Below are 243793 nucleotides of genomic sequence, written 5' to 3' on the forward strand. Positions count from 1 at the left end.
TACTGAACTTGATATGTTGGTTTTATTCTTCCATCAAATGAAAAAAACCCTAATTTGAACATTTGAACGTGGCGAGGCTAAAACTATGCCACTTGAGGAGTTTGGCTAGTTGCTTTCATCTTAAATGCAAATGGACATATTTATGGTACAGTTTTTGCTTATTTGCTGCTCTGAACATGTTGTTGTTTTCAGGAAAGAAAGAAAATAAATGGCCACTTGAACCTGGCGAAGATAAAAACGACGCTTTGGGTAGTTGTCTTTATCTTAAACGCATATTTATTGTAGAATTTTAGCTTGTATACAGCTCTGAATATGTTTCTTTTTCAGCAAACAAAAACAAGCAAATAACCATTTGAATTGGTTGAAGCTAAAACAATGCCACTTGACAAGTTTTGAGTAGTTGTTCTGATCTTAATTGCAAATGTATACATTTATTTCACAGTTTTGGCTTAGTTACGCTCCAAATGTTTAGTTTTTTTCAGCGAATGGCCGATTTTGAGTGCACATTCCAATTAACGATTAATCGATTACTATTGTTTTAATGATCGACTAATCGCGATTAATTCGATGAATCATTTCAGCCTTAGAAGAAACCCTTCAGCTGCAGGTCCTGGGCTGCCTCCAGCTCATTTTCTCCGTCTGGAATCGACCACTTGCAGTCCGAGTCAAGACTCTCCCTGGCTTCGGGGTTTGCAACAGCCGGCCTCCCCAAGCGTGAAGAAAGTTCATTCTCTTCTAGACGCACTTCAACGGAAACTCCAGCTGATGTTAACCAGGGCGTCATTGATTCTCTGTCCTTCATTGAAGGGGGAGAATCCCAAACAAGTAGACTTCCCTTGACCTCGAGTGACTCGACTAATCCGGATTCGAGCTCCGGTGGAGAACGGTGGAGTTTTCGGGCTGCGGCGTGACGGCGAAATGTGGCTTCACAGACGCGTTTTGAACCCATCTCGGGGAGATGTGTCGATTTTGCTATGGGAACTAGAAGAAACAAAAGCCTCGCGTTTTTTCCCCCCTTCTTTTTATTGTCGTTACTCAGCCACTTACAAAGTGGAACATTTAAGAGGTTGGAACAACACGGTGCAGCACGGAGTCAGTTATGGTCAGCCAGTGACGTTTTCCAACCACATTTCTGACACACCCTGGCTTTTTTTTTTCCTGCTTCGGATCTCTCCAGAGAGCATCACACACCGCAGTCACGACCTCAAAAAGCTGGTCGCAGCCGAGGACAAGTCCAGCCTGCTGGACCCGAGGCTGTTTTTGCTATAGAAGAATGCACATTTTTGTTGTTATTCTTCTGTAATGAGAGATTAAATTCCCTCAACAGAAGCCGGGGATCTTCAGCCGTCGTCTTGGATCAAAGAGGACGGCTGAGCGCTATCAGTGCTGTTATCATAAGCAAACCGCTTTTCTGAGGAGAGATAAGCTAAAACAATTGACGCATACCTTCGTATTTGTGAATGGGAGATCGTGGTTGGTTTTTTTTTTACATTATACTGAGCTTTCCCTAACTTTCTGTTGTAGGCTTGAATATCGTTGAACAGTTTATCCTCCCCTCTGTTGGGGAGCAAAATAGCGATAGATTTATGATAGGATGAGAGTCCTAGACGCTTCAGGCAAAAGTTAACAAAATATTCAGATCCCTTGATACTTCTAAAGTTTTCTTCTTTAAAGTCACCACCTCTCGTGCATTTTATTGAGACAGGAAAGAGGAAGTAGAGGAAGCAAGACAACATGATATTGTTCAACATTTCTTATGAAGAGAAACTTCAGAAAGCGTGTGCAGTTATTACTTTGATGCAAACATGGCTGCAGTTTTTTTGGGGGGGGTCCTCAACTGTCTCCACCAGCTATACACTTTAAGAGATTAACGTTTTTGCTCGTTAGCTTTGAAAATTAGCTCAGGCTCAGTTAAGTTGTTCCAGAACCTCTACAAACAGAATTTTTTTTTTAAACTTGATTTTCAGTTGAGGTTAGGCCTGGACTTTGACTAGACCACGAATACGTTTTGACCTAAAACATTCCATTGTAGTTCAGTGTTATTGTTGTGTTGGAAATTGGAAATTGAATTTCCACCCCCGGTTAAAAGTCTTTTGCAGTCGCTTGCAGTTTTGTTTCAGAGCTGCACTGGAATTAGTTCCCATTAAACTCCAGCTCCCCAGGTCCTGATGCTCCCATCACCATGGAGATGAAGGGTTCAGGGTGACTTTTGGCCTGCACTCTCTTTGTGGCTGCTGTGGATTGTATTTGGAGGTGTCACAATAAAGAGGACTGAATACAAAATGTACTCTAAGCTGTTCAGTTTTGGTTGTAGGCAACCTTTAAAATCATCTGTTAGTTTACTCCCACCTTGTGCTTATATGCACTATTTTGTGTTGCTCTACCAAAGAAATCCCCAATATTTGACATTGTAGCTTAAGAGGTCTGAATTCCTTTGCAAAGAGATTTAAAATGTAAAAACTCATTTAAATAAACACATAAAGGCCTATAGATACTGCAACTTGAGACATCGTACTATTTTAACGTACAGTAAGTACCCGCTAGGGCTTCACTAACATAGCTAATTGGAGTATTTTACTTTAATTGTTTTAAAAAGTGGAAAAAACAATTTGTTAGCACATTTATTCATTTGTCATTCATTCCACACTTGACTGACCTATAAGGTAATAATAATCATTGTCGCTTTCAGCTCCTGGGTTTCCTCACAGTATTTAAGTCCCCACCATTAAGTAGTGAGTTTTAGCAATCAAAATCAAAAATCCTGAAACTCCCAACCGGCATGTCCAGCTATGGACTTCATGAAGGGCTGTGCTCTCAGATTCCCCCTCCAAGATCTCAGAGTAAACACTCTCCTCCTCCCAGGAAGGTTTCCTACAGTGAGGTTTACTGTTGCAGCTCCTATAAGTCAAATGAGTGCGTCATGAAATGTGGAGAAAAGAAACTACTGGCAACATTCCTCCTCATCACTCCTGTTATTCTTGGCTCAGGCAGTGCATTCTTACACCTGGACTGGACCACACTGCCATGTAGTCTAGGAACACTTCTATGTATATGGAACTGACTGCACACACACACACACACACACACACACACACACACACACACACACACACCAAAGTCCTCCTCACTCAGTTGCGTCAAGTTATTTAGATTAAGCCTGCTTTTTTTTTTTCAAAATAAAAGCAAAGAACGTGTTCAATAAATGTGCTTGAATAATAACAAAAATAAAATTGGAAGGTTCTGGGAAATATAAATCATATAAATATTTTTCCGCTAATTGCCCCCCACCCCCATCTCCAAAACACTCTAAATCAAGCCTGCCCCCACCTACCCCAGTTGAGACATTACTCTCAAAACAAAGCAAGGCTCCCACACCCACACACACCACAAGAGGCACAGCAAGTGTAAATAAAACGACTTCTTATCCTTAAACACACATCTATCATCTGTTTCTACATTCAAGATGGTTTTCATCGTCTTTCTCGACACAGAAACGGGTTTTTATTCATTTCGAAAGCACTTTTAGATCAGATATAATCAGATTTAAATATTGCTGCAGTGTTTTGTTTTTTCTGTTTAATGTTAGATAAATCTGGCACCCACTGAACGACTGTTTTATTCACAACATATGTAGCTCACGTTTTAAAGCTCTAGCGACCTTTATCGAAAAGTGAAATTGGGAGGAGAGAAAAAGGGGAAGCCAAGACCGGGAATCGAACCAGCTACAACGTCACCGTCTGCACATGGTGCGCGCGCGCGCGCGTTCTACTAAACTGCCACTAGCTAGCTAACTAGCTAGCTCTCTCCCCGTTCTGCGTTTTAAAATGACGCCATTTTCTTCCTCAAAATAAGTTTGTGGATACCAGGTGCGGATTCATGTCTATGACTAGATGCGTCAAAGCACGCTGGGACTTGAGCCTTTAAAGCCCTTTTAATTTGAAAGTACCAACCGGATGCTCGCTTACTCTCCAAACCGTTTGAGTGAATTGAGCGAGACTGTGGAACAGGCGCTCAGACCAAACGTCGCTCCAGCGGAGTCAGGAGCTCCGCGGGCTCCTCAGTCACACACAGGCTCTTTTGTTGGACCTTCTTCTTCGTCTCTGTGATGGATCCTCCACCCACTCTCCTCTCTGGCGGGTAAACCGTGGACTTTACTTCTCGTATGATGGGAATATATCGCCGGTGCGCTCGGCTCCGTGGATGTACACAGCCTTGATGGAAAGCATGTCACCGCAGCAGGGGAGCATGGGACAGAACCGGTCCGACTCTCTGACGGGTGACGGCAAGCCGCTGTCCGACAACAAGAAGGTAACGGGGAGCTCGGACTCTTTTTCGGGTGTGCGCTTCGTGACACTCGGCCTCTGTTAAGGGTCAGTTAAGGAACATTTGTTTATAAAAAAAAACAGAGTTTGGGTGCCAAAACGTATACTGTAAAAACTATATATCATATATTTGAACATGAAATGGTTTTTAAATGCCTTCTGAACATGTTGTTTTCTAATATTTACCTAAAAATGTCGAATATCTAAATATTCGAGATGTTTGGAGGTCATTATTTACTAATCGTTTAAGTTGTCTTTTTTTAAATATGTCTCTGCTTTTACTTTATTAGAGCTTAATTCAAAGAAGATATTTCTCATTTTTTTCAAGAAATGTTGAAACATTAATTGAGTCTGTGTGAGGAGTACAATAATGAGAAAAAACCAACACCTGGGAAGCTTTTTAAAGTTTGTTTTTTTTAGGTTATTTGCGGATTTATAGACGGAATAAATAGTTTAGATAGAAAAAACCAACTTGAACCAAGAAAGTCCTACAAAACGATTTTAGCAATGATATCAATATGCAAAAATATTAATATATAAAAATTGACAGATTATTTTTGAATTGTAATTCTAAGCCGGGTTTTGTTTTTTTTTTCTATAGAAGTAGCCATTGTCATTGTAGATATATCTCTCAGATGTAGCAGAATCTTTGAGAACTTGTTGTAAACAGCGCCCCCCCTCGCTTGCGTGTTTAAAATTGGTAACTGCATCTATGTGCAGAATGCTCTTTTTCTAAAAGAGCATTTTTTAAAGCAAAACAGGTATCTACTAAGTTTCACCTAAACAGGTTAAATGTATGCAAAAATCTGTCATGTGCATTACTTGACTATTGTTTTGTGTAGCTTTTCTAACTGGTACGTCTTCTCTTTGCTTTGAACGTAACCCATATGAATTGGTTTTATGTTTTTACACCCTTGGCAGTACTGTGTCCTTTAACCACGTTTTTTGGTAGTTCAAGTCTTGGCTTGGTTTGCTTCATTTTGGTTTTACTGATCAATAAATCATGAAAGAAAAGTTGAGGATTAACCTGATTCCAGAGACTCTCAAGATATCCTTTGTTGTGTTTCCTTCAAAAATATTCATTATGTGTTGCAAGATGTGTCATTGAACTGATGTTGTGTAAAATTGCATTTGCATGTCAGGTTTCCTTTTCATCTTCTTCAGTCTATCAGCAAAAACAAAAACAAAAATTGGTGCTATTCATTAGTCTCTTCCTCTCTCCATCTGCGTCCCTAAAGTTACGACACGTGTCCTCCCAGTCATTCATTGCATTCAGAAATAACAAGAGGTTATGTTTGAAGTGACTGTTGTGCTTTCAGTTTTGATTCTTGCAAAAAAAATTTAAAAAATTTAAAAAAGAGTCAACTGAGCACTTTGTGAAAAAGGAAACATGACTGGTGGTCTGTGTTTAGACTCATCTGATCGCAGCAGCAGCCTGTGGCTTACAGCTAATCAGAAACTGAAACTGAATAAAGTCTAAAAATGATCTAAATGTCTGAGAGCTGGCTTGTTCTAGAAAAGCGACTGCTAAACCATTTATCCCTGCAGGCACTCAGTCTGGTGTCCCGTGATGCTCATCAATGGTGCTTTTTTTATTTTTATGTTGGACTCTTGTGACAGTGGCCTATATGTCTCATGTAAGTCTGCTAAAACAGGAATGTTCCAGGAATGTCCTGGGTTAAAATGAGCTCCGGAGTCATGTTTAATTTATGTTGCACTGTTAGTGATTTATTGTGATTTTGTTTACCGTTTAATTGTCGTTACAGCTGAGAGGATGTCGGGCTGTACACCATTAGCCACCTTAAGAACAAATTCTGAGGAATCTTAAACATTGTGCCACAGTCTCTGCAAACTGTTTCACTCCCTGTGACTTTTATGTTTTAGTCTGTGTCATTTCCTCCTCCCCTTCTCCACTGCTGCTGGCTCTTCTGCTTTTTCTGTCAGTCACAAACCTCCCCCCTTCCTCCCCTTTCTCTTAAATCCTCAACTTCCAGCCATCAGACAGCATCACAGAGTGCTGACTGTGGACTTTCTGTCCCCCGCCCTACAAACCTTACCATCACAGAATGTAACCGAAAGCACAGATGCAAACTTTTATCTCTGCATGTGCTTTGACTCATGTTTTGTGTCGCTCTTTCTGTCTGCCCCCTCAGAAGATGAAGACCCTCGCCCAGAGGCGACAGTCGGCTCCCTCGCTGGTCATCAGCAAAGCGCTTACGAGATCGAGAAGCGCTTCCAGGTATCTGCAATACACACCTGTCTGTGTTCCCATCAGAGAGGGTCTGAAACCGGTGACGTCCCGATCGCATCCCAGTCGACTCCATTGAGGAAACTCTGCTCCCGATGTCCATTCTTGTCGTGTTTCTGTGACATGTTTTTAAAAGACGGCGGCGTATTTTTGTGTGGACGGCTTGCTAAGTTGGATTGTAGGCTGTGTGTGTTATTTTCTTGAAATAACTAAACGGATATGGGAAAACATCACTTTTCCCATGTCATGGTGGCCCCCGAATATCCATAGAGAGCAGCTGAAACACTAGTCGTTAAATGGTATGACGTTTAAAGCAAAGCAATATATTTATTAACTTTTCCCATAAGTTTTTTTTTGCAGAGGATTAGCTGTAACTGACTGAAATAAACGATTAGCGTTACGAGCAAAAAAAAAATTATTACACCAAAACAGAGAAACATGGGAGTGTTAGCCTAGCTTAGCACTTCCACTTACTGCTCAACACAGAACAATCGTAATGGAAGGTTTTTGAAGACTGCAGCTGTTTGTTTGGGAAACACAGTAAATCTTAACTGCATTTCAGGTAACTTGTTGTCGGGACATTATACTTGTAGCTTTACTGACTCAGCTTAACCCCCCATGTTTTAACACTGCATATTAAGCCTGACCTATATAAAAAAAAAAAATCCAACTGGGGCGTGCTGTGATGGCGCAGGGGGTTAGCACGCCCCACGTTTGGAGGCCTCGGTCCTCGACGCGGACATCGCGGGTTCGACTCCCGGTCCTGGCGACCTTTGCCGCATGTCTTCCACCCTCCTTCCTGTCTGCCTACTGTGCAAAAAGTGCGAGCCACTAGAAGAGCTGCAAAAACTCTTCGGAGAAAAAAACAACAACAACAAAAAAAATCCAACTGGAACAAAACATCTGTCGCTCTCAGGAATAATTTTATTTGGAGCAGATTTAGACGCCGCGCAATCACAAAACTAATTCAGACCATGTGTGGTTCTCACCAAACATGGCGTTGAGGTTAATTATCAGGCCTTATTGGCAAATTCCTCGTCTTAAATGACGCCGCTCGGCATCGGGGGCAAAAAACAAAACAAAAAAAACATCCTGATTGGGACATTCGTGGCTGAGTCCTCCGCAAAATGCATGATGTGATGGATGAAGGTGCAGTTGAGTTAGCTCTAAGTTCCTTAGCATGTGTAGACGTTTACTCCCAGTATGACACACCTTTCAAACAGATTAGAAAGTGTAACTCTACTGAATGAAAAATCCTTTCCTCCAATGTTCGCCTCCCCCCTTCTACTCCATGACAACACGTGCCTGTTTTACTGTGACTCCTCATGCCTTCACTAACAGTGGATTCTTTTTAAAGATTCTGACTTTACATAATGCTAAGGCGTGCCTCCGCCGATGTCCGCCGAGCGTTTTCGCAACTGCTGTGAAGCATTTTGCCAAGTCGGTCGCTGAGCCGATTCACAAAGCTTTCCTGTTTTTGTCACTGAGTTTTCCCCAGGAAACACTAAGCGCTGATTTGAGAGACTGATAATGCACAGATTAAAGAAACTGGGGGGGGGATAGAGCCTTGGAGGCTTGGGATAAAATCAACAGAGGTTTAAAACCTGGATCTCTGGTGAGTGAAAGTGGAAGCTGTTTGCTTGCTGATCTGAGTGAGATAGATTGTGGTTTTGAATGGCTAAGTCTACGATTTAGATATTTGCTCAAGAATTATGTTTACCACCAGTTTGAGTAAAATCTCAAAGTTTGGAGGCTTACTCACTCACTCACTGCTTACTTATCCCTGAGCTATCGGTCTTTTCATCACCACCTCTCACTTCACCGTATCACTCAGATCCCTTCCTTTTCCTATACCAGGGTCAGAAATAAGCCCTTCCAATCCCCTTTGGCCGCATTGTTTATTTACGAAGGGCTTTGTTTAGCTTCTAAACTGCTGCTAACTCTCGTTGATGCCCGTTTTTAGAGGCAGGCTTACTCTCTCAATCTGCTTCCAGTCTCTTAAAACCTTTTTACAGTCAAATGCTGTCAATGCCAGGCCGTATCTCAGGTGTGAACCGTTTTTAGCGTTTGTGGATGGAGTTCAGGTTTGACTGTGTGAAGCGATGTGTGTGTGGGGATGGAGGGGATGGAGAGGGTTTAGGGGGAAACTCCCTGCACTGTTAAATGGGTCGGTTCTCTTGGGGCAGGATTTGTGTGTTAAAGAGATTTGGGGAGACATATTCTGTTGGCAGGTGTGGTGAGAGGTTGAGAAAGGAACTCTATTGACTGAAAGACAAATAGTCTGCATGACAGAGCCGCTTAGTCTGTCCCAGTCTGACCTGACGGTGTGTGTGTGTGTGTGAGAAATAAGAGTGGATGTGGAGCCAGGACTTGACTCTCTCCGCTGTCACTCTTAACCTTTGACATTAAATTAGGAGCTGTCGGGAGGGAGGTGTTCATTTATCTCCGGTTGAGCGTTGGGGAGACGGGTCAACTTCTTGAGGTTTGTGACTGTAACCGTCAGAAGGTTGAAGTCCTGGCTGCGGTTGACGCGACGCTCCAGCCGTTTGCCAAAACAGCCAATTTTTGTAATAAATTGGTTTGTTTTGTTGGGTTTGTCTAACCCTGTGCGTGCCTTGGAAAGAAAAGCACTGGAACCCTTAAGCCACATAAATGCAGTTGAAACGGATAAATAAGTGCTTCCAGCAGCTCTTGGCAGAGGCTTCAGTATCATTGCATCACCAATGTGCTCTTTATGCGAGTAAATCCCTCTGAGATGGGAGGGAGAGCAATGAAAATGTACCATTTGCGCCATTCATACTGTAACAGTGCAGCTATTTCTGGTTTCGTTCGTCTCTGCGTTTAGAATTTTTTTTGTTTTACTGGGAAGTGGGAATCCAAGAGGAAACTTAAATATACGGTGCTCCGCACATGTATTCGTTTTCACTTTTTGCCATGTGCAACCGCTAACTTCAGTGTGTCGGACCAACACAAGGTGGTGCATAAAAGTAAAGTAGAAAGGAAAGGATGTTGTGGTTTTATAAATGAAAACCTGAAAAGAAAAGTTCGCACTTGTGTGCGTTCTTTACTCTGATGCCAATGGCTGAAATAAAGTACAATCAGCTCCACATAAGGGCCAGCTGGTTAGTAACTGAAGTCCACCTGAGTGTAATTTAATATCTGTAAATAAGACTGGTCTGTGAAGGCCAGGAAGCCGACGTCACAAGTTTGCCTTTATGGAAGAGTGACAAGATGAAAGCTAGTGTAAAAACACAAAAAAGTAGTTTGTCACAATCCTTTCACTGGATACAGTAGACATATGGAAGAAGGTACTCTGGTCAAATTTGTCCCAATTTGAACTTTTTGACCTGAATGCAAAATGCTATGGGTCACATTGCAAACATCCTCCCCATGGTGGTGGCTCCATCATGCTGTGGGGATTCTGGAAGCTGGTTGGAGTTGTTGGGGAATTTAGATGCAGCTATTAAAAACACAACATTCCTGCATGAAAAGCTGCTATAGGCTGCAAAAGACCCGAAACCGGGGTGAAGGGTCAAATCTCCTCAGCAAAATAATCCAATCGCGCCAGATCAGATTCGACCAATCAGACCCCAGATGTTCAAATCTGGTAGAGACAGACCTCGAAAAGATTGCAAGACTCATAGAAACTTCCAGTTGGTTTTACAAAGTATTGAGTCAGGCTAGCTGAACATTAAAGCATGCCACTCTCTTCAGTATATCTGCAAAATATCCACAGTGGCTCCCTCTGCTGCGTATCTGCCAACAGAGATAGAGATGCATCAAAGGAATTATGGAAGATTATGGAAACAAACCATAGGATTACTTCCATCATCCTTAGGGAATTAAATGTACACAGCATTGGTGGAAGATGGCAGCATTGTAAAAATATGAAAAATTATGACTTGCAATCTGGTGCGTGCCAAAGTTTTCACTTTAAAAACAAAATTTGCAGCAAAACTGAAAAACCATGTGTCATTTTGCTTCTACTCGAAGCAAAAGCCTATCAGTAAAAATTTCAATGAAATGCGTAGACATTTGTGATGCAAGTTGACGACATTTGAAAAAACCCTTTTTGAACAGACGCACAAGTAAGAATGGGTTAATATTGACTTAAATATTTTGTAGTACTATCGTAAGATCAACAAAAGTAACGATAAGCAGTAGTTATTTTTTTTAGCCAACTGTTTGACTGTGACTGCATTAAACAGCAATCACAGCCTCACAAACGTAAACACTGCTCTTGAAAAACACACAATTTATAATTGGCTTCTTTAGGACTCCAGTCAGATTAAGAAGTGTGATTTGTTACCATCACACTGCACATAGTAACGACGTTTAATCATATTTTCAAATTTATTGATACTCTCTATAGAAAAGTTAGTAAAACTAACAACCTAAACAATATGATCAGTTTTAGGGGGTTTCAAACATCATAAAAGGAATTTATTGAGACAATGATGAATCAAACTCATTATGGTAACTTTATTGCAATAAACAATATGATAAAAACACACAAGCATTATTTTCTGGTTTGAATTGTGAAAAAGTTTCCTCAGCTGTACAGGATCTGTTGCCATCTGGCGGGGTGACTTTATACTTTTTGCATTTATCTGTTGCAGAGTAAGATCGGTCACGTCAAAATGACAAGAAGGAAATAATGGCGGCTGTCGTCAACAGTATTAAATCACCGCGGCTGTGATCGAGTTTGACAGTAGCCATGAAGGAAAGCGTCTACCGTGGATTTGGATGGTGCAGGGTGGTGTGTGTCTGTCTCGAATGACGTCTTTTGCAAGCAAAACGCTCTTTGTCTCCTCGAGCCCCGTAAGCTGCACCGTGAGCGGCTGCTCGTCTGGAGAACCAGACCAGGCTACTGGTGATGCAACCCGTCAGTGTGAAGTTTGCTTGGAAAATTGAAGAAAAAAAAAACAAACAAAAATGACAGTTCTTCCTCTTACAGCCGGCGTCCGTCAATGCATTCACTTGTTCCTTGCTGGCGTTGGTCTGAGGCCAAAAATAATCATATTTGTTGGAAGTTAAGGTGTCGGATTCGGTCCCGGCGGACAAGCAAATGCGATCACAAGGTTTGTTTCAGGGATCTTATCAGCGGGGGACAGACTGTTACATTAGTGTGTCATTTCCTCCTGAAAGGCTCCCCATATTCTCTTGATGGGCTCACTATTTGACAGCTTTGGTAATGTCTTACTGCAGTGGAGGGACCATGTTACCTGAGGCATGCAAAATGGAGGGTTTCAAGTATATGCATAAAGTGGAGGCAGGCCAGCAGCGTCTTTCGTGTTTCACTTGGACTTTAAAAAATAGGGCTAAGATTGAGCTGGTGGTTTTTTTTTTTGTGTGTTTTTAGATGCACTGCTTTTTCCAGTTTTTGATGAAGGTCTAACCTGCTGATGCCACTTTTGATTTGTCTCCAAGAACCGTAGTTAACGATGTCCAAAATATTTCCATACTAGGCAGCCTGCTGTAGGCTGTCAGTGTTGATAATAACAAAGGCATCAAACTATGTGAGTGTCAAGAAAAGCAAAATAATCCTGTCTTAAACATCGTGTATTAGCAATTAGCATTATTAGCATCCCTTACTGTAAACATCATACTATAAAAAATCTGTATATTTAAGTGATAAACAGTAAAGTTGTGACATGAAAAAATCCGTAAGCTATAAAACAATGTAAAATTGTTGATTTAATGTGAAATGAATTCGTGAAAACGGTAATTTTTACACTTGTACAATCATTTTAGGAAAAATACTGTTACTTTCCCTAAGTTAAAACACTTTCATGTTTTAACTGTAACCCCAACAAAGACAATTTAACCATGAAAGAAGAAAAAATGTTGTACCCATAATTATACGGTGTAATACTGGCAGCCACAGCTTCTGGTGTTTCACCTACAACTTCCTTTTTTTTCTGTCCTATTTTTTAATTTGTATTTTTTTTCAACAATGCAGTTTTCTTCTGGATTCTTGTAGATCCTTGACCTACAAAGTTCTAAAAAGGAGAAACTTACCTATGGCACATCCAGCTTTGCTGTTATCCGGACAAGCTCTCCCTGTGATAATTCAATCCTTTACTAGTTCAATAAGATGTCGCCAAATTTGGTGCGAATTGGCGCCCACGGCTCACATCGAAGAAATGAAATTACCTTTAACCCATCAAAGCCTAGCTTTTTGTTGTTGCCTGGATAAACGGTCAATGTGCCTCCACGGAAATAACTATTTAGGCATACATTTTGTCCTACTCCTGACTTCATCAGAAGCTAATCTGATACTAAAAGTGGTGAACTCTAGCAACTTCCACACTGAAGGGTGTTGCTAACCGAGCTGTGGTCACATGCAGTGCGTTCTAGATCAACAAAGGATGATAAAGTTGGTCTACCACCAAAACTCAAATTTCCTGTTAATGTGAGATAACAAGCAGAAAAATAAAAATACCAGTATGATTTTTAATGTAGCCTTTGTCTTAAACTTGTTGGTTCTCGTTTTCGTCAGGCTGTTCAGCCTCTGAGGCCTGAGCTGATTTAGGTGAATCAGATGTGTCTCAGAGTGAATGCTCTCCATTCATCACAGAAAAAGTCCATCTCTCCGCTGACAAACGCTGAGTCTCACTCAGGAGCAAGGGTTCCTACTTTTTAATCTTTCACAACTTGACAGAGTCCAACTTTGTGACTCGCGCTGATAAAATCCATCAACCTTTTTATATGCGCATTTTTGCCACTTGAATATTCATCCCGCGGGGATTAGCATGCGGCGTCGTGCGAGCCTTTGTGCGCTGGCGTGCTCTTATTGTGCGTTTCTGAAAAGTCAACATTTCTTCCACACGGAGCCCGGGCTTCGGCAGAAACGAGTGTGGACGTTCAGGCGGGGCGGGGATGAAATTTATCAACATCACATGACGCACAATGGAGACATTAGCTCTGTGGCTCGGCTGTCAATCTGGCATTTGGGAGGGAGGGATGTGCGGTGAATACGGAAGATGTTGTCTTTATTAGCGGGAGCAGAGTGAAGTGAAAGGGCGCTTACAAAGCGGGGCTAGCTCATGTGCGTTTGTGTGTGTGTGCTAACTGGAGGGTTTCTGAGATTTGGACTGATTACAGGAACTGAGGTGCATCCATTATCTCAGCCCCACTTCATAAAGAAACCTAATTTTTCCTGCTTTCTGGTTGCAGTTTTTGTTTGCTTTTAACAAATAACTTCAGCTGACGTTTCCTCGGGACGTCTTAGGAGTGCGTTGACCCGGGTATTTGTCGTCTCTACTTGTACATTTGGGAGATTGCAGCTTACTTCAACCGTGACTTTTCCAAAGAGCTGAGAATATTTCAAAATGCAGGATGTTGTATGACGGACAGAGTTTACCGTTGCATTCACGCCAGCCACGTTTAGCCCGTTCTAATCGAACTCAAGTTTGCCTGAAAAGTCCGGTTTGTTTGGGGAGGTGTGAACGTGCAGTCGGCTTAACAAGCGAACTCTTGTCTGCCTAAGAACCTTAGTCTCAGTTCAGTTGAAGTGAACTCTTGTGCGGTTCAAATCAAATGCATATGTGAATGCCAAGCGGGCCGTAGCCCGCTCCAAAAGCAGGAAGCGGACTACAGCACTGGGCATTCTGGGTAAATATAACCAAATGGAGTCGAGCGCTAGCGGACAGAAATAGGATGCGGTCTTTTAATGACAAAAGAGAAACGCCACTCTGTTTTGGTTTCCTTTTTGTGAAAGAAAACCACAAAGAGAGAAGGAAGTTGCTCTCATGTCGTCTTCAGAGGTTTTCTTGTCGTTTCCTTTAGTAATTTGTGGTGCAGCGCCACCTCTGGCGAGGGGGTGAAAGGGTTTTTCAATTAGTTTGGTACATTTGACAGAGTGCAGTGTGAAAGCAAAATGTAACCAAAGTTACAGTTTTGTTCCCCAATCAAACAGAGTCTACCAAACTATCAGATGTAAAAACTCCTAAATATTAGAGCTGTCCTAAATTTGACAATATAGTTGCAGTGCAGTGAAAAGAACATGATACAGGGGACATTTCCTCTTGATGTGTCAGAAAAAAAAAAAAATCAAAGAAAACCATGTTGCAACCACTTCCAAGCCTTGCTTTTTATAAATGTTTTTGTTTGAGCATCAGATCTGGACTCCAGGCAAGTCAGTTTAGCACCTGGACAACGAAACTACAAGTCCATGATGTGGTCGGGGATTAACTTGTGTTTATCTAGTCTTTCTCTCAAACAAAACAAATTGGCATTTAAACATTTGTTCTGGGGATAAACCCGGGGCTTAAACACATCTGTGTGGAGTTTATTTTGCAACAAAAAAAAGAAAAATAAATTCCATAGTTTTATTGTTTGACTGAGCAGCTCTTTGAATAGTATCAACAGTTCATTCTCTAGTTTTATATCTGCACCACACGAGGGTCTGAAAATCCTGTGCTTAATTTATCACATTAATTCAATTTACCAGAAATCTCTCGGCCCCCACTTTTTGAGATTTATATTTGGAAGACGCACAAAGACGAGGAGAGAGCACTATAACCGTGTCCCCCTCCCCCCCTTTTTTTTCTTCGTTAATTAATTATGTAACCAAACACTCGTCTGATGAGGCTGGTAGGACGTTTCTGTGAGGGAGTCCAAGTTTCTTTGGCTCCTCAGCAAAGCCTGATCCACCATTTGGCGCTTTCCTGCCAGAATACTAATAACGCGCGCTTTCTTTTTCCAAGCAGCAGAGGCTTTGTTAATACTAGGGTGTGGACCTGTGGGCAGAGAACGTGTGCCCATTTGTGTACATAAAAGAGACAGAGATAGTAAATGCGGCTGGAAGGGGACAGTTTAGTGTTTTTATCGGAGAGCGATGGATAAACAGGAAAGGATGGAGCGCACTAATTGTTTCCTTTTTCTTCTTCTAAAAGAGAAGTTCTTTCTTTTTATATCCTTTAACAGTGGAGTGTATTGACAGGAGAATAAAAGTCAAGTTTTTAAAAGATTTTTTTTTAAAAATATATTTTAAACTATAAGCCCTTTTAATTAATAGGTGCTTTATAAAGTGCCAGGAACTTCAATATTTCCATCTCCAAAGCTGTTGTTATGCACATTTAAGCCATACAAACCGTGCGCAGCCCATTTTCCAGCTGGCTTAGGCAGCGCAGCTCATGATTTGTGGCTTTGTTCGAGCCCCAGCATTTATTTTGCAGCAAGAAATCAGGAAATATTGCGGCGAAAATTCCATTCCATTAATTTTGGAGGAGCTATTGAGACATTTAATCCCCTTTCAGTCCCTTCCAGCGTTGGTTCACCGCTACACGGGGTTCGTGTTTTTAGCTGTGCGGTCGCTGCCAGATCATTATATTATACTGTCAATGAAATTGGAGGAAAAAACTCGGGTGTTGATGCACTTCGGAGAAAACAGCAGAGCTGAGGAGATTTTCTGTTTTTAGTTTTTTTGTGTGTGTTTTTTTTATGAATAAAGCTCACTGGGAAATGTTTCAGGGTTATTTTTGATCTAGGTGATTTATTTTCTTTTTCTTTTGCTGGTTCACAATTTGCCAGACCTATTTCACGTTTATACCGGAGTATTGTCATTGAGGTAAAACATATTAAAAGAGTAAAGGCTACTAATTTAATTTAATTGCTAACCTTGACAAAAATGATCTTAATTCTCCTTCTAACCTGACACAGATTTAGTATTAAGTAGTTAGAGGAAACTATTGTTATTCTAAATTCTCCTTTGATTATTGTGTGTTAACTTATTTCCTTTAATTTCAGTTGAAGCGCCTCACAAATATTATTATACCCACTGGTTATTAACCCAAACTTTTGAATATGGAGCTCTGTTCTCTTTGGCCTACATTCAAAAGACTATAGCGCAGTGAAACGTGTTGGTGGTGGCAGCATCATGCTGTGGGGACTCGGGGTGATGTTGCTAGAGATATCTGTATTAGAGTGGCCCAGAGTCCAGAACAAAATTCTGCTTAAAATATCTAATAAGACTGATAAAATGTCAATAACTGGAGCCGGGTAGTAACTAGTTACATTTACTCAGTTACATTTACTTGTATAACTTTTTAGAAAAAATGTCCTCGTTGGCATAGTTTTACTATACGTTACTTTTACTTGAGTGCTATTTTTGCTACTCGTACTGCTTAGACTTCTTGTTTGTGCACAAGCTTTGTTATATTATTATTTTATACCTGCTGAGCTTCATCCTGTTTTAACATCCAGTTTATGTGCTTTACTGACTGCAAATATTTCATAAGTTGTTTTCTTTTCTTTTTTCTTATTTGGAAATGTGCTGCCTTGATCTGTTCTTTTCTTCTTCTTTTTTTAAATTTTTTTACTATTTTTCATTTTAGTTTTTAACATACCAAAATCTGTACATAACTTTGCATTTTTGTCTCTTTGATTACATCATATTTAAACATTAAACCAAACGTTCCCATCAGATTCTTTTTCGCTCTTGGATACCTTTTTGGACAGTTACTTTTACTTGAGTAAAAAATATATAAACCCAGTCGTACTCGTACTCTTACTCTGCCCACCTCTGCCAATAGACGACATCGACTTGTGCACTCAGAATATGACCCAAAGTAAAAAAAACAACAAAGTTTATAAGAATTTTTTACAAGCAACTGTACCTCCTTAAACAAATTTGATCCTCATGGTTTTGTTGTTCTCCATTATTCCCCCAGTTGTTGAGGGGAATTTTAGCTGAAATGCACTGTTTCACTAAACATATCGTCTTTCATGTCTCCAAACTCATCACGAAGCTCAGTCAGTACTTTGGTGATCGGCGGTGAGCTTCATTTTGTGCCTTCTTTCTTCTTCCTTTCGTCCCTCCAGGGAAAGCTGCATGATGCCGGTCAACCCCGAGTCGTGTCCTCTTGTCCAGGCCTTCCTGGCCGAATGCCTCGGCCGCCTGTTCCTGGGTCACGTCCAGGCGCAGCTTAAGACGGGCCTGCAGACCCAGGAGAGACACCTCTTCCTCTTCAACGACGCGCTGCTAGTTGCCAAGGCCAAGTAAGCTCCCCCCCCGTTGGTCCAAACGTCCTGACATTACTCAGACTGTCTCTTTCTGCGGCAGTTTGTCTGGCAGGTTGCAGAATATGGAGACAGAAAGATGAAAACAAGGGCGAGGAAAAAAAAAATCTGAATGAGAATATTTTGGAAGAACATTTACAAACTCGTTGGGTATTCTGGTTCTTCCTGATGATCTAGTTATGATCTAGTCCAAAGATCTAGTTACGTTTTACCTCTCATACCTTCAGATCCTCACAGATTTTTCTGCAGCGTACAATTATTTCCCAGTCGATCAAATCCATATGAAACCTGGCTGACATCAAAACGCTGTTCGCCCGCCCGCCTGCCTCGCTGGCCCCTTCAGTGAGGGACTCCCCACCCACAAACTAAATCACACAAGGACTCGCAAAAATAGCAACTCGAGGCACACGGAGACATTTTTGAGGTCTGAATTCAGAAATAGGCTGTAGCTCTGCACTTACTGTACACACAGACCACACACAAGACGTCTGTGGTGTGTCCCGGCAGTAATGTGCCAGCGGGGTGGAGCTGACCCTTCCAGGACGGAGACGACGCACTGTAATTGGCTTTAATTTTTTTATTTATTTTTTTTGTGGTTGAGTTAGAGGAATGTGCAACGGCAAGAGGGGAAAAGACATCCAGTGTTATATGTGTGCTTTTCCCTCCGTTGTATCAACCGAATACGTTCAACTGGATCATCTACCTCTATAATTAGAGACGTGGTAAACGGATGCACATTTTACTCTGAATATAGAAACTTTTTATATCTTTATTTATAGAAAGTGTGTCGTAGCGGAAATATATTGTGAAATTCTAACCTCAAATTGGATTCAGTTAAAATACTGTGAGAACGTTAAAGGTATTCAGTGTGCTTTATAAAGGCAAACTGAATGTATAAACTAGTTGTCATATTCATTCATTCTTTCTGAGTCAATGATTTGTAAAATAAATAATTTGCTACAGGGATTCTCGGTTTGACTCCTGACTGCAGGAAAAGGGTTGCATCTTTTACACTCCTCTGGTAACACCACAATAAATCTAAGCTTAATTTCGGGCCTATGATGCAAAATTCACATTTTGCATGTTTTTATTCTTCCATTTGGGCTTCAGCTGTTTCTAAAAACACTATCCAGCAAATTTTTATTTATTTATTTATTTTGGCATTTGGTTTGGTGTCTGGAAAACGAGCCGTTTCAAAAGTCCCCGTTTGGTTGAGTCACGTTACCTAGCAACCCCAGCGAAGCCTGGTTCGTCTCCTGCGTGTGCTGCTCAATGGCTGCCGGAAAAGACAAGTGTTTTGTTGTTGACTTGCCATCCAGAAACCACTTGCTGCGTTCTCGTTGGTTGTGAAGGAGGCTCCACTAATGCTTTTCAAAGATGTACAGTGGTGTAAGTGCGTACCTGTTTACATTCGCACATGAAAATGGCTGCAAGCATTGAGCGGCCAGCATCAGCAGCTTATTTAAAGAGACAGAGGCCCTAAAAGAACTCATTCTGGAAGGCAAAGCTGAATAGACTAAGATCTCATAATCCAAGAATGATTTTGTGCAAGAAAATTGTAATGAACATGTTTTGCATAAACTTATCCCAACCTGTTTGAGGCAGCATAATAGGTCTCCTTTAGACGTCTGCAACAGTCGGAAAGCTTTTCAAGACTTCGGTTTTTATCTGGGCCAACAGTTGTTTTGTACCTTTGCAGGTCTCCTACTCATTTCAAAGTAAAAGCCCAAGTCAGAGTGTGTGAGATGTGGACGGCAAACTGCATGGATGAGGTGTGTGAGGGAAGCACAAACCCAGAGAGGAGCTTCGTCATGGGATGGCCCACCTGTAACTTTGTGGCAACTTTCAGGTAAATATCTAGTCCATCCATCCATCCATCCATTTTCTGTTCACCCTTTGTCCCTAATGGGGTCGGGAGGGGTTGCCGGTGCCTATCTCCAGCTACGTTCCAGGCGGGAGGCGGGGTACACCCTGGACAGGTCGCCAGTCTGTCGCAGGGCAACACAAAGACACACAGGACAAACAACCATTCACACACACACACTCACACCTAGGGAGAATTTAGATAGACCAATTAACCTAACAGTCATGTTTTTGGACTGTGGGAGGAAGCCGGAGTACCCGTCTTGTACGCTAAACACAGAGTAAGAAAAATGACTTCCTGAGACGTCAAAGGCTGTATTCTTAAATGATCGCGATGTGATTCAAATAGGAGCAGATTGATGTCGTTTGTCGTCGTCGCCGTACAGAATTTCATTCAAACGCTGTCCCTCAAAGTCACCCAGCTCAACATGAAACGCTCTTGTGAGTCAACAGGCTTGTGTTTCTGAAAGAGTACGCAATGTTCTGAGATGCAGAAGCACATCACGGAGAGGGAGCTACAAATCAAACGCGCGGCTATAAAATCCCTTAAACCCTCGAGCGTTTGTGGCTGTTCCCGTTTTTTTGTTGTTGTTGTTTTTTTTTCCGGAGCGGTTCAACTGAGAGAAGACGACCGCATGTGCGCGTGACGGGCCCCGACACGTAGCACCAACAAACGCAGTCGCACGTGCCATGCTGTGTGTGTGCACCTACCTGTCAGCGCCACACACGCACGCACACACATCGCATTTTCTGTTAGCAGGAATCAAGCCTTCGCTCCAGGCAAAGTCTGCGGTTCGGGATTTGGAGAGAAGCTAAAGCTTTAATTATTACTATGATTATTTTTTAAAACATTTTTCTTTTCTCATCTTCAGCTCTGAAGAGATCAAGGACAAGTGGGTGTCACTCATCATTGGGTGAGTTGCTCCCTGGAACAAATGCAGATCACATGTTTTGTAATAGTTGAGATGGAGGTTTTTTGTCCAGCTCTGCGTGAATAAAAAGTGAAACTCTGTGTAAAATGAATCACGTGACAGCCGTTGAACTTATTTCATAATGACAGACATTCTGAATGGAGAATAATTAATTGCTCTCCTTTCTTTTTCTCTCCATGTTCAGTCGGTTAAACGAAGGAAAAGAGAAGGACGATCCCAAAACCATTCCTCTGAAGATATTTGCCAAAGATATTGGAAATTGTGCATATGTACGCTTCCTTACACTTACTTCCCCTTTTTATTCCTACATCACAGAGATGTTTTCACTTGTTAGCAGCATTGCCAGCGTTTTTATTTTATGCATGTAATTCCGTGACGTTTCTCCAGGCCAAGACGCTCGCCGTCAACAACAATGACAGAACCGACGATGTCATTCGAATAGCCCTGCAGCAGTTTGGCATATCGGTAAGTAACAACGCAAACAAGGTTCATGTGATGCTAAAGAATCTCATCATTTTCAGCGTTGTGCATGTGACGCACATGTGAACAGAGATTAGTCCGTCAGAGTGCTGTGGATGATTTACAGTCTGTAAGAATTCAGTAAAACTTGGGTTCCAAACATAGATTTCAATTCACATTCGACATTTTGATTTCTAGGCGTCTAGCATTGACTAGTCATTAGTTATTCACTTTAGCACCAGAGGCTTTGTCACACTGGGTGGATAGGGACATGGTTTCTGTAAAACTGGTTTTTTTAAACGTTTATTTAACCAGATAAAAAAAAATTGAGATCCAGGATTTTTCACAAGGATCACCTGGCTAAGAAAAGCAGCAGCACACCTCACAATGACAAAAAATAAAGATAGACATAAAACATATGTAAAATGTGAAAAATTGGCAATAAGATGCAGTAGCTGTGTCAATTTAAGATTTAAAACAGCTAAACTATAGGAACTATTGACAGGATATCTGTTTATCAAGCATGAGGCTTACCTTTTTAGACGCTTCAGTTTGACTTGCGTCGATGGTAGCAAATGTGACTAACTTTGACTCTTACTACAGTAAACAAGTTCACTGGAAAATAGATTGGGTTTTCAAGTTTCTAGATCTTGATCTGTTGCTTTTCTTCAAACAAAAGTACATTTCTTCTTCTTCTTCTTCTTCTCTGTTTAGGGTTGTGTGAAGGATCACCGATTGTGGGTCAGTTCCTGTAAAGATGATCCTCCATATCCTCTCATTGGTGAGCATTCTTGTTATCTAATATTTAGAATAAAGTTCAAGTGAACAAATAAATGATAGGAATGATTTCTAAGAAATTATCCATGAAGGTTTTTTTTAAAAAAAAAATGTATTTACTATATATATATTATCACAAATTTCAAGTTGAAAACATCAGGCAAGAGTAAAAGCTAAGAAAACCCCTCAGAACATCTGGGAGCGTTTCAGTCCAGACGATTTTTCTTTTTTTCTTTTACTCTCGGTGGTATTTCCCTGACATTCCTTCACCATAACTTTTTTATTCTGCAGTTCACATGGAATTCCTCCGTTTTTAAGACATCGCTGTCGCCCTGTGCCAACTCGGCCCTGATTTCTATCACGTTTTCTCTTTTGCTTCTCCTCCTCGCGCTGCACATACCACAGCTTCCGCCTCTTAACCTCTGCGCTCTGACCTTTCCATTAAGGCCACGAGTTTCCCTTCAGCATCAAGATGAGCCACATTCGGGACGGAGGGAGCAGCCCTGGCGGGCATGGAGGAGGACCAGGGAGGGAGCCCATGAGTCCGACCGACTGCCCCGAAGTTCTGCTGCTGGACCAGTGCCTTCCCCCAGACACCCAGTGCCAGTTCATCCTCAAACCCAACAAAGTGGTCCTTGAGCCTCCACAGATTATAGGTGAGTTGTGTTTTTTTTTTTTTTAAAAAAAAGGGTTTTAAAATCAACATTTCATCAAATCACATCCAATCTGGAACAAACTTCCAGAAAATTGCAAAACGGCCAAATCAACAGAAGTCATTTAAATCAACTAAACCTGTTTACTGTTGCCTTTGAACCGTAATTAATGGAACATTGTCCAACATATACATGATGCCTATTGATGTTTTTGATGATGACACTCCATAAAATGTAATGTTTGTTCTCAAATTGGTGACGTTTTTATGATGGAAAGCTCTTTGAACGGCCCTGTTGATGAAATGTGCTCGATTGCCATCATTCTGATCAGAAACGTCGCAAAAATTGAAATATTTTGGTAAAAAAGGAACAAAATTATTCATATAAAAAAACTAATTGCGAGTTCTGATATTGGCCGTTTGGGCAGTTGCCTAATGGGGCATTAGACCATTAAGGGGCCACATGAGCGCCAGATATAACAGGATAACTACTCTTAGTTGTGCTTTTGAAGAAGTTTTCTGTTGCTTTCATGCATGTACAGTTGGCGCCACTTGTTTGCTGCAAAGGATAACAAAAATCCGGTGATAACATCCACTTTGGTAGGAATCGGCAGAAGGAGACTTTTGCTGCTTATGACTAAACCCTTCTACTTTACTTATACATCTTTTACCTGATAGAGAGAGAGAGTCATGAAGTTGGAGCGATGGACTGTGGCTTTAAGGCCGAGGGGTCAAACTGTAGCTTTATGTTTCTTGTTTTCTTGAGGGCCACATGAATTGAACTTTAAAATAACAGTTTTGTGCTAAACATTACTTTTTTCATTTGTACCGGGCCAAATTACATCAATATGAAAAGTTGTTGAAAAAAATAGCTACATTTTAAGACGTACTAATTGGACGCAGAGAAATTTGAACGGTTTATAAAACTGGTGTTTTTTTTCCCTTTGAGGACATTGATGACCTTTATGTGGTGCGAAATGAAAAACGAGTTTGACCCGCGGGACCAGATTCTGCCCGTCGGTCCGATCCTCTGTGGAACTGCATGAATGAATATGAGAGTAAAGAAGCGTTAATGCAGAACAAAAAGTACTTTCTTACATAAGCGGCCTCATGTTTGCACTCGGTTGCCGTCGTTCGGCCTGCAGACGAAGCAACAGGTGCACGAGAAGACAAGAAGAACGGTGGGAAGAGATCGAAACGACAAAGGTTTACAGCAGGGGTTGGGACAGACACCGAGGCAAAATACAAAAAAACCCCCGTCAATATGGACAGAGGCACAGAAAGTCCAGAAGGCACAGGGACGAGTGTGAGAATAGGAAGATGGAAAGCGAAAAGAGATGACACAGCTATTGAGTAAGACCGAAGGCCGGCAGAGGTGAAGGAAAAAAAAACAAGCGATCTCGGATGATGGCGAGAGAGAGGAATTTGGCTAGAGGGGGGAGGATAAGAAAACGGGGGACTTCAAATACGAGCAGGATGGAGAAATGTAAGGGGGGAGGAAGAAAAACACAACGATGGCTGCGGCGGACGGGGCCGAGGACAAACTGCGGATACAAAAACCGGAATGGAAAAAAAAAGGAGGGGATGACATGGGGGTTTAAAGGAAAACAAGTTGTGGAGCAAAAATCTGTGTTTTCCAGTCGAGGAGGCTCCAGTTTACCCACCGCAAGCATCGCCTCGGATTCTTTAGCTTCAACCATAACAGCGTGTTACGCAATTCCTCCATACCAGCCTCGCAGCCGTGGAGGGTTTCACCCTCACTGAAAGCTCCCAAGTGTTTGCATCGACCCAGTGGCTGCAAGGCAAAATCCCCTTTTCAGGTTGTGGAAAAACACAACAACTTTCTCCTCATCTTTCCTCTTGGTGGATCAATATGTAGAGACATGAAAAAAATTTACTTGACTTGGAGGATTTTATGAAAACCTTATATAAGTTGAAGAGGTACAAATACTTTGAAAAGCACCGTAAGTAATGACGGGAGGTGGTGGAGGACTTAAAGAATTGTACTCAAATACTTAAATGTAGTTGAAAGTAAAACGTATCCACCCAAGAAGTTACTCGAGAGTAAAAAACAAGGCAACTGAAGTACTGATTTACTTATCAAAAATCAAGCAATTAATATTTAAAAATTACATCAACAGACAGATCAAAGTGTAAAGTTATGTGAAAATTTTGCCATTTTAAAGACCAAATTGAAAATAATTCATGTAAACAACAAAAACTTCAAAATCGGTTTCTTTCAATATGAAACTTTTGGGTAACACTTTATTTGACGGGGTGTGCATAAGACTGACATGACATTATAATAAACATGACACCCGCTAGGAACATGAAGGAGGAAGGTTAGACTGTTGTCATGAAGTGTCAATCGGTAAATGATGACACTTTTAAAGGTTTTGAATGCAAATTTTAATAAAACTTTTCATTAAAAGTGTCATTATTTACCGAATGACACTTCATGTCAACAGGCGTAAACATTCATGAAGTCTCCTTCATGTTCATGACGACTGTTTTGTCATGTCAGTCTTATGCACACCCCTTCAAATAAAGTGTTACCAACTCATGAAATTTTAGCAAAAACTGCAGGTGTGTCTGGTGAATCTTTGGTTAAAACATGTTTGATCTTCATTCAATGAAGTTACTCACAGTGGGCAGAGTACCTAGAAGAGTAACAATACTTCATAATAAAGTTACTGGAGTAAAAGTAAAAAGTACAATGTAGTAAAACTATTCCTAAAAGTACAACCCCCCCCCAAAAAAAAAAAAGTTAGTCAAGTAAATGTAACTAGCTATGACAGAAGTGGTTCAGTCACACCCCTCCTTCCTTGAAGTTTTTGCTTTCTGCGTTTATCCAAAAGATCACTCAGTTTCAAAACAAAATGTTCTGCTAAAGCATTGCAACGTCTCGAAGATGCTCACTTAATCCGGACCTGTCAGCTTCAGGCATGGAGCGTCTGATGGGACTCTCCAGACCACCACAGCCCTCATCATTCACACATGATTATTAAGCCATTAAACCATCTAAGTGCTTCATCCTTTGGAGCTGAACATGAATCATCAGGTTTGGTTTATCTTGCGAGTTATTTTGACACAACTCCGTTTTGCGCAATGGGATTGAGAAGTGTGGCCGCCACGTCACTCCCTCTCTAAACACCAAAAAAAAAAGAGAAAATGTTTCCAATATACCATCTCTGTCACCCAAACATGCTTTATAATTTCTCTTTAAAACATTCCAGATGATTTGCTCCAATTGTGGTTCTTGGGGTTAAAGAAGCTTCTTGGCTGAGGTCAGAGAGAAGACTTAGAACAAAATCCACTAAATGGAGCCTGCTGTGCTTCTCAATGGAATCAGATGATATATAATGGAAACTGTCATCATTACTTTGTTTGTGTGTTAGGTTTTGATGACCTCCGACACATCACTACCGTTCTACTGTTGAAGCGGAGGTAGTTTGTTGCATGCAAAGACCCTGAATGTGAAGCGTAAACATACACAGATACGTGGTGATGTAACAACTGGGGATGCATCGATAGCAGTTTTTGGAGTCGATGTCCAATTTCTGATTTTTCTGAAGCTTTGATGCGCTTATTTTAACCACTGTAAGAACTTCCCTTCTTGACCTCAGGATATATTTCAGTGCTTTTTGGTTTAAATGAAAATATACATTTGTTCACTATGGTACATTTATGGTCAACGAGGACAATGCAATTTCACCAAAACAGCTAAAGGTTGTTTCAATCGGCAGCACTAGTGAAGAGCTCACCTGAACCTCGTTCGGGTGAGTTCAAAGTGTGGTCACTATTTATTTTTTTCTTTTTTGTTTTTATCTTTATCTTCTTTCGTTGGTAAATTTTGGCCAACAAAATGGAAAGCAATTGATAAACCCCTAATATTTGAAAATTGACTGTTTTTCTTTTAATACAGCAACAATCTGAAACCATTTTTTATGTTTTTGATCTTTAATGATATACAGATTTTATAAAAAATTGTGTTTTTGAGCCAGTATGACTAAATAAATGAATAAAAAACTAACTGTTCAGTTTTTAATTTAATGCATTTTGTGGACAAACAGTTTGGACACCACCGCTCTAGTTTATGGGACAGAGGAAAAGACGGATAAAACTCAAAAACAGTCGTACCACATCCCCTTTATAAGTCATATTATATCTCCTTGGAACTTTCCAAAACACAAAAGAGCACCATGTCAGAGGAGGACACTAATTAACAATCGTCTGACCTGATATTTGAGACACAACAAATCATATTTACTAATAGATGAGCTAAATAGTTTTTATCTTGAACACCTTACTGTACTGGAATTAGCATTGCTAAGTGTACACCGCCTCACTCTGCAAAATGTAACGTTTGTTACGGATTTCTCAATTGGTCTCTGTCTGTTTTTCTGCCTTTATTTTTGTGGTTTTAGGATGCACAAATGAACTTGATTTGATTGTCCTTAGCATAAGTACAACCGACCTTCACTCATAGGTTTGCAAACGTATGCCAACATTTCTTATTCAGCGTCTTTTGAGGATAAAAGTGCAAAAAGAAAGGAAAAAAAGAGAAGAATCTTGTTTGAATCTGTTTAGCATTCCTGTGATCTGCTGAAGTCTGACTCTCTCACACCAGACATTGCAGACACACCAAAATTGCAGAGTCTTCCTGCCTTTGCAATGTCCTCAAAAGTGTGGTTAGGTGGACAAAGTAAAGCACTAAAAGGACAGGATTTTTTAATTTTTATTATTTTTGCTATTTCTCTGCATACTCTTGATTAAAAATGTACTTGATGTACATAAAACACTTTCACAAGGTTCCCAGAAAACAGAACGACACACTATGTAGAAGAAACACATTTTGTCCATTTGGAAAACTCAGAATGAACTTTTGTTGCATTTGTGACCTCAGTACGTTGGACCGGTGCAGAAATGTTGTTTACAAAGTGCAGGAATGCGAGCAAAAGTAGCGCATCAGGTTCAGCAATTAACCTGAATTACTCGGTGCCTTTTTGCCTGCGGTGTGTGTGTGTGTGTGTGTGTCCGTCCTAGGGTTCCAAACCGTTCCTTGATGCTATGATTATAAAAAAAAAATTTCAGCAAAATCCCTTCACTTACTTTTTCCCCTCATTCCAGTTTTTTTTATTGAGCTCTATTGAGACCAACTTTCTACCTCAACAAAATCAAAGCTAGTCCGCTAACCAAAGTAGCAACCACATGTAACTGAGGGGTTGCCCTCTATTAGATGTTTGTCAAATCTCATATTTTCTGCCACATTTAGGCTGTCAGGCTTCTCATATAAGAGTCTCTGAGCTTCAATGTAATAGACACTGTTTCAGCTTAAAGTAGAAGGCTAGAATCAGAACTAGCTTCTTTGTTTTAGGGTTTTAAAGTTGCTGTGTTCTTGAGGCTTTGGCCCACCGTGTGGACAAGCAGCCTGTCTCTCTATCGCCTCCTCATTGAGTTGTAATAATTTCACAGCAAGGTCAGTGGCTCTTTGTTGATGAGAAGTACCAGAGCGGGCCAGTAACTGTGTTGCTGTTGAACGTTTGTTGCAGAGTGTGTTCAGGCACGACGCCATGACCGACTGTTGAATCGTGAACTCTGTGAGCGGTATGCGGCGTGTTTTGCGTGGGGCCCGTTCTGGCCGCGAGGTCATCCGCCCGCTTGAAGAACCTTTTGTTTTTGTTCAAGTCCCCACCCTCGGATACGAATCACAACTGCCTAGTAAAACAAATGGCGTTATTTCAAGACCGTAGGCAGGTCGGATTCGCAGCAGTTGTGTGCGACCGCAGTTGCTTGTTAAAAGATTTATTACGAGGTTGCGTGTTTTTTTTGCCAGGTCACTTGCTATTAGCGGCACATTATGTGATACCAGTTGATATGAAATCCCTTTATATGTGGCAATAGAAATAATTAGGGATTTGCACAAGTAAATCACACAAAGAAAAGGCTAAAGTCGACTTTTGGCTCAACCTATTCCAACATGCAGGAAGCACTCTTGCCTTGCAGCAGGAAGGTCATTGGTTCGAATCCTGACCTGGGGTCTTTCTGCATGTGTCGGTTCTCGGTTGCATTTTCCACGTTTTATCAACAGATTACAGAAGCGTTCGAAGCCTTTTCACTTTTTTTTTTTTACGTTGCAACTACAAACTCGTGCCAGTGCACCCACAAAAGGTTGAGGTTAATTCTGAACTGCAAGGGAAATGATACGTGATTTTCAAGTTCTAGCTCAAATAAAAAATGCTCTGTAAAGAGCGTTTATGTTCAATCGCCTTTACTCTGAGACCCCCAAATGAAATCCGGTGCAACCAGATACTAGACCAGAACCTCTGGTCATCTCAGACCAAAACTTAATTTTCTGACTCGTATCTAAACTAGGCGTACCATTTACTGGTTGATTAATGGTCCCAGAAATTATTGCGAAAAAACACTAATATTTTTGTTTTGAGACCATTTTTAAGTGATATTGATAATTGCGTAATAATTCAAGTTTGCCCTCTTAGGACTAATAAAGTAATAAACACGACAACCAAAAACTATGAAATAAAACAGAAGTAGAAAACCCATACAACCAAAACCATAAATGACATGGATTATGAAGTTTTTGTAAGCAAAATTACCCTTCAAGAAATATGAATGATCAGAATGGAAATTATTGAGCTTATTTTGATTTACAAAGCGATTACTTGACTATATTGCGACAGGCTTAATCTAAACTTGAACTTGATTTATCTTCCAACAGAACAGCAACCACAAAGATGACGCCGTAGCTACTTTGCATTCGGTGCATGTCTTCAGACCTGTAATTATTCCGTTTTAAATGTATATGTTTATATATATATTTAAACAAGTCCATACATTTTAACAGGCGGTTCAGAGTGAGCAGAGGACATGCAGACGCATGGCAGACCTGTGTTTGCAGAGCGCAGGTGCGGACTGTGACCTCACCGCTCGGTACGCAGCAGAGGACACTCAGTGACAAATGCGAAGGGACATCCACAGGGCCCCATGCATGTATGTGAGAGAACATCCACGCACGGAAAAACATAACCACATCCTACTGGCGCACACAAGTCTTAAAATAAACGCTGTCCTCAACCACCAGCACGCGTCTTCCTTCATTTTCCTCAGCGACTCCTTCTGTGGGTCTGTCTTGTTCCGTTTTCATCAAGCTGCACCAAAAGTATCCGTCCTGCCTGCACACGCCTCACCTCAACCTGCCCTCAAATATAGCTACAGGTAGACCCAAAGAAGTAAACGATAAATCAATGAATCCCATCATAAATTAAAACGAGCTCAGGAAGTTCCACTGATTTATTGTTTTTCTCCATCTCTCTGTTTCTACCAAAAACTGGATGACGAAAGTTTTCAGTCTGATGCTTTGGTCTCAACTGGCCCATTTTTGGCGTGCTGTGGTGGCGCAGGGGTTAGCACGCCCCACATTTGGAGGCCTTAGACCCGCGGACGTCGCGGGTTCGACTCCCGGTCCCGACGACCTTTGCCGCATGTCCTCCTTCAAAAATGGCGCTGGCTCAGCTGGCTGCCTGCAGACGCAGCTCCTGTCGTGTGTGTGTTAATCTGTGTATAAAAAATTCTTGCTGTAACTGCGAAATAATTTCCCTGCTGGGATGAATAAAGTAATTCTTCTTCTTCTTTTGTTTAGAGACTAAATAAGTCATTTTATTTGTTATTCCTGTTTTGTTTATTTTATACATTTAAAATAACTTCCAGTTCCAGTGTCACATGTTCATTAGAATTTAATTGTTCTTGCATTATTACACCATTACCTTTGAAAATGGTCTCAAAATGACAATATTATCGTTCATCGCAATAACTTCTGGGACGATTTATCGTCCAGCAAAATTTGTTATCGCTACAGGCTTAGCTAAAGCTGCTTTGAATGAAAATACAGATTAATGTAGTTTAAGACACGTTATTTGAAACCTCCATTTTCTTTACTTGTTTTGTCCTCTGCAGAGCCTGGTCACCAGAAGACCTTCAAGAGGAAGCGATCCCTGATCAACTGGCCTTTCTGGAGGGGCTCCAGCACCCAGCTGGACGGCCTGCCTCTTTCCCCATCGCTGCTGTCACCTAACCCGGGACGGCTGTTTGGACAGCCTCTGAACTCGGTGTGCTCTTCAGATCACAGCTTGCCCAAGCCCGTCATGGTGAGATGACTATAGGTTACTCAGATTAAAGATTTTTGGGGAGAGGGGAGAAAAAAAACAAAACAAAGAAGTGAAATATATATATTTTCTCCTTCTGTTCTTTAGGAAATGTTAGTGTTCCTCTATCAGGAAGGGCCGTACACCAAGGGTGTGTTCAGGCGGTCGGCTGGCGCTAAGGCCTGCAGGGAGCTTCGGGACAGGCTGGACAGCGGGACGGAGGAGCCGGAGATCACACACCAGTCTGTGTTCGTCATCGCCGCCGTCCTCAAGGTAACGCCACCTCACAACCCGCACCCAGCTCTCTCACCCGTTCGATACCAGACAACAGAGGGCAGGTCCGACTGAAGCACCTCCAAACACCCGCGTCCAGACGGGGTGATGTGTGTCGGCGCAGACGGCCAGGCAGGGAGCCAGACTCGCTCACAAGGTGCTGCCTTGTTCAGCTTCCAGGCCAAACAGGAGCAGCTCAGGTGTTTAACTCACTTCCCCTCAGACTGGGGAGGAGGTGGAAGAAAAAGCACATTTAAAAAAGAATATATGAGATATTGTCTCGTTTTTCTACATTTACCTTAAACTATTTGCAGCGTCTTAAAAATATGTCCATCCCCTTTTACAATTGTTCCCCATTTGATGCCCAAAAAAACAACGTAGGCCATTATTTTATGAAATACAAATCTGAATAGTGTGGCGTGCATTTATATTCAGCCCTCCTGAGTCACAACTTTGTAGAAGCATCTATATTTTTGAGAGGTCGATCAGATTTGCATATGATTTCCTGCAATGGACGACCTTGTATAAAAGTACAACATTAGTAACCTGTTGCTGCTGCTGTTATTGTCGAATGTCTTTAAGATTGACTAAACCTAAAAGAAAAAAAGTCATCATTACGTTCTGTGCTTACAGGACTTCCTGCGAAACATCCCGGGCAGCATACTGTGTGTGGATCTGTACGATCAGTGGATGGATGTGATGGAAGGGGACGGAGGAGAGGAGCGGCTGCCGGGTGTTCAGAGGTAGGAGCTCAAAGTCCTGGGCCGGTTCATACTTGGGCTCCAGAATCCTTCCTGTCTGCTAAGAATGTTCCCGCTCAGCTGTGTCACAGGGAGGTCGTGTTTGTTTGCGATGCAGATTAAAGGGCGTGACACCCAGCGCCGCTTTTATTCCAGAAGCAGCAAACCGAATTCCTTCTGCCGAAGGAAAAATAAATAGCACGCAACATGGAAGCAAGAGTGGAATCTGCAGCTGAGCTGCTGATCTTCTTCTGTACATATAAATATATATATAAAAAAAAACGTGGGACTGACCAATTATATCCCGTCTGTCCATCATCCCGCTGCAGGCTGCTGCAGCTGCTGCCCAGTGAGAATCAGCTCCTGCTGCGTCACGTGATCGCTGTGCTGCACCACATACAAGGCAGCGCCCACGACAACCAGATGAACGCCTTCAACCTGTCTGTCTGCATCGCTCCCAGCATGCTTTGGCCTCCGACCCCGAGCACTCCGGAGATGGAGGGAGAGGCCACAAAAAAGGTGCGAAACCCAGGAGCTTTTTTTCCCCCCCAGTGTTTCAGTTCATGAGGTCCGTTATTAGATGAGATTTGGTGGAAATATTTAACAGAATGAGAGGGGAGGGAGTGGATATTTGGGAACATGTATTCATTTGAGATGGCAGTGAATTTTAGTGTTTGGACTAAAGATCAAGATGGCATTTATTCTAATTAAATGTATAGGTAAGTCAATTTTGTTCAAATTTAACCCCCAAAAATGTAGAAACAATTTGTATTAATTTTATTTGCTGTATTTCCCATAATATGTCTGTGTAGAAATTATGAAAATTCAACATGTAAAAAAAAAAAAAAAGAAGCAAAAACATTAATAATTTAGGGTTAAGGGGTTAAACATTAGTAAAATTGTAATAAACCTTTTAAATCTTATCTAACAAAGTTCTATGTCAGCTGCATTGATGACAACCAAAGCTACATTTTGCATTAGCAATGTCTTCTTCAAAGTTGAGGAGCTCAGCTTGCTAGCAAGATTTATTTTAGCATTAGCGCTGTTGCCAAATTAGTTTCGTCTGGATAAAAAGACCTACATTTCTGATTTGACAAATCATAACTTTTACTAAGCAGACACAGATGTAATACACCCTGCTGGACACCATACGCTGTAAATAGGAACGCTGGCGCTAGCATCCTAAAATAAATCTTAATCTAAATGAAGGCAAACATTGTTAGAATTTAACAGTTGTTGAATTTAACTGTTGGCTCAAGATTTCAGATGTTGATTCCAATTGTAAAATCCAAGGGATTAAATTCCTTCTTTTTTCTTCTTACTCTGAATGGTTTTTTTTCTTCTATATTTAACCAACAGAAAACAATACGATGGAAATAAATTGAGCAACTTTGGAAGTTTTCTGCATAAAACAGGCTTCCTCATTTCTGCATTTCATGGTAACCTAACCCCGCAGCTGCCTCTTATTGAGCCACAGCCTTATCAGTCTAACTTCCAGGAATAAAGCAAGTGCATTTCCCAAAAACGCTGGATAGTCGGACCTGTTTTAGTGTGCGAGTAATACAGCGAGAGAGTGTGTGTTGACAAAATTTCTCTGCTAACGCATGAGTAAAGTGTTTGAGGATGACTGCGTGCGCTGCTTCGAAATCGATGTGACCATTACAGGAGGACGTGCGTTGAGAGAGTCTCGTTCACAAGCCTTCGTATGGAAATGGTCCTAAAATGAAATCATCACATTCTTGTGTTCAGATGAGAATAAAACCTCTGAGATTCCAGCAAGACGCTACAGAAAAAACTGGAGCAGTTCCAGGTCCATACCTGACAAGTCTTTTTTTTATTATTATTTTTTTTACTAAACCTTTTGTAGTTAATATTTCCAATAATTTTTATATAACAGACATTCTGGTGGTTTAGCAAATCAGTTAAAATGCAGCAAAAAATAAAATAAATATCAGATTTCTACCCCAACTTCTACTTGTTGCGAGCTAGCAAACTAGCGTTAGCCATTTAGCTTGAGTCTGGGTCAGTTTGCCTCTTTGGACCCCATTTCATACCGTAGTACTTTTATATGAACCTATTTCTGCAAGTTGTGGCATATTAGTTCATTGTTGTCTGTACTTTAGAATATTTAGGGATGAAGATAAACAATTATAAAATTGCTGAAATCCTTCGAGTAATCAAATTAATCTGTAAAGTGTTGTCTGAAAACTTAATATTACAATCCATTTTCACTTCTTTTGGTTCTGATTCCCATTTTGAAGCTCTTGACTCTTATAAAATATGAAAGATTAACTCTTCCTCGTAGCACAGGTGGCCGCTGCAGGCAGATAGAAAAGTAGTAGTTTGAAACTCCCACTTCAGAAATTGTGAGCTTATAATTAGATATATTTTTTTATTATAAATACCTACTTAGGTGAGTAATTATTGTAAAGACGAGGCAGAGCTGCTTCTTCCTGCAGAGTCCATATTGTAACTTCACAACTCATCTTGATTTGTGGTCGTTTTTAAAATTTTATCACTGAGCACAACATGCGATCTCTGTGGGTGGTTGATTTGCTTCTCGTTTCAAAAATGTGTGTGTGTGTGTGTGAGAGGGAAACCAAGTGTGTGTTCCTTAGAGAGGCTGAGGTTCATTGAGAAAACATGCAAAGAATTTCCTACACAATCCCAAAGCCAAATATGTGTGCAGAAATGTCACTGCAACCCCCCCCCCACCCCCTCTTTTGCCCTTCTTTCTTTCTTTCTTCACACACACACGCACACACTTGTCAGCACAAAAATCCTCAACACCCTCAAATACCAGAAGATCAGTTTCACAAATACTCCCCTGGTCACATTTGCCCTGCCGCCACAGTGGATGTGTGTGTGTTGGTTCCAACAGGCAGCCTTTTTTCTTCTAACAAGGCAGATTTGGACGCTTCCCACCGGCTGCTAACCTTGTCGTCAGACACGTGGACCCTGAGATTTAGCAGATTTTGTTTTGCCCGAGTGTCTGGTTCTCCTTCACAGCAGCGTATAATTTAAATGCTTTTGGCTGAACATAGTTGTGTAGGAGCTTCTGAGGTAATTGCAGCTTTAGTTTGTGCTCACTTTGTTTTTTTCTTGACTGTGGTTAAAAATATATAAAAATGCTGGCCAGTCCTTTTACTTCTGCCTGTTTTTTTTTTGTTTTTTTTTTTACTGCGCTGACTTCTCTCCATCGCTGAAACAGGAAGTTATTCCACAGCTTTGGCTGCATAGGTGAATTTCAGATACCAAGCATGTTGCACTAATCTACAGTGCCTGGCATCTATGACTTTTTCCAGTTTTGAACACAATCCTCTATACATTTCATTGTATTTTTTTGTGTGTGATATAGACATAACACAAAGTTGGTGGAGTTACAGCAATTTATTTTTATTTTGCAAATCAAAATCAAACAATGGATGGGAATGGAAAGTTTTGCGTTTCCATTTCAAACATGCGCAACACTTTGTCAGTGTTCCGCTAATGTCAAAAGAAACACAATTTCTGAACCTCAGCATTTTATTAAATGAGAAACACAAATAAAATCACCCTTGAATAAGCGTCCCTACTCAATAAGTCATTAAAAAAACATCCTCCAACCACTTCCTGTCGTCTTTTTCGCTGGTAGTAAAACCCAGTTTCGACAAAAGTGTTTCCTTCACAGTTTTCCAAAATGTACTCATTTCCATACATCCAAAAAAATCACCACAGCCTACCGCAATTTATTTATTTATTTTTTGAGTGAAAAACTTGAGTTTTTTACGAAATTAGCGTGTTTCCATTTATACGAATTTATTTCCGGAACTCAAATTTGCGCAATTTTAAAATAAATGGAAACGCGTGATTAGAATCCAGTTGAGTGAACTCCTTCATCGCCTTGAACACACCATCTCTGAGTTGAAATATGGTGGTGGCAGCATCATTTCTGCAGGGCAGACTTCTGCTCCTGCAAAGTAAATATTTGAGATCATATTATTAGCACAATCGTGCATTAGAACGGCCGAGGCAAAGTTCAGATATCAAACCATTTAAGAATCTGTGTCAAGACTCAAAGATTTATTTTTCACCGTTCTGCCTGAGCTAGAGGACAGACAAATCTTTTAGACTCAGGATGTGAGAAATCCTGAGTCTAAACAATAATAATAATAATAATAATACAAACCTTTGGGCACTTAAATAACTTAAAAACAACATAATATGTAGGAGAAAACGTAGGATACAGAAACCCTTCAGCTGTGAGTTTGACAATGAGGAATAGCAAAAAAAAAAACAAAACCAAAATTCTATGATTTTAACTAAAACGTGCAAATTCGTCATACTGTGATGATTTAAAAATGTCTGCAGCAGAAGCAGTGAAGCATTTTGCATTGATCAAAAATCACCCCAAGATATTTACTGAAGTTTAAAGTCGTAGTAGCATGATAAAATGTGAAAAAAGGTCAAAGGAAATGAAAGCACTGTATGAAAGTGTCCCCATCTGGCCAGCACGTTTCTTTTTTTAAATTCTTAGAAATATTTGATGTGCTTTGTGTTTAAACAGTTTAACACGGTAAACATTACATCCTACTGAGGTAAAGTTGGAATAGTTGTGAATCGGCAAAGACTTCACTGCGGCCGATATGTTTCTGAAATTATTCTAAACTTTAAGATAACATTGTAGTATTTATTTTTCTTAATAGGTGCTTTTTGTCATTATTTGTTGCTTCCTAATTCATCTCAGTTTTAATCAGGCCTAAAAATCTGGAATTATATAAGATAAGAGATAAGATAAGATTTATTGTCATTGTCATCAACAGATTACAACGAGATTGAGATTTGCTCGACTCGAGTTAAGATGCAGGTTATGTGTATATACATAATATACAAAGATAAAGAAATAAATAGTACAAAATGAGAAATAAACTTAGACATCAGAAGATGGTCGCAGCGCCTGGAGGTGTCGCAACAGAATTTACATTTTTTAACAAAGTTGTGTCAAGAGCAGAAGTTCTTATGCCTTTGAAGTTAGTGCCATGATTGCCATCGGGTAAAAACTGTTTTTTAGGCGATTTGTCCTGGTTTTTATTGCTCTGTATCTCTTGCCTGATGGCAGCAGCTGGAAGAGACCATGGCCAGGGTGTGAAGAGTCATTTAAAATGTCCAAAACCTTCTCATGGAGCCTGGAAGTGTAAATCTGTTCCATAGTGGGGAGGGGGCAGCCTATGGTTCTCTCTGCTGCCCTAACAACCCTATATGCCAGATATTTTCCTTGAAACATATTTTTCTATGTTTTTCCTTTGGATAAAGTTCACAACTTTGTCCCTTTGCCTGTTCCTTGGATTTTATTGGAGCCGTTTGTTCACAGCTCCTTTTTGGCGTCTTTTGGCTTGTGGGTCGCCACAACACAGCCCGGAAAAATGCTGCCCTGGATTTCATTTAAGGGTGTGAGAGTAAAAGGAGCTGAAGACAAATGCCTGCCCTACATTTTTGTTTCATCTTTATTTACGTATGCTTTGCTTTGTGTTGTTCTGTGAAGCCTTAATGTTTTGCGGTTCCAATGTGACAAAAGGTGAAAGTTGTAACTGTTCTGAATGTTTTTGCGCATGCATTCGTCACAGAGGCAGAGCGGCGGGGAACAACAACAGCTCCTCTTGTGTAAACCCGACAGGCAGACTCGAGCGGAAACTTTCCACAGTTTGTGTAGGACGTCGTCTTTGGTGTTTAGTAAATTTTATCTGTTTAGTTTACGAGGCGGCGGCTTCAGACAAAGTTTGGTAATTTGTTTGAAGTCTGAGGCGATAGCAAAGCAAAGAAACTGCCGGCGTGTCTTACGAGAACCTGACCTCGTCGGAATGACCGTTCCTTCCAGTAAACAGGACTTTTTAGGACCCTCTTAGCCTCAAAACATTCCGGTTTATATTACGATACGCGCCGGATGATGAGTAGACGAGCCTTCTGGACTCGTCTTGCTCTCAATATCAGCTGGAAACTCCATGAATTCAGCAGGACATCATCCATAATGGGGGAGGGGGTGAAGGAGTTTCAGAAGGATGTCTCAATGAGTCAGGGATGTTGTGGAATGCAAATACTCTTGAAGGACTTGGGAAGTTGACGTCAGCGCAGCACAAACAACTATGATAAACTAAGAGACTAAAAAGTACCACTTTTGGTAGCTGTTTTACAAAATTATTAAGGTCATGGATCAAAACAACAAAGCTGAAAGACTCTCCAGCACCCTGAAGCAGTGTCGATATGCAACAGTATGTTCTATACATCAAATGGTAAATGGCCTTGATTTTATCTTAAATGTTTACAGTTGTGAATGAAACAGGAAGGTGTTACTAGAAATTCAGAAGTTGCTACGTGGTGAATAAAAGAGTGTGTCTTTAAGTAAATAAAGCCTTTCCAAAGGCACACTGTAGCACACTTGGTATCTCAAGCGGAACCAGGTTTCTTTCAATGCTTTTTGGACATCAAGCAAGCCTTCAGATATAAATATCACAACACATACACCACTCCCACAAAATTATATAAAAGTTGCTAAAAAATATATATTGTTGCAATAGCCCATTGATAGCGCGCCTCCACAGTGATTAAGTAATGCTATGTGCACTCGTGAAGACTCACTCACATCGGCATGCTGGATGCATGGAGAGGTTGAGGTGGGAGAGGAGCTGGACTTGTTTTCTAGTAATTCAGCTAGAATTCTGGCGTCTTTTGGACGTCAACCCAAAGACGCCCCAAAGATGACGCTTTGGGTTGATTCACAGTTTGAGTACAAAAGCATTAAACTTTCTGAGATGATGAGGCGACCAATAAGAAGAAAATGTTCCCTTCACTGAGACAGAATATCAATTTTACACTTTTCATCCCAATACAGACACAGTTCAATTCTTCATGATTATTATCATGTAGTTGTTTAAAAAAGACATGAGTAAAATCAGTTGGATGAATTTATATTTTAATAGATTTTTTTTTTGTCAATTCTTAAAGCTAAAAACAAGATTTAGGTCACTTTTGTTGAACAGCATATCGCTAAGCTTAATGACTAAATTATTTTTGCATGCTTTGAAGAAACTAGTTACCTTCCTTTTATTCATTTTAGGTTACTGGCCATTTTTTTAAATGCAGGGCTTGAAAGACGTAAGGGACAGTAACGTTTCCCTTTTAAAGATTTAAAGATGGCATTCATCTGTTAAGACAACAAATGGTTAGATATTCTTTGAGTACAGGTTTTACCTTTTTACTCTGAGAAAAAGCTTTATTTCTGACGTTTTTCCCAGTCCGACTTTGTGATCTTTGCTTGCATTTGACAGTTTGTGCTGACGCGGACGCTTTTTTGAAACTGCATGTTGGCTCAGTTTCTGCTGAACTTTGGCTGCTTCCCTGAGGAACTGATTGAACAACTGAAACAATAAACAGCAGCTATCCTTCAAAAACCGTCTGTAAAACAAAGAACAACGAACTGTCAGCAGCTGCAGAGGAGTAAATAAAAAAAAGATGCTGAAACGGGATTGATGTCATCTAATCAACCTGGGTTGTTTGTTTTGTTGTTGCTTTTTGTTTTGCAGGTGTGTGAGATCGTGCGCTTCCTCATAGAGAACTGCAGCAGCGTCTTGGGAGACGTGGCCTCGTTGTTCAAAGACGTCAGCCAGAAGAGCAGCAGCGACCACGGATCTGGTAAGAACTCAAGAGACAGAAAAAGACAGAGTCCAAGTTTCAGTTTGATTAAAAAAACTGCATACTTTTAGTCTCGTTTTCTGAACATTGGGGGGTAAAACAGCTAAAAACGGTTGCTCTGTGCTTGTCAAACATTTGTTGCCCTTCTGAAAGCGGTGATGAAGCCTCACTGTGTCGTCCCCTCAAAGTGGCGCGGACTGAGACTCGCCGTCTCCGTCTGTCTAGCCAAGTCGCCTCGGCCCTTTCAGTCCTGCTGATTGCGGTCAGCAGATTGACCTCCGGTAATTTCGGTGACTGCCAGGGTCACAGGTGCTGATTAAAATGCCGCTGAATCCCCTCTTTCATACACTGCACTGATTTTCTCCCTCGTGTCGAAAATAACCGCCGGAGGTCAAAGAGCTCACGGCAGGATGAAGCTTTGTCCTCTGTTCTCCACGTCTTCGCCGATTTTTGTTCGTTCAGCTTGGGAGGTCGAGATCATTAGTTGCTCTCAGGCCTTCACTTCACTTTTGCCGGGGCCGTTCACACTGCCAAATGCATGTGACCTGTATGTGTTCTCCACTGTGAACGAGCAAAGGACTTGAAAGTGTCCCGCATGCGCAGTAGAGGGCTCAATAGCGTCAGCGTTCTCAAGGTTCTGCCAGCCGCCATAAAAAGAAGAAGTGCTCAGTGTTTGTGAAAGTAAACATGGACGCTAATGGTGGAGCTTAGCTTACACATTTGTAGTTGTTGTCCGACCGGAGCCAGCATATTAACAACTTAATCCTCATTATAGTCCGTCATAGTTGTTGCTTTTCTTCCCGCTGGCGTGTATCAGGGCGCAGAATACAGACATTTGTTGAGAATCAGTGACGTTCAGCTTGGATGAATGCGACCTGGATGTTAGGTCGCATTTGAATCGGATTCGTATCGGATACGGGTCGCATTCAAAAAGAATCCGACCTCTGCTGTTCAGACTGTCATGAAAAGATTAGATACAGGTCGCAGTACGTCAAAAGAAATCTGAATTGGGTCACTTCAGGCTGCAGTGTGAACGCAGCCTATTTGTCCTCAATGCAGAGGTTTGAAGCCTGGAACCTGACATGTCTAACTTTCTCCCTTATAAATAGAATAAAAGTCAAAAGTTCAACAAAGTAATTAAAAAAGTGCTGCAGTACCTACGCTTCGGGTAGCAGCAGCAGTTACGTCAACATTAGACACAGAGCATGGTTAAAGTAGTGCTAGGCTACAGTAGCGTTTAGCTAGTTGCTAAGCTAGGCGAAAGATACACTCAGAGCAATTGTTTTCTTTGACAGTGTTTACCTCTTCTTATCAGTTCTTCAACTTCTGTTTGAAATTCAAGGTCAGGACAAGCTTGTTACCCATAAAAAAACGTATTTGCTGTTGTATACTTGTGTATCTCACAAGTTTCTTGAGCTCAGAAACTTGTGAGAATTTGCAAACGGGCCCTCTGTCTTTTTTTTTATAATCTCCTAGTCCACAATTATACAACACAAGTAGATTTTTTTGTAGGTTGGTGCAAATGGAACAGAAAGTTTGTTTTAGCCAGACTGAAGGATAACATTTTATATATGTGTCTACATGTAACACTGCAAAAACACCAGATCTTACCAAGTGTTTTTGGTCTAGTTTCTTGTATAAATATCTTAGAACATGAACTCACAAGTAACTTTTAGGCAAGATATAGCAGCTTGTTTAAAGTCAGTAATTCTTAAATGTTGATTAAAAGCACCAGGTCCCCTGGCAGATTTTTTCATTTATTACTAGACATTTTCCCTGTATTATATATGAGAAATAATCAGCTAGTGGAACTACTACTTTTAATCAATATTCAAGAATTATTTATGTAAAGCAAGCTCCTATATCTTGGTGAGAAGTTACTTCTAAATTAACTTTCTTATTTCAAGTGTACCAACCATTTGCGCTAGAAACTAGACCAAAATACTTTCCACTGTTTTCCACTTTTTGAGTTTGGTGGGGTTCTTTTTTTTTTATCTTTCTCCTTTCTTTTCCTCCCTAGATGTTTCGTCCTTCCAAATGAACGACTCATCCTACGACAGTCTGGAGAACGAGCTGAACGATGACCCCGAGTCTCCCTACCAGGAACAGCTGCTGCTGCGCGAAAAAGCCAAGCCGGACAGCCGCAGCCGGGACTCAGTCATCACCCTAAGCGACGGCGACCCCGAGCCAGACCCCGACACCGATCACCTACTGCAACTCCCCCCTCTGGCCAGGCCCAGGAGATTCAGCCCCGCCGTACGGCAGCCTCGCAACGGCTCGTCGCACGCTCCCAGGAGACTCCGGAGAAGCTCAGAGCCGGCCTTGGCTTTAGCGAATGTGCCGTCTTCCGGCATGGTGGCGGTCAACGCGGACAACCACCACGTACCCTTAAGGAAGGCCAGCTATGACGCAGCCATGGAAGGGGAAGAGGATGAGGTGTTCGTGGAGCAGGGTTTGAACAGACTGAAGCTAAATGAGGAGGTAAAGGATGGGTGTGTCCAGAGAGGAGCCAGCGGTGGGCGGAGGAAGACAAAGCACGTGCCTCCGCCTCCGCTGCGACTGGACGCCAGCTGTTCCAGCCTGTCTTCACCGGCGACTTCTCCAACAGGATCCTCCCTCAGTTCTTTAGACTCTGCCTTTTCTCAGTACTCCACTGACTATGTCACGAACGCTGCAGCTACTCAACGGTCGCCGAGAGACTCCCCGCCTCAGAGGGACGCCGTGCCCCATTGGCAACCATCCATCCATCCACCTCGTGGGAACCAGATCTCCCAATCCCACGGACTCCACCCGAACACCTGGCTCAAGAAGGACCGCTGCTTGTCTCTGAAACAACCCGACAACGGACCCTTGGAGGTGAACGGGAATTCCTACTCAACCGGTGGTGGTTGTTCTGTCGCTGTTGACGACACGGCAGCGATGGAGCCAAACGAAAACTGCCAACGGCGGTCCAGCAGCCCTCCGTCCTACCAGCAGGCTCTTATCCAGCTTCAGCGTAACCGCTCCCCGTTTTACAGAGGCGCAGAGAAACCCCTGACCGTCAAAGAGCTGAGGCAGCTCCACGACCAGAGCTGCGCTTCCAAATCCTCCGGCGCAAACCCATCGGACAATCCCACACCGGTCGCAGGAGCCAAGGTCTCGCAAAGACCGGTGCGGACTGAGAGAGTCCAACCTCCGCAGAGTGTTTTCTATGGACAGACGGCCACCACTCTGGTCCTCCAGAGGCCAAAATCCCACTCCCTCACCCTTGCTGCCGAAAGCCACAAAGGAAGGAAGACCTTTCCTCGCCGAGCATCCGAGCCTGCTAAGGTCTCGGCCAATTCGGATGCCTCCAAGAGCCTCACCCTAGACAGACCTTTGGGCGGTAAAACTCAGCCGATTGGCGGCAGACGGAGGGCGTCGCATGTGGAGTCCGGCCACACCAGGCCGCAGCTCTGCCTGTCTCCTTCCGCCACCCAGGTGGTTAGGGACTACTTCTCCTCACAGGGTCAGGCAGACCCCGACTCCTGCCTGCGGAAGAGTCAGGAGGTTGCCGTGGCTATAGCGCAGAATAAGAAAGAGTGGCAGAGCAGGCGGTGCAGCGACCCACGAGTGGAGGACTTCGAACAGCTCTTCTTTGCAGAAGAGTCGTATGTGTAACATAAGAACTGTACAAACTGTAAATGGGAGAATGTGTTTTGTTTTTTTTATCAGATATGTTTTTTTGTGTACAGCCGTTACCATTTATGGTATTATATGTTTTTATTATGTTGCAGTGTTGAGTACTTTAATGGTACTCTGCATTTTTAAAGGTACAAATAGGCACCACAATTAGCAAGAAATGATATTTAGCAGTGATTATCGCTCTGACTTTATGAACAGTTAATACAGCTATTCCAGCTCATTATTTTTTTCTTACCCATGGGTTAAATGAGGAGGACGTGTTTTATTTTCTTTCTAGCATTTTTCTATCTTTTTCAAACATGTGAATGTTTTTTTATATATATATATATATATATACACATATATATATATATATGTATATATATATATATATATATATATATATATAAGATGTCTTTCCACTCACACAAGTGTTCTTGTTATTGATAGCTCTGGTTTGGATCTCTGTGACCATGACGGGATGTTAAAATTAGAGATGCACTGATCACAGATTTGTAGCCAAATTCCAAATCTTCTTGGTTTTTAAAGTTTCGATCCATACGTACTGATGTTTTCTCTTAACGTGGCTAATGCATAAGCCAATGGGATTCATTTTTTGTCTTTTACTATCATTTTAAAGCACAAAACTATTAAGGAATTGACATTTTAAATAATACTGAACCTCTAGTTTAGTCTCCCACATAAAGTTTTGGTTTGGTGCCTTCACTGACGGTTAAAAAAAATCTGATTCTTGAGATTTCTACTAGAAAGATCAGCTTATTTCACCAACCAGCTGATTTCTCTGTGCGCCTTTCTACTTAAAATCTTTTTGAGGATGCTTTTATATCACTACTATATTTTAATGAAGAAAATCAACCAATTTAACATGAATAAATCTTGTTCGTATGCCTCTTAGAGTCCTCTCCCTATCTAAAGTACTTTTTTTTTTTTAAAGTGAGGCCAAGATTATCTTGTTTATATTAGTTTATCTTAATAAATTACGTCAATTAATACATTTCACTTAATTACTACAATAAAAACATAATTCACTCATTTTAGCTCAGTAAAAGAACAGGTTTTATGAGTGTTGCATGTCATTGTCCATGTAAAGTTTATTACATTCTGTTTATTATTTCCACTACCTTGAATTGTGTTCAGCCTGTATAGTTGTGAATATTTATGTTACAGATATATGTATAAATATATATATATATAATAATATTATCTTGATTCTTTTTGGTATGGTTTGTGAAAACGAAATATGTATTTTTGTACAAGCCAATTCTGCTGCTGCTGTCCCAATAGTATATTTGCTATAAAACGCACCATTTGTATATTGTGTAAATCTAATGCTCACAGGAGCGAGGAAGAATTTGGATTTTAATAAACGTCGCTCTTGTGAAACTACTTTAGAAGCGCGCAATGATTTTGTTTGTACAATGTGCACCGTGGGATGAAGAGGGAGAATAATACGGATATGCTGCAACGTCACATTTGCCTTTTCGTGGATTTTTAAAAATGTTATTTTTCTAAAATATTCGATTGAAAATGCTCCCAGCTCCGTTCAAAAGGTTCAACGTGCTGCGTGTGCCGTTTGCTTCCTAAATGCATCATTCATGGCTGAAGCGATGCCCAGCGTGGCTCTCACTGCGACGCGACAGAAGAAACGACCGTCTGTGGCGTTTGCCGCTCTTTCCTCGAGGTTTTGTCTGCAGTCTTTTGTTGAAGCCACCGCCACATATTTTAACAGTCGCACTGTTTGTAACTCATCTGTTTAGTTCATTCCCATTTCAAGGCCTTCATATTTTCCATCGGGGGAGAAAGTCAAATGAAGTGGCGCATGCCTGGCTTTGTGGCTTCATCGGTTGCTCGGCAACACAGACACGACCGTGTTGCATCGTGAAAGCGTGTCCCGGCCGTGAAACACATTTTGGTGGACGTTGTGCACGCCGAACTGAATGAATTCAGGAAAGAGAGAAAAAGACAGGAACGTTTTATGCTTCAGTTTTTTAGAAAGTTTAATCGGAGATAACTACATGTGATCACTCTGTTTATATACTAAGTTATAATCTAGCAATTCACCTTATTTTTAGATCGACTTCACCAACGATAGTAGTCCTAAAGTGGCCCTTCCAAGGAAACCAGTGGAATGAGCTACAAGACCGTCAGCAAATAGCTCAGTAAAATGCTGACATTTGTTGGCATGAGAGTTCTGAAATGGAAGAAATATGAGCTGTACAGTCGTGTACAGACTGCAAATCACAGGACAAATTCTTATGTACGCAACGAGCATAACGAAAACAAATAGGAACCTACAACCTTTGCACTAAGTGAATATGACAGGGAACCAGCAGAGAATAAAGAAAACCAAGGAACTTATGCTGTGTTCCAGTTGTACTCAGAATTTGGGAAATTCCAACTTCTCAGTAGAAACAAAAATCAAAATCCGAGTGGGAAAGTCGGATTTTCCCACTCGGAAACTGGGAGCAACTCCGACTACTCCCTGTTAGAACTAGCAAGGCCGCTCCTCTCATCAGCAGCAGTAAGATGTGGTGGAAAACATGTTTCTTTTATGAGACACACCAGTAAGAGTGCGTCTTAGATGTTACATGTAGCGCCTCCAACTGTAAAGTGAACAAACTGAAAGTGGTATTTGTGCTTAAAAGGATGTTTTGGTAAGAGGTTTCTGCACACAATGATCGTTGCCGTGTTGAAACTGCGACTTCTTGACTAGAACCCTGCTGCCTCAAGTCTGATGTCAAACCCAGCTCCCAAGTTCCCACTTCCCAGCAGGTAACTGGAACGCAGCATTAAATCCTGAGGAGTGAAGCCAGGTGGGTAATTAGAGGGATGAAGAACAGCTGCTGAGACGGGTCACTGAGGGAAGGAGACCAGTTAACACAGAGACAGCTGAACTGAGGTTATGTTGACCTTGGTGCAACCAACAACTACGAATGGGAGCGTTCACACAGTTTTGTGAAATGTGGGATGAAGATGGAAGTTCTCCTTGGGTTCAGGCAAGATTCCAGGATGGCACTGAGGTAAGGTAATTTTATTTATATAGCACATTTTCAGCAACTAGGCAATACAAAGTGCTTTACGGGAATTAAAAGGAAATACAAACAAAATAACAAACCAAGGGAAAGAGCAAAAGAAGACAAATCTAATAATATTGATCCAAAGTAAATAAACTAGATACTCCTGTTAAGGGTTGGTAGATAAGTTTAAGTAAGTATCCTCTGGTCTAATTCCTTTTCTGGTTTGGAAGAATAGGAGTCTAAGAAGTAGGTGCTGACATCGTTTTTCTGGGTTCCAAGTTCTAATCCCTGTTCTGGGTTGCTAGATAAGTATAAGTAAGTAAGTATCCTCTGGACTTCTTGGTTGCTACATAAGTATAAGTAAGTATACTTCTCAGGATAAAAGGTAAAAAGTTAATTCTTTACGATCTGCAGAAGATGGAAGAGAGGATCTTGCTGTTGATGCCTGATTACTAGTAATGCTGTGGAACTGTCTGGTGTCTGTTTCAGGGAAATCCACTCAACTTGATGCATGTCAGCTGTGGGAAAACAAATGCCAATCACACCTTGCAAATGAGTGGAGGTGAGAAAATAACACATCCGTACACTTACCAGTGTATATGACACAAAACGGTCTAAAGAATAATCCACAGCAAACAGAAAATAAGAAACAAGATACTCAACACAAAGGAATCGACTGAACAAGGAAAGACCTTAAAGACAGTAATAAACAACCCAGAATGATCTGAGAAACCAAAACCAAACCGCGGCGTATCATGAGATCTGCACCTTACGGCAGAAAAGAATGAATCAGTCCCTGTTGCTTCTTGACCAGCTTCTCCAGCTGAAGTATTTGCGAGTGTTTTACTCCCATCGGTATCGGCTTTTATCAGAGGACGGTGTGAAAGAACACAAATGGAGGTGGTGAAAGTTTACAGATGGCCTGCTTAGACTGACAAATTCTTGACATTTTTAGCTGCTAGTCAAAGAGTCAGCTGCACTCAGTGCTCCCAAGATTAGGTTGAAGTTCAAGACAAGGAAGTTTTGTCACAAAGCTCAAGACAGACGGTTTTTCTTTGGGTTGTCTTGTCCAGCAACACCTAGAAACCCTTTTGAAGTTCACGAGAATCTCCGGAATGCACATCAGTTTCCTGTGTGAACTTTGGACATTTGCGGTATCTCCAGTCACAACGTGTTGTGACCAGCTGATTCTTTTATTGATGGTCTCCTTTCGAGCTTTTCAGCTTAACTTGAAGGCCATGTCTTGGCATCTTTCCCGTTGTGCCACATTCTGTTTTTAGATGATATGTTGACCAGAGCTTTGAGACCCGTTCAAAGCTTGGAATACCATTTTAATATTTTTTGCTGTTGACCTACATGATCCCATGTCTTCATGTATGTTCTTTAAATGACACACTAAGGATTTTTTTTTGTTAATAATTATGTGACCTATGGAGGCAGTTGGATGCTCTGAAATACAGTACAGACCAAAAGTTTGCACACACCTTCTCATTGAATTCAATGAGAAAGTGTGTGCAAACGTTTGGTCTGTACTGTATGTCAGGGAATTAAGGAAACGAAGTGGCGATGTAGCAACCCACACATTAATTTCACATCACCATGAGCAAGAAATGCGCCAACATCAGCAACGACCAGCTAATGCATCACTGTCAGCTGTCACAACGGGTGACGGGTCTGGTTCCAGACTTATTAAAAAGTTACCAGTGGGACCTATAGTGACATGCTCACGAAGACGGACGTATTCCAGACAGAGATTACTGGAAGTTTGGCTAGATGGTCAGATCTTCAAAGATACAAGTGGATGCCAAATGGAATATGCCCAGCTCTTGTTTACTTGCGACTTACATTTAAGCCAACACATACAACGGTTCTCAATTTTGCGTAAAACTCTTCAACCACCCCCTAAATGGCATCAATGGGGGTGTGATGCCCCACATTTAGGGGGCATCACACCCCCTAAATGTGTCTCCTTTGGTCTGCACTTTTGGCGGATTTAGAGGTCAAGTTAACATGAAGAATATCGTTTCCTCCTGCATTAAAAATCACATGTCCAAAAAATGATCCACGTAAACAGGGGAGCCTGAAACGGACAACCTGGAAGAGTTGAGACTTCAGGTAGACTCGTTGTCATGGTTGCAACGCTAGCTGAGTGTGTCAGGTCTGACATTCTGCACGCGGCTGAAGAATGAGAGCTGTCTGTCATGGTAGAGATCCTGCTATGTAAATACCAGCAGCAAAACCAGATTGATGCATCTGCCACCAGATAACAAAAAAAAAAAGAGATGCCAGTAGAAGTCTGAAACTTTTTACTTTAATTTACCAGACAATCCTCTCTGGCAGCGGCACCTGAAAACATAATGCAGTTGCGGTCAAAAGTATGCATTATGCATTAACCTTTTTGAAACATAATTCATCATGTTGTGTCCGTTAAAGAGGCCGTCGGAACTTTAAGAGTTTTATTATAAGGATCAGCGAGGGTTGGTTCTTCTGCTTTCGGGGCAAGAGGAAGAACAGCTGGGTTTAAAACTGTTCAGGAGATTGGAGTAAAATCAGGATGGGAACAAAGGGTATCTGTATCTCTTGACCCGTTTGGTGAGAGCTCTGGAGGACTGGATGCTGCGCAATCGACAGAGTCTGAGGCTGGCAGAAGCGAACGGGGATTTGGCCGCGTGCTTTCACTGTTCTTTGTCTCTTCGGAGCGGTGTGGATTCAGGCGAAAGGGCGGACAGGCATGCAAATGTTTCCAGGAGGAAGACGAACTCCAGCTGATTTTTTTTTTCTTTTTTCAAGGAGGTGGAAGACTGGCGTTGAAGCTGAGACAAGGAGAGAAGACCTTGTACTGAAGGAGTTCTGAAATCCAGGGAGAAAGTGCAACAGGTCAGGAAGGAAGGAAATTTATCACCGCGACGCCATCACTGGTGACTGTCCTTTTCTTCTGCCGCACTTTCATGTCGCCTCTTGATGAGGCCTAACAAGATGCAGCTGTGGATAGATGCAGCAGAGACAGCACACACAATTGTGTTTTTTCTATTCTATATTACGATTTTGTTTTGACTCCCTCTCATTTTAGTAACTGCTTTTATGCCTAGCCTAGGCATTGTTACTAACCCTAACTATTACTAGTCTAGTTCTCATCTCAACCCTTACAAAAACCTACTTCACATGTTCCTCGCTTTCCACAAATGACCTCAGTTTGTTGGTGAAAATGGTGAAAGTGGTCCTCTGTTAGTAGCACATACAAGTATACACACACACACACACACACACACGCATTCTCCTCTCGAGAGGTTTGTGTTTTGTGACAAACATGACACAATCTACGAGCTTATAAGAAAGACTTCCTTAAGCCCACTTTTAAAGATGCAGCGCTCTCAAAACCTGTAGCCGTCCCACTTGCTCTAATTAAAAGCCGATGCTGGTCTCGCAGGTGCAGCTCACACCTTCATCGCCTCAAGTACCCTCTTTGCAAACGCAGAGCTTTTTCTTATTTCCATACATGGCTTTAAAGGTTGTCAGTAAAATTACTCAGCTAACACCAAGTGCACTGTGCCATGAAGTCACACCCTATAAAACGTGGCGTGCTCACAGATTTCTGTGAAAACAGCAATTAAGTGTGTTTTTCTCTCATTAGGATTCCCTTGACCTACTTTGAAATGTATAAAAATTCCTCGCCTAGCTGTTGTTGAAATTCACACGTACTGTTTCTCCGGCAAAACGTCCTGCGGGAAACAAAAGCGTTGCCGTAAAACGTCGGGTGGTAAGTAAACTGCACCCCACCCGTTTAAAAAAAAAAAAAAAAAAAGCCGTGTAGGATTATTTGTATTTTTTTATTTTTTTTGCATCTGACGCTGATTAAGTCTCGAAAAATACCAGGGACACACATTTCCTCGCGCCTTCATTACGCAGCCTCAAGCGCGGCTGCGGAGGCAGATCAAAAACCTGCGTTGTGAGTTGGTTCTGCCAAAGCCGGAAACCCACAAAATACAATCACGTGGGTTTACGGGACTCCGCGGAGGTACACGGCAACAGAAAACATGTCGGGTTTTTTTGTTTGACGTTTTTACATGTAAATAACACAAGTTACTGTTTCAGCTTGAACAGTTTAAGACCTCCAACAAAGTCTCTTTATATAATGTGAAAAAGATTTATGTCCGAGGGCAGCGACCACCAAAGGAAAACTGGCGCAGAGAGACAATACTTGTTAGACAACAAATAAGTCCGTGTGTGTACATGGCCGTGCCTCGGAGATTTACGTAAGACCCAATTAAAACTCTGTTTATTTTGGAGTATTTGTATTAGCTTTTCCTGAGAGCCACTGTGTTTTCTCTAGCTGTACACAATGGGGTATGCGGCTTCAAAGTGCCACATACCCCCACTTCTGTGTTGTTGTTTTTTTTTCTCTCTCTCTCTCTTTTTTTTTGAGTGTGTGTTTAACCCAGCCACAAAAGCTTACGGTTTACATGATGGCTTAGAGGTAGCATTATGCAACTGAACAAATGCAGCTAAGCACGTTCATACAGAAAATCAATTCATTACTTTCATGAGTGGGCATCAGAGCCCCTTCTCTTAAATGTATGAGGCAGAAGAAGTGGGTGTAAAGGCACGAATGTGACCTTTGCTGGCATAAAGGAAAAGGATTACGCTTCACTTTTATCTACCTCTTCGCCGTCAGTGCCGGCCCTCCGATCCATGCGCCCCATGAAATGAATAAAAAGCACTTTGAAGAGTCTCTTTTCTTCTACCAGGGGAACCCCGCGATAGTATTCCTTTGGCGTTCACGTTGTAGCAAAGAAATTTGAATTCGTTCTTTTGTAAGGGTCATGCGACACATTTGAATATTTTTGCTGTTGAGTAGAAAACCTGTGTGTTGCTCTCATATGGCAAGCGGTATGAAGACTTCATTGTGTTCATTTGGAAAAACACTTTATATGAGATTGGAGAAGCCAAACCAAACGCTGCCTGGAATTGGCTCTGATGAGACGCAACGAGAATGCGGCTGTGACACGTTTCTCCTTACAGTCGTGACATGCCTGTAGTTTTAATGTTGTTTGAGTTGTGTTTTCACTCAAGCGGGTGAGGTACCTTTCTAATTACATCTTTAGCATAAAATCTTTAAATCATTGAAAGGGCCAGCGTTATGCACATTGTGCCATTTAATAGCACAATCGAGTAACTGTTACTTTATAAAGTTGCTATACATACCCAACATGACTTAAATGAAATTTGACTTTGCAATTTTATTCCTTGAAACTGGGTTTCTGAAGCTCCTGCTCTTTCTGACACTCTTCCTTCTGCACAACATTCCTCTGTTAACCCTTTAACAACATTTTTACAAGCGATTCGCTGAGATGTAGCTCAGCAGTTCCACCAGGTGTTTGCTAGTTTGAAGGAACTTGGTGGGAGAGTCGCAGGGTAAGAAACTCGGATTGGAAACTGCAGCTCTGGGGAGGAGCTTTGTCGTCAAAGGCGGGGCTAAGCCCAACCAGGTGTTTTGCACAGCTGACCGGTTGCCACGAGAGATCAAAGGATTCCTCAAACATGCATGAAAGGATCAAAGCAACCCTCCTTGTCTGTTTTTAATGAGAGAATAACGTTAACATGGTGTAAAGCTCTAAAAAGTCAATTTTTACACAATACTCCCGACTTTCAAAATGTAGATGTTTTGTTAACATTAAAGTAAAATCTATTCCATTGCAACATCTGGATTTTTCTTCAAATGCGTGGCACTGGAAAAACAACACAACCTTCCACCTGCATGTCACGAGGAGGTGAGGAAGGGATCACAAACCGCTGATGTCACTGAGCCAACATCAGGGCTTCAAACCCAGCGACCTCCCCTTTAACACCTGCTACTCCCACCCTGCTCCTTTCACGAGTGACGCATTCAGTGAGTCACGCTTAGTGTGGGTTACTTGCTTTGTGCGTTGAAGAAATAAGGTGTTCTTTCTTGCTCATTTTTTGACATCCTTACTTGCCAGCAGCAGACGCTTCCTCTGACTGAGCAGAATTTCCTCCTGTTAGGTACTGACTGCTAATAAAAGCTTTTGCTGTGTTGCTACACGCTCAGTGTGACATAAAAATGGAAAAATCCAAACAGCCAATCCCAGACGATTACACAACGAAGCCGTTGAACACACGACGTCGACACTGCAGGGGGGAAAAGGGTGTTTGGGATATGAATAAACGGCATAATTGGGAGAAAAAGAGAGTGTTGGGTAAATTGTATTATTAGTACTATCAAATATTGTATTATGTAGCCTTGCAGTTACATTTAGATAATGTTTCTGTGTGTTAATTCTGATTTCTTCCTCATCCCTCCTTGGAAGATTTGTCGCCTTCCCATTAACTTTTTACATTCATTAAAATGTATCAATTCAATGACCTGTTGGCCATATGAACAAACTTTTCCTCTAACTTGCAAGACAAAGAAGTGACTACTAAGTCCACCGCCCAGGACGAGAGTGGGTCTGTACACGCGAGTCCCTGGAACGTAAAGCAAGACCTTCCAGTGGAACGTCTGTATTTACGAGGTGCAGCTGAGATCTTCATCTCGACACATTTTTCCACACTATCCCATGATCGCGTGTGGTTATTTCACAACTGTTAACCCATTTATGCAGGTTTTCTGTTAGTTAGTGCTTCCTATACTTTGTGTATGTACAGTAAATGTGTTTGAGCAGTTCGACAAAGAGCTTTACTGAACTCTCCTGGATGCTACTGGAGTGTATGTTGAGTTGCTTTTTTTTTTTTTTTTGTCTTGTCAGAAAAGCATTGTACTTTATTGAATGAATTAATCTGGCACATTTAATGTTTTGATCTGCTGAAAAGCCTCGGAAGTTCGTCTGCAAAGCAATTGTGACAGCATCCGTTGGGAATAGTTTGAACAGGAAAAGAAAAAAAAAAGCAATTGGATTTTGTTTAGCGGTTTCCAGGCAAAGAAATCAGACTTTAAAACACAATTTGAACACAGTTTTCATTGGGGACTATTTAACTGTTTCAGCAGTTTAATATAAACTTGCTTCATCCACTCCAGAAATAGCTTTGATGTGATCTTAGGATGATGGTCCTGTTAGCAAACCAACGTTTCGACTGTTTAGCTGCTATTCTGAGGCGAAGTCAAAGAAGTTTGAGGCAGTCCTCCTATTTACATCAGCATGATGTGACCACCACCGTGCTCCACAGTTAGTACGGTGACCTTATGTCTAAAAGCCCCAAGTCCTCTAAACATACTTATCTTTTTGACCAAGAGGTTCAATCTTTGTTTTTGTCTGACCACACAACTTTCTCCAAAAGGCCCGTCGATGAGGGCAGCCGCACAATTTCACTTGAGCTTAAAGGAGGAGTTGATTTTTGCGTCCAAGCACGTCTTTCTCGGTTGGTTTCCACGCTGATGTTCATTTCATTTCACACTAGACAACGAAACTTGTTTTGGGTTGTTCCTGTTCCCACTGATCTGAGGGTGACAGTTTGGGTCAGATGATTGAAAGTTGGAAAAAAACAAAACTGTTGGTATAACGACCCCAAATACACATAAAAGCTGGCTTTGGAGTAGCTAAACCAGGCTAGCATTAAGGTTTTGGAAAGACCCAACCTTAAAAATCTATTGAAAATCGTGGACTATGTTTAGAAGTTGATTTGTTGCTGGGATACCAACAAAATGAGGTCATGCTGGTAGCTACAAAAGTGGTACGCGTATACATTTAACCTTGTGTACAATTGAAAATTCTCAATAAATTTTGCACCAAATTCTTATTTTTCAAGCTCTCTGTCCAGAACTGTGCACCTCTGAGGGTTTTATCCTGCAGCAGTATATATAATCCCAATCGTATATTATCAGACTAAATGTTTTGAAGCTACAACAATAAAAACAGGTGTGGAAAGGAGATGGGGGTAAATTTGGTTTACTTCCGCTACACAAATCCCTCACAGGATTTGATTTACAAATACCACCAAATCTGATTAATGTCATCATTTTAAGTGGCTCTAAGAGGATTTTGGCGTCAGCGTATATCATTGCTTCAAATCTGGAGTTGAGCAATGAAGGAATGGGGAAGCCACTGACCGGGCACGCCTCAATCTCTGATGGCAGCGTAATCTGTCCGTTCTGACCCACTTTCTACGCTACTGTTGGCTCATGGTCCGGCAGTCGCCAGGGTTACACAAAGGGTCACCAGCTGTCGCTCACCAATGTGTTCGCTGGGATGTAGTTGAGATTACCAGCGCGCTTATCTTCGTAAATAAAGACGCGGGTTTTACTCGGCGCGGTGTGGATGAACTTGACTGGTTTGCGCGGTGCCCTGACCCCGACCCCGTTAAAGAGCTTTGGGATCAGCCGGAACGCCGACTGCGGGTTGGCTCCCACCGCCCGCTCTCGGTGGATCAGGAGGAGGTTTCAAGCGTGACCCGAGGGTGAAAAGGCCGTCGGAGACGCAGGCGACATTTTGTAAACTGCTCTCACTAAATGTCACATTCCTTGGTCTGACTTTACTTAGTGGCTGCAAACTGGTGAATGAGTGGATCCCTCATTCACTGACGGCAGTGAAGCTGCATTTCTATTGCAATTGTGTGTGATGTTGAAAAAAACACAATTTTGCAATTGCGGTGCTTTCATTAGATAAGAAATGCAATTAAAATCACACGTGAATAAGCTTGTCCACGCGATAAGTCATCAAAAATCATGGCAGAGATGTATACATGAGGTTAAATTCATAATTCAACTATGGTGCTAGTGCTCATTATCTATCAGCCAATCAGAGGAGACATTTGGAGACATTTGGAGTGACTTACACTTGGGAGCGGCTACATATGTGACATTCTGGGGAAAATTGTAGTCGCTGGTTTTACAGAAGACTTTACAAAACACTTTCGAATTACATATAGCCTCCTATGAACTGTCACATTCTACGAAATATACAAAAACAAGCTACAAACCACGACTACTTCCTGTCCTCTTCTTCTTCGTGATTTGCCCCAGTAATAACATGCGGCTGTTGATCACTCGTGTGACGCTGTAAAGAATGTTTCTGTTGCAGTTCGGCAAAAATACATCTGTTTCGATACGCCCCAAAAAACCACTTCAACCTAGCCCCAAAACATTTCAGCAAAAAGAGTGAGTTTTTTTTTATTCATATGTTTCTATTAAGCTCATTTGTTTTTGTAATTCCATGTTGTGCAATTCTGTGGTTAATGGAAATGCAGCTACTGATTATATCTTTGGTAGCATAAATGGTCACACATCTTAAAGCTAAACATCTTCAAACTCCTTGTTTTTGTGTTTTTTGATTGATTACAAAAGAGAATTTAATGTTTAATGAAATATTTACAGCATGAAGTTTTCTACTGACCCCTGCACCGCTCTGCATCCTCCTCCGTCTGGTTCCTGGACCGCACAGTTATGCAACAGGTAGCAGTAATTCTCCAAAGTAGCCTGATGTTACCAACACATAGCAATATTTCTGGGAGGAACACCCAGACTGTTTATTTGCAAACTGTTTTATATGTACATGTTCGGGTTTGCTGTGGTGGCGCAGGGGTTGAGCGCGGCCCACATGCCTTGGTCCTCCACATGGCTGTCACGGGTTCGATTCCTGGCCTGGTGACCTTTGCCACGTGTCTTCCCTTTCTGTCATTGCCCACTTTCCTCTCAATTAACTGTCAGAAGAAGAGGGCCACTAGAGCCAATAAAACCTTTAAAAAAACATGTTTTTTTTTTGCCCTTATAGACTAGAGAAACTGTGAAATGCAAAGCAAATATATATATATATATATATATATATATATATATATATATATAAATACAATCCAAACAGTCCAGCTTTGTGGTTTTTAACTAACCCAAATTTTACTGTCCTTTGAAGGACATGGGAAAGGAAATTTACCAACACTTGGCTCATGTAAGGCTTTTCATTTTTACTAGCAGCAGGGCTTAAAGGGGCAGCATTGGGTAAAATTGACTTTTCTGATCTTTATGTCATGTTATGCTGTTATTCCCTCATCAAAGACATGGCTGTTGTTTTGCCTTGATGCCTTCGTGCATGTTTGAGAAATCTCCCATGGCAACCATTCAGCTGTGCAAAACAGTTGGGTAATGCCTAGCACTGCCTTCGAGGACATTTTCCAAGCTTCTGTCTCATGTAGCTCCTCTCCCCCTGTGCTCCCTACCTCAGGCTCCTTCAGACTAGCCAGGCACAATTAGCAAACACCTGGTGGAACTGCATATCTCTTGAGGTCATTATGTGAGCACATTGTCACGATATCTAGAATTTTCACAGTTTCTCTGATCTAGAATTTTCTTTTTCAATATATGGACCAATATTAATATTGGATGCATGCATAGTCTAAAAATCAAGTTGTGAATAGCTCTGCTCAACTCTACAACAAAAGCGGCTGTTGCTGCATTCGAGAGAATTGTAAGCAAAGAAAGTTTTTTTCCCCCCAATTTATATTGTAAGTTGTAAAATTCTTGTGCTCAGTGACCAGACTAGACATTATTTACACTACAAGATGATAATTCATTGGCGTTAATGCACGCAACCACTACATGCAGAGGTTTTTGTGACGTCATCGCAGAGGTGAGGAGCTGGAGGCTGCAGGGAGCGTTCGGGTGCATTTGTGAGACCCGTAACTGGGAAATTCCAACTTCAGCGCACAAATGAAGCACAGCGTTGTGATTCGTCTGGATTTCTCTCAAACCGTTTCTGGTCAGTGTATGATGTTGCTTAACCATCTGAAGAGAGGCTTCTGATTGATATCGACTGACCTAACATTTGCTTAGTCTTTAGAGATGAAACACTTTGCATTAGCAGAATTTATTGCAGGTATAAACATTTGCTATAAACAGCTATCAGGCTTACAAGAAAAAAAATATAAACCATGTTTCTCAACAGGCTCTACATCACACACACGCGCACACACACGTTTGCGTGGCTATTTTTGTGGGGACCTTCCATTGACTTCCATTCATTTCTACAGTCTAAACGTTACCCTTATCCTAACCCTATCCATTACATACCTAACCTTAACCCTGACCAAAACTCAATTCACACCTTAGTCCTAAATCTGACCCCTGACCAAAAACAGTGTTTCCCCTTGTGGGAACCAGGCTTTGGTCCCCACAAGGAGCAGCGGGTCCCCACAATGTAGTATAAGTCAGGAAAATGGTCCCCACAAGGTATTAAAAACAAATGTACACACACACGCCCCCATACACACACACACACACCAAACCTTATCGGCCAGTTTTCCGTTAACGTGTTGATTCAAACGTTGCGACATTGGAGTGCAGTTATTCTCCCTGAGTGTTATTAATCACAGCTTCTAGCCCAGATGTCACATGACAGAATGAGGTCTAGACACGAAGGAGCCAATCAGGATCAGAGGTCAGATGCGGTGTTTCATGTCCAGTTATGCAAATCAACCAGGAAGTAGCCGCTCGCTGCTCTCCTGTTGCCGTTGGAGGCCAGATGAGGCTCTAAGTCAGTCCGTGTTTAACGTCTGCCACCTGGTATGTGATGCATGCCGTCTGCAGTCCGTTCTGAAAAGAAGAGACAGAATGTGAATATCAGCTTTTTTCCAAATGGGGCCATTCATTTTATGCTCTGCTTATGGCCCTTACAGATAAAAAAAAACAACATAATATAAGATAAAACATTTAAAAAGTCCCCAAAGTGTTTCATCTCTGTAGACATATAGTTTCAACCTATAGTATAAATTTATCATTTTTAACCTTTTCAATGTCAGTTTTAATATTTGACATTTCTCTTCCTCTATTGTTGTTTAACAAAAGGGATTTTTATCTATCAAATATACTTAAACTTATATGTTTAAAGAGATTCATCAATCTTTTTAAAAATGTATTTAATGTTATTCATATGGGGGAAAAAATGCTCTTTTAAGGAATAAGATCAAAATATTACGATTTTCTTTCCAACTTGTAATTGAATCTCATTATTAGCTTCAGTTCTCAGCATGCATGGCTAGTATTCACACGTTTAACAGTTTAATTAACACTTTTATCAAGTGCGTTTAAAACCCTGACACTGCATTTAGTACGACGATATTTTGATCCACGATGAAAATTATCATCTTCAGCAGAAAATGGAACCAACGTAGAAAAAGTCAGTAGACGAAGACTGAGTGATTTCAAAACATCTTTATTTGGTTTTATTGTGGTACAAAAATACATGTTTTTCTTGTGAACAGTTGGCTGAATCAGAACTGATAAAAAAAAAACAAAAAAAAAAAACAGATGGAGACAAAATTCTGATCAAATATATCTGGAGAAAGTGTTTCGGGTGAACATGTGCAGACGTCAGCGAAATTTCTCTAAAGGAGCCGCAGTATTTTTAGAGAAAATATCCATTAATTAACATTTGGAACCATCTTGATTATTAAGTTATTTTCTTTGCTCCTCTCAGAAGACCAGCATCATGGCTTGTGAGTGAAAATTTTACTATTTCCCATCCTGATTGATCAAGATTAGGAAGATGGAAATATGTTGGGTTTTTTTCCCCCCACACTGAATAATTGCATTATAGCTCTGGGTTGATTGATTTGTTATCCACATAGATTTGTCCTCAGTTGGAAATCACAGAAGTAGTGTACTTAGAATACTTTAAGGTTTAAAGAAATGATTAAAAATGCTACTGTAAATACAACTTGTCTTACAAAATATCGTATCTTTTGGTTTTCTCTTTGTGTATAAACTGAATATGCCCCATGAAAGCTGTGTGTTTTTTGTTGTTGTTTCTTAAAGGTAAATGCTTAATTTAATAAACTGATAAGACATGGATATAATGTATTTTCTCCCATAACATCTCTACATGTCGGCGTACGTGGAAAAAGTCCTCTAAACAAGCAGAGTTGGACTGTAAGTGTCGGTTTTTACACGGAGCGAGTCGACTCATGACCTCACCTTATAAAGTGCAAATGCTGCACCGAATCTCACTGCTGGAACTTCAGAGCTCGTTTTACTCCCATTACATGCCGTTCATCTTATAAAGTTGAGGCGTTTTAACAACTGTTGCTACGAATTTTGTTTTATTTTACAGTGTCGATCGACTCCAACGCAAGTAAAATCAGCTCTGAAATTCCAACAGTGAGATCAGTGCAACGTTTATGAGTTCTCAGGGTGGAACCGTATGGTGACTGGCTCGGTGTTGGAAGTGACTCTTATTGGCGTCGCAACAAACCCTGCTGCTTATTTTACTGTGCAAATCTCTCTAGATCGGCGTTTCCCAATTCCGGTCCTCAGGCCTCCCTGCCCTGCATGTTTTAGGTGTTTCCCTTCTGCTACACACCTGGATTGAATATATGGGTGATCAACAGGTTTCTGCAGCACTTGATGGTCGTGCAATCATTTGAATCAGCTGCTCTGGAATAGAGGCACATCTAAAACATGCAGAGCAGGGAGGCCTGAGGACCGGAATTGGGAAACGCTGCTGTAGATTGTTTAAAATCTAAAACACTTTGCCTGTCATTTATTCAAAAACAGGCAGCGACATTGATTCTTATTTTTATTCTGATTTTTTTTTTTTTTTTAAATAAAACTGTTTAAGAAATGTCAAAAGGCTTACATATTTTTCTATCCCTTTGCCCATATAGGGCTTGTATTTACAGGACATGAAAATATCTTCAGCATAGAAAAACGACAACATTGTTTTTGGAGAGTTATTTCAGAACAATAGTGTTTTAAAAATGAAAATGACAGTCAAAATAGAATTTTATTTAAACTGCAACGTTGAAGTACTAGAAATGTGACCTTCAATGGGAGTCGATGGAACAAAAAGAATGTCAAATGGAAACAGATTGGCCATAACTAGCCTTAAAAAAAAACCCTATAAATCAATATAAAACATATAAACTGGTGAAATGTGATGCTGTTTGGTCTAAAACGGCCAAAGTTTGGCAGAAAGTAAAGTAAAAGAAAGCAAAAAAACACAAAATATTCCCTAAAGGGTTGGTACAAAGAAATCTAAATTAGGGGAAAGGTGAGCTAAAGATGTTGCAAAAATGATTTAAAGACAACAGAGAGACACAGTCGGGCTTAAAAAGGACTCTTGCGTTTGACAAACACACTCACAAAACCAAACCAACATGCTGGTTCTGTCCTGGCAGGTTTGTCTGGCAGCTGTTGAACCAGGTCACAGGTTAAAACTTCAACTTGAGTTCTTCGCTTTTCGAGAACGTCCTATCATCCAAAGCCGGACAGAATTCCAGACATAGTTTCTGATTGGTAATGGGTTCCTCCGCTGTGCAGAGCCAGCTCACAATTATCACCACGTCTGTACTTCCATCTTTTCTGACATGAACTCTCCAGCTGCCAGTAGGATTTGGATGTTTAACGTAATCGACTGTGTTTGAAAAGCAGAGGAGACCCACACGAAGGCATAACCGACAGGCTTCCAGATCTCTGTTTCTCTGCCTTTGGCGAACGAGTGTCACTTTTCTACACCTCTGATGTTAGGCTTCACACAATTTGATCATCGGGTAAGAAAAGCTGCCACAGATTTTCCTGGAAATGCTGAAACGTTACGCAGCATGAGCAACTATTGTTACAAGTAATGATATTCTGGGAGTTGAACAATGCACACTCAGAGAACCGTTCAATAGAAATATCAAAGGGAAAAACTAGAGTCCTTCTTGTTGACAGCTCTCATCCTTTACAAGCAGAGTTCCCGTTTCTTCCTTTTGGCCTCTGGCTCAGCTTTTCTGTGTAAAACGTTGCAGCTACAGTGATTTCTCATTTTAATGGAGGACAGGATGAGTTGCATCACATTGTTGGGATTGATTGGCTCCTTTCTACATGTATTTATTCCACATATGGTACTGATGTTCGTAGTAATTCTCGGCTGATGATGATGATGATGATGCATTGCTGGTACTCTCCCTATCTTGTATGGACTGATATTTGTATCATCCCTCATTTTTAGAACTTCGATTGTACGTTTCTTAGTCTTTATGTCATCGTCTTCTTTCTTTCTTTACTTGCTGTAACATTAATTTCCCCTTTGGGACTCAACCAAACCTGAACCTTATGCTTACAGAGTAGTGTCTGAAAAAGACTGAAAGGGAGTAGCAACTGAAGAAATCAGCCGTTACAACCAAGGAATGTGGATCAGTCTCTTTGACTGATTGAAAAACTCTATCAGACCTTGAAGCAGATGGGCTACAGCAGCAGAAGACAACACCAACAGAAAACGGATGCTCACCAGCATTGGACAACTACAGGCTTTTGATTTGATGACTCTAGATTTCAGCAACAATGTTTCACAATAGAGTTAAAATTTGTGAACAAGACGAAAGCTTAGATCCATTTTACCTCGTATTAGAGTGTAGGAGTTACATTCTTGCCCAACTTAAGGGTTCCTTAGTACCAATTAAGTATCACTGAACGCCGGCGTTGACTCCACAACAACTCCAACCTTTCTGTCTCACAGTGCACCTTTCTTTTCAGGGTTACTTCGCCTCGAGCTGGCTACCCAAACACAACAATGAATTCACTTTCCTCAGCCTCAGCTGGTTGGTAAGATCATCTGGGCAGCTCAGAAAGATCCAACCGGACTTTGCAAATCTAAACATGTCTCGGCAAAGGTGTTTTCAGTGAAGCTCTTCTCGGATTCGACGTTCCTGTTTTGCCAGGCTTTACTGCCAGTTTGAGCTCGCAGCCGCAGTCTCTTGCGGTTGTGCAAATAAAATCGACTCTTCGAAGCCTAAACAGTTTACATTTGCATGCCGTGAGGACACAGTAACATCCCCGCAGCAAATACAAATACAAATGAGCTCACCAAAAGAAAAGCGAAGCGCAGGGTTCAATAGTTTAAGCGTACTAACTGCGACTGACGAAATGGTTTTATACCACAGTAATCTGGTATAATATGTCTCAGTGATTAAACACGGCGTATCTGTTCTGAAATGACACCCGATTGAACTTAAGGTGTGACGCTGCCCTACATTAGATAATCTTATTCTGCTTTGCTTAATATGCATAAAGATAAACGCAAATCCTCTCACAGCAGCAGGGCAACAGAGTCCACACAAAGCGCCGACTGGACTTTGAAAAGAAACAGTTCTCGTCTCTCTCCTCATTTGTCAGGTTGAAGATTCTCAGTAAGAAAAGGGGGAGGAGGGAAAAAAGATGTTATCACCGGATGACTGAACTGCAGGGAAAGATGGGAGTGGATGCACGGAGAAAGAAAGAGAGAGTGAAAAATATAAACATGGTCTGTAGTTGTGCATTCGTTAAACAAGACGTCTTTGGGCCAACAAAGATAGAAGTGTTAACTCTTAAAGGTTTCACTAAACATCTCTAGATTAAAATAAAGAATGAAGAGAGAGAACCACTCCTTGCAAGAAGAATTAAAAACAGTCTTACTCTAAAGTCTTTATGGAGGATTTTCTAATATGACGGCTCATAGACTGAATTTCTGGTTTCCACTGCGTTGCTTAAAAGAGCCCAGCAGATGCAGGAGACCCAACTTGTCTGGGTTAACAGGTCCAGCAGACTCTGGTAGACACTTTTAGATTGACTGATGGAGAAAAATATATACAGTAGATCACTACATCCGGGCTGCGCAGTTGGTAGCACTGTTGCCTTGCAGCAAGGAGGTCCTGGGTTCGATTCCCAGCCCGGGGTCTTTCTGCACGGAGTTTGCATGTTCTCCGGTCCAAAAACATGACTGTCAGGTTATGACTGTCTCTAAATTCTGCTTAGGTATGTGTGTATGGTTGTCTGTCTCTGTGTTGCCCTGCGATGGACTGGCGACCTGTCCAGCCTTTTGCCTGAAATGTCTAGCTGGAGATGGGCACCAGCACCCGTCCCAAACCCGCTAGGGACAAGGGTGTACAGAAAACGGATGGATGGATCATTACATCCAAAAATGCTTGACAAATGGGTGAAATAATGGACAACAAACAAACCTGTTTGTTGATGGATGTGTTGGTCGACCTTGTGGTTGGTTGACTAGCTGCCAGCTAGCTAATTGGATGTTTTGTTGGATGACTGACAGGCTGAATAAAAAAACGGAGTGAGTGGTTAGTTGGTAGAATGGTTAGTTGAATGACTTGCTAAATGTTTGGTTGGTTTGTTGGCACCTGAATGGATAGTCACTGTCAAAAACATGACTGTTAGGTTAATTGGTCTCTCTAAATTCTCCCTAGGTGTGTGTGTGTGTGTGTGTGGTTGTGTGTCCTGTCTGTCTCTGTGTTGCCCTGCGACAGACTGGCGACCTGTCCAGGGTGACCCCGCCTCTCGCCCGAAACGTTAGCTAGAGATAGACACCAGCACCTCCTGACCTCACTAGGGACAAGGGTGTTAGAAAATGAATGGATGGATTAATTGGTTTATTTCTTACTGCAACTCCTTTCAGTTTGCTTCTTTCACTCTTTGTGCACTCTGAAAATCTATGAAAAATAATCATAATCCTCTTCTTGATTAAATTCTTCATATACCTATACTCTGACTGCTCTTTACAGCTGAATTTCCAGTTAACAAATATTTAAATATGTTATTGTTTTAATTCTTCTTTCTCACAGTCAGTGCCTCTCCACCCTTCTTCTGAGTCCCTGCTCTTAAATGCTGCGATTAAGCCGTGCAAACACCGACAAAAACTTCTGCATATTTTAGGAAGACTAATTGGACAGCAGGGAAATGTGTTGCTTTATAATAAAAATACGAAAAACTGACAACAATCCCAAAGTGCCTCATATTGAGAAACAATGTCTAAGTGATAAAAGCCATCTGGTTTGCAGACAATTCCTAGTTTTTGGAGGATTTTTAAATACATTTTGCATAATAATCCTTGGTTATAAGAAGCAGAATTTTGGCAGAGGCTCAAACGGGTCAAAGTGAAGTGAAAAACAAACAAACAAACAAAAACCCAGTGAATGCTTTGTAAATCCGGATCTAAAATTAAAATGGTATTAATTTATTGTAATTTTGGCGGAGAAGACGAATTTCCATCCCCCCGTGGCAGGCGGCCCACTGGAGAAACACAAGACACATGCTCATCAGATCACTTTGATTTCTGTCCCTCTTTTCCATCTCAAAAGGCGACATTATGTAACACTGAGGCGGAAATGAAAGCAACAGATTCCATAATGAGGATCTGCTTTTCGTCAGCCGCATGCAAAAGCCACAAAACCGTGTCGGCACGACAACGCGATCAAGAAAAGGTGAAACCCTGGAACGAATGAAACAAATCGTTGTCCCAACTTCTGGAAACAAGCAGAAGAAAAATCTCTGAACAAACCAAATGAATAGGAACTAGTTGACTTGTGTCATATCTACGTGCACAAACATGTCTTTTGGGAGGAGGTGCTCAAGTGTAAATAAAAAAAGGCACAAATAACCCCAGGCCACACACTACAGTGTTAGAAATAAAAATAAATACATTTCAGAAGGGCTCTTTTTTTGTCCAGACAATAAAAGCACCACCTAGTGTTTATCTGTGCACACCTCTCTCTACCAGGGATGTGTCCAGGTCCTTTTGGTAATTCTGGAGAAATATTCAGTTTTGTAGAGTCTCTGTTGTCCCGTGTTTTCTCCATTATTATTATTATTTTTTTTTTTTTTACTGTAATTAACTAAAAGATACCTCAAACTCTTATATTTTATTTTTATTTTTTATTTTATCTACAACTACTACTCAGTGGTAGTTGTTATTGTCTTGTCTCTATGCTGTAACTGCGAAGTAATTTCCCTGCTGGGATGAATAAAGTACTTCTATTCTATTCTATTTCACTTTGGGTCACATCAAGACCATGAATGTACTCAAGAGCAGGTTGTGCCAGAGTGTATTGATAAATAACCTTTAAACAGCTCTCAAGTGCAGCTGTACTTCTTAAAATTAAATGATATTGAACACATTTTCATCTCCATCCATCCAAAGTCACAAATTTTGTGTGGCTATTTTAGACGCATTTGCACGGAATTTTGCAATCGTCGCATTTATGTACGGCGTTACGTTTGACTTTTTGCTCTTCTACATATTGATCACGTACTATAACTTGACATCGTTCAGGCTGAAGCAGCAGTGTCATGTGAGTATACTTTTACCTACAGGTGAGAGTTACTTATACCCAACGTCTTGTGGAAAATATGCAATAAATTCACAATTATGCATTAGCATGCTCCGTTGAGTTTGCGTAAATTTCAGCTATCGTGGATTTGTGAAGAACTGGGGAATTTGGAGGCTGGACCACATAAAAAGCTATATGGCGGGCCGGATTTGGCCCCTGGACCTTGAGTTTGACACTTGCTCTATATCTGATACTTTCAGACAAGCAAAACATTTGCAAACTGTGGCTCTAGCTGAATAATGTATATGGGAAAATGGAAACTATAAGAAGAATCTATAAACAAAGTTAGCCAAATCTACCTATTGGTGTAAATAAAGTTGATTGGTTGATTTAACTGGAAAGCTGAACTAGAGATTATTGTAGCTTTTCTCATGTTTTTACATTTTCCCTTCTTGCCTTTCTTTTTGCTTTTTAGCTGTATTGTACAAACCAATTGTAACGTTATATGTGGGGAAGCTTTAAAATGATTTATCATGGTTTCATTCTGGCACATCACCAAAAGGGATGGGGAATTTGTTTAACTTCTGTGTCGTCGTGCTTACGACCTGAAAAACAGAAACAGAGGACATGTGGGTTGCCGTGACACTTGCAATTCAGATTCACACATTAAAGCCAGCCAGCTTTAATGTGTGTTGTGGGAAGTTTTTTAAAATTTTTATTTTCAAATGCTAAACTTTTTGTTTACTTGGCAAAAAACAAAGAATTCTCAGGCTTTCACACCACAAAGCCTTATTCGGCACTTTAAAGCCCATTTGTGCTGTATGATTGGACAAGATAATCGCGTGGCATTTTCACGCCAATTTCATAAGGCGACGTACAGTATTTTTATCTTTACTATTATTATTTTTTTCGGACATGCAGACCTAGTTCAGATCAACTTTCTAAACAGAGAAACAAGAATGTAAATGTTAACAACTCGGAGGTTTAAATAAGACCCTAACAAATTAGTGTTATAGTTTGTGGTCGCAGAGATTTTTTATTTTTTTTTCCCACACGGGCCGAACCAGCTCCAAGTGTAAACACAGGCCGTTGCGAACTGCGCCGAACTTTTAAGGAACTACTAAAGAGCGGCACGCCGCGCTGACGTCAAATAAACTGAACACGTGTTTGCTTAAAACTGCACGAGCTCAATGGATGGAAAATGCCGCGAGCAAACACCAGGATCAGAAGCTGCAGCGGTGTTTAGTGATGGAGGAATCTGCAGCAGCAAGTGGGGGTCTGCTGCCCTCTCGTGGCCACTGTACAAACTGCTAAAAAAAACCAAACCCTTCGGTGTAAGAGTTTGGATCTGCTTCTGATTTGTTTCTAAAGTAGAGCGATGTGTACCAAGGCTATCCAAAGCCGCGCAGTCGAACAATATCAGGAATTACACTAAATGCAAAAACGAATATTTAAAGGGGCCATGTTATGTGTTTTCCAGCCCCATGGTATCATTTTACAGCACAATTAAGTACGTCACTTTCCATTGTTATATATATATATATATATATATATATATATATATATATATATGACTTATGACAGAAATTTAACTTCATAATTTAATGCCTTGAAATTGGGCTTCTGTCTTTTTAAGAAACTCTCCCGTTTCAAATAATTGTAGCCAGCAGTAATCTTATTATTTATCAACAAGCTTCGGTGTATTTTATTGGTATTTTCTGTGATAGATCGACATAAAGTTGTGAAGAGTTTTTTTTTTATTTTTTTTAAATGAAACACTCACTGATGAGCCTGTTCTCTTATTAAGCTATAAGCTCATTTCCTCTCTTTCGTTTTGTCGGTAAATAACTGGGAGTCCACGTTTCTTTCTTCCTATTGTCAAGAAAACTGCTATGAGGTTGAGATCTATCCAGGTACACACAGAAAAAGGTGCATGAAGGCCTGAAGGAAATAAAGCAATCTTGTGTTTTGATTTATAATGATTGAGTGTTTTGATAATGATTAAGTTGAACATGGATGAATACAATAGGTAAAATGACTGTATGTAAGTAATTACTGAATGATTCTGAAGTATACGAATCATGATCTGTAATAACATGACGACAATGAAATGATTAAGGTTTGATGATTTATAATAAGTTAATGAGGTGATTAATGCTTATGATTAATGCTTAATGGAAATCAGCACATAAGTTTTTAATATTTGACTGTGTTTAAAAGTGAATCAGAGAAAAGCACATATCAGCACATAAGTTTTTAATATTTGACTGTGTTTAAAAGTGAATCAGAGAAAAGCACATAGTTTTTAATGTTAAAAGGAGAAGGGGAAAAAAGGAGAAGGGAAACTTGTGAGTTCCTGCTGTCGCAAGCAGTTCTGAACAGATGGCCAGACGCACAGGATGGGTGGGGTGGTATGGTTGGCTAAGAACAACACGCTGAGGAAAGGGCGGTACTTTCCATCCCAGCCGGCAGACAGGAGGGGCCGAAACCACGTAAACTAACACTCCCCATACACATATATGGCAAAGAACTGTATATAAGCAGACGGAAAAGGAGAAGTTCTTGTTCTTTGTCTGCGGCACCGAAGTAGAGCTAACAGAAGAAGCAGATCAAGGAAACAACAGTAGACCACACCCTGGAGCCACGGGAGAAAGCTGAAGCTTCTTGCCGCCAAAGGGAGACAAGTTCCAATCGTCCAACCCGGGTTCCTGATTCGATCGTCGGTCTTACCTCAACCCAAACATTGCAACAGACTTGGAGAAAGGACAAAGGTCCCGGAGGGATAAAAGAGTTGGGTTTTCAAAAGCAATTGAACCCTCTCTACTTTGCTTCCATTCTAAAGAGGATTTTTTCACACAAAGGATAAAGACTCAGACCAAGGTTTTTGGACGTTCCTGTTGCCAAAGATCCACCACCAACTGGGTATGAGTTGAACTCGCTTCCTAAAAAGCTATCTCAGAATCTGCGACATAGGTTAGGGAAAGAGACAGGAGGGTATGATTGTACATGTTGATCTTACTACACTGCTCTTGACTTATATATAATTGATTATTGATTTGTATGTCACATATCCCTGCTTAAGCTTGCTTAATAAATTCATACTCTAAAATTCTAATGAGGTTGGTGGACATTGGAATTAATTGAGTCATTTAATCATTTTTTAGTTCTTTTAATAAAGGTAAAACTAAGGTACATGGTTCTAGTAAAGAGGAGGCTTCATAATTTCCTTTGGCGAGAGTAAAATAATGACCCAGGGACTTACATCCAAGTCACTAAATTTAATCTAGACGGTTCCAAGAGCAAGTTATATTTTAGAAAGCGAGCTACCGTTAACAGGAGTGGTTATTGGAATTACGCAGCTGTGAGGGCTACTCAGCTGACTGTTTCTTAACTGAAAAGGGTCGTAACTTCTGGATTGGAGGTAGTTAGAGCTAGACGAATCGCTTTCGACACCAGTTTAAATAGATTATCTCTTATAGATCTCTTTTAGGGTAATACCCAGGTCTTAGAGATTTTCCGGACCTGTTAGACAGAGAACTGGTCAGTAGTCAGCCCCGGAGGGTTGTGATGAAGTGGGCGGGGCTAGCTATTGCAGGATAACGGACATGGCGCCCAACGTGGGGCGGAGCCAAGTAGGCGGGCCCTAATAAACCAAGTCAGTAAAAACAGAAGTGTGATTCTGAATAGCTCACTTGGATGGTTAACTCTGAGGGAATAGAGTTAACGGTGACTGATAAGGCCGTCGGTCGCAACCCTTGCAGTAACTGTATAGCATGCAGGTGGGGGAAAGCTTCTACTGAGGATAAGTGATAGTATCCAGACAGTGAAGCCAGTAGCCAACACAGCCTGGACCCATCCCTACTCAAGAGCGCAAAGAGAGGCTTTGGGGGATAGGCAACTCGAAGACAAAGACAACTATGAATGAAGAAGAAAGGGGGGAACTGGATCCCCTGCAAGAGCCAGCAAAGGGACAAGAGGCAAGCAACATCAGCCGGGATGGAGAGAGTCATCAATCCCATCTTTCCCAATCCATATTATCACAATTGCCTGTATCGTTGATATTACTCGGTGATGGATTGGATTCCTGGATTGAGGTAATTAGGAGGGTTTTCTTTGAATCTCACTACACCATCAAAGAGGACATGGCACGGAACTTAATGAAGTACCTGGTGCAGACTCGGATATACTTTTGCACACTGCTTAAACATGGTCACCGACTGGGAGTCGTTAAATGCCCGGTGAAGGTAACCAAGAAATCGGAGATCAGAGAATGGCTGGAATGGTTCGCTGAACTCCTTGAAGGATGGACGATTGGTGAGCTGCGGATGGTCTACAGCCCCTCCGAGAAATATGACAGCCTAGTGAAGACAGCTACATTGGCAGCAGGCATCGAAGGGATCCTGGTGAACCCTCTAGCCAGTGGGGTGCGCAAATACAAAGAATATACCGAGGTTCTGCAGAGACTTTCGGCCTTCAAAGAGACCCGAGGAAAAGAGCAGGCCCCAGACAAAGCGGAATCGGAGGTGGCTGAGGCCCCCTCTCGACTGCCCAGCAGAGCCACAACACCGACTAACCAGCCGAAGCAAGATCAGCAGGACCTGATAGACCTGACGGAAGGCGATGACGATATCCCAGCTCGACCGGGAGCATCGAGGAACGACGAGATCCCCTCTGAGCAGTCAGAAGAGGAAAATCACGAGGGATCGCTCATTGACGGTTTCGCTGAGGAACAGTTGGAGCAAGCGGCCAGGGATTGGTCCCCTCGACGGGGTCAGGAGTTCGGGTTTCATCCCCGAGTCCACAGTACGAGAAGGAGGCAGCTACTGCCACCTACGAAGACTCCAGCGGGCAGCAGCTCCGACGAGGACGGGGAGGAATCGGATGAGGAGCTATGGGACCCCGGCCGCCCTAAAAAGAAGACCCAGAAGTCGGATGTTTGGAGGAGCACCCGAGAGTTGGCCAAAATACCATCAGAGACCATCAGCTTAAGGCTGCAATCCGGGCTCATGATTTACCAGTTTATTGGAGGAATATGGGACCTTGAAGGTGACGGGCTGATTGTGTTCACCAATGATAAATACAAGATCCACAATCGAAAGTTTCGACGCAGCCTTAAAAACCAAGCTGGGAAATACTATCAAAAAGACTCAAAGGTGTTGGAGGCTTCTTGTAGTGAAGAGACTAGAGGAGACGTAGTGATGATGAAGGACTACAGTCTCCCTTATGGTGCCGTAATCCTGGTCCCAATTGATGTTTACAAGAAAGGAGAGAGTCTGGAGGAGTATCGGAAGAAGATGTGGCATGGACTCGAAAGGGGCCTGGTGACCGCCAGCAACGAAAACATGAGAAGGGTGATGGTGAGCGTGCAGGGACTAAGATCGGCAGATTTGCCAGGGGACACCGCCAGGGCGGTCACAGAGAACGGAGTGGTGAACATAGCCAAGACCAACAGTCATTTCTTTGTGTTCAAAGAGGTGGTGGTGGTGGTTGACCCCCGTATGCATCGACTCCGTACGGAGCAAGGTGTTCGAATGGCAACTGAAATGGAGGAACAATGCCGCATCAGCCACCCAGCAAAGGAGATCAAGAAATATCCCTTAAAAATACCCCAGAGTGGAGTTTCAAACACCACCCAGACCGGCAAGGCCAAGGTTATGGAACCACTCAGGATAAAGTTAAGGGAAGCACCAGTCGGGCCAGAGTCCCAGGCCGCAAGATATGTCAAAGAATTCTCATTCGAGGGAAGCAGCAGTGAACTGAGGCAACCCAACACGGACAGAGTCAAGAATGAGCAGCTGACGGTCCAGAGAGAAGTAGGACCGATGAAACCAGCCAAGATTCAACCGCTAAACTCCCCCAGGAGGGAACCTCTTAGACAACAACAGTATGAGGACATCAGCGACTCGGAGGAAGGAGAAGAGCAACAGGAGATCGAACATTCTGAAGAAGAAGAAGAAGAGAGTGAACACGACAGCATCTTCTCCGACCCAAAGCAACCACCGACAGGGCATAAGACACTCCGAACAGGACAGCACCGAGGAAAGAAGAAAGAAATAGAAACCTTTGACATCGAGGGTTCTTCTGAGAGACTGGCGAGAGACGTGACCTGGGGCCCTGTACAGGCTAAAGACGGACGGCGTACGTATGTACCAGAGGTCGGTCAGACAGAGTACCAGATTCCAGCAGGATGGGCCAGCAGGCTGGGAGACAAGGTGCTGCTCGAGGTAGAAGCGACAGTCGGGGAGTGGGCTAACATCCTGATGACACCATCCTGCTCTACCCTGACAGCTCACTATTCCCTGACCACCAACTTCAGGAACGCATACATGGGAATTATGTATGATGTGATGCTGCGACGACTGAAGAAAGCGGCCTACAAGTACTCCAGGGAGACTCGACAGAAGCTGGACGAGGTGTCGGCTGATGAGGAGGAACCTCAGGCGACGTCTTCAGAGCCAGGACCACAGATCCCGCAGAGACCACAAGGGGTGTCAGCCCAGCCACCGGCCACTACTACTGGACAAGATGCATACGCAGAACTAAAGAATCTAAGGCTGGTGATTCGTAGTAAAAACGCAGACGAAAATAATGAGGAGTATTTGAAAGATGTCTGGCCAACTGTGCTATCTACCACCAACCACGAAGGGGCCAAAAAGTTGTGGCTGACCAGCGTAACTGCAGACCCGATGGTTGGAACAGAGTCAGCACAGAGCAACTATGAGAGATTGGTGTTGGAGGACATGGACGACGAAGAGTCCCAGGTGAAGAGAGCTAGAGGACGGCTGGACAAAGGAAGCCGGTTGGAGCCGCTCTGGCATACACTAAAGCAAACCGTTTCTCCCGCGAGGTATGTGAAGGTACTGCGTGAGGTGACAAAGGGACGAAGAGGAGAGATTGTGTTTGTGAAACTACCAGTGAGAAGCACAACCGTGGCCCAGATGGATGTGGCAGTGCAGGGATTCGACCTGGAGCAGCAGTACTACGAGGACAAAAGGAAGAAGGAGGCTAGCCAACCAGCCAAGCCACCTGGAAGGGTCAACATCAGACAGCCATCCAACTTCCAGAACAGGCCGTTCCCGCAGGGCACACAGCCATCCAACTTCCAGGGCCGGCCGTTTCAACAGGGAGCACCACCATCCAATTTCCAAAACCGGCCGTTCCAGCAGAAACCACCAGGACCAAAAGGAAGACCGACCAACCCGCCGGCTTCGCAAAATCAGCCAGGGAAAGGTCAGTTCCTGACGGATGAGGAGTATAGGAAATTAAGCCCAGAACAAAGGACGGCCCTCCGTGAGTCCCGTAAAGCCGGGACCGGAGGGTCACCAAAGTAATGGCGTCCAGGTCGCGGGTCATTTTAGAAAATGCCTACTGGGAAGGGGACGAAATCTACGCCAAAGTGGAAGGAGTACCCTACCTGGTGGACACCGGAGCGGAGGTGTCTATGACCCGCAAAGACCTAGAAACAGCAGGACACCTGAAGGTTCAGTTTGCTAATGGGAAAATAGAAGAAATGCCATACGGGACGTGGAAAGGAGTAGTGTGGGTGAAAGGTCCTTACAATCTACTCACAGTAAAAGACTTAGATGAACTCAGTAAAAAGAAAGGCACACATCGCCGACTAGAGCGAAGGCTGACGAGCTTGAAAGCAAGGTTGGTGAAAGTCGGCCCGACCCAAACCGGATCCGGGCAGCAGGACTGGTACAAACCGATTGACATACCAACGGTGACAGAACAGAAGCTCGCAGAGAGTGACTTCTCCCCGGTTGGGAAAGAGAAGCTGCGTGAGATCATCGTTACAGCGCAAGTGGCACGGTTCAAGAACGATTGTGGGGATTTGGGTCCAAAGTTTGTTCATCACATCGAAGGTGGGGTTCATCCACCTGTTCGGCAGTACCCGCTGAATCCGGGAGCAGTCGAGGAGATGGACAAGATAGTGAAGGAGCTGAGCGCCATGGAAATCATCAGAGAGGAGCTCAACCCGATCACCAACAGCCCCATCCAGGCGGTGAAGAAACCTGAATCGGCTGGAGGGGGTTGGAGACCAGTTATCAACTTCAAGGCCCTGAATCGGAGAACAATAGCAAACCGAGCCAGTCTAATCAATCCCCAAGGAGCGCTGAAAACTCTTCGAGTCAAGAAGTTCAAGTCATGCATCGACCTAGCCAATGGATTTTTCTCTCTACGCCTCGCCAGACAATCGCAAGGTAAAACTGCATTCACCCACAAAGGCAAGAGCTATGTGTGGCAAAGGTTACCCCAGGGATACAAGAACTCCCCAAACGTGTTCCAGTCAGCAGTGATGGAAGTACTGGGGGACGTAGGTGCAACTGTGTACATTGATGATGTCTTTATTGCTGATGACACAGAAGAAGAACACCTACAAAGACTACAAAAAGTGGTAGAAAACCTCACCAAGGCAGGCTTGAAGCTAAACCTCAAGAAATGTCAATTTGGACAGTTCCAAGTGAATTATCTGGGTTTCCAAGTCACGTCGGACTTGGGACTCTCAGATGGGTACAGAGAAAAGCTGATGAACATTCAACCACCTCAGTCAGAGAATGACTTACAGAAAATATTAGGACTATGCAACTACGTCCGGGACCACGTACCCAATTATCAGAAGTATGCCAAGCCTTTGTACAAATGCCTGAGAAAGAGTGAAGAGGACGAAAAGGACGGAAAAAGACCCTGGGTTTGGACAGCAGCGAATCAACAGAACCTAGAAGAATTGAGAAAAGCCATTCAAGCAGCTGTGAGACTGGAGCCAAGAAGTTTGTCAGAAAGACTGGTGGCAGAAATCAGCTGTGAGAATGACGATGCCATGATCAAAGTGAGTAATGAGAATGGAGGCTTGGTTACCCTGTGGAGTTACACCCTGACTTCTGTTGAGAGGAAATATCCGCAGGAGGAGAAAGAGCTAGCGGTGTTAGCTCGTTACTGGGGTGTGCTGAAGGATCTAGCACAAGGACAACCAGTTAAAGTCATCACACAGAGCCAAGTCCATAAGTATCTAAGAAAAGGTACCGTGGAAAGTACTAAAGCAACTAACACACGGTGGGGAAGATGGGAAGACATCCTGCTGGACCCGGAGCTTGAGATTGGGCCAGCACAACCCACCAGTAAGAAGAAACCGCCAGAGACATCTGAGAAGCCAAAACAACCGGAATGGACAATCTACACCGATGGATCCAGAAAGGGGTCCGACCAGTCGGCATACTGGGGATTTATTTTGAAGCAAGACGGCAAAGAAAAATGCCGTCAGAAAGGAAAAACTCCCGGTAGTGCTCAAGCCGGAGAAGTAACGGCCGTACTGGAAGGATTGCTGGAACTGGTGAAAAGGAAAATCAAGAATGCCAGGTTAGTAACCGACAGTTACTACTGCGCTCAAGCCCTTAGAGAAGACTTGGCCATTTGGGAAGAAAATGGTTTCGAGACAGCGAAGGGCAAGCCAGTGGCACACAGAGACTTGTGGAAAAAGATTGCTGAGCTAAAACTACAATTGGAAATAGACGTTGAGCATCAAAAAGCACACACGCATGAGGGAGCTCATTGGCGTGGGAATGATGAAGTGGACTGTTATGTCCAGCAAAGAAAGATCGTCTTCGTCGGTACCGAGAAGTGGGACAGCACTCCCAGAGGACGGGAGGTCCCAGAAGAGTACGTGGTCGAGGTCGTGCGGAGCGTGCATGAGGCCCTTGGACATGCAGGCGTACGACCTACCCGTAAGGAACTGGAGGAGCAGGATCTTTGGATCCCAGTGAAACAAGTCCAACGCGTGCTAAGGGACTGTGAAGTATGTGGACAATACAACGCAGGTCGCCGAGGGCAGCGGATGGAGGGGTTATCCATCAAAAGCACGGTCCCCTGGGGTTCAGTCTGCATGGATGTTGCAGGCCCCATGGGGATAACAGGAAGAAGAGGTGAGAAGTACCTCTTAGTGCTGGTGGATTCTATGTCGGGGTTTGTAACTACAAAAGCAGCCAGGAAAGCAAACGGAAATAGTGTTGTCGGCATGCTGGAACAAGTATGCAGTGCCCTGGGAATCCCGAAAGAGCTGCGCACGGATAATGGGACTCATTTCCGTAATTCACAGGTTGACCAATGGTGCCAGAAGTTTGGAGTAATGCGAGTTTACTCTCCACCCTATACCCCACAAGCTAACGGAGTGGTGGAACGAGCCATAGGGTTAGTGAAAAGCTGGATAGCTAAAAATGCTAACACCAACAGTTGGAGCACACAGGCGGTGGAAATAGGGCAGGCCCTGAACGACAGAAGCAGAGCCGAGAGGCCCGCCCCTGCAATGGAGCTCAACCAACGGCCGTTCACCACGAAGGAAGTGGGGCGGAGCTCCAGCGACAAAAAAGAGAAGCCGACGCCCAGAGTGCCATTCCGAGAGGGACAGCGCGTGTGGGTCAAAGCAAGAGAGCAACCTATAAATGCAGCAGTAAAACCCAAGTTTGAGACCACTGACATCGTCAAGCAAGTACTGGATAGGAACACAGTATTGCTGAAAAGAAAAGGGATTCAAGGAGTTGAGCAGCTCAAGCCAGTTCCTGACTAAAGCGAAACAGAAGCCGGTGAAATGGCCAGTGAATCATGTACCATTCCACCCTATATCGGACTGGCCACCGTGAAAGGGGTGGTTATAACTAGAAGAACACCTTCGGGGATTTGGGCAGGACGAGCCCTGAAGAAATTGGATTGGGCTAAAAAGGGAGTCCTGTCGGAGGAACGAGAGATGCTGATATGGGCAAGAGCTAAAAGTCGCTGTCCGGTTTGCTTAGTAAACAACCCACTCCCCATCACCTGGGAGGGACCGGGCCGCGAAAAACCCAGGAAACAAGGAACCACCGCAGAGATACTACAACATCTCCGCGTCTCTCCGGTTACGGTTTTGAACAACACCATCTGTGGAAACTGCCGGGTAGGTTACCTGCCCCGACTTCAGTTGGAGACCCAATGGAGCTGGCAGAATGAAGAACCAAAAAGCTGTTATTGCGTCTGGGATGGGGACGATCTCCATCACTGTTCTACTTGCGAAGACCAGCAGGGGAGAGGAGAACTGACTTTGACAGGTCAGGCTGAGGGATGGCAGGTGACGAGGTTTTACAGCTCGCTGCGATATTACAGAACATATGGACAAGTACAACCGAATCACGGGAGCCCCATACCGATAATATTACCGGGACCTTCAGCTCCCCCAAACACCCCAGAAGAAGCGGATCCATGGGTGTGGAGGAGGGAAGAAGGGCCCCATGATGTCCTGTGGGATTCTGTTCATGCTGCCTGGCCGTATGAAGCTGCCGGAACATCCCTGTCATTTCCACCCTTGAACACCAGCCACTCCCCTGTGATCTTCCGGGTACATCGGCCTCACGCGTACCAACCATCAGCTGAGGGGCTAAGTGCACTCCCAGATGACACCAGAGACCAAGCCGTTAATGGGGGTTGGACAGGCCCCTGGGAGCTGACCACATGGGCACATCTGATTTTGGAAGTCATCAATGACTGCACAATTCCTGTGGTAGATTTACCGGACGTGCCAAGGGAAGATGGAGTACGCTGCTCAGATATGTATTACTACACCACTGAGGTGGACGGGTGGGGCAGCAATGCGGTAAGACCTAAGGAAAAGTCCTGCCTGTACTGGATAACAGCGGAGTCTCAGTTTCGTGATGGAGTGTTGCAACACCCGGGAGGCGTGGCCCACAGAGCGGGTACGCCCTCCGATCCTAGCACCTCCTGCCAGATTCAGCTGTCAGTGCGAATGATCACCGTCCCCTTTAAAGGAATCTACTCCGTCAGAGCAGCCATCAAAGTGGTGCCAGACGAGCAGAATTACGCCACCGTGTCCTACACCGAACCGGAGCCTCCTAAGAAGAAATCCAAGACCCACGCCTGGCAGAAGCTCGCTTCAGCATTTCCATGGAGGAAGAAGAACCAAGACTAACGGATAAACCGGAAGGGGGAAAACGAGTCGTCAAGTCCCAACGTCAGTCAAAACCCACAAGACGGAAAGGTACAAAGGTTTTTGTAACTAAAATGTTCAAAGTAGGAGCTGGAGTCTCGTCGGGACTATCAGATAAAGGTCCGTTCCTGAGACTCCCTACTACCTCTATTCTCCTGGATATGCCAAGAGAAGATTTCACTCCTTCCAATCCGCTCACCGAAGCATATTTTCTCAAGTACCTCATATATCTTCGACCCACTGATTTTCAGAACACAAAACAGGTGGGGGAAAGTGAAGAGTACACGTCACCCCCTCCAACGAAGCCACATTTATTCATCCCCACCGCACCGCCTGCTTGGCAAGGACGAGGGTCCAATAACACGGTCCATTATGCATCAATTTCACCTATGTGCCCAAGATCTCTGCCGTGGACTTTTAATACAGTGTATCACAGGGTGCAGGGGATCGAACTACGGATAAGGTGGGGTCCCCATTACCTTGAACCACTGCAAGGACTGTATTGTGAAATTTCGCTTAATGACATGATTATTTGGACCACATCACCAAGTATGGCAAAAACCATAGTAAAGAGGGAAATTAATCCAGAATGTTATATATTTAATAACACCAGGCTTCCATTGAAATTGGAAATAGACAGGGTCTACCCCAATCCGCCGCACCAGAGGATTTTTACCCCGTCAACCTGGGGGTACCGCACCAGACTAACTTTGCATGGGCAACCTTTGTACACCTACATCTCAGTACCCGCCCCAATAGGGTACAATCATGAATCTTGGTATGACCAGGCGTTGAAAAACGGCACCGCCCAAGGCCCGTTTCCTCGGCCGCACTATTGGAGGGTGTTCCACTGGAAGTGGGTGTGGAGGGGGTTGGAGCCCGACTTACCCTACCCCTCTCCTATATTTACAGCCTTGCAACAGAGAAGAGCCACCAGACGGGTTGCGAAGAACCCTGCTCACCAAGGCTGTATCAAGGCTTTAAGAAAAATTTGTACAACGCCTGATGCACCGGATCCCAGAGAATCACTAATCTGGCCAGGATGGATGCCATCGGCATGAGGCGCAAGCCTACAGACCAGGGTTGGCTGGACTCAACATCGGATTCGGACAGCTCTACCGACGCTGACGACGACTCGGACACCTCTAACGAACCTCTGCTACGGAAAACGACTACGATAACAGGAAAATCCCTTTGCCTGAAAGGGCTGCTGACGCTTCTTGCTTTGCTATTTGCTGCTGCTGTTCTCGCTACGACCTTCTACTTCATCGGAGTTGGACCGTGGTACCTTACGCATACAAAGGTCACTTATGGACATTCCAAGTATGCCACCTTCAACTGCTGGAATACAAGCACCACGGCTATTTTTGTGCCATGGGACAACGAAACTTCTGCCCAGAATCGAACCGGATTATTCGCCAAAGATAACGGCAAAAAGTATGTGGAACGCCGAGCCTACAAATTGAACGACTCCTCCCTAGACGACCTCTTGAATCGGACCTGGGAGATCTACGCCTATGACTTCCTCGACACAGGAGCACTCTGCTGGATACGGGTTCTACAACGCAAGGAACGACGGACCGTCAGGTGCAACTGGATTCATCCGGATCGAGGATTTCCAGAATGGCATTGCAACATGGCTTGTCGATCACTACTAATGTTGCCGAACCAAGGGTACTGGGATACCGAAGTAGTATACCCGGCCCCGCACAGGTCCTCAGGCTGTCAAACCTGGCTCCCACGAGGGGAGTTTTGGGGTGACTATCACCTAAATTGCAGAGAGGATGCCAACATTACAGAACGACCGCAGGTTAACAGCACCTCCCGAAACGACTTTCTCGATTGGGCAACGAGGCCGCCCCCCAACGACAGTTTGACTAACATCACGGCCTTCCTGATTCGACAAGGTCCAACACGGTTTATGTACCAATCTGACCAGCAATATTGTTATAGGAACCACTTTAGGTGGTTAAGTGCCTGCCTCTGGAACAAGTTCGTCAAATGCAAGGGCCAAAACTACATTGTTACAGCTGTAGAAGAATACCGGTCAGATTTCTGGCACTCTGTACGATCAATACGGACAGAAATTGAAACCTGGCTAAATAACACATTCCCATGGACGTACATAGCCAAAGACCAAACGTTCTTCGAGGGAGACTTCCCCGAAGGAGCGGTTCGCTCTCTTGCTGGGTTAGAGGACTTTCACATTGCCAATTTACGTACACAACCCCTTCCAACTCCTGATGACCTTCTGAGCACTCCTAAAGGCGACTTTGCAAAGATTGACAAATGTGTTGCGCGCAGTATCTTTGACAGCCTTAATAACACTTGCTGGGTGAAAACCCACTCGTCACCACGATGTGACCTCGTACAAACTAGCAAGACCTTCTATTCCACCTGGAGGTATCACTGCCCTGATCCTGACGTCCTTCCGACCGCTAAATGGGCTTTACGGGCCTGGTATGAGGATTATACTCGGAATTGGGACTGGGAATGGTGGGGACTTCAGCAAAAAGAACTTCAAGCCTGGGTTATACCCTGTCTCCGTGAGTCTACCAATTATTGGATCAAATACCAGTACCTCGCCACAGTTTATTCTAAGGACCGCATGATTTGGCCTGGGGTTTTTTGGAGACCTGAAAACTACGTCAACCCCAGACCCTGGCGCATGACTTGTAAAAATAACACGCGACAAGTCCTTGAGTGTGTCATAAGTTTAGCTAGAAGACCCTGCCACGAGGTTCGAGGTTGGGAGAGCTACTGCAAACAACATTATGCCGATGAGTATGACACTCACTCTTCAGAAGTTACTTGGCGCAAAATCAATGGTACATGGCGGAGAGCTATTGTGAGCGGAAAGACCTGTACCGACGCAATCCTAGGTTACCACCTCCAGAAGCGCAAGAGTATTCTGGGTCTGCCAGTTCCCTTCATCCCAAACCCCCTTATAGCCATCGCCGAAGGACATGCTTTCCGAAAGAGTATATGTGATGGGAAAGTAGACCCCGGGTTTGACTGGATTGGACCTAATCTTTTGTATTCCAACCTCACCTGCACAATCTCTAAGGAGATTTGGCAGAAATGTGGCGAGGGAGCGGACCAACACGACTGTTTCTGGTATGAAACTATGGGAGCAACCATCGTGACCGCAATCACCGAGGTTGTCGAAGAGGCTGCTAGTGTGGTGGAAGAAGGCCTCCACATTGTTGAGCAATGGCTGCTAAGTGCGCTGAGTATGCTGTGGCCATACATCCTGGGTCTACTGGGAGTGGCCGTGGCTTTAATCGTCGGCAAAGTCGTCCTGGAGGTGTGGCTGAAAGCACTTTGTCGTTGCAAGAAGGGGGAGTACCAGCCCCTCCCCCCGAAGGAGGAGCCTGCTCCTGCATAAAAGACAGCTGCCGTGTGCCTGCGAGCCATTCAATCCTCGCTGCAGCTGCCGACAACATCGGAACCAAAAGAACCACCATCGGACATCATGGCATCTAACTCTTCAACCAACACATCGAACCCCAACTCACTTTTTGCTCCAATTCAAGTGAGTACCCTTGAGCACTTAGGGGTTACCCTGGCCTGGGTACTCTACTGCCACACTGGTTCCTGGCCCAGGGGACATCCTATGAGGATCTTCGTTGCGCTACAAGGATATGTCAAGCTTATCCTACGACCCATCATCCTCCAGAAGTGGGGGTTAGCTTCATCCCTCTTCGCTTGTTACCTGATGGGCCGTACCCGCATCAACTGGCGCAGGGGCGTTGTGGTCTGTCTATGGCTCGTCACCGATACCACAGCCCTCATAATGGAGTTGGTCCTTGGGGGTCGTCAAGCCACTCGAACCGCCCCACTTAAGATTCTCACAGCTATTCTAGAAGGACTCTTTGCAGTATCTATCCTCGTCTACTTAGCACGCCAAGCCTTGTCCATCAAAGGTCGGGGCAGGCGCATATGGCTACAAAAGTGGATAGTTCTGGCTCTTTGGGCAACGGTTTGGGGGATCTTGGTGGTCCTCTACTGGCTTCAGGAAACCTCTGACCTAGCCATCGTGGTATGGATGATGACCTACGCTGCAATATTCCATGATTCCGCTCATGTCTATGATTGGGGCGAACCAGCTCCAGATCACGACATTCCGGTTCCTGTGATTAATTCTCCCTGGCTGGCAGCCCAAGCAGGCACACGAGCTTAAACCAACTACACTCTCTGCTCTCGCTTTTGCATATTCGTTGTGTTATTGTTAATCCGAAACCCTAATCGTGAAGTTACCTAGGTTGCTGTTTCTTCTCAGGCACCAACCTGCTGTGTGGGATGTGGGATCGCCGCAGAGTCCTATGGATTCATATGGGTTGCATCGTCCTCCCGCTGGTGTCACCGTTGCGTGAGCAGCCGTATCACCGATGTAACGGCAATTCTCTGCGCCACAGGGCAAGGAGATTTGCCTTACATAGCGGCCTCCACATCTCGATCCCTGGAACGGGTGCACAAAATAGTGTGGACCTCTGCCTTTGGCCAAGAAGACGACGCCCTTACAACATCTCCAATACGCTCGGGACTCCTGCTGCCCGTCATTCAGAAGTTATGGGAACACCAGCTTACTCGACAATGCCTGCCAACTCTGCACCTTCTCGATGGACGAGTTGTGGCTGTAGGCGAGTATCTTCCACCAGCGTGTCCCGTGTCGCCGGATATGTTTATCGATGTCGGATGCCAAACCGGCAGTGCGACTAACAGAAAAGGTACCCAAACTGAGATTCTCAGTTCATCTCACCAAGCGTGCCAGACAGAAGACACCCTCTTCGTGTCATCCCCTTCACCAGATCCGCCTTCCACCGATATGGATTTTCAGGATCTACTGACTGAGTTGGAGGGATACTGTAACAACCCACCAACACTGCCAGACTCTGAGATGGATCTGTCTTCGCTTCTGCAGTCTTCCCTGGAGGGCATTAGCCCTCCCGGATCAGCAGGATCTCCACTTCCTCCACAGTTGGACGCCGAGTGCTGGATTTCTCCGCCGTCCAATCTGACGGAGTATGAGGTTGTGGATACCTGGACTCCATCATCATCTCCGGTTGCCTGCTACGAACAGGACATCTTGACTGCGGATTGCGGTGATGGCCTTGACCTCTTTTGACTTAGGACTTTGTGTTTTCTGCGATGCACCGTCCGATCTCAAGGAGGGGGTGTCAAGAAAACTGCTATGAGGTTGAGATCTATCCAGGTACACACAGAAAAAGGTGCATGAAGGCCTGAAGGAAATAAAGCAATCTTGTGTTTTGATTTATAATGATTGAGTGTTTTGATAATGATTAAGTTGAACATGGATGAATACAATAGGTAAAATGACTGTATGTAAGTAATTACTGAATGATTCTGAAGTATACGAATCATGATCTGTAATAACATGACGACAATGAAATGATTAAGGTTTGATGATTTATAATAAGTTAATGAGGTGATTAATGCTTATGATTAATGCTTAATGGAAATCAGCACATAAGTTTTTAATATTTGACTGTGTTTAAAAGTGAATCAGAGAAAAGCACATATCAGCACATAAGTTTTTAATATTTGACTGTGTTTAAAAGTGAATCAGAGAAAAGCACATAGTTTTTAATGTTAAAAGGAGAAGGGGAAAAAAGGAGAAGGGAAACTTGTGAGTTCCTGCTGTCGCAAGCAGTTCTGAACAGATGGCCAGACGCACAGGATGGGTGGGGTGGTATGGTTGGCTAAGAACAACACGCTGAGGAAAGGGCGGTACTTTCCATCCCAGCCGGCAGACAGGAGGGGCCGAAACCACGTAAACTAACACTCCCCATACACATATATGGCAAAGAACTGTATATAAGCAGACGGAAAAGGAGAAGTTCTTGTTCTTTGTCTGCGGCACCGAAGTAGAGCTAACAGAAGAAGCAGATCAAGGAAACAACAGTAGACCACACCCTGGAGCCACGGGAGAAAGCTGAAGCTTCTTGCCGCCAAAGGGAGACAAGTTCCAATCGTCCAACCCGGGTTCCTGATTCGATCGTCGGTCTTACCTCAACCCAAACATTGCAACAGACTTGGAGAAAGGACAAAGGTCCCGGAGGGATAAAAGAGTTGGGTTTTCAAAAGCAATTGAACCCTCTCTACTTTGCTTCCATTCTAAAGAGGATTTTTTCACACAAAGGATAAAGACTCAGACCAAGGTTTTTGGACGTTCCTGTTGCCAAAGATCCACCACCAACTGGGTATGAGTTGAACTCGCTTCCTAAAAAGCTATCTCAGAATCTGCGACATAGGTTAGGGAAAGAGACAGGAGGGTATGATTGTACATGTTGATCTTACTACACTGCTCTTGACTTATATATAATTGATTATTGATTTGTATGTCACATATCCCTGCTTAAGCTTGCTTAATAAATTCATACTCTAAAATTCTAATGAGGTTGGTGGACATTGGAATTAATTGAGTCATTTAATCATTTTTTAGTTCTTTTAATAAAGGTAAAACTAAGGTACATGGTTCTAGTAAAGAGGAGGCTTCATAATTTCCTTTGGCGAGAGTAAAATAATGACCCAGGGACTTACATCCAAGTCACTAAATTTAATCTAGACGGTTCCAAGAGCAAGTTATATTTTAGAAAGCGAGCTACCGTTAACAGGAGTGGTTATTGGAATTACGCAGCTGTGAGGGCTACTCAGCTGACTGTTTCTTAACTGAAAAGGGTCGTAACTTCTGGATTGGAGGTAGTTAGAGCTAGACGAATCGCTTTCGACACCAGTTTAAATAGATTATCTCTTATAGATCTCTTTTAGGGTAATACCCAGGTCTTAGAGATTTTCCGGACCTGTTAGACAGAGAACTGGTCAGTAGTCAGCCCCGGAGGGTTGTGATGAAGTGGGCGGGGCTAGCTATTGCAGGATAACGGACACTATTTAATGTGGATAAAACAAAGACGGAGGTTTACCCTGCGGCGTCTCCTACATCCCAGGTTGCCATGGAGACTAACAAACAGCTGCGATAAGGTGAATGGCCAGAAGATGTCAGTGTTGCACAGCAGAAAACATTATGGTTCATCTTTTTTTCTCATCTTTTATTTGTAAAAAAAAAAAAAAAAAAAAAAAGAGTTACGACTTTAGCTAAATATCTCAGATTCACATCATTTTTAATCACTGGGCATCTAAATTCTGACATATGTAGCTGTACATAAAAAGATAGATAGATAGATAGATAGAACAAGACATAGTTGTTCTCTTGTTCCAATTTTGCTTCTGTGACCTTTGAATGCTGTTTATGCAGGAACCAATATACTTGCAGACGCCTGAACTCGTCAAGGTGAACGACTGAACTCATAATCTTCAAACTAATCTTTTTTTTTTTTAAAAGTTGATGTAATAGTTGTCAAACAACCTAATCATATATAAACAGTGGAATTTGCACAAAAAACAACAAAATCTAATTTAAAAAATGAGTTTTTCCTTGAAACGAAATGGACGGCAGTCGCAGGTCGCAGTGCAGCGATGACTGTAATCCCATTTATTGCACGACATCACTTCCTAAAAACCGCCGACTGAAAAGCACACGGCAGAAAGCGAGCGGGCATGGCCTCAGCGGGACAGCAAGCATGCGCGGGAAGAATGTCAACAACCTGGACCTCCTTTCAGGGAGGACCTGGACCAGGCCGAGCTGTCGGAGGAAACGGAGGCCAACGCTTTCTGCTGCGTGAGGAGGCAGGCTTGTAGAGCTGTGGACGGATCAGAGTAGAAGGTGGCAAATACAAACACACACCAGGTTTTCTTCACAACCATAAACCAGTTTGTGTTGGTTTATCACCTAAAATGCCAAAATAAAAAAAAAATACCCTGCAGTTTGTGGTTTTCATGTGGATTGCAACATTTTGCTCTCCAGTTTCAGTTAGAGATTTACACAGATCAGAGATGCAAACAAATGTATCATGAGGTTTTTTTTCCCTTTCTACCGCAACCTGGTGTCTAAACTCAGCCAGCTGGATTTAGTTTCTTCTCACCACATGCTTGAGAGGTGCAGGATGATGCATTCCTTTGAGCAGATGTTTAAGAGAGAGAGAGAGAGAAAAAAAAGATTAGAAAACCTGTGGCCACATTTCAGAGACCCCTGGCTATCATCTGTGCGTTTGTGTTGGTTGTCATGGGTTCAGGTTGGGGCAGGCTGCATGCCAGCGACTCACAGCCCACAGATGATGCATCTCTCCTCCTCACAACCGCGGGCTCTGCTTCACAACACGGCTGTTTTCAAAAAGCCTTCGTTAACGCGGGCGGCCATATGAATGGAGAGCTCTTCCAGGAGATGATGTAGATGAGCCCCTGTGTTTATTATTGCTGTTGTGTGTTTATGAGACAAAATGTTGTAGTAATCACAGCAGCTCTGGAGGAAATTGGCGACTGGATTTGTCCAATATTTAGAATACAAAGTGATGGATCATATTTGCTAAACACATTTTTTTTTTTGCTGGGGGGTTGAGACGGTGTAATTCTTTGTGTTTATGCCTTTAAATTCACTTTATAACTGAATTGTCTTCCGAGAGATAAAACGTAATGGTTTGAAGGGAAAACATAGAAATGGTTTAGAACGATCCAGTCAAAGTTTGGGCCAGTCCTGGTGAAGTTTTCAGACTCAAAACATCCAGAATTAGCGGCGCACCAATTGCAGTTTTCTGGACGATCACCGATCTTCTAAAAGGTCTGACCTGACTCGATTCCGATTTTAGCTGCTACCAATTTCTTTTCTTTTTTTTCTGATAAGTTGCTCAATCTAGCAAGAAAGTTGCTGAATTGGCAACAGTGGGGTGACTATTGTTAACTGTAAATGTGCAGACATGAACTGGTGGGCCGGTCTGTCAGCCAAACCTCCCTGAAGGGAGAGCAGAAGAGGACTGTGGGTGACTTTTAAACATTTGTTGAGCTAGATAAGATCGGCTTCACATGTAAAAATCGTCCGATCTCCCAAAGTGAAGGTAATCGGCACCAATAAATCTGTGCACCTCTATCCAGAATACGTAAGAATCCCAGTCTCTGGATGTGGAAAGGTGATGGAGACGTACACCCGAACCAACTTGCAGCTGTAACCGCAGCGAAATTTGGTTCCACTAAGTACCACCTCAAAGGGCCTGAATACAAAAGCACTCCACACTTTTTAAGATTTTTTTTTCCTCCCCAAAGAAATCAGAATAATAATAAAGTACACTGAAGTGACATTACAAAATGTGAAGAATACTAAGCGTCAGCAAAGCACCGATGAACATAATGATCACGCTCAGATGGTTTGGAAAAGTCTTTCTCCATTTTTTTTAAAGGTGCATTTCAAAACTCTCCACTTTTTATGGGTTGCTCAGCTTTCACTTTGCAACACTTTTCCTGAATTTTGTTAACGTGTGGCTATATATGGTTTACATTAATATCACTTTGATTTTGATCACTTATTGCAAAGAGTTATCAGTTTAGAGCCCTACTAACTGCGTTTCTATAACCTGTAGTAGGCCTATGACCCATAGGATCATTATTTAAATTTAACATAACATATGCCTATGTGTAGTGAATCATTGCATGTTTCATAAAGCAGCAGGGTGAACCTCTCGAAATAAAACGTGATCCAGCACATTTACCAGAAGGGCCTGTAGGGCTGGAAGCCTCTCCTTATTGGGTGTGAGGAAGTTTGGGGTCCCTGGTCGGTTTGGACCCCGCAGCCAGCAGCTCTGCAGTTTGAGCCACCGGGTGAGGAGAGAGGAGGGGTGGAGAGGGGGTGAATCTGCAAGGCTCAGCTCACCACGCCTCGGCACGGTGAGTTCGTCAGCCATATTGACTACCTCCTCTGCTGTCGTGGGAAGCGGGCGAGAGGAACTCCGCTGGCCCGAAAAGCCTGCGTGCTATCACCGAGCCCTCCGAAGTGCGCTCCGCGTCCGGTAAGCAGCGCAGAGGGGGTCGGCCGGGAAGGTGAAACGCTCTATTTTTAAACCCCGCCGTGGATATATAAAGCAAGCGCTGCCAGCTGGAGGAGGTGACGGCACGGCGCATCCTCAGAGGAGCCGCCTGGCGTTAGAGGTGAGTTTTTATCGGCTTCACCTGCAGACCGCCTCACCTTTAAGCCGCTAATATGAGTGGGGATTTGTTCGCTCGTCTGAGCGTGGAGGTGTTTTAACTCGGAAGGGCCGGTAACAAGTTGTGTCGCAGCACGTAGCCGCCTGAGTGACGGACGGACGGACAGCCAAGCGTAGGGGCGGCGTGCTCGGACCGCGGTACCAAACCGGCTTTCTAACGGGAGGACGGGTGAGTCAGCCAACACCAGGCGGTGTCGCCTGTCTCTCCGGTGCTGTGTGTCGGTAAATGTTACGCAACAGCGTAGCCTTGGTAATAAGATGCTGGTTGCTTCTCGCTGAGTGACTGGGAAGAGAACTCGCTCAGCTTCATTCACATCAAACGAACAGGGTCACAACACCGGTTCCGGTTGGTCTGTGTTCACGGGTTCTGTAGTTCTCCAGACGAGCCTGAACGAGTTGAGCTTTGAAATGGGAAACTCTGCGGTTTGCTCTGTAGCTCGAGTGGAATTCGTGTTTGTAACTTTTGGAGAGACACAGTTGAGTTTATTTAATTTTTTAAAATGTGTTTGGGTCGCTTCACATTCCGCTGTTAGTCATTTCTCATACACCTTTTGTCGGTCAGCTCACAGCCGAAACTTTCAAACTTGTTAAGGCGGTGAGTCTCGCCTACACTGCGGGCCTTTTTTTTGATTAAGCCTAATTGTTTACTGTCCGTCATGGAAACCTTACCCAGAGTCTAGTTAAGCTTTCGGACGTAAACGTCAGTCTTGAATACCGCTCCAGCAGCGCACCCGCACATGTTGGCGGGCGCTGCGCTGCTAGCGCGCAGGAAATTAGCGGCCGCTGATTGGCCGCATTGGTGCGCTTGAAGTGTTTTATTGGTTAATGTCCGCGTAGCTTAAGTAATTTTCCCGCAGTCGATGCCGCCCCCCGCTGGGACCAAATTACAACTCATTTGAGAAAGAGGCTCGGAGCATGATGACATGAGATAGGCTACCTTTGACAGCTGGTTTTGGATTTCTCTCAGCTGGGCTTTGTGTGTGTGTGTGTGTGTGTGTGTGTGTGTGTGCCCTGTTGAATAATCATCCAGGTTAAGACCGAGGAAGTAGAATTTTACCTTTGCTTTGCTCATCCATTATTATAATCTTTTTCTCCTATGTACATTCTTATTTTGAACCCAAATCTCAAAGTGAAGATTTCCAAGGTTTTCTAAAACTCTTTTCTGTAACATTGTCCCATAATACATAATCTAGGGCTGCAACTAACGATTATTGTAGTTAACCATAACGCTTAATTGATTGATCTGAAAATATCCTTTAAAAAAAAAAAACAACATTAGAAATGCATTAAAATATGCAAATTAATAATTTTTTATATTAGAAAAACATTTTATTGCCTAAAGTTGCAATAACTGCATTTCTTTAGTGAACACTGGATCATTTGTAGTAAAGGATGCATTTGCAGCTAAAACAGTTAGGCTTTTGGAAGTCAACAGTTAGCATCAACATTTTAAAAAATTTGGTCCTTTCTGTTTGCTTCACTTTGCATCAGTACAGCGTATCGCTGAACTGTTGACTTTTTTTTTAATTAGCTGGATAGCAAAATGAGCTTGATTTATATTTTTAGTTTTAAACAATACTTTGAACCGGATGAAGCTAAAAGTGATGACTTTTGGGTATAACATATTTACAAAGTTGTTTTTTTTCTTTCTTTTTAATCGTAAATGCAAAATGTGTCTATTTATTTGTGCAGTTTTGGCTTAATTACTGTTCCGAGTATATTGTTCTTTCAGAAAATGGCCTTTTTTTTGAGTCTGTATGCTCCCATTAACGATTAATCGACTGACTAAATTAGTTGACACATATTTCAATAATTGATTCATCACGATTAATCGGATGAATCGTTTCAGCCCTAACACATTCCTCCTTCTTGAAGCATTTTAAAAAGGCCTCTATGTTCAGAAACATGATCAGTGGTAATGGACAAATGACATCAATAAAAAGAAAAATCTATCAAACCCACATTAGCTTTCTGAAACCATAACATTATGACCACTTGTCTCATTGACCCGTCGAGGCCCAGACTCCGAGACTCTTGAAAGTGGGCCACGGTTTCCGTTCCCGGTGTGTTTGCGGCACATCTTTTAAGTTTAGTAAGTAGCGAGGCGGGGAGTGGATGGATCAGACTTGCTTGTATAAGCTATAATGAGCCTGGTTGGGTCACATCCTTTACAACAAAGACCGTTGCAGGATCCGGAAGGAAATGATATGCGTCTCAGATTCAGTATGAGAAGCTGACTGATTTTAGCCTTCACACACCAGCTGCTCTGTCTGAATCTGATCTCAAAGTCGGTTTTACTCCCAAGTGTGTGAGGTTTTCGTCTCTGATCTTATTATTGTTCTCGTGTTTCTTCATAAGTTGATCCTTCTGATAACTAAAGTGCAATGCCTGAACACGGCGGGATAATTCTCCTCCTACGAAGCATTCCACATCTAATGACTCGTATTATAGTTTTGAATGAGCTTCTAATTAGTTTCTGGTTGATTTTTCTTGCTCCGTTTTAATTTTTATTTTTGTGATTTAAAATGTGTGAAGGTGACTCAGAGAGTTATTGAGTGCCATGGAAACATAAAGGATAACAGTGTGACATTTCGCCTGCGCTTTGTGAGGTCCCGCCCTGTAGAGTCCATTTACACTGCAAGGAATCGGTGGGATCTTCAGCGCCACAACTAAAGATGCCAAGCATAGCAGTAAGGAAAGCGTCCTGCTGCTTCAGCAGCTGTTGGATGTTGACTGTGCGAAGGTGCTGCCAGATGTACTTCAGAGCCCCTAAATACACGAGAAACATTCATGTTTGACAGATTTCTTTTTATTTTAACATTATTTTTAAGTTTTATTGGTTTGGTTGTTTTGTGAGCAGACGGCCTGGTTCACCTTTCTGTCTGTTCCTGATTGTTAATACCGTGATTTAATGCTATTTACACACATTTTAAAAGTAATGTGTCTGTATACTTACAAGATAATCAAATAGCTTTTACTTAAAACAGAAATCAACAACTGACGGAGTCACAATAATGTTTTGATATTTTTATTTCCGCAGAGCTGAGCAAAAGTGCTGCACAGCAGGGGTGGACATGTATCGTATGGTTTATTATCCATCATGATGCATTTATCGTAAGAGTTTTGATTGATCGTTGTCACGATAAATTCCAATTCACGCCAATCGATTTCCCCCTCAAACTGTTCGTATCGTCAACGTTGTTTAATTGTTTTCTCCACTGTTGGTTCAACAAGAGTGTCGTATAATCAAATGCAGCCACTGGTTGCGGTTTAGTGATAACGGCAAATTATAGCCACGACTCGGCTATAACTTGTCGTGGCGTCGCAGCTATTCAGTTGCCTAAAAACGAGATAATAATTCTTATCATCACTTTTGTTGTCACAATGCTACCACAAAATATTGATTAAAATAGCTGCTATGAGCAGATCAGGTAGGAGTTTGGGACTCGGAAATGATGACAAAAGTAGTTGCATCCTTTTATGACTGGCAATAATTCATTAGTGCATGATGTGCCTGTTTTCACTATTATATCTCATTGTTCATCTACTGACAGATGATCAAACCAGCCTAATTAAATCATACAAATAATTTAGATTTGCATGATTTATTGTTTTTGTCTGTTCCCCCTTTCTTTTGAACCTAAACTGGATGACATAAGTGTTCAGTTTGGTGCTTTGCTCTAAACTAGCCCTTTATTTGAAGGACAGTTTTGTTGAGAGGCTTCAGTGCCCATTTTGTTTGTCGTTTCTGTTGTTTTCTTTATTTATTTTAGATATTTAAAATGCCTCCCAGTTCCAGGGCTAAATGTTTGTTAAAGCTTATAGAGTGTCAATAAACTTTTTGCATTACCATTATATTGCTTAAAAATGGTCTCAAAACAACAGTGTTATAGTTTATTGCAATTTATCGTCAAGAAAAAATTGTTATTGTGACAAGTCTATGTGCATCTCTGGGATTTAAGAACTCAAATACAAAATCAACATCATATTAAATAAAACTTACAAAAAAAAAAAGATGTAAAATTTTATGATTTCATAAAAAGAATGGTGGACACATTTGTCAACAAATGATGCGACACATCAAATGATCTAGGAATAATAATAAAAATCAGCTACAGTAATATGACGCATTATTTTAGCATCACTACTAAGCAACTTCTTCCAAAAAGAACGCTAAACGTTTAACACTTGGCGTTGCAAAGGAATATGCAAACTAGTCGGTTAAAATGATTCTTCATATCCAGTGTGTGTTGAATGAGTACATTCATACTTTGTCACAAATGCACCAATAAAGAATGAGCCACCATTCCCACACTACTACCGCCACACAGCAGAAATATGAACTCTGCACACGGCGGACGGCGGAAAAACCAGCAGGAAGCTCCTTCTTGCATTAGTTTGGTGTGGGTTGCTTTAGAGAGCCGTGCTCTACTCTTCTTTTCTCGATAAAACACCCTGCATCTTCTCTTCTAAACGGCATGTCGTCGTCACTCGATCGCATTCTTGGCGTTGCAGAATCTACACTCGAGCGACGTTTATAGTTTGACAACCTCAGTGACACCGGGATTAGAGTTTTGCATTAATCATATCACATGAGGACATTCAGGTCGCAATTTCTTAAAACTTGAGATGGTTGTGTGAGAGAAGAGAGGTTGCAGAGGAGAGGAGCCTGCATGAAGTTTAAAATTCAGTGTTCGCCTTTAGAAAACAGGATGAAAGGGTGTAGTGTGCTCAGGGCGCAGAGTTTTTTTCTACATGAATGGTAACCTGGAAGCTCGATCTACTGGGAATAACCTTCTGGCTTCACTGAATGAACACACACACACACACACCCTGAAGGCTTGTATATCCAGGTTTGTGAGAAGGTGCACTAACATGACGACCAAGTCTGCGCTCTCTACCTTTTTTCGTTAGTGACCTAATGTGTGTGGTTGTCGATGGATGTTTATATATTTTTTCTGCAAATTGGACTAATTCTGATAGTTATCCTAAAAATGCATAAAAGCTAAATATTATAGCTAATCTTGTAATTTATTTATTTAATTTTCTAGATTTTTCTTCTTCTCCTTCTCGGCTCACCAAATCTACTCTGTGTCTTGGTTTGCATTAGAATAAGTTGGAGTTATTTCACCTTTCTGTTCCCTCACGCATCTCCTGGCTGCAGGTAAATGGGTCAAGTAAAGCTTTGAATACTTATAGCCTCCCCCACATGGTCTCTTTTGTTTGGGTAATCCATTCATTCCTCTTCTTTTCTTTCTCTCTTTGGTAACTGACGAGATGAAATAAGTAGGAAAAGTAGCATTTTGGTTATGCACTCGTTACGTACCGGCCATTTTCAAGACGTGTACTTTAGATTTAAGCAATTTCTTAAAGGACTTGGGGAAAAATTTCACTGCCTCGACATACAGTTGCTTTGTGTAGCTAAATGGAGATGGTCAAATTGTTTGGTGCATTTTTATTTCCAGACATGAGTCAGATTGTCCAGCTTTTAGGACTTAATAAAACATCTAATTTGAATGATACAAAATTGTAAACGTTTTAAAAGATGACCTGCTTTACGGTACAAGGTGGAGACACACCGATAAAGGATTTGAGATCACTTGCCTTCTTGTCGTTGATGGTAATAAGTTGTTTATGTTTGGAGAATAATGTTTTAAACAATTTTTTGGGGGGTAAAAAAAATCCCTCCATTTATTTCAAATAATCTCATTTGGAAACCATGTCTTTACAATACATATTCATCGTGTGCATTCCCCAGGGCGTGCATACCTTTCCTCCCCTTTCCACAAGGAAACTTCATTTCTAGAGGCATCATGTTCAAGGACAGACAAAGACTGAAAGTTTCTAAAGGCAACAATGTTATCTGCTGAGATCAGCAGAGTGTCGAGTTGCTCTTGGCCTGAATGACTTCAGGAAGACACGTATTTGCAATACTTTTATGACTATTGATTAAATTTAGTTCTGTTTTTTTTGTTGTTTTTTTTTAAGACAATTTTTTTTTTTTTTTTAAAAGTTGTGCACAATGTCTCCAATTCCATTAGCTCGAGCAGCTCAGGTGCCAGAAGTGTAGTTGAAGTCCATTCAGCTGGCAAAATATGCCACGACTATGCAAAGTGTAAATGCATTACACTTGAAATATTAAAGCCTACCAGATGTTGCACCAGACAGTCCCTTGTGCTGTTGCACACATGGCTTAAAATAACCCCCCCTGCCTATTTGTGGTTCAGTATTTGCAGATTTTTCTGACTCCAAGTTTTTTTTTCTTTTTGGAAAATCCACCCATTCAAAGATATTTTTTTTCTGTAGAACGTAACCAATATTCAAAAGAAAACGAAGCTTGGGAAGCTGAAATGACTGGACACAATACTGCTGAGTGCTCTTGTCTGGCATTTACAAAGTATCCCATCCAGGAGCGCCATTGGTTTTCCTTGGCACTGATTGGCTGACAGATGTTAGCTTCTGCAATAGAGCTAAGATGGTTTCCTCTCTGCTTACTAAGGTACATTTGATGTTTGAACTATTAAAAAAGGCAGCTATAAGCGTCTGAGAGGGGGTCTCAAGTCTTTGTGGATTTCAGCTATTGACGGACGACTGTGGGGTCCACTGTGTTGTGATTACAGTTTAAAGTTTGATACATAAGGCAGCTCCTATGGACTCCATTGCCAGTTTGACGAAACATCCTCAAAATGGACACATCTCGAAGGCCAGAACGTTCAATTTCACACCTGAACGAATTGACCAAAACTTGAAAAACAAAAATGGTGAAGGAATCAGATGACCGGCATCCACTGAAGCCTTGCTGTCTCTGTATCAGCCTGACATGCTGTCATAGAAAATATATTTTCTAATAGCTTCTTGCACATCCCTGCTTCCTCTGACTTCATTTTAAACTTCTCTCTGATTCTAAACACAAGCTTCCTTTGAAGCTCTTTGATACTATCATCAGTGACTTCCTCTCCGAAGAGTGTTGTCGGCGTAACCTGGAAGCTCTCGTGAATGCAATCAGAAAATCATCCATGAAGTCTTGGTGAATCTATTGCAAGCGCATTTATGCCAAATTCATCAAAAATGTTTGTTTCTTTCGGGTTCTGACCAGAAGAATGTTCTAGTTGAAGCCCATCAAGGCTGCATTGTCCCAAACGATGAAAAGATGGCATTAATGGAAACGCCTTAATGGTAGAGATAAATAATAGTTGGTTGAACAGTGGATGGAAGAAACTGAAGAGAAACTGCAAAGGCAACACATTTACACGAGACGATGTACAAAAACCCAACACATTACAGCTGTGCTCTAAAGCTCATTGTTTCCACTAGCTTACACTGCAGATTGTCCATTAGCTCATGACAGAATAATTGATGGGTTTCCATATTAGCGGAAGAGCACACGGTAGTTCAGGTGAACAAGTTCTACTCTATATATCAGATACGGACAGCACATTTATTTAAATATTCTTTCTCCTTTTTGGCTAGCAATATCTGCAGCAGCTAAAATGATTAGTTTAAGGCTTTGGTGTGGAACATCTGGAATATTCTTCTGCAGCACCATAGGAACTATGACTGTCTCTGCAGTCAGTTTGACTGCTGCTTAACAAGTTTAGCTTATGGTCTCAGTCGTAAATGACTCAGTCGTAAATGACTGAGACCAGGCCAGGCCCAGTCCCACAAGGGCCTGGGGGGTTTGGATGTCCGTTTGGCAGAAGTCATCAAACATGATGTAGAGAACTTATTCACCAAGGTTTATGATGATAAAAGTTTGTTAGCTTAAAGAATATTTAGTGCTTTTCAAATATGTGCAAAACCTGGAGCAGAATCAGGAAAACATTCAGGACGGCTAAGGGAAATGCGAAGCCTGTGACCCACATTGAAACCAGTGGATTGTCTGATAGGGTTAGCATCGAGCTAAAGGTTTGTTTGTTTGTTTGGCAGGTATGGTATAAATCTTTAAAATGCAAATATTGTTGTATTAAAGCAATAAATGGGCGTGAAATGATTAATCGGATTAATCGTGATGAATCGGCTATTGGAATAACCGCCAACTAATTTAGTAATTGATTAATCGTTAATTGGAATGCATACCCTGAGCCGCAATTAGGCCAAAACTGTACAAAAACATTTACATTTTGCATTTAAGTTGAAATAAAATAATGAAAATATCTATCCACGTCTCAAGTGGTGACTTTTTCACATAGTTCAAATTACTGTATAAATACATAAATAAAATAAAGAATCTCCTGTTAAAAACCTTTTTTCTAACCAATAGTCCAGGAGAGAGGACTGAACATTTCATATGTTATTAGAATGATTTTTTTCACTACAGAGCCATCCTTTGCTACAAACGTTCAAGCCACAGGAATGCTAAGCTATTGCATTTTAGGCAGTAAAATATTACTTTTCTAATTTAAAAAGGACATTTTGTCTTTTTTTTTTATCCCTCCAGGGGGTCTTTTGTGGGCTCTAGTGTCCCTTATATGACAGTGGGCTGACAGGAAACGGGGAAGGAGAGGGGGGAAGACATGCAGCAAATATCGTCGGGTCCGTCAGTCGAACTCGCGACGGCCGCGTCGAGGCCTCCAAATATGGGTCGCGCTAACCACTACGCCACCACCGCACGCCCCGACATTTTGTCTTTTTATGTAACTCTAACATTGTATGAAAAGGTTTAAATGTGCGGAATGCGGCAATTTATTATTTTTTAATAAATTTAGTTGCAGTCCTACACCTAAAGTTTGCTTGAGAAGTGGGGAAACAAAACTTTTTAAAGTTCTATAGAGTTTAGAAATGATTAAAATCAAATATTCCCACTACTGAGTATCTGCTGCCCAACCACCTGCCTTCAGAAGACGTCTAGTCGGTAAATGGAGTCCATCTGTGTCTAAACTAATACCAATAACAATCCAGCTGTGCTGCGAAGGCCTTAGGGGGTTTCTCAGGAAACATTAGAGAACAAACGGCATCATCAGCCAAAACGCTCGTGGGAAATGGGAAGATCTGCAGAGATTGAAAGCTCAGGTGGGAGAATCAGGACAACTGAACACTCTGCAAATCCAGCGTGGAAATAGCTTAGTACAGGAAGAGCCCCTGTTGCAGACTGCAAAAAACTTGAGACCCTCCAGCTGGACGGCTACTTAAAACATGCATTCAGAGATTCGACGGAAAGAAGATTTAGATCAAAGTGAATTCATGTTGGATTAACCCAAAGTTCAGAGTAAAGTCCAATAGGGACTTTGTGGCAGGATGAGAAAATGTATTTTGTTCTGATGTGCCAATCTGATGGATTTTTGCAAAGATTAAACTCTTCTGTGTAGAAAACCTTCACAATTGTGTTGGATTATTGCATAAAACCCCTAAAAAAAATAAAAAGTGGTTGTAATTAAGCTTGTCGCAACAATCAACAAATCCGTCGCATGATAAATTAAAGTGAGCTCATATTATTTGAAGGGCAATTTTGTTCACAGAGACTTCATGATCCATTTTATTTACGGTTTTGGTTGCAAGTGGTCTTTTTTTATTTCCATTTATTGTTTTTGGTTGTTGTGTTTTATTTTGGTTATCCCAATCTAGCCATCTTCCAGTTCCAGTGTGAGGTTTTCTTTCCGAATTTAAAGTTTGTTGGTCTTGAGAGAGCAAACTTGCATTATAGCACCATTATCAAGATGCAAATTGCAAATGGTTCTCAAAACAACATTATCATTTATCGCAGAATAATTGCTGGGACAATTTATCGTGACAGGCCGGGTTGAAATGCTTCAAAGTGTGAAAAGGTTGAAGGAGGATGACGGCTTTTTCCCAGGGTAGTATTTGTTTGACATTATTGCACTATTTTCTGCCGTCTCTGATGTCAAACTGTTCAAGCTCGTCTCCATGTTGTATTCTGCGACTGTCCTCGAAGCTTTCCACTGAGCCTGGTTTAATTCTCCACGCTGACACTTGAGAGACGTCTATTTCTGGCCCAGCACATCGCAGAGATCTGGCACCTTTGGGACACTTACCAGCTCCTCTCTTTATTGTACATTCCCACCACCTTAAGCGTCTCGAAGGTCGAGATAAAACTGCCCTCGCCGGCTCCTTGTGGAGAGTGAAAACCGGTGCAGAGTAGCCGAAGTTTGTGTTTTTCTTTCTCCCCGTGTTGCCGTTTCAGTTTCTTCCCGTGTGCTTTCTGTTGCTACAGCTGAGGATTTCTCACAGCTGCAACTCGGCCGCTTTTCTCCGTTTTTTTTTTTTTTGTTGGCCATTGTCACAACTTTTTAATGGCGGTATGTCTCCGTGGCGTTCTCTGTTTGGACGTTTTCTGCTGCGGCCAGCGTAGTGGAGCTAGAGCAGCAGCAGCTGTGTGTTACATTGAGATGCTGCGAAATCTGCAGACATACCAAAAGAAATGGCCGATTTTGAACATGCTTTGATTTTGAAATCTGGCCAGTTTTTGATTTGAAAATTTTCGATTAAGGAAGAAAAAGTTCAGGAAATGTTTTTTTTTTTTTTTAGTTTGCTAAACGGACACAAATGTTTCATTTCAAGCAGTTACACATGATCTTATAAGTAACTTATTTGCCTTCACACACACATGCACTTGAGTGACATCCCGTTCTTAATCCATAGGCTTTAATATGACATTGACCCACACTTTGCAGCTCAAACTACTTTAGCTCTTCTCAGAAGGGCTTCCACAAAGTTTTTAAGGTGTTTATTTGAATTTTTGGCCATTCTCCATTTGGTCAAAAATTATGTTTCATTTCCATTTTTCTTTTATTATGCTTCTAAATGACTAATATCATCTTAAATAGCTCTAAATGTTATTAATGCACACAACACTTGTAGTAAAAAAACGACTTCTTTAGTGATTTTCATGTGTTTGGAGTCATTGGAAAGCTTAGAATCCACACTTTCAGAATCTTTGGATGACTCAAAACGCCCCAAGTTGACGTGTTTATGGTTTTGTCGAAGCCAGTCTTATTTACAGAACACCACCAGCCTTCTTGAACGACATATTGTCACCTCAGGTGGCAAGACGTTGTGTTATTAGATTAGATTAGATAGCATTTATTGTCATTGAACAGAATTCAACGAAATTTCCATTGCAGCTCCCGTGCAAAAGGTCAAATATATACAGTAAAAATAAGCAAGCACACAATAATAATAACAATATATACAACTAAATTAACTAAAGGCACTCAACCACACCAAAGAAGTAGCAGCAGGTCCAATTATGGCAAAGTACAGATGATGTGACAGTGCAAAGTGCAGAACAATATGACTGTGTAGGGGTGGGGGATATTGCGGAGCGATTTCACGTTTGGTGGTCCGTGAGTGTTTAAGTGGTGCTCAGAGTCAATTGATGCTACGCTTCATGAAACTCCGTCCGGTACGGTTGATGTAAGGCCACGGAAACCCGTCCCGTTGCTCTCCGTACACGCTGTCCTCTCTACTCTGCTCACCTCAGCATCTGCTGACTCTGCTCTGGGATTTTGCGTGGCCTACCTCTCCGCGGCTGAGCTGCTGCTGTTCCCACTGGCTTCCACTAATACCTCCGACCGTTCTTTGTTGGGCGATTCAATGCAACACGGAGTCCTTGCTGGAGGAATTACTGTATATCTGACGTAAAGCCTGCTGGACCACCAGGCTTGTAGTAGACAAGGGGGGAAAAACCCTAAAAAAGAGCTAATCAGAAGAAATGTAAATTAATTGATTCATTATTTTTCTTGTTGTTGTTGTTTCTAAACATCTTTGGGTTTTTATTTGTGTTTTAGGCGGCGGTGCCCCAGAGTGCGGCAGGAAGACGGAGGACGACTTCTTTCAGTTTCATCAGCGACGGGGAACGGGAGGAGAGAGAAAGATGCCCAAACCGGTTGGTACCCAATGTGCTGGGATTACAGCGCGGATTAATTGGTGTTTCACAGTCAATCCTGTTCTCTGCCGACATGCAAAGTGCTGCGTGTGGTGCGTGTTTAGACCCCCTCCACACTTTGTGCTATATTAAGTCTTCTCAGGAAGGAAGTTGTTCCTCTTCAATTACAGGGAGGTTGTTCTGCCATGCACCGCAAAAGCACAAGATCACAAAACTAACTTAAGAAACTTCTTGGCAAGATGTAGGAGTAAGTTTTAAGACATTAATTCCTTCAATATTGATGGAAAATTATTAGTTCCACTGGAAGATTTTTTCATTTATAACAATTAGTTTTTTCTATGTTACAAGTGAAATAATCTGCCAGCGGAACTAGTATTTTTTCTCAATAGTAAGTAATTATTGATTTAAATCAAGGTCCTGTATCTTGCTGAGAAGTTACTTTTTAGTTTTGTCTTATTTCAAGTGTACTCAGACATCTGCACTGGAAACTAGACCAAAAGATTGATTTCTTTGCAGGGTGGTCCTAGTCTTTAAAGTTTTTTATTATCTGTGGTTCAGAGATGTTCCAGAGCTGATATGAGCCAGGGGAAGTAACTGCATTGATATTTAGGATGTTTTAAAGCAGAAATCTACCATTTGTGGATTCCTGATTGCTTTCCACATCGTGAATGGAAAGCAATCAGGAACTATCGGTACATGCCAGCTTTGCAATTCCACTTTTCAAAAAAAAAAAGAAGAAAAAAAGCCTGGTAGGGGTGGAATTTATTGAAATGCACATTTTTAGACCCACTTTTACGAGCTGTGTGCCAAAGATGCTCTCTTGTTTATCCCTGAATCACTGATCCCACATGAAGCTGTGGGGGTAACTGTGATTGGTGCCACTCATAAGTACCACGCTGCTTTAAGTTTCATGCTGGTCTGAACCTTTCCAGCAGTCGGACACAAAATGTAACATGAGAGCACATAGTTTTGGGAAAACACACAGATTCACTAAGAAGTACGACAGTCAGACAATTTGTTTCTAGAGATTTGCACAAATAGATTTTATCAGCTCTATTTTTACATTGAGGGACATTGGAAGCTTTCATGTTCCTGCGACACGTGGGCTGAGATTGGGCTGCGACAGAGTTACACTTGATCAGCTGAAAGCTAAAGTAGATGATACGGACTTAAAAGTTTGATCACAATGTTTTCTAATATTATTGTGATGACGATAAACGTGAGATATTTGTTGCTACTTTTTTAGGGACCTGTAAGGCTGTGACCGTATGTCTTTCTGCTCTTGTAAAACATTGTGGTGCGCTTAAAAAAAAAAGATTTAATTACATTTTTTTTTTTTAGGAAATGATTTACAAAAAAGTGCGCACAGGACCTGCATTTAATCATTTTCGCAAATTTATGAATATTTGTTGACGCTTGCTCTCATTGAACAAGCCTTTGAGAAAACTGTAAAACTAGCAATCCTGATTCCCGACAATATGGACAATTTTACGGGGCTTAAACGTCATTAATTGGAATTTGTGACAACAATAAATTAAAACTCTTGTTGCGATAAATTTGTCACAATAGACGATACAATAAATGTCCATCCCTAAACTGAAGAAATATTGAAACCCAAGTACTGAATATTGCGGTACTTTTACTAGAGTACAAATAAATCAGTTGGCATTTTTATTTCTTTCATGCGAGACTCATTTCAAAGATAAATGTATTTTCCATTCTCCTTTCCCTCCTGCTGAACAGCCTTTCTAACAGAAGACATCGACTAGACATCAGTGAAAGCTGTGATCGTTGTATACGGCTTGTTCTGACTTTTTATTTATCTCGCTACACGCTGGCTCCTCATGTAGTTACAGAGTCTGTGAGTGATTGTTAGGTGAGTGGTTCATTAATCTTGGTAATGGGGAATTTGGCCAGGAACAGTTTCTGCATAGAGTCCAGTGATATGTGATCAAGATGAAACAAAGCAGCAGTGAATCAAAGGTGAAGGGTTAATTAAATTCAATAAGTTAGTCATCCAAAATAGAGTTTTTGCTACTTTTAATGCTTATTTTAAAGTGTAACGTTAACTGGACTTTCTCTGGGATGTTTTTAGGCCCAGTTTTCAGCAAAACCGTAAAATTTTTTGTTGCCGCTCGTTTACACGTCTCCAGTAATCGGAGACTTTCTTTTGAAACCAGGTCTGAGTGAAACTTTGCTGTGAAGTTCTCCGCAGGTTGGGAAGCGCATGTGCAGCACATGTACAGCATGAGGTGGAGGCTAAGGGTTAAAGCGCATCGACGACATGCCAAATCACAGCGCCATACAGTGGCCTGGCATGACAACTGCAGCTGATTTATTGTTTCAATGGTGACAGAAAAATGTTCACCAGTCAACAACAACACCTTCATATTCTGCTCCACACGTGTATAAAACTAGTTTTTAAAGATGAGTGACCAAAGGCACGCCGTCAAAGTCTCCAATAATCTCATGTCTTGTCTCTGTTGACGCAGAACCGACTTGCCGGACTAATATTAGCATGTTAGCTCTGTTGGACTGAATGACTTGTTGATGATTAGGCTCACGCAATATTTCAATTTATTCCAAACTAACTTAGGCTAATTTAAATTTTCCGTTGAAGCAAGGTTTGTTGCAGTTTATTTTTTACATGTTTGACCAAGGTAGTCAGCCTTATTGTTTCAGGTCCTTATTATTTATTTTACATTGGCCGTTTTACTCCTAATTGAACCGACTGAACAAATTAAGGTTGTTTTTTACATGTTTGACCAGGCTTATAATGCTACTGGTGTCTTTAAGTGTGCTGCGTTGGTGCAGGACTTTGATGTCTGTGTTTAAAGCAAAACCCATTTTAAGTCAATTCATTACCGCAGCCAATATTAAACCTCAAATATCAGTATTTAAAGTGAAAAATGTGGATCGGTGCATCGTCACCACCTGGTAAACCATTGTATTTAATTAATAGTGTGAAAATCTTTTTGATTTGAACAAAAATGTAAGAGCTGTGCTTCAGAACGTGCAGTGTGAACGTAACCCAAGCGGTACCGGTGCGCTGTCTCCTCCTCTAAACATCTGTTATTTTGCACCGTGATGGATTTCATGGGAAGCGATCGTCTGCTTTCTCTTCCAATAATTGATTCGGGGAGATTCTGGAAATGACAGCGGGACCGACGGGGTTTAAAAGCGACGAGAGCGAAAGAGAAAGTTGAAATGAAAACCTCGAGCTTAGATCATCTAAACATTGAAAATAAAAGTACACAAAGGGTAAAAGAGGATTTGGGAAGGACTGAGTGACAAGCACTTTGTCTGTGACCAGTCCAGAAAAACGATACCCCTGCTGCCCTCGGGGGGGAAACCCCACTCCGGTTACATTAAGCCGCCCTTTGACATTAAACGTTACAGCGGGAAAGTAAACTCATCGGCTGCTTTTACCGTTTCATTAATGAATCTTGTTTGCGTTTTCTTTTTTTAAACGTCACTCTGCTCTAGGAGCTTTTCTCCATTAACTTATAGATGAAGAACGGCAAATAAGAGCTGCAGCAATTGTTTTGTTTTTACTTTATTGAATCCTATAGAAACCTTCTGCCTGCCACATTAAACCACACACAAAAAAAGAAAGTACTCGCAGGCAAAGCCTTTAAAATTGAATTTGCTCTGCACCTTCACCTGCCCTAGAGCTGTGTTTTAATGGTACTCTTGTGTGTCACGCTCACCTCTTTCATAAGCGGGGGGTTGTACAAACCCGCTTTTATGTAAGTAACTTGGAAAGGCTTGTTTTTTTTTTTTTACAAAGAAGTGGTGATTAAATTGAATGAAGAGGATTCGGCTTAAAGCCTTTTACCTTGCATCCCATTGTTGCACCGCGCTGCTGTTGGTGGCTAAAAATAAACAGACAAGGCTGATGCGAAAGTAGAAGACTGACCAGTTTTTAGAAAAAAAACCCCATCCATTTATTTCAGGATGCCTGGTGAAGCCCCTGGAGTCTGTTGAGCTGAGTTTTTGTCTTCAACGTTAATGTGATACACGGTAGAAAACACCAAATTTTACAACGTATTTTTGGTCTAGATTCTACACAAACATCTTGGTCCACTTGAAATTAGAGAAAACTAACTTACAAGTAAATTCTCAGCAAGATATAAACTTGTTTTAAGTCAATAATTTCTTAATTTTGATTTTTTTTAAAAGTACTTGCTCCACTGCCAAAAGTTTGTCACTTGTAACATGGGGAAAGATTTGTTGATGCAAGTGAAATAATTTTAATAGTTTCAAGTCACTAATCCCTTAATATTGATTTTAAAAAGCCTTGCTTCCATTGGCATTCACTTGTAGCGACATTTTCCCCATACTTTGCGCCTCTTAAATTATGTTTAATTCAAACCTAGAATTAAAGGCAACTATTTGCATTGTTGTTGCTCTTATGAGCAGCTGAATTTGTCTCTCCAGAGCTGATTTTCTGTATAAAAAATGACTTTAGACCAGATGATATATATTCATCTAGGTCCTGCAGCAGATCAACCATTCCAGTGTTTGCATGGTTAAAGTAGCTGCATGTTTTTTATTTATTTATTGTGCGTCAGTAAGGCTAGCTAAGACTTTGACAATCAATACAAACGTTTTCATGCACTCTGCATGAAGAAAGATCTACGTTGTGGTTGTGTGTTTATGCTAGTAGCATTTATTTGACATCTTGAGTGCCTTAATTTGTGTGTGTTTTGTCCAGCGTTTCTTTTGGTTGTTTTACAAGACCTTTTAACGGAGGGTGTGTGAGGTGATGGGACATTGTGCATTATTGATTTTATTGCTGCGTTACACACATGCTGCCTCTGCTAGCGATGCTGTCCCTGAGAGCCAGGGCTTTGTGGAAGTGAGAGTTGGAGGGGGTGGGGCTGCAGCACTGGGGCTTTGCTGGAGGGTTTAAATATTTCAGAGGCCCATTTTCATCAATATAATAGGAATTATCCAAGTCACTAAATCTAGCTCTAGGTAGGGTGTGAAATTCACTGGGAAGCTTACCCGCTCTCCTCAAATATCGCTACACTCTCTCGTGGAATATTTTGTAGCAGCCCAATGAATTCCTCTAAAGGAGCGTCAGCCTTTGAGATTATTTAGCTAGCTCTGTTGTGCTGCTTCACTCCGTCTGACTCGCAGTTCAAATACCTCCAGACGGCATGACGGAGTCTTTGTCGAGTTTTGTGCCAACTTCAGGAGCAGAAAATGACCTGCGGTTTGAATCTTAACTGGAAAAATTCTTCAAAAAATATAATTTTTTTTTTAGCATCAACTACATATTAAGATGTTGGCAATATTAATAAATTAACAAATATTTGAGTTGCCCAGTAGTAGCCATAATGCAGTTTGACTTCTTCAATGTTGTCCTAAATTGTAATACTTTTGTAAATGGAGACGAGCTTCACTATCAACGACATGACATGCAGTCAACAATCGAGAAAACGGTGACAGACGCCACATTTTGACGAGTGCCATAATCAGACCCATTAATGCACGTCAAATATGTTGATCAATTTTCCATTTATTATGGCTCAAAAGCAACTCCAACCAGTTGGGTTTTTAGCTTTGATTTAAAGGAGCTCAGTGTTTCAACTGTTTTACAGTTTCATGGAAGTTTGTTCCAGATTTGTGGCACATAGAAGCTGAATGCTGCTTCTACATGTTTGGTTCTGGGGATGCAGAGCAGAACCAGAATCAGAAGACCTGAAATGTCTGGAAAGTTGATACAACAACAAGTTTCTAATGTATTTTGGTTCCGAGCAGTTTAGTAATTTATAAACTAACAATATTTGAAAGTCTATTCTCTGAGCCAGTGTGGGGATGCAACAAATATCTCCTGACGTCGCAAAATGTGCCAACAAACGGGTGTTAAAAAAGCTTTTTGTTTTCCTTTCGTCTTTTCTTTTTACTGACTGCTGGTCATAAAGACAACACAGTGTATACATATAAACAGAAACGACATCATCCATGCTCTCTTGCTCATGTCAATTACATTCAGTTTTATTGCTATGGCAACTCCATGGCTAAAAAAACTCCATCCAATTGCAGTTTTGTTGAATATCTCTGAGTTTGTCTGTTGCAATAATGCTGGATGTTGCTAACTTCTTTCTCCTTTTTTTAAAATTCCTTTTTTTTTTTTTTTTTTTTACAAAGCTTTCAACACCCTCTGACTTTTTGCATCTCATAGACACATTTGTGTTCAACAGACTGAACATGCTGTCAGCACTTAAAGTATTAAAGTAGCACTAATCGATGCCCTTTGTTGGAGTACAACTAACATTGGCAGCAGTTATATGTTTAGGTATAAGTTTAAACCTTGTGATATTCAAATGCTTTTCGGAAGAGAAGTTTAATTGGAGGATAAATGTAGTCAAAAAGTGTCTGATTTTAATTCAGTGTTCCAAACAAAACATTTATAAAATAAAAGGGAGAGGAAGAGGACTAAATACACTCTAGTCGCACAGTTCTTGGAGAAAAGAAATACAAGCATTGATTACGTTCTCATCACTTTTCATGTCTGCATAAAATGTATTTTCTGCCAGTCCAGATCCGCCCACACAGCAGAGCCGTTTGCAAATTCTTTAAAATTCATCAACTCCAGGAACGACTCATGGACCTGGCAGGACGGCGGCTCAATCTCATCTCATACATTCGTGATACTTCCTGAATTGTTTAACATACAAACTGCTTAAAGCCTCCTTTAACACATCAAATAATATAAAACCAGGAATTAGTTAGAAAGTAGGAGGGGAAATGTTGGTTGGTGGAATACGAGTGTGGAGGAGTAAATGAGGGATTGAGGTGTAAAAGGCAAACATCATTGTGGAAGTGAAAATGAGTAGCCGCTAACAGACGAGGTCAAGACGACGACATGACCTGGTTTGGCCTTAAATCCTGCATAAAGCAGCTCAGCAGCTTTTAATCATGGCTTCTCTCATTCAGTCTCAAACACAGTCAACAGGTGGGCTGTGGCGCGTGGGCGGCCTCCGCCTGTACACACTAGCCTGGTATTTAGCTGTCACTACTTGTACAAAACACAGAGTTACTCAAGGATGCTGGCAAACACAGACGGCTACAAACACACGGCCCGCATTGTTCCGTGGCGTTAACCAGCTACAATTTCAATCGGCAAACTGAAGGCGGGAACAATCGGTGACAACAGGCCTCCCCGCTGGGTCGCTTGGCGCTGAAGGACGGAGAAATTGCTCTCGATCAAACCCCACCCGCCCAAACAAGACCTCCAGCTGCTGCCTCGGATGTACAATCTGTGGCTGAATAGAAGCTCGGTCAGAGCGATTTTTGTTTCCTCACTGCAGATTCGCATGTTGAATTAACTGGAAGTATCACGAGTCATTTATAGACCTGGAAGACGAGAGAGAAACGGACCTTCAGTATTGTTTATGCTTTTCTTTGATCAGATGCGCATCTAAAAGATTGCCAGGTCTGCCACCTTTTAAGATGTTCATAAAAGTAAGAGACGCTCCATTTGATCCACAGACTCGTACAAATACACACCATTTTCTGCATCATTTATCTGTAAAGTCAGAAAGTTTCGTCGTCTCTTTCTTGGAACACTTATCCCGCAGCTACAAAATACGCTTTAGAATAATAAGCAAACATTTGTATCAGAGTCGCTTATTTACCTCAATTTTGCATTGGAGTAAGTTAATAAGAAAACACTAAGTATGGTTTCATCAACATGCAACACTTTCTGATTGTGACTAAGGTTTCCTATTCGTAACAAAGTCAGCTGCAAAACCTAGGACTTGTTTGGGGTCAGGGGGAGTCCAACCTTTTCTTTTCCTCGACTTTTGGTCCCTAAAAAAATATATGGTCACATGTAGTGAAATACACATGAGTCACAGTATCTTGAAATACACTTTTGCAATAAGTCTCTGTGCTATTGAAGTGATACCAGAGGTGCACCTGCCAGATGTGTCTGACTTAACAGATTCTGAAGAACTTTAATTTGCATCCTTTCACCTTTTATTATCATTTCTAGAGACCCCCTTTGAAACGCATATGCTTGCCTTTTTCAATTGTTCAAACTACAGTTTAAGTAATAATCCAACCCAACTAATTAACTCATTAGAGGCCCGAGCCTGAAGTAAACCCAGTACAGGGTTTCCCCTCAGTGTATTATAAGCCTGGTGGGCCACCAGACTTTACTTGTGCCCCCACCAGGCTAAGCATTGCTTATTTATTTAAGGTTGTGTGTTTTTTTTTTTAATGTTTGCATTTTTTAAGACTTTATAGTTGGTGTTCAGGTACTAATCTTCCAATCTTTCAATAATGCATAATTATCAAGTGATATTTTAAAATTTCCTGTCAACTTTAAACATTTTTTAACTCATAAATACGACGGGTCGCTGGATGAATGCCTGCCCTGGCAACCAACCACCGGGCTCAGCAGGTTTTCTGGGGGAAACCTTTCAGTAAATACTTTAATTATTTTAAACTGCTGCTAATTTAAAATGCCTTCAGGCTTCTTATTTTGCTCCCTGCTGGCCCAGTAGATTAACTTCTGTTATTAGCTTTTGTTTTGTCATCTTGGCTCCATTTTGTCACTTGTTGCATCTTCAGGGAGAGTCGAGTGCAAATCTCCTGGGATGTGGGATTGATTATATGTTAGACCACTTGTCAAAGTCTAACATATTGGGACATCCCTAATCAATAGTAATATCTCCTATGGGCCCAAACAATCAGGCTGCTTGGCTTGGATGCTAATGGATGAGTGCTAACGGTAGCTGTACGCTTTCAATCAGAAAACCACACGGCCCGGTCACTGCAGTCGGTGGTTTCTCCTCGTGTTTTCGTGGATTTTCCAACTGTTTAGCATTGCAACACTTGTGCAATGTTAAGTGTGGTAGTAACAGCTTATTCACCACATTTCTGTTCTGACCTGAATGGAGTGAAAGTGCTCTTGGTTACCGAATGACTCAGTGGTGTTGATTATTTACATATGAGCGGAGCTCTCTGGCTCTCATTGGATCTCTGTAGTAGATCTTTAATGGCGTAATACTTATATATGTTTTCATAATTTACTGTCTCACTGTATAAACAATCTTTGTGGATAGAAATTTGTTTCACACGTGCAGCAGTTGTCCTTGACCATGAAGGAAAGTACATAGCTACAGTTTCTAGTTTTACGCAGCGTTCTTTAAGCGTCTCCTACTTTTATGGTTTGAAAAATATTTCAGTGTTGGCATCACTGGCCTTTGCTTCATTCATACTAGGAGCTAAAATAAAAGAAGTTAAAACAATAGTTTTGGCCGATATCACAGGATTTAGTTTATGATGTGAGCAACAGAATATTGTCTATCTCTGTGACACATGAGCAGGGAAGGTTTTATCAGTAGCACTGACATTATGGATTGCGGTCTGTGCGAAGGCTGAAACTACTGACTTTATCTGTTAACGTATTCGGTTATCAGGGAGAAGACATTGCTCTGCTTCCTTATCTGTCTCGCAAACTCGCTCACTTACTTGCATGCTAAAACATGTCTTCCTGCAGGTGCATGAAGGTCCTTGCATTCATCTTACTCTGCATGGTCAGGACAGCGTGCTGTTGCATTGCTCCAGGAATAAGTGTCATCTGATTTTATTGTATCTCTCACTGCCACCCCTCCACTGGTGGGGTTAACCACAGAAGGACAGGGCCCGGCCTGTCGGAGTGACAAATTTTGCCGGACAACAAATTGTCCCAGAACTAATTGTGACAAACGATATTATTGTTGTTTTGAGAGCATTTTCAATTAACACAGTAGTAGTAATGGGAAGAACACATTCTCAAAGATTCATAAACTTTAAATTCTAATGAGCGTTTAAACACAGGAACTGGAAGACATTTGAAATATCCAAAATAAATAAAAAAAAACCAGCAGAAACAACAAATAAAATGAATTGTGAACAAAATGATCTTTTTTAAAAAAAAAGGGTCTCGTTGAGGCCAAAGCACCAGACTGAAGACTTTTATCATTCAGTTTTTGGTGGAAAGAAAAAAGCGTTAAGTCGAGCAAATTAAAATGTCCTGTATCCAAGCATATTAACGGAAAGTTGAGTGGAAGAAGGACGTGTGTAAGTTATACCCGACGCTGCAAGCACCGAAAGAACACTGATGCAGAAGTTTTGTTTGTGCTAATCTAAAGGGCTGCTTCACTGTTTTTAAGGAACCTGGACAGTTTTTTATCATGTCAAAATTTGTAATTCTAGCAGTCAAATCTGAGCAGCATAATTTTACACTTAGCTTTGTTTTCTGTTTAAAATACTAATTGAGATAGCCATATTAAAAAAAAATGTCAGAAGAGGCTCTTTGGCCAAATTAAAAGCATGATTTTCCTTAAGATCATAATTTTTTCTCTTGATTTGATGTAATATTCTAATCTTAAATGTCAGGTTTTTATTAGTTGTAAGCAGAAAATCATAATTAACAGAAATAAAAGTTTGAAAACAGCATGTGTGGAAATGATCTATATACAAAAAAAGTAAGAGACCACTTAAAACGATCAGCTTCTCTAATTTGACTTTTTATAGGTATATGTTTGAGTGAAATAAACATTGTTATTCTATGAACTACTGACATGTCTCTGAAATTTCAAGAAAAAAAAAAGTATTAATTTGCAGACAATGAGAAATGGTAAAAATAAAAAAGACACAGTGCTTCCAAATGGTGCAAAGAAAACAAGTTTATATTCATTTAGAAACAACATAACTAATGTTTTAACTCAGGAAGAGTTCAGAAATCAATATTTGGTGGAAGAACCAGGAGGTTTTCAGTGATGTTCAGTGCAGTGGGCTCATCACTTTTTCCAGAGCTGTATAAAGTATTTTACTTTATACCGAAGCAACCGAATCACTGAAATAAATGAACATTTCAATAATAATCCAGTTTATTGAACATGACTGTAAACTACATAAATCTAGACTGAATTCTTCCTATCTTGTTACATATGATTTTAAAAGTTTGTTTTTGCTCGCAGAACAAACATTTCACAAATCAATATTGGGATTCTCCTAAATGCTTCTCATTAATACTCGTTCGCATGTTTTTTTTGGTGGCTAAAGCATAAAGGAAAATGCCTCCCTCTCCCTTCTGCCGTTCACTGTTGACCCCGTCGTGACCTTTTAAACTCGTATTGTTCAGCCTTTGCAGTCAATCCTCTCTGTGCCGCCCTGCAGAGTGTTAAAATCCCTCCCTGCGAAGCCACAAGGCTTTTTAGAAAATTACACTAAAATCAGGCCCAAGGACGTTGCTATGGAGACGTTATCAGTCAGACTTCAGAAGCTCAACGTGCGACTCTGCGCGCGCTCGAAACAATGAAACCCTGTGTGTGTTGTCCTTGCAATGTAAAGCAACTATATTGCTATGCTGCAGTACAGAGGCACTGGCAGCTGCCTCCTTGTGACACACACACACACACACACACTGCTGCCACCACCATATGCTTGCGTTCCCATACTTCTCTGACAGCTGCTGCACAAACACATCGTCATACTCGTCTAGAACTGAGTAGCTGCATACACACACACACACCTTCATCTCCTAGAGAAATCATCTGTTGTCCCTCCTTTTCTTTGATGAAAGCAGGAAGTGACGGAGTGTGTGTGCTCTCTGTAACAATTTCGGCTGCTTTGTTGGCGTGCACGTCGTATCTTTCTCAGGTCACTGCATGGACCGCTCTCCTTGTGTTTTCTGGCTGCCGCTTGCCTGAGATTGATGCGCCGAGTTCACCACAGGCGTTATCTGTCTTTATCCGTCTCCCTCAACAGCAGAGCGCGCATAAACCCCGTCCTGCTATCTCGGTGGGGGCTTTTTCCGTCGCGGAGTAAATAATACCTAGCCTCTAGCTCAGGCCAAAAATAAGCCGAAATGCAGAGCTGAAACAAGCCCAAAACTTTATCTTAACCCTAAAACCTAATTCTCTTTCGAGAGTTAAGTATTTGCATCTTCTTGTTTTTAGACTGTTTGTGTTAAATCAAGAGCACACTTCCTCAGCAGTTTTATGCCCAAGGCTGCTGGATTCGTCTCTGCTGCCTTGCTCAGCTCCTCTGCGTCTCTCTGGGTCTTCTGCTCTGTGCCAGGGTTACTTGAGGTCGGTGCTGGTCGGCCACGCTGCAGAGGTGGGCCTGCGTATTGCAGCACAGAAAAACATGCAACAGTCCGGCGTAATATGCAACACCTCCCGAGGGAAGCGAACCGCGCTTAGATGAACACGTCAAGTGCGTGATTGTATATAAATTATAGAGTTCGGTTCAACAGAGTAATCCCACAATAGAGTTATAGTACTTTTCATAGCTCTGCTTTCAACTGTCAGTGTCAGCAGATGCTGATTTGTGGCTCTTCCCATCTGACCAAACCTCCGCCTGTGAACATTTTTATTTTTGCAGCTGTACTCCACCTCACTGTTGCCAGTGTCAACAAAACCCTACTTCATAAATAATTCAGTATGAGGCATCTTTTTGGGTAAAGATTGGCTGAAATAGACAGAAATTCAAAACTGAAACGCCGCCTGCTACAAAAATCCTTGCTTGTTGAGCTGCTGTTTATTTTATACGCCAAGCTATTAAATGGTGGCCATAGCCACAAATTTAAGAGATTTCTTTTACTGTCTTGACATATAGAAAAATAACAAATAGTCTAAGGCCTTGTAGCCGGTTCTCTATAAAAGCAAATGTCTCCCCCACATTAAAAAGTATAATGGTGTAAACGTGGGAATGTTTTCATCCAGATAAATCTGCATAAATCTGCTCCTGTGCATCGTTTTGAACACACCAAACACGTAAGGGGCGGTGTAGCTCAAAACTAAAACCTTTGCCAATCAGGTCTACTTGGGCATTTTGAGTTATTTACAAATTCTGAAATTGTCTAAGTTTTCCAATGATGTCGAAACACATAGAAATAAAAAGAAGTTGTTCTTTACTACCATGTAAATTAATAACATTTAGGGCTATTTGTGATTTAGAAGCACAATTGAAGAAAAAAACAGACTTGAGTTGAGTCTATTTTTGAGTTGAGTTGCTTAAACAGAAACAAAAAAAATATTTTCTACACCGTTAAGTATAAAAATAATTCAACTCATTTCTACCAATTGTATTTATTTAATTCAATATTTTTTGATGAAATAAAAATACAAATAGCTGTTGACCTGAAAGCAGAGTATCATCCATTACCAAGTAAAGTCATAAAAAACAAGGAACAGTTCAGACTAACTGAGTCGACTCTTACCGCTCACCGCATAGAGCCGTTCAAAGGAATCCAATCGCTAGTGAACGACACATCAACGCTCAGCAGCTGTAACTTAGCTTCCTCTGATCATATAATGTTCCTGGAGTTGTTTTCTTTCCACCGGTATCTGCAGCTTTTCTTTTGAGTAACCCGGTTTTAAGCCAGTTTTCATCATTATTTTGAACACAATCCTTTGGTAAGCTAGCTGTAGCGTCGCACTTTGAGCTGACGTCGTGGCAAATAAACGGTCGTTTACATGCAGTACCTCGCGGACCACTAGGGGGCGCCCGTGGACCACGGTTTGAGAAAGACTCCCTTAAAAAACCCACAACTTCCTGTTAGGAATTAAACATGGCGCCAAGAGGTTAATTTGTGAAACAGATGTGTTAAACGACTTAAACTAGTAAAGTTTTTTCATTTATTCTCACGTACACATAAAAACACAGAGATTTCTCGAATCTCTGCTTAGGACTTAGTATTTATAAATCATTTTTAGTGATATTAAATAGTTTTCATGGGAACAAAAGGCCACAATGCGTAAAAGTCTATCTGTTTTACACGCTATGCGACTACGTGTGGACTGGGCATAATATGAATTTTGAGCAAACTTGGACTACCACTTGGTGAAGTGCACTTTTCTCTTAAACTTATGTGAGTATTCATGGCAGCGTCCCGAATTGGTTTAGCAAACAGGAGTTTTTCTGTTACGGTTGGTGAAACGTTTTCATCTTGGTTTCTATGTACAAGATTAGGCCACCTTTGAGTCAGATTGTCTGAAGTTAAATCAGATCAGACTTCTCTCTCGTTTCGGGTCACTTTGAATGGTCAGACTTCTGATTTTGAAGACCTTAATAAATACATTTCTGACGTTCTTCTGATTATTGCGGCATTTAGCAAATAGAAACGATTTTGGTCATTCTGATAGTGAGAGAAAAAGGTGGGACACAGTTACTCTTGTAGACTGTACAATCACTACTGTATAGTCTACATTAGTATTGCGCCTTTTAGGTTGTAGAGTTCTCAGACATAAACATGGAATATATCATACTTCTTTACTGGATCAATAAATGTGCTAAAATAATAGATTTTCAAATCATTTTTGTGTTTTCATTCGTCTTCAAGACGACCATGCAGTAGTAAAAAATATTCCATATTTCCAGAAGAAACTGCTTTTAAAATAATATTCTCTAGCTACTGGTAACAAGGGGAAAATGACTGCAGGTGTTACTGCCTGGAATCCTCCTAATGACTTTTCCTTAGTAGAGCATTAGAGCCCTCTACTCTACTTCCCCTCTGCTGGCTGGCAGAGAGGAACAGCGTAAACATGAGCCTCCGTATATGGGTGCTGGTTTGTGCGCGTGTTCACTATGGCGGAAGCATATTTATAGAAGAAGTCCAACATGAGGACACACTCACAGAAATGACCGTGGCTGCCCCACCAGCTGACAGAAGTTCAGGATGCAATTTGTTTGTTTTTGCTTTGGATTTTAGTTTTCCTCACTTCAATGAGGAAAACTCATTCATGTCCCTCTTTTGTGCCACACAGTACAACCCCACATTAATTTAACCCTAAACTTTCTATTTTGACCTTTGGTCAGCCACAATTATGTTTTCTCTTTCTTTTCTGAGCAAATTAAATCAGATTTCATCAATGATCTGTTTAGCTCCCCTCAACCATCCTGTGCAGGTGCCCAGAGTGCAGCCGGACAGAAGCCTGTCGCAATAATCAGTGGTAAATTAAAATGAATGCAATCATTTTCATTCTGATGAAGGCATATTTTTTGTTTAGAGACTTCATAATCGATTTCATTTATAGTTTCGGCTGTGTGTGTTTTTTATTTATTTGTTTTTAGTTGTTTTATGTTGGAAATGTAAAATGTCTACCAGCACCTGTTTAAGTTGATTAATGTCTGAGAATACAAACTGGCATTATTATGCCATTATCAGTATATTACTAGAAAATGGTCTCAAAACAACAATATTATCGTGTGTTGCAATAATTGCTGGGACAATTTATCGTCCGGTAAAATTTTGGCTGAGATGCAGGACTTTGTACACACTTCAACCACATCTCTTTAGAGTTGTGTGAGGATTCTGTTGGGGACTGATTGTTTTCAAATGCATGAGAAATTCCTCTAGTGTTGTTCATCCATATTTCACAATTGTTAAAATCATGGACCTGCTTGTTGGTGCTTAAGTGGCGTCACGATTAGTGATTTTCTCCATTTAGTTCATGTTTTATCCCTTTCATTGTAAACCTAACACTTTGTCACTTCCTCCTGCAAATCGAGTCACAATTACTACAAATGTCTCACTGCTTTGGTTCCATTTGCAGATTTAAAAAATGAGTTTTCCTCCTGTGTGGACGGGCGGTTTCACATTATCAGTGTGAACAATAGAGGGCCAAACACACAGCCCTGAGGAACTGAGCATGATGTTGATGTAGGAGATGTTGTCTTGATTGCTGGATGGCTGGACTCACATTTGGGAATTTTCAAGATCCAGAGACTTGTGGCAATGTTCAGTCCAAGCAGGAAAAAATATTTTTATTAGTCAGTGTATTGACGATATTTAACACTGCTATTAAAAAGGCCTTTTAAACTTTTTTTGTGTTTTCCCAGGTCAATGTGCGCGTCACCACCATGGACGCTGAGTTGGAGTTCGCCATCCAGCCGAACACAACAGGAAAACAGCTGTTTGACCAGGCAAGAGTGTTTTACTTTACATAGGAAAAAAACATTCATATCTTCGAAAGCATCAGATGTTTAGATATGTATCCGAGTAGAATTAGACCTAATTCCATCTTAATTAGACCGTCTTAATGAATAAAGACTCTGGACTCAGAGTCTTTATTCATTAAGACTCTGAATAAAGTCTTAACAGGAAGCATAGCATTATTGTAGCTGCATGATATTATGAAATAATCAGGTTAAGATATTGCTGTAGAACATTCAGATTTTATCAGCTGTGATAAATCCACATTTTCCACTCTTCCAACACTCTCTGTGACCTTTAGCGTCTCAGACAATACCAGCTTGGCCTCTACTGGCATGCAGAGTCTGAATAATCATTTATACCTAAAGAAATATTTCATTATCAAGTCTATTGCCATGTAATTACAGCTCACAGACACTGTAGTGAGCTGTAGATGTGATTCTGAGATATTGTGCGGCTCTAATTGTTGGTTGTCGTGTGGTTGTACCAGTCGGTGCTCGGCTGGTTTTAGATCTGTACACAAAAGGTCCTTTTGTTTTAATTGGGACCTTTTAGAAGACAGAGGATGGGTGGAAGTATTGGGTGTATTGTGCCCGCCGTGGTGTGTGTGTGTGTGTATGTCTGGGAAGTAAAAGGGCAGCTTTCAGTGCCGTTTCATGTCAGACTGTGCAGGGTTGTTGGGGTTGTGGTGACATGGAGGAAGGAAGACAGAGAACAAGAGGCCTTTCTTTGTTTTCTGCTTTTGTTCTTTGCTCTTTTCTGAGTTCTGCTTTAGTTTTTTTACATGAAGGCAGAACAGCAAAAATGTGTTCTTTTAATTTGTTTGATAAAAATAGGGATTTGTCCTTGTCAAACATTTTTAAATGCCATTGTTAATGAACCAACCTACTTTTATGAATTCTAACTGAACATAGCAATGCTAGAGGATGTACATTATGTTAATAAAGTTACTGTAAACTGTTTGGAAAGGTGCTGCTGTAGCAAACATCCCAGACTTTTCTCATTTTTGGAGCAGAGCGTGGACAAGAGTAGAAGTTGGGCTTTCAACCCGGTTTTCCTGTCACATAGCTTGATACAATGGTTACACTATAAAACAAACTGTTCATCACTTTAAATGACGAAGAGGAAGTTTGTAACATTTACAGACGTCAACCTCACACGAGCGAAGCAGAAAGTGGCTCGTGTTTTTCACTCTTGTTGGTGGTTAGAGATGATTCTCTGAGTCAAAATACAGGTTAATCCTGACATGTAATTTTAAAGTAATCACATTTGAACTGCAGAAAAGTGGCTTAAACTGTGAGGTGATTGGAAAAGTTAACCAGTAATAAATGCTTAGCACCCTTCCACCTGCTTCCCCACCAAAGCTGGTTTCCAAGGTACACTTCTACCCCCTCAGGTCTTGTATACACATAGCCGTTTCTTTGTAGAAACTAGTACTTCCTCCATATTTTTTAAACAATATTGTACACACAGGATGTGTTTCAGAAATGTTTTCATCCACATAAACCAACACAAATCTGCTCCTGAGCGTTTTGAACATGCCAAACCCATAGGGGGCAGTGCAGCGCAAAGCTAAAACCTGCCAGCCAATCAGATTGCTTCAAAACACCCACAACTTTTCATTAGGAAGTGATCATGGCACCAGGTTTATTCTCGTGAACATATATATATATTTATATGTATAGGTTGAACTACTTTTTAAATGGTGTATTAGAATGTAAAGTTAATAAGACACAATTGGGAAACGTATCAAAGCGAGCATGTGAATTAATAACACTAATAACACAAACACAGTTTCCTCAAATCTCTACTTTGGTTGCAAGTTTCACAAATAGTTTTTAACGATATAAAATGATGATCTCGTGTGGATGAAAGGCCAAAGCACAAAAACAAATTGTCTTTATTTTCCCAGATATCTTAACTTGACTCCTTCCTTCTGTGGAAATAGTGTAGGGTAAAAAAAAGGAAAACTATTCCCAGAACCAAGCTTCAGTTTTGCGTAGCAGTAGTTTCATATTCAAATGTTCGCAGATTCACATGAATGACAAGGGAGTCCATTGACGGAGAGGCTGCAGAGCGAAATCTAAACGGCCATGAGCTCGTATAAACACACACTCGAAGAGATGAAGGCGGCCACTGTGAGCTTTTAAATCTAACACACCTCAGCTAAGCCGGCCTGAACACAAACTCTTTAATCTGTGACGATTACACAGCGTTCTTTTCCTCTTCTCTGGTCCACTTCTAACTCCTCCTTTCTCATCCTGAATGCATTCGTCGACATTTCGAGGCGTTCCGGACGATACTTCACGCATCGAGCTCCCCGCATTTAAACGAGCTGTACGTAAGCCCGAGCAAATTATTCATTCAACAGATTATTCATTCTCCCAGACGCCCCTGCTGAAGAGCATTTTAATGGGCTGTTTGAGTAAATTGCGTGTTCGTGTGATCACTTGATCCACATGGGTTTTTAATTTGTTTATGTGAGCTTGCCTCTGTGACGCCTGAAGCAGAGTTAATTACAGGCTGCGAGGGCTGACGTATTGACTGTAAATTCACTTTGGCATCAGAGTGTCCAAATCCCCTCTGGGAAATGGGTTGAGGTCTAGATGGTGTGATTTGAACAAGCGGAGTGTACTCAAAAAATTAAAAAGATAAAATAAAAGATGAAAAGGAATGTTGCATTAGTCAACAATGAGATCACATGTAGCGTTTTAACTCTTAGAAAACTTTATGGCGCCAGAATTCAAATTCTTTTTTCTTCTTTTCCTTTCGTTGTATTTTGCGTCTTTCTCTCGACAGACAGGGTGTTTAATTCATATCCACAGCGACGTCTGTAACTAAAATGCGTTTGATATGAATCTGACTCCGCGGTAAACGCTGACATTTCCCATGTTTATTCAAGTTACAACAACAATCTTGTGTATTTATTTTAGGATTTTTTGTGATAAACACAAAGTAGCGCAAGTGAAATGAGAATTCTAGTTCTTTTTAGCATTAATCAGAAGCAATTTAGGGGCAGAGGAGAACCTGTCTGCAGTTTGCTGCACAGCGGAGAAGACTCTGAAACAATGCGCTCCGATCAGCCCAAAATTGAACTCTTTGGCCTGCTTGCAAAATGCTGGGTGGCAAAAAGCTCACACTGCACCTAACCTCAAAGCCTCCATCCCCACTGAGGCCGAGAAACTGTTCAAACGGCCCAGTCAAAGTCTCTGAGCCTCGCAACAACAGCTGCTGTTGCAGAAAATGGCGGTTCTACAAAGTCTTAAGTCAAGAGGACTGAATACAATTGCATGCCACACTTTGCAGACTTAAATTTGCTAAAACGTTTGAAAAATGTTTTCTTGTCTTTCTTCTAAGCAATTGGACAAATACTCTGTGTCCGTCGTCACATAAAATTACAATTAAATACATTAATTTTTGGTTGTAATGAGACGAAAAGATATAAATACCTTTGGAAGACACTGAGATTAGATTGCACCAGACTGAATTGGATAGATATGATAAATCGATTTTATTGATTAGTTAAATTTTCTGAAGATTTATTTTTTGAAAATTGGAATTTTGTTTTTTTCACCAATACCCAGGGAGTGTGTTGGTGAAAAATAAACTATCATCTTGTTTTTTTTGACAAACTTGTTTCATTGCTGATCAAGTCACAGGAGGAATGAGTGAAGTAAAAGCCAAATGTTTAAGATTTTCTGTCATTTATATATTTTTTAAAAGACAAAACTATTTGGAAATCAAATTTTGAATTAAGAAAAAATTAAAGATTTATCTCCCAACCCTAATTTGAGCAGAATTTTACACAACTGGTCTGTTTTGTTTTGTTTCAAGTGCCTCAAGATGACAATTGTTTTGGACTGACTTAATCTAAATAAATATATTAAATCAAATATATCATTATTATTATTTTGAAGAAAATGATAGAGGGACTGGATAATACTTGATGTATGCTACATTGTTGGAATAAAGAGTCTCTCTTAGGGAAACCCATTTGGCTTAATGGACGGTTTCCCACTTGCCACCCGGTCCATGTGCCAGTAAGTGGAACCAAAAGCCTTGTTCTTGTTTCAGGTGGTGAAGACTGTGGGTTTGAGGGAAGTCTGGTTCTTCGGCCTGCAGTACACAGACAGCAAAGGCTACGTGACGTGGCTCAAACTCAACAAGAAGGTGAGAAAACCCTCCCAGGTACCGAAATCCGTCCAGGATTTCTTCCACATGGAACTGATGGTGGCAAAATAAAAGCCGCCACACCTTCAGATTCAAGTTTTTTTTAAATATTCATGTTAAAACAGTGTAAAGTCTATGAGATATATACATAAGGAAATATATGTGGCCTATATTTGGAGTCTTATATTAACCATGGTCAGAGTTTGAAATGAATTTCAACATCACGAAATGTTAAAAAGCTGGCTACTGTGTGCTGCGCTGCTCTGAGGAGTGAAGTAGAACTTGACAATATTTTGAAGTAGAGGGAGAGAAAAGGCGAAAGAAAGATACCCGAGGAAGGTTAAGTTGAATGTATTTTTTAGTTAAAGTCTGTGAGAACAACCCCAATGATGATGTATTTTGCATTTAAACAACAAAGTAGCTAATTAATATAGTTTTGGCTTTCAATTATGTTTAGTGTTTCACAGGGTTTCCCCTAGAAAACGTGCTCAGCCCGATGCTCCGGGCGCTAGGGCAGTCATCCATCCGGCCACCTGCCGTGTTTTAAGTTAAAAAATGTTTAAAGTTTACAGAAAATTTGAAAATGTCACTTGATAGCTATGCATTATTGGAAGATTGGACGATAAGTTAATACCTAAACACCAACTATAAAGTCCTAAAAAAGGCAGTTATTAAAAAAACTAAAATAAATTAACATCGCAAAACCTGGTGGGGGCACAAGTAAAGCCTGGTGGCCCGCCAGGCTTATGACACACTGTGGGAAACCCTGTGTTTCAGATTCGTTTTGAAGGCGCATCACTTCATTTCCCCCACAGACAGCCCAACAACACAGTTAAGAAAAAAATCTTAGAGGAAACCCTGCTAGCCTCTTTAATCTCATTTTGAGTGAATTATATAATTGATGAGTAATCGTGTTGAATAATTTTTAAAAAGTTTCCCCCCGTTCCCTCCATCAGGTGACCCAGCAGGACGTTAAAAAGGAGAATCCTCTCCAGTTCAAGTTCAGAGCGAAGTTCTTCCCGGAAGACGTTTCCGAGGAGCTCATCCAGGAGATCACGCAGAAGCTCTTCTTCCTTCAGGTGCGGCGCAGCGTTCATCTCGTAACGGTGACGTCACCACAAAGCAGATTTAGTCTGACTGTTTTGTTTCTACAACATGAAAGCGGCGCGCCGCGTGGAAACAGACTAGTTAATGCGGGTGAGTAGGGCGGCTGATCCGATGTGGAGCGATCGGGTCGTTTGGCAGCTTGTCGCCGATGGAGATCCCTAATGCAGTTAGCGGGAAGGTCGTTCCGCTCGACCTGATTCTCTGTTTACGTTCAGTAAAGCAAATGTGTCATGGGATTCTACACTTTGGATTAGCTCATGCTAGACTACTTAATGCGGGATGTTTGTTTTGTGTTCCTTAATTTTTCACTGAATCCTTTTAGTTTTCTGCCTGAGCTGGAAAAGTCCGTTTCATATTATGTGCTTCCGGTAGCCATTTCACTTTGGTGTTAAGGTCAGTGCAGACTCAGCAGGAACAAATAAACTGATAAATAAAATGAAGTTCTTCCAAAGCTGCTTTCCAGATTTTTCTTCTTTATCTGCTAGTTCACTGTGTGTCTGTGACAAACATCACATTACTGTTCTGATGAAGAGGCTGAACGGGCAATCAGAAATCCAAGTCAATACAACAGCTCCCTCTACTGGAAGACAAACTACTTGCAATCTGAGCAAATTTTCATACCGTCTCATTTCTCTGTTTCTCACAGATGCTTAAAATATTGGTTAAAATCGCAATATTTCAGCAAAATTCAATAAACCACATCCAGAATCTGATTCTACCTTTGAACTTGTGTTTGCCCTCTTAAGGTGAAAGAGGCCATTTTGAATGATGAGAACTACTGTCCTCCAGAAACGGCCGTCTTGCTGGCCTCCTATGCGGTTCAAGCCAAGTATGGAGATTACAGCAAAGACGTCCACAAGCCCGGTTACCTGGCAAACGACCGGCTGCTGCCACAGAGGTACAGCACAGACGCACACAAAGGCTGTCTTTTTGCTGTTTTTTTTCTTTTTTTCACAGCAAAACTAAAGAAAAGGAACAGAAATGTTCTTTTTTTGTTTGTTTTGTTGAACATATAATGTTGTGCTGCCAAGTTCTGTAGAGCTTGTCAGTATCTTTAAATCTGTATGTAGGCCTGAACATTACATCAATTAATGACATGATCAATAAATAAAAAAAACCTCAGTAATTCTCATTTGCTTGATTTATTGTTTTTCTATTTTTTTTTCTTTCTACCAAAAACAGGATGATAAAAGTCTTCATTGTGGAGCTTTGGCCTCAACTTGCCCTTCTTTTAAGGATAGTTTTTTATTTCCAGAAACTCCATAATTCATTTTATTTGTTGTTTCTGTTTTGATCATTTATTTTGGATATTGGATAAAATGCCTTCCAGCTCCAGTGTTAAATGTTTATTAGAATGTAAAGTTTATTTGACCATGTGTTCTTGAGTTATTATGCCATTACGTGCTTACAGGCAGAATCTGTCCTTTTATCCTCAAAACAAACATTTAGTTGGAAAAAAATAAGCGGGAAGTGGATTTTCCCCCCCAAATTAGCAGGAGAAAAAAAAAAGCAATGCTGGGGATCTGTTATCCAGCATATTAACTTACTATCACTTCATGCAATCTGAATATTATAAATAACAATAATTTTCATTCCTCTTAGTTTTGTAGCCATAAAGCACATAGTATAGCAGTGTACTGTAAATGCCACCGCTGTTCTGCTCTGTGTTTTATTCCAGCGTGCAACAATGAATGAATTTCTCTTTGAAGCATCAACATAACATTCATTTTTATAATAGCCAAAATGATTTCAAATAACAACAAACCATCCAAGTCTCAAAATCTTTAACTTTAATGCACAAAAAGTTGAAAGAAGTACATAGTAGTGATATTAGATCTACAATTAACAATTATTTGTTATCGATTAATCTATCGATGATGATTAATTGGCAAAAAGAATATTGGCACATTCTGCATATTTTTCATTCAAGTCTTTTTATATGCTATTAAAATAGATTAAAAGACAAGATAAAAGTAATTCAATTCTTTAATAAAAAAAAAAAAAAAGACAATAAAGATTTAGTTTTCCAGAATGCAATAAGAGGATTCCTCTAGTGAACAACTGATGGTTTGTAGCAAAAGATTCATCTGCAGCTAAAACAATACTTCAAAAATGGCTCGGCTCGTTCTGCTTGACTTAACATCAATACGGTGGAGGTCTGATCTGTCGATTATGTTTTTGATTAATTAATTAATAATTCAACAGCAAAAAGTTCTTAATAGGAGATTTGTTTTACAGAGTTTGAACTGGTTGAAGCTAAAACTACATGTGGAGTTCTGGGTAGAACATGTTTACAGACAAAGTTTTATTTTTTTTAAATTTTAAGTGCAAAATGTATATATTTTTAGTTTTGGTTTAATTGCTGCTCTGACTGACTGTGTTGTTCTTTGAGTCTGGCGATTATTTCAAGAATTGATTAATCACGATTAATCGTTTCAGATCTGGGTGACATCAGGCCTTTTAGTCATTAGGGATCAACTTATTGTTGGTTTGGTTGGTACCATCAGGTTTGGTGTTCAGCGTCAGGATGGATATTTAGACGTATTCCTAGTTTTATTAAAGCTATTTGCATGCAGAATGCCACATGTAATATGACTGTTCAGTTCTCTTGCTCTCTGGATGTTTCCTCATTTGTAACAAATAAATGTTGGCTGACGGTCTTCATGGTTTATGTTGTAAAATCTATAGAGTTTTGGAGCAACACAAGTTAACAAAGGAGCAGTGGGAGGACAGAATACAGACATGGCACGAGGAGCACAGAGGAATGCTCAGGTGAATGTTTTAATGGTTGTTTTTTTTATTATTATTATATAGATTATTTCTATGATTCAAAGGATTGTGGCTAATGCACTTTCTACTAAATTCCAAGGTATTGAACGAGTGTAGCGTCCCGGTGTCTCTGTTCACTGTGTCCTTGTGCAGGGAGGACGCCATGATGGAGTACCTGAAGATCGCTCAGGACCTGGAGATGTACGGCGTTAACTACTTCGAAATCAAAAACAAGAAGGGCACGGAGCTGTGGCTGGGCGTGGACGCTCTGGGCCTCAACATTTATGAGCACGAAGACAAGTAAAAAAAAAAATAATAAAACCTCAAACACATCATTAGCTCTAGTTGGTCTGGCTAGCAGGTTCTTTGCTTTAAATCATAGGTGTCCAAAGTACGGCCCCTTGAAATCTGTATCATTCTGACTTTAGTCCAAGAATGATACAGATTTGCAACATTTATTAAACTTAGCTAAATGTTTTCAAAGAGAGTGATCTAAATCCTGATTTTTATAACAGAAATGACTGTTTTGCTAAATTTTTTCAGACGCAAACATGCTAAAACATTACGTTTTGTATCTCTTATTTTCACATTTTCAATCCTGACTAATTTATGCGTTTCAAAACGCTTAGTTTGTTACTGGGTATGTACACGAACATTTCTTTTTGGCCCTCTGGTCCTTTTGACTTCTTGATTTTGGCCCATGTGCCCAAAGGTTTGGACATTCTTGCTTTAAACGCAAAGCACCCGTAAACTTTAAAAAGACACTAGTCTTTTCTTTCTCTCTTTTCTTTTTTTTTTTTGAGGAGTTGCACGTAGATGTTGATCTACGGTAGCGACTGCTGAAGTTAAAATATGTTGAGGAAATCAAAAGTAGTTAATTTGATTCTCTGTAGAGACTTGTGCTGCTTTTTTCCCCCCCCCTCTTCTTTGCGGATCCAGAGGTTGGGATTATTTCCCGTCCTTCTTTGCAAAATAGTCCAAACTCGATCAGATTGGATGAAGGCTTCCTAACGGCATGATGCTGCCACCACCGTGTTTCACACTGGGGATGATATGTTCAGTGACGTGCGGAGCTAATTGTGCCACCATCCGTACTGTTTGACATGCAGGTTTTGTATTAATGGATGTAAAATATTAACGCAAATTTACCAGATTTAGCAAGAAAAACTTTCCATGAAGCAAACACAAGATGCAAAAACACCATTAAAGCAATGTCATGAATTAAAATAAGAAATGCAGTAAAAATAAATAAAAACGATGCGTGGTCGAGGAACCCTACTTTAAGAGGCTGATATCAAAATGCTAGTGTCTTTTTAAAGTTACTGTTCCTGAACATTGTTTTAAAGTAAACTTCTCCACAGCTTCATCTCTCCTGACCTGTTCAACGTCTCTCACGGTTTTAATGAAACTGTTTGTTTATGAACGTTGTCCAACAAATTCCACTGAAATCTCAGGAAAAATTGCTGTTCTTTTAATCCCTTTCTATGTATTTGTGATCTGTTGAGGAAAAACAAACCCTTTTCCTTCCGTTACATAACTCTGCTTGGCAGAACGTGGGAAACGTCAGAGTTTTTCTACTTTTGCACGGCCGTGTATGAGGCTGAAAACTGAAAGAGGAGGAGAGCGAAACCACAACAGCTCCGTCACTCTGGATTTATTTACTCCCTTCATAACGGCGACAACCAGCAGATAAAACTCTGAGCTCAAGTGATTTTATTCTTATGTGTTGAGCTCTTGGCACCATTGAATGCTGAGTGCCGTTCCAGACGGGAACGGTAGAAACAAATCAGCACTACCGAAGCTGTGAAAATATGGAGAAAATTGACACCAAGCATTTGAAAGAGAATCATTTGTAAACTTTGTGAGCAAATCACAATTTCCATCCTAAATGTTCACCCGACATCTCCTCAGATTGTCTCCGAAGATCGGCTTCCCTTGGAGCGAGATTAGAAACATTTCCTTCAACGACAAGAAGTTTGTCATCAAACCCATCGACAAGAAAGCTCCAGTAAGTCCAACCGACTGAACGGAAATAAATTGGTGCCGGTCCTGTGTAAAAATACGGCGATCATTTAAAGCGTAACCTGCGCCGTGCCCCCCTACCCCTGCAGGACTTTGTGTTCTACGCCCCTCGGTTACGGATCAACAAGCGCATCCTGGCGTTGTGCATGGGAAACCACGAGTTGTACATGAGGAGGAGGAAGCCGGACACCATCGAGGTGCAGCAGATGAAGGCCCAGGCGAGAGAGGAGAAGCACCACAAGCAGATGGAGAGGTACGGTGTCAATCAAGACTCATATCATCCTGAAGCTCAATTTGTACTTCTTCTGCTAGTTTAACATGTGTTTTTTTTCCTTTCATAACTCCTAGTGGGCAGTAGGGGGCGGTGTTGTATCAGAAAAAAATACTCGGTCACAGTGCGTTACTGTTAGAGTGGATGTTACAGAAAGGAATAAATAAAATAAATTACACACAAAATAAATGGTATAATTTGCAGCGGGACCAATAAGCAATTCGCCTACATCACATGTGCCAAACATGAGGCTTGCGGGCTAAATGCAGCCCACCATAAATGTTTATGTGGCCTTCTATACCCTAGCGTAGGGCTGTCAAACTCATTTTGGAGTGCTCTTAAAGGGCCGGTTGTGTGAATGTATTGCTAAAACCTGATCACTAACTGGTAAAATATCAATGAATTCTTCAAATTAAATAATATTAGTGAACATCTTTTCAGTCCCTCCAGGATTTTGTGATTGTTTTGTGATTTCTTTTTGCAATAAAAAATCAAAGTGATTGTGGTACTAATTTGGAAATATTTGTGATATTTGCTCTTATTTATGACAGTAAATGCGACTTTTTTATATAGATCATGGACTATAATCTTACATCAATTAGGGCTGAGGCAGCTGTTTAGTGCAAGTAAGAAAGTTTTTGACAAATTTTGAGAAAAATCTGCAATAAACTCCCAATTATTAGCACCGATATTTGTTGATTTTTTTTTCATGAATTTCCATAATAATTCTCAAGAAACTGGATGAACTGATTAATTTGCAGTAAACAGATAAAAACTGCTCTGATTTGATTGAAAACATAATTTTTAAGCACACTTAGTATTTAGTCTAGAATCTAGAGGGCCACATAAAAAGCTATAGCGGACCAGATTTGGCCCACGGGCCTCGAGTTTGACACACGTGCTCTAGAGAGTCACATAGCAGGAATTTTACAATAACAGTTGTGTAATTACATATTATTTTATCTGTCGAATAACATGAGTTTTTATTTCTATAGTTCCAAATTACATCAAAAAGATGTTAAATATTGATGAAGAAAAACTTATCAAACACACAGAGGCATACAGTATATTAACACTTTGTTAGATTTAACAGTTTCATGATTATATTCTGCCACAAATCCTTCCTATGTTGCAGTCTTCAGTTGTCTTCAGGCTTTGCTCAACAAACTCAATTCAAAACGTATCTGTAATGTCTTGATGTAAAACACAGATGTGTGTCTTTTAATGTAACATTTTCAACAACTCGACTTCTAACTTGATGTTTGGCTGCGATTTAAAAAAAGAAAAGAAACATCTAGATTTTGTTTTGCGTTTCTCTGACAGAGCGCAGCTGGAGAACGAGAAGAAAAAGCGCGAGCTGGCAGAGAAAGAGAAGGAGCGAATAGAGAGGGAAAAGGCCGAGCTGATCGAGAGGCTGAGGCAGATCGAAGAGCAGACGCAACGGGCTCAGAAAGGTATGACCGGACCGGGAGCGTGCTGCTCCCACGCCGTCAGTCGTCTTTATTGTCGCTATATTGTTGAATAAATGACAGATTTTGGGCAGGAAGACGATCTCAGTTTGTCCGGGTAGATGAATTTCAATATATATTGGTCTAAATTATTATTATTATTATTATTTCAATAAAAGTAAGATTTGTATCACACATGTAAATGTCTTTTTTTTTAGAAATTACATCCTATGCTAAAGTTTGCACCCTATGCTAACGTTTCAAATGGAAGAGCTTAACTTCCTACTGTCTCCCTAAAGAACGGCGACACCTGATTGGTTCACCTGCACAGAAACGTTCTGCACCACATTAGCACAAGGCAAAACGTGCATCAGATAATTACTAAAGATTTAAATAATAAATGCTGATTTATGACATTTGTGGGTTTTTTAAAAATTCCTACTCATTAAAGGTTATGCAAGTATATCATCAACTATAAACTGCTGCAATAAAAATGTCTATTTGCAGAGCCAAGTGTTTTTCCCCATGTGAATTTGCATATAACAGATAAATAGTGAGGCTCCTTGTTACAGGCTGCCTTCTTTTTCCCTCCATTTGCTTCTTCAACTTGACTGCGATTTGAAAAAAGAAAAGAAAGAAAAACTTGGATGACAATTTCTCTTAGCCTCCCTTTTAGAAAAAAAAAAAGGAAAACCAAACGCATAAAAGTCAAAAGTGCAGGAATAAAAACTTCAAAGCGAACTTTTTTTTTTTTTAGCGGCTCGAGCCCAGAAAGCTCGCTGACCGCAGCCGGCACGTCGATCGGCCGTTTTACTCTGAATGTCCCCACAGAGCTGGAGGAGCAGACGCGCCGGGCGCTGGAGCTGGAGCAGGAGCGAAAGCGGGCAAAGGAAGAGGCCGAGCGGCTGGACAGGGAGAGGCAGGTGGCGGAGGAGGCCAAGGCAACGCTGGCTCAGCAGGCCGCCGACCAAAAGAAGACCCAGGAACAACTGGTGGGTTTTTATTTTTGATTCGTTGACTCATCTGTTGCGTCCCCTTTTTATTGTTATTTGTCTCCAGCTTTCAATTTCTCACTTGTCGATGCATCACAACACATTATGCAGAGCAACAAGCGAGACTCATTCCATTTTGTTTTCTCAAACTTCTTGTTTTAGGTCAGTTAGAATCGGCCAAATTATTTCTGTTTCCTAAATGCCAGAAAACTTGGCAAGGATATTGCTTTTTAGAAATTTTTTATTTTGTTGATGTTTTTTTAAACCCCTTATAAAAGCCTAAGTCTTACATTTTGAAAGACAGTTTGCCATGATACTCACCAAATGTATGTAAACTTTTGAATTCAACAAAAAAGAAAATCTGTAAAGAACATTCCTGCCAAGTTTTCTGACATTTACAAAATAGAAATAATTCAGGCAATTGTGACTAAGCTAAAACAAGGATTGATTTAACTACACACAGTTAGAAAGTTTTTTTATTCCGTGTATGTAAACGTCTGGTTCAAACTTTTTATATATATATATATATATATATATATATATATATATATATATATATATATATATATATATATATATATAGGTATATATAACATTTTTCATTTTTTAAAGTCAGTTATTGTTACACTTCTATTTAATTTGTCCTTGACTTCAGCGGTGCAGTGTCTGATTACTGATGTCTTTCATGCAGGCTGCCGAGTTAGCAGAGTTCACTGCCAAAATCGCTCTGCTTGAGGAGGCAAAGAGGAAAAAGGAGGAGGAAGCGTCGGAGTGGCAACACAAAGTAATGAAACCTGTCGTCTGTTTGTGTGACGTGTTTATTGACTCGTTAAAGTGAAAGAGTGGATCCTAGATGGTCTTCTCTCCTTATTTGCAGTCATTTTGTCTTCTTTAGCATTTTTTTTGTTTAGATAAAGAACCTAGAACCATCCAGGGACAGACAAGAACTCCTAAATAGTGCATAAAATTAAAACCCACGTGTCTCTCTCTTTTTTTTCTTTCTCTCGCCTGTGTTTCCCCCCCCCCCCTGCCGTAACCTTCCAGGCCATTTCAGCGCAGGAAGACCTGGAGAAGACGAGGGAGGAGCTGAAGACGGCCATCACGTCTCCGCCGGCGCCTGAGCACGACGACGAGCACGACGAGCTGAACTCGGAGGCAGAGGCCGAGCTGGTCAGCGACGGCGTCAGCAGCCAGCGCAGCGAAGAGGAGCGCGTCACCGAGGCGGAGAAGAACGACCGCGTGAAGAAACAGCTGCAGGTACGCACACGCATTCTTCTTCAAGAGAAGAAGAAGAGAAAAACACTCTGAAGGTGTGCCGTGCATCAAATGGCAAAAACACAAAATCGTACCAAGTATATTTTTGTCTCGTTTCCAATGCAAATATCTTAGTGCGCTTAATTTAAGAAAAATCTAACTCAAGAAATTGTCTTGTAATAAGTACATTTCTCTGCCAATAACTTTTTCAGTACCAGGGAATTATTTACTGGAAACAAGCTCCTGCATTTTGCTGAAAAGTTAGTTTTGTTTCATTTCAAATGTAACAAAATGTACGCAGTCGAATCGAGACTAAAAATACTTGGTACGTTTGATTGTTTTTACAGTGTAACATCCCTGCTTTAGGTGCTTTTGTGTTTGATTGAATCCTGTGTATAAATCCAGCTGCTTCGTTCAATCCATTAAAGAACATTAGCGAACCTCTAGCAACCAGCTAGGAAAGGGTGGTGGCATCAATTAACTTGCTCACTCTGTGGTTACCTAGCAACAACCTGTTGAGTAACTTGCGCAGCAACAGTTTCAGGTTTTACCGCCGTGTCACATAACTGCTTAAAAGAACCCAAACGAACAGAAAAACCTCCCCAGAAGTATGGAGTGAAAACTATTGATCAATGCCACCAGTTTGGCAGTATTTAAGATATAAAGTCATCGATGTGGACTGAGTCTTTACATCGTGGCACATTTTTCAGCCATATTGTCACACAATAAAACCAAACAAAAGCTGATTGACTGGCGAAATGGATTCATAGTTTTATCATAATATTTTGAAGTGCTGTCGTGACAACAAGAACCAAGATTATAAATAACATTTAAGTCTTTTTGTGAACCAATTGTGGAGAAAATAGTAGTTTTTAATGCATAAACTCTTTTACTGTTTCAAAATTGACACCATTCATATATCCCTCCTTGCCGGCCATACAATGTCACTTTTTCTGTTTAAAAAGGTCAGTGTTTTTTTTTTTTTTTTTTTTTTTTTTTTTTTTTTTACCATTTCACACTCCTTTCCTAAGAGTCTTTACGCTTGGAAACTTATACTCTTTTGCCTCATTCACGGGCCGCTGCCGATACATCTGTCTACAGATGTGATCTCCCTCTGACCCCATTTAGCGCGACATCACCACACACTGCCACCTCTGATATGCAAGAACCTTTTTAGCAAGACATGGGAGCTTCTTTCAGGACAATAATTCCTCAATATTGATGGAGGAACACCAGTTTCCGTGGCAGATTATTTCACTTAAAAATGTCTCATTACAACTGAAATAATCTGCCCCTGGAACGAGAAGTTTTTTAAAAACAATAGTAAGGAATTTTTCACTTACAACAAGCTCCTACATTTTGCCGAAAAGTTACTTCTAGTTTAGTTTTTGTCTTGTTTCTTATGTCTTGTGACCAAAAACGCTTAGTAAGCTGTTTGTGCAGGTTTATTACCATGTTTTGGATTCCACAGTTGGGAAAACGCACAAGAAATCAGCCTGGGGAAAGGAGAGCTCCAGGACGATTCCTTCTAGGAAAAAAGATATTCCACATTGTTTAGTTGGGGCACAGCAATAACGGCGCTGCTGTCAGTTCCTCAAAGCTGGTTGTAATTATGCAGGCATGCATCACCACACAATATTCATAACCCTAATATTGCATAACCCTAACCCTCCTAAACGTGCCAATTTCGCTTTTGTTCTATTTTTGCGACATTTGAAATGTTTGCTCAAAATTCGCTTGACAATTGGACACAAACGCAGCTAATTTAGCAGATTTCAGTGCTTTTACCAGAATCCTCCTTTTGTTCCTGTTATCAATCTCTGGTTGTTGCTGTTGCTTAATCTGGCTGGGAAAATACGTGATTCCCCACTTCTGCTTTCAAAGTTCCCATTTTTCCAACCTGCCAATTTGCTTTTGTTTTGCTTTTCTGCTACTTTTCAAAGAACCTGTGTAGAAATGATGGTCTTAAATCAGCCATATGGTTAACATTAGGCAGGTATAATTTTACATTTTTCTTTCTTCTTTTTTTTTTTAAACGTGCCGTCAAAGATGAATGTGGTCCATAGAGTGTAGACGAACAAAACGAACTGACAGCAGCATCGGAAATGAATGTGCATAAAAAAAGAATCAGTCAATTTTAAAATGTGATTGAATGCAATCACTGATTGTGGTTTATATCACTAAAATGCAGAAGAAGTCTTTTGTAAATTTAAATGTTTTTCAAGGATAATGTTTGTTTTTCACTATTAATGCTGAGTCACACTTATACAGTTAGCTAATAAACATGCAACACAATTTTAAACATAATTCTTATTATCACAACAGCACCACAAAATATCATAATGAAATTATGTAAGATTTGGTGGTTTTTATTTTTATCACTAGATGGAAAAACAGATTTGGAGTGAATTCAAAAGACTGCAGACAGCGAGGATATAGAGTCGGCTTAGACATTATTCTCTTTCTAGTCTGAAAAAAATTTGAATGAGGCAAAACATAAAAGACTGATTTAAAGGTTGGAAAAAGGTTTTTTATTTTTGTTAAATTTACACCTTGCACGTGTTGTGCTTCCCCTGACTTAATTTTTAAAAACTTCGCTGATACAAGAAAAAACAAAAGTCTTCATGCAACAAAACCTTCCACTCTGAAGAGTGTTGTAGTTGGTGCAGTCTGGTCCAACTTGCATTCACCAATCGAATCACATCTCAAAAAATGTTAAAGCTTCATTTAATTTGAAGCAACGCCATTCGTCGGTGATGCAGTCTGTGTGTTTTCTGCGAGCTTGAAATCGGCCGGTTCATTGTCTGTGATGGATTGTGAGACGGCGTGTCCCTTCTTCCCTCCCTCCAGGCTCTGAGCTCGGAGTTGGCGGAGGCCCGGGACGACACCAAGAAAACCCAGAACGACATGCTGCACGCCGAGAACGTCCGGGCGGGGAGAGACAAGTACAAGACGCTGCGCCAGATCCGCCAGGGCAACACCAAGCAGCGCATCGACGAGTTCGAGTCCATGTGAACGCACGCGACGGTCGGTCGGTCTCATTGCCACGGCAACGCCTCACTTTACTTGTTTCAAAACCCAAAAGCCTGCTCTTGCCACTCCGGGATCTTTTCTTTTTTCTTTTTCTTCTCTGCTTGTTTTGGCCCAGGAGGAAGAGCTGCAGCAGCAGCAGCTGCAGCTGCAGCAGCAGCGGCTGCAGCTGCAGCTGCGAGGCTTTTTCGCGAGTTCAGCCTCTTTAAAGCTCTACCTGCAAGCAGCTGGCCCGTTGCAGTTCTGTATGCTACGAGAGGCTCCGCCCTCAACCTAACAAAGCACTTTTTTTTTTAAAACTCAGCTGAGGAAAAAAAACAACAAAAAATATCAATCGGCAGATGTCCCCCTCTTGCACATTGCTGGTTATTTTAACGCTCGCATGTGCTGTAACTTAAACAATTACTGGACTCCGCCCTGATAAAACTTGAGACTGGACTGAGAATGGATGTGCTTTACTAAGTAAACTAAAAAAGAAAAAGGCCATTTGTAGCTGTAGCTCGCTGACGACGGTGGTACGCTTTAATAATGTACTTTTACTTCTTTCGTCTTTAACATAACTCTGATTTCTTTTCTTTTTTTTATTGCCTTATTTTGACCGTTTCTTTTCCGATTTGAGATTCCAGGTTCTTTATCTGTCGTCGTCACGTTAACGTATTCGTGAAATCAGAGTTTGCAAAGGTCACCGACATGCAAACCAGATCTGCTCGTTTTTCATTTCTCTCTGTCCAGTGAGACTTTTGTTCAAATATGTATTTTGCCCCATAATAATAAAGAATGACTTTATATTTCCAAATATGCAGCAAGAGTATGGTCCTCAACAGAAGTTCATGGAGCTGATTTTTGTTTTTGTTTGTTTTGGGGAGAGTCAAAGCATGACATGGCTCTGGTGCACAGTATTGATGAAAACTCAAAGAAATAAGCCTGGAATAGCTGCTTTAAGCCAGTTTGTCTTTCATGCTATCTATTATTAATTTGCATATTGGTCAAATATGACAGATATAGTGCATTGTAATTTTTTTTTTTTTTTTAATAAAGTGAGAAAATATTTATTGGTTACGTATGATTTTAGACATTTGATATTGCCAGTGGCAGCAAAGAAATCTTCCGAATCCGTTTCTTCGAACTTAATTCACTTTTCTTTTCTTTCTTTTTTTAATGTAGATTTGGTTAAATTGTGTTAATAAAAAAAAAAAAAGCCCAGAATAATATTAATTAAGAATGGTTTAAAGTCTCAGCAATGTGAAAAGGTCATGAACGTATTGAAATGTTATCAGGCCTTTATTGTTCTCGGTTAAGTCACATGCAGGACAGTCGGCTGATTTCATGTTCATATCAAAACTCTCATATTAATTATCTTATTTGGAGTGAAATAATTTTTTTTCAAAGACAAAAACAAATACAACCACTATGCAAGTGAAATGAACCAACCTTCAGCACTAAAACTTCAGAAAAAGCTGACTTTTCTTTTTTTTTTAAAAACCAGTCATTTTTTGTGGGGAGCTGTAGAAATTTTACAATTGCAACATTTGCTAATTTAATGTAACATTTATTTAATTATTATTATTTTTGCTTTTGTATAATCCGTAAAACAGCCATTTTTATCCAACGTCATTGATCATAATTGCATAATTATGACCGACCCGTCGGCACAGAAAAACCCTTTGGAGCCTCAGGATCCAGCATTGAAGCACATTTTACAATAAATATTTTTATAGTTGAGCAGGATAGTTGGGGATACACACGCGGAAACAATTGTTGGTACCCCTCAATGGTCCCTGAAGTGGCTTGAAATGGACAAAAGTAATAAAAACGTACAAGCTTGAAGGCATCTCTAATGCTAATCCGAGGACACGTGTAGCAGCTTTTGACGCTTTGCTAGCACCTTTGTTCAGTCGGTGACGTGGCCTGTTAGGGGCTCGACTTTGCAGGAGTGTTGGAGGATCATGTTTTCAAGAGGTTCCAGGTTGTGCTAATGACATTTTTTTGAAACCCGCCACACTCATTTGATAATCGCATCTTCTCAAAAACCTTGATTTAGCCGTTCGAGTTTAGACCTGCTCTGCCCTGACTTGGCGGCGCTTAAGGTAACCACGATGAGGAGGGAGAATAAGACGGCTCTGTGTGCAACTTACACCAACTCTGCGGTGGAGATAATTTCTTTATTTCAAACCACATTGTGTTACAATCTGCTCCCAAAAGTACACTTCTCGCACTACCGTGAAGTCGCAAAAAAAAATGGAAGGAATAAAAATCCTTCTCCAATAAAAACCTCGATACCGCAGCTGGCAAACGTCGGCCACGCCATCTAAAATATTCAGCTCGAAACCCTTTTGCTTAAACACTTTTGCATAACACAATGACTTTGTTTTAAAAGATTTAAGGATACAATTTGTATCAACATTCAGCTACTGTAAATTATGCCAAGCAGGCATGAGTTTTTTTTCCAGAAAGTTCCTCAAGAATTAAAGTAACCCAACTTCTGGATACATAAACCTGAATAATATTAATTTGAACAATTCCAGTTTTAAGTTACATTATATAATTTTAAGAAAAAAACAACAACAACTCAATAATAACAATAGGGGAAAGCAAAGGCAACACTTAGGAGGAGGCTGGGCGCTAATGTGTTGTTTTCACACCAGTTCCAGTTGAGCCCAAAAAATTCAAACCCAACGCAGATTTCGATTTAATGCGACCAACATGCCTGTTCTCTAGTGGAAGTGATAATTTGGAGGTTTTGGATTAAGTTAATAGCCAGGAGGCCTTCCAATCTGGAAGACTCTGAATTCTTCACAACGATTCGTCCTTTTTGCTGCAATGCCAACAAAGAGAGAGATTTTTTTAAGAAGAGTATAAATAAATTTGCATGCAGTTTCTTAATAGAATGCAAGTAAAAGTAGAAAATTTTAAAAATACAAAGAAATATACTCTTTGACATTTTTTTTGTTGTTTTCTTTTTAAATAAAAACTTAGTTAATTTTGAGTCAGTACCAGTCGGGGTTCTGAATAATTTTGGGCTTAACTGTAGAGTCAAGGAAGGTTGACAGAATTAACAAAATCAATTAATCACAGTATAATAAATTAAACAGCAGAACATTTAGAAAAAATAAAAACTTAATGTCATCATTATTGTCTTATGAATGGTGTAAGAATATATACATAGGAAGTTATTGTTTCCAATATAATTGTGTAGAGCTCAAACGTACGGTAACCAGTCTTAGACAAGAGAAAGAATTCCCTCTTTCATTTCGAAGGTTTAAACAATTACAGAAAAGACGCCACACAAGTTTGCACAAAAATAAAGAAATAAAATAAAAATGTACTGGCAGAAATCAATACAATTATCCCCAAAAACGTTGGAAATTTACAACAGAATCGCTCAAAACGTTGACAGACTGCAGCTTTGCTGAAAAGCCGTGGTGGAACCGTAAAGGAGCAGCGGTCAAGTTTCAATGAACTGAATCTGTTATGAAGAAAATTTGTGCCAAAATTCCTTCAAAACAACAAATATCACTGGGACAGCCTTAAGGAAAACGACTGCAATGTTTTTCTGCCGCTAAACATGATCCTAAAAGCTTTTCAATCATTTTTACTTCATTTCTTTTGGGCGCCGCTTTTCTACTTTGACCCCGTCTCTGGGCACAAACAGCGTCGGCGCTGGATCTGTTGTGCGGTTTTACCCTTGAGGTTAGACTGAAGTAACCATAAATCAAATGATCTTCACGTCATGATATGCAAAACCATAAGACTGAAAGAGGTACTTTCTTTTCACCGTGACTGTTGGTTTCCATTGTCTAGGAGCTGCTTGTCTGGTCAAATCATCTGTAGGTTTTCTTTGCACAGGTTGCACTCGGCAGACACTGCAAGTCATCCGACGGTTAGAAGTTATTCCCCATCTCTGGAAGATTAAACAGACAGAGATCCTGTGTCTTATGCACCACAGTCGTGTAAAAGGCAATAAATTAACAGATTTTAAATAATAATGATAAAAAAAATCTTGATCCAGATTTTTTTGGCCCTATACTTTGAAACGATTTATTCTTTTGATATGACAAAAGAGGGAGGATGTTTGCGGCTTTAGAGAAACAAAATCTGTGCTAAGACATGGTGAAGTAGGAAGTTAGCTGACAGGGGAGTCTGAGCAGAGGAAATGGCTTTTTTCTCAGTGGTGAAAAACAGCTTGGGGTTTTCAAGTGGAGTTTTTGCTATGTTTTGTGGGCGCTGTTACAGTTTCACTTCCCTGCGGGGGGAAATCCACAACATCTCACAACAACCGATGTGGCACCTGTCGGCGCAGACTGAAAGACTAGATCAGCAAGTTGAGCCGGCCGAAGCAGAAATGCGATCAGAGCAGAACTGCATTTCCAACATAAAGAAGAAAGATGAGAGAAATAAATATATTATTTTATGCAGGCCGTGTTGACGGCTCAAGAGAGACGGTTCAGTTTATGCCCTGATATGATTGCCCCTATAGAAAAAGCTAAGACAAAAATAAAACGCACACAATAACAGAAAGTGCCAAAAACCTCATTTCAATAACTTAAAATATAACAAATAAATACGAAGAAGTGTCCCCCTTCAAAGGCCATCATAAACTGTCCATTATGAACTATTATGAAAACGGTTTTAATCCCAAACTTTTCCCATTTTAAGTGCTGAAATAAAAGACACATTTAGACGAAGATATGGTCGTTTTAGGACTTCTATTAGAAAAGACACCATTAGACGAATAGCTTCCCTAACGCTACAGTAGGCTTTCATTGCTGACTTGATTTTAAGAGATTAACCTGAAAAGTTTTAAGAAACACACTGCAATTTCTCCATCAAAATTGAGGCTGCAAGCTCTTGAGCATCCGTCATGTGAGGGTTTTTGGCCATCACCTTCCTCACCAAATCTGGTGGGAAGATGGCGCATAAGTTGACGAAAATCCTCTCCCTTAGGTCCTGGTACTGACCCGAGGAAAGGTGCCCCGAATAGTGGCGCTCGTTCTGCAGGTGGCTCCTGTGAGTGGCGATGGACCTGAGGGACTGCTGTGGGGGCGGTGGGACACTTGAAGCTGATAGACCGTGGGGGGATGATGGGAGTTGCTGACCCCAGGGGGTGTGCCAACCCTTGCCGTGAAGTGGGGGAAAGCTCTTGTAGGAAAACAGATCATAGCAGGGCCTGGTTGATGGCTCGTGGTGGGCATCCCAGTGCGTCTTATGCTGAGAGTGTTGGGTTGACCCAGAGTAGTTTCTTCTACAATTAACTGGTGATCCTTTGTACATTGTGGAGTTCTGGAGGTCACCTTCCCACGAAGTCGACGTGTTCGGACTGAAGGGCGAGTTCTGGCAATGAGGATGAGCAGCAGATGTTTGAGGTAGACGAGGGGGCTGTTCCCCCAGACAGTTGCCTAGAAGTAGATGCTGATGCTGTGGTACGATGTTTGCTGAAGGGGTCTTGCGATGGCGTGGAGATGCGTGAGAGCTAACTGAACAAGGAAGTTCCTCAGAGACAGACCCTGGAGGTCTCTGCGGCCTTTGAGTAACAGAGTAACCATAAGGGGAATGCAGGCCCGAAACCCGGCTTGCCACATGACCATACGAGCCATTATAGTGATGATGGTAGTGAGGAAGGTGATGTCGGCACTTGGGGCTGTTATCTGACATAGAGTCGGGGGAAAACGAATCTGAGCTAATGCTGCCATCGCTGCTGCATTCGGATGGCAGAGAACCTGCTTGCAGATCAGCAGTTAAGAGACTTTCTGGGGTCTGTGGCACCACAAGACGGAGACTTGAGTAGGCCTTTACCAGAGACCTGCAGCCCACCTCCGGAGAATCACATCTGTTGTAACCTTCGACTAAACCCAAGCTGTAGACTCCACTGCTTTCCTCGAGTTGCGCCCAGCTGTCCAGATGTCCTAATGAGTGGGACAACCCTGATGAAGTATGTCCCCCGATGACTTGGCTTCCCTTGTACACTTCTGGTTTGGAATAACCTTGGAGTCTGTCCTCAGTGAGATCAGAGGGCGCGCTCCGAGGACTCTGGTTTGGTAGTTTACTGCCCTGTCCCGGGTCGGCTTCAGGCATCTCTTCTGGTTGACTGCTACTTTGGCTCGTCACCATCATTGTATGTTCCAGCAGGCCTCTGGAAGTCACTGACGAATTTCTGGCGCTGGCTCGGAGTTCATCGGCCACCGAGCGCTGGGGCTGACTGCCTCTTTCTGGGTGGTAAAACTTACACTTGTGGCCATATGTGCATTTCTTCCCTAGGAAACAAAGAATAGATATATTTTCCTCATCAGTGTACTAGAATCTGAAAAGTATCAGTACGTCTTGTTAATATTAAAGTATTTGTTGTTCCTGCAGCTCCTCCAGTGTTACAGTCACGTTTCTGATTGTCTCCCTGACCATTTTAGTCCCTTCTTTTTGATCAATAAGGGAGAATCACTTCCTGTTTTTGTTTTGTCCCTATAAGTGGACTCTCTTCACTGCTCCCTTCGTGGCGTATTTGGAATGCTATGAATTTTCTTGCATCCTTCCCCTGATTGATACCTTTGAACAATGAAATGCTTTTTATCCTTTGTAACTTCACTCCAAACTCTGCATTAATCACCAGGACAAAGGGGCAAGTAAAAGTTCTGAATGTTGGCGTCTAATCAATAAAGTATTACTTTAAAGCTGTCCACCTTTGAGACACTTTAGGTTATTGCAGGCTTCTATTTTTCAATATTTCCCCTTGCATAATTTAGTTTTTTATTTGGCAATTTTTTAAAACAATACTTTGCATTTCCACAAAAATATGATATTTTAACATACCATCTATGAAAGTCACCATAACTTCTTGTTTTACGGCTGTTTATGGATTCACTTTGATTGCAAGAGGAACGCTACAAGACCTGACAGCTTTTTTTTGGGTTGATGACTTTCTCAGTTCAATTCTAGAAGTGGACCAAACATCTGACCAACAATTTGATGACGACAAAAATACCAACAGAAAACCCCCCCCATGAAATACACATATATTAAGATACAATACCATAAGGACAGGGCTGCTTCCTGGGTTCAGGAGCAACAGGCCTCTTCCTCAGGAAATTTTCCAGGCTTGGTCCATGGCGTCCAAGAGGATCATCTGGAGGCATGAATCTAGTCGCACAATTCATAAAATTAGATTGAAATTAGAATAGTTCAAACACACAACAGCCAAGGTTCGCCTTTTTTGTTTTGCAATCAAAAGAATCAAAATCTCATTATCTAAAAATCGAGTGCGCTCTGTCTGTTGTGAACAAGTTGCTCTTGCCATTTCCGTCAGTTTAATAGCCCTCAATTTTCCTGCTAATATGGAAACTTTATCCAAAGAACGTCCCAAATGTTTTCGGTGGTTTCCTCAAAGTTGATTTAATTAAAGGGAAGGGGTCGTAAAAAAAAGTTGAGGCTTAATTTTCTTTCCTGTCACTGACTGGATTTGCCAATAGATGCTTACTTGTCGTTGACAAAGGAGTACATCAGCAGGCGCTCATCAATGAACTTCTTCCACTCTGGCTTCTCGTTGGCTAGGTCTCTGTAGTTGTCATTGGAAACTATTATGCCATCGGATTCATATGCCAGTTTGACGATGAATCTGTCGTCATAGCAAACCACGCGTCGCCCCTGCACACGCCGAGATGGAGTGAAAACCAGTATCTTGTCTTTCTCTAGTCGCCTCAGGATCTCTTGATCTACAAAAAGAGAACGGAGGACAAAACCCCAGAGGAAGAAGTTGATCAGCGCTTGCCTTTGTCTCGTGGAGGGTGAAGTTTCCCTCCAATAGTGAAGGCACATGCGTCATGCGGGGATTTAAAGTATTCCTGAAAGCGGAGGTGGGCGTTACCGGTGATGAGAGCATCAGGTCGCGACTGCTCCTTCCTCCAGGCAGGGACAAAAACCGTGATGTCACGGTGACCTCGATCCAAGAACCAATCAACAGCCAGCTGGATCCCTTGGCACGAGAACACTTCCTTATTTCCATGACTGCATTGGAGGAAAGTGATATAAGGTACATTTAGTTGTCGTTACATAAGTTGCTCTACAGTTTGACAGTTCAGTTGACTTTGAGCAATGTCTGCGTATGCTAAACTATTAAACTTTAGACTTTACGTTTTACCATGACAGTGAGGTGAGCTGAGTCATATCTAGCAATCAGTCACTGACATTTTACTACTCCCACAATGCAGTTGTGATAAACATAGGCACAGCGTCTTAGGAGTGAATTGAAAAATGGTTGAACCTCAACCGCCATTGGCTCTGCATGAAACTATTGAAACTGAAACATTAGCCATCTAGGAATCCAGAATCTAAACACCAGGAAATTCCCTGAACTTATTGTCCTGAAAGAAAAACATTAAACACAAACAATCAGTAAGTGGTCAATGAGTCCTACGTTAAATTTCACCTGATCCATCACTTCAACTAGCTTACACGGCATAGGGGACTTTTGGCAAAAAAAAAACCACATCAAAAACGGTTATTGTAAAAAAGAATCGTGGAAACTGAACGTGCATCGGCCTTTTAAAGGACGTTCCCATTCTATGAAGGAATGCTGACCTTCTGCCATGCAAAAGTGTTGCTCGGTTTTCTGCCTGCTCTTCGGTAAGACTGATATCATTTTCCAAGGTTAAAAAAGTGACTATCCAGGTTGTCTTAAAGGTAGACTTGACTGATGTTTCTGTTGTCAAAGTTCGTCTCCTGTTGAAAACCCAGCCTGCAGCCCATCTTCAAGAGGAGAACGAGATGACGAGCAGGCATTGTTGAGTATCTCAAATCTTGAATTCAGGTCCCAAAAGACCAACCAGAGCTGTTTGGTTTGCTTTAAACATTCCAGATTCTGTTTCCTGATACGTTTATCAGGTGTGAAAGCCCATCTGAACTCAAACTCTAGTATATTTGAAAAAGTGAGTCTTGGTTCACTAGCAAGAGAAGAATGCAAAACTGTATTATCAAGCAAACCGAAGACAGCAAGTAATACAATGGAAAGATGTTAGACATTATTTATGAATATATCTCGGATGTCAAAGCTTGAAATCCTTTTAGTGCCACGGCTTGGCGTCTCTGTAACCACAGCAGGACGCCATGCTCTCTCCCTCTCCGCTCTATTTTCTGCAGTATTCCTCTCATGCATGCAGAACAACATGCTCAACGCTGCTTCACCTGTTGCTCATCCTGAGCGGCTTCTAGTGACAGCACTGCAAACGAACAGCTCGTTTGTTGCATTAGCTTCTCAGCATGCTCACGCTCCTCGTGGGACTGACCACGAAAGAACGTGGCGAAGTCGTGCAATGCCTGATCATCCCGGTCAAAGAAGTAGCCCATCCACAGGTAGACGTAGGAGGCATACAGCTCCAGGTTGACCCGCCTGTTGATGGCAGCCTCGCAGTCCTGACGGTAGATCTCGTTTGGTCCACTTTCAGAACTGAGAAAGTCAACAACCCCCCAAAAAGTTGCCAGTTCTTTTCCATAAACAAGAAGGGGAAAATGCCTGGTTTTATATTTTTTGAGCACATTTTAGCTCATTGTGTCTGGGAGAACGCATGTTTTGGAAATGTTAGCAGCCATCTTGGAAGACATTGACATAAGCTAGGAATCTTTGCAAACTAGAAAATACAAAAAGATACTCCTGCTGCAATTAGCGTTGTGCTAATGATCTCCTAGAAGATTTTTTGTGTCATATTTTTGTTTTCTTGCCTTTGTTTTAATAATTTGGTGAATCCCCTGCCTTATACTGTTTGGTTTTATTTCTCTTGTCAATGTTTTTCTGCCAAGTATCCAGCGTGGACAGCAGTAGTTTGTATTTGAATCGCTGTAATGTTCAGAGGTTTGTTGTGCCCGGCAGCCTCTCCTGCTCACCTCTTGGTACCGGGACTCCCATCTATTTGTAATCCAGTATTCACAGACTCACCTGTGCGTGGATTTATCTGTGGAACTTAACTCGAAATGACCTTTTGGAATAACGTTGTAGAGCTGATTTAAAATATTCAAGAAATACCTAATGTTACTTGATGTGACATAGGCTGGCATTTACAAAGCAGCCAGTTGAGAAGCGCCTTTAGTTTTTCTTGCTTCTGATTGGCTAAGCCTGCAAAGACAGAAACGCTTGTAGATGTTAGCTTCTGCGGTAGTCCACTGCATATGCATATTAATGCATATTAAAGTATATTTAGTGTTTAGACTATTAAAATAGCCTGCTAGAAGCGCTATACTTTTTGGTAAAAGATTTCGGTTCAGAAAATATATCCAAATATATACATTGAGGATTACATCACAACTCCACAAAACCCCCCCCAAAAAAATCAAATTTCAAAAGTGTTTGCTAATGTCAAAATTCAGTTAGGTACTCCTATTATGAAACCTCACTGAAAAAAAAACTGATTATTGCCTTTTTGAAATGAATCTGTTATGCTAGTGTGAGCTGCTGTCCTCTGTCTGCGGAGAAAGAAGAGCTTTGCTCCTCACCTCATGGCTACGTTGCTGCCGTCTACGACGACGGGCCGAAAGTTGTCTTTGTCGTCCAGCAGGGGCAAAGGGGACGGCAGCCGGCAGGACTCCAGGGACGAGCTGGAGGCCAAAGAAGACAAAGAGGAGGAAGGAGACTGGGACACAGCTGGACCTTTCTGCTGCTCCATCTCTGTCTTTGTCCCCAGCTTGACCAGCTCTCCCAGCATGTCGTTAATAAGTGCGTCTGGGCCCAGTTTCCTCAGGACTAGCAGCACCAGATCCTCGGCGTAGCCCAGCTTCAGAGCAAACTCGACCTTGGTGCGGCCGTCCGAAACGAGCTCCGCAGGCGCTTTCGACCGCGTTAGATCTCCTGTGGACGGGCGTGGCGCCAGGTCCAGCCTGACCTGCTTCCACTGCAGAGAGGAGCTCCCAGGTAAGCCCACCTGATCTCGGTGGGAGGCGTCGGAGCTAACCTGATGCTGTTCTTCTTCATTGTCGGAAATGGCGCTCTCCTCTGAAAAATTGCTGCTGCTGTAACTCAGGTTTGTACTGAGACTGTTTGTGCTCCCGGCGATGCTGTAGCCGCTCCTGCTTTGGGCGCCGCCTCGGACCTGCGAGATGTCAGAGGCCTTCAGTGTGTTTGGGGGCGTCTGCTTCTCAGCACCATCCACATGGAGATAGTCCAGATCCAGCCCCAGGCTGAGCATGTGGCCAGTTCCATCATCCTCCAGATGGTCCTTCAGGCCCATGAAGCCTCTTCATACATCCAGCTCCTCTTCCTCTGTGAGCTCCCAGGCACCGGATCAAGCCCACACCAGTATCCAGCCGCTCACAGACAGACAGGCCCTGCAAGGGAAGCAAGGAGGGGAAAAAAAAACAAATTGCCAGTTAGTTTTAAGGAAAATACTGCAGAATTTGCACATTGGATTTGTATATTCAGGGCAACTATGAGCAATTTATGGGAGCTGAAAGAACTTGCAAATGGATTAAGTCAGAGATTACCTGAAGTGAAAGACACAGTTTGATTTCGGGGTTGTTCTCCCAGTGCACTAAACAGGCCTCTGCTTTTAATCCAGACAAGCTGTTGCTGGCCAAACCTCCCCGCACCACAACTCTACATGTACACTTGCATGTGAAAATGGCTGCAGACAGACTCGCAATCATACAAACGTACATCTTTGAAAAGCAAATGCGACGCCTCCTGCAGAACCAGCAAGAATGCAAGTGGTTTCTGGGTGGTAAGTCATTGACAAAGCGCTTCTCTTTTCCAGCAGCCGTTGCACAGCGCATACAGCTGTAAAAGCCAGATGACCAAACGTGCTGGAGCTCGCTTCGGTTGCTAGGTAATGGCACAGTGCCGGTCAATTAACAGGGCTAGGTTTTTGAATACCTCCCTATAGTCAAAAACAACTCAGTGGGGGTTTTGTAAGCGCTTGGGTTTTAGAAGCAATTGAGACCCAAATGGAAGTACGAAAACATGCAAAAAGGGATTTGAATGATTTTTTTCCCCATAATAGGTTCTCTTTAAGAAACGTAAGAACATTAATTAACTCTCTGTCAGTCGTGGACTGCTGGTTAACTGTGTTTCTGTGCAGAGAGAAGGATTTCTGAATCCTGAGTGTTTGCAATCCCTCTCCTTGCATGTATGGGTTCTCGCTTGGTACTCCGGCTTCTTCACAGTTAAAAAAAAACAAAAAAACAGTTAAATTGCAGTTGGGTAGGCGTGTGTGTGTGTGTGTGGTTGACTGTTGCTCTGTGATGGACTGGCGACCAGTCCAAGGTGTACCATGCCTGATCGGGACATGCTTAGACAACTCCCCCTGCTACACCCGTCTTATTTGCCTATTGGCTTAAAGATCTCTATCACTAAGCATTGATGCGTGATACTAGCTTGCAAAAGCAAACAGTGCATGTTTAAACTGCAATGAAAAGGAGAGTAAACATTCCAGGTGATCATGTACATACATGCTCCTTTACTAGATGTCAAACTTGCAATCATTTGCATATTTGTACTTATGAGCTCTGCTGCCAAATAAAATGACACTTGTTTTTTTTTTTATTTTGGAAAAGAAAACCAAAAGCAAACACAGATTAGGAGAAAATGCAATCTGTTGGTCTGGACGAGAAGCAAACGTAAACTCAGACGACGTATAAAACTAACATGGCAGCAGAAACTTAGCCAAAAGTCAAACCGGCACAGCGAGCATGAGAAGTTCCTCAGGAACGATTTGTTTGATCCCTTCAGATTCCTGAGAACCTGTGTCACAAACACAGACAGGTTAGTAATTATGGGAATAAACCAATCTAAATCTGTAGACGACTAGGATGTCATTTTCAAACAAGTTTCTCAGGCGTTATTGGGAACTGTTAAGTGGAAAACTATGAGGTCACATAGTGAAATTAAAAGTAACAACCCCAAACTCCTCCACTGTAAGGATTAGAAAAAAAACAACAAAAAAACCATGAAATGTTATCTTCGACCTCCAAATTATTAGAATAGTTTCTCTAAAAAAAAAACAACAAAAAAACAACTTTAAGTCATAGCTTGTGTGGAACAGTTTTCTCCTTTTCATGAAGAACATAAAGTAATGTTCCGTGTCAACAAGATGCAAAACCACCAGGCAGAAAGATCGACCTTTGGACCAAAGCCAGATGTGTGTCAGTGATGCAAGTAATACAAAAAAACAACCCACAGCATATTTGGCTCAAGCATTTGTTTCTTTGGTGATCTGTCAAAGCCCAGGCGCAAGAGGGGTAAGAGTTTTCATCCTCTTTAGTTCACAAATAATCAGAGCACACCTGCGTCGCTTTACCTTTAAATTCTTAAGCCACATTTGTCTGAAATGCATCAACACCACAGAGCAGCTGAAGGGTTAAGCTGCAGCTGATTGAAATCAAAACCGCAACAAGTAGGTATGCAATATGCCCAAAACCTCAAAAGAGCATCTCTTTAGTTTGTGACTGCAGACCGACTGCTTTATGCTTGGACCGGCGGTGCGTTCAGAGACGGTTTTCCTGATGCCCTGTGGTTATTTGGCCACTCAATATCCAACGTTTCTCCACATCCTCCTCTGATTTTTGACATCAACACGGCATTTTCTTCCTCAAGGTTGGCCCTCACCGACTGTTTTCTTCTTTTCAAACAATTCTCTGTCGACCCAAAATGTGGCTTTGCATAAAACTCCAGACTGTTGACCGTCACATGTTGGATTCCACTAAAAATCCCCCGATTTCCCCGTTCTGCTGTGATTTGTGATTTTGGTCCCTTACTAAGCAAACTGCACAGTTGTACGATGGATGTAAACATTAATTTGAGCAACTTACAACTCAATATTGTAGTTTATTTTACTGCGTTCCCCCAGTATGCAGCGGACTAAGTTGAACTTGGGACACGGGCAACGAAAAGGTAGCGGAAAAGAACAAGTTGATATAAATAAAAGATTTTCTGAGTTATGATTTTATAAGTTAGTCAAGAAAATGCAAGGATTCAAAGAGTTATCCTAATAGCAAGATGTAAGGACGTTTCATGAACTGCTTTTTGAGCTAACCGGTTTCTGTTCAGATATGTCGAACTGCTTTGTAGCGCTCTGGAAAAAAATAGCACAGTGTTTTGTTTGCATGTCCAGACCACATATTAAAAAAAAAAAAATCCTTAAGGATTTAAATAATGGCTCTTTCTGTTACTATAATTCCCTGGATTTGGGTCAGTCTTTTATACGCTTGACGCTAAATAAACCTGCGTCTGTTCACCGACTGACCTCCTGTTAGCTGTGATTCAGTCACAAAGGAGCTGAGAGTTGCAGACGAGTCATTCGATAACTGCACCAATTTCGACTATATGGACCCTTTTTTGTTTTTCTTTCTGTCGCTTTTCATACCAACAAAAAAGCCTGTTTTGCTGCGTAGGTTTTTTGCCGGTGTTTGGAAATACCCTTCAGTTTATAGGGTACTTCCGAGCCATCGCAGTGGTTTGTCTTAAAATTTCTCTGATTGTATCAGATGCTCGCGGATGTTGCTCGAGACTGAAAAGGCAAAAGGTGGCTGACAAAGAAAAAAAAATAAAAAATGAAAGTAGGACTGATAAACAACATGAAAATACAGCAAGAAGTGAAAATTTAGACTGCAAATTGCATTTTAGTCATTTTACTCGAGGTTAAAAAAAAATCTGGCTGTATTCAGAGGCAATAAATCGGTTTTCCTTTCTAGGAGCTTCAGCTTTGTCTGACCTGCTTTCTCAGAACTTGGAGCGGCTCGAGTTCATCTTCATTACCCTGACCCTCTTTTTAAGAAAACTATGACGCTTACTTTGAAGCTTCAACTGTGAATTGTGAAGTAGCAGAAAGGAGCTGAGCAACCGAGTGGATTTTATTTCTGAATTTTATTTGTGTCCAAAACAAAAAACCCCGGTGGGTCCTGGAAGTTGGTCGCTGCACAGTGGAGCCTGATCTCACTGCCTGACTTATAGTAGCAATACAAGCTAATATGAGAGTTTATACATTTTTATTTATTCTGAAATAACACAGAGAGATCTTACACCACTATGTATTTCTTGCTACGCATTTCTATTTATTGACGAGTGTCGATAAATAGTTCATATCTGCCACTTTTACACGTGTTGGATATGGGACTCAAAGACCAAGCGGGAATTTGTGCTTCGGATGCTCTTCCTGTTGTATTTCCAACTACAAACTCACAAATTTTTACAACCAAGTATAAGTAAAATGCACCATAACAAAACTAAGCCTTTTATCAAAGCAATAATTATTTTATTTTTCACAATAAATTTAGTTTCACAGATCATGTTTGAAGCTAGTTTCTTGAGAAAAAAAAAGCTTGAAGTTTCAAAAAAACAGATTATAAACCTGCAACTTTTTACCACGTTATACGTCAAACGGCCATCTTGAACTTTGAACTTGGGGCTGCTTGAAGACCTCCAAGTTTTCAAATCTGACTCTATAAATGATTGTTTTTGGTTTTCCAACTGAGAGCGTGGGAATTCTTGCATCAAAGTGCAACCTGAATGCACCACGCCTTCAAAACTAAACTTGGGTCAAATCTAAGGCTTTGTCAACGCAAAACCATGTTTGCACAAAGTAGTTTTTTCTATTCAACCACAAACTAAAGCTCCTGAATGACATACCATCAGTTTTACAAAGTTGTTCATCAATACAAAACCTGACATGCAAGGTCATATTTACAAATATTAAATGTTTACATTTTTGAATGAGAGCGTTTGCTGCCATTTTCTCGGCTGAACAACATCTCTGTAATCGACGTTGGTGGAGGCCACAGCGTTGTACCAATGCAAACTTTTAGGAGAGTTAATAGTTTCAATTTGCAACTTTCATTGTATGTTTGTAATTAAATGCGGAGCTGCCTGAACACCTGAAATCGGAATTCTGACTTCAAGTGACAATTAAAAAAAATTTTTTTTATTTAAAATAGCCAAAAGTAAGGATTTATCACTAAAAATAATACTTTTTCTTTTCAAATAAATCTTTCCAATCTGCTCCCTACTGTTTTAAAATGAGGGAATGTGGAGTGTTTGCACAGAGCATCCCGACCGTGTCTGGCTTTGGTTTAAGGTGCCAAGGCCAGGCACCTTAACCCAAAGCCAAAAGTTTTACTTGACTTGTGTAGACAAGCCAAGTAAAACTTTTCAAACCTGATCAACTATGAAACTTGTGTTTTTCCTGGTTTTGTAGTTGATCAGCCGGTGGTATAGACACACTCAGCTGCCTCAGCTAATGCAACTTCTTGTAGTAACATGAAAGTTGTGTGGTTGAGGACTGAGCAACAAACCCGACAACAGTAAAGTGACTCACTTAAAAAAAATCAATTAAAAAAAAAATCAAAATTATCTTTTTTTGTTGTTGCTATAAGTCATATCAGAACGTATCACATTCTGTCTATCCTGGTACAAGCCAGTTCAAAAGATCAGAAAGCGTGCCTGTGGTTCCATTCGAGCTCTAATGAGTAATACCTAAAATTGCAGACTAAGGCACCGGAAAGCGGGGGCCTCCTCGTGTCCCGACCACGACGTCTAATCTGCCGTGGCGCTGTTTGTCATCCTGAATGCCACAAGAGAGCCGGAATAATTTAGACCACCGACAACAAAAGGAGTACAAAGGGAAGGAGCGAGAGTGAGCCTGTGTGTGTTGGGTGGGGCGGGGGGAAGAAGTGTGTCTGGCTTGCTGTCCTTCAACAATGCAGCTGCCACCCAATCTGTCCCCCTGTGACGGCAGTATTGTTCTCTCGGGTCCGGAGCAGCATGCACAGACGGAGGTGGCGGGGGGCAGAGGCGGGCTTTAAACCTGATCACCCCCCCCCCCCCTTCCCCCCCAAAAAATACACACACACACACAAACATAAATACTTGCAAAACACAGCTGGTGATGCGGCAGACACACCAGCATCAGCTGCAGATAGGATCTTTGAGGAGTCAGCAAAAATGAAGACTTAGAAAAACAAGAAAAAAACTCCTGTGACTGAATGTGTCGACTAACGTAACCAAGACGACAAACAACTCTAATGGTTCCTAAATTTAAAAATTCTGGAGATAAATATATATATTTTTTTACATTAAATTATGTATATAGATGTAAAGACAATGTTTTGATTCGCATGTTGCTAAAGCTCTAAAAGAGGTTTTAGTGAACGCCTTTGGTTGGAAAACAGTCAACTATTTTCTAGAAATAGGAAATTTGATCGTATTAATCTGTCTGTACGACAAGAGAACAAAATCAGACTCTCAGATTAGTAACTTTACATATTTAATCTGGTTCTCATTTTCATAACAGACCTGAAAGGTTAACCTTTCTGTGCTGAGCTATCAACGTCTTATTTTATTAGGTTAAATTTTATACGTTTTATTAGTCAAGCATAATTAACTACTGGAACCTTCAAAGATTCTGATTAGAAAAATCCTTGCTCACAATCATATTCATAATAAAATCTCTATTATGATAATGATACCTGATAATCCCTTTCTTATTAAGGAATTTCAATATTTAAAAAAATAAAAAAATATTCATTGCTTTATTGATCACCTTTTCAGTCACAGCAGCACCTGTTTCTGATCAACATTTTTTTTTGTTTGTTTTTGGCCTTGATTGGTTGAAGCAGTGGGATGTAGAGCCACACTAACTAGCTAATTATTAAGCTAATTACTATTACTAGTATGCTAATTCATGTCCCCAGTAGGACATGAATGAACATCTGAAATAAAATATTACAGCACAAACATCATATCATCACCGTCCCAAAATAATAGCCTAATTTATTTATTTATTTATTTTTTAACCAAAAAAAGTGGTGATTTATTTTATTTGACCAAAATCACTTTTAGGCCTCATTATTTTAGGAAAGTGACGATACAGAAAACGTAGCTTTTCTGACCAAATTCTCTCTAAGTTTCTCCACAGTGAGCAGATGCGGCAGCCTCCACCCTCAGGGCCCAGCGCCGCCCGACTGCCATTTGCCGGCTAAGCCCGGCCGTGAGCCGGTCCGCCACGTCAGCGACTGGCTAGATGGAGGGACCAGGGGGGCAAAAGAGAGGGGGTATACGGGCTGGGGGGGAGAACAGATGCCTACTGAAGCCACAAGGGATCTCCCTAAAAGGATCCTCCTCCTTCTCTCCCCACCTTTGCCTCTTTCCCGCAACTGGTGGTGCGCAGATTCATCTTCCATGATACATATGATCACTGTCTGTTTGTTCTGTTGCCTCTGAGCGGGGTGGTGGTGGTGGTGGTGGTGGTGGTGGGGGGGGGGGGGGTTTGGGGTAAATCCTGATTTTTCTCCGCCAAGTTTTGCTGACTGAGTTTGCCTCTACACTTCTAACTCAAACCAGGATCACAGATGTTGCATAAAATACGGACGTCCAGAGTTTTCCTTGTTTAAAATAAGTTTTACAAAATGTGTTTGTTATATTGTCACCTTCCTAATAAAATCCCACAAGTAATCAGATTAGCCTAAAAAACACTTTTGGCAACTTTTTTTTCTTTCTAAAAGTTCCTAATCATCTGAATTAAGAGGGGGAAAACCCACTTTTGGCAAAAATAATGACTTAACTTTTTAGGAAGGTGACAATATTAAACTCTTTGAAGAATATTGCATTTATTACGAGTTACAACAACATTAAATTACCTTTTGGGATCAATAAAGTAGAATGTGATAGCAGAGAAAACTCATTTCAGATTTAGAGCAGAAACTGATTTTCTCCCAAATAAAGTCCTGTGAAAACTGTGCAACTGCAGTAAAACTATCAAAAAAAATTAAATACACAGCTAAATACAACTCTTAGGAATTTTTTATGTACTTTAATTGTACAAAGTCTAGTTTAGTCTCCCACAAATAAGTTTTTATTTAAATGTTAAGTTCAGCAAACTGTGAGTCTCTCGACAAATTTCAAGGACTTGAATAATAGAAAACAAGTCACACTAGCCGTGTTGCACTAAACATAGACACACATTTGTGACCCGGGGTGGAAGGCATTTGTAATATAGGGAGGTTTCAGTTTGTGCATTGATTAAAATGCTGCAACCTGCAACAAATCGACAAAAAATGCGCTAAATCAAGTCAAAAGAAAAATGGAAAAACAAACTTACCGCTCAGATCCAAAACCAAACCGGAGAAAAGTTCTGTCACGAAACACAACCTTTGGTCAATTCAGGAGCAAAGGCTGAAAGTCTAAAGAAGGGAACTTCCCAGTATTGATAGTGGCGAAATAAGCCCAGTATGCAAAGTTACTGGTAATTTCCCTTTTTTTTTTTTCAAAAAAAAGGAGAAAAGTGCAACGGGATCCACCTGAGAAAATGAAGCCAAGATCAACCTTTTACATTCTCCTTTTTTGATCAGGAAACCCAGTGCAAAATGTCCTGAAGCTGCAGGTTTATCAATGTGACTGACAACAGATGGAGTGTAACTCATCTACCATCCCCTCCCTGCACTGAGGCTGCTCCGTCTCCCCGTACCACGGCAGCTTATCTGAGAACGAGCTAACACCTCTCACTCCCTGACTTGAGCAAAGCGTCCTCTCAACACTCTCCAAACATCCCCCATCCATCTACCAATAAAAAGAGACCACTAAGATATGGTAAAATAGCTCCACCCCTTTTCTGCCCTCCCCTATTTTAACCTCACAAAAACACACACACACACACACACACCATGTCTTTCTATCATCACATGCACTTTGCATTGACTACCATTGATTTCTGCAGCCCATTACATCAAACCTAGCCATTACCAGTACAGGCCTAACCCTAAAACTCAATTGAAACCTTAGTCCTAAACCTAACCCTTAACCCAAAAACAGCACTTCTTGTATTTCCAACACATACAATGTAGTGGTTTTTTTGGAAAAATGGGTCTTTCATGGTGAAAAATGCTAAAACACACACACCAGCAGCCCGTCCACCGGCACAAGCCATGAATGGACGAGAGTGTGTGAGTTGACAATGGTGGGGAGAGGGGGTGCAATGGAGAGCCCTCAGAGGGCAGCTGCACAGAGACGCACCATATTTAGAGGCATCAAAGACGCATGTACACAGCAGAAAAGCATGAGTTAAAAAACAAAATACTGAGGACCGAGTTCAGAGCTCTGTGGAACACCTGGCCCAGTGAGGACGGCTGCTGCCTTCAACCCCTTTGTCTGTGGGACGGGGTCGACTCAGAGAATGACGCAAATTATACTAAATGTGGTGTTTGATTCCAGACTGGATGCTAGGATGTGAGTTTGCGTCCAAAGGAGGGAAATGGAAAAAGTATTGAAAGTACTGAGGCATAAAGGGAAAAAGTTATTTATGCATAAAATGTGTACAGCTTGCTAAAGAAAAAGACAATACACTATAAATACGCAATATGCTAAAGTCTGACTATATGCTAGTCTGAAATAGTCAGATTGGGCTAAAGTGTAAACCATATTTTCATTGTCGATGTTACCAATATATCAATGTTATCTAACGTTGATTTTTGCTTTGGTTGCAGAATTCAGCTTCACCACTAGATGTCAGAATATTCTCCACATTGCACCTTTAATCTGTCAAGTTAAACCAGTTTCAATATCTGACTATATTTGCTCTCGGTGACATATCAGTTTTTGACATATGGGTTACATGTCAACATGAGAAACACAAAAAAAAACACTGAAAATGGTTTTAGAAATAAATTAAGACAATTTCTATGACATTTTTTTTATAGTTGTATGCTAATGAAACTTTGTTTCTGTCATTTTAGTAAACACAGCTAACCTAAAACAGAAATAACTTTAATGTCAGAGTGGGGGAAAAAAGTTGTTTTATTTCACATTGTATGTTGGTTCCAGGTGACCATTTATTTCTGCATCATCTGTCTCATGTAATATTGAATTTAAGATGTTTTCTTACAGCTGCAGTATGTAAAAAACCTTTTTATGTATTTGATAAGACTGACACATTGTGAGCAGCACGTACACGATGTGACTGACAACGCTATGACCCGCCTCCTGTTTCCAGTTAGCACTGGGGGAAGAAAGAGGAGTTAAATCAAAAGAAAAGAAATTCATGATTATCTGTCTCAAATCGCACAACATAGTGATGGTATAACAAATATTTTAAAAAAAATAAAAATATTTTTTTGATAAAAGTTTAATTCTACAAACAAATATTTCCTAACACCTTCTACATGCAGAGCACACAACCAAGCTGAAATCACAGGAGATCCTGTCTTGTTTACTTCCCCGTCTATGACTTTTTTTTTTTTTTTCCTTTCTAATTCAGATTTGGCAAATTATTTTTACAGTTTTGCCTGTAGAGTCATACTGTGACTCAGCCAGCAGGTCTGGGCCGGCTCACTCCGTCCAGAGTTTCTATCCTGGTGGCCTGATCTCTCTGCAGATTGTGGCCTGGGGGTAAAGTGCTTCCAGACATGCCCAGTTAAGTCATTAATACGTTCTATAGAAAACAGTTTTTGCTACAGCAACAGGAACCGTTTTTAACCTTAAACTCTACATGTTTCTGTCATTGCTTCCCAATTATTTTACTCCTTTCGCTTTGATCTGCTCCACCTCTTTCAATTGAACAAAAATGATCACAAAAACAATACCTGCGAGCTGCTTAACATTTTTCACTTCCCCGTTGACATTTTCCTTACTCGGGTTTTCCTCGCACGCCCTCCGTCATTGTCCCTGCGTTCTAAAACAAAACCGCAGCCTCACTCGGTGGATATTGCTGTGGAGCAATTTTCGGCTCTAAAATAGCAGCCAAGTGTTTCCTGCCTGGGAAGCCCGGGTTATGCAAATCAGTCAGTCACATGTAGCTCCAGGCTACACACAGGAGCGTTTGTAGTATTTTCTTTTTTTGTGGCGGAGCACTCAAAGGTTTTCAAGGTAAATGCCAGAAGGTTTACTATGCAAATCTGTTTAACCGCATCAAGAGGCTGGACCTGCTTCTGCCTTAACAAACACCAACCTCAGCACGGCGATGCACTGTGTATAACTGATAGAAGAACAAAGTGCAAATTTACAGATGTTTGTTAAATTTACACATTTATTTCTGGATACGTTATTCAGGCGCTCATTGGTCCTAGATTTGGTTTTTTATACTAAGTTTATTTGCTTGGTATTCAAATGAACACTGCAGAAATGCTTCGCCCTCTGTCAGAAACAACCAGTCAGAGCCAGGAGGAGGGCCTTAGCCGTGTCAGTGACGCTGGTGTATGTGCTGCTAAATGCGCTAACAGCAACGAAACAACTCACCGTTGCAGAACAGCTGTTTATTCATCGGTGGCTATGCTAGCCAGCCTGAGCTGAACCAGCTGTAACTTAGCAGAGAGAAAGGGGGCGCTTGTGTACATGAGGATGATTGACAGCGCTAAGACCCTCATCCTACTTCTGATTGGTTGTTTCTGACGGATGTATTTGTTCAGATGATGGGGAGAAGGCAGAGGAGTTAATTCCCCCCCCCCCATAAATTATCTGTCTTATACTGTCACAACATAGTGAAAGTTTTAAGAAATATGTAAAAACAAAACTTTTTTCTTCATAAAACCTACATACTGCAGCTTAACTCATTAGAACTTCTTTACTTTCCAGGCCACGGTGGTTCAATTTATTTATTTTTTTTTTTCTTGTGACGGGAATTGTTTTTGGTCCAGAGAATTTGTTTTTCTCCTAAGAAAAGTCCAGCTATTCTCTGGCACTTTCTCTTGCATTTCTTTCAATGACTTCAAGCCATATTAATGGAAAAAAATCTGAGGTGTTCTGAAGCCAGCCAGTGGAGCTAGGTGCACACATAAAACCGAAAGAGAAAATCAAAAACAAACTAAACGGTTTCTCTAAATTCACGTCTTTCTCACATCATTTCCCAATCAGGGTGATTTCCTGCGGAGCCTCACATCCACCACCATCACCACCCCCAGCTCTTCTCCGACTCGGACTCCCTAATTGGGGCTCAGCTGACAGGTTTTCCCCTTGGGGAGCGGGAGCCATGTGGACCATCTGCTTGTAGTCGCAGGATGAACAGGTGTCCCACTCTCAGCCGCCTGCCTGCACCTTACCAGGCCTGGGGAAGCCAGCGTTTAGCTAGCTGCTGTTTACGCTGGATAAATAAGAGCAGCTTCCCCTTGACCTGCACAGAGTCTTTCCTTCAAACATGGCGGCAAGGCAGATGGGGGGGGGAACTAATACCTGGTATTGTTTTTCTGCGTCACCTAAACTCCGACTTTGTTCGTCTACGTCTGTTCCAGAGAGATTTGAAAAACATTTTACTTATTTATACATAAAAAGCCTTTAGACTGTGTCTGTAATGATGTCGAACCTTATGTAGGAAATTCAAGTTTTAACCTTTACTAAATTCAATAGTTCTGAATGGAAATATTTTCTAACAGGCCAGTTCCAGGTGAACGTGCAACTATGAAGTTTAACAAAATATCAATCCCAACTTCTTTTTTTTATTTAGTGTCTTTCTCTTTTTTACCCCTCTACGGGGTCTTTTGTGGGCTCTAGTGTCCCTTAAATGACAGTAGGCTGACAGGAAACGGGGAAGGAGAGGGGGGAAGACATGCGGCAAATATCGTAAGGTCCGGGAGTCGAACCTGCGACGGCCACGTCGAGGACTCAAGGCCTCCAAATATGGGTCGCGCTAACCACTACGCCACCACGGCACGCCCCCGTCTTTCTCTTTTTTAACCCAGAAAATGCTTTTTTTTTTTTAGCCCCGTCCAACATTTTGATCGAATAAAAAGGTTACCGTCAAGCGTGTTCAGCCTAGTGAGCTACCTCTACCTGCTGGTCTCTTTGCGTTTTCCCTCCCGGCCACAGCCTACGTCTTTAAGATTTATGCCAATGTTATCTTGTGAGGAAGAGCTCTGACCTTCCTCTCACCAACAAATTAGATTTACATTCCCAGAGCTGCTTCGACATCCCAGCCGATGTTTACATACATTACAACTACAGACACAAACTTTAATATATTACATTAGGGTTGTACGTTATGGACCGACACAAAGTAGAGCACAGCTCTGAAATGGAAGGAAAAGTAACAAATTGGTTTTATCTTTTCTTAGAAGAGAAAATCAGAAAGGTGTGTTGAGCCCCTTTTGCTGCAATGTCTCCATTAGCATCTGCAGACCTCAATTTTGTGGTTCGACACAGATTCCCAAAGATACTTAGTGCTGGACTTTGACTGGGCCATTCGTAGATATGAATATACTTTGATACAAATGATTCCAATGTATCTCATGCTGTATGTTTAGGATAATGATCGTGCTGTGAGCTGAACCTCTGGCCTGGTCCCAAGTCGACAGGTTTTTATCCAGGTTTCTCCTGCAGAGTTTACGGATTTCACCATGTTACTGGGAGGCAGTAAATCCTGGGGGTTGTTCAGTGTTTTTCTTCCAGGCTCTTGCATGTAGGACAGAAACTCAAATTTGTTTCTCGTCTGACCACAACAACTTCTACTACTAGTCCACCACAGTGTGCGGTAAGTCTAGAGACTTTCTTTATACGAATTGTTGAGTACACATCTAATAGCAGTTCTGTTGGTAGTTTTTTTCCCCAACATATATTGTTGGATACCTTTGGTCTTTTGGTTTCCTTTCTGATCAATTCTCTCCCTGCAGGTCTGTTGGGTTGTAACTGAAACACACAGGATACCGTCCTTTGAAGACTAACTTTGGACATCTTTGGTTTACACGAAAACTACTGACTTATTTCCACTGATCGGTACGGCATGGGTTGGTATGGTTCAGAATACTACTTTATGTTATATCAAAGAAGCCGCTTCCATGCCAGTAGGACTCTCAATGCCTATAGCGTTGAGAGTCAACAAAAGTGACTCAATCATTGGACTGTACTGTGTGATGCGAGTATCTGCACTCCAACGATGCAGTACCATTGTCCTGTGGATCTACAACTGGTACAGTAGAGGTGCAGAAAAAAAAAATCAGATTCCATAGAGTCGCATTTTCTAATTCTGAATCGGTTCAAAATGCTCAAAAATGTATTTTAAAAAGCGTTCGAGTTGTACGTCTTTACCGCTCCAATATATGAGTAAACTACACATTGCATTACCACTTGGCCACCATATTTATCTTGAATAATTCTTGGAAGTTTGTTTTTATTTATTTAAGAAAAGGCCCAGCAGCTAAGCTGACCTTATATTAATAGCTTAAGTTAAAGAATTGGATGCACAATTCAATGTACAAGAACGAGTTCATAAAGTTGGAACAAAGAAGGCTCTTTGAAACGTCTTTTCCCGTTGCCGGTCACGTCGCTTGAATCGAATCTCTGGACCTTTTGAATAGAAACATTGATCTCCGAAATAAAAAAAATTGCTTCTGAAACGAATCGCTAAGCCATCCTATCTTTGCGGTGCAGGTCGGTTGTTTGGCATCTTACAACGAAAGCAGACAAAGTCATGTATCAAACCACACCGACCAGCGCCTCAGTTCATACATCTAACACTTTATACAGCGACTAAGAACAAATACCTGATGATAAAATGAACCCTCAGTGAATCCATAAAGGAAACGTCAGGAGATGCAGCAGGCCTTCTTTCAACCCACTGGATAAACATGGAGCTGAAGAGCAGGGATTATACCGGCCCCTTAACAAGGCCTGAGGGCTGGACACAGGGAGACCAAGAGGCAGTCCAGCTGGGGTCAGCCACACACACACACACACGTCACAAAATACTATACTAACAGCCTCTACACATGCTCCTACCTATGAAGAGGGAAACTAAACCAACCAGACCACTGGAGGGTGTGTGTATGTAGAGGGGGATGGAACGGGGTCACTTAAGACTTTGAAGGGACAAAAGTTTGGCTTTAGGGCCGGTGACCTCGGGGTCACTTAAGGAGGCAGCATGAAAACATACAAACACACTCACACACACACGCACCACCTGCTGTTTCTTACAGGCTTGTGTTTGGTGTAATGGAGATGGAGTGCTTCAGCGTCTACACAAAGAAAGACACATTGCTGGGATTTACCACATAACTCAGACCAATTAAACCTCCACGGCAACTCGCTAGGAAGCCTTCAAAGTAAAAGAGCCGTTGTTCTCTCGTCTTATTTGTCAGGGCAGGAAGCAGGAGAAGAAAAAAAATAAAATCTCCAACCTGAGATCACAGAGAGAACTGTTCACGTTTTACACCATCAATATTTTGTGTAAAATATTACACTGAAAGCAGAAATGTCCAAATTAAGATGGCTGAAACATGCAAGAAGCAAAGTGTTGTTCTTTCGGAAATCTCTGCTCATTTAGATGGTCAAATGAAGCTACTGACCTCCCATTACTACAAGTCTTTACATGTATTTAAATCCACATTTAACAAAAAAAAAATTCATCTGACATAGAGAGAAATATGCAGGCAGCTAAATAAAATGTCTCGAAAGAAGCGACTCACTCGAATGTGCACTCACTTACCCTGAATACTCTGTTCTGATTGTTTTTACCAGGAGTGTAAAACTGTGGCCCCCAGGGGCCAGGAGTCCTTCAAGAACACGATGGCCTGCCAAGGAGACATTTTAACCTTCTGGGACAGATGTCCTGCAGGACAGACACAGCTAAATGTTGCAGGACAGTGAAGATGCAGAAGAATGGAGTTTGACCCTCGTGTTTAACGCTAAGGCTGGAGCTGCATACAGCTGATGTTATTTTTTAAAAATTGTCATCAGACAGGCACAAAGTTTGAGGTTATGTGCAAAAAAAGAAACAACAATAGGAATGAATAACATAATTACAAAAAATGAAGGCAGGAGAAACTCTAACTTTTAATCTAATAAAAAATGTCTCTGCAGACAGAAACTAACATCAGAACATCAAACAAGCTCAAACCAGAACTGTCACCTTCACATAAACTGTAGCTGGGGGTCGTTATCTGGTGCATTATTATTATTATTATTTGGTTAAAACATGTTTATTCTTGGTTTTCTGAAGTTGCTCACAGTAGGTAGATTATCCAGAAATTGATGATACTTTATTATTACTTGACGAAAGTAAAAATGCATTAATAAAACCGCCCCGAAAAGTAATTTATTTCTTAAAAGGTTGCTCAAGTAAATGTAACAATTGGTTACTACTCAACTCTCCGTTCATAACTTAATCCGATTTCTGATTTTACTCAGGTTTTTCCTTCCTTCCTTAAAAATAAACGACAGAAAACAGAAATTGCTTCTATTTCCTAACCTTCCCTTCTGGGAACGGACCTGAACTCAGCGTGGAAAGGCCGAGTCCGCATTGAGCATGCGCGAGCCAAGCAAGTTGTGAGACTGCTGTACCGGAAGCGCACCTTGGTGCTGTGTTCTCCCAAAACGAACCCTCATACAGAGATTATATTAGTTCCGGTTCAGGCGGACTTGATGACTTGCTCTACAAGACCCTCCGAGTCGTTCTGCTTGAGAGCGAAGTGACGCACTGTGATCGGCGCTGATGAGTTACAAATACTCAGACCTGGCGCGCGAGGCCAATGCGTAGGGGCGGGGACGGCGCGCGACTCGGCACATCAACTGTAAAAATATATTTTAATTATAAATACAAGCAGCAAAACAAGATGGTAGGCGACGGTGAGCTGACAGCTCTCTGGACTACAGGAACCCCAGGGGTACAATGGTGAAAAATATCACATTTTCCAAAAAAAACAGTAATATAAAGAGTATTCGATTAATCTATGGAATTTATTTATACTCCAGCTTCAGTATTTTGTACATCCTGCCTAAGCTAATTTCTCTTGTGCATCATCCTATGTTTGGTAGCTACTTTATTTCATTTCAGATTCCTCGAACTGCAACTAGGTACCAAATCAACCTGGTTAGGATTTAAAAAGGCAGATATTTTCTAAATGCAGCAAGTTCCTCACATATAGTTGAGAAAGTAAAATCATAATTACTTATTCTCTCAGCTGGATTGATAACATCTCTTGTCTGCATTATGCCCTGCAAGCAAGGAAAACCAGTTTTTAGCAGAACAATAATGTATAATAAAACTAAGTAAAATCTCTTTTTTTTGTCATAAAGAGACTTCAATGTAGTTATGGAAAGTAATAAAATCAGGTTTTTGTCATTTTAATGCCAGATAATACATCAGCCTCACACACACACACTTAAGCTCACAGCTTCCTTATTATGTCATGATAGATGGTCTACCCCCCCCCCCCCCCCCCCCCCCCCGCTTCTCCTCTCTGCAGGCCTGGCCTATTGAACACAGAGTGCATATGTGTCTCCAGTGCACTTCAGCACAGATCCACGTTTACGTATATGCTTGTGCATCCTTCTGTGTGCGTGTGTGTGCATGCGAGGTCATGTGTCTGCCTATCTGCAGGTGTGTGAAAGGGGGTGTGTGTGTGTGAGTGTCATCGGGGCGAGTGCCGGGTCAGGGGGTCAGAAGGGAACAATGGCGTGGAGCAGCTCCCAGCTGCCAGGCCGAACGTCATTCAGCCCCTTCCATCCCCCTGCCTTTTCTTTAGGAGTGTGCCATGGTGCTGCGCCTGCTGATCACGCACACACACACACACACACCCACCCACCCACACACACACACACACACACACATGCACATCCCAGCCTGACCAGCAGCTTGCTAAAAAAAAAAGAGAGGTAAAAGGGCACATGAGGACATGTGCAGAGCATGCACAGAGTCAAAAGGAGAAACAGGCTGAATTCATGCCTAAGAGCGAATCATATAAAAAAAAAACTCACTTTGTGATACTGCAAGGATTAAAAAGCTAATAAATTAATGAGTGAAGAAATCATTTTGAGTTGAGTTTTGAAAAAAAATGTTATTAAGAAGCTCACAATATAAACAACCACACACGTTCAGCCACGAACCCGCAGCACTTCCCCTTTTCTCTCCTTTTTTCCCCGCATTATACTGTTGCTGTGTATCTTGGGTAATGGGAAAATAAAATAAATTGATAAAAAGGAAAAAAAAAATTGCATTGGAATAATACATTTGTAATGGCTATAAACCACAAAGATCTTGTTCACTAGCAGCCAGACAACCGTGAGAATGTGCATGTAAACAGGATGAGCTCGTCTGCGCTTCAAAATAGAAGTGCATGCCTAGAAAGTCTCCTTCACGGAAATGTGGCCCATGTGAAATACAGACCCATTCAAAAATACAAACAAACACAAAAAAAAAAAACATTATTGAAAATAGTTCATTTATTCAACTCGGCTCACTAAGTGAAACAAATTATGTAGGTTAGTTACACAGGCTGACATTATTTCTGTTAATCTTTTTGCTTACAACTAATAAAAACCATCAGATTTAAAATACAAATATGACATTAGCCCAATATAATAAGATAATAAAAAAAATATTTTGATGCAGAAATGTGACGTTAGCAAATAGCATGTTTAATACTTTTTACAAGTTATTTTCAAAAGGTACATATATTATTTTTATTGAATATGACAGACTGTTGTAGATAGAAAAAGGGAGCCATTAAGGAATTTCTGTTGTTAACCCTCAGTTGGGAAGCAGTAGCCTGCATGTCTTCAAGCAGATAGTTATTAATTACTGGTTATTCACCAGTGAATCAGTTTATTTTAGTGTTTATTTTATTTTAGTATTTTAGAAGAAAATGTCAACAGGCTCTTTTATGCGCACAAAGAAGTACTTGAAAGCTGTTCGCTTGTATTTTGGCTTTTATAATCCCAAATCTAAATGACAGTTAATGTTATGGTTCATCTTAATGCTGCTCGATCAATATGTAAAAACTTTTGGCAGCAGAACGGAACCAGTTGTTGTCATAAAAGCAGTAAGATCACGTTGTGCACTTTGGATTATAATATACTGAGATTATTGTGATTTTTTTTTTTCCTGTGTTTAGTAGCATTTATTTCCCACCGAAGGTCATTTTCGGCTCTGACTGCGACAGGAGAGGAAACTGTTCCCCTGTTTGGAAAACTTAAAAGATACTTTATCTTTCCCGAGCGCTTTCCGAGTGGGATAAACCTGGAGGTGACGGGTCACCACCTACCTTCACACGGCACCGCAGGCGTCTTGACTTAAGCCTCCATCATTTATTACAGTCCTCCTCCATGACTGCACAGGCTGTAGGAACAAAAGCCAGCTGTCTCTTCTGCAATGCCACATATAAAATACGGCGCGCGCTGACAGAACCGGAAGTGTTTCCCCCGCCGATTCTGTTGTAATGTCTCCATCTAGCGGCCGTAATATGTAAGACACGTCTGATTGATATGTTATGTTGCGCTTCCGTTTTATTTTTTGTTTTTTTTTACATTCTCCGAAACAGCTCCAAATTAACCTAGTTAGCAATGTTAGCACTAAGTGAATGATACTAATGCGTTTTATTCATTTATTTTACAATTTCGTGCCACGCATCAAAATAGTAGCGTGGGGGTATACTCAAGAAGTTTGGCAAATGTTCATCAAAGTGTGGATTTCTTTCTGTGGCTCCATGACACGAGCAACTTTTAGATGAAACTCCGGTTATCTCAAGTAAATGTTTTTTTTTTTTTTTAATGAAATCTGCCGTATTTCTTCCATAAGGTTTATATTTAGCTGCAAGAGATTTACCTCCATCTGCTGGACACGGAGGAGAATAACACTTAATGTGCTGCGTACAGTATTTTAGATAAATATACCACTTTCAGTCAGATGCTGGCAGCTTTTTATTCATATTATAAAACAGCTTTTTAATGTTTTATGTAAATAATAAAAATACCCAATCAACTATATAAAAAAAGAAAAATAATTATGCCCCTAGAAGGACAAAATTTGTTTTTGCATTCCTGTATCTATGTGAAATGTGTGCTATTTCACAGCACAGATATCCCAAGTGACCAGTAGTGGATAATACCTTAAAAATGCACTCAAATAAGAGTAGAACTACTTCTCAAAAGTATTTTATAAAAAGGCTACTCAAGTACAGAGAATCTTTGGAATGAATAGTTTAAATAAGCGCAAGTATTTCCAGATTAGTGCCACAAACACTTTAATTTTTGCTGCAGAAAAATCACAAAGAGAATCATGAAATCCTGGAGGGACTGAAAAGCTGTTCAATATTATTTAATTTTAAGAATTCATTGATATTTTCACAGATGGAGTAGCGAATCCCCTTGGGGATCAATAAAGTATATTCTATTCTATTCTACTAATGAAGTACGACAGCCACACCTCTGCCAGCGCGGGTTTTACACTAAAGAGATCCACATGTACAGAATAAGAACACAGATGTTACACAGTTACACAGTTTAAAGATGTAATAATGGAGTTTCAAAAATGGTTGAGCAACGGGAGCAGACAGATGTTCACAATTTTGAAATGATTTATTTTGAACATGATGGAAGTGTAAAATTACACACATGAACAAGGAATTCAAAGACACATATTTTTGTACCACAATAATCCTAACACGCTCGAAAAGGAGTAGGAAGAAGTAAGAAACTTATCAACTCCTACCCCATAAACTCATACAATATTTTCAGATGGACCCTCATTATTAAATAAAAAAATAAATAAATCAACATAGGTTAATTAATTTTCCATTTAATCTGAGTTTACATACAGTATGTCTAAATATATACATCCATACATCCACATACTCATATTGGAGGCGATAGCCTCAATTCACATAAACATATTAGTGCTATCTCTCACCCATATTTCTATATCTTGTGAAAATGACCTCTTTATATTTCATGTTAAATTGTATTAAAATTTTACTTTTTACCTCCTCATTTAACTTGTTCCATAATGTCACACCATGAACTGAAATACAAAAGCTCTTTCTTTTGTTCGTAAACTACGAATCCTTAAAAAAAGTATTTTTTTAAGGCATCTAATGCCTTAATGTTTAAGGCAATAGATTTGAGCAATTTTAAATTCTACCAGCCCTCCAAATTTAAGAATTCTAGATTTGAAGAATCAATCAAGCACTTTGTTGTCTTTCCATTGATTAACTCCATCCAAAGCGTTGACACTACTTGCATCAGCCTTTACTTACATCTGGATTTATAACATCTGTCTTCAGCTGGTGCAGAATTATGACATGTATCACATCACTGACTAACTTGGTGAAAATCAGTCCCTTGTTCTACGCTTTGCTTCATATAGATGTTCTGGACCCGATGCTACTTATTGATTGCTGGAGGCGTGGACTCTGTTGAATATGATTGGATCTGATTCGTCGAGTTGGACTCCACCAATGTTGGGTAAAATCAGATCCAATCGTTTCTCAATAGCATAGGGTCCAGACCAACGGTAGGATTGTATATTCTAAAAGTACTGCACTATGTTTAGGTCTACGTACACCAGATAGTACCTTTTACAGTGACTGGTTCCGAATTTCTACATCACATTCTTCATTTGTCGTTGGGGCTTATATGCCTTTGCTCCCCCATATCGTCTTGCTCCACAACAATGTACACTGTTTATTTCATTGGTGGGAGAAGAAAAGTGCTGACATTAGAGCTCACTAAATGCCAATCTTCTCATAAAAAAAACTATTATTTAGCATTGTTCATGTCTCTGAATCGTTAAATGATTCCTGGGTGGCTTAAATTGAGCTAATTTATTCAGCCTCCTTTTTAAATTGATAGTAACCCACAGATTTCATCTGCGGAAGCAAAACCTTTAACATATTGTACCTTTATTGCGTCTTCTTGGAGGGCAGTAGGGCCTCATCAACAGAGCGGCGTCAATGACAAAATATTTCACCACCACAGCGGCGAACAAAACCAGACACGCTCCCAAATCAAGAAAAACAATGATGAAAGTGAAGGACTCTGGAAGACAAATACAAATATGTTTTCAGTAAGATTCATAACAAATCCAACAAAACTCACCTAAGAACAGCAATTTATTGTTCAGTTTAAGCCACTGGTTCCCAAAGCATAGACATCAGAAAACCTCCAGTGGGTCAGCATGTCTACCACCCACTGGGTTTTTAGAAATCAGAAAAACCTTTTTTGTTTACCTTTGTGCTTTTCTAGCAAATTCAAATAGTATCCAATTAATTTACCCAATGTTAAAAAATTATCCTGTCATGCTTGGTGTGGCTGAGCCAAAGCACAGACAAGAGAGAGAAAAAGATTTAGTCAAGGAAAAAAAACATATATACAGTACAGACCAAAAGTTTGGACACACCTTTTAATTCAATGAGTTTCCTTTATTTTCATGACTATTGACATTGTAGATTCACACTGAAGGCATCAAAACTATGAATAACACATGTGGAAATATGCACTAAACAAAAAAGTGTAAAACAACTGAAAATAGCCCTTATATTCTAGTTTCTTCAAAGTAGCAACCTTTTGCTGTGATTACTGCTTTGCACACACTCTGCATTTTCTTGATGAGCTTCAAGAGGTCGTCACCTGAAATGGTTTTCACTTCATAGGTCAACCTGCCCTGTCAGGTTAATAAGTGGGATTTCTTGCCTTATAAATAGTCATGAAAATAAAGAAAACCCATTGAATTAGAAGGTGTGTCCAAACTTTTGGTCTGTACTGTATGTCTTACAACAAAATGTGGACAAATAATAATATGGAACTTAATAGTTTTAGCATAACTTCTGTTGTTTTTACTGTGGTGTTGTGGCTTTTGCCTTTTACTGACCCTCCTGGGCCACCGCAGCAGGGTAGTAAAGTCATAAATGACTCAAAAGAGAAAAAAATGTTGAAGAAGGGAAACTGATGGAGACTAACTGAGCTATAAAGATCTGAAACCCAAAGAACAAAACCTGGCAAAAGTTCAAAGGAAATAACATTCATGCAAGGGAAGGGAAGGCAACTTTATTTGAATGGTACATTTTCAGCAACAAAGTAATTCAACGTGTTTTACATGACTAGAAATAAAATACAACAACAAACAAGCATAAAACATTTCATTCATGGCAAAGTAAGGGACAATGATGTCAGCTTGAAAAACAGACTACACTTTATGATATCCCAGTAGTTATTAAGGACTAAGCTAAAAGAAAATATATATAAAATAAAATGTCATCCTTAATTTAAAGGTACTCAGTGCTTCAGCATTTTTGAAGTTTTCTCGAAGTGCAGTCCACATTAGTGGAGAATAAAAACTGAATGCTGCTACTCCATGTTTGGTTCTGAGATTGGAGATGCAAAGTAAACCTGAACTAGAAGACCTGAATGTGCTGGAGTTTTGATACGACAACAAGTGGCTTAATGTATTTTTTAAACCGACAACACACCTTTAATGTGTCTTGGACTTAGCCATTAAGTGATTTACAAGCTAACAAAAGCATTTTCGGCTGCGTTCACACTGCAGCCTGTAGTGACCCAATTCCGATTTTTTTTGTTTTTGTGTCAAATCTAATTTTTTTTGCCTGGGCCGTTCACACTGCCACAAATATGCGACCTTTATGTGTTCTGCAGTCTGAACGGGCAAACGACCTGAAAGTGTCCCGCATGCGCAGTAGAGGGTGCAATAACGTCAGCGTCCTCGCTGTTCTGCCGACCGCCATAAAAAGAAGAAGTAAATATGGCTGCTGACGGTGCTTGCGCGTATCAGGACGCAAAAGAGTAAAACGTTCAGTTCGGATTTGAATCGGATACGTATCCGATATGCAAGTGGCCTGGGTCACATTCGAAAAGAATCCGATCTGTGTTGTTCAGACTGTCATGAAAAGATCGGATAAAGTTGGCATTACGTCAAAAAAATCGGAATTGGGTCACTGCAGCCTGCAGTGTGAACGCAGCCTTACAACCTACTGTCTTCACTTCAGGGAGCCAGTGTAGGAACTTTAGGGCTTCATCTTTCTAGTTATTAATGAGAACTAAAAAGCTGTCTGAATGAATTTTAAGGCACACACGTGAAGACCCTCCATTACAGGATGCAGAACAAAACAAAAATAAGCAAACAGAGAGGAATTAGCTTATATGGCAACACCTTAGAAACGACAGAAAAATCAACAGAATTTACCAAGAAAAATTGAATATAAGTAACACAAGGTAAGTAATCAAACATACACACAAAACAACCCTAATAAACCTGGATATGCCAGCATGATGATTGTTAATTTGGGTCAGCATAATATATCACCTGCGACATTAACAGTTGCTTCTACAAATATCATATCATAGGCAGAAGTTTAGGAACGCATCCTGACACTAACCATCTTTCTTCAGAGTTAAAGTTGCAGAGGTTACTGTATAAAAGCCTGAGCCCAGACACTTAAACTCATGCTGGAAATCTGCTGCTGAAACCTGTGCGATGGTCAGGGTCGCTGTGGAGAAGGTTCTCTTTGAAGGATCCATGATCTCTCTAAGAAATACAACAAAATTTACTTCATTAAAACGTTGGGACATCATTGGTAAATAAACAGAGAGAAACGATTACCTGTCAAGTGCTTGCTTCAACATCGGTTATGCTGATGTAAGCACTTGACTAAATCGCTATGACACAAAATTGTTACGACACCAACACTTAAATATCAATTTTCTGAATGGACATTTAAATAACTTTATTCAACTTTTCTAATAGATTATTAAGAAATGTTTTATTAGCACAACGGACGTCCTCAAGTGGAAAAAGTATAAATTCAGACTTATAATCTAAATTTACCACAAAATATTTGTTCAGACTTACAACGTGGTGGTTTCGTTGTATCCGTCCATCTGCTTTGCTGGGTTTCCATTAATAAACCATGTGGCCTCACAGTCCCTTACTGCATTAATCCCACAGTAAACAGTGCAGATCAGCTTCACGCTGGAGCCTGTTGAACACATGATGGTTTGTTACATTCAAATATAGTTTCCACTCACTGTGTGTGTGTTTTATAACAATGTTTTATTTGTACTGAAGAGTTATTTGCATTCATCTGCAACCAATCTCTAAATCAGAATTTATTTCACACCAAAAACATGAATACTATTTATATTTATAATTGTACATTAATTTATGCTATTTAATTGAAGTAAATATTCAGCTTTACCAAAATTTAATTGTGTGGAACATAAAATATGAGAAGTGATTAAATGTTGCTCATAAACAATGTCTACAAAAATTCCTCTTTTTTTTTTTTTTAGGTTTTATAAAGTAAGTGTAGAAATTGCAAATTTGTGCCAGACAGATGATGCCTATTTGAACATGGCAGTTCAAAAATAAAAAACAAAGTTAATCATGCAAGAAGTACCACTGAAGCCACTCATCACGTCAGATCGACATTTAGGACCATCTATTTTATAGAATCAAACATGGAGAACCAACATCTCGTTTTATCAGATCAAGACTCCAGAGAAACCTCTACTAGTTTATAAAATCATATTCTTATTAAACATGGGGAACCAATGTGTGCTTCTATACTTTTATTTTCACTTGCTTTTCTTTTGTTTTGTTTGTATTTCCTTCTAATTCATGTGCAGCACTTTGAACTGCCATGTTGCTGAAAATGTGCTATACAAGTAAAATGACCTTACCTTAAATATAATGAGAAAAGTATTACTTTTAAACAGTTAATTTTCTCTGACTACGACTTTCCTGTGATAAAGCACAGAAACTGAGACTGAGGAGTTGTGGTGTTAATGTTTTAGGACATTTTCTTACCTTTCTTAACCAGCTGCTCCGTTGTGTTTGGAGAGATGATTTTTACTTTTTCATAAACGGCTTTCTCTGTGAGGGAGCAAAATTGGAAGGTTTTCACTGTGTTGTCCGTTACAGAAGCTGAACCCAATAAAAACTGAATTACTGGTAAATGCCCTCTGAAATATTTCCCAGGATGACAAAATATATGTCCAGAGGCGTTTAAGCAACTCAAGCTGCTGATTAGGGACTCCAAACCAACAGGGGGCGACCAAGAGCGTTGGGATTCTCACAAAAGTCAGGATTAAGAATGTAACCTTTTTTTGTACAAGTGAGACAAAACGGATAGTTTTCCAAAACGCAACTTGTAACTAACCATTTAAAATTATATAAGTAAAACAAGATAATCTGACTTCTCAGGATGCTTTTACTTATTTGGTCTCATAAGGACTGGTTACATGCAGCCCTTTAAAAATATGTCCCTTCCCTTACTGATTCTTTATGTTTTTGAGAATCTCACCAAAATGGAGATTTAATTGTTTATAAGTTGATGAGTGTGAAAGGGGCAGGAAGTCATAAGATCTTGTGTCTTCTACCTGCTCCTTTTCGAACAGATCATGTAAAATTGCCTGTCAATTGGGCATGATCTTTTGTTTTAATTACAATTTTTTCGTTCTTTCTTGATTTTACTTTTGTCTAAATAAATGAAATAATATATTTACACATATATATATTTCTGCCCATCAAGTAGATTTGACTATTTAAGAAAACCTGAGAAAATACAAAAAGCAAATTTCAAATGGTGACTTATTTCAACAGAAAGAAACTATCCAAACCAACCTTGCACAATGTAAAAGTGCAATTCCCTATTGTTAAGCTGTGAATTATCTCATGTTTGTAGAAAGCAGAGTACACTTTCACTAGCAACAGACTAGTTAAATACTATCAGATCTGCAAAAATCAATAAATCACTTAAGCAGAAGGCAAAAAATCTCTAGAAGGATCACATCATGCAATGAGCTAAATAAACTCAAGAACAGATCAAAAACAATTTATCAACGTCTATCAGTCTGGAGATGGTTATAAAGACTAAAGTGAACCACAGTGAAGCCATTATTAATAAACAGATAAAACATGGAATAGTGGAGAGTCTTCCAGAAGTGGGCAGTCTGCCTAAATTACACCAAAGATCATTAATCGCAAAAGAATCCAGAACAACATCTAAAGATCTGCAGGGTCTCACTTGACTCAGTTAAGATTGGTGTTTAGGATTCAACAATAAGAAAAAGACTTGGCAAAAATTGCCAATACACATCTAGTAAGAGGATGGCAGCAAACACACAATAGATAAACAAAATGAGGATCGTATGGAACAGAGTTGATCAGCTGAACGCCAGGTGGTTAAAGTTGGTTAACTTTTCCCTTAGTTTATGGAATCAGCATTTGATAATTGCTTTTAGTGTGCACTTAAGTTATCTTTGATATCAGTTTGATGAAACAAATGTGACAAAGAAGCAAGAACAGAATAAATCAGAGAAGGAGCAAATACTTTTTCACTTCATTTATATTTATTATTGCAAAGCACATTCCTGTCTGGCTCTGAATACCCAACCATCTAAAAGGACTCACCTAGAGCAAAAAGTCTCCTGGAACCAGAAGAGTTGTACACCTTGTGGTTGTGAGTCCAGGTACATATGCAGGTGTAGATGTCCTCATCGTCTTTTGTTGCATCATTTACCCACAGGCTTTCTTTGTGTTGGCCAGGAATGAGATTCTTGCCCTGCAATAAAAACGAGGAAGACGTCAGAAGGGATAGAAACATTTTTTTTATCTTCTGTTAACATTTTAGAAACTGACCACTGTTGTGATGTGTTTTCATTAAAATAATCAGATTCCCAAACCTTGAACCAGGTGAAGTTCCCGTTAAATGTTTTGCATGTGTCTTTAACAGGCTGCGGACAAGGAATGTTTTTGTTCTGGTCAGAGTTTCGGATAGATCCATAGGTCAGATTCTCTCGACTCGTTTCATCGAAGACCTCGATCTTCAGATGATAGTAGAAACATTCACCTGATGACTCAATGTGCCTGTGGAGAAAGAAACATTCACAGCTAAGCTGATCTCCGACATCAAAGAAGAAAAAGGATCTGGTAGCTTAGAAATACAACAGAGTTAAAATACAAAGAGACATTAATAAATCTTCTAAAGGTCATGAGATAAATGTCCTCAGATCTGTTGCTGTGACTAAAAACTGTTCATTTAACAGTAAAAGTGCAGAATTACTGCAACACACTATCTAGTCTTGGGCCAATAACCGGTAACAAGGTATATTATCTCCTCAGAAAAGCTTTGGTTTCAAACTAATAACGTTTTTCTTTACGTAAAATGAAAACCCAGATATTTCTCTGGTTGTTTGCTGACTGCTGCACCGTTCGTTCCCTCACTCATAAGAACACTGGATTCTCTGGTTGCTTAACACACCTTACTAATTGGTCAGCCATGATCAGCTTGTGGTCTAACAGCGTTAGACCATAAAACCATTATGACAGCAAAATATTTCCCTTTGTGGTCTACTAATATAACCTTACCATCACAGATGACACAATCTCTGAAATTGGAGGTTTTTGCACTAAACCATCACTTCCTCCTTTGAGGCAGAGGAGGAAAAACTGTCACTTTTTTAACTTGAGTTTCTTTCCCGTTTTCATCAGTCTATCAGCAGAGGAACGTATTGCAATGTCATTTTATGTCCTTTTTTTGTTTTTGGATGGAAGCATTATCTGTGTATATAATAAACTGAGCAATTATAGTTTTCCAAAAATAAGTTAGTAATTACTAATCATCTTATTGCGACAGATCTCACACTTAAGGTAAGGTAATTTTATTTATATAGCACATTTTGAGCAACAAGGCCGTTCAAAGTGCTCCACACTACCTGCTACATTTGCAGTTAGAAAATAAACACACACCAATTTCTTTACAAGTCATTGTGATATAATCTGTCATCTGAAGTTGTTGTTTTTTATTGAATCTCACAATTATAGAGTAAACTTTAGGTTAAGACTTGTGGGACTTTAGTTTTGTTTGCCACAGTTATTCAGTTTGTTGTTTAGTTTTGATATTCATAGCGTTTACTTGGATTCAGCTTTCTAGATATTAAAGGTAAACTAGATAATACCTCAAATACATGACGAGGCTTGATGTTAAGATTAAACATAACATCATTTTTTTGATATACCAAAGTGTCCGGCAACGTAACAAAACTAAGTGTCCTTACCTGGCAGAATAGTGACCAGCATCGTTAGTGCTGATGTTTAAGAAAAACAGCGCTCCTCCATGGTAATGAATCCTGTGTGCCTCGTCTGTGGTGATATTCATGACCTCTGACCCGTCTTTGTACCACGTAATGTTAGCATCAGGCAGGTTGGGGTCATCCACGTCGTAGGGCACATAATAAAATGCTTCACCTTTAATAACTTTATATCTATCCTGGTCCAGGTGAAAGCAGGAAGAATCTGATGCTTCTGAAAATGAGGATAAAGAAGATACTTAAAACAAGAATGGTCAATGTTTAATCGAAATGTACTACAACATTTAATTTTACCTTCTTTTGGCTACATTTTTGCAAAGCCCTTTATGGTTTTTATCTTTTAAAATATGTTGTCTTTTACTTCTTTATTTAATTAAGGATTTAGGGGAGTAACCAGAATTCCCAGAATGTTTGTTTTTCTCTGTCATTTGTCACCCAAAACAAACTTTGCTTTGTTTCCTTTAAATTTGCCCTCTGGTTGTGCATGTTTACATGATGAACTGTGTCTCATCATGAGCCATAAACTCTGCAGTCACATCACATAGCTGATGATGTTTCTTACATCATGCATCTCATTCTGGCCTCAAGAGTGTGACTGCCTATGATAAATGATGAAGACTAATAACTTTTCTCTTTTCTTTCGTCGATGTCGTTTGTGCACACACTACCTGGTGTCCCATCAGACGTGGACATCACCATGACGACGGACAGCAGAAGCCTGGAGACGTCCATTAGCTGAAAGAGACAAAGTTCATTCTCAAACTGTTCACACTCATTTGCTTGTCTTCAAATTCCTGTCTGCTTCTCACACACACGTAGTTTAAATAATCTGATTTTTCTCTCTCTTACACATACATAGATTTGTTAGACAACAGGGGCTCTGGAAAGTTCATCAGAAAGCTGTCTCAGCAGATGATTACGATCTGTGCAGTTACAAAATCATTTTCCGAAGAACGTTATCAGAAATCATGTTTCACAAACTAGAAGACTGCAAAAATATCGTCCAGTTTTTCTTTCTTTGCAGCTATAAATACGATAAACCAGAAGCTGTTGCCAATAAAAACTCTGCCAATATTTGATATTCTTTCTCTGTGGTGTTGCTACTGCAAGCCAGTTTTCATGTTGCAGATTCAGCTTCGCTTGGAGATTTGATTGCAACAGTGACTCAAGCTTAAAACAGCTATTTTGAAAAAGTGGCAACGTGAGTAATGTAACTTTAACTGAATGAACTAATCTGGCATTGTCCAGTTCCTTTGTGAATGGATAAAGAACTGCTTAGTTGCCATTTTTTAAATCCAGAAACTTCCCTGTTACGGTTGAGTTTCTTATCAACCCATAACACACAAGCTCTGGATGATTCATTTGTTTAAAACTGATTTTAATTTTAACTTACTATCCTCACTGTGAGGCTCAACAATTACATACACAACTATAATTTGGATCTATAGACAGGTGATCCCTACATGTATTTTGTCAAAATGTTCTTCTCATATTAAAAACAGCAAAGCATAAACTGCAGCCATAGTGAAGTCCCTGGGTTTTAGGGAATATTTCCAGCATAATCATAGATACATATGATTTTTCTCAATTTGCCTCTGAGTGTACAGTGGACAATACCTGAGCATTGCTGAATAACTGTTAAAAGAAAAGAAAAGGCTAGTTTTAAGATCGAGGAAACTCTTTCAATAATCCTAACTTAAAGGGGCAGTATTGTGTGTTTTCCAGGCACATAGTGCTATTCTATAGCACAATCAAGTAACTATGTTACCTTCACTTGTTATAAAAATGCTATGTATGTATATATATATATATATATATATATATATATATATATATATATATATGTATGAAATATGCCTTAAAAGAAATTTGACGTTGATATTTAACGTCTTGAAATTGGGCCTCTGACTCTTTAAGAAGCTCCTGCTCTTTGTGAAACTCCGCCTTCAGGAAGTCATCACAACACGGCTCCTTAACCCTTTAACAACATTTTTACCAGTGTTGCACCAAGAAGTAATTCCTTTAACAAGTTCAGCAGGTGTGAAGGTCCACCAGGTGTTTGCTAATTGCTGCTGACTAGTCTGAAGGAGCCGAGTAGAGGAGTCACATTCTGCGAGGCAGAAGCTTGTAAAAAGCAGCTCTGAGGAGGAGCTTTGTCTCGAAGGCGCAGCTAGGCCCACCCAGGAGTTTTGCTCAGCCCTTGAAACACTCCAGGTTTTAAGGGAATAACCTTTTATTAACCTGTATAGCTCTAAAAAGTTGATTTTACGTAACACTGCCCCTTTAAAAAGTAAGACTAATATCAGAAAACTGCTTAAACTGTAACTGGAGTCAGAGGACAATCATTGGAGAAAGCAAAGTCTAAGCAAGAAAACCCCAGCCATCTGATAATTACAGTAAAACCTATTCTAACAATTCACCATGTGATGTAATTTATAATATTACAAATTATAGCAATAAAATAAAAATATTTATGTATGGATTTCATCTTGATTTTAGACTTTTGCCCAGTTTTGTAAATATGCTGCTTTCTTCCTATTTCTGTTAAAATCGTCGTCGTCTTTTTTTGGTTAAACTGTCATTTCAAAGAGAAGACACATGACATACGACAGGCTGTAAGTGAATAAACTAAGACTTATTATTCACTTAGTGAGTCATCCTGAAGCTAAATCCAGCCTGTGAACTACTAATGCATCACAACTTTATAAGTGATTCAACCTAGCTCGTTGTATTGTGCTGAATAATGAATGTTTCTTAAAAGAAGTTAGTCCTGTAGTGGCACATGCGGTGAATACTTGTTTTTTGCACAGTAACTTCCTCATGTTACTGAGGAAGTTACTCAGTGACATGAGGTTCTTTAACTTTAAAGAAGAACCACAGGGTCACTTAAACTTTCTAACTATAAGGGCAACTTGAACTTGAAGAGCAACAGCAGTTGCTGCACAATGTTAGCAGGGTTCTTTGATATTAGCATCGAACTGGGTGTGCAGAACAAATCTCACAGGAGATTTGAGGACCCTGGCACCAATGCTCAACATTTGTTTTCCATGATGTGTCAAAAAAAAAAAAGTTTAAAAAAAGGCTTTTTAAAGACTTCCTTAATAAAAAATACAAAGCAGTAAGAGAAGTCACTACTTTTTATAAAATGAGAAATCTTTAAACTACAGTGTTAGTGTTAATTTTATCCATAAATAATTCAAGTTCACTATTTGACATACAACATATAAATTACAAATATAAATTACATATAAATATAAATTATAAATATAAATGATAAATTACAGCCAAATTCACTAAGTTCAAGTAGGAAACAATTTTTCATAAGAGAAATGGGTTGAAATGTTCAGCTCGATAATTGTCACCAGCTGCTCAACAATTTTTAAACATTTGCACTTATGACTTAGATTTTCTTTTGTGTCATTACTTCATTCATTAATGTTTAACTTGAGATGCTTCTACGGTTACATTTCAGCACTTTAAACACTTTAAACTGCCTTGTATGCATCAAATACAGAACTTTATTTTTTTTATACTAGCTTTCTAATTAATCATTTACAAGTTGATATTGTCCTCATAGACAGTGATTTGAAAAATGCATTAATAAACCTGCAAAGCTGTGAAATGTGAAAAATGATGTCGTAAACTTTACTAAAAAGCAAAAATTTTATAACAATATTACTCAAGTAAAAGTAAAAAGTAAGTTGAGAGAAAACTACTTCTAGTTTTCAAAAGGTTTGTCAATTAAAGTCCCTAGCCACCTCTGTGGAAATTAAAGAATCATGAAGCAAATGTTTTTATTTGTAGCTCGGTCACAGTTATAAATCTGATATATATATATATATATATATATATATATATGTATATATAATGTGAGTTTCTCACCTCTTCTGCTCAGGTTGATCCTTCTGAGAAGAGACTTGCTGTCAGCGCGCGCGCTCCGACCTTTTTTATCAACCCCGTCCTCGTGCGCAAAAGAGCCAGAAATGAACCAGGGTTACCCAAGCGCGCGCTCACCCCCACGAGTCCCCCGCACGGAGGCAGTTTGAGGAGAACCGGATGAAGGAACGAAGGCAGCGCTGGATGCGGTCCTGCTGGAAGAAGTTCCTCACAGTCTGCGGTCTTTCTCGCGGCTCCCCTCTCTTTTTATAGAGCGCTGTCCTGCCTCGTAAGTGCTGACTGATGGTCCTTATGGGCTTGTTTTCCTTCCTGAATGTGGAATAATTCATTAACAACTCTGGTTACATCCACGGAATTAATAACATAGACTCGTCATAAATAGACAACGTAAACTAAATAGAGCTCGGTGTTCCTGGAAGGGCTACTCAATGGGATTCAGTGGAGATGTGTCATCTTTAGAATGAACGCGCATTAAGGTCAGTTTTCCCGGCATCAAGCTGTTAAGAGGCAGAGGTGCATTTTATTTTTATGTTTCGGATGTTTCTGCTTCTAGTTTGTTGATATTCCAGAGACACTCTGTCTTGTTTTGGTGGAAGCTCTATGTATAGTTGTGGAAAAGGCTTAAAATTAGTTAATATTTTATTACAGCAATACTATCTCATGTTGATGGGTGACAATATAAATTTTATTAAAAAAATTATATTTTACCTTGAATACATGTAATTAAGAAGGGGGAAACATATGTAAAAAAATAAATAATTATTGGAAACTAAAATTATACATAATCCATTTTTTGGCTGATATTTAACTTTTGACAACTGATTAGACATCCTACATTCAAACAATAACCTTTGACGATACCTTGCGTTGTAAAAGTGTTCATACAGCTTAACGTTTTCCCGTTGCTTTAATGCTGCACAACGTAAACAGAAGACAGAAAATATTATTAATAAAGTAAAAACAAAGTCATAAATCATGGGTGTCAAACTAATTTTAATTTTGGGCCATGTGAAAAATCTGAATGTTCTTAAAGGGCCGGTTGTGCCAGAATGTGTTGATAAAACCAATGAAACTGTTAAAATATCAATAAACAACTGTTTTTTTCTGCAAAAGTTATTGATATTATTATTATTGCTGTTGCAATAACTTTTGCAGTTATTGCAGATTTTGTGGTGTCAATTAAGAAATGTGTGTATGACTTTAAATGTGACTTTTTATTCCTCGCCATATCAATTACGGACTATAGCTTGATATCAAGTAAGGCTGAGATTGTAGTCACTTAAACCCAATGGCTTTGATCAATTTTGAGAAAATTTGCAGTAAAATCAAAAAATGTGATTTTTGTGTGAATTTTGCAAATTTGAGAAAAACTGGATGGCCACATATGAAAGCTACAGTGGGCCAGATTTGGCCCCCAGACCTTGAGTTTGACACGTGTGTAATAAATAATCTCATAAAACACATAAAATGTGCAGATTAAATTATCAACATGCTGGACTTTTTTTTCTTACATTTATCAAGTCTGCACTCTGTCTTGTTCTTAGACAAGAAATTAAATACACAGATGTTTGCAGTTCTAAAATTTCAAGAGGAGAAAACGTTCAAAGAGTATAAGGAACTTTGAGTCACTGAAGCCTTGACTTCACAGTCATTCATACATTCTTTATATCCAAAAGACTTTATATATTTTGGATATAAAGTCCAAAAGACTTTATATGTGCCACATTAGCAGGCATTTCAAAAGAGGCATTTACTCACTGGATCATGGATGAGTGGGTCAGTGACTCAAGTGACCATAATGTCCTTGCTAATATGATTGTTCCAAATTGTGGTGTAGAAGCCTGGAAATCTCCAAATGTGATCACCGTCAAGGAACAGTCGATTTTTTTTTTTTAGTCACTTGCAACGGTCATTTCTTGTATGACCGAGAGTCTACGCCCACTCTGTGTGTCACACAGTAAGGAAATAAGGGACTGGCCTATACAAAGTACAGACATCCCTCTGCCTCTTTCACTGCCATCCATGTTTGAATCTACTGAATACAGTCGTGTGTTTTGAATACTGATAACTGTGATCCTCGGCGGTATTTGTTTTTTTTTTACTATTTTATCCCCACTGAAGCAGTGAAAATCACATCTGCATTTATAAATATTTAGGCAGCTATTGTTGGATCAGTTGAATAAGCATTTATTATGCAATTAAGTTGCCAGTACCTCCTCTGCCACAAGTCAGCAGTTCACTGGGAAAGGAAGATGAGACACATTGCCATGTGCTATCATCTATCTATCTATCTATCTATCTATCTATCTATCTATCTATCTATCTATCTATCTATCTATCTATCTATCTATCTATCTATCTATCTATCTATCTATCTATCTATCTATCTATCTATCTATCTATCTATCTATCTAGAGAGCATTTGTTTGAAGTGAAGTGTAGATTAAAGTGGATTTGTTTCATGTCTGTTGTCAGACACTTAGTGATATAACAGGCTACATCAGGATGAAAATAAACGTCCATTTCTTTGGAAAGAGGGGAATATATTAGAGCCTCCCTATGGCCTGTTGACCAAAAATTAGACGAAGGAAATGAGTCAGTTGAGTTGAAGACAAACGCAAATGGAAAGGTGGAAGACGCAGGTTGTGGTTTTTCGTGTAATACTACGAAAATAAATAATTACCTAGAATGTATTCAGTGCAACGTTCTGGGACGCTGAGTCACGTTAACCATCCATTTGTCATATGAGGTGGTTAAGGTTTCAGCTTGTGGTTTCATCCACCACAAGCTGACCCTCGCCTCTGGCAGCTTGTGGTGAATGAAACTAGATCTTATTTCAACCTCTTTCTAAAGCTCAAGCAAAGTATTGTTGTTTCTCATTCAATCTTTTTTGTGTGTTCACTGTTTTCCCGAGCCTTTTCTGTCAAAGCTGATAAAAATGAAGGAGAGCAATCCTTTTTTTGAAATGGATATCAAATGCTCTGGTGTCTGTCTCAAGAACTCAGAGATTGGAGCCAAACCCCTGCAATATTTATTTAGAATCCCACAATATGTGGGTTATCACTATCGTGTATATTACATTACTGCTAAAAGCTATTTTTAAAATGCGACTGAGTGCTTTTCCTTCAAAGAAACTCCATCAGTGTCTTGAGTGAGAGCTAAAGCAAAGGCTCTGAGTGAATTGTTACAAATAAGAGTCAGCCCTTTCCATTAGTGAGGCTTTATTCCAACAATAAGGAATGCTGTTAAGATAAATGTGTGAGATGACTTTACTGTTATAGCTTCTTCTGAGTGTCTCCGAGAAATACGGTGCAGTCACACAGCTTCAGATGTTCAGAATACCTGAACACTGCGTCCTCGTTGAAACGTTTCTTGTTCAAACTTCCTTGAGAAAAAACAAATTCCTCGTTTGTGGTTCAAGTTGTGTCCTCTCAGTGATTCAGTTTCCTTCCAGACAACTGCGTCACGTAAGCTGGGTGTTGTAAACTGGTTGCAGGTTTGGTCCTGTGTGATCCTTAGTGTTTGCCCTTCAGCGATCTGGTGAACTCAGCGGCGGGCCGTCATCCAGTAAACAAAGCCGTGGCAAGTCACAATAACAATGAGGATGTATAGGGGTTGGACAATGAAACTGAAACACCTCTATATATACAGTATGTAGCTCCGGTAATGATTTTATACCAATTTATAGCTCACTGACTTGTCTAGACTGGATTAAGAAAAATGTGTCATGATGATGAATCTATGCTACATGACGATGAATCTATTCTACATGACGATGAATCTATTCTACATGACGATGAATCTATTCTACATGACGATGAATCTATTCTACATGACGATGAATCTATTCTACATGACGATGAATCTATTCTACATGACGATGAATCTATGCTACATGACGATGAATCTATTCTACATGACGATGAATCTATTCTACATGACGATGAATCTATTCTACATGACGATGAATCTATTCTACATGACGATGAATCTATGCTACATGACGATGAATCTATTCTACATGACGATGAATCTATGCTACATGACGATGAATCTATTCTACATGACGATGAATCTATGCTACATGACGATGAATCTATTCTACATGACGATGAATCTATGCTACATGACGATGAATCTATTCTACATGACGATGAATCTATGCTACATGACGATGAATCTATTCTACATGACGATGAATCTATGCTACATGACGATGAATCTATTCTACATGACGATGAATCTATGCTACATGACGATGAATCTATTCTACATGACGATGAATCTATGCTACATGACGATGAATCTATTCTACATGACGATGAATCTATGCTACATGACGATGAATCTATTCTACATGACGATGAATCTATTCTACATGACGATGAATCTATGCTACATGACGATGAATCTATGCTACATTAAATGATTTGCCACTCAGCATCAACGTGCTTCCTCTCACCTTATTTACTGTATATATATATATATATATATATATATATATATATATATACAGGGGTTGGACAATGAAACTGAAACACCTACTGAAACACACACACACACACATATATTATATATATATATGTGTGTGTGTGTGTCTAAACCATTACAGCCAAAGCCAAACTTGTTGATTTATTTCAGAAAGACTCAAGAAGTAAAGCCTACCTGGCTGTATTTTATTTTAACACAGTGTCATTTAAATGAAAGGATGATGCCGTTTTAATGCTCTGGACTTCATATTCCAACAAAGAACTGAGTGGGGGAACTTTATTTGTTTAAGTTGGATTTTTCTGTTTATTGTAAGTCGCCTTAATATTGACTTCATATTTTGCATTAAGTTTAAGTTATTTTGGCTTGATTTGTTTTATGTTTTTTTTTTGCTAAGTTTGTATTTCTTGTTTCTTGATGTTATACCTCCCCCATGTGGTAGGTTTTGGTAAACCCCACTCCTGTTTAAGCGGCCTTTGTTCTTCATCTGCAAGTCGGTTTGTTTGACATCCGTTACTGTTCAGTCGAGCTGGGCCCAAAGCCTCGTTGTTTATCATTTGGTTTATTTTACAATGGTGTTTGACTCTTTGTTATATATTTTTTGACCCCCACCCCGTTTTTGGACAGCTTTTGTTTTTTGGCCATCTACAATCCCTGCACTAAAGACTACAAAGACAAAATTACTTTAGAAATAGTTGCTTCACATGATTCCTGCTGTGACTAAGGTGAATCAAGTGGTCACTGTCACAAACTTACTACATCTCTAAATAGAAGCAAATGGGACAGTTTTGTTTGAACAATACAATGTCCAACAAATGTAAGAAATCCAAATTACTTGGAGTTTTACTGGGATTTTTTTCAGTCAAAACCAACGCCTCGATTTTCATCAAGAAGAGATTTCAAAAACGATTGATTCTGGTCTCTCAAAGCGCCGGATCCGCGTGGATGCACAACATAAATGACAAAAAAGAAAAAAGTTGCGGATTCACCTAAAAATTGAGACAAATCCGTTGTTTATTCAGGCTGCAAGAAAGTGAGAGAGACCAAGCCTTCAAGAATAAGCCACACTAGAGTAAGTAAGCAAGGACTTACCTTCTTTAGGATGCATAATGTGCTGATTTATAACACCAGCCCTGATGCTGAATGCTAATATAACCAGTTGAAAATGTCAATTGGTTTATGTCATGGCAGAAAAGCTTGAAAAAAGATTATGCTGAATTTATTATAGGAGACGGAAGACAAACTGTCCAACTTTGTCACAAAGACTCTGCCCTCGGTTCTTTTTTTTTTTTTTTCTCCAAAGAGTTTTTGCGGCGCTAGTGGCTCGTATTTTTTGTACAGTAGGCAGACAGGAAGGAGGGTGAGGAGAGGGGGAAGACATGCGGTAAAGGTCGTCGGGACCGGGAGTCGAACCCGCGACGTCCGCGTCGAGGACTAAGGCCTCCAAACGTGGGGCGTGATAACCCCCTGCGCCACCACAGCACGCCCCTGCCCTCGGTTCTTGAAGACAAGTGTGGATATCGACTCTTCATCCAGGGAAGAGACGACATACCGGGGGAAGGTCAGTAATGTCTCCCGCTTGTCCTCGGGTTCGGCTTATAGAGCTTATAGTCTGTCTGCGGCAGAAAGACGTCGAACAAGTTCAAGGGGTGTGAATACTTTTGACAGGCGATGTTCAGAGAAATAAGAGAGGCTTATTGCACATCAGTGGATGAAATGCACTTGAACTAATAAGTATTTTTCTGATCCATCAGATCGTGTGGAGCTGGTGGAGAGCTGCATTAAGCAGAGCAGGAGGCTGATGGTCATCCTGACACCAGGATCCGGACTTGAGATGATGGAAAATCCCACCTCAGACCAAACCTCAGTGATTGGATTTGACTGGCAGGTAAAAGAGTCTGGGGGCTCAAAGGGGATGGAGTGGGATTAATCCAGTTGGCGTTCTTGTTTTAATTAAATCTAGGTGTTTGCAATGCTAACAGCAAGGCAGCAAATCACATTGCAACTTGATATTTTTATATATTAAAAAACATCTCAGTTATTTAGAAAATTCAAAGTATCAGCAAGAAAATAGTGTGAAGTAGCGACAGTGGCTTTTGATCTGATTGATTCTGCTTCCACCACTTCTTAAATAATAATAATAATAATTGCAAACAAGAAAACTTTTTAAAAAAAATCTGATTGCAATTGAAATATTTCCAGGTCGGGCTTCGCTACGTGCTGCTGCAGAATGGTATGGGCATGATTCTGATCCAGCTCGGAGAGATGGGGCCACGAGATTATGCTCACCTTCCTCCAGGCCTGCAGCACCTGATCCGTCAGAGCGCCCCCATCAGGTTGCCGAGGGGCTCACGGACAGCCTCCAAGTGGAACTCGCGCTTCTGGAAGAGAGTGAGATACCTGATGCCAGCCAGACCCGCCAGAAAACGAGATTCGTCTGCCATCATCTAAAACCGCTGAGCTTTGAAATGTGAATATGGAAAATTAAATTGAAATGACGGACAAATTCTCTACAATGAATAAAGATGAAGGACTTTATTAGGAGTCCTTCATCTTCATCTGCTCCACCTACTCCTTAGGTGGAGCAGAAACCTAAGGTGGAGGTTTCTACTATACCTTATCTCTTCAAATGTAAGATGTATTTCAGAATATCTGCTATAGTTCATCTGCAAGTAGAATATCTTGTGTGATAGATTAAAGCTTCTTTAGGACTCTTCTGTTACCTTCAGCATCCTGCCATAATTACGAATAAATGCAGGCTTGCATAAATGACTCTTTATTAAATAATTATAAGATCAAGTCCCAATTTGGCAAATAAGTCTGCCATTACATGTAACTAAATAATAGAGATTTTAGTAATTGATCAATTATTAGGTAAGACTTTTATGAGCAGTAGTTGTGAAAAACACTGCAAGTTTTCCTCAGTTTCTTTATTAAATAAATCTTTTTGGGGTCAAACCTCCTCATCTTAGTTTGGGTTCTACCAAACAAAGCACTTTTTTTCCTTCCATATGTTTTACCACCCAGATCTACTTAAAACATATTTTTTAAATGCTGTTATTTCCTTTCATTTACTAAGTACTGAAATATTTTCTGTGCTTAAATACCTACGTTTTACATTTTTTTCAATTATAATTTTTTTTTTTGCTTGCCATCCTGACAAAGCTGGAAATGTAAAAACAGAGGAAGCGGTTCTGGGACAGAGTCTTACCTGTAGGAGGTTGTTATCCAAGTGAGAGGATGATGCAGTTTGAGCCGCGGCGAGGTTAGCTTCAGCTCTGTGGAGTCAGCCGCGTCTTCCTCACGTTTGCTGGGAGTTGGGTTCGTTCTCTTGCCTTCTCCTTCCTCCCGCACAAACGGTTCCCGAACACTCCAGGAACAAAAATGTATAAATTCCACGTCTTGTGACTCTCTGACACAAGTTCATTCTTATAGTGTACTGGTGCTCTGGTCAGATTGTCCAAAATCAAACCTCCAGACCTTTACTAGATTGTCATAGAATAGAAGTGAGTGTTTAGAATGACTTTAAAGTTCTCCAAACTTCCAGCAGATCTGAGGTAAAGTACTCTGGACCAGATCCAAATGCAAATCTGAGTGTCCTCTGCAAAACAATGAACTGGGATATACAAATTTCCAGAAATAGACTTCATAAGCAACATATAGAATAAAATCAAGGCAGGCCCCAGAACAGAGCTTTGAGGAACTCCACATTAGACAAGCTGTAGCAGCCACAAGCTTCAACCTTCGAGATTTAATTGACGAACCAACACATAACGGTAAAAGGATACATGCCAGATATGAAACACATAATCATGTTCAGAGTTTTTTATATTCACACACAAGTTTATTTTTATTTTCCAACCTCGTGGATTGCAGCAATATGGAGTTATCGGAGGAAATATGGCAGTTTATCAAATTTCTCAGCCTCTCGTTAAAGTGCCGAGGCGACAGACGGTGTGGTGAGAACTGTTCAGCAGGAAGGTTCTCACCACATGAAACTGATTCAGAGATTATTTGACTTGGTTTGCCAGCAGTCACTGCGACGGATATGGGCTGTGGGGACAGAAGAGATTATTTTGAATTTTGGAAACTGCTGTGGTTTGTGATTATTATGTTAATAGTAAAATATGACCGAACAGCTGATTAATATCCTCTTTGAAACGTCAGCACTTAACAGCAAAAAGAATTCGATCCTAAATATGTTTGGTTTTTATTTAACACCACAAACCGTTGATTGTCATTTGGCCCAAATGACCTAAAATATTAGAAATGATTGAATTTGCAGACGTGAGGAAATTATGATATTCACACCTGCTGAACGTTTTGCTCCCATTCCAGATTAAAGTCTTTGGTTGTGTCTCTGTACAAATGGGAAAATTTAATTCTTCTCGTTGCATTTCACACTTTCAAACCTTGCCAAGGATTCCTAGGTCTGGACTTTGACTGGGCCGCTGCGACACATGGGCTTGTTTTCATCCAAACCCTTGTGTGTTTAGGGTTGCTGAGAAGGCAACACGAAGACATGACATTAAAATAAACCCAAAGTTTGTGGTTGCATAGTATGAAAATGATGAAAGAGTCAAGAAGTTTGAACACATTTCTGAGTCACTGGACAGTGAAGCCTTGACATTTGTCCCTTGGCGGTTTCACAATCAATCAGACATTGCAAAACGCGACCAAAACACTTCACATTGGCCACATCGGGCGGCATTTCATAAGAGGCAATGTAAGCTCTGATGAGCGGGTCAGTGACTCATGTGATCATAATGGACTTGTTAATACAAGTGTCCCAAAAATGACCTGAATCTTTGGGACACTGTGATCAAATGGAAGAAAATTTTTGAGTGAAAAGTGAAGCTTCTTCAGGAAACAGAAAGAAGAATCCAGTTGTCCTGAATGATTAAGGATCTATGTCAACAGTGCCACAGTTGGATGAAAGTTTGGTATTTTTAGGACCTAAATGACAATAATTTATGTAAGTAACAAAAATAACATCAGGCAAAAGAAAGGTGTTTCCAAATTAGTTTCTTTCAATAAAAAAACTGATTAAACTTTAACAAAAACTTCAGGCGTGTGTTTGTGTCTGGTGATTTTTTGGTTATAACATGTTTGTTTTTCATTCAGTAGGTAGAAAATCCAGAAATGTTACAAGTAAGAGCAGAAATACTTCATAATAAAATTACTCAAGTAAAAGTAGAAAGTACAGCGTAGTAAAAAATATTCCTAAAAGTGAATTTTTTCCAAAAAAGTTACTCAAGTAAATGTATTTGAGTAAATGTAACTAGTTACTACCCAACTCTGTCTGTGAGACATTGAAGCTTTAATTTGTCACACAAGATGTTTCACAGATTGTAAAACACATTCTGTAACGTACATCTTACATTTGAAGAGTTAAAGTAGAACTAAAATTTAACACACTCCTAATAAAGTCCTTCATCTTTATTCATTGTAGAGAATTTGTCCGTCATTTCAGTTTAATTTTCCATATTCACATTTCAAAGCTCGGCGGTTTTAGATGACAGCAGACAAACCATGTTTTCTGGCAGGTCTGGCTGGCATCAGGTATCGCACTCTCTTCCAGAAGCGCGAGTTCCACTTGGAGGCTGTCCGTGAGCCCCTCGACCACCTGATGGGGGCGCTCTGACGGATCAGGTGCTGCAGGCCTGGAGGGAGGTGCGTGTAACCTCGTGGCCCCATCTCTCCCAGCTGAATCAGAATCACACTCATCTCCCTCTGCACCAGCACGTGGTGAAGCCCGACCTGGAGAATATTTGGACCGCATTCAGTTCACCGGTTTAGAAAAACTAAAATATTTTATTGTGATCTAAGACGTGCTTGAACCACGACTAGCCAGCAGTTCATAATAGCAAGAAGAGACCATGGTTGTTGCAGATGACTTCACCTCAGAGGCAGCTGTTGCTATGATACACTATTTATCACGCTTTATATTTACTTTCTTTGGTGCATTAGTCACACCGGTTTTGACATTTTGACAATTTTAAAGCGGTACAAATTGCAAAATCTGGGTGATATCCTGCAAACGCTTGTCATTCACAGTTCAGTCCTGACAGTCCTTACAGCCCCACGTTAAGCCCCTGAACTTCACATGCAATGCGACTTGGATGTAACGAGTAACGCGACGGTTTTGTAGAAATGTAGTGAAGTAGAAAGTACAGATACATACTGTAAAATGTAGTGGAGTAAAAGTCGAAAGTATCCATTATTAAATCTACTTAAGTAAAGTACAGATACATGAAAATTGTACTGAAGTACAGTAACTAAGTACTTGTACTTTGTTACTTCCCACCACTGCATTTAATTTTCTAATCAGAGAAATACATCAAAGCTCTTGGAAAAAACTAATGTAAAAATATCGAGTTGCAATGTGATTTGCTGCCTTGCTGTTAGCATTGTAAACACCTAGATTTAATTAAAACAAGAATACGAACTGGATTAATCCCACTCCATCCCCTTTGAGCCCCCAGACTCTTTTACCTGCCAGTCAAATCCAATCACTGAGGTTTGGTCTGAGGTGGGATTTTCCATCATCTCAAGTCCGGATCCTGGTGTCAGGATGACCATCAGCCTCCTGCTCTGCTTAATGCAGCTCTCCACCAGCTCCACACGATCTGATGGATCAGAAAAATACTTATTAGTTCAAGTGCATTTCATCCACTGATGTGCAATAAGCCTCTCTTATTTCTCTGAACATCGCCTGTCAAAAGTATTCACACCCCTTGAACTTGTTCGACGTCTTTCTGCCGCAGACAGACTATAAGCTCTATAAGCCGAACCCGAGGACAAATGGGAGACATTACTGACCTTCCCCCGGTATGTCGTCTCTTCCCTGGATGAAGAGTCGATATCCACACTTGTCTTCAAGAACCGAGGGCAGAGTCTTTGTGACAAAGTTGGACAGTTTGTCTTCCGTCTCCTTGTCTAAGCTCTGTGTCTGGTAAACAACGTAGGCATCGTACATCTTCATATCTGGGTCACACAAACAAGATCTTTAAGATTCCCATTCAGCAGGCAGTGACTTGTTCTGCTAACTTAAATCACAGCTGCCTTAACGAGCTTCCTGAACTGTTTACCTCTCCTTTAACACAACACACAGTAAACCCAGTTCTTCAGCCTCTTACACTCTAAAGGCAAAGTTTGCCTTTTTTTTTTTTTTTTTGCTTTGTTGAAACTGTTCACCGCTGCACTACATGCAAGGAAAAACAGCTGTTTTCTGCATGTGCTAATTTTCACTCATGCTGGATTTTAGCTCTCAGCTATCATGTCTGATCAGATCATGATTTGGATGTGGTCCCAGTAAACGTCTTGTTTTTTTGGGGGGGGTTCTCACCGCCATATTATTTTCCATTTCAGGCCACTTGTTGAAGAGCAATGAGGAGATTCTGAGGCAAACCTCTGATTGTTGCTCACTCACCACCACCAGACATGAGTTGTGAAACTCCCCAGTTGGTTTGAGGTAAATTTTTTTAGGTGGTCGTCTTCCTTTAGTATTCCACTCGGTTTGTTTAAATTTCTGTCCAGCTTGATAGTGTTAATTTCAGACCAAGTGTTTCTTTCTTAGATGCCATTGATGAAGAAACACCTTCCAGTTCTTGATGCACTTAAAAACATTCTCGTTTTGGGGTTTTTCTTGATCACCATAACCAATTTCATTTAATCTGAGTGTAACGTTTCGGGTCAGACGGTTGAAACGTGCAGACAAGTCAAGCAATACAAATTAAGTTTGCATTTTCTGCAAAAATGTCACATATTCAAACTTGTGCGCTAGACTTTTGTTTCTCAAAATTTGTTCAAATTGTTGTATCACCACTCCATCCCAAAGAAGAATGGCTCAAATTAACCACGAAAGACCCAAAATGAATGTGATATTAACAGAAAGTTATAACACAACTGTATAAAAAGCAGTTATTTAGCATTGTTCATTTTTGTGACTGGTTTAAAAGACTGATATGCGAGTTAAATTCAGCTTATTTATTTGGAGCCTTTTGCTTCAATTGATAGAAATCTCCAGATTTCATCTTTTGAAAAACTGAAACCTTGAGTCTATCGTACCTTTATTGCATCTTCCTGGAGGGAAGTAGGGCCTGAACAACAGAGCGAGGTCAATGGCAAAATATTTCACCAGCACAGCGGCGAACACAGCAATCAGCAACACACACGTCCCTGAAATGACGAGGGGAGTGATGGACTCTGGAAGACAAATACAAACATGTTTCAACAAGATTCCTAACAAATCCAACAAAAATCAGCTAAGAACAGAAATTAGACCAATTGTTTATTAAGCCAAATGTTCCCAGAGACATCAGAATACCAACGTCCAGGCCACCCACTGGGTTTTAGAAATCAGAAAAAATTATTGAGGCATTTGTTTATTTAAGTGCTCTTCTAATAAATGTAAATGGTAGCCAGGTAATGCATGAGCGTGATGGGCAAAATGCAAAAGCCTCAATGCAACAGCAAAAAGTTACAGAAGTCATGCTAAACACGAAAGCATGCTAAAACAGAAGCTAACTAAATCAGAAATTATGATACGCTTTACTTGCATGACTTTCGTTAACATTGCTTCTATTGTGGCCTTTTCCCGTTGTGTTGTGGCTTTTGCGTTCTGTTGACCCCCTGTGGCCACCGTAGCAGGGTAGTGAAGTGACAAGAAACCAAAAGATTAGTCAGAAGAATGAAAGAGAAATTGAGGAAGGAGTCTAATTAAGACAGAAGCTTAACTGAGACTAAAGTGATCTGAAGTCCAAACAGCAAGCCTGGGAAAAATCTAAAGAAAATAACATACAGAAAACTGAAGACAAAAACAAACTAAAATAGAGAAATGAACTAATACGGTAACATCTAGAGAAATTGGAAGATTTTGACAAGAACAATGAAACATAAAGAAAAACCCGACCCAAACGGCCATGGATATGACAGAATGCCGATTATTGATTCTACATTAATTATTTTTATATTTGATTTAGTTTTTCTTTTTTTCTTTTTGCAACATTAGCATAGTATCATTAAGGACTATAAGCTCCCGTAACTCATATCTCAGACCAGAAGTTGAAAAGTTTAGGGGAACATCAGAAGGAAGGTATGGTGACACCAACCTCTTTGCCTCAGAGTTAAAGTTGCAGAGGTTACTGTATAAAATCCTGAGCCCTGACACTTAAACTCATGCTGGAAATCTTTGGCTGAAGCCCTTTGGATGGTCAGGGTCGCTGTGGCGAAGGTTCTCTTTGAAGGATCCTCGACCTCTCTGAGAAATAAAATGTTTCATTAAAAGTTATATAAACATCAATGGTGTATAAATGCTTATTGAGTATTGACATAATTACTAGGACATCCATTTAAATGTACATTTTCTTAATGGATATGTAACTTTCTTCCATTTTTCTAATACATAATTATAAAATACTCTAAAGGCATACTGGTTCCCCTCAGGACAAGTTAAAAATCCATAACTTTCAGCTAAATTTATCACAAAATATTTAACATAATGTTCAGACTTACAACGTGGTGGTTTCGTTGTATCCGTCCATCTGCTTTGCTGGGTTTCCATTAATAAACCATGTGGCCTCACAGTCCCTTACTGCATTAATCCCACAGTAAACAGTGCAGTTCAGCTTCACGCTGGAGCCTGTTGAACACATGATGGTTTGTTACATTAAAATATAGTTTCCACTCACTGTGTGTGTGTTTTATAACAATGTTTCATTTCTACTGAAACTTTAATCAGTGCAAACCTTTGAGTTTGACTTTATTGAACATATTGTAATAAAAGAATAAATAAACTTACAGTATAGAAATAATAGTAATCTGTCTCTCTCTATATAAAAATGTGTCCATAACTTCAAATGGTAAAAGGTGAAAGCTAACATATTATTTTATGAATGCTATTTAATTCAATAAAATATTCACCTGAAGCAACAGTTAGACTAAAACTAATGTGTGGAATAAACAATATCAGATGCCATTAAATGTTGTCTGTTTGGTGCCAACAAAATTGTATTTAGTTATTTATATTTGTTTTGTAATTTATGCTAATCTGTGTTACTGGAGGGACAATGAGTATTTGAACAAGGCAGCACAAAAGAGAAAGGAGAAAATCCATCCTAAGTATATTTTTAAAGCCCTATTATGGTTTAAGGCAAAGAGTCTCAGACCAGAACTCACCAGCAGTCGGGACGCAAACTTTAAGGGAGGGATTTATGGCCTTTCTAATGTTTTAAGCAGTTTTCTTACCTTCATCAGCCAACTGCTCCTTGCTGGATGGAGAGACAATTGTTGCATTTGGAAAGTTGCGTGTGTCTACAAGGGAGCAGAGTTGAAAAGTTTTCACTGTGTTGTGTTTTCTTGTTAAGAACAAAAACTACATATAACTGAAATCAACTAAAGTGAGAATCTGATATCAGTTTGATGAAACAAATGTGACAAAGAAGCAAGAACAGAATAAATCAGAGAAGGAGCAAATACTTTTTCACTTCATTTATATTTATTATTGCAAAGCACATTCCTGTCTGGCTCTGAATACCCAACCATCTAAAAGGACTCACCTAGAGCAAAAAGTCTCCTGGAACCAGAAGAGTTGTACACCTTGTGGTTGTGAGTCCAGGTACATATGCAGGTGTAGATGTCCTCATCGTCTTTTGTTGCATCATTTACCCACAGGCTTTCTTTGTGTTGGCCAGGAATGAGATTCTTGCCCTGCAATAAAAACGAGGAAGACGTCAGAAGGGATGGAAACATTTTTTATCTTCTGTTAACATTTTAGAAACTGACCACTGTTGTGATGTGTTTTCATTAAAATAATCAGATTCCCAAACCTTGAACCAGGTGAAGTTCCCGTTAAATGTTTTGCATGTGTCTTTAACAGGCTGCGGACAAGGAATGTTTTTGTTCTGGTCAGAGTTTCGGATAGATCCATAGGTCAGATTCTCTCGACTTGTTCCATCGAAGACCTCGATCTTCAGATGATAGTAGAAACATTCACCTGATGACTCAATGTGCCTGTGGAGAAAGAAACATTCACAGATAAGCTGATCTCCGACATCAAAGAAGAAAAAGGATCTGGTAGTTAAAATACAGAGAGACATGAGAGCACAGAATGAAGAGCAGATCCAGATCTACAACGACAACATGGAGAGCACCTACAAGGCTAAACTTGAAGACTTGCATCATCTGTCAGAGATGAATGGAGCGTCAGCTATCATGGCCCGAGAGGAGCTCAGAGAATCTGCCCTGAGGATCGAGAGCTTAAGTGCTCAACTGACAGGACTACAAAAAGAGGTTGATTTTTGTAGGTCAAGAGATAGGTCATGAGAAAAATGTCCTCAGATCTGTTGCTGTGACTAAAAACTGTTCAATTAACAGTAAAAGTGCAGAATTACTGCAACACACTATCTAGTCATGGGCCAATAACCGGTAACAAGGTATATTAACTAATTTTAAAAGTTATGTTTAACCGATGACATTTCTCATCATATGAAATGAAATCCCAGAGATAATGTCTCAGTAACCAGACTTTTCTCTGGATTTTTTGTCATGAAGTGGGGTGTAGACAGTGAGGAGAAAAGCAGTAGACCCAGGTTGAAGTGAAGGCAATGATGATTTAATGACAAAAAGCTCAATAATCGCGTGCCGTGGTGGCGGAGGGTTTAGCGCGACCCACATTCAGAGTCAACATGGCCTTGACGCGGCTGTCGCGGGTTCGACTCCCGGACCTGACGACGTTTACCACATGTCTTCCCCTTCTCCTTCCCCCTTTCCTGTCAGCCTACTTTGAAAAAAAAGGGACACTAGAGCCCACAAAAAGAACCCTTGCGGGGCAATAAAAAAAATTAAAAAAAAGCTCAATAATCCAGATTGCACAGATGAGCAGAGGCAATGACTCACACTGGTAGAAACACGACAACTGACAGAATAGACAAGGGTTACATACCACAGAACTTCAAACTTATCAGTCTTTATGATCAATGTTTTGGGTTTGTTTTAGTTTTCATGTTTGTGAAAAAAACAGACACAGGTGGGATTAAATACACAAGAGAGTAATCAAGGAAACAGGACACACCTGGGTAGTGGAGACTCAACTGAACACAGAAACCTAAATTAATACACAGAAAAACCAAATCCATACAGTGTGTCTGCTAAGCCAACGACTTGCAGACCAGCTACAGGAGCAGACTGTCTTGCTAACCCCACCAACCATCAGCTATCAGCTTGTGGACTAACAATGCTATGCTATTAAACATGACAGCAAAATGGTCAAAAATGTTGCGTTTTGGTCGACTAACAATGTTGCTGTCACTAATAACACAATCTCTGGAAATTCCCCGTACATGAGGGAAGTTTCTGCACTAAAACATCACTTCCTGCCTTGATGTGGAGAAGGGAAAACTCACTTTTTTTTTTTTGTTGTTGTGGTTGCTGAAGCATTATCTGTGTGTATAATAAACTGAGCAGTTTTAAAAGTTCCAGTAAAAAGTGAGTAATTACTGGTGTTTGTTGACCGCCATGTAACACCTTTGGATGCTATTTTGACTGTGTTTGCTAGAATAGCTAACCACATAGGTGCACAAAGTTTTTCGTTCTTCCTGATTTACTTTTAGCTCTCTTGATAAATAGTGTGCCTACACAGGTTACAGTAAATCCATTGTGCTCAAAAGACCCTTAAGGCCAGCAAGAATGAAAAAAATGTTTGTTGAAAGTAACTAGTTGTAAGAAATGAGCAACAGTTTGATTAAAGTAAGACTGATGTACTGTGTATTCATTGTACTTTAAAAATCTTATCAATGAAGGACTTGTAAGATGTGAAAATAGAAAGATAATTATCTATGTTCTTGGCTTGTTGCTTGTAAATTTTAGAGAGTATCTGAAAGTCTGCAAATGAGGGCTCTATAGAAGAGCCAAGTGTCAAGAACATTGACATGCTGAAATGGTTAGTACCACCAGGGAGAGAACCAACACACGCAGGATGCCGGCCCTTGAGGACCGACTTTGGACACCACTGCTAAGCACATGCCATGAGATTTATACTGTGCTGCATGTGTTTTGGTGACAAACATGGCGGAATAAAGTTTACCAGATCTAAATTGTAACATTCATAAATGGAGACAGCATATCACAACAAGCAAAAGTCCTGGGGCATGACAGCAAAGCAACTGTGAAGTACAAGAACTGGTACGGCTTGTGGAGCTGCTTGAGCCTGCAGAGGCAACAGTGGATCAGTTGATCTCTCACAGCTGGGAGATCTTCATGTCCAGGCAGATGGTCACAATACGAATAAGGACGTGTCATTTGATGAAGCAAAGAAAAATGAAATAAAGAGTTGTAGTCTGCCTGTGAAACGGCAGAGGAGGAATTGAACAACGCTGTTCAGTCAGAGCTGGTCACACTTCCAAATACTGAACATTAGCAGCTGCCTTGTTTGGACTGCCACGTCTCTCTTTGCAAATGAGGACAGTTGTTTACACGGCAGGCAATGTCCGGTATTGTAGCTTCGTATTGGTGCATTACCCAAGTCGTGGCCAAACAGTGGTGTTTGGGTAAAATTTAAAACTTCAACAGTGTCCAGGAAGCAATCGTTTCTTAGTAGCTGAGACCCTCTGTGCGAAGCAAAACGTTCTACGAGGAGCTGGATTTATACCAGGCTAGGAAAACAGTAAATTAGAGACGGTTACATTCACTGATGCGTCTTCTGGAAATCAGATGGGGGTACTCAAGGTGGGTACTTCATTGTTTTAATGGACAACAATGGGCGGCTTTCTTCCATTTAATGGCAGTCACAGAGAATTAAGAGCATTGTCAGAAGCACACCTGCAGGCGAAAAACTACCTTTGTCTGTTTTCTGAACTCAATAGTACTGTTTGTCTTCCACACAATCTGTGTCGCTGATAACTTCTCCCTTGTTGATGCACTTAAGTCAATTCAATGTGTTGCAGAGAAAAGGCTTTGCTTGGTAATCAGTTCAATTAAAGAGCTGCAACTAAGAAAGTTCAGTGTTGTGGTCTCAAATAGAAGACCAACTCAGTGACTGTTTGACAAAGACGGATGCATCCACACACCTTGCTACTTAAGGCTCTTGATAAAGTCGTCAAACTCTTCAGTTTGCCTGCAGCACATGTTATGGGTTTCATAATCTTCATTATGAAAGAGTATGAACATCACCATGCTCATGTTGATGATGAACATGGCAGAATAAAGTTTACCAGATCCAATAGATTAGTTATTTTTACTAACAGGAAGCACAACTATTGTTGCTGAGCTCATCATTTCTCGGTTCTTTAAATAAATGTAATCTTGCCACCGATCACACACTGTTGGTGTGCAGAAAAACATGCACTCTGAAAGAATACGGAAACAGTTTTTTTAATGTTATTCAGTGTCAATATCTTACTGTAAATCTTCAGTTTTAGAACCTGTAAATTTTAGACAGTTTTTCTGTGGTCAGTTCATTCCTTTGTTTCGATATTCATAGTGTTTGCTCAAATGTTGTTTCATGGTTGTTGAGTCATCCCTGTGTTTCTCTGTTGTCATTTTTTTTAGTATTTTACATAATTTGTTATTTTGTCTGTTCTTATCAGTCTTTTTCCTATGTTGGCCCTGCAGGCTTTACTTGTCGTCTACATCAGCTGCCCCAGAAATATATTCCTAAACCATTGCAACGAATCAGTTAATTAGACTCACCTGATCATTTACCTAGTAATCCCCCTCCTCTGTATTTATACTTTTGCCTTGTAGTCTGTCAGATCCAATCTTTCGCATTTTTCACCATGTTGCTCTATGCTATTCTCCCTTTGTTTTTCCACTTGTAAGTAGGTTTTCTCATTAAAAATCCTCTCCTAATGATTCTGCCAAGCGTTTGCCTGTAAGGTACAGGCAATAGTGAATAAGACAGATTCAACTACAGGTATTTGGCAGTTATTTATAATTCCTGTGGGTTTTTGACTGAGAAGCAAAGAGGAAAAGAGAGGGGAAAAAACTCATAGCATATAATGACTTGATGTTAATAAGACAGTTAACAGTGGCCGTATTTACAAATGTAATCTAAATGGAGTGATTTATACTAAAATGGGTTTTTTTCTGTTGATGAAACTATTAAAATACGTAAATAAGAGCAGCTGTTTTGGGAAGTAAGCCACTAGAAAGCACGATGAAGGACAACAGGAGGAGAAACCCCAGATAGACACCGGGATAATACATATTTGTGTAATTTGTGAATGATGTCAAGACTTATATATTTTCAGAAACTTTATTTCAGACAAATTATGATCAATAAATAAAATCTAGTACAAGTTAGAGCTGTGAATTTAGTTCAGAATATGTTGGCGATGAACTATGAAAGGGAGTCAGTTCTTTTTAATCTGAGGTAAAAACGACGCCAATAAGGGTGACACTTCAAACACATGATCAGGGTTAAGGTTTAACATGATCCATAAATTTCCTCATATTTAAATCCATGTAACATTAATTTTTCGACATATCACCACACGAGACAAAGCAGCAGTGTCACAGCAGCTCCAGAGCTGAACATAAAGAAATGTCCTTACCTGGCAGAATAGTGACCAGCATCGTTAGTGCTGATGTTTAAGAAAAACAGCGCTCCTCCATGGTAATGAATCCTGTGTGCCTCGTCTGTGGTGATATTCATGACCTCTGACCCGTCTTTGTACCACGTAATGTTAGCATCAGGCAGGTTGGGGTCATCCACGTCGTAGGGCACATAATAAAATGCTTCACCTTTAATAACTTTATATCTATCCTGGTCCAGGTGAAAGCAGGAAGAATCTGATGCTTCTGAAAATGAGGATAAAGAAGATACTTAAAACAAGAATGGTCAATGTTTAATCGAAATGTACTACAACATTTAATTTTACCTTCTTTTGGCTACATTTTTGCAAAGCTCTTTGTGGGATTTATCTTTTGAAATGTGCTTTATAGATACACATTTACTTTCCTTCTTAAGGATTTAGGGCAGTGGTCCCCAACCACCGGGACCAAGTGTGTACCCACCCCTGCGCTAGCATAATACAAAGACAGCGCCATGCTGTGCCTCAGTGGTTTGTGTGCTTATTCTGTATGCCTCTGGTTGTGCATGTTTACATGATGAACTGTGTCTCATCATGAGCCATAAACTCTGCAGTCACATCACATAGCTGATGATGTTTCTTACATCATGCATCTCATTCTGGCCTCAAGAGTGTGACTGCCTATGATAAATGATGAAGACTAATAACTTTTCTCTTTTCTTTCGTCGATGTCGTTTGTGCACACACTACCTGGTGTCCCATCAGACGTGGACATCACCATGACGACGGACAGCAGAAGCCTGGAGACGTCCATTAGCTGAAAGAGACAAAGTTCATTCTCAAACTGTTCACACTCATTTGCTTGTCTTCAAATTCCTGTCTGCTTCTCACACACACGTAGTTTAAATAATCTGATTTTTCTCTCTCTTACACATACATAGATTTGTTAGACAACAGGGGCTCTGGAAAGTTCATCAGAAAGCTGTCTCAGCAGATGATTACGATCTGTGCAGTTACAAAATCATTTTCCGCAGAACCTTATCAGAAATCATGTTTCACAAACTAGAAGACTGCAAAAATATCGTCCAGTTTTTTGGGGGTAGGGTTGCAGCTATAAATACAATAAACCAGAAACTGTTGCCAATAAAAACCCAGACATTTTATGGGCTTTCACTGCAGTGCTACCACAGAAAACAGAGAAGTGTGGATTCACAGTTTTTAGATTGTGCAGGTCGATTCTCATACTGTCATGTTTCAATTTCATCTGGATTTGACTGATAGTGGTTCAAATTTACAGCAGCTATTTTGAAAAAGGGACAGAATGATGTAACTTTATACCACCGAATTAGCTAACGAGGTGCTGCTCATTTCCTTTGTGAGTGACTGTAGCTTCACTGTTATGGTTGAATGGCTCATCTTACACAAGCATGATCACTGTATTTCAAGCAGTCTTTCATTTTAACTTACCATTCTCAATAATCACATAAAGCTACACGACTATAATTTGGATCCACACACAGGTGATCTCTACACTTATTGCTCCTGGACATCAAGACGCCACTCGTTGCTGCGGTTCTCTGACAGTGAGATTTTGGGAGTTTTGTGACCTTTGGGCTGACTAGGTGATCTTGAGATACAGTCTTGTTTGTCACATTTTCAGATGTTAGCTGTTTAGCCCTCTGATGCATGAATTATGATCCTTTGTGTCAGAATTTTTTTTCCATTTTTTAAAATTCTTTTCTTAAGGCATAAAAAAGGTGGGAATTTTTTTTTGTAAAAATAATTTATTTTTTATTTTTTATGTGATCAATTGTAATTTTGTCCAAATACAAAGTTGTTATTTGAAAAATACATCAGTAGTATTGTTCCTTAGGGGTTGTCTGATGTCACAATATTTTTTTTACTTGCAAGAGTCGTCTACAGTAGAAGGAGGGACCGGGTCGGTTCTCCTGCTTTTTTGTCTGTCGGCCATATTGTATTTAACAAAAATAATTTCTTGCATTTGCAGCTGATGGCCAGTAGTTGATGGTATCTTTTATGATGCATTAGTGTCCACTTCAGTGGTCTGTGTGCATTTATAACATAAAAATCCACAGGAAGCACAAGAAAATGGCTTTTAGATAGCTGTCCACTGTAGTGACCACTATGCATGAAAGGGTTAGCATGTAACCATTTTCTTGCATCCATTTCCTGAGTCTTGAAGCTCAACAAACGTCTTTCCTGTTGAAAAGAATCCCTAATGGCTTACGAACGCAATAAACCGTTCATATGCAGCTAAAAATATTGTGATGGATAATTAGTGTTGGACCAAAAGCATTAGGGTGTCTTTCCCTCTCAACACTAAGCTAACTGTCACACACAAAAAGATACCTTGCCGTGGTTACAGAATAGTCCGGTGTTGGTTTTCAACACAAGCCGCAATGTTTCTGTAAGTTGATGCTTCACCAGAAACACCTGGTCAGAAATCTGACCAAGACTTTTTTTACAGGATGTCTTCAGCAGGCCATTCAGTTGCTCTGAAACACTTATTATGTTCCTGAGATCATCAACACAGGCAATGATTAAAAGCTGTCAACTCGTGTCATGATGCCATTTAAAGAGAATGAACCTATTCTACTGGTTTAAAGTTCAGTAAACTTTTGAAATGATCCACCATTTATCTATGAATATCTTCTAATCCTCAAGTTTTACTGACGCTTTTGTGTCAAGACGGTTTGGGTTTTTTTTAGCATGTGAAAACACATTCTGATAATTCAGGTTTTATATTAGCGTTCACGTTCGGCTGTTTGTGCAGCTTGTCATAAATGCACGTAACAATGCTGCGTTTTGATCATTTTCTGTACAGAGGACACTGTAACATTTGATTTACAGTTGACTTAATCAAATGAAGCCACTGTGCACAATTAAAGGCCATTTGGAAATTTACATTAGAGCAGACATTGTATGAACTGTCACCTTCAAACCACATTTCACCTCAAATTCAAAAAGTCGGTGTCGAAACTTTTGCACTTAAAATAATGAAAATCTTCCCAGATTTTTTACAAAAACAAAAGTTGCTGCAGTTTCACAGAGATCAGATCCCAACTTCCAAGTGCATGTTGATGTTGTTGTACAACATGGAGGGGCTGTCCCTCTGTGTTGGTTGGATATGAATAAAGCAAGTTAATGTTTGAACAAACACGTTCAAAGTGTGACTGACAGATCTGGTTTTGTTTTCTTGCATTCTCATACAATGGCTGATGTAATACTTTATAAGGAAGGCACTCAAAAACATGAAGTTATAAACAAAGTCAAGCATTTTAAAGACTAAAATCAAACCAATATTTCAAGTAAATACCACTGCAACTAAATGTCAAATTGAGCCAGTCAGAAGAAACATTTTCCAAATGTTTTTCTTTTTCAATATATAACTTGTGAAACTAGTAGAAATGGCAGAACAGGCTCTGCAGATAGAAAATAACACCAGAACAACGAGGCTTTTGTGAAACAAATCTCACTTTAACATAAACTTTAGGTGTGTTTATGTATGGAGAGCCATTTCAGCCAAATTGGAAACGGACAAATGAAAAAGGAAAATAGGGACATGAAAAAAGGCCAGGCAGAAATAAATCCGGGAATAAATAAATGAATAAATATAAATGGGAATAAAGGTGCCAATTACTAATTTATTTATTTATTGTACACATTTATTTATTTATTTCCCCTATATATTTATTTATTTAATGAAATGAAATGAAATGAAATGGCTCTCCATATTAATGTGTCTGCTGCATGTTTTTGGTTAAACTATGTCCAGTGTGACTCACATCGGTTAATGTTTCCAGAAATTTTACTCAAAAGAAGCAATGCAGCGTGATTATATTACTCAAGTAAAAATTAAAAAGTACGGTGAAGGAAAACTACTTAGAAGTATTTTTTCCCCCCAGTTCCTCAAGTAATTGTAACTGATTAAATTTAGCTAGTACTCGCCTTTCTTGAAATAAAATATCTTTAAACAAAAGTTTTATTTGTACCTAGAGTCGGGTAGTAATTAGTTACATTTACTCGAGTATCTTTTTTGAAAACAAAATTAATTTTAGGAGTATTTTTACCATAATGTACGTTTTACTTTTACTTGAGTAATTTCACCATGAAGTATAGCTAATCTTATTTGAGTAACATTTATGGATTCTCAAGCCGCAGATTGAAAACCAAACATGTTTCAACCAAACATTCACCAGACACCTGCAGTTTTTGTTAAAATTTCAAAATTTTTACTGAAAGAAACTGATTTGGAAACATCTTTATTTGTCTAATTTTTATTTTTATTTTTTTTGTTATTGACAAGAATTATTGTCATTTTATTCCTTAAAATACCAAAACTTCCACTTAACTTTATATTTTGGTAATTGCTGAAGATGTAATTGCTAAACATTAATTACGAAAATCACTCACTCAGTACTTTGAGTATGCTTTTTTTACCCAAATAATTGCTTTGCTCTTACTTAAGGCTACTTTTTTACTTTTACTTGAGTAGAAATATGTGGAAGTAGTGCTACTCTCACTGGGGGACAGTTTTTGGGTACTCCACCCACCTCTGTTCGCACCTCAGCAGTAACAATAAAAATAGGAACAGCACATTTTGCCAAATTCACTAATTAAATGAAGCGTTTGATGATTTTCAGCAGCCCGCTGGTTTGTGTAAAAGCAAGCAGTCCACGAGCGCTTGTACATTTAATGTAAGTTTCTGCTTACCTCCACTGCTCAGGTCGAATGACTTCTGAGAAAAGTTTGCTGCTCGCTCGAGCTCTTATCTTTGGCATCGACCCTCCCCTATTGCTAGGAAGAAGGAAAAAAAAACAACAAAGAAACGGAAATTAATGAGGCTTACACGCGCGCGCTCGCGCTCACGAGCCAAAGCAGCTTAGTGGGAGCCAGAGGAAGAGGAGCAGGAGCGCAGACCGCGCTGGATGCAATCCTGCTGCTTTTATCCTCTCTGTGGAAGAAGGTCTTCACAGTTCTTGGGCCTGACTCGCGGTTCTCTCCTCCTCACAGCGCGCGGTCCTGTCCTGCCATAAATGAGCCGCGTGCTGGTTTTAATGGGCTTGTTTTCCTTCCTGGATGCGAATTAATCCAGGAACAAACCCGGCCACGTCCGTGGGATTCATGAAATAGACCACACCGGGAATCTCATACAACTATAAACGTCTAAATAGGCAATGTACTAAAAAAACAAGTGCCTTCTGACTACACTATAAAAAGTGTTTTTGGATGTAGTTCATTATTCATCTATGGACTTTTTTTTTTTTTTTTTTTTACATTAATCTAACTTAATTCATTTGGTTTATTGATGACAGCTTACTTATTTGTGTTCAAATTTAGAAATCTAACTAACTTAAATTAACTTCAAGGATCTTTTTACTTTGACTTTACTTGAAACAGCTGAGTTCAGTGCTTTTTTGTGACGTGTCTGACCAACTCAATTTACTAAGTTTATCCAACTAAATTTACTAGGTTTTATAACTTAATTTATTAAGTGTGTTTAACTTGACAAATTTAAGTCACTCTTACTCAAAAAATAATAATTTTCTAATAAATAATTCAAATCTCTTTGGCGTAATTCTACTGAGATTCAACTCAGACGTTTAAGCTGTACCAAACTAAAAAACTAAAATATCCAAAATTACATTATCACTCACATTGCACTTCAAATACAGCTAGAACTTAAATTATTTTAAATGTATGTTTTAACATTTTATTTTAGTTCTTCAAAGTACACTGAAAAATGAATGTAGTAGAACCAACTTAATTGAATTGCTCCAATTGGTAACAAGTAATTCAATTAAGTTGGTTCAACTCATTTCTTTTTAGAGTGTAGACTGGTTTTCCTGGCATCACTATCAACATGCTACATCTGGCCACACTCAGCATAATTTCAGCAGAGGTTGACGCTTCACTTGGGTTTAATAAACAAGATGTGGAAGTCGCAAACTAGCATGAACCACAAATCTCAGAAAAACAGAGAGAGAGAGAGAGAGAGAGAGTCCTCCCCTCCAAGATGGAGGTTTGGGCTGGATTTTTTTTTTTTTTAGCCTCTGGTGAGAGACGGATCCACCAGTGGGTGGGGACATTTAGTTTAGCACTCTTTTCCCGAAACTCTTTTTCGGAAAAAGCCAAAACAACCAAACACAAATGATACATTTCTTTCAAATTTTGCTGTTTCCAACTACTTCTACTAATGCTGTGCTTTCAAAATGCACATAAATAAAAAATAAATAAAACACTGATGGAAACTGTTGACAATAAGTAATTCTGTGTTCTCCTTTTATCTCTTTTAGCTAGTTGCTAAGCTAAAGGAAATGACGTTAGGAAATGCAAATGAGAGCCAGGGGCAAAGGAGGACACACAGGGATCACAAACTCTTCTGGGTTGCCATTTTGTCCTGCTGTCTCCTAAAGGTGGCATAAGAAATGGACCAGCTGTATTTTGGTATTAATAAATGGAATTCATGAATTCCACTCACTTCCTTAACCTCATACATCAAGAACTCGGTGAGTACACAGCTAATGCGTTACTGTCGTCTATATGTGTGTTACAATAGAAACACAACAGAGACTTTTTCGAAATCCCTAAAACAAAAGCAGGACTTTACTTTGGCTAAACGATTAGCCGAAAGATCTGACATTTGAACTCTCCTGTTTTTCTAGCTTTAAAACCAGAAACTGTCAAAGAAAATACAAAGATGTCTGACTCTGAACCGCTGATGCTTTGAGTTAGGGACCGAAGAATCCTCCACCCAGACAAAATGACTCCTGCTTCGCTTTCATTTAGACGTTTAAATCTGCTCATACTTAAAAGAGCTGTTGTTGTTTTTGTTTGTTTTCTCTTTATGGACATGTAAATCTAAATGAGATGGGAAATTAATAAACTCTCAATAAACAGACATGTAAAACACAATGTAAGATTTAAGAGAAACAGAGTCACATTTAGCACCTCAAATCATTTTAAAATCTCATCTCACTTTTATGAACTCTGTGTCGTGTCTCGCCTTGTATTTGCCCATCGTATCACTACGTCCGTGAGGTTGAAATTGGACATTTTCGATGCAGAGTTTCAGATTCCAAACCCAGAGATACGAAAGGCTCGTTTCAAAATTCCTCTAAGCTGCCCGTCAAGTGAGGCGCAAATGTGTGGAGAGCTGCAAACCTGTTGAGAAGCATCATCTGTTCAGAGGGAGTCGCACCGTTTCCTTCTGGTTGCTTCGGCACAGGAAATGAGACAGAAACCAGATTTTCTGATTAGATTGAACTGAACCCGTGGGTTCGGATGACAAAAAAATAAATAAAAATAAAAAATCAATCAAGGCCAAGCCATCAGTTTTCCACCGCTGCTGACATTTGCTTTAGCGTGGCCTGATTAGGGTTATTGGGTTTCTCTCCAAATAATTTCTCTCAGCATTGATGGAAAACAAACGTTTGTTTTTGGCTTTTTGTTGAACCTTGATTCCAGAATTATTTACATTTTGCTTTAAATCTGAGAGGAAAATTGTGGAAAGAGTTAAAGATTGGGGTGACAATGAGGCCCTTTTCAAGGGTTTGAGTGGTGTAACACACACAAAAAAAAGAGATTTCTCCATTAAATTGTGCTCTGGAACCAGGACGTGTGACAGATGCTGCTTGGTTTGTGTCTGCTCACATCATCCGTTAAGGTTTGAGCAAAACGCTGCAATACAAAAACAGAGATTTGCTTGTAATAAATAATTTTAAAAATGTCCTTCACTCATAACCTTGACACGCAAAGTGGGTTTTGTCATTTCTCTCCAATGGAAGAGATTACAACTTTTTGGCATTCGACTAAAATATTTCTTCTAGTAATGCATATCGTCCTCCAAATGCTTGGTGTGTTTTCATTTCATTTGGGTTCTGTCATTGTTATTTGTGTCTTATTGAAACTAAGTTCCTGGGTTTGCCAGTAAAACTATTGCTCAGCCAGATCTGGCTAATTCCTTGTTCCAACAGGCTACATTTATTCCAAAGCCAGTTACTGACCTGATTGATCATAGGACGGCAACGGTAGCTAAGGAGTTGGTGCAGGTAAACGAGGAAAGCGTTGGCTTTGAAGAGCCCGCTGACTAGCATCACATCTCTATTTAACCTTTGACCGAGTGCTTTTCATTGACAGAAAGTCCGTCAGTGTGTCAGCAAAAGCCAGCCCACTGAGTGGATTGTTGCAAATAACAGCTTAGCTAGTGTCAGCTCCTTCCATTAGTGAAACTCTATTCCAAAAAAATAATTTTTTTAAAATGCTGCGAAAGCAAGAGTTTGTGGTAACTTTACTGTTATCGTTTCTTCTGGGAGTCTTCGATAAACGCCCATGCCTCGTTCAAACCACCGTGAGTAAAAACCTCCTTTCGGGTGTTTTCCACAGTGATTCAGTTTCCTTCCAGACGACTGCGTCACGTAAACTGGGTATTGCAAACTGGTTGCAGGTGTGATTGTCTTAGACGAACCGGCCAGCTCAGCAGAGGGCTTTCAAGATGTGTGTTTCTGGCAAAGACGGGGATCACTTCCAGTGTAGGCCTGTCGCGTTTTGGGACATTCAAGCTTCTCCTCGCACTTTGCCACGCTACAGTCACAGCTCTGATTTTGTCTTTAGCTACGAGTGGTTGCCAGTGGGAACAGTCACTCAGGAATTACACAGAAAAATAAAATCCCCTAGTAATGGAAAGAGAGAGAAAACCAAAGTATAAAGAATGGTAAAGTCAGACAAATAGATGATGTTGGTTTAAAAAAGAAAGAGAAAACTCTTTAAACAGTCACCCACAACGATGCTCAACTCTTACATTACAAAACTGAACTTACATTCAAAGACACAGATATTAAATCCATCAAGCCAGTGGTTTGAATTATTTTTTTTAATTTAAAATCAAATATCGGTACTTGGCAACGCTTTATTTGACGGGGTGTGCATAAGGCTGACATGACGCTGTCATGAACACGAAGCAGTCGGTTGTCATGAAGTGGCATTCGGTAAATAATGACACTTGTAATGCAAAGTTGCATTGACAGTCCATTAAAAGCCCCAACTTTGCATTAAAGTGTCAACATTTACAAAATAATGTGCTCAGCCTGGTGTTACCTGCTCCGGCTGTAGATGTGGCTGAAAGTGTGATAAAGTCTGCCTGGACAGAATCACTTTAAAAAAAATATTGTTGTTACACATGTTTCCTGCATCAGCAAGAAAAACTAAACAAACATGGAAAATATAAAATCAAAAAATTAACCAAAATATATAAATAAATAAATAAACATTTTCAGAATGTAAAATGCAGTGCCTGCCACTGAGGCGTTATTAAATTGATATCAGTATCTAATAGAAAAGAGGATTTCTATTGGCAGCTCTTCCAAATATGCCATCCTTGTTCACTCTGTTTCCATCTTAAATATTGTAGTTTGAATATATATACATATTTTTCACTATAGAATTATGAACTGCACCAAATTTGGAAAAGCCTTTTAACTCTTCCAACATTGATGCTTCTGAGGAGAAAACATAATCCCACCTGGTGTAAGAAAACATGATGCTTCAGACGGGCAAAGTAAAAAAAACAGGAAGTGGTTAAAACGTGATACGGTAAGTGGTCATCTGGTTAGACAAGAGAGCAGAGGAGGAAGAAATTCATTGACATCAGCTTAGAAAGCTTTAAACACACTGCTCATCACTACGGCTTAAACACGAAGAATATTTTTGAGGATGGAAGAAAAATGCCGCCAACAATCAGCCACAGTTTTCTCGCAAATGGACCTAAAAACTTCAACTTCTCATTGTGTAGAATATTGCAATTAACCCACCATGTCAGTAAGTTAAAAAGATAGGTCAAAATATTATTATTACTTTTAGCCCACCTTTTTTATTATTACTATTATTTCTGTTGCGTGGTGTTCTACTTTATTTTAAAAAAGAAATCTGATTTGTTATCAAAGTTATGCAAGATGTGTGTAATGTGGACAACTTGGTATGATCTCTTGACGACAAAAATATACTATTTATGTCTGAAAACCCTCCAATGCAGCTGAAATTTAAAAAAATTCTGCAAAGAAGAGTGGGTCAAATTTCCCTCATAGCGATATTAAGACTCATTGATCGCTATCAGAAATGCTTATTGGCACTTATCGCCACCATGGGGGCATTTACTGCTTCTCACAGGGCCAGGTTGGTTCGAACTGCTAATTTTCTTTAAAAAAAAAATAAAACTGATTATTTAAAATGTATCAACTTATCTTAATGAATGCGTTTCATCTTCTGAAGCAATTAAGTGTAACAGAGTTTGCATAAAAACTGTGCAGTAGCTGGTAGTTCGCCGTGTGCGACAGTTTGAGCTAGTTAGCAACACAAAAAGCATTAACTACCAAAATATTGTCAAGAAATCCTTGCAACTGGCATGCTGTTCATTGTAAAAGTGCTCCGTTATAATTTTTGTTATTCACTTCGATTTGTGAAGAGGAACTCAAATCTCTGGACTTCATTGGCCAGAGATTTGAGTTTGGGAACAAGTATAGAAAGAGCTTTCATGGAGCCCTACAAACTGAATCAGCTCGAGTCAAAGAAATCTGAGATGCTTCAAAACAACACCAAAGACAAGGAAAGTAACACAGCTCAGCTCAGGAAATGTTCTTCACTTTATAAAAGCATAGGTTGTTTAGTCCCCGCGTGTGGACGGCTTCAGGACAGAGACTTCTGACAACTGAAGATTCTGATGGATGCCATCTTTAAGCCTTCCGGACAAATCAAAGTACGTTCACCGCTTCAAGCGATGCTCTGCGGCCTCCTTGCAGGTGCGGCTGGCATGTGACGGCGCAGGCTCTTCCAAAAGTTGCTTTTCAAGTACATCTGAGTCAGTTTGTTGGTTTCAACAAACGAGCTTTTCCACTCCAGAGCTCCTTGTGTCCGCTTGATGTAGCGCAGTGACTCCGGCAGCTGACTGTAATCCACCGGACCGTCTGGCAGGAGAGAACAGAGGCGAGTGCGTGAGTGTTGGTGTGTTGAAATGTTTTTATGCACTTTTAAAAGGCTTCCGGTTTCCTTTTGGTTTAGACTTTACCTCCAACCAGAAAGGTCTGGGAGCAATTCATGTTAACTTGGTAAAATCTGAATGAAGAGGCTCAGAACTCTCCAAAAACATAAAGCGCATGTTGGCAGTCGCTTTATTCGTTATCTGAGGATCTTACACAGGAACTAGAGATGCTTGGTTTCACGCATTGAGAGAAGTTATCTGATTCTTCTCAAGCCGTGAGCTAAAACGGCAGTTTCTTGCTCTGAGAACATTTTGGTCTAATGAAGTTTGCTGAAGCTTCAACAACATGCCGCGCTCAGACTGGAGTCTGATCGGTGAGACGCTCAAAAATCCTAGATTTTTCTTTTTTTTTACAGTCGGTGAACGCATCATAGTAAGCCAGGCCAGGGTCAGATTGACAGCAACACCATTTCAAAAGTCAAAACATGGAGCCTGATCAGAGTCACTTTGTTTTGTGCCTTTTTTTCCCCCTCATGGAACATAATTGATGTGGGAAGCAGCTTTTGGAAGTCTTAAAAGAAAAGATTAGGAATTACTCTCCATTAATGTGGGCAAAATGCGCCAACAATGAAACCTTTACTGATTACTAATGTATGATAGGCAAGTTATTTAAGAAAAAACCTTCGTTCTTTGTCTTGCGATGGAGAGCTTCTTGTTAATCGTGGAGTGAGCGGTTATTGACGTGCAGATTAGAGATCGGTCTGATCTCAACGCCGGAGGGCGTTAAAGTCGTGTCGCACGAGTGGAAACTTAGAAAATTTAACTTTATCGCAGCAACTTGTTGAGGCTAAAACATTAGTTTCTCGTTTTTTAGATGCACACTGCAAAAAAAAAAAAAAAACAATAAAATTTTACCTAGTATTTCTGGTCTAGTTTTAATTGCAAATATCTTAGCACACTTGAAATAAGACAAATCTTAACTTTTCGGCAAGCTATGGAAACTGGTTTTAAGTCAATAATTCCTCAATATCAATGAAAATGTACTAGTTCCACTGGCAGATAATTCACAAAATAACAAGACATTTTTCCCATAAGCAAAATAATCTGCTAGTGGAAATAGTTTTTCATCAGAATTATGAAATTATTGACTTAAAACAAGCATTGCTTGTTACATTGCTGAAAAGTTGCTTGGAAGTTAGTTTTGTCTAATTTCAAATGCACTAAAACATTTGTGCTAGAAACTAGAAATAACTGGTGTAATTTTGCAGTCTTTTCATTCTTCTGATTTAAGCTGCACTTCAAATGTCTCACTGGGACCTGATCATGAATATCAAAAGACGTGGCTTCGATGAAGAGCTGTCTTGTTTCGGAACAGACAAACACACGCACACCCTCACACTGCAGCAGCAGCAGAATTGGTTGTGTCTCTTGGCTGAGCAGAATCAGCTTTTATGTGTCTCTGGGTCTTACTCACACAGTTTTTTTTGGCAAAATCACAGCAATTTGAGGGGGCGAGGGGCAGACGGACTGGCATACGGGCTAACCGGGGAATTCCCCAGTGGGCCTGGCGGCCTGTGGATGAGCTGTCGCCTTCGCCCTGGACTCACGCAGTATCCTCAGCGCTACACGATGCCTCAAACTACTAGTGTGAAAGTTTTACGGTGATGTGTGGCAGTACACGGGGTGAGAGAGCTACATGTGTGTATGCTGAGTGGGAGGGGAGGGGCTACGGACACAGCAGCGCAACCAACACTCAGTCAGCATTGAGCAATGAGTACATGAGGATGATTGACACTGCTAAGATCCTCCTCCTGGCTCTGATTGGTTGTTTTTGGTCCGGAGCGGTGCAGTTTTTCAGACGGCAGTAGTCTGAATTAATGTCTGAAGCTCAGGGAGGAGGTCTCATATCAAACTGTCACAACATAGTGGCAGTTTTAAAAAAAACTAACCATATTTTTAATAAAAGTTACATGCTGCAGATTTAACGTTCACAAAACTCAACCGAGAAGGCTGTTGGCCCTTACCGACTTCCACCAGAATAACTTTAGGATCGTTTCGCATCAAAGCGTCATGAAGACCCACTTTCTGCTCGTACGTGAGCTGGTTGGGATTCTCCCAGAACTGCGCCGTCTCCTTTGATTTACCGGCAGACGACAAGACGATAAGCAGTCGGCGGCATTGGCGCACCGCGGCAGAGATGACGTCGTGGATCGCTGTAAGACATTAAAGACGGGAAACGCAAGTCGTGACTTTTGGAAGAAGCTGCACTTTTAAAAGGAAGTATCCTGCCGAATTACAGACTAGTTATTACTAGTAAGCTCTCCTTTCCCATGATGTGGTATTTTTGTGGTTCCTGACCTTCTCCAGGGCGGTCGTCCCGTCCTCTGATGTACAGGGAGTAGCCGTGTTTCTGCTCCAGCTCCTCTGGCAGGACGCGCAGGGCAAAGCAGGCCACGCCGTCCAAACTCAGCATGGCCGACTGACCGACACTCACGTAGGCGTCGTAAAGTTTCCCATCTGGAACTGTGAGAACAACGAGTGATCGTTGTCAAGTCGATTGCTATTTTTGCTGCAGCTGTGCAATAAAAACAAACTGCTTTTTTTCCCCCTTCACTGAATGACATTAAGTCCGACTAAACGTTTCCTGTTTTTAGCACTACCAAGATATTCTCTCAAAGGATCTGAAGCCACGTGTTCAAGAATCCGGTCATTTGGACCACGCTACGTCTTTGAGACTCGATGTGACCCCAGCGGTTTTGCTTCCCTCACCTCCATAGCAGCGTACGCCCTTTATCTGATGCTCATAACAATTACAGTAAAACAGAAAACATTAAGCCCCATTTCATTAGATTTCTTAAAGTTAATCTTTTGTTTATTTTCTGTAACCTCTGTTCTCTATTTTTTATTCATCCACCTTCTTCAATATGAAAACATTTTCTGTGTTTTTTTTTGTGTGTGCTTTGTTTTTATCTCTGGCTTTTGTTTTGTCATGTATTGATTCGTGCTTATAACTCACATTAACATTTCATGTCATTACTTGAGTGTCTGTGTGTGGCGTTCACTGTTGTGTTAAAAATTAGAAATAAGTCATAATTAAAAAAAAAGGATTGCCAAAAGTAATTTATATTCACTGAATGCCAGACTGATGAGAGATATATCTTTCACTTTCTTCAAACCCAGAAGTTTAGATTCGTTCCTTTTAATATTTGTCTGAATTTCCTTTTAAACTCTACGACTCGGGTCGGCATCCCACTACAGTTTGCTGGGACTTTGGCCCATTCCTCCTACTGACAGAGCTGCTGTAATTGAGTCGGGTTTGTGTCTCTCAAACACCTTTTCAACTCTGCCCGCTAAATTTCCACTCTACTGAGATCAAGGCTTTATGATGGCCACTTAAAATGTTGACTCTGTTCTCTAAGCAACTTTGTAACTATTTTCGGAAAGACCCATCGGTGCTAAACCTCTAACTCCAATGCTGTGAGGTAAACTTATCAAGAGTCCTCTGGGCTTTCCCAAATTGCTGAAGAACTTAATATTCTTAATATGTTCAAATTCCTGATTTCGACTAAGGTGGTAGAGGAATATCCTAGGATAATTCTGTCATTTGGCAAGTAAATGTGGTTTTGTTCAGCCTAACTGACTTAAAGAAAATATAAAGTTTAGTCCAACAGTGAGAGAAGATGGCTACATGTCTTTTTATGCACTGTATGTAAAAATCTGTATGATACGAGAAGAACTGCTCACCTTGTTTGGAAAACACTGTCTTCAGTGCCCTGTACGCTAAGAAGAGGTTGACTTTGCAGACGAGGACGAAGGCCGTCAGGATCAGGATGGTAAAGAGGGCAGAGAGCCAGAGAGACACGATCATGTAGAACGTGTTGCGCTCAGTTGGGTCAGCTGAGGAAACAAGGCAGACAAACACAAGCGGTTACTCAACAGCATGTAAACAAAAGTCAACACAGCTTCTGGTTAGACCGGACACAGAGCGATGGCTTTGCGTATCCGAGACGCTTCGAGCAAAATACCTTCTTGGAGCCGGGCCTCCCCGACCTTCACTTCCACCGGGCTTGAGATGTGGCAATGGATGGGGATGTTCAGGAACTCGTTTCGAACTGCGGCGATGGACAGAGTGGACTCACCAAATACTTTGCCTCTTTCATGGATACTAGAAAAGACATTTTAAAAAATCTGTCACTTAAAAATATGAACCGTAATAGTCACTGACTACAGAGCTGTTTCTTAAGCTGCCGTGTACAGCACGCTTGAAGCATGTTTTGTGCAACAACTTTTGTCTTTTAAGTCGTGTCTTTAACGCATCTGCGCGTGACGTTTCATTCACCCCTGTTGAGTATGTTGTGTGTGTTTGGGAATATAAAAGGCAAAATTGGAGATATTTTCAGTTGTGGCTGGGTTTTTAAGCAAACTGATCATCTGAAGATGAAAACTCAACGTTGAAAAGGAATATCAGGAACCAAATCAATCAGAAAGTGGACAGAAAGGCTGTAATCATTCGGAGCCTTTTTAAGCATTTATTAAGGCCAGGCGAGTAAATCTTCATCAGCGCAGACAGAGAGTCGGCACACCTTAGCAGGAGGTTAAATTATATTATTACTGGGTTGTTGCTGTAACATCTAAGCAACACTTGTGTAAATTCCTGATATACAGTGGCTTACAAAGGTACTCATACCCCTAGAACTTTTCCATATTTTGTCACAAAGCAGCCACAAATCAAAATATAATGTTTATAAAAATAATTTTCTTTGTACTTCACAATTGTGTACCACTTTTTGTTGGTCTTTCACACTAAATTCCAATGAAATATATTCATGCTTGTGGCAATAGTGTGACCAACAATGGAAAGGTTCAAGGGGTATGAACCCCCTTTGCAAGCCACTGTATAGTACAAGCTTTGACACTCGTCATGCAGAAATTTTTGGCATGGGTAAAAACTCGGGGATAGCCAGGCTTAGCTTGAGATCAAATGACATTAAGCAGACATGGCATTATGTTGTTTACTAAAGCAGCTTATGTTTCTTTACCATTGAAATGCAAGACAAGTGGCAATAGTGTGACTGCGGCACATGGGAAATGTTCCTGATGCTTTTGTTTTGACTTGTTTTTAAGAGCCTGGTGTTTATTTCATCTCATACGTCTAACGATGGTGAGCGGATTGACCCGTGACTGAAAAACGACTCTGGGTTCTCAACGTTTCCTCGTGTTCATCTCCTTTAGCCAACAGCCCCTATCCGGCTCGACAGATTAAACCACAACAACATGGGAAGACGGAGAGACTCACAATTTCCAGGACTCGACCAGCCCACTGATGTCGCTAGAGTATGTCCCGTTGATGGTCCAGTACATGAAAATCTCTTCGTCCTCACTGAAGCCGGTGTAGGCCTTACAGTGCAGCTCTGCTCTCTTACCTGGTGGTCCAGTAAAGTAGCAAACAAACCAAGCAGAAGATGAATGACAAATCTGCTCTGCCACCAACTCGCGGAAGCCAAAACTCAACAAAACAAGGGACGCACGGAACAAAGACTGATGAAAACAATAAAGTTAGAAATCAGAATGCATTGGGGTCGCTGTTGTTTGTTTACTCACCCACTTCAACTATGACCACCTCGTTTTTGGGCCTCACAACATGAATCTCTGGAAAGAGCTCCGGAGTGCCTGCAACCACATCAATTTGAAAATTAAATCGAGGAACAGAAAAAAAAAGAGAGTACAACACATTATATAAAAATACAACAGTATTTATGCTGTTGCGGCAAAGACAGATATCAGGATTTGGTGAAAACATGAGTGATATTACCGAAACAAATGAAAAACTGGAGACACTACAGGAGCTGCTGGGGTTTCTGCCAGTCCTTTGTGTGTCCTACATGGAACAATGGCCGCCCCTGTCTGTATGTCAGTAGTCTGTTTGTCCGTCTGTCTGGGCTAAGGAGTCAGGCTTACATGTCAGAAATCTTCTCGCCCTTAGAAGAAACCCAAACTGGAACTGTGACTGGCATCAAAAGGTGCGTCTGGCACAAAATGAATCACCAAAACAACGCTGAAACACGGTGGCCACTTCATTTTTGGGAGTTTATGTTGACGTGGCGGTAATTAACTAGACCCAAATACTAGTCAGTTACTTTGGGCGTTTGATTTTGATATCAAAGTGTTGACCCAAATCAAACAGCGATGGATTGTTGCTAAGCAAAATTCATGTTTTGAAGGCTTTCAGGTCTTAGTCTGCAGGAACATCTGTGGGGTCATTTGAGGAGAGCTGGGAACAAAAATCTGTTCTCACAATCTGATCAATTTGAAGAACGCATCAGAGACACACAGTGGGCAGGTGTGGTCGAGTCACAGAGTGGGGTACAAAACAGACCTTTTGCAAAACAAGACTGAATTCTGAAATGAATTCAAAAAAAGCTATTTTTATATCACAAAAATCCTTCACTTTGACCGTCCAAATTGGAGATGTACAGTACCATTTTTGACAGTCATCTGGACGCTGCGTGCTGCGGTGTAATTCCGGCCGTCTACAGTAACGTCCACGTGGCACGTGTACTTTCCTGCATCTGCCTCCGAAACGTCCGCCAGCCTCATGAGGCCGTTTGTGTTCGGATGGACGGGGTCTCCATCCGACTGCACCTGCTGACAGTCCTGAGTACAAAACAAACAAAATGCATTCTTCTTCTTCTTCTTTTGTTGTTGTTGTTGGGGAGATTGACGAAAAATTTTATCGTTTCTTTTATTTTTTTTACTGATTGCAAAAGCAAAAAGTGCAGAGTCAGTAAATCACAGTAGACTAAAAATAAAAAAATCTACAAAAGCAACATATTATGGTCCTCTAAAGAAATTTAACAAAGTCATTGAGCGTCATTCAGTCTGGAAAAGGTCACAATGCTTTAAGACTTGAGTCAATCACTCCAAGAACATAATGACGACTTATCCAGGAGGTTCAAAAAGAAACCGCTACATCGTCTACAGACCTTATTTGCCTCAATTATGGTAAGTATTCCTGATAGAACCATAAGAAAGAGACTGAGAAGAAACATAAGACCTATTAGTTACTCACTCCGGCAGGAAGAAAGCTATTAATGACAGGGCCTGAAGAGGCTCTGTTTTCAGTCTGCTACCAGCCATGAAGGGAACATGGCAAATATCTTATGGTGAAATATGGCAGCAGCATTGAGCGTAAGACAAAAAGAGATAAATAAATACAAGTTAGTGGCTACAAAAGACTTGAGGGAGGATCAACCTACATCAGGATAAAAGCCCTAAACGTCGCTAAGAACAACAGACAAAACGTTCAGGATGTAGATGTGCGTTTCATTGAAAAAATAAATAAATATTGGAAATACTTGTAAATTTGTAGCTGTAACGTAACTAAATGTGAGCAGGTGTACGGAGGCTGTAACGTCTGCATAACTGTACTGCATGTACATGTTGCTTGTTAAGGCAGATGCATTGTACAAGGTGTGTCAAAAGGGGGCAGTGTTGCGCTAGTTAAGTCAAGAACCATCAGACAGGATGGGGGGGAGGGGTTACCACAAATCACAGCTTTGCTTTCAGCCGCAGTTATGAAACAACTTTCACCTTTGAACTTCTGCTGACATCAAAGTTTTCTGTTCACTTCCTAATGCGTTCTTTGTCATTGATAACTACTTACAAAGCCAGTGATGTGTGAACATTTTATAACAGAAAAACTAGACAAAAATAAATAAAATAAAATAAAAACCTTCGTCCATCGTATTTTCCTTGGGAGATTCAGTCTGAAGATCTCGTTCTGTTTGCACGGAAGACCTTCACTTGTTTCCTTTGTAGCCAAAATCTCTTCACTTGGATCAGGACAGCTCGACCCGGACACTAAAACTCTAAATCGTCCTTTTGATGGTTTCATTTTATTCCTACAGAAAAAGAAAACACTTCTGTAGAGCTTATTCCTGTCAGGATTTTCCAGCCAGTCCAGGATCGATTTATAAACGTGTATGTGCGGGATGTTGTCTAACCTTTTTTCACACACGTAGCTTCCACTGTGAGTCATCTGCACGGGTAGAAACCACAGCGACCCGTCTCTGACCTCCACCCCAGCGGGGAGGCTCCCATCGCCTCCGTCCCCTCTGCTCCACTTTATCTCGGAATGAGCGTCAGCAATCTGGCAACTCAGCAGAAACAAGTGACCGGCACTCACGTGGTAGGTGTCTGCTTCCCCCTGGTGGCCTGAATCAGGCAGTGCACAGACAAAAAAAAAAATCTGTCACCGAGTGCTGCATGAATAATAATAATAATAATAATAATAATAATAATAATAATAATACATTATTTATTCCTTGCAAATATCAACTGCAGTCCAAAAGATTTATTGCCAAGGATCATTGATGCATCAAACGTATCCATTTATTTTTATATAACTGAGGTAAATTCAGCTAAGCTCTGTTCCTTCTTTTAGTTCAGTAAAGTTTAAGTCAGTTCAGTTCAGTTCAGTTCAGTTTAATCCTCGTTTCACTTTTTTTCATGTACTCTTTTGGCCACACGGTGGCGCTGCTGCGGTCATTTAAGACAGACGCAACCGTCAAGCCAAATCCATTTCGAGCTGATTGTGGCCGTTTTTGTTTAATCAAATATCGCATGTTTACGGATGGAATAAAGTGGCATTTTAGTGGCTTATGTTGCATTTTCAGAGCCATTTTCATGCTCCTGTTTTGTTTGCTTTTGTGACAGATTTGGGCTTATTTGAACACTTTACCTGCTGTAGATTTTGTTAAAAATATAATAAAAATACAGTGAAGATGTTTCTGGACACGTAAGCAACACATGCAGAGAGCCTCCAGGTACTTGATTAAGTGTAAACCTGCCAAGAAATGTCAAAGGTCCACGTGGCACTGTTTGCTTTAACACAAAATGTCATGTTTCCAAAATGCACGAACAATTACAAAATGACATACAGAGGAAAAACAAACATATACTATTTTTTATTCATGGCCACTTTTCTGTGGGGAACTTTGTTGTTTTTGCTGCCCAGGAATGACAGCAAAGAAATGCTAGAATGTCCAAACCTGACAAACACAATTTCTGACAAAAGGAACAAAAGCAAAAACAAAAGCAAAAAAAAAACATCAGATCAAACATGCATACAAAAAAGAAAGAGAAAATGACCAAACAACTCACAAGACAGATGACCCGTGTTAAACACATAAAGAAGAAATTGCGCAACAAGTCACTGAATGATGTAAAAGTGTTTTGGGTTTTTTTTTTCTCCATTAACTTTTGGGCTTTATGTTTACTGTGAATCTCTTTTGGAAGTTGCAGAATTGTAGAGTCTGACTAGTGACCAAAACAAGCACTAAAAAAAACTACAATCAGACAAAAGCGATTAACGTATGTTTACCGTATTTATCTGATATGTTAAACATGGAAAGTCTAACCGTCATTGCTAGAACGAGACCTGGGAAAACATATTTTTGATGCAACATGCATCTCGAAAAACCACCAAATGCAGGAGAAACAGTGAGAAATAAATAGACTCTAATGATCTGGTGTACACTCTCCAGCTAATTCCTTGTGATTTCGGTTTAGCATTGGCTCCTTTATGCCACTCAGAACACTTAAAGTGCTTTCAGAGTGACTCGGTTACACATTAATCCACCTGACAGCACACTGGCTGACTAAACAAGTGCCAAGAGAGGCAGCTGGAATCGAACTCACAACTTTCTCTCCTCAAGCCACTGAGCCACAGTCGCCTCCAACCTTGTGGTGAGGTTGAGGATTTACTTGGGTTTTCAAGTAAACCCAAGTAAAAGTGTCACACCTGGAGACCTGCTGAGTCTCTGCAATTATATGTTAACACTTGTAAGTTCATTTTGTTTGCGGACACCTACACATGCATCCTCCACTACCACTTTAAACTTCTGATCTGACTGACTGTAACCTTTTTGGTGCATGCCATGATTTCATTATAGAAGATTTTAAAAAATACATTTCTTCGTGCAGTTCTGACTGTAAATCATCAGTAAACTGCACAAGGTGCTGCTAAAATCCCCTCACTTTGTGTAATAAAGGCTGTTTGCTTCGTTCTTGTGTTTCTCCCCTGGATTGCACAACTCTGTACATGACCTGCAGATGTTCTCAAAACAGCAAAAAAAAAAAAACAAACCCAAAAATACAAACCCTGTTATAATACCAACACAACACGTTGCACTGCAGCGACCGACTGCTGAAACCAAACACACATTATGAGGCAAAAAGAGTGCGTATTACTCAGATAACGTCATGTTTTGATGAAGTTGACCTATATGCAGAGAGGCAGACGTCGAGTGGGTGCTGAAGGTTTTAATCGTAAAGTGATGATTAAACAAAAATTACAAGCAGCCAGATGAACCACAAGCAGGAACAAAAAACAGGAAGCAGGAAAATGAGGCGCATGTAGGAGGAATTTAACAAAAGAATCCAGCAAGGAATGACTGAGAATGAGTTATACATATATATATATATATACTGTATATATATATATATATATATATATATATATATATATATATATATATATATATATATAGTGGGGAGCTTGATTGCTAAACAAGGAAGAAATGGCTGATTAGAAACGGTTGTGTTGCAGAGGAGAGAGAGAGAGAAAGTGGCACAGGGGGCGAGGGAGAGCCCACAAACTGGTCAACTCCGAAAATGAATCGAACCCTAACAAAAAACCAGACATAAGGAACATAGAAAAACTGAAGGACTGAACTAAGGCAAATCAGAAGCCGATCCAACACTGAAGAATAACTGAACATGAAAATGTAGTTAAACTGGAGTAACTAAGAAAGGAGCAGAAACACGACGGATCTAATGAAAGAATAGAAACTAAAGAGGACAGAAATAATGAACAAACCAAACACAATTCAGACCCTCACAAATGATTTCTTAAATTTCCTTCACTCCTGTCCTCCTTTATGAAAGCAAGTCTAACATGTTTTATTCTGGATTTTTTTATTTTATTTTTTTATTACGCTGCTGCCTAATAATATTTACAAGCGCTGCCAACAAAGTTAAGTGATTGCTTGTCTTGATTAGTTATATTGTAAATTAGAAATCATATGTAATGAACGTAGCATGTCATAGCTATCCACTTATTCTTTGCATTTTCCTCAAACTTATGCACTTCCGTTGTAGTACTATTTCTTTTTCTGTTTGTTATACGTTGGATCATGTCGTTATTATTTTTCCTTGTCTGTTTCCGGACTAGGAAATGTTCCTTCATTTTCACCATTTCTGGCTGTATCCTACAGAGAGCTCTACTCATCTGAAAGTCTTAGACAGAACCGTTTGTTTGGGAAAATATTCGGGTTTTTTGGGGTTTTTTTTTTTTTTTTGCACAACTTATGCGAAGCTGCCTTTTGTCACATCGCAGTCTTCCTGTGTGAACAATTTCCACTTTTTTCGTGCCGTGCTGACGTCGTTCTCGCTTCCTGTGGAGCGCCAGCAGGTCGATTCTGAAGTCTGTGCCTCGTTTGCCCATCAGCGGAGGCAGCGTGAGAGAGCTGGTTGATTCAGTGTAGATTTTTAATGCATAATGAGTTTAAAACAAAAAGAAGAAGTCAACTGAAGGCGGATGGAATATTCCCACCACAGTTTATGAGTTAAGTCTGAGTATGCTTACACCTGTACAGGAAGGCCTTGTTTCTGACGGACTGAGAGTTTGGCTGCAGGTGCAACACTTGTGTGCGTGGGTGTGGGGCCAAGTGATGTAAGAAATGATATTACACTAGTGGAAATTACACACAGAAACTGATGTGGCTTTAACACCTCACCAAAGAACGCACTCACCAGTGTACGAATATGCTTTTTTTGTTCTTTTTCTGGGACTCCAAGCATTAGTTACTGGTTATTATTACGACATAAATCATACGACGACTAGAAAAACCACAGGGATTACATCATTGGCAGCTGTTGCCCAAATGCCACCTTGCTGATCCGCAGCTCCTTACGCAACAAACACAACAAAACACCCACATCCTCGACAAAGTTCGTATAACCGAACTCCTGAGAAACATGAGCTGCAACCGTTGATCTAGTTCGATAGGTTGAGGTTTCAATCAATTTGGAAGCGTCTTGCTAAAATGATCTGCTGTGGCTATAAAATAACTTAGTTAAGGTCTGATGAGTGGTTTTGCATTTGCGCTACAATGTGGGGGTTTCTAACTCCAAGAAAAGAAGCACAAAAATAAATCCCACAATGTTTTTTTTAAGTGGGTCGAATCTGAAATCCTTCAGCTAAATTCTGAACAACCACTGGATGTAAAAGTTTGAACTAGAGACGGTAAGGCACAAAAACCACCAGCCTAGTCCTAAAACTTAACACCAGTTTGTCCATCACGACGTTCTGGGCCACTTTCCATTCCAGGTGGGGCAATAAAGAAAAAAAAAAAACAAACTCCTTTGGGGTTTAGGTGTGGTCCACCTCCCAATTCAACCATATCAAAAACCCACCAATGTTTAACACATTTTGTTTTGTTTTGTGTGTATCTACTGTGAAATGCTGCAGGAATGTCATAAACCCGTCGTAAACCGCAAAGGAATACGCAGTGGGGATCCCTCATTGCACTTTGATATGCTGTAGACAATTCATTGTCTTGTTGTTACTTTCCAGAAAGCATGACTTCTAAGTTAAAAGTAAAACAGCACTAATCAATACCTTCCACTTTACATTCACATAAAAGCGTCCCATAATATTTAACTGAAAAGCAACTGAGATGGGAAAAAAAAAAAGATAAAAGAATAACGTGCAATAGCTTGATTGTTGTCGGCCAATGTGCACATCAATAAGTGAAGCACTTAAATAAAGACTCATTGAATTTCGGCATGTAGTCTCAGTAAGTGGGACCTCGGTTTGGACTCGCCAAGTGAGCTTGAGTTTTGCACTCTGGTCACGCCACAACCTTCCTCCTGTGAGGTGAGACTTTTGTCGATCTTTATCGAACTCACGACGTCTCTTTGCAGTCGAATCGAAAGCCTGGAGGGTTCTCTGGTCGAAACCGTCATTTGAAGGGTCATTTCTTTGACAAAATCACTAGTTAGATCAGAAAGAATTGAGCATGATGGCCACAAAAAGCAAAATGTTTCACTTTGCGCCAAATCCTTCCTACAGAGTTGTTCCCCCTTCAGTGTCATCAGACCACAATACCTCCGTCCACATGGATTTGGAGGATATTTTTCTGTCTTGTTCGGAAAGTACGGCTTGTGATTTAAAGTCGTTGTTCTTATTCCAGACATGATGTCACACATTCAGCTGGATGGTGTCCTTGTCATTTTCTCGGCAGCCACACTCAAGTTTGTGTCTGCTTTTCGAAACCTTTAGGTTTACCATGTGTTGCCTTGTTTCTTCTACAACCTTTTGATGTCGTAGATGACTGTGTTTATTGTGCCATCCCACAAATATAAAGCTCTTTTTTATTTTTATTTTTTTCTAACTTATACATACGTACACTGAGATCCATTGGAGCTGTTACCAAATGCCTGTGTTGGAGCTATTTATTCTTTATTTCTTTATGCATTTGAATTTTGTTAGTTTATTTTTACATTTCCAGTTTTTGTATTATTTGCAGGTTAATAATTGTCAATTCTATTTATCTTTTGTTTTTATTATTTGTTCTTATTTATTTGTTTTCTAAAGACAGGAAGTGTGGTGGATCAATCCACTTTCTATAAGTGTAGGGGCCTGGTAAAGGACCAGCAGGCATTTGGGTTTGGGGCCTATGGTTTTTACCAGAGCACCAGTGCAACAGAAGTAGACAGAAGTAGATAGGAGCAACAAAGGAAAGTTTGAAAGTTATAAGTGCTTTGCTGAAAAGAAAAATAAAAGCAACCAAGATAATCAACAAGTTTGGACATTAAACTTCTTGTGCCTGCGTGAAGAATCTGGACCCCAGTACCTCATAGTGGCGGATGGAACTTTTTATTGGATGTTTGGTTTGACAAACAATCGCCACTACAGCCTGTAATCAATGGCTTCAGCTAAAAAACATTTGAAACCAGCAAAAGTCACGAAATTCAGTTTAAACGGCAAGGTTTCATTTCTGCTCGACTGTGCTTATTCATTTGTTAGGCATAAGAATGAATGAGTCTGAACAGGGATTGGTTTGAAAGTGTCCGTTTCCACTCCTAAAGGTTTTCTACGTGTTTCAGTTCAACTCGACAGTGTGTCGCATGAAAAGCTGGAGAGGATTTCCAAAAAATGTCACTTTCCAGAACAGGGAACACTTTTCTGAAGTGTGTTTTCTTTTTTCTATGTGCAGAGAAAACGAAATGCGAGCGAACAGATTATCACCGGAGAGCAGCGGGAGAAAATGGCAGCGTGACAAAAGGTGCTCAACACGTCCTGCAGCGGCCTGAGCCTTCAGCTGCAGAGATAAATCAGGAGGAGTTAGAGGAGAGTATAGTTTTAAGCCTCGTCTAAGGAGCCTGGACAGAAAACGTCGAGCTGTTTACTTTGCAGAGGAGTCTGATGACTCCAGTTCCACTTTTTAAAAGTCTAAGAACAACCTGCAGTCTAAAGATGATGTGCTGTTATCAGAATCAGCTTTCCTGGCCAAATCTGTGCACACAAACAAGCAATTTGACTTTGGCTCCACTATACTCTGAATGTTCACGTCTAGTGGGAAATAAAAGAAAAGAATAATTTTAATATACATGCGAATGCTCACAGTGTTTCCACACAAGGTCGAATTAGTGTAGAAACGCACAGTGTTGGTTGCGGTTCGTACCGATTCACGTTCATCCTTTATTGCTTTGCGTCATTTTGTCATGTTTCACACAGTCGTTGCTGCGAATCTCTGCATTCCACTGGAAGAGCGAATAAATGTGTTAAAAGCTAACTAGAGCTGATGGTTCTTGGCGCTCTACATGGAGATAAAAAAAACAAAACCCAACAGCATATTTTGTTCTCTTCAAAAGCGTAAAAGTAGGGAGGAAAACTAACATTTTTTCAAACTACGTTTTTCTGATAAACTCGCTCGCTGAAGAGCCGATTCATTGAAATCATATTTTAAAAAATGTAATTTGTTGAAGAGATTTCTGACTGAGCTGTTTAACTGGTTTATAGGAAACCACAGATGTTGCTGTTCTCACACGAAACCTTTCTGTCTTCTCGAGTCTCTTAGCCTCTTATGATTGAAACTTGTACAGCTGGCTTATTATTTAGCAAACAAAATCATCTTCGAGACTTTAAATCTCTTACAGTTTTGACATTTTTGCTCTTTGTAATCATCTCTAAAAGATAGACTGTTGGGTTTTTTTCAACCTCTACTGAAACTGAAATCAGTTAGATTTCACAGAGTCAGCGAATCCTTTGATCCAAAACAACTGCATTGCATCTTACCACATTTTAGCTCTACAGACACAGAGTCTGGCTCTACAAGTCACCCCTGTGTCAAAAGCCATTGTCTTAGTGTGAATAGTGTGGTGATCTGTACTCACCGTGACCCGCAGCCCACGCCAGAGACAGGAGTGCAGTTAGGAAGCAGGTCCAGCCTCCGGGCGCCATAGTTCTCGCCTGCGGGATCTGAACAGGTCAGAGTCATCGAGCTCCTGTGCGTCTCCTCCGACGGGGCTCATTTTCTGAGCCAAGTTGTCACTCCACTCTGCAATTGGACAGTGCTTCTTAACACATTTCCTGGCAAGGCCATTCAAACACCCACTGCTGTTGTTAGGGAAGTGAGAGGTCGCACGAGGAAGTCGGAGCTAAAACACTCCCAGTAAAGGAGTCGAAACACTCCCAGTAAAAAAAAAAAAAAAAAAGTCCAAGGAAGTTCCACGCACTGGCGTTTTTATTTGTTTTTTTTGGGGAAAAGTTATTAAAAAACCCCAAAACAAAACCTGACTGTCATTCAAAAAGACCAAAACCCCCCCCCCACATAACTACTGTATATTTAAATGAGCAGCAGAATGTGAAAGAAGTTGCTTCTACTTTTAAGTTCTAACTTACCATGTTAAGTATAGACAAACTTCTGGTTACTTGCACCAGTCCTGATCTCTGGGTTGCTGGGTTTTCCATGCTGCTGCATTTGGTGTTTCGTCTCATAACCCCTACTTGAAATTTCCACTCAGCTTAAAAAAAAAAAATTAAAAAAAAAGCACCACACACTCTGCAGTACAGGTGAAGCGCAATGACTCACTGAGAGCCAAACAGGGTTTTGGTTGTATGCAAATGTAAATGTAGGTCACTTGACCTCAGAAAGTTCAGATATGAATTTTTAGAAAGTGTATGTCGTAACAAACAAGAGCTGACGAACCGGCAGGTTCAGAAGGAAAGTGGTCTCTCAAACGTCTGTGATTTGTCGGTCTGAACATGAGCACTTTGAACTGCCTTGTTTTTTGACGTACAAATATAATTTTCTTTATCTGTCAGTGAATCACAGATAAAAAGCATCTTGGTAGGGGACCTGGTGTCGGCTCACCAATCTCTGGTGCTGAGGTCACCAAGGTGGTTAAGGCTCCTGGTTGGAGGAGATCCACCTGGAGTTTCTTTAGGCTCTGGATGCTGTGGGGGTGTTGGTTGATACAGCTCTGTAATACTGCGTGGACGATGGGGGCGGTTCTCTTGGATTGGAAGACTGGGCTGGTGATCCCCCCTATTCAAAACGGGGGACTGTTCCAACTACGGAGGGTCACGTTCCTATCCTCATCTATGGTCACAAGCTATGGGTAGTGACCGAAAGAACAAGATCACGGATACAAGCGTGCGAAATAAGTTTTCTCTAAAGGGTGTCATGACGCTCCTTTAAACATAGGGAGAGTAGCTCGGTCATTCAGGAGGAACGGTGTCTCCACATCGAGAGAAGCCGGTCGAGGTGGCTTGACCATCTGGTTAGGATGCCTCCTGGACTCCTTCCTGCTTATTTTTACATGTCTGCTATTTTATGAACACTTTCAATAATCATAAGCAGCAGGAGCAAAAAGCTTCCTTATTCTTGATGTGACCTTAGAAACATGGAAAATATGTACAAATACTTTAATAACTTTCACAATTTACATTTTTCCTTCTTTACATGAACACTTAGAAATAACAACAAATGGACAGATAGGCTGGTTTTACAGCTTCTGATTATTCTTCACACGTTTCTTTGACGTCACTACATGTCAAACGGTTTGGACCTTTGACTAAACCGAAATTTTCTTCTAACATTACAAAAGAATAAAGTAAAAGGTCATATTCATTCGAGTGACACTTTTTTTTTTTTTTTTTAACTTTTTCATCGCACCAGTTCACTCAAGCATTTACATCTAACATCATATGTTCAACAAGGCAGTTTTCTCTGGATAAACTGCCCTCTTGCCTCTAACTGGCATATGATACCTAATTTCTTTCCAAAACCTGGAGCGAGGAGAGAGGGACGGTGACACTTGTGAGTCCTTTCCACGTCTTTCCTCGTCCTCTCTCCATGCCCTCCATTGTTGCCTGGTTTGGAGAACCTTCCACCAGCACACGGCGCCCTGTTTCTTCCTCAGGTGGCGAACCGACTCAGGGAAGAGGGCCAGCTGGGCCGGGGTGATCTCCTCCAGTTCCACCAGAATGACCTGAGAGGACAGAACTCCATCAGAACCTCTTTGTTGAGGACACTGGGAGACCTCAACATGAGTAAAAGTTGCTTATCGGCTGAATTGTGTGACTTTCTGTGGCTATATAATGACATTTCTCTGTCTTACCTTTAAGGAGCCCTCCAGCAGCGCTCTGTTCATGGATGCCACACATTCCAGATGCTGCCTTGTGTCCGAAAACGCCTTGTCGTCACCACCAAAACCCACGCCGCCATTGCCCTCACTGGTCCCACTTTGGATTTGATCAGCCTCCTCGCCAACCTTCGTAATATTGTTGTTGTTACTGCTGGTGCTGCTCGTGTGCCTCTTTTTGATGAAAGTGGAAGCGGTGTAGAGCAGGAGAACCCGACGACTAGCCTGAAGGTTCTCGTCCACAGAGTCCACGACGGCTGCAGGAAGACAGAAAGTATAGAGAAAGATGAGAAACTGCGAAGGGAATGTGTAGAATAGGATGCTTCATGTAAACCATCTCTATGTAGCACTAGCTGTGGCATCGATGTACTGCTGTAAGTTGAATCTATGTCCTGGTCTAACATTTACTTTAATATTGCCTTTTATTTAGCCCTAACCAAAGACAACGCAACATGGTGTCACCACTGTGTTTCGCTGTAGACCAAAGAGTTTAATTTTGGTCTCTTCTGACCAGCGGACCTTCTTCTTCATTCTACACAACACAACATAATGTTTGTTTAGGACCCAAAATTCAAACATTAAAGAGGAAGGTGCATCGGGATCAGATCATTTAATTATGACGATAGAGGAAGCGACCAACAGACACAAGCTTTTCCCTTGTGAAGCTAACTTTCCCATGTGGGAGACTTACCCTGCCCCGGCAGGCAGTCACGGCCCGCTATGAACAGTTTGTAGCCACAGGCCTGTTCCAACACTTCAGGCAATGTCTGCAGGGCGAACCTTTCCACCTCCTCACTGAACCCAAAGGCACCAGGACTGGGGTAAGCCACATAGGCATCATACAGCTTGCCATCAAGATCTAAAAGTGAAAAGTTTTCATTAGATGCGCAACAAGGTTGCCGTCTGAACGCAGACAATACGAGGTCACTTCAACATTTGTGTTCCGGCGGGTGGCTGAAAACAACAACCAGCGAGACAACTAGCTCCAGTTTAAGAGAAGGCCATCTTGTGGATGTTTGCCGTGAGTCATTTTCGCATCCAGGAGTTTTTTCACGTTGGACGCGCTGCTGCGTAGCGCTGACGTTGTGTCGGTTAAAAAAGCGCCTGCAGCCCCTTTGAATGAGAGGCGGGTGACATTTTATCTGAAAGGGTGCAGGCAGGCCCTGTGGTTTGTGTGCTTCCTCCGTTTCTTGCACTGTATGAAGATGTGGTGAAACGCGAGATTAAACTTTGAGATTCTGTGACTTTGGAATAATGTGTGGGTATATTATTGCAGCTACTGTATCTGTTTTTTTTTTGCTGTTGCTTTTTAAGACGGAGGCTGTTGATGGGTCCATTTTATTCCAATGTGCGATCGCTTTTCAAGCGTCGCAATATCCACAGCACATTTTAGCTCCACCTCTGACGTAAAGTGTTACCTTTGTTTGTGTAAAGGACTGGAAACGCTCTCCTGAAGCACAGCACAATGTCTATCCTGAAGGCGTAGTAGACGGCGACGCTGACGACGAAGAGAACAGTCACTCCAACAAACACTAATCTGATGGGAAGGATGATGTTCGGATCTGTGGAGATAAGAAATCACATATCAGATTAAAGTCTACTTACATTGAGAATACATAGTTTTGGGCAGATTTTGCTTATAAATCCTCCTCTGAATCAAACTGAATTAAAAGCTGCAAAACAAAAATCGTTTACAGTTTTAGTCCTTACATTTTATTTTTTAAAGTAACAATTTTTTGATTCTATTTCATCAATGCCTCCAAGGCTTTGGATCTAGCTGGACCATCATAACAAGCTTTATTAGTGCAAAGCCATTTGTGCGTCTCATTTTTAACTTGAGACACCAGAACAGGAAGTCAGAGCTGAAGAGGGGGAAGTCCGTCGGGGGTTCAAGGGCAACTAGAAATAACGTTTGAAAAGCGCGAGCAAGCGCGAGCAAGCGCTAACGTCAGTGTTTTTTTTGGGGGGGGAGTTTGTCAGTGTTTTTGTCGTGCTGAAAACGTGAGAGGAAATAAATCTCAGGCCACAACAATGAGGCTGTTGGAACGCAGTCAGGGCCACACAGTGACATTTTTATGACCCATCATTATGAAAACGAGGCTAATATTGTGGCCGGAATATGAAGTGATGATTTCAACAGAAATCATCACTTCAAGAAGATGAACTTCTTTAACAGAAGTTCATCTTTCTGTTAAAGATGAACTTCTACGTGTTGTTAGCGGTGGTTTTGGGTGAAGGCACCAGGGTGCCAATGTCTGTCCGTCCATCATCCAGGGAGAAGGATAAACGGAGACTAGAGAGGCAACAACTTCCTGTCCTTGTTCTACTCTGTATTTGTAATCCAGTCAGCGGAGAGCAGGTGTTTGTCTATGTTGTGTCAGAAAGCGATGCCACATATGGGTGGGTGAGTAGTTGTCTGCTGATTGGGAAACCTAAAGGGCTTTTTCACCACTTTGCTGTATCTGGGTTGGCTGTCTCTGGTTCAAAATCTAAAATACCTCACATGTGGTCATATCCAAATCTTAAACGGATCAAAAATTCTTGACAATACACATATAGAGTATTACGTAATCTTTATCGTCTTTTAAGAACAAAAGCAAAACGGAAACACAAATGCTCTTTAAACACAGAGTCCATGAAGAAACGGATTTATAAGCTATTAAACTTTTAAGAGCAGCAACATTTGGCACGACCAAATCAAAGCAGTACAGTTCATGCGCTCAAGCTTCACCTGTTGGCAGCAAAGTAAAGTATCCCTCTGATTTGCCTTGGGAAGTGTAGACCCTGCAGGTGTAGTTGAGGTAGAAATCCTCCTCCCTCACTTCTGAGAAGAGAAGCAGCCGTTCTGACCACTCACCCCTTGGTTCATCTTGGGTCCACTTACTGTGAAAAAGTCAAATTGTTGAAAGCGTCGACTTCCAACAGGTCGCATCGTTTTTCCACTAGCAGAAGTAAATTTAAATGTACCAACCGCCGCTTTGTTGTGTAGATGCGTTCGGACGAATTAGAATCAAACACGACCGTATTTTGGATCAACCAAACGACAAAAACAAAATTTTTCGCAGTACCGGGCACAAACAGCAGACACCTCTTTGTGAAATTCGACCCTAAAAGCAAAAAAGAAGAAATTACAGATCTCTCAGCACGAGTGCGCTTGCTGAGACGAACCATCGTGTTTGAATTTTGTCTTTTTTATTTCTTTTCGTTTCATTCACCTCTTTGTGAAATAAAGGAAGAACAAATTACAGATCTTTAAAGCCTGGGTGTATTTGCTGAGCTAAAGCAGAGATTCGTCTAAAATAGTCGTCGTTTTTTTATTTTTTTTTTTATTTGGTAACTTAAAACGCAAATATCTACTTGAATAGGTTTGAATGCCTGAAGATTGCAGAGCAAACTATCATTGAATTGGATGCGACCTAAAGGAAATCAGCGTGCATATATGCTTTCTTCAGATATACTGAAACGCTTGAGCAGGCTTTCCACACGTGAAGCAAACGCTGCATGGTTAGTCATAAATAAAACTTATTTAAACGGATTTCTGGTGTGAAGAACCTCTTTTAAATACTGCATCATCAAACTCTCCAGCCTGTTTTTGCTTGTCAGGTTTGAAGAAAAATGTGAATAAATGACATTGCCACTCTGATTTCCAGGTGTTTTGTAGATAGTGCTCATCTCACGAGTTTTCTGTAGGTGTGGAAAGTGTTGTGACTTACTGTACATCCGCATATGTAGTGAAAATGACACCGATAAAGAAATGGGTTATTTGTGCTAAACAGCCCGGTTTTTCAGACTGCATCAGTAATAAATACTAAATATTTCAGACAGAGAGACTGTGTTTTTCTGAAAAAGAAAGTCTAAAAGGAGACCTCACCTTTTGCTGCTTTTAAAATTTCATTTTCCGGTTCATGGATTTGTGGAGACAGGGAGTACTGCTCTGTTAAAAAAATAAATAAAAATAAAATTTAAAATATATATATGTTATTTTCTGGTACTCTTACTTGTGGTTTTGTTGTCCTAGGGTTAGTCAACGATTTCTCCATCAGTTTATTCCTTGTGTTTGCTTGCTGTTTTTATACAAACTACTGTACAGTCCATGGCAAACACAAGTACCGTCATGAGTAAAGAAAATAAACGGAAGATAAAATTTTGTATGCCTTTTATTTATGTTTATTTAACCCACACTTACAGTAATCATATATTTTCACATTAGTTTTTCCTTCAATGGTCAAATAAAACAAAGTGACTAAAACTAAAACAATGGTGAAATTTTCTCCTGTTGTTTTTTTTTTTAACTCAATATCTCAACCTCAGACTGGATGGAGAAAGCCTTTAAATCTTCTTTTCATATATCCTCAACATGACTCTGACTGGGACATTTTTAATGTTTTAGTTACCCAGGTGAGTTGATTGAGAACCTGTCGTCACCAACACTCGACCAAGAGGAAAAAAACAACCGCGCACTATTATATTACGTTGCTACTTTTCTGCAACACATGACTGTAATTGTCCCAGCTTTTTTTAAATTAGAAAAAAATCCCTGCGTGAATTTTTAACTCCACTTTTTCCCTTTCTGTGTGTTATTTAAAAAAAAAAAAACTGTAGATGTTTTCAAAGTTGGTTGCATAAAACATTATTTCATTTTTGCTGTTGAATCTGAACTGACCTGTGACCGTTGCATTAATGGTTTCTGACACTGATCTTGTTGCGCCGTCCAGGGCAAAGGTCAGAGTGCAGGTGTATGCGCCACTGCCTTCAGCTTTTACCTTGTGGAAGTTCCCGTCCCTGTTGGTATGACTGCCTGATGTGTTCGATATCAGGACACAGCCCTGAGTTGGAAGACAAAAATATATATATTCACAAAGATTTCCACTATTAAAGCGCCAATTTGATTAATATTTTGACAATTTTTAAAAAAGGTCATGGTCATTTGTATTTTTAAAGGTGGGATAAATCTTTATCCAGTCTTAACCAGTCAATTTTATTTTCTAACAGTCAGAGATTAAAGCAGAATAAGCTTTTAGTGTTTCAGGCAGTTGAACAAAACCCTGCTGAATATATTCTGGTTTTGTCCGCAGCGCCATCTACTGTTTTAAATAAGAACTGCAGCTCTTCAATGGCTGAACTCTCCGGTGAGAACCGCGAAGCAGCAATACACCTGAAGACGGAGGATGCGAAATGGAAAGTCAAAAAAAAGAAAGAAAGAAAAAAGAAGTTAGTAAAAAAAAGAGGGGAAAATATCCGAGGAGATGCCGCCAAATGTGAAAATATTAAACATGTTTGCTCTCAAGTCTCAACTCGTGCAGCAGCAGACAAATAGCAACAAGAAGCAGAAGAAGAAGAGAGAGAGTGAAGGAAGATGGAGGGAAAACAGAGAAGCTGAACACGCTAGCTAGTAGTAGCATTAGCAAAACGGAGAGAGGCAGTGACTGACATTAACTTTCTAATATTTTAGTCACATTCAATACAAAATGTCAACATTTCAGGGTTTTTTTTTTTCAAAGTTTCTTTTGTCACCGTCACTGTGACAGTCAGGTTTGACAACAACCAACATTATTTTTGCTAGAATTTTTGCATATCTGTTGTAAAAATTCATAAATGGACCTGTTGCTCCTGACAGGTCTAAGGATTACGGCAAAATCCAAATCACCCTCTGACAGTAAAACGTTTACCATGCATGACCTCCCAACAGAACAACACTTCAGAAATTCTGAACTTTTTAAGGATTCATATTTAGCTAAGCATTAAAAACACCTCAATATGCAGAAAGCTAATCAAGGACAATTAGCTGGTGTTCATCTGACCTTCATAAAGAACAGAAGCATTTTATTCTCTGACTCAGTGTACTGAATTTCATGCTACTCACTTTGTACCAGTTAACAGAGACGTCGATGCCGTAGATCTTCAGTTGGTGAATGTAATCTCCCAGGGGGCATTGCAGGTCTTTCACCACATCTCGAGGATGTTTTCTTGGCCTTCCACACTCTCCAGCAACTGGCCGATCCATCACCAGCTTAGCGGCCTGCATGTAGCACTGAGAAGGAGTTCTGCATGCAAAGACAAACCAACGAGTTTGGCACGACGTCTCTAGCGCAATAGAAATGTGTTTGTCCATCTCAAATGTAATTTCTGGATCTTCGTTAGCTTTTTTTATACTACTTGATCATTTCTCCACCAAGAGAAGATTTTGTTTTATTTTATTATTTTTTTAACAGCAGTCAGAGGCCCTTTTTACTGTAAGTCATGCCAGAGTGCTAGAAAACATAAAGTAGGTCAAACAGGAAGCTGTGGTTAGAAAGAGGGTGAGGGAAGATTTGCATCTCTTAGGTTCAGATCCCCATTGAGCTCTTCTTCCGATAATTTGGGGGGTGGAGGGGAAAAGTGACAAACCTTGATGTCACGTTGCGGCTAACAGAAGCCTTTTTCTTCCAGTTCTAACTTCCCAACGAGGAGAAACGATCGTTTGTGAAATATCCACAATTTCTGCTATGGAAAATGTTCAGAATAACCAAACCGTCTGTGGAGTGCTAAACCACAAATCAAGTAAGCAAAACTGCTCGATGTGGTATTAATCTTGTAGAGTTAAAACTGACATGCTAAAATAATTAATGTGAAACACAGCTGCTGGTATGACCTTCTGAAGTCTTAATTTAGCGACATTATATCCCAACATTAACTAATTTTGACATCTTTGTTGATACTAAGCTGCATTGCATTCAATAGGGTAACACTTTACAATAAGGCTCCCTAAGATGATATTAATTCAACTCTAAACACTTAATAAATTATTATAAATTATAAATTCTAGAGTTATTATACTAGCACATATAAGACTACCTCGTAAACACAATAAGCATTTGCAAGCAGAATCTTTTAGCATGTAGTCTCCTTCTTGCCCTTAATTAATGAGCAATAAACAGTTATTAATCATTTATAAAGTGTTTATAGATGAATTGATAACATATCTATAAGTTATTTATTCGCCATCAATAAGAGGAGCCTTATTGTAAAGTGGTACCAATATCAGTTTTCTGATAAGTAGTGGAATAAATACAACTCTACGCTTAGCAGTTGTAATGACTTTGCCTTCAGACAGTCTCTTACCGCACTATGGCGAGGTATTCCCCATCGTCGTCCATCGTGGTGTTGAGGAACCAAAGCGTCTCCTGGAGCACCAGAATCCGACCCGCCTCATTTCTCATCTCCTGTCCCGTCTTTGCGCTGAACCAGGTGATGTTGAACGGGACGGCGGTGAAGTCAAAGACGTCCGGAGACAGCAGGGTGCTGTTCAGCATGGCCGCGTCCCCGGGGACAGAGAACACCCGTTCAAACAGGAGCTCGTAGTTGGTGCAGTTATCTGCAACGCATGTCACATTATTAATTCTCAACTTGCTGTCAAACTTAGCTGCTAAAATTAGCTTCACATCGTGTCCGTTCATCAGAAAGCTGCTGTAAATTTAAATGTGTGATGTCACTTTCAATTCAAACGAATGACTGTGGATGTCCCTGTTAACGTTCATTTTTAGCTGTCAGGTATGATTCAAACTTCATCAACTATAACTTTAAACATGCTTGTTTTAAACACACTTGTCATTGTTTGTGAGCAACAGAGCAGAAACATCCTTTCTGTCCACTTTATTTCAAAGCAATGCTGCAGTTGCCTTGATTAGGTGTATATTTAAAAACTGTGTTCCAGTCAGAGTCCCAACTTTAATCTGATAGAAAATATCTGAAGGGATCAAAAGATTAGGGTGATGGTAAGGAGATCTTCCAGCCTCAAAAATCGATAACCAAAAATGAAACCTGCAAAAAGCTGAAACTATAAGACTACAAGGTTTGACTGCTGTAATGGCAATAATACAGTTATTTATTTATTGTTACTTTTGAGAGATGCTTGGATGATGTTTCAATTTTGTCCACAAGAGAGCAGTGAAATGCTTACATATGACTAGTGGAGGCTGTTGACAAAGCAGATCCAGAACTGGTGATCTCATATATTTATTCATATGTTTATCACAAGATAGAAAACAAAACCAACCTTTTTTCATGAGCTCAGCCTGGGCCAGTCCACCACAGATCCCTGAAATCCAGAGGAACATCAGAAAGCTTTCTGGCGATGAACTCGGGCCCATTGCTGAAAATAAACGGAAACACATAAATGACTGTGTCTTATGGATTACAGCAGCAACCTGAACATGTTGTGCCAGCCAGTGGGTCTCTGACACAAACCTCCAGTGCAAAGATTTTCATAGCACATGTTTCTCTTCCTCTCTCTGCTCCTCAACCACAGATACAACAGTATGTGTCGGTGTATGTGTCGGTGAACACATCAGTGTCTCAGAATGACAAGTCCTCGTTTCATTGTGTTTGGATGACAGTCACATTGATTAGTCATGTTGTCAATATAACAGTGTGCCCTGTTACATTGACAAAAACTTAAACTATGGTTAAGTTTTCGATGACAAATGTAAATTATAATTGTGGGCGACCAGAGGCAAGAGACAGGCAAACATTCACATTCACACTTGTACTGTAATTTGTTGACAGACCATGCCATGGCGATTCAAAAAGGAAAAGACAGCACTGGAGAGGGGAAGAAAGAAAACTAAAGTAGCAATGGGAACGTAGGACAATCTCCTTAGTGAAGTCTTCCTTCGCCTCCACAGAGTCTCAGTAGACATTGCTCTCTGTTGATGCAGCGTGGCTGTTGACTCCATTCAAATCATTGTCCTTACCAAAAATGCAACATGTTGTTTTATGACATATACTGTATATATATGCATTAATGTCTTTGTACCTACTGTTACTACTCCTACTACTTGTACCTATTACCTACTTTGTAGAAAGTCAAGATTTGAGTGGGAGCAACTTACCATTTCATTAAAAAAAATTATGTCTAATAGAAATTTCTAGACCAATAACATAAACATTTTGCATGTTAGGACTTACAATTTATGTTTAAATATTGTGGAGGTTACGGCTATTCAACAGAGTACAGTTCCTTTTTGATCGATATGACTTAAGCAATTGAAAATGTAGGAAAAGGCAGAGAATTGTACATAATTATTTGTCCAAGTGACACAGTGATTTGAAGATTGAACTAGTAGTTTTTAGGGAATTTCAATTCTGGTCTTAGAAATGCACCGAAGCAGCTGAGGAAAAAGTGCAAAGAGACTTTTAAGAAAAAAAATCTAAACAAAGTAAGTAAAATGTTAAAATCATGCGAAATTATCCCATAAAAGCAAACGTGACAATTGATCTGTGATGAAGCCCAAAGTTTGTGAAGTTGACATTCAACACAATTTCTAAACAGGTGGGACAAAGTAAGGAGAAGATTTTTACCTAAAAATGAATTGTTATCAGGTTTGAACTACGGTGGAGGGCAATAGTGAGTGTCTGAGGATACGAATGGGATTTTTTTCTTAGCAGTTTTGCCTCCCTGGGAACCTCAGAAGGAGTGATAGACATTTAATTGTCAATACAACCTCACAGAAATATCAGCATGAAAGAAAGTAGGTCAGAAGACATGAAACTGGAGGTTTGAAGGGAAAAAAGCTAAAAACGTGGGCAGGTTGGCAAGAGTCAATCAAGCTGATAAAAAGAAGAAGAAGAAAAAAAAACCTTTGCCACAGAAGGCTGTGTGAAACCGCTGTTGGGAGAGTACAGAGAGGGGAAATTAATCTAACCACGGTACGAACTGCACTCAAACTTCAGGAGAGTCCACAGCTAAAGAGGCAGGTGGAAAACACGTGTGGTTAAGCTGTGCTGCATGAGGTAGTTCTTGTGGTTTCACACTCATGTTGTTTTTCTTTCTCTGAACAGATATTTAGGTCCTAAACAACAGTCATAATTTTTTTTTAGTATTATTCTTACTTTAAAAGGGATCCATTAAGACATTTTAGAGGCTAGCAGGAGCTATGTCTTAAACCCCTTCTAAATAACAGATGGTACACCAGTCTTAAATCTAGAAGAGATCATGAAAGACGACACATTGGAAACTGTGACACACACTCAGCAAATGATGAGAGGCAACGTTCACCCTGGACAGGTATGTAGGGCGAATCTAGACCCAACTATTCATTTATAGTCACCAGTTAACTTGGTGACAATGAATTGGTCATTTCTTCTTTTTTTGTGGGAAAACAAAGCACAGATCAGTTTGTGGGAGGAAACAGAAGCACCTGGGGGAAATCCGCAGATGTACGGAAAAAACATGCAGATCTCAACCAAAGCGGTGTCGGGCTTGATGTGGTTTCCTCTTTCTTCAGAGCCCAGGGCAGGTTTACATGCGCATGGAATGTGAAATAAACTTGACGAGAAATGAGGATCAACGCGAACACCAAATGCTTTGCCGTCATCCCTCAGTCCCCAGCCGATCCCCAGAGAGCGCCTCTCGCCCCGTCAGACTAGCGGCAGCAGCAGTTATTAGCAAACACATCTGCTGAGCTTGTTGTAGAAATTGTTTCTCAGTCCGACGCTCCTAAATGCATTAGTGAGCAGCATCGTGGAGAAGCATTGTCGTGTCGACGCGTCAGAAAACGGCAGGTTTCGGAAAGTGTAGGTCAACATCAAGGCATCAGATACGGCTCTGATGGGAAGTCAAATTACATTTAAGTTATTTTGGATAAACACACCCTTTTCGAAACAACTGAAGGTAACGTATTTACTTGACTGCGCTATAAAATGACGCTATGTACCTGGAAATGACATAAAGCCTCCTACCCAACCCGCTGCTTAGACTGCCTGCTCGTCCTTGTCAAGGAGCCGGAGCTGCGGCTAAGTGTGGAAAATGTATTTTTATTTTTACCCAACTGATTGCTAATTATCTCTGAGATCAACTTTCCAACTCATAACGACTCATAACAAAACACACGTCCAACTTGCCCTGTTTGAACTACACACCCTGAATAAAGGTAAAACTCCCACAGGAAGTCTGATAATGTACCGTTGTCTCACATCCCTGACCGTAGAGATCAACAAGGGCCAACGCCAGAAATGACTGTAGATCCCTTTTTAAGTACGCTGCCTAAAAAAAGAGAAGGATTGTTCACCTGTAGCAGATAATAAAGACAAAGATTTCTATGCCTGACAGAAATGATAGGCATAGAGCACAGAACATTTCTGACAGACATAGAGAGATCTCTATGTCTTTGTCTAGAGATCGGTCGGTCTTTGTCTTTATTTAGTGCAGAAAAATACTTGAACCCCCTCCTCTTTGTTTCTGTCTGCTTCCTTCCGGTCCTCTGTGGTTAGAAAGCCCACAGAACAACAAAACGTGTTGAAAAGAAAACAAAGAAACGCTCGGGTGGGCAGTTTGATCAACCCCAACAACTTTCCATAACCACAACCATGAGCACATCGAATCGTGTCTTCATGCTGATTTGGTCAACTAAATTGCTCAACGCCATTTCACTGCTCTAATTACAGTGGAAGATCTCCAACTTTCACTGTGTTGATCAGATTACGATCATCCTCTCTTGGACCAGCAAGAAGGTCCTTGCAGTCTGGGTTCTTTCTGCATGTTCTCGCGGTGTATGGATGGGTTCCAGCTTCCTCCCAAAGACCAAAATAATGATTGTTAACTCACTAAACTCTAAGCTGAGTGAGAGTGGCATTAGTGTTTGTCCTATTCCTATGTATATCCGTCTATAAGTAGGACAAACAGGCACACCTTGTCCAGGCCTCTCGCACAATGACCACTGGAGACAGGCACCAAGTCAAATGGATTTGTACCGCACATTTCAGCAACAAAGAAATTCCAAAAGCTTTAAATCATAAAACCATCATAGACTTCAAGCAATAAACAAAATCATCACGCAAATACACATCAGATATGTTGATCGATGTTCCGGTTGCTGCCAGTCAAAGGGTTTCAAGCCTTGATTTATGGGAGCTCAGTGTTTCAGCTGTTTTGCAGTTTTCTGGAAGTTTGTTTGAGATTTTGTGGTGCATAGATGCTGAATGCTGCTTCTACATGTTTGGTTCTGGTTGTGGTTCTTTCTCTGCATCCCCCAAAACCAGAAGACCTGAAAGATCTGCAAGGTTGATACAACAACAACATCGTGTATTTTCGTGCTAAGCCGTCTAGTGGTTTATAAACTAACAACAGCATTTTAAAGGCAATTAAACAGGATAAAACTCTTTGAGATCAAAGATCTATTTTACAATCATGCAGTCAAAGCAGTTGGTTACAAAAAGCACAACTTCAGTAACAGAGTGGACGTCATCAAGAAGCTTCTGGTGCTGGATAAGTCACCAACCGTTTTATTTAATCATCATCACTTTGTACAAATCAGTTTTCACTTTAACATTTAAAATTTTTTAAAGAGAAAAATTATTTTGCTGATTATGTATGATTTATAAAAGCAATAAAAAAAAAGGTAAACACCCAAAGGCGGTGGATTCCTTTAATAGGGACTGAATACAAACCTTTCTGAGGTCACGACACTTTCTCTCATCAAGAAATTATTTATAAGACAGTAGTAATAATAGTAATAATAGTAATAACAATCAGTAACACTTTATTTGAAGGGGTGCTCATAAGACTGATATGACACTGTCATAAATATGACACACCACCTGCTATGAACATGAAGGAGTCTTTATGAATGTCTATGACTGTCGTCAAGAAGTGTAATCGGTAAGTAGCGACACTTTAACGCAAAGTTGCTTTAAAAGTTGCATTAAAACTGCCAACTTTCTATTATTTGCTACATTTATACACTTTAATGCAAAGTTGGCACTTTTAATGCAACTTTTAAAGCAACTTTGCATTAAAAGTGTCATCACTTACTAAATTACACGTCGTGACAACAGTCGTAAACATTCATAAAGACCGCTCCATGTTCATAACACGTGTTATGTCGTATTTATGACATGAGTGTCATGACAGTCTTATGCACAGTCCTTCAAATAAAGTGTCACTTTTACTTTAACAGAATGAGGGACTATGCATGGTTGGTCAAATCTGTGATATTCAGGAGTTTGTCTCCCTAAAACGATTTGATTTCTGTGTCTGGCAGACAGACGTCACTCACAGCTGCTTGTTTAAAACGTCCTTGCCCCGTCATCTGCCCTGTACTTCGCAACCCGCAGTTTGGTGGCGGCCCGTTTATCGATAATATTCTCAGCTTTAGATGTTTCGCACTTTGGGTTTCCTTCCTGTTTTCAGAAGCCGTCTTCTGCTCAGGACTCCTCTGCCAGAGAGCGTGGTCTGAAAAACCACAGCACGTTGTGGTGAGATGCTCTGAGAGATTTATGCCTGCCGGATTCATCACACAACTGAACAACTAACTGCGCTCTGGCAAAGCTAGATTACAGCACGGCGAACGGCACCGAGCAGAAACAATGTTCAAACCAAGATCAGTGAAGTTCCCTGATTTAAAAAAGGGTGACGTACCAACATGCAGAACATTGTTCTGGCACTTGTTTCTGAGTTGGGAGTCGTAGATGAAACCCAGTGGTGGTTTACTGAACAACAGCCTGTCTTGTTCTATTCATGAAATGTCTAAACATATTCTGATCAGCAGCAGTGCTGAGAGTTAAAAGCACATGTTAAGAAGTCCACACCAACTGCAGACAGATGTAGTTTAAAGTGTTGCATCATGCCTTTCTATTCATGCTTCATAATGGAACATTTTCTTAAGAATAGTTACCCTTACTACAGTTTCTCCATCTGCGACAGGAAGAGAAAGGAAGTGAGCCTTCTTTTGAGGTTGGACTTCAAAAGCTCTTCAGTCGGATATTCAACACTGAACACTGTTTTATTTACTTCCTCTTAATGCAAATGGAAGTGGCGATATTAGATGGTTCAGTTCCTACAGGAGGATTTTAAAAAAAGAAAAGAAAACTGCAATAACATAAAAAATCTGTACCCTCAGATCAAAACAAACATGCAAAGTGCATTGACTCACCTAAGAGCAAGCAACGTGCGAGGCGGTTAGAGACACAGGAAGGATTAGAGAGTTTACACGGGAGCAAAGAGAGGCAACTTCACCTCTGACCAGCTCAGGCGGTTAGTCACCAGCTCGGTCCCACCTCCACGGGACGAAACAACACAGAGAGAAGGACGAGATGCGAGGTGTTCACCTTGTGGTTACTCAGCCACTCCCTGTGAATCTGGTGGAGATGTTACTGCTGAAAGTCTGTCTGGGCAAAGACAAAAATGATATTCACTTCACTTTAATTACATCAATACGGTTGATTTTTGCCGTGTAACGTTGAAAGACGAAAACGTGTGAATTTAAAGAGAGCAAAAATGCTATTTAGTGCAAGTAAAGATTTTTGTTTCTCTTTAAGTTTACCTGTAAGTCTTTATAACAATCTGTTTTTATGTTTTTTTTATTTTACTTGTTTTTCCTTTCTTTTTTTTTTTTTTTTTAGAAGTTTCACACCCATAAAGAAAACCAGCTGAACGCAAATATCAACCAATGTCAGCCTAGAAATGTGCAGGTGTCGGCTGTGAAGCATCAAACACCTGCACATTGCTTTCAAAGCCAGGTGCAGCAAGAAGATATTCACACACCGGTACTTCTGTCGGTCCAAGGGATTTATTTTGAAGTACATTCATTTCAGTAAAACCCACACACACCCACACACTTGCTGGGAAAAGCAAACAGCTTGCAAAGTTTAATTACTGCCTGTAAGCTTACATTAAAAAAAAGCTGCTCCTAACTGAAATAAAAAACGAACTGCTATTGAATGACTGTTAAAGGAAAAGATTGCTGGATTTGATTTTTACAGAAAAAACCCCCCAAAAAACAAATGAGAGGATACTAAGTCATACAGCTACTTTTAATTGACAGGGGAAAAAAGTGTCAGGTCCTAAAATCAAATCAAATTTGTCTTTTCACAATCTAGGTTCAATATGTGAGTTTTCGTTTCATATTTACAGTCACATGGAAAAAATATCATGACGTAGAGCCATGTTGTTTCCAAAACTCCTCTACGGGGAAAATGTGGCTCAGATTTGAACGGTTTGTGGTTTGTCCACCTCACTGGATAATCCACCATGTATGTTTTTTTTTTGTTTTTCTTTTTTTCAAAGTAGCCATGTTTGATTCACCGTTCATTATTTCTTGGCCAAACTTCGAGTTACGTTTTGATTCCTGAGGTTTGTGGTTCAACGTCGGCGCCATTCAACTGCCTCATGTTTGCCTTCTGCTTCATTTTTCCTTTATTTCTCAAATTAAGGACCTTAAACCATAAAACCATATATTTCCATGCATTTAATAAGGTTTTCATGAATGCAACACAAAGTAGAGCATAATTACCTATTCAAAAGGGGATACAAATCCAAATCCAAACCTTGTGGTGAATATTTGTCATCAGTTTTGATTGTGTCTCTGTTGTGTTCGTAGTCTGAATGGTTTAAAGAGCTGCTTTCAGTGCCGCTCCATCTTAGAATTAACAGACATAAACATGCACCCTAACCCTAAACAATACTAGTCTATTCCTAACCCTAACATTAACTAAACACATCTTACTTCTAAACGTTACCCTTGACTCAAAGCAATGAGTCCATCATATTAGGACCAGGCTTTGGTCCTAATATGATGGAACTAATATGACACTGGACATATAGTGGTGCGTTCACACCAAACACGTTTTGAGGGTCAGGCGCATCTGGTTTACATTCAAAGTCCAGGGCCGATGTTGTGTGTTTGGAGCGTCTAGCGGCCGTTTGAACCGTTTGACGCGTCAAGCAAGTCCATGGTGTCCAACACTCCACATAGACTTTGAATGTAAACCAGACTCGCCTGACGCTCAAAACGAGTTTGATGTGAACGCACCATTAGAATGTCCAGTTCCATTGGTAACAGTGACATCAGCAGTGATGACATCACTCTTTGATGCATCAAAGGAATCTGAGTGCAGCACACAGACTGTGTTTTCAGACCTGTTCCTGTTTCAGACTTATGAATCTTCTACAGGAGCATTGTTAAAATTATTTGAAGGCACAGAATCAGCCCAGTACAGGTTCACATTCTCAGGTGAGAGAGACTCACCTGGTACAAAGTTAAATTTTAGGTACTGGAATTACACCGAAGATAAATTAGTTTAATCAAAGCACGTCATGATTATGTGTGCATGTACTCCGTCTTAAGTCCAGAGCATACTAGTTTCTTTTTTTTACTTTTACCACTATATAATATGCAGTGTTCTAGTTCTGCTACAGATTTCCAGTTTGGTCTTTGACTGGGCCGTTTTCACCAAATAAATCCAGTCTTAACTATTTCAATACAGCTCATGCTGGGGCTTCACAGCATGATGCTGCCGCCACCATTTCTGACCTCAGGGCCGGTCCAAGGCAAAAGCAAACTAAGGAGCTGCTTAGGGCCCCAAGGCCACTAAGGGGCCCCCTCAGTGGACCTGATTAGTAATTTTTTTTTGTAATAATTTCTATGTCATTATAATATCAAAAACATACAATTTCACTATGAAGTGATTTGTTTTTACAATAATATATATTTGATAATGTATGTAGGAATTATTATTTTATGGATAAAAAGAAAATAAAAATAAATTGCTCGTGGGGGGCCTCTGGTGGCCGTGGCAGGTACCGCACTCTTCGCGGTACCACGAGCTGCCATGCAGAGCTCATCCAAACGTCCAAAGCTCCGGTCAGAAGTTAAATTAGCAAAACAATGTCTGAAAAAAGGACTTATCCTTCAGGGAGGGAGAAAAGAATGAGAAATAATATTTTAAAAAGTCAAGATAAAGGTTTGTTTTAGTGAGCCTTGGTAATGTAATGTAAAAGATTTGTAAAGCTGCTAATAGAAAATTAGGTTGATAGCGACCTGGAACGGTCCAGTTCAACAGCCAAACATTTATGCTAGCATCTTTGTGTTTGTGTGAAACTGAGTTTAAACTTTAAATGAGTTGATTCTCATGGTTGGCTGTGGTATTTTTGGCCTCAATAATGTTTGATAGCGTTTGATAACAATAATTAAAACTTCTCTATGTTTGACATTGTCTAGTAGGGGCGATTCTAGGATCTGACCTTTACGGGTGCTGAGCCCCCAACAGGGCTAAGACCCATGAAAAGATATTTGTTTGTTCAGTTTTCTGAATCTAACTGCTTATTTACATACATTCACAAACAAAATTAAGAGACATGTTGTCAGTAATTCATAGAATAAAAGAACAATGTTCATTTTATTCAAACATAAACCTATAAAGAAGTGGCTGATGTTCTTACAGAGTTGAAGTGCATTAACGATCTGTTGTTTTTAGCTTCTCAATACGTTTAATTATGATTAAACTGATGTTCATACTGAGAGCAAATAAAGCTGTGTTCTTTCTAATCTGACTGGTTCTACTTTTAATCAAACTATTCATGTTTTCACATTTTGGTCAACTAGAATCACGGTCGTTTCAGGAGATGGGAAGATTAAAGACGATTAAAAGGTTCTAAACTTTAGTCTAGAAAATATTACTTTCATTTACTTTCATCAATTTAGTTACATCTACTAAAGTAGCTTAAAATATTAAAATGTCACTTAACTTTGCATTTCAAAGAACCCTTTAAAGAGAAACAACCCTTTAAAAGGAAAGAACCCTTTAAAGAGAAAGAACCCTTTAAAGGGAAAGAACCCTTTAAAGAGAAACAACCCTTTAAAAGGAAAGAACCCTTTAAAGTGCATTCCTAAGTTTTATTGATCCAGTTCTGGATCCGTGGAACCAAACCAGCAGCTCTCTTCTCATCAAAGCCTAAATTGATGTATTAAGTTGGATAATGTTCAGGTTGGCACCTTAACACTGCTTGTCAACCTCTCTGGATGTCCACTCAATAACAAATTATTATTATACCAAGTTATTAGAATTAATAATTATTATTAATAAAAATACTAATTATTTTTATTATTATTATTATTATAGTCTGGTATAATAATAATACCAAATTATTATTTTCTTTGCAGTTGTGAAACATTTCAAACTTCCCATATTATTTCATTACTCATCAATCATTTGTTACTTAAACAACCCACTCTATGGAGGAAATTGTTTCCTGAATTTAGGAAACTAAAGCTACATCAAAATCCTGCGTTATGCGATGATAATAACTTCTCTACAACTTCCTATAACCTGTTTCCAAGCAAAACCCAAAGGTTTAAAAAGCCTATTTCTATGTTCCTTAGGAAAAAGGTTCATTGGATCCTTTGTGATTTTAGATTTCACAGTTTATGTTTAAGGTTACTCCACTAGCCTGAGTTTTCTCTATTGTCAGATGGAGCACAAAACAAACCCACTCCCCCCTTCATGAACCTCCTCTCACCTCTTGCAGGGGCAGGAAAAAGAGCTGATAAGGATTTCAAGAGAAACTCCTAATTCTTCTGCTGCTTCATTAGCATTTGGCTCTTGTATCATGAGATATGTTTTAGTTTTCATTTTAAAATGTGGGAGTCTTCTGTTGCTTTACTTCTAAAGTTGTAACTTTGTTATCATGCTCTAGTGTTTTGCCAGGGGGCTTCATATGGTGGTCAGTTGGACCTGGTGGGGGTCGGAGTTGCAGCACCGCTGCAGCTTCTGCCTGTTCTCCCCTGCTGAGCTGCTGCAAGCTGCTGTGAGCAGGAGTTGCAACTCCTCCCTGGTGCTTCATTGTTCTCTAGTCTAAATAAACATACTTGTTGCTTCCTCCTGCTTATTTTCATTTGCAACACTCTCTCCTGTTTTTTAAAATGTATTTCTTATTTTATTTGCAACACTCTCTTCTTTCTGTAGTTGCTTTTAATCATGTCTTATTACAGTTTAGTGTTGATTCTCTACAAGTAGCTCCTCATGCACCAGTGTCACACAAAAAGATCTTTTTCCCAATAACCAATAGTTATTTCAGGCTTAATGTTAACCATTGATGGCAAATTGTGTAAATTTAGCAAAACTTCCTTTGTTTGATCAATTTCCATTTCATTCACTTCATCTAATCTGGGATGCGATGTCTCATTATCAGACTCTGGTTCACTCAGAGCTGATTCTAATTATACTCAGGCGTTTTGTTTCTCAGGACAGTTTCTGGCCAAATGTCCTTCTTTTCCACAACACTCTGAATTATTTGATCTTAGATTTCCTCTTCTCCCTCTAAAACCTCCTTTTTATAAAATATTCCTGCTGAAGCTTTTTTTTAATGTTTACTACCTTCTCAGCATGGAGGGAAATAATTCACATACTCGTCTAATGTTCCAGTTCCCAATTCTATATAAATGATTTACTCATATTAACCCATAATTTACTATCCATTTGTTCAGAAGTTTTTATTTTCACAGGGTTCTGCCTTTCAATAACCTTCCAATCTTTACACTGCAGTTCATCTTTTAATTCACACTTACTGCTGTTTTACCCATTTTGAACAATTTAGTCCAGTTCATCAACACATAGGATTTTCTAAAACTGGGATTTTTATAGCGGGGTAACAATTTTAAAAAATATCAATTGTAGTAATTCTCAATAAAGCATATCTGAATCCGGACAGAAAAAAGAAGCAAGTGAATAAACAGTGTACAGAAACAATAAACCAAAGAAAAAAATACTAAAGTAAAAGCAAAACCGTAATAAAAATAAAATGCACAAGAAACTAAAAACAAAAAACAACAGTAACAGAAGTTGTACCACTATGGTCTGGAAAGTGCTCTCTTCTTCTAGTTGTTTACTCGTGAAAGCGAAACTTGACTTTCCAGACT

At 40.5% G+C, this 243793-nt stretch overlaps 8 protein-coding genes across 12 annotated transcripts; 3 read left to right on the forward strand and 5 right to left on the reverse strand.

Moving 5' to 3' along the window:
* Positions 1 to 3998: 3998 nt before the first annotated feature.
* Positions 3999 to 42770, forward strand: arhgap20 (Rho GTPase activating protein 20). The gene is made up of 15 exons (XM_028023253.1): positions 3999 to 4308; positions 6476 to 6561; positions 17398 to 17574; positions 19295 to 19444; positions 20331 to 20372; positions 20575 to 20659; positions 20778 to 20855; positions 21564 to 21630; positions 22073 to 22282; positions 30253 to 30443; positions 30549 to 30713; positions 31347 to 31456; positions 31783 to 31972; positions 39010 to 39118; positions 41139 to 42770. Exons 1-15 carry the CDS (start codon positions 4201 to 4203, stop codon positions 42755 to 42757), a joined length of 3387 nt encoding a protein of 1128 aa, XP_027879054.1. The 5' UTR covers positions 3999 to 4200; the 3' UTR covers positions 42758 to 42770.
* Positions 42771 to 86533: 43763 nt separating this feature from the next.
* Positions 86534 to 132035, forward strand: LOC114147987 (radixin). Of its 2 annotated transcripts, none has more exons than XM_028022852.1 (15): positions 86534 to 86836; positions 98637 to 98734; positions 114587 to 114670; positions 118755 to 118850; positions 119807 to 119929; positions 120704 to 120855; positions 122646 to 122729; positions 122880 to 123026; positions 124638 to 124734; positions 124838 to 125001; positions 126343 to 126473; positions 127299 to 127459; positions 128151 to 128243; positions 128504 to 128716; positions 131564 to 132035. In XM_028022852.1, exons 2-15 carry the CDS (start codon positions 98723 to 98725, stop codon positions 131726 to 131728), a joined length of 1722 nt encoding a protein of 573 aa, XP_027878653.1. In that variant the 5' UTR covers positions 86534 to 86836; positions 98637 to 98722; the 3' UTR covers positions 131729 to 132035. The 2 variants fall into 2 exon arrangements, with proteins under 2 accessions (XP_027878653.1, XP_027878652.1); XM_028022851.1 differs by lacking the exon at positions 86534 to 86836 and adding an exon at positions 86918 to 87061 and having other exon boundaries at positions 131564 to 131728.
* Positions 132036 to 132327: 292 nt separating this feature from the next.
* On the reverse strand, positions 132328 to 161790 carry LOC114147986 (probable ribonuclease ZC3H12C). 2 transcript variants are annotated; one of them, XM_028022849.1, is made up of 6 exons: positions 161660 to 161790; positions 142214 to 143041; positions 139596 to 139735; positions 139209 to 139443; positions 138765 to 138871; positions 132328 to 137994 (listed from the first exon to the last, which is right to left on the reverse strand). In XM_028022849.1, exons 2-6 carry the CDS (start codon positions 142942 to 142944, stop codon positions 136544 to 136546), a joined length of 2664 nt encoding a protein of 887 aa, XP_027878650.1. In that variant the 5' UTR covers positions 142945 to 143041; positions 161660 to 161790; the 3' UTR covers positions 132328 to 136543. The 2 variants fall into 2 exon arrangements, with proteins under 2 accessions (XP_027878650.1, XP_027878651.1); XM_028022850.1 differs by lacking the exon at positions 161660 to 161790 and adding an exon at positions 150802 to 152056.
* A 3605-nt stretch (positions 161791 to 165395) lies between these two features.
* On the reverse strand, positions 165396 to 175823 carry LOC114148943 (interleukin-1 receptor type 1-like). Its single transcript, XM_028024452.1, has 8 exons — positions 175380 to 175823; positions 172166 to 172232; positions 171465 to 171711; positions 170091 to 170274; positions 169819 to 169969; positions 168214 to 168279; positions 167257 to 167383; positions 165396 to 166932 (listed from the first exon to the last, which is right to left on the reverse strand). Exons 2-8 carry the CDS (start codon positions 172227 to 172229, stop codon positions 166779 to 166781), a joined length of 993 nt encoding a protein of 330 aa, XP_027880253.1. The 5' UTR covers positions 172230 to 172232; positions 175380 to 175823; the 3' UTR covers positions 165396 to 166778.
* A 4492-nt stretch (positions 175824 to 180315) lies between these two features.
* LOC114148947 (interleukin-1 receptor-like 1) lies at positions 180316 to 182610 on the forward strand. The gene is made up of 4 exons (XM_028024462.1): positions 180316 to 180320; positions 181364 to 181443; positions 181637 to 181770; positions 182085 to 182610. The coding sequence occupies exons 1-4, from the start codon at positions 180316 to 180318 to the stop codon at positions 182331 to 182333; spliced, it is 468 nt and encodes a 155-aa protein (XP_027880263.1). The 3' UTR covers positions 182334 to 182610.
* A 2568-nt stretch (positions 182611 to 185178) lies between these two features.
* On the reverse strand, positions 185179 to 200455 carry LOC114148942 (interleukin-1 receptor type 1-like). Its single transcript, XM_028024451.1, has 12 exons — positions 200147 to 200455; positions 196163 to 196229; positions 195434 to 195680; positions 190712 to 190895; positions 190442 to 190592; positions 190131 to 190196; positions 189399 to 189525; positions 188996 to 189144; positions 187953 to 188090; positions 186705 to 186869; positions 186378 to 186511; positions 185179 to 185642 (listed from the first exon to the last, which is right to left on the reverse strand). Exons 2-12 carry the CDS (start codon positions 196224 to 196226, stop codon positions 185394 to 185396), a joined length of 1674 nt encoding a protein of 557 aa, XP_027880252.1. The 5' UTR covers positions 196227 to 196229; positions 200147 to 200455; the 3' UTR covers positions 185179 to 185393.
* Positions 200456 to 204290: 3835 nt separating this feature from the next.
* On the reverse strand, positions 204291 to 222468 carry il1rl2 (interleukin 1 receptor-like 2). Of its 2 annotated transcripts, XM_028024178.1 has the most exons (12): positions 222376 to 222466; positions 221868 to 222031; positions 214409 to 214619; positions 214138 to 214306; positions 212885 to 213059; positions 212007 to 212075; positions 211702 to 211828; positions 210431 to 210570; positions 210150 to 210302; positions 208764 to 208928; positions 208430 to 208618; positions 204291 to 206391 (listed from the first exon to the last, which is right to left on the reverse strand). In XM_028024178.1, the coding sequence occupies exons 2-12, from the start codon at positions 221932 to 221934 to the stop codon at positions 206198 to 206200; spliced, it is 1659 nt and encodes a 552-aa protein (XP_027879979.1). In that variant the 5' UTR covers positions 221935 to 222031; positions 222376 to 222466; the 3' UTR covers positions 204291 to 206197. The 2 variants fall into 2 exon arrangements, with proteins under 2 accessions (XP_027879979.1, XP_027879980.1); XM_028024179.1 differs by lacking the exon at positions 208430 to 208618 and having other exon boundaries at positions 222376 to 222468.
* Positions 222469 to 223386: 918 nt separating this feature from the next.
* LOC114148911 (interleukin-1 receptor type 1-like) lies at positions 223387 to 238123 on the reverse strand. Of its 2 annotated transcripts, none has more exons than XM_028024422.1 (12): positions 238031 to 238123; positions 232156 to 232251; positions 231222 to 231474; positions 229984 to 230164; positions 228784 to 228946; positions 227992 to 228054; positions 227092 to 227227; positions 226852 to 227003; positions 225539 to 225682; positions 224812 to 224979; positions 224097 to 224377; positions 223387 to 223967 (listed from the first exon to the last, which is right to left on the reverse strand). In XM_028024422.1, the coding sequence occupies exons 2-12, from the start codon at positions 232247 to 232249 to the stop codon at positions 223680 to 223682; spliced, it is 1923 nt and encodes a 640-aa protein (XP_027880223.1). In that variant the 5' UTR covers positions 232250 to 232251; positions 238031 to 238123; the 3' UTR covers positions 223387 to 223679. The 2 variants fall into 2 exon arrangements, with proteins under 2 accessions (XP_027880223.1, XP_027880222.1); XM_028024421.1 differs by lacking the exon at positions 238031 to 238123 and adding an exon at positions 232347 to 232397.
* Positions 238124 to 243793: the final 5670 nt, after the last annotated feature.

Source organism: Xiphophorus couchianus, chromosome 7 (assembly GCF_001444195.1).
Source record: "Xiphophorus couchianus chromosome 7, X_couchianus-1.0, whole genome shotgun sequence".
Classification (NCBI taxonomy): Eukaryota; Metazoa; Chordata; class Actinopteri; order Cyprinodontiformes; family Poeciliidae; genus Xiphophorus; species Xiphophorus couchianus.

Excerpts from the sequence above, each read along its gene's own strand:
- arhgap20 (XM_028023253.1), top strand. The coding sequence starts at position 4,201 with ATGTACACAGCCTTGATGGAAAGCATGTCACCGCAGCAGGGGAGCATG. Across the intron at positions 19,445-20,330 it reads AACTTTGTGGCAACTTTCAG|CTCTGAAGAGATCAAGGACA; the intron begins GTAAATATCTAG and ends TCTCATCTTCAG. Across the intron at positions 30,444-30,548 it reads GCTTGCCCAAGCCCGTCATG|GAAATGTTAGTGTTCCTCTA; the intron begins GTGAGATGACTA and ends TCTGTTCTTTAG.
- LOC114147987 (XM_028022852.1), top strand. Across the intron at positions 127,460-128,150 it reads AGAAGACCCAGGAACAACTG|GCTGCCGAGTTAGCAGAGTT; the intron begins GTGGGTTTTTAT and ends TCTTTCATGCAG. Across the intron at positions 128,244-128,503 it reads CGTCGGAGTGGCAACACAAA|GCCATTTCAGCGCAGGAAGA; the intron begins GTAATGAAACCT and ends GTAACCTTCCAG.
- LOC114147986 (XM_028022849.1), bottom strand. The coding sequence starts at position 142,944 with ATGGGCCTGAAGGACCATCTGGAGGATGATGGAACTGGCCACATGCTC. Across the intron at positions 139,736-142,213 it reads GGCAGCAACGTAGCCATGAG|TCATGGAAATAAGGAAGTGT; the intron begins GTGAGGAGCAAA and ends CCTCCAATGCAG. Across the intron at positions 138,872-139,208 it reads TACTCCTTTGTCAACGACAA|ATTCATGCCTCCAGATGATC; the intron begins GTAAGCATCTAT and ends TTGTGCGACTAG.
- LOC114148943 (XM_028024452.1), bottom strand. The coding sequence starts at position 172,229 with ATGGACGTCTCCAGGCTTCTGCTGTCCGTCGTCATGGTGATGTCCACG. Across the intron at positions 171,712-172,165 it reads CACGTCTGATGGGACACCAG|AAGCATCAGATTCTTCCTGC; the intron begins GTAGTGTGTGCA and ends CCTCATTTTCAG. Across the intron at positions 168,280-169,818 it reads CAGGAGACTTTTTGCTCTAG|AGAAAGCCGTTTATGAAAAA; the intron begins GTGAGTCCTTTT and ends GCTCCCTCACAG.
- LOC114148947 (XM_028024462.1), top strand. Across the intron at positions 181,444-181,636 it reads AGACGACATACCGGGGGAAG|ATCGTGTGGAGCTGGTGGAG; the intron begins GTCAGTAATGTC and ends CTGATCCATCAG. Across the intron at positions 181,771-182,084 it reads TGATTGGATTTGACTGGCAG|GTCGGGCTTCGCTACGTGCT; the intron begins GTAAAAGAGTCT and ends AAATATTTCCAG.
- LOC114148942 (XM_028024451.1), bottom strand. The coding sequence starts at position 196,226 with ATGGACGTCTCCAGGCTTCTGCTGTCCGTCGTCATGGTGATGTCCACG. Across the intron at positions 195,681-196,162 it reads CACGTCTGATGGGACACCAG|AAGCATCAGATTCTTCCTGC; the intron begins GTAGTGTGTGCA and ends CCTCATTTTCAG. Across the intron at positions 186,870-187,952 it reads TCCAGGAAGATGCAATAAAG|ATATGAAGATGTACGATGCC; the intron begins GTACGATAGACT and ends TGTGTGACCCAG.
- il1rl2 (XM_028024178.1), bottom strand. The coding sequence starts at position 221,934 with ATGGCGCCCGGAGGCTGGACCTGCTTCCTAACTGCACTCCTGTCTCTG. Across the intron at positions 214,620-221,867 it reads GGCGTGGGCTGCGGGTCACG|GCCACCAGGGGGAAGCAGAC; the intron begins GTGAGTACAGAT and ends TGCCTGATTCAG. Across the intron at positions 213,060-214,137 it reads GGAAAATACGATGGACGAAG|GACTGTCAGCAGGTGCAGTC; the intron begins GTTTTTATTTTA and ends TTTTGTACTCAG.
- LOC114148911 (XM_028024421.1), bottom strand. The coding sequence starts at position 232,374 with ATGTGCTATGAAAATCTTTGCACTGGAG. Across the intron at positions 230,165-231,221 it reads GAATACCTCGCCATAGTGCG|AACTCCTTCTCAGTGCTACA; the intron begins GTAAGAGACTGT and ends CTTTGCATGCAG. Across the intron at positions 227,228-227,991 it reads AATTTTAAAAGCAGCAAAAG|GGTCGAATTTCACAAAGAGG; the intron begins GTGAGGTCTCCT and ends TTTTGCTTTTAG.